General features: G+C 42.2%; 10 protein-coding genes across 42 annotated transcripts; 5 read left to right on the top strand and 5 right to left on the bottom strand.

The window, feature by feature from the left end:
- Positions 1-12,803: 12,803 nt before the first annotated feature.
- LOC308224509 (phosphatidylinositol-binding clathrin assembly protein-like) lies at positions 12,804-43,644 on the top strand. Of its 5 annotated transcripts, none has more exons than XM_080624491.1 (22): positions 12,804-13,299; positions 20,937-21,079; positions 23,404-23,479; positions 23,992-24,094; positions 24,281-24,374; positions 24,479-24,590; positions 25,631-25,737; positions 26,368-26,409; positions 28,377-28,462; positions 29,547-29,670; positions 30,713-30,849; positions 31,702-31,805; positions 32,734-32,880; positions 33,340-33,399; positions 33,491-33,586; positions 34,940-35,056; positions 35,187-35,217; positions 35,699-35,819; positions 37,748-37,804; positions 38,134-38,241; positions 38,797-38,851; positions 39,038-43,644. In XM_080624491.1, the coding sequence occupies exons 1-21, from the start codon at positions 13,167-13,169 to the stop codon at positions 38,809-38,811; spliced, it is 2,013 nt and encodes a 670-aa protein (XP_080480617.1). In that variant the 5' UTR covers positions 12,804-13,166; the 3' UTR covers positions 38,812-38,851; positions 39,038-43,644. The 5 variants fall into 5 exon arrangements, with proteins under 5 accessions (XP_080480617.1, XP_080480618.1, XP_080480616.1 ...); XM_080624492.1 differs by having other exon boundaries at positions 39,041-43,644; XM_080624490.1 differs by lacking the exon at positions 39,038-43,644 and having other exon boundaries at positions 38,797-38,954.
- Positions 43,645-43,763: 119 nt separating this feature from the next.
- On the top strand, positions 43,764-57,542 carry VBP1 (VHL binding protein 1). 14 transcript variants are annotated; one of them, XR_013957502.1, is made up of 7 exons: positions 43,764-43,879; positions 48,197-48,321; positions 49,191-49,257; positions 49,709-49,807; positions 51,532-51,722; positions 52,974-53,073; positions 53,191-53,311. XR_013957502.1 is itself a non-coding variant. In XM_080624521.1 (7 exons), the coding sequence occupies exons 2-7, from the start codon at positions 44,729-44,731 to the stop codon at positions 52,614-52,616; spliced, it is 513 nt and encodes a 170-aa protein (XP_080480647.1). In that variant the 5' UTR covers positions 43,820-43,879; positions 44,608-44,728; the 3' UTR covers positions 52,617-52,686. The 14 variants fall into 14 exon arrangements, 13 of the variants coding, with proteins under 13 accessions (XP_080480657.1, XP_080480655.1, XP_080480656.1 ...); XM_080624521.1 differs by lacking the exons at positions 52,974-53,073; positions 53,191-53,311 and adding exons at positions 44,608-44,740; positions 52,546-52,686 and having other exon boundaries at positions 43,820-43,879; positions 51,532-51,670; XM_080624531.1 differs by lacking the exons at positions 52,974-53,073; positions 53,191-53,311 and adding an exon at positions 57,409-57,542.
- On the bottom strand, positions 51,815-63,604 carry RAB39B (RAB39B, member RAS oncogene family). Of its 3 annotated transcripts, none has more exons than XR_013957500.1 (3): positions 62,983-63,604; positions 56,960-58,425; positions 51,815-56,886 (listed from the first exon to the last, which is right to left on the bottom strand). XR_013957500.1 is itself a non-coding variant. In XM_080624518.1 (2 exons), exons 1-2 carry the CDS (start codon positions 63,195-63,197, stop codon positions 57,999-58,001), a joined length of 642 nt encoding a protein of 213 aa, XP_080480644.1. In that variant the 5' UTR covers positions 63,198-63,604; the 3' UTR covers positions 51,815-57,998. The 3 variants fall into 3 exon arrangements, 1 of the variants encoding a protein (XP_080480644.1); XR_013957501.1 differs by having other exon boundaries at positions 51,815-53,580; positions 55,343-58,425; XM_080624518.1 differs by having other exon boundaries at positions 51,815-58,425.
- A 9,323-nt stretch (positions 63,605-72,927) lies between these two features.
- LOC308224774 (synaptotagmin-like protein 2) lies at positions 72,928-146,225 on the bottom strand. Its single transcript, XM_080624980.1, has 18 exons — positions 146,119-146,225; positions 104,799-104,926; positions 97,441-98,021; positions 95,059-95,210; positions 90,192-90,282; positions 88,625-88,706; positions 88,377-88,470; positions 86,660-87,778; positions 85,288-85,386; positions 83,248-83,339; positions 82,687-82,788; positions 80,327-80,496; positions 78,890-78,992; positions 78,081-78,242; positions 77,260-77,338; positions 76,740-76,839; positions 75,638-75,843; positions 72,928-74,187 (listed from the first exon to the last, which is right to left on the bottom strand). The coding sequence occupies exons 3-18, from the start codon at positions 97,539-97,541 to the stop codon at positions 74,042-74,044; spliced, it is 2,898 nt and encodes a 965-aa protein (XP_080481106.1). The 5' UTR covers positions 97,542-98,021; positions 104,799-104,926; positions 146,119-146,225; the 3' UTR covers positions 72,928-74,041.
- Positions 122,970-143,999, top strand: VSIG1 (V-set and immunoglobulin domain containing 1; the record flags this gene model as incomplete). The annotated part of the gene is made up of 8 exons (XM_080624631.1): positions 122,970-123,561; positions 126,927-127,087; positions 133,132-133,239; positions 139,102-139,300; positions 140,793-140,948; positions 141,621-141,740; positions 142,257-142,386; positions 143,816-143,999. The coding sequence occupies exons 1-8, from the start codon at positions 123,513-123,515 to the stop codon at positions 143,997-143,999; spliced, it is 1,107 nt and encodes a 368-aa protein (XP_080480757.1). The 5' UTR covers positions 122,970-123,512.
- PSMD10 (proteasome 26S subunit, non-ATPase 10) lies at positions 126,999-151,941 on the bottom strand. Of its 2 annotated transcripts, XM_080624633.1 has the most exons (6): positions 151,752-151,941; positions 151,514-151,612; positions 150,135-150,281; positions 149,864-150,030; positions 147,531-147,624; positions 126,999-127,085 (listed from the first exon to the last, which is right to left on the bottom strand). In XM_080624633.1, exons 1-6 carry the CDS (start codon positions 151,863-151,865, stop codon positions 127,041-127,043), a joined length of 666 nt encoding a protein of 221 aa, XP_080480759.1. In that variant the 5' UTR covers positions 151,866-151,941; the 3' UTR covers positions 126,999-127,040. The 2 variants fall into 2 exon arrangements, with proteins under 2 accessions (XP_080480759.1, XP_080480758.1); XM_080624632.1 differs by lacking the exons at positions 126,999-127,085; positions 147,531-147,624 and adding an exon at positions 147,729-148,859 and having other exon boundaries at positions 151,752-151,936.
- Positions 151,942-152,098: 157 nt separating this feature from the next.
- On the top strand, positions 152,099-164,717 carry ATG4A (autophagy related 4A cysteine peptidase). Of its 6 annotated transcripts, XM_080624925.1 has the most exons (13): positions 152,099-152,147; positions 153,637-153,747; positions 154,931-155,002; positions 155,392-155,490; positions 156,745-156,846; positions 157,386-157,458; positions 158,832-158,911; positions 159,868-160,055; positions 160,171-160,249; positions 161,186-161,331; positions 161,961-162,017; positions 162,614-162,725; positions 163,113-164,717. In XM_080624925.1, the coding sequence occupies exons 1-13, from the start codon at positions 152,138-152,140 to the stop codon at positions 163,175-163,177; spliced, it is 1,194 nt and encodes a 397-aa protein (XP_080481051.1). In that variant the 5' UTR covers positions 152,099-152,137; the 3' UTR covers positions 163,178-164,717. The 6 variants fall into 6 exon arrangements, with proteins under 6 accessions (XP_080481051.1, XP_080481052.1, XP_080481048.1 ...); XM_080624926.1 differs by lacking the exon at positions 161,961-162,017; XM_080624922.1 differs by lacking the exon at positions 163,113-164,717 and having other exon boundaries at positions 162,614-163,101.
- Positions 164,718-165,947: 1,230 nt separating this feature from the next.
- Positions 165,948-199,310, top strand: ZNF711 (zinc finger protein 711). Of its 7 annotated transcripts, XR_013957579.1 has the most exons (16): positions 165,956-166,084; positions 170,242-170,829; positions 173,710-173,814; positions 175,361-175,891; positions 183,493-183,651; positions 185,964-186,110; positions 186,708-186,845; positions 188,256-188,303; positions 188,860-189,003; positions 189,475-189,644; positions 193,070-193,158; positions 193,738-193,832; positions 194,634-194,713; positions 195,861-195,935; positions 197,252-197,409; positions 197,706-199,309. XR_013957579.1 is itself a non-coding variant. In XM_080625018.1 (11 exons), exons 3-11 carry the CDS (start codon positions 173,736-173,738, stop codon positions 190,650-190,652), a joined length of 1,995 nt encoding a protein of 664 aa, XP_080481144.1. In that variant the 5' UTR covers positions 165,956-166,084; positions 170,242-170,829; positions 173,710-173,735; the 3' UTR covers positions 190,653-192,327. The 7 variants fall into 7 exon arrangements, 5 of the variants coding, with proteins under 5 accessions (XP_080481142.1, XP_080481144.1, XP_080481140.1 ...); XR_013957578.1 differs by lacking the exon at positions 194,634-194,713 and having other exon boundaries at positions 197,706-199,310; XM_080625018.1 differs by lacking the exons at positions 193,070-193,158; positions 193,738-193,832; positions 194,634-194,713; ... (1 more) ...; positions 197,252-197,409; positions 197,706-199,309 and adding an exon at positions 190,074-192,327.
- Positions 197,418-215,756, bottom strand: POF1B (POF1B actin binding protein; the record flags this gene model as incomplete). 2 transcript variants are annotated; one of them, XM_080625026.1, is made up of 15 exons in its annotated part: positions 197,418-197,593; positions 199,351-199,465; positions 199,822-199,895; positions 200,160-200,288; positions 200,884-200,994; positions 201,116-201,268; positions 201,436-201,549; positions 202,426-202,518; positions 204,491-204,565; positions 205,538-205,565; positions 206,609-206,739; positions 208,037-208,252; positions 209,094-209,195; positions 209,662-209,700; positions 215,316-215,756. In XM_080625026.1, 15 exons carry the CDS (start codon positions 215,754-215,756, stop codon positions 197,588-197,590), a joined length of 1,827 nt encoding a protein of 608 aa, XP_080481152.1. In that variant the 3' UTR covers positions 197,418-197,587. The 2 variants fall into 2 exon arrangements, with proteins under 2 accessions (XP_080481152.1, XP_080481151.1); XM_080625025.1 differs by lacking the exon at positions 197,418-197,593 and having other exon boundaries at positions 199,321-199,465.
- An 83-nt stretch (positions 215,757-215,839) lies between these two features.
- On the bottom strand, positions 215,840-216,912 carry LOC308224501 (uncharacterized protein; the record flags this gene model as incomplete). The annotated part of the gene is made up of 2 exons (XM_080624481.1): positions 216,273-216,912; positions 215,840-216,121 (listed from the first exon to the last, which is right to left on the bottom strand). The coding sequence occupies exons 1-2, from the start codon at positions 216,441-216,443 to the stop codon at positions 215,840-215,842; spliced, it is 453 nt and encodes a 150-aa protein (XP_080480607.1). The 5' UTR covers positions 216,444-216,912.
- Positions 216,913-263,395: the final 46,483 nt, after the last annotated feature.

Genomic DNA, 263,395 nt, shown 5'->3' on the forward strand with positions numbered 1-263,395 from the left:
AAGTACTGTGGAGATTAGATAATAGCAGTAAGGGGGAAAACCTGATGATTGCAAGCACTTGGTAGAGGTCAGCCCCTCTACTCGCATCTGCCATCTCAAACCATGTAAAACAGTTCCCTGAAGCAAAAAGTCACAGAGCAGCCACCCAGGGACCAAACTGAGGTCATCTTCATGGGGCACAGAACACAAACACCTCCAAAAGAGCAATTCCCCGTTGTCCCAGTGCTTTTTGCCTCTTTAACTCTTTTGCTTAAGAGTGCAGTTGCTTCTGTCTGGTTAGATGGGGCTGGATGGAGCAACCTGGTCTAGTGGAAGGTGTCCCTGCCCATGGCAGGGGGTTGGAATTGGATGCGCTTTAAGGTCCCTTCCAACCCAAACCAGTCTGTGATTCTATGGTTCTGTGCGTAGAGCACTACCTTAAAATGGGCATTCCCGCATAATCACTTCCACACTGGGAACCATATCAACACAAGCGTACAGGTCTTCGGCCACAGTGGTGATATCTCATTTCTCACCATTAGATCTTCAAGAGATTTGGTGAAGGGAGAAGGGACTTGGACTTTATTTCTGATTTTCATGTGTGCCTTGAGGGACAGTGACTCCCAGTGCTGGTGGCATCAGCAGAGACAGAATCTGGGTCCGTGGAGTCCCAGTCCTGCCCTTCCACCAGCAGCTAATGCAGCGGCATGCTGTGCTTTGACAGGTCTTAAGATCTCTATTTCCCCATCAAACAGCATTGAAAGCTCCTCTCCCAGTTTAGAGCAGAGAGTGCAGAGAGGCTTTGCTGTACTGGTTATACATATTTATAGGAGCACACTGGGTGTCAGCAGCACCACATCCAGTGCTTCAACACAAAGGATGCATCTGCCAAAGGCTCAGCCCCTTCCCACCTGGGAGCTGATCCCGGGCCCTGTTGTAATGCAGGAGTGTGCAGGGAGTGACCCAGCCTTTCATTCATTGTTCTGTTTTGTTCTGCTTTGATATTTGGTTTTCCTTTCACATCTGATTTTAGCATAAACTCTTCGTTACACAGCCCCATGTCCTGCTCTGACAGCTCGGGGGTCTCAGCGCTGGCAAATTCCTTACCATGTAAGAGCCTGAAAAGCCCTGGCTCTGCTGGTGGGCTCTCATTGAGGTCCTTAAATCTTAACGCAGTTTGGGGGTGTTCTCCTTACATGTGTTTGTGGTGGTGGTCGTTGCAGTTTGTTTTGCTCCTTCATTCAAAAATGCTTTGCCTGGGAGCTCAGCTGCTTGGAATCAATGCTGCTATCTAGAGACTCCTGGTTTTGCTTCTGCTGCTGTAATTACTTAGCTTCCTTCCCTACATGAGCAGCACAGAGCTCTGGGAAGGCACAGAGCACTTTGTAGAGCTGCAGAATGATGGAAAAGGCAGAACATCAAGTGCAGGCAGCGCTGGCAGGTGTCTGCCAGCCCTGGAGGAGCTGCCAGAAGGCAAACACAGCTTTTGCCTTTAGGTTGCCAGATCAAAGTTCAGGAAGAGCTTTCAGTGTGACCTTTTGTACAGCCTGACAGAGATACATGTACAGATCTACGGAGATAGATGGGATTGAGCAATAATGGGATTCAAAACATCTCTGAGGCCTCAGGAACCCTTTGGTTTTGTATTAATGCAGCTTTTGGGGAACTGCCAGGCAAAGGGAGCCAAGGTTTTAAACAGGAGTCCTGGTGGGGTTTGGGTGCCTGCACCCCTGGGACGTCAGCTGAGATCCCCTTCCACAGCTGGGGATGCTCAGAGGCCCTGAGCACAACTGAACTGCCTCAGGACATACCCAGACAGGGGCTGTGTTATCCTGCTGTGGCTGCACCCTGGTGTGGGCACAGCCCTGGTACAGACAGAGGGCTGCAGGGACAGACGGACCCCCTCAACCTCCTTCCACTGCTGCCTCAAACCCAGCCTCTTGGGATCCCAGAAACCCAGACTGGCAGAGACTGAGGGACCTGCCCTTGGCCATGGGAGCGGGCAGCCCTCCGACATTCACATCTTAGGGTATGCCCATTCAGATTGTGAACCGTTTGACCAAGCCTGACATACTGACGTGGCAAATGGAGCTCCCCAGAACGGGTGAGGGCTTCCCAGCAGAAAAGGTGTCTGGCCTTTGGTGTGTGCTTGTCCATGCAGATGAGGCAGTCAGCGGGGCAGCAGGCAGGCAGGTTACAAGGGGGTTTGTGCAAAAAAGGAAGACTCATCATTTCTTCGGTTTGAGTTCCTCTGCAGTTAGTCAGAAATCATCAGGAAAAGCCACTGAAGGAAATCCGTCCTGTTCTGCCTGGTCAGCACAAGCAATGTGCACACACAGAAGATGGCAAGGAGGGCCCGGCTCTTTCCAGTAAGTGATGCAGCAGAGACAGCTCGAGAGCAAACCTGCATGACATGTAAAGTAAAATGACAGGGAGACAAAATAGAGATGGGCTTCCACAATCAGCACGTCCGGAATCTGCTTTGTGCACAAAATGAGTATTTGGAATAACTCCAGAAACATCAGTACATTTCCCCCCACGTTTACATAGAGCACAAGAGCATTTTTCACCCTCCATATGCCTCTTCAGACTTTGCTTTTCTCTAAGCAGCTCTGACTGTTCAACGATAGGCAAAGTTCATCAAACACCTTTATTTCTACTGCAGACTTGCCCATTCTCCTCTGCTGCTCTCACCAGTGCATCGTGGGGAGGGAAACCTGCAGCCTCAGGAGGAGGCACACCAGAATTACACTAAGGTGTAAGCCTTGCCTGCAGATACTTTGCAGCACTGGGGTCTGCTTTCTTAATATCACTGACCCAGTTGTGAATGCAGGTCAGAAAAGACTGAAAAGTCAGATTTCCCTGATAACTCTGACACTTGCACCACAGCCAAGCGGGGTCCTCTGCCCGGAAAACGTTGCTGCAAAGGCGGCAGTGCTGCACAGCAGCAGTCAGTGTGAGACGGGAGCAGTTACTCCAACCCAGGATTGAGCAACCTGTTTGTCAAACTGTTCTCTGGCGCTTCCCGAGGCGGTGCTCACTTCCCTCCGCACCAGCCAGCGCGGTACAAAGGGCCAAGGGCAGGGCAGGAGGGGAGAAACACAGCGTGAAAAGCTGCTAGGCACAGGGTGAGATGGTGCTGGGCAAAAGCGAGTCTGACCCTGCTGTGCCCAACACCTCACTGCTGCTGCCACAGCGATATTACAGCCCAGGAGCCTCCAGCACATCCAGTCACACTTTCACAGGGGGCTGGCAGATGCTTTAGGATGTGCAGGAGGTGGCCAAACACATCTGTAGCTGAGTGGGTGGGAGCCCAGGGGAATACAGCTTCCACATTCCAAAACATCACCTTTTATTTTGCCTTGGGAAGCATGCAAATAATTGTCCTGCAGAAGGTCTGGAGCCTCTCCTTACCTGCTGCTCACACTATGTGTGGTGCTGCAGCTGTCACCCCCAACAGGAAGGGGGAAAAAAGGGAAACTGGTTCAGTAACAGAACAGCCCCCATAAAGATTTTGGTTTGCCACAGGATCTACTTTGTGCTGTGATTGCTTGTTTGTTAATAACCAGCCTCAGGAAATACCCCAAGGCAAAGCCAGAGGGGAGAGCCAGTGCCAGGACCTGAGGGTCACAGATAACCTCAAAACGAATCTCTGGTGCTGTCAAGGCAAAGAGGAACCACCACTGCTGCCTCCTTAAAGGCTGATCTTCCATCTTGACTTGTGAAAGCTCTCAGGGGGAAGTGGTCAATCTCTGCCTGCTGTTTGGAGTCATGTTCATGGAAGTCCCCAAACAGATGTTATGGCGCAGTGCTGAAGAGGGCATTCTGTTTTAGAAAAGTCAACACAGTGCTGTTGCCACAGACCACGTTTTGTCGAGGATGGGACTGAAAGTGGGTGGAGTTCAGCTGCATTCCTCTCGCTCTTCCTGCTCACTTTCACGGCAGAGGGAAACGAGACCAGCGATAACTCGTGCAGCCTAGTGCAAAGCAGAGGGAGATCCTGGACATAGACCCTCCAGTACAAACAATTCACCCAGATGTCTCTTCACAAAAGGGTGGTTTTCATCAGCTCATTGGTAATGAAATCAGCCCAAGTGCTGTTTTGGCTGGTGCTAAATTGACTGAAGAAGTCACTGCCCGCAGCTGCTCTTTCCCAGGCCCTGCAGTGACCACTGTGGAGGTCCATGAGGTCCAGCCCAAACAGCCCAAATCTTGGATTTACTAGAGTAAGCCAGGATTTATGATGTGAGTTTATTCTTCTGTAGCACCAAGTTAGACATGTATGGGAGAGCCTGAGGATGGCTGGCAAGCAGGGAGATGCTGCCCCAGGCCTCGTGCTGCCAGATGCCTTCCCCACATTCTTCTTCTTCACTTCACAACCCATCTGAAGAAGATTCCTAACCCCGAGGGGCTGTCAATGAAATAGTATGGACTGGAATTAAAACGCAAGCACACTTAAATCTGTATAAGAACTATTTATATCTATATGATTGAATGATGGCTTGGCTTCGTGAACGAAGATTTGGGAAGGGCATTACCCACACTTACTACAAGCACGACGACTAAGGGCAAGTGGAATAGGCAAAACTGATTGGAGAAAAGCTGCACAGGCAGTCAGGAAGATTCCGCACGAGACTGTCAGCTCCTGGATCAAGCTCGAGCGACCAAAGTCCTGAACCGCCCTGAGGCACGGTTGGAACTGCAGCTTCCAGTGCATCTTGTCACCTGCCGTTTCAACCCTCGCCTGTCACTACAGGGCTTGGCAAGTGTGAGTAAACCCTTCCAGCCTGAGCAATGGATTTTTTAGGTGAGGCACAGCATGGCAGAACCGGCCTCACCCTTTACACCTGAGGTTTATCTGCCACAGCCTAGATAGCTGGGACGGTGACAGCAAAGTCCTCAGGTCGTAGGTTTTGTAAGAGTTTCCTTCTCTTAGATGGAAGATCTTACAAGGCTAGAGGAGCTCCATCAGCCCCGGTTTGAAGATAGGAGTTTTTCTTCTCCTATGAGGATGGCATGTCTTCACTAACGAAGATTTGGAAAGGGTTTTACCCACGCATTCTGATCTCGAGCGATCAATGACGCAACAGCACAACATCAAGCATCAAGGCGGGATTCGGGCTTAGAGCCGTTCAGTCATCAGCCCGCAGATGGTAGCCTCGCGCCAGTGGCTCCTCAGCCAAGCGCACACACCAGGGGGTCTGAATCTGCGGTTCCTCTCGTTCTGAGCAGGATTACTATTGCAACAACACATCATCAGAAGGGTAAAATTAACCTCTCTCACGACGATCCTTCTGGCTTTTGGGGTTTTAAGCAGGAGGTGTCAGAAAAGTTAACATCGGGATAACTGGCTTGTGGCGGCCAAGCGTTCATAGCGACGTCGCTTTTTGATCCTTCAATGTCGGCTCTTCCTATCATTGTGAAGCAGAATTCACCAAGCGTTGGATTGTTCACCCACTAATAGGGAATGTGAGCTGGGTTTATATCTCTATAGTGTGTATATATATAGCTTGAGGACATATATATGTATATACTCTTGAGAAGCACAAGACATCTGTCTCTCATGCTGGGACTTGGAGGTGTGTGGGGGCCAGCCTCGAGCTGTTCCTACAGGGAGAACAGAGCTTCTATTTCGGTTTCTGCCTCGCTGCCCTGTGCCTGTTCTGCTATGCCAAAATCTGGAGACTGTGTGCACACCAGCAGCTCCCTCCCTGTGCTGACAGAGCGGGCAGGCTGGGGAAAGGGAGAGGAAAATGCTTGTTTTCCCTGCCACCTCCTCCCATGCAGGGCTGCCCTATGGCAGATGTGACCACCACTGGCAGTGTGCGCTGTGATGGGGATGCTGCAAAACACACCCAGCCATGGTGACTTCAGTTTTTAGCTGCACATGGGGGGAACAGAAAACAACTTTCTACTTTGATAGTTTTATTTTATTGCTATTTATTTATTGCTACCAATATCTTGCAGGTCTGAGCCAATGTTGTTGCTCCTGGCATTGGGGTTGGAAGATTAAGCTGAGCTATGGGTTACAGCAGTTGGCAGTCATGCCATCTGTAATAATTTTGCTTCTGTTCCCTGGTCAGTAGATGGTTGTGACCGGATTTCACTCATGCCTGTTCCTGTGTTGCCAATGGGATTTACTGCAATATCAGTCATTGGTTCTGGTTTGTCACAGATGAGTACAACCATTCCGGTCACTGCTGCACTGGGATGGGAGCGATGGCGGTGACCCTGCAGCTCCATACCCAAGTGGTGCAGGTCCTGCTGCAGCAGTGCTCAGGCATGCAGCACGATGGAGGTGTGAGCACTGGATGAGCTGGATACACAGGTCAGCCTTCATGTTAATATATCCCAGTGCCTCAGGCTCCTTGTCCGCAGGAGATAACAGATATCTGGCTGTGCCCAGGCACAGGGCTGCTCTGCCCTGTGTGCAGGAGCCGCAGGGTGGGAACGTGCCAACACCCAGCAGTGTTAAGGTGGAGGGGCTCTGACCCACGCTGCAGCTCCACGACTTTGCTTCCCAGTGCTGTCAGTTTTGCATGCAATCAGCTCTACAGACCTTGTTCTTGGCATCTGCACCACTTCTAACCTTCTGGAGCAGGCAGGCAGCTATCCACATTAACACAGCTGTTTTCTTCCTGTGGCACATGGGCTCTTGTGGTCACTGGATGGTTCCCATGGAGGGTGGTGTTCCCAGACACAGTGATACCCGTTGCCCCGGGAACAGGGCACCCATCACAGCTCATCTTGGGCTGAGGTTGGGCCGTTGCCCCACGCTCCCAACCCATGACCCTGTTGGGCATTCTGGCAGCAGCACCTTGAAATGCAGCTTGACCAATGGTGCCCACGATAAGCACCCACCCATCAGGTCATCAGCAAAAAGAGGCATCAGGGTTAATTAAACCCTGGGAAGAAGCTTAATGTGAGTCTGTGCCTTATTAGACACCAGAAAATCCACTCTTCAGTCAGGGCTTCTCTCTCATGTGGATTCACTGTTGTTTAATGAAGTGTGAACTCCCATTAAAGTTTTCCTGTGGTTAGGACATTTGCAGTGTGTGGTTTCTCTGATGTCTTATAAGCAAGGGTTGGCTGTAGCCTTGGAGAACACAGTCAGTCTACAGGCACGAAACCAAACAAAGTTATTTACTAGTTTATTTATTAGTGCTGTGGGACATGGGGCTGTTTGTTAGATTAAGCATTTTCCCATGAAAACAGGTGAAAGAACAGGAGGGAAAGGCAGGCTGCGGGAGCCACCCCGTCCATTCTGCAGCACCCAGTACCACAGCAGTTCAAGCTCTTTCCCCCACCATGACCATCCCCTCATCTGTCTCTAAGTGTTCTCAGCTACCTCTGTGAATGGTTTTGGTTAAATTCTTAGTGTTGCCAGTATCTTGATTGGGTTCATATTAGCTTGTACAAAAAATGTCATCTTGCATAAAAAAATCCATCTCCTGGCTGATTTAGAATCACTGTATTCCAGTGGTATTGACTTAGTGCTTGCTCCACCAGCAATGACAGGTAATGCAAATAACAATTTCAGTTTCAAAACACTTGTAACTCTCTACTGTTCACATCTACTTCCAGTTCGCCCTTTCAGGGTCAGCTTTTCAGAGGTTTGTGAGCACCTTGTAACACAGCAAGATGCCTTGAAGGCATTTCACAAGTGCTTTAGCTCATTTGACCATGTCTTTTTCCTTTGTTTCTTTTTCCCCAAGTCTTGATACAGGTATGTGCTGGTTTGCCCTTATCTTCCGTTGCACTGACACAATCAAGGAATTTTGTGTTTCGAGCTGGAAGATTTTCTGTCATAGGCTTCTGCAGGTTTGTCCCTATTTACTCATGAGACATTACCCAAATATCTCATGTTTACCATCATCTTGTGTTCCCACTCATTTTTTTTGAAAGAAACTAATGCCCACTGGGCTGTAATTTCCATGACTGCTTTAAGGTGATTTTAATACAAGATCGTTTTCCATTAGCAGTGCTATATGTTTTTGGAGGCTGTGTTGCTGGCATATCAGAATTGCTTATATGTACATACACAACCACATGCAGGGCTCTGGCAAATAAATAAGGCTTGTTCTGGGACAGCTCCAAAGCCAAAACAGAGCTCTCCCCCCACACACTTCCTTAATACAAGACTAATCTTCCAAGGCTAAGCTTTGGATCTTGAATTTGCATGAGATTCTTCACTCAGCTCCTGCTTTTCAAAACCCTTCTCTTAAACCTACTCATAAAGTAACCGCCCAGACTGGAATAGGTTAAAGGAATTACAGCACATCTATCACTTCCCACTGTAGTATTTAGTTTGTTTTGAGAAAAGCCAGCTTCACCAAACAGAAAGGTGTTACAGGGAAGAACACTGCTACAGGGAAGTACTGCAGAAATAACACAGAAATCCTCTTGCGTGTGTCATTATTGACAGCAATACACCTCAATACACCTGCAGGGAACGTGATTAGTCTACGGGCAGGAATGGGAGCCAGCTGCTTGTTGCGGGAGCCATGGGCCTCGTGCCCTTCTGCCTCCCAGCACTTTTGCAACTGTAGCATAACTTCAGATTGTTTTTTCCTTCCCCTTCTTTTTTTTCCTCTTTCTTTTCCCTCTTGCTGTACAATCAGCGATTTACGAGTTCAAACTTCAGCAGCAGAGGAACTCTTCCCCCCATCTCTTCCATGCTTCCTCTCTATAGGTCACTTCTGTCCTGGCACACAGAACACGTGCCATGAACTCCACTCCTCAGCACTCATCTTCCTTTGCATCCTCACTTTTTTCTTCTTGTTTCTTTATTTTTACACTGCAGTTTTCTCTTAAATTATTCTCTCCCTGGAATTCTTTCTGATCCTGCATTAAAAACCCAACACAGACACACGCCAAGTCTGAGTTTCAGCCAGGCAGTCTCCAATGACAGACTCATGATCTGATCGTCTCCTCTTTGCAGTTACGCAAGGTTTGGATGAATTTAGCTCTAGAGAGTCCTAGTTCTGAAGCTAAACTTCTTATCAGCATTTCACAACTCAGAAAGAGGGAAATGAAGATCATTAAGAGACTGGCAGAATATGCCACCCATAAATCCAAGCTGGACAACACTGTTGGTTTTTTTTCTGTCATGTCTCTGCTCAGGTAAGAATTAGCCAGCTAGCATTGAAACCCATTCTGGTTTTAGGCTTTTTAGATGGTGCTCATGTCTCATTTCAACCACAGCTAACTACAGCAGTTTAATTCTCTCAGGTTTAAGCTGGGATTGAGCAAGTCTGACTAAATATAGAGGTTTGTAATTTTTAGGTCACCATCACAGTACTTACAAAAATTGATTCAGCAGTGATTTTTCCTCTCACCTCTACCTGGCAAAGCAGCAGCCACCGGTATGGTAGGTTCTGCAGTGTTTTGGGTTCAGTGCTGTTGAGCAGATGGCATTTATTGACAAACCTGCTGCTAAACTGTTTGCATTCCTGGGGCTGTAGGTGCAGCCAGCCCAAAGCACATTCACTACTCACTACTAAAATACTCATTTCCCTGGAAAACCATCTGTGTCATTCAGTCATGGCAGAAGCCCAGAAACATCCCATTCCTTCCACCAGTTCCCCAGCACTATTTATATGCATCCATGCCCGCACTATATTTCCTGTCTGCTTTCTGAAGCCCTCATCACTCGCCCTACAGTAAACACAGGAAAGCGAGACGAATGAGACATAAATTGTACATACCATTTCCAGGTTTTTATCCTTACAAATACGAACTACAGTCTGTAGGTGCAAGAGGGTGGCAAAGAACAAGACTTGCTAGTGGAGCAACCTAAATGACCTTGTATAATGTACTGCTTTCACATGAAAGGGGTGAAGCTGGAAGAGAGATGGCAAAGAGTATTACAAAGCGGTACCAATGTGGTGTGAACACAAGCACAGCCAGCTGCTTGGTGTAAGATGTGCTATCGCTCTGGCTGTAGTCTGACAGAGCCACAGAGACAGTGACCAGTGGACAGGTCCTGCGTGGCTCCTGAAGAAAGATGTGAAACCTCAGCTCAAGCTCAGCCCTAAAAACATCAACACTTCCTTGTCTTCTCAGGCCCAATGACACATTTGGCCCTGAGGAGCTGAGAGGTGGGCAAGGTATCACTCCATCACTCCTTAGGAGCTATTTATGTACCTCTCAATTAAATTTCTATGCAACAATTTGCTTAGCTAATTGTTCATCTTTCATGGTGTCATGGAACAACCCCTCCATAAAGACATCCTTAATTGAGGATGATGAATGCACCTTGCCACTCCACCCTAAGGGGTAGTAGCTTCTACTTCTTTGTCCTTATCTGATTGAAAAGGTGTAGAATTTCACCCAGACACACTCTTACTAACAAAATAAAGTTCCGCATTGCATCAGAAATGTAGATGTGTCTCTTAAGGTGGGTAGATGATGGCCCAAATTGGCTTGTCACTGATTTCCTGCTGTCTATACTGACAAGAACTCCTTTTCCTTCACTAACGGATTCATCAGGCATCAGGTGTCTCAATAGTCTCATAGCTGCATAAGTCCTGAAAATGCAGACACAGAATTGTAGAATCATTTAGGTTGGAAGAGACCTTTAAGATCATAATAGTCATAACCCTTAACCCAACACTGCCAAGTCAAACACTGCTATACCAGATTGACATTGTATATGAACACAGAGGTTGCCTAAACAGGGGGATCTTCTTCCTTCATGATCTCCAGTGCTGTTCTGAACAAAGACCTGAGCAGTCCACTCCCCCCTCAAGACTAGCCCTGCTTTGAGGTCCAGCTGAACCAGGTGACCTCCAGAGGTCCATCCCAAAATATGTTTTCTTATGCTTCTGTGACCATGCAAATGCACCTATGGTACATTTTATGATTTGGAATAATTCTTTCGAGTATTCCATCCCAGCATAATTTGTTGTATGTAATAGGAATTCACAGGCAATCTGTAATTAATGAATTAAATCTAAAGAAGTAACATTTATAAAGCAGTCCGAGGAGATGGCCTGAACACCAGTGAAAAACTGACTTGTGTTTCTGACTGGTCAGCTCTCAGGCTGTAGAGACTGTGCTCAGTTTGTTGTGTTGGGCAGACATCAGTGCTAAAGGGTGCGATGTGCTGCATCCACGCTGGATGCAACCCAGGCCAAGCCAATGAGCTGACTGAAGAGAGACATTTGAACTCATATTTGGGCCTGACTATCACATAAAGACAGAGCCACAGCAATGGGAAACACTTAACTCTGGCACTTTTATGTGAAATTCAGGCTTTCTGAAGCAGAATAAAATAAGAGAGTCCCTGCTGGGGGTGGAGGTAGCACAAAATAGCTGCTGTGCTTCAGCTCACACCCTCACGTATTGCGAAATAGCTTCCCTGTTTAGACAAGCCCCAAGAGATGTAGACATTTATAATGCGTATTTAATCTTTCCATCTATTTTTTTTCTTACTGTTTTGATGTTTCCTCAGGTTTTGAAGATTCAAGATTTTTTTTTCCCCCCAGAAACTACAAGTCTTAAGGCAAAAATATAGGCAGCTAGAAATTGCCTGCTGCCAGTCAGACTGAAGAGTTTGTAACTTCTTCCAGCACAGGAAATGTTCAATGTTTTAATAGCAGTGACCATGTTGTAATGCATTTATGCCCTTAGGGTTGTAGAAATCCTTCATTCACAACATTACCCACCCTGAATCATATAACTGCTAATATCTGTAGTGTCGTCATGCTTTTCAACAGTATTAGGAGACAGACAGCTCCACTTGAGAGCCACCCCTGCTTGCCTTCTTTGTTCTGTTTAAACCTGTATTGGTCTGTCTAGAATGGTGTTAAGTTTTGCCCTCAGCAGCCCGCATAGTGCTGTGCTCTATGCTGGCAGCTAGAAGGGTGCTGATAACACACCAGTGTTTTGGCTGCTGCTGAGCAGTGTTCCACCAAGGCTGCCTCTCCAACATTACACCAGGAGGCGGGAGGGCAAGATCTTAGGAGAGGGCAGAGCCAGGACCGCTGAGCGCAGCTGACCAAGGGGGTATTCCAGACCGTGTGCTGTTTGTTCAACAATGAAGCTGAGAGGAAACAGGAGGGGAGGGCATCCATTATCACATTCGTCTTCCAGAACAGGTTCAGTTTCATCAGTAGCACATGCAATAGGCTCTGCAAGGGAGGCTAGGCTTTTTCTTTTTGCTGGTGTTGCTTCTGCGGATGAAGTCTGCAAGTTTTCCAAGGAGATTTCATTCTGTCTCCACAACCTGCAAGAGAGGGAGTTTTCCTACAGCGTGCAGCGATACTGAGAGGCCCTTCTGCACCTCTGCCACCCTGCAGACACCAGTCACTGCTCCATGAGAAAACCCATCCCACCAAAACCTGACAGCGAGCTCTGTTAGATCAACCTACGACAGGCTGAGAGAGCTGGGCTTGTTCAGCTGAAGAAAAGGCTCTGGGGAGACCTTAGAGCAGCTCCAGTGCCTAAAGGGGCCAACGAGAAAGCTGGAGAGGGGCACTGGACAAGGGCCTGTAGGGACAGGACAAGAGGAATGGCTTTAACCTGCCAGAGGGGAGATTGAGATGAGCCGTTAGGATGAAGGTTGCCCATAGGAGCCGTGGCTGCCCCATCCCTGGCAGTGCCCAGGTCGGACGGGGATCGGAACGACTTGGTCCAGCCAGCAGCTCCAGCCCCGCCAAACGCCCTCTGACGTCATCCGTGACGGAGGAGCCCCACGGGCACGCGGCAGCACAGCGCGCGGTTTCCCGGCCCGGCTGGGGGGGGGGTGGGTGGGTGAGGGGGCAGCGACGGGAGCGGGGCGGGCACGCGGGGCGGTGCGTGGGGCGGGCGCGCCGGTCACCTGACGCCGCCGCCGCCACCGCGGCCGCCGCCATTTTGTCTGGTAGTGTGAATGTGAAAGGGAAAGCAGGGGCGCAGCCCGCGGGACGAGCAGGGCCGGGCGGGCCGGGCCGGCGGCGGGCGTAAGGGGCGCCGCTGCGTCGCGGAGTCAGCGCGCGGTCTGCGGGGAAAGCCCCCGTAGCGGTTAACGGCGGGTGAGAGGAGCCGGTGAGGCGGAGCCCGGCCGGGACTCCCCGGTCGCCGGCCTTACATCGGAGGGAGCTGCCGGTTCCCGTCCCCCGGGCGGCTGCTCTCGCCTCTCCTCTCCCCGGCTGCGGGGGAGCCGCTGTCCCGGCCTTGCTGCCCGCCGCGGCGGGTCCGCGCCGATGATGTCGGGGCAGTCGATCACGGACCGCATCACGGCGGCGCAGCACAGTGTCACCGGCTCGGCCGTGGCCAAAGCTGTCTGCAAGGCGACGACCCACGAGGTGATGGGCCCCAAGAAGAAACACCTGGACTGTAAGTAGGACCCTGCGGTGGCCGCCTGCGGCCTGGGCCTGGGCTGGGGGAGGCCTGGCTGGGCCCGCGGCTCGCCCGGCGGGAGCCGCTTGGAGCCCCGAAGCAGCCGGTGTGGCCCCTCCGGCTTGTAGCAGGGAGGAGGGAATGTCGTGTAAGGCCGGGTGAACCTGGCTGGTTTGCTCTTCAGAACTTGCTTTACACGTGGAGGGAGCGAGCTTTGTAACACCAGGGAAACAAAATTAGTGCAACCTTGTGAACTCTTCCTGGTGAGAGCTTCTTAGCCTGTGTGCTCTGGGCTTATTAATCTGGCACCGAGGCAAAAAGTGGGTTAAGTTGTGTGGCTTTACTGTTGTGAGCGAGAAGTTAAATTTTTAAGCGGTCTCCTGTCGTTCTGTGCATGTGGTGGACTGCAATGTTTCCCTAAATATCATAGCTTTATGTCTTATGGCTCTTTAAACGAGACAAAAAGTGAGGTAAAGGGAAGGGTAAAGGTGGGCCAGTGCACCTTTCCAGAATGGGAGTATGTTGTCACTGTTATATTTAAACTTAATACGTTAAAATACCTTTTTGCATACCAAAAGAGGCAAAAAGCCGGTAACTGGAACCCGTGATAACTAGAAAAGTATCGGTGGTGTTGTTTTGTTTCACGTTTTAGTAACAAGATAGCAATAGAAGTTACTGTTTAACTGCTCCAAAGTGTAGCCAATGCTCCAAACCTTCTACATTGTGCAGTACGCTTGTTCAGCATCTATTAGAAGTGGAGTAAGCGTGTGTGTGTGTGTTTCCACTGAGGAGAGGACAGAAGATATGAAGCTTTATGCTGGGTTCTTCAAAATTAGTGGAGCAGGCTGGTAGTTTTGCAGGACTTGCACAAGTTGATGGTGCTAAGGGGACTCTGCTGTTCCATCTCTTGGAACCAGTTGTATGGTTTGAGGATAGTTTGGTGCTCTGACACTCTGGCATTCTTCTGTTAAGACAAACTTATTTTGTGAGAGCTTTTGGTGTGGATCAAATAGTTAAACACAAACAAATATGTATCTCATTTGGTTTTGATCTGAATTAGTGCAATCCAGCTACAGCAGTGAATATTGCAGCTGCTCTGTTTAAAGTAAAAGCCTTAAATCTGGGTAACTGTCAATTTATTTCTTAGAGACGCCTTTTTAAAGATACCTTACTTTATCTTGCCTTGTGTTCTGCCTGTGGTAGAATAAATGCAGGAGGTAACCCTTGAGTCCAGAAATGGTAACATAACAGGAAGCCAGAAAGTGGTGAGTTTGCTCAATAGTTTGAAAGCTTCTGAAGCTTGAAAGATGTAGTGCACTGGTTGAAAATATCCTTAAAATCATGACACCTACTGTAAGTTACCCTCACAAAATAAGAAAATTGAAACCTGGAAAACTCTTGAGAAGAGCATAAACTGAGATTGCGTTTTGACTATTGAATTCCTTTGGATATCTTTTGATACAAACCTGTCCTGAGCTGTCAGTCTCCGGAAGGTCCCCTTCTGTGGCAGAGGAGTTCTGTGTTCTGGTGTAACTGACTTCCTCAGACTTTGATCTAAGACAAACAAAAAGCTTGCTCTGATTTGGTATCTGAAATAGAGGAATGCTTTGGTGGGGTAGGAGAGGGGAAAAAAAGAGGTGAAGTATGGTACTGCAAATATTTCTGCAGGGGGTTAAAAAGAAATGCCAGCGCACATTCTCCACTCTTCACTGGGCACACAGGCACTGCTGTTCAAACATCTGCAAGCCTTTGTGTGGCACTTTGTCACTAGTACACAAAACTTACTTGCATTAAACACAGGTAGGTAAAATAATAGTTTAAATACTGCAGTCTCTGGGAAAAAAAAAAAATCACACAGTGTATTTTCAAAGATACAGTGTGAGTAAATTATGAAGGAAAACAGCGTGGATTTAATGCAATTCACTGCTAGTTGCACCTTGGTCGCTACGTGTGTGTGTCATTCAAAAATGCTACACCATCTGGTACGACTTGTAATTGCTGCTAAAGAAAAAGCTTCAAGAAGATGTTTTTGCGAGTTGCTCTAGTTGTATCAGAGATTGTGGAGGAGTATCAGTTTGTAAACTCTATTAAGATTAATTCTTAAACCCCCCCTTGCTGTTTCCTCAGCGAGAAACACTATATTACAATATGAGGTTTTACAGGAAGATGTTACACTTGCAGTATTTGAACTAGTATTTAGGAGTCTTGGGTTTTGTCTGGCTACTAACTGCTGAGTAGTGTTGTCTTATTTTTCTTGAAAAGAAAAAAAAAAAAACAAACCCAAAGCAACAAAAACAACAAACCCACACAAAAAACAAATCCAAACCCCAAACCTAAGCAATGTCAATGGGAATACTTGGTGGGTTCTTTTTTTTTTTTTTTCTTTTAAAGTAGGTCACAGTGACCTAAATAAGTCAGCAGATCTATTTCTGTAGTATTTTGTAATATTTTAGAGTAACATAAAGTATTATACAGAGGCTGGTATTTTCTTAGTGAAGCTCCTGAAGGTCTTTGCCTCTTTCCCCAGTGTGGGTTTCCTCGCTTCCCCTCCTCCCGAGTTTGGGTTGCAGTAGAGTGGAGCTAGATTATGCCTTTGGTGACATATCTCTTCCTGGCTAACTACTGAAAAGCCATAATAAAAAAGGGAACAAACTAGAGCTGTAGCCAAGTTGGTAACTGGCTGAGTAGACCTGTGTGTAGGCCAAAATTTGGAAAGACACAACCCCCTAAATTAAGTGAATATAGTAATAAAGGAAAAGAGCAAATCCTGTTTAACTTGCATATGGCCCTCTTAAGCACAGGGGAGGAGAAAGTAGTTAATGTTACTCATCAAAGCTTAAGACTTTTGCACAGGCTTTGGAAATCTTGTAAGAAGTGATAATTCAGGTACTGTAAAATTGTATTATGCAACAGGAGAAAGTTGCATAGGTCTTCACCAAATAATTCTAAACTTTCAGTTTTGCCAATAATACCACATTATGACTATCACACTTTGGAGCTGGTTTTGTATCTGCCTGTTCTTACTTTCGGTAGCTAGAGCTCATGAATGCTGATGCAGTGTGGCTCTTGCAGGGATACTTAAGTTGTGATACAGTACCAAGAAATACCCCTGAACTACAGGGAGTAAGGTGCTTTTCTTTAGTTTGAAACTCTTTAGTAATTTGTAAAGTAATTGAGGAAATTTAACTTGAAAAACAACGACGACATAGTTGTTTGCATCTATAAATATGAATTTTACTTAACAATTGCTTTAAGCTTTAGAGAACCCCAACAAACTGTGGGCTGTCATTTTCCTTGTTTAGTGGGGGAGTGTGATAGACTACCTGAATTGCTTTGCTTCTGGTAAAGTAACTCTAAATTCAGATTTAGCTATTACATAAATGAAACAAAGTTTGTTGGAAAATCTGCTCTATAAGAGCACATAAAAATATTTGTATCTGGTGCTCTCTTTTAAGTCTTCCAGCAAGAACTGTTGCATTCCTTAGGTTATGCTGAGAAAGTTTGCTAAAGTGAATCTTCTGGTTTATGTTTTTGTAAACTTATAGTTTATGGTGTAACTTTCAAAAAGAAAATGTAAATTTTTTCAAGACTGTTGGGGTTAAGGCAAGTGATCTCAATTCTTCTATTTCTCTAGAGCAGTTTCAGTCCTGTGACAAAATGGAAGAAATACAGGAATATTAAACAACTACGGTTGTCTTTAACTCATGTATTTGCAGCTCTCTTGAGACAGATATTCCTGACTCAAGAAAATGATTACTTTCTTGTTACTTGAAAGTTGAAAAGCGTGTCTCTCTTTTTGTCATTGCCTGGCTGAGAATTTTCCAAAACCCTGATATATATATATATATATATTTAAAATAGCTGGTTTGTGCATTCTCTTTTCCAAAGAGCTGTATGGTTTCGTAGATGATTGTGCCAATATTTGATGAGCTGTGGAAGAGAAATACTTAGTATTCTTCTGGCAGTAAGATTTCTACATCTCTTCCAGGCTGCTTGAAGGCCCCTGTAGTACTCTTCTGGTTTAAAGCAGTTTGATTTTTCTTTCTCCCCCCTCCCCTCCTTCCTGGTGATGTTAAAATGTTTCTGAATTCCGTTCTACAAATAGCACCACAGTTTCACTTGCAGTTGAAATGATTCCTCTGGGTAATTGGCAAAATGCTTTGAGTTGTAAAGTGTTGATGTAAGTAGTGTGATAAGAAAATGAGCATCACTTGCCCAACAAATTTCAATCCAGTTTTTGTTGCCAACATCCGTATTACTGTTGCTCATCAGCCTCAGGTGCATGTATTCCTTTATATATCCACATGTATGGTGGTAATAGCCTTTTCCTCTTTGCCACCAGCTGTAACAGATCCATAGTTTGTGTGTAGGCTTGTTTGATGTAGATATTCCTATTGCAGACTCAAGAACATATTAGAGAAACAACACTTGCCTTTTTTGTTACATATCTCAAGAGCTGGAATTCAAACGTGATGCTAGTTTTGTTTATACTAGTTGTAAAATAATAAAAATTGCCCTGAGTATCCTTATTTAAGAGTCTTTTTAAACTTAGGTTTTGCAATGCACTCTTAGGAAACGCCAGTTTTGGCCTATAAAATGCACTGAGAATTTTTTTTTTCAGTCTTAGTTTACTATTTTAGAGATGTTTTGTTTGTTTAAGCATGTGTTCTTTGGTGTTGGCAGCTGTAGCTTATGAGTTTGTGCATTCAAGAAGACTGAAACCAAAGACCTGAATTGTGCTAAGTGCCCTCAATAAAAATTGTCTTCAGGGAAGCCAGTCTTCAGCACACCTCTAAAGTGCATGGCACTTGCAGCTCATTCAAGTCCTCTAGCCTCAAGCACAGCTTGAATTAAACTCTGACTAGCCCTGCTGTGTGAAATCTCATTTTGGTTGCCTTTTAAAATGGTCAGGCTCACATCTTACAGGAACAAGTAGAATATGCTGAAAGCCCTTACTAGCACTTCATTGGAATTACTAGAACTGCACTTCTAAATCACATGGAGCTACATTTGTGGAATAAAACAGTACCGTGTGACTTCTCAAATGCACCTGAGGTCTGTCAACTTCCCCTCTGTTACTGTCACTTGACAGAAAACTTCTTTTAGTCTTGTGTACCAAAGCAGAAGCCAGTTGCTCCCTTCTAAAGGCACAGACATCTAGATGGCTTTTTATAGTTGTAAACCTTTATGACGGCATGAAAAGTTAAAGCTTTTTTTACAAATGTGTGTCTTAAGGAGAGAGGCATTTGATGTAGTTGCTAACAGTATAATTTCCGTCATGTTGTGTCTGAGCAGCACTAACAGAACGTAATTTTTATATCAGTTGTAGACATAACAACATGCAAGGGATCTCCAAGGTGTTCAGCATCATCTTAGACCCTAATGGAACAGCTGCTGGTAGACCTTAGCTTGAGGGAAGGTGACAAGATTGAAATCTCTGTGGAGAGTGCTGGCAGTATATGAATGAAATTACCTTGGCTAATTTGACTGGAGATCAGAAAGAATTTGGTTTTAATGTGGATCTTCCTTCCCGGTAATCACTCTTAATATTGAAAATCTTCAGAGAAAAAAATGACTTGCTCAGTGGTCCTGTGTAGGAAAAAGGCTTTGTGCAAAAATAATATTTTCAATAGGCTGTGTGTCTCTGACCTTAGCAGATCAGTGGAATTTCTTTAATTGCTCCCTAGTAGTAATGTTATAGGTATTGTTACACGTATTATAATGTTGTAAGTATTTGTGTATCTGTGTAGAGTTTGTTGGTTGTTTAGTTTTTATAAACATAGTATAGGACTTTTAACATTTCTGTGCTGGTTACAGACACTTCAGTTCCCTGAAAAATACCAGACAGGTTCTCATTCAGTAGATGAGGCTGTTGAATTAAAGTTCCTGTCTTCTCTGTGTATAAATTCTGGAACTGGGACTTGTTTCATTATACGGAGCAATGGTTGTCTATGGACTGTTTGGATTTCTAGAAATGTTAACGTACTTCTTAATTTGACACAGTGTCTGATGATGATACAGCTGTGAGTTCTGAGCAGCATGTATCAAATGACATGGTTTTTGAGACTCTTCATGTTTGTAAATACTGAAATGTTTTAATACTACTCAACAATAAAGTTTTGATGAATAGCTTCAAACTTCTTTCCAGGGCTGCTCTTTCTTTCAGCATTTTGTGTGTTACTAATAAGGATGAAAGCTTTCAGCCCAACTTTCATGTTTTGTGCATATTTTGAAACCTTTGGCATGAGAATGAAATTAGAAACTTACTAGAATTGGCATTTTATAGCTTTCTACTTCAGCAAGATACTAGCTAAAACTCATTACTTTATTAAAATCACTCTGGTTATTAAGTTGTTCTAAACAGTGATTCTTACTCAAAGAATTTAATATTCTTAATAAACAGATCTGTAAGATACATTTATAATATATTTTGTGCAGTGAAACAGATAGAAATTCTAAGTGCAGTCTTTCTGTGAAGTATTTTGTCCGAAACTATCAATGTGTGATCTCTAAGTTCATGTTTAAATTGCTTATGATAACTTAGTCTGTGCTGTACATGGAGCTAATAAGACAAGTTGGCCAACACCCCAGTATTCAGCTGTTGCCCAACTTCCCAAGCATCTACTCTTCTTCAAGTACTTAGACAGACAAACCGCATGAACAGCAATGCTGCTCTGCAGCCAACAGGCTGCTCACAGACTTGGCTTAAAGAAGAGGCCACAAAGGAAGCTTTTCAAACTCGGTGTTTGTTTTTCTGGCCTTGCCCAGTCCTTAAGGTGTACTTTGATCACACCTGAGCCAAATTTAGCTCAAGAGAGAATAAATGTCTAATGTGCATGTCTTGAGGGGTTTGGAATAGTTCTGGATTTGGTTTTTTGCTTTCTTCTCAGCAGCCTTCTTTTTCCCAGGTATCTGCTGGAGCCTGTTCTGGTTTTGTACCAATACTCAGGCAGAGACTTGAAGTAGTCTTGACTTCCCAGCTTAATGTTCTACTACTGGGTTTATAATCAGTCTTGGACACAAAGAGGTTTTTTGATATAAAAGCCTGAGACCTGCCATGGTCCACCACAAAATACTTGGTTTGCATCTGTAGAATCAAATTCTTGCTCTTAATTTTTATAGAAAAGGGGCTTATTGCAGGTTTGTAGCATCTCATTTGCTATCATGTGTGTTGCTATGCAAGGTTAGCTTGGAGCTGCAGGGTCCTTGCTGCCTGTTGATCTCATGAGGCACAGATGTCTCAGCTTCTCCTTGCTGCTCTCCTTTTTTGGTTTGGTTGGTTGCTTGGCTGTGGGGGGTTTATTGTTGGTTTTTTGTTTGTTTGTTTGGATTTTTTGTCTATTTTTTTCTAAGATTGAGTGAGTATCAGACAATAATTTGGGCATAAAGTTTCTACTGGAGCAGATCATTGATGATATGCTGAAACTCCCATAACACTATTGAAATACCTTTGAAATTCATGCTTGGAGTCTTTCAATAAAATGCAGTGAATTTGAGTAGGGAATGTAAAATAGCTCAATTATTTCTTATAATGCATCCAATAAGAATTCTCAGCATAAAAACACAAAATAAGGATCTTCTTTGAGCATACAGCTTATTGTGATGCTTTGATTTTTTTTTTTCCTTTAATTTAGATCTAATACAGTGCACAAATGAAATGAATGTGAATATTCCGCAGTTGGCAGATACACTCTTTGAGAGAACTGCAAACAGTAGCTGGGTTGTAGTGTTCAAAGCTCTAATTACAACACACCACCTCATGATGTATGGAAATGAGGTAAGACATGATTACTTCTCTTAAAGCCTCCTTGGCAGTGTGTTAAAAATTTTTCTCAATCTTTGAAACATTAGATATGCACTTTGATTTTCAATGGTCTTTGTTTTTCCTTTGCTGATGGCTGGAAAGTACTTCTCCAGAGAAGAAAATATTCTTTCATTATTTCAATAGTGAAATATATCAATATTTGCAATATACCTGCAGGTATCTGGGCTGGGCTATGATGGAACGAAGAGTGACCTTTCTAGAATAAATAGCTTTATGAGCTCTTTATGATGAGCTTTACTTCATTAGGCTGGTGCTTATCAGTAAGAGCACAGGAGAAGAGTCTTGTTGGCACTCCATAAATGTGCAGCCAACCTATTAATAGATAAGAATACTTACTAAAGAGGGGGAGGAATATGGTGACTAGAATATTGGATCTTGGAAATCATCATCTAATGGGATAAATCTTCATACATTGTTACTATTAACATTTCTCCTAAACGGGTTTCTGTTGCTTTTATTTCACTTAAATTATTTCATCACTATTTATGAAAAGCTTCTCGGACAATACCAGGGCATTAGAACTGTAGCCTCCCTTAGGCAGTCCTTCTGTTAGAAACTCAACTTTGTCTTGGTCAGGTGACAGTTTAGTCCTGAACTTGTCTGTAGGCATTCTCATAAGAAGTGTCAACTACTGGTAATATTGAAATGATGATTTTTAACGTACTGCTTCCAGCCACTCAAATGCTCTGAAAACTTGGTTGCCTCCTCTCACTTCATTGAAATGACTTGTAAAATGCAGTGTGCTCTTTGTTCATGCTTCCCCAAGTTATTTGTGTGCTTAAATTGTAGTTTCAACAGCTAATAGGCTGAAATTAGAGGATAATACAAGGATAAGTAAAATTCACTGCTTGTAATTCACTACTTAGAATAAGTATGAAGCTAAACTGAATGCTGTAAGTCAGTTTATGTATTTCATTCTCTTCTTCCAATACAGTTCATATCTACACACTGAAGCTTGCAAGAAAACAAACAAACTGAACCATAGTAAAAATTAAAAGCTTAAGAGCTGTGGGCTAACAGTCAGTGTCCATTTGTCTGTGCAGCATTTCGTAGTGGCAGAGAAATTTTCACATCTGCTCCTCTGCTTTGAATGGATGCATTTGAAACTGGAAGAGTTACTTTATACCTGCTGAGATAATGTGGCTAGAACACTAGTTCTGTAATTTCAGGTGGAATGTGAGTGGACTTCTCACTGCTCTAATACATTAGAGAAGGCCTTTTTCTTATACAGATAAACAATTATCAGATATTGGACTTCTATTTTAAGTAAAAGTAAATATAACAAAGTCAAAGTGTTGGCGGAGTAGTTACTGTCTTACAGTTTCTTGTTCAACATGACTCCCTGTTTCTTGTGATGAAGTTTTGGCTGAAGCAGGTTAAAATTCCTCTCACCTGTGCATTGTGCAATGCAAGACCCCAACATCTGGAGGGTGAGGCTTAGCCCTGGACCTTTTTAAATTGAGATTCAGAACAGTAGCTAATTTTGAAATGTATATAGACACATTTTGAACATCACTGTTCCATTCCTGACCATGTTCCGATTGTTTTTCTTCTACATGGCTTTCAATGCAGTACTAAGGTGTACTGATCATAATCCTCTTCTGTGGACTAAAACACATAAAAAGAAGCAAGAGAAGTCAAGAAATTGCCATCACAGGAGATCTGTGTTCAACAGTGGCAGGGAAGCTTTTAAAACTGTCTTGCTATCTGAATGTGTTTGCCTCTTCCTCCTGTGTTATTTATGGAGCCAGCTATTCCTTGTCAAAACTTAACTTTGTTGTTAGTCAGATCAGTGCATTAGAATGTATATATATAACTATAACCCGGCTGCTGCTGCTCACCACAGTTTCAGAAGCATGTTGTTACTTTTAAACTTTGTAACTGAGCGTGTTTCCCACTTCCACAGCACCAGCGGAGCTCCCAGAACTGTGGGAGCTTGGATAATGCGAGTGGTATTTTTGGTTTGCGTTTTCCAACTTGTCTCTTCTAAACTACAACTTTAACCTAAGCAGCCTCCTCTAGGATTATTAGTCTTTTATTCATTGGAAGTGATGTCTTTTTATTTAATTTTATATTTTTGCCAAATAGAGTTTTGGATTTCAAAGCCTTTGCTAATCAGTAGCTTCTACTTTTCCTTTATTTTTTTCCCTTTTAACTGATTTCTATTGTTGATAGAGGTTAATAGAAACAGTTACAAGCTAAATGTATCTTTCTTGTAATATGCTTAAATGCTTTGACTCTCACAACAATAATATTTTCAACTTCTTCACCAACAGCGCTTTATCCAGTATCTTGCATCCCGAAACACTTTGTTCAATTTAAATAACTACCTGGACAAAAGTGCCATGCAGGGTAAGGACCTTTCACTGAAGCAAGTAACTGTTGCTTTTTTGCTCTGTGTTAGTGCACTCTAGGAGAACGGTAACAAGGATGTGCTGTATAAACAGAACACCTTCCAATCTCTTGAGAATTATTTGCCAATTGTAAAAAACATTTTGGGGTCTTTATGTGTTTTTTGAGGCGTTGCAGATAAGTTACCAAAGCGTTTTAGTAGGAATGCATTTTCAGACTATTTTTAAGAGTATCTCAATTAGAGCTGCTTGGCTCTTGCCTAATAGTTTAATGTGTTTGGGTGTTTATTTTCATTATTGCAATGAATATTTTTCTAATCTAGCAAGTTGAGAAGAAACTGTAAAACCACATCTCAAGGTGAAAATGAATCTCAAGACTGCAGGAAGTGCCTTTGAGGAGATTTTTATGCAAGTTGATGGAAAATGGGCTCATAAAAGAATAGTTTTTGAAAAGAGCTTAAAAAACCCCTGTACCCCCTCAAAATGTCTAACTTACAAATGCTTAATTTTCAGGCTATGATATGTCTACCTTCATTAGGCGATATAGCAGATACTTGAATGAAAAAGCACTTTCATATAGACTTGTAGCAGTTGACTTCACCAAAATGAAAAGAGGGTAAGACTGTTACTGCTTCTTTTGTTTGGTCTTCCATATGAGGGGGGGATGGAAATGGCAGTCGTTCTTGAGTTTGCTGTAGAATTGTGTCCCTTTTGGCCCCTTGAAGCAGTATAGTATTGTTGAAACAGCATAATATGCTGAGGTCTCTTGGTAACTTGTAAATATGTGTCTTCTACTGTGTAGGATAGATGGAGTGATGAGAACCATGAATGCTGAAAAGCTTCTGAAAACCCTTCCGATCATACAGAACCAGCTTGATGCACTCCTTGATTTTGATGTAAGTACTTTAAACCCAGTGTTAAGTAACACTCTCTCATTTTGAAGTGAGAGTTTCATTATTTTATTAAATACTAATTTACTTTCTCATTGCTCTTTACACAGGCAAATCCAAATGAACTAACAAATGGTGTTATAAATGCTGCCTTTATGCTCCTCTTTAAAGATTCCATTAGACTTTTTGCAGCATACAATGAGGGGATTATTAATCTTTTAGGTATGTGAGAATTTTTTTTAGCTTTTGAACTTTTGTGTAAGATACTAAGAGAGCTAAAGAATATAGACAATTTCTGACTGCAGTTTCATAATAAATTGTCTCTGCTCCATTACCAGTGAATTAAGCCTGTCCTAGTTTCAGTGGCAGCTAGCATAGGCTTAAACATATGCTTCTACCTAGAAGAATACATCATGAAACATAAGCTGAGAGAAAAGGGTGAGACTAGAACAAAGATACCATATGCGCAGTGGGTAACCTTTGCATTTGGGCTGTAAAAGTATTCTTGAGATACCTGGTATTTTGAGTGTTCAGTATAGTCACAATATGACTGACTTCTGTTTTCCCATAGTTTATAGCTTGACTATTCACCTTTACCTGGTACCTGAATCTCATGAGCGCAGTAGATAACATGTATGATTTTTTGTCAAAGAGCAATAAGCTCTTAGCAAGGCCTTCTAATGATTACTTAAGCAAATTTTTGAATGAAAACGTCTTAGTTTGTTCTGTTAATGCATTTACTCAATGAAATATTTGTAATTATGTAGGGCAAAACCATAAAAAGTGAAGGACGTGGTTGATCCTTCTGTTGGTAGATCAGTTCAGTGTTTGAACCACTCTAATGGTTCTGATGTCTTTTGGATATTGAGCCCATTTGCAAACATCTCAATATAATGAGAGGGTCTAAAAATGTAAACCTGTACCAGGAATATTTTCGATTGCTAAAATAATTTGCCTCATTGCCAGCTAATAAGCTGACTTCCTGAAAACATTCCCCTAAATACCTAATTTAACAATTGCAGTGGTTCACATTTGTGTTTAAAAGAGCTTTGTGTTATATTCTGATGTTCCAAAATAGAAAAACCAGTGTTTTCTTTTGATTGACTTATTACAAAAGGTGTCAGGTTTTCATGTAAACTTTAAAATCTGAATAGCTTTGAGTTACTCCTGTCTGAAGCTTGTCTTAACTTTACTTTTATAATATTGTCTTGGCTTTTTGCTGGGGGGGTGTTATCTTACATGAGTTTTATTTGCATCCTCAGAAAGATATTTTGATATGAAGAAGAACCAGTGCAAAGAAGGCTTGGATATTTACAAAAAATTTCTAGCCAGAATGACCAAATTGTCAGAATTCCTCAAAGTAGCAGAGGTAAATAAATCTGTGTCAATGGAAAGGATGTTGTTTTGCTGTCTGTACTGGTACAGTAGTCTATAGTCATAAAGCAAACTTCACGTACAGAGTAATACCTGCTGAACTTGGCTACGTAAGAAAGTATTTTACAGATTAGCTATTTTAGAGATAGTATACACTCATTAACAGGAAGTGAGTTTCTTGGGTATACTTTTTATTAGCCAGACAACAGAGTAAATTTTCTGTAGTGTTGTTATAAATTGCACAAAGGATCCAAAATGTATGAACTAAATGTTAGTCTATTTACAGTGCTCTCCTTTACTGTAACTGCTAACAATGGAGATGTAATTCCAGTAAGCAACGTGGGTGTTTCTAACGCTCCGTTGTAGGCTTTTCTGTATGAAAGTTAGGCTGGATGAAAAGTTGGGTTTGCTTTGAGATGCAATTTAATGCACTTGTGATTGCTAAGTTTCAGTGAGACTCATACGAGTTCATAAAGTTATTAATATCCCTTTTTAATATGTTAGTTTCTAGGTAACATTCAGACATCGCTGTTTTTATTTTCGTTGCCACTGCACGTAATAATGGACTTTTTTCTTTTTTTCTTTTCTTTTTTTTTTTTTTTTTTTTTCCTCCTTGTAAACCCAGCAAGTTGGAATTGATAAGGGAGACATTCCAGATCTTACTCAGGTCAGTTTACATATCATATTGATTAACCCAACAGGTTCTTTTGCAAGTTCCTTCAGTTCATAGGGACACTATATTTCTAACCTAGGACCAGCCCAACAGGACAGAGGTATTTGGTGTTGTTTCTGTAGCGCAGAGTAACCTAATGAGTAGAATAAATGGCAGTCTGTCAGGAGACTCTGGCAATAAACTGGAGTGTCTTAGAGGTTTAGAGTACGCAGGCTGTTTGAGTGGAGCCAGTGTGAAACAGTTAAAATCCGACACATAAACTTTTGAACAGTTGCATCTAATCCTGCACCACCTCACAAAATTAAATTTAATGTGTAAAAATATATTTCCTGTGAAGATTTGCCTAAACTTTGCCAGTGTCTTTTTAATGTGGAAGTCAAATCGAAACCACAAGCTTCCATTGTCAGTATTGTTGCCAACGTTCCAGTTGGCAGTAACATTCCATCTGAAATCATACATGTTTTAAATACAAATCTCTAATGCTTGCTCCTAGCAATTAATATTAAGCCCTTTAAGAACTTCTAGGCCTTTGTTCTGGGAAAGAAATACAACTGTAACCAGCAGTGTAAGAGCAGAGAATGAATGAAAACAGTAGTTTGATGTTTTCTGTTGGTGTTTGATCGTAGCATCTTAGTCTTTGACTATTACTGCAGTATTCAGTTGGTCTGTACTATGCTAATCGAATCATGTTCAAGTCTGAAGTGGTAATTCACTGGGTTTGTGTGCACTTGTCCAGTTAATTGGGTCATTATAAGGCTCTTCAAAGCATTTTTTTTCCTCTTTTTTTACTTGAAACTTCATTTTACTGCTTTTTATATCTGAAACTTTCAGTGAGCAAAACCCTTTATAGCTGCTGTTCTCACAACTTTTTCTTTCAGTTAATAGCTTGGCTGTTTTCTCGTAAGTGCACTTAGATGTGAAAGGCAACCCTGAACTGTGGTGGTGCATGTCAGCATCCTGTATCTTCCACAACTCCAGTGTCACTGTTAAGCAGTCCACTTCTATAGTAAATTTCATGGCATTTAATAAGAGCTGAATAATTGTACATTCATTTAGTGTCATGTTAAAAGAAGTTGCTGAAATTTCTTAATACCAGGCTTTCACAGAAGTTTAATTTTCTGTGTGCTTACATTTCTGAAATATGTTCTGACAGGATCATGTCTTTGTTTCTGCTCTGGTCTACCATATTTAATCTATCTCCTAATACTTTGTTTATGCTTCTGGTGATTGTTCTGGGACATGCATGTTTCAGAGTTTCTTTAAATGGCTCTTGACAACAATGGGTTTATCTCTGTAGAGGTTTATTATTACTGCTGCTGTATAATTTTTTCCCTCCTTGATACTAGTGTTCACACTACTGCCACTTTTGCCAGCTCCTATATAGAAAACACTTCCCTTTGTAGGTGCCCTGCTTCACAGTTATGTTGCTTACTTTCCGTTTATAGCTGTAATTGTATTTCATGAACATAACTGGGTCATTTTCCTTTGTCTGGATGTCAGTCTGTCAGATGTCTTTGGGTGGGGGGAGGGAGGCCGAGTCATAAAATACAGCCTGTTTCAAGTCATAATAACTGGGTTAGCCCAGGTGTCTTCCCTGACATAAAACTACTAAGAATTTAATCTCTGATGTTGTTGGATATCTGCAGCAATGAGAGAATTCAGAAAAGTTACTGGTTGAGTGGCTTCAGGTTTTATGGTTGAAGGGGTTGTTTAAAGGCTTTTAGAAACAGTAAGTATAGAATATGCTTTTCCATGCGGAGAAGTTTCATGTCTCTGTGCTACTCCTTTTAAAGAAACTTTAGAGAACAACTGACGTGCAGGATGGCACAATTACTGGTGTATGAGATTTTGTTCAGTTTTAGTGGATGAGGAAACTAATCTGTGTACTAAACAATGATGTGTTGTCTAGAAACAATGTTTTATAAGTACTTTAACTTTTGTTTTATGAATACTTTTACTAGGCACCAAGCAGCTTGCTTGAAGCACTGGAACAGCATTTGGCTTCTGTAGAGGGAAAGAAAACGAAAGAAGTCTCCGCTGCCATCAGGTGAGCAGCCAATGAATTACAGTGATTGCCCATACTTGGGATTTGTCATCTTCATGCTAAGAATTTTCAGGATTCAGTTATTTGGTGTTCTCGAATATTATTCATTTCCAAATATATCTTCCTAAAAGTATAAGTGAAGCATCTAGTGAATAATAGTCTGATAGCTTAGTCACATTTGAAATCTAGGTATGTCTGCCTGTGTCTCTGACAGACTATTCTGCTGTAATAAACCACTGAGCTAAGACTTTGTAGATTATTCTTCTTAGCTTTTACTTGTTTTAAGTCCTTTGCCTTATAAGCCTTCTAAGGTATTTGGGTTTTGAGGCTCTTTTTACCCAAGATAGGATGGCATTTATCTTCATTGTCCATTGTCCACCTCTCAGACTGAAATTATCTTAAAACCTACTTGTAGAAGTTCTTTGATCCCTTCTCAGAACAGCCAAATTAGCTGAGATGCTTTGTGCTGACAGGAATTTTGTTGGTTTTTTTTCTTTTAAGTACAGTATCAATATGTATGAACAGTACTTCTGATGGAAGAGTGAGAGAGATCTTTTGGCATAGGCATTCTCCCACAGAAACATGGTAGATGTTAATAAATGTATCAATGTAAGCTACATTCCTAAGTTGCTGTCTTATTCCTTGTATATTTTTGTGTGGTTTTGCAAGTATCTGAGGATTTACTGTAGAATACTCTGCTAAAAACTATACTCTATAGGGAATAACTTTGCTTTATTCACTGTTATATGTATAATATGTACAAACAAGCTTTCTGTGTCTCTGTCACTTGAAAGGAATAGGATTCCAATCTAATCTGTATGATCTTAAAGAAAAAAGACAGCTGGTATGTTTTACACTTTCCAGTTCTTACCTGCTGAAACTTGAGGAAGTAATCCTGCGTACTTACACTGCTTTTTCACCAAACTCCATTATTGGGGTGCCTGCTTTTCTTCCCTTACTCTGTTACAAAAAAGACTGGAATGGAGGGGGAGTGACACACGACTAAGGCACTTGATGATTACACTATCAGTGATGTATACCTGACTGTTTCTTAATAAAACTTTTTAAAAATCATTACTTTTTTTAGAGCTACTGCCCTATCCAGGGCTGTTTCCACACTTGCCTGTACAGGAATGTTGTTTAGGAAGATGGATGAGAAAGAAAAACAGCAGGCATTGGAGGAGGAGCAAGCTAGACTGCAGGCACTTAAGGTACTATATTTTTTACAAGTTTGTATTCTGAGACTTATTGGGGGGTTAACTGTATACAGGTGGAAACAAGTTTGGCTTAAAATTTGGGGGTGGGGGTGGTATGGTGAACCTCTCACCTTTAGAAACCAAGGCATGATTCTGTAGGGTGTAGGTGTAATGGCTGCTAGAAGTATGTGGTGACTCTTTTACCAGGAGTATGACTTGAATAGGAGATAGCTAATATAGATCATTTATATTCTTCTTTACAGGAGATTGTTATTTATCTCAAAGATTCACAAAATGAGAGTACAACAATTCTAGGTTACATCTTAGCAGCTGAACATACAGCATTGCTATCGTAAGACTGATTATTGGTAGGAGGGAATTACTTTTCCCCATGATGTATGGAATATGGCTTTAGTGTGATTCTTCAGTCATGTTGCTCACAATAAGGGGATATGCTATAGTTCTGCCCACATTTAACTGCTCTTATTTATAATTCTGTAGTTTACTTTGAAAAGCAGTTTGAAATCATACATACTTAGGTATAATTCATGGACTGTGAATAATAACGTATTTGAAGTGTGGTAACATGTAACATTTGGATTATATCCTCTCTTGGTTCCTTGATGTGCTTTTGCTTGCTCGTTGGTACTTGTTGAGTAGTCCTCTTGATAATATCTCTCTCCTAAGGCCTGAATCCTGGTCCTTCAGTTCCCTTTAACCCATTTATAACACTGTTTCCTGAGAACATACTCACTATAAAATCTCAAACAAGGCAGAATGCTTCTCTTGGTGAAAGCTAAATCTGTAATTCTGTTGTGTCCCAGTCATACACAAGTGGGGCAGTTGGAATTTTTTCTTGTGTTGCTTTAACATCTCTACACATGCCTAAACAATAAGGCAACTCTGCTCATGTCATCTGGAGGTCACATTTTAAAACTATTTGGAGTGTGAAAGCAAAGTTTAATGGTAATGCAGAGTTGTTCTGTCTCTGGAATTATAGAGGTCTGTTGAAGATTCTTTCCTGACAAAAATGCAAACTGTGTATCTCATCTTTCAGGAGCAGCGATTAAGAGAGATTTCTGTAGTATCAAATTCCGTTTCCAGATCTGCATCCCCAAGCACCTTATCAGAAAAAAGTGTGAATACCACTGTAGCTGTTGACCTCTTTTCAGTACCAGCACCCACAACAAATAGGTGAGAGATACTTTGCTTTCTGAAGCAAGCAGAAATTACTGCACTGGCCTGTAGCTCCACAGTCAGCTGCAAAGCAATTGCAGCTTCTCAAGTACTTTCTCCAGAATAACCTTTTGCTGATGTTTTCCTAGTGTATTCACAGAAATTTTGGTTACAGTCAATAATAAGTACTTAATTACTAGTTTTGTTTTGTACTGCTATTATTGGTGGGCTGTTAGCAAATAAGAGAAAGTGTCGTGGTTTAAGCCAGTCAGCAAGTCAGCCACACATTTTCTACTCCCCCCCCCCCCGAGGGATGGGGAGGAGAATCAAAAAAAAAATGTAACTCCCACGGATTGAGATAAAAACAGTCGAGTAACTAAGGTATAACACAAATCACTGCTGCTACCACCAATAATAATAATGATAAGAGAAATAACAAGGGAAGAGAATACGATACCACCCACCGAAAATGAGCCTGACAGAGCAGAGAGACGTGCCCTTCCCGGTAACTCCCAGTTACATCCCCGGGCATGACATGCTGTGGTATGGAATGCCTCTTTGGCTAGTTTGGGTCAGGTGTCCTGTCCCTGCTTCCTCCTGGCTTCCTCTCCTCCCTGGCAGAGCATGAGACTCACAAAATCCTTGGTCAGAGTAAACATTCTGACCAGCAACTGAAAACATCGGCTTTATCAGTATTATTCCCAGGCCGAAAGTCAAAAATACAGTGCTGCCCCAGCTACTAAGAAGGAGAAAAAGTGACAGCTGCTTCTGAACCCGGGACCGAAAGTCAGATGGGTGTGAATGTTCATACAACAAAGGAATACAATGCCTACTACACATCTTAATGTTTCCCTCTCTCTTCTTATTCAGCATGCCCAACCTTTCTAGTGACCTTTTTGATCTTCAGCCTGCATTTGTTCCAGCTGTGCAGAGTACTCCAGCTATACCTACATCACCAAGCAGTGCTTGGGGAGGTGAGCTTATACCATGATTTGACTAAGCAGTAGGTAAATTCTTGGAATACAAGAATAAAATACAGATTTATATTTAGTTGAAGGTACATCTTAAACCTTAATTACTTTGCATCCAAACATTTCTGTCCTTGACAGAATATAAGTAATCTGAAAGCTCTGGTGAACTGTTACAGAAAAGTTACCTTTTTTTAACACATAGCAGTAGTGTCAATGTGCAGTAGATAACATGAAGGAGATATTTAATAAAAGGGAACAGATAGAAGAAATGTAACCAAAAATTAAAGTGTAAAAATGCTGGGAAATACAAACTAACCAGATGTAACTGAAAAGATGCTGGACTAGTATTTCCATTCCATTAAGTGATATTTAATATACTTTTCATTTAAAAGATGTTGGTGATTTCAGAGTTCTTACAACATAGCTGTTCCTCCCAGTTTCTTGTGCACAAAATTCTCTGTACTCTCACCAATCCTTCCAAAGTATAATGAGGATAGATGTCAAAGAAATGTATTAAACGCTGAAATAAGGCAATGTTAACACTACTGTAAGTGTTGGTATTTTAATAGGTAGAATTGATTACCTTTATGTGCTATTTAAAAGGTTCTTGAATTGAAAAATCTTGAAAATCTTGAAAAAAAATTCTTGAAGCCAGAAATGTTGTAGCTAACTTTTTTGATTGATGAATGTTGTGTCATTCTCCTCCTCCCACCCAATGGCAATACTACAACTATTTTCCCTAAATAGAGCTGTTAGTTTGGGGGTTTTTTAATCTGAAACTAAGAATTTGAATCTTTTCATGGGCAGATCACTAGGTGGAATATTTAGGATTTGACTTTGTCTAGAGATTCTCATATTCAGTCATTTCAGTCTGTTTTCCTTTTCCATTATTTGTACTCTGTATTCTTTCCTTCACTTCTGCATCTGAAAGGTCCTTTCTCGTCCTCAAATGGTTGTGTTGGTTCTCCACCTCATCTGGACATCTTTGACATGAAGCCAGTTGAAGAAGCTGTAAAATCTGCCACCCCTTTCATCAATTCTGCTTTTTCCTCCAAACAAACGGTGGAACTGTTTAGTGGTAAAAACCTAACCAAACAAAACTCATGTCATTTCTTTGCAACTGGAGATGATTATGCTAAAAAACTGGGCCCTGTAATCTTTTTGTGCTTTCGACTAATCTTCACTTTTATTAAAAGGTGAAAATGGTGCAGTAATTCCAAAGGTAGCAAAAGATATGTTTCCTTAAAAATTTATTTCTATAGTTGAAACAACTCCTTATTGTGTTCAGCTTGCCCAGCATAGATACTCTAAGACTTGTAATGTTGCTGGAATTTTTTGCTGCTTCCTTTCGAACTGCAGCCTCTGTGCTGTTTTGTAATGAGGAATGCAGGGGCCACTTGAGCTTTTCAAATCTGTTCAATAAAAAAAAAATCCTCTTTTATTACTAGAAACTTTTAACTGCAGACTTAATTTTTTTTTTCTCTTCTTTCTTTTTCTCCTTCAAACTGATCTGATTTTCTTCTCTCTTTTTACAAAGATGACTTTAGTGGTCAAACACCTACATATGCTTCTGTGTATCATCCTCTGACTGTTGATGGTAATTTGATATTTTTTAACTTTCTAGTTTGACTGTGATGAGTGGCACTACTCCATGGCTGTATTTGAATACTCTAACCGTTTTTCTCCAGGTTTTCCTCTTCATTCAGCTCCTCCAACAATTAACGTGGACTTTGATGCTGTTTTTGGAGGAAAATCTACAGCACCAGAGTACAGGACTACAAGTGGTAAAAATCAGTTTATGACTAATTTATGCCCTACAGGCAACACTTGCCTAACAGTTTAGCATAATTGCTATTGCAGTTTAAATTTAGAATCACAGAATGGTTTAGGTTGGAAGGGACCTTAAAGCTCATCCAGTTCCAACCCCCTGCCATGGGCAGGGACACCTTCCACTAGAGCAGGCTGCTCCAAGCCCCTGTGTCTAACCTGGCCTTGAACACTGCCAGGGACAGGGCAGCCACAGCGCTCCTGGGCAACCTGTGCCAGCACTTTCCTAATCTAAATCTCCCCTCTGTCAGGTTAAGCCATTCCCCCTTGTCCTGTCACTACAGGCCCTTGGCCAAAGCCCCTCTCCAGCTTTCTTGTCGGCCCCTTTAGGCACTGGAACCTGCTCTGGGGTCTCCTCAGAGCCTTCTCCAGGCTGAACAAGGCCAGCTCTCTCAGCCTGTCTTCATAGGAGAGGTGCTACAACCCTCTGGGCATCTTCGTGGCCTCCTCTGGACTCACTCCAACTTTAAGAACATGGTACATTTGCAAGCTGATTACAGGGCTGATAGATAATTACAATTGAGCTGATTGTCAAGTTAAAATTAGCTTTGAGTAATCGCATATACTGTAATAACTGTTTCTTCTCTTCTTTTGGGGAATGAACTTTGAATGTGGCCCTCTGGATATCTCTTAACTGGTAAGCTTATGTTAGTCTGTTTTCAGTGCCTGTGACTTCAGTGTTTTCTTTTGATACATGATAATGAGTTTCCTCTAACTTCATTGAAATGCATTGTACTTTATGTACAATGTATTTATAAATGTATTTATAAAAATGTGCTGCTTGAAGAACAGCTGAGTTATGATCTTTTTCTTGGTTGTTGGGATTTTACTATGTATTCCAAGTCCTTATGAACATACAGCAAAGGAACTCTTGTGTACATTCAGGATACTAGCAATATCATGAAATTACTGATTTATTTTTACAAGACCGTTTTAGAAACTGTCTTTAACAACCTCCCTTCTTCAGTTTGAGGACATTCATCTTAATTTAAAAATACCATCAGTTACTGCTGAAGAAAATTAAAGATTCTACTGATCAGTGGCTACAGTATAGGATTGCATAAAAAAACCCCAGAGGTTAATCTATGCTTCTGTCCAAGTGTTAAACACTTCCAGCATGTTGAACCTCCACTTGTAAATAGTCAAACTACTTCGCGTTCTAGAAAGAAAATACCTCCCTTATGGATGGAATGGATGTATGGCTTATGGATGCCATAATGGATGGCTTATGGATATATTTTATGAAATGCAATGGAACTGTTTTGTTAACAGTTGCTTTTTTGTTTTTCCTTTAGGTTTTACCTTTCTAGATGATGTATTGCAACCCACAGGACCACCACAGAGTCAAAGAGCCCCTTTAGCCAGCCAGCAAAATGGAAAAATTTTGGCAAATGACCTCGATTCTTCACTGGCTAATCTAGTGGGAAGTAAGTGTGAAGCTTTTAAATCTAACTTTCCCATTTGTTACTGAAAACAAAACAAGCTTCCCCCACCCAAAAAAAGACTCAAAACTTAAGGATTTTGTCTGTTTCTCTTCTGCCTTCCTTCCCCCCATAGATCTTGGCTTTGGAGGAACTCCACCCAAAAAGTAAGTGCACCCATGTACTTATAATGTTCTCACATGAGTATTTGGTAGTCTCTGGCAGTTTACCAGCACTAACATGGCAAGAGTCTCAACTCTTGAAAGTAATCTGGTACCAAAACCAGCAACGAAACAGTGAGTTTGTGGTCAGTTACCCCAACATGGTCAACCTTAACTTGGAAGTAGTTGAATTAATTTAGTTTTGCAATTACTGTATTTTTATTTAAGTATTTTATGAAGCACCATAGAAGATCTTGAAGTTACATAAAACTTTAATTATGCTGTACAGTGCAGTAACAATAGTTTACTTTTAACATAGAACCCCCAGACACCATACTTGAACACTAAGTAGTTACTGAAATCCTGAGCGTTTCCTCTACCCATAATTTCAGCTGTGTACCTGTATTAAGGGATGTTTTGGTTTTCCATTATGTTGTTGTTACTCTAGTTGTTGACTTTGAGAACTAATAGCACAGTTTCATTGTAGATCAGATATGCAGTGGACCCAGCCTACAGAGAAAAAACTTACTGGTGGAACAAACTGGCAAGCAAAAACAAACACGTTGACCACGTGGAGCCCTACTCCCTTACCCTCTATTCCACATATGGTAACTTCTCTATTATTGAAATCACATCTTCTTCTAGCAAAGGCTACTTCCCTGGCTAGTATTAACTTTAAAAGTATAGCAAAGGCTGTTTGGGACAAGAGTGGGGGCAGTGGGGAATGCTTGTAGGGTTGCTTCTTAAACTGAATAAGGTAGAGATTTTAGTATATTTTATTTCCCCTCAATGTAGAATTTATCTGTTAAAGACCTAAATAATCAGCCTTTCACTTGAGATGTACCTCAGTTCATAAGTTCTTTTTGGATTGAAACAAATGACCTCAAACCAGAAAATTTCTCACATGCATGTCTGAGATGCTCCCATCCTCCCTCCCCTCCCTGCCACACACACATGCACCTTGAAGAGATCTAAAAATGTATTTCAAGGGCAAGACTGCTGTTCTTTCCATTTTTCATTCCTTTTTCAATTTTATCTCATGAAACACTGCTGCAACCCTTAATTATCAGGTCAAGCAACACTTTGGCCTTTTGGTAGTGCTCAGCAGCAACTTCCTATTTTTAACACAGTACAAATACTAAGTGGAAGCTTATAGTTATTTAAATGAAGAATTTTTATTCCTTGGAGAGATATTTGTAGCAACTGACTTTTCCTATTCTTTTAAAAGAATTTTTTTTAAAGTATTCATACAAATACAAACCCCTTCTGAAATACAGCTGCCTTAGAGGGACAGCCAGGGTAATTACCACATGAGTTTTGGACTACTCTTTTTCTAACTTTATTTTCCAATAATAATAGCTTTGCTTGTAATGCTTATTTTCTTCATCTTACAAGAGTACGCTCATTCAGAATTATCAGGGTTGAATAGAATATTAAATCCAGTATTGGTCTCAAACAAAAATCAGAATTCAGATGAGAGGATGTCTCAGTTGTATAGCATTTACGTGAAACTTGTGAGACCATAAAACCTTTTTATCCCCACTTGGAGCTCTCAAACCTATTACAGTGCTGATGTGTTTTTGGTTTTGGAAGCTAGAGGACACCTGAGCATACATGGATCACTGTGGATTTGAGTTTTGTGTTTTAATTTCGTATGTTCATGTTTAATAGCTCAGCTATGAGCATCTTTCCAATACTGGGACACTGATTCTAACTGCCCTACCTTGGTCTGTGGTGTTCAGAGTACCAACCCTTCAATTCATTTGTATTCTGCATACTCTTTCACAGAGAAGCATTTGGACTAGCACTCCGTTTTTAATACAATGAGCACTACTTAACACTGCATGGCAATACGAAGTACATGCATCACTATGCCTGTGAACATAGCCTGGTCCAAGCTATTACCAGCTTAAGATGCTCTTCATTTTTCTTTTTTCATATTGTGATATGTTGCAGATATCAGAAACCAGTATGTCAGCAACGTTGACCTATTTGTTTCTCAAGCTATAGTCACTGGCTTCCTTATTCCTCTGCCCTTCTCTCACATAAAAGGGTGGCAGAAGGAGTATTCCATGCCCTCCAAAAGCTTCTAACACAAATGTTTGTGCAAGCAATATACTCAAATGTGGCTGGATCTAGTAAACATTCTGTTTTTGCTATCAGTCTTACTAGTGATAGTTTTCTAGGCAGAGAGCCTGTCCAAGTTAACAGGCTTAGTTACTGATGTTACTGTCCTTGCATTTTTTTCCTCCTGCTTTGTTTAAATAAATGAGTTGAGCATAGTTAGAGTCAGTTCTGGTACTGGCCTTGAATCCACGCCTTGGTTAGAATTTCCAGTTCAAATACCTCTTAAATAATTTTCTGTCCTTACTCCTTTTGCTGTGCCAGAATGGAGTACACTATCCTGGATATGTAAGTCGATTTCTTGTAAATACATTGGTTATTTTAAGTATTGAAAAATAGATGTTTTTCACAGTTTCGTATCTATTACTAGTATGCATGAGCTTATCTAACATGAAGATTTTCTTGATTGAAGGTACCTGCTCCTATCACGTACCCACTGACTACACCTCAAGTGCCTGTATACGGAATGGTAAGAAATGGGATTCTTTGTATTTGTGAAAAACCTAGTTGTCTCCTCCAGTGGGTTTCATGGCTGGCATTATTATGCTGAAATCATCTGTAACTTATATATATTGTCTCAAAAGATCAAGTGTGTGAAATATGAGGGCTTTATCACACTGTGCTTTGGAAAAGATTGCTCCAAATGCTATACAGCATGGTTTTTAAAAGCTCTGACTTTACTACGTGTGTGTGTGTTTATATGCTTGTTTTCTACTACTCACAAAGCAAAAAGATCTACTAGAATTAGTGTGAATTTTATATATCTGTTTTGTGGGGGTTTTGCTTTTTTTCTGACAGGTACCTCCTCAGGTTGGAGCTGCTCCTTTGATGGCACCCCAGACAATGATGTATACGCAGCCTGGTCTAAGGCCAACAAACCCTTTTGCACCTGTTTCTGAAACTCAGGTGAAGTGTTTTCCTTAATCTTGAGATCATATTGAAACTTTAGTCTTGGTAAAACCAAGCAAATGCTTCATGAAGGGCTACTGATGTATTTCTGCATTTGAAAGTGAGGGGCTCCTCAATCAAGGGCAACAGCTTTTGCTGGCAAGGAAGCCAGTTCAGACAGTAAGAGCATGTAAATGTAGGAAGAAAGTAAAAATCAGATTTAGCGGTTAACTCCTCACTGTGTCAGTATTAAGAAAATGGGAGTGGTGAAGATATGTGGAGTTTAGATTTCCTGTGATGTAAGCTGGATGCTTGGTTTAGTCATACTGACTAGAGAGGTGGTGACAGCTTCCTGAAGGAAAGGAAGTGAAAAAGGCATGGACAAGATTATTCAAGCTGAAGAAACTGTGTACTCCAAATATGTTCATCTTCATGTTCTTTGGGGATTTTTTAAAGTCAAAAACCTGTAGTCTTACCTTACAAGTAAGAAGGCAGTTGAATAGATTCATAATTAAACCACTGGGGAGCCATGTGCGATGTAAGTGACATTAATATGTAATCTCTACTTCACAGATACAGTTTATGTAGAGCCGCCAAAGCAGCAAGATATGAGAACAACCAAATACTGGTAAAAAAAACAGACAAGACTGAATTTCGATCTTTCCATGATGTATTCCTGAACAGGGCAACTGTTTCTTCCCTGTATAATACAATATTAGTTTGAATTGCAATGCTTTCAAGGTTCTTGTTTATAACAGTCACTGCAGTGTGAATGTTTGTTCACTGATCTTTTTTCTTCCTTCAAACTTCTCAGCAGAAATCTGTATTTTATTGAGGTTGACTCAGAAGGTTCAAGCTGGATTGTCATCTTCAGAGCTGAAATGAGGGGTATCATGCAACCTTATTCATCAGTGGATTACCATAGGAAGTTAACAGAGGATATCAAAGCTATTTATTTTCTCCATACAAATTCTGTGGCTGTTGTAACCAAGACACAACACAAATGAAGTCGAGCAATAAAATTTTTATGTGCTCTAATGAATACTCTGATAGAGTAATGCTTGCATTATCATAAGGCCAATATTGTGTGAAATCAGACAGCTTCTTCACATTAGGGTAGCTTATAGTAATTTGCGAACTTTATAATGTGAGTTTGAAATGCTGTGAATCAACAAGATATATACATATTACATTATATATATATATTAAAAATAATAGATTGCTCCATTGATATGTGATGGGCTGAAAGCCTGTGGTGGAGCAGGGAAAACAAGTGTGTTACAGAGTGGCAAGTGCAGCCTTTGACCAGTGACAGTAGCTGCACTTCCATCGAGTATCTTCTCTGCAGATAGTGTCTTTCATAGCTCAAGGAAGAGTATCTTTGGGAGCCAGTGAATGCCAGGTCCCCAGGAGCAGCAAGTGGGAGCAATTTGAAAATCTTAAGTGCAGAAGAGGCAAGAGATCCAACTTTTTCTACGAAGTTCATTTGGTCAAAAGAAGCAAACCTTGCAGTAGTGCTGCCACTTGTGAACTGGCCCCTCTATGGAAATTACCTGGCTGTAGGGAATAGCTTGTGCTGCTTTTCTGAAATAAGAACCTAGTTGTAAATCATAAAAAAGTAATTATTTTTAAACATGTAAATATGTGCAAACTTTTAGATAATCTTTTCTTTAATGCTGCAGTAATCTTTTTCTTCTGTAGTAATTTCAAGGTTAAAATGCTATGTTAAGAAATCCAGACTCTCTTTGAGAGGAAAATCTTTTAAGTCAAGTAATTTATGAAGTACACTATTCGTGATGCGTACAGACTTGTGGCACGTCTTTTGTATTTACCAATCTTCCTCCAGAACTGCAGTTGGCTGTGGAAATGCCTTATCTTTTATTTCCAATGTCTGATAAAAAGTGATACCTTTAAAACAACTAAAACAAGTCATTAATCGAGTAAATGGAGTTGGGAGCAACCTTTTGTCCAGAAGTGTTGTGGCAGAGTTCAGTGAAAAGCTCTCCTGTAAAATGACTTCAACTCATGATTAATGTTAAAGCTGAGTTTTCAAATGAAATAATAGTTTTCTACTGTTGCAATAAATAGACCTCCAAAGCAGCATGTCTTTTAGCTCTGGGGAGTCTATAATTGCAGAACTATCTCTGACTCTCACTATGATAGGCCTGAGGATTATGTCAAACTGTCCTGCAGAGAACTTCTAAAATACCACATTTTGCTCATATTCCCTTTTCCTAAATGCTCAATTCTGTCTAAAGAGTACAAAAATAGTATTTTTTAACCCTATGGAAATATTTTTGCCAAATGAAACAACTCAAAAGTGACAAAACAAAAAACAATCCCTCAACCCTTGGAATCTGTAACCACTGACTTCCTGGGACATGTAGCCCTGCAGAGATTTAAACCAAGGAGTTCCTGAATGTGCTTTGATTTTGGTTTTATTTTAGGAATTTGGACCGGTGTGTAGCAATTTGATGTTCAAGTTTAAATTACAAAGGGCTTCAAGCTTTAATCCACCTCTATTGGGTTGAACAGTTGTACAATTTTAAGCCAATGAGTTCCTCAGTGCCTATAGTTACCCTCCATGTGATGAGGGAAGAAATGCCATTTAGAGAGTGGGTCATTGTGTTGTATTTGTTTAAGAAATAGTGAATTCCATTGATTTTATTCAGCATTGAAAAGTCTCGAGTTCAAATTAGAGCAGTACATGCAGTAATCAATGTCTGGGCATTACTGGCAGAGCTGAGAGCCCTACCAGCAGGCAGTTCCTAGTGCTGTGAGCTGTTGGGTCTCTCTCATACTGAGCTGTGTAAGTAATAATCCATGATTTTAATGAAATATGCAAATAAATGTCTGGCAAACAGAACTTTATTGCAGGGCATTCTGAACATCTGGAATGTACATGGCTCAGATTTAGTCCTAGGTGTAGTTTGCACCACTTCTGATTTGCTCTGGATATTTTTAATGGTTCTTTGGTATGCTTTCTTGTAGCAAAGCTGTCTGATACAGATTTATTTAGTATTATAAAAGGAGAAACAGCCACCTAGAAACTTTGTGAGCTACCTTCTTTTTAGTCTCAGTTAGAATGTTTGATACATTAAACCACAGCATTCAGGTTTATCCGTATGAAGAAAATACTGAGACACTTCTCTCTGCACGGAGGTGCACAGGACTGCTTTTGCCAACCTCTTCCTTGTGCATGCATTGGAACACATGAAACGGCAGAGTGCTGTGTTTTTAAATCATGTAATCCATACGTTAGAAGTAAAACCCAAGGACTTGGGATGCTGTTGAGGCTTTCATGGCTCAGATCTTGTTCTCCGAAAAAAAACCACTTTGAAGACAAAGGTTGTTCCGCAGCAGTTGTGAATAAGTAAAACACTGAAGAGAGATGTACATAAATGTGACTTTCCCTTTTGTTTCCTTCCAACTGGTTTGATCAGAATCCTGTTCTGAATGCTTCAGAGAGCAGATAGTTGACTTAAGATGTCACTCCGGGTTTGTCTGAATAAGGAGGACGACTTGTGAAGTATGCTGTGCTTTGCATTATTGTACTTCAGAGGGTCATTCAAGCCTGACTGTTGGGACTTGCTGCTGCTACAGGGAGGCTGTTGTGTGGGATATACCATAACTTCTGGGGGAATCTGGAGAGGCTGATTGTGTGTTGGACTGGAACCTGTACCTCTTTTTAAGTAACTGGGGTTTTCTAATGTTCTCTAGGAATAGTTTAACTTTGCCTCCAAGAAGTTACTGAATTTTTTTAAACATTGGACTCCTGTACTAGAGCAATCTCAGTTCTGTGCACATGGCGGTGGAATACTTATAGGTGAAAATAACACATGGACTTTTGTTTAAGGAAGAAACCACACAGAAACCAACAGAAAACCTTCGTACTCCGAGACTGAATACAGGGTGTATCCGCATCTGGGTTTTTGATGTGTGGCAGGGAGGGGGGGTTACAATTAGAGTAGTACGCACTGTGGATCGGTGCTTAATTTGTACATAAAAAGCAAAACTTTGTTTGGAGTAGTTTGTATCGTAAGGAAAACATCTAAAGGCACTGTGTATCAGTCATTTATTTCCATTTAAAAGATTATATTTTTGAGCAATGGAAACTGTACATGTTATCATTTATACATTACTGATAGCTAGGAGTATAGAAAACCTGTTGCTATTACTCTGAAGATGTATCTTGTCATTGATCTATATACATTACTGCATCGCTACATTATGCAGATCCTCATAACCATTTATTTAAAGAGATTGTAGTAACTGGTACAGTTACAACAGGAATTGTAACGTGGGCTCTTTCGGTGTATCTCAAGCGTGTATCCTTGTGATTAAGTTGAATCCTTCACCAAATGTTTGGCTGGAAATTCCGTCCTGGAGCAATGACAAAATAGGTGCTGGAACAGATTTCCCTCACCCCAACCCACACTTTACATTATTTATTTAGTAGGTCTCGTTTTGTACGTTATGTTTTTCCCCATAACAGGTTTGTGCCTTTTATTGGATATTTATTTAAAAGGAGCTAATTTAGGTTGTTTGGGCTTTTTTCCAGTGCTTTCTTGTACAGTGTTTCCTGACATGGGTTCCTTCATTTTATAAGAATACCGAATGTGTGGGAAACGCACTCGCCACAAACTGGAAACCATTTTGGGGGTTTATGTTCTATGAATTCACTTTTTTAACGCAGACGCCGAAGCACAACCCTGGCTGTGTGGGTGTTTTAACTGTGGGGTTCTCAATTTGTTAACACACGAACTGTTCGTTTTCTAAAGACCGCTCAGATCCCGTTATTTGATGAAACAAGTTTTGGAAAAAAAATAAACTTTGGCACATGCAGAGTGGGTGCGTGCGTGCGGCGCTGCGGGTGAGCCGGGTTACGGCGTTCTGCGGCAGGGGTGGGGTGTTGCTGCGCTACGTTTGCATTATTGAGGTGTGAGGGGTGTCGGGTTCTGGGGCAGTTTAACGTGACCGGGTGCCTGGTTCCTTCGGGAAGCCGTGGTGCGTTTTACCTGCGCGGGGTGAAGCCGTTTGTCTCACGGTTGACGTCGGGCTCCCTCCTGAGGAGCCCCGCAGCGAAGCGGACGAGAACACCACAACGTTAAACGTTGCTGGCTCCCTCAGCCGTTCTGTACAGGCGGCGTCGCGCTGGTGTCCGGCTGTTCCAGAGCTGCATTTCTGCATCAGAAATGAGTGCTTCCAATCGCTGCCCTCTTGTCCCTTTACCTGCAGCAGCGCTCTGTTTCCAGGCAGGAGCTGGAGCTGTTTAACCGTCGGCTCCCGCAGTGTCACACCGGCCCAGAGTTGCCCCGTGACGGGGATCCGGCTCCTCCACCGCTGCGGGTATGGCAGCGTCCAGGCACCGCGGGCTGCCCTAACCCCGTCCCACCGACAGGCGGCGCTTTGGGACGGCCGCCGCTCCGCCTGCCGCGCGCTCTGGCGTCACGGCGTCACACGCAGCCTGACAGCCAATGGATGGGATCGCGCTCGGCTCTGACGTGATGACGTACATCTGGCGTCCCAGGGAAGGCCGCGCACGCACTGTTGGTTCCCCAAGATGGCGGCGGCCACCAGTAACGAGACGGGGTGCGGCGAGGCGGCGGCGGGCGGGAAGCGTGGCCCCCTCGGCATCCCCGAGGCGGTCTTCGTGGTGAGCGGCGGCTCTGCCGGCCGGGCCGCTCCGAGCGCCGGCGGGGGGTGGGAGGAGGAGGGAGAGCCGCGCTGCGGCAGCCGAGCCCGTCCCTTGTGAGGAGGTACCTGCGGCGGGGCCGCGGCCTGGCGGGCGGGCGGTGCCCGGGGAAGCGCGGGCGGCGGGGCTGCTCCTCACTGTGCTCCGCTGTGCTGCAGAGCGGCCCCGCCGCGGCCGGGGGAATACAGCACCTTCCCCTCCTCGCTGCTCCGCTCCCCCCCAGCGCCCCGGGCTTGTCCCGCGGGCCTGGCTCTGCCCGCGGCCGTTCTGCAGTCTCGGCAGGGGAGAGCCCCGTTCCGGAGCGCTTCTCGCCCCCCAAGCCGGGCAGGGTCCCGGGGGCTGGGGGTGTTTTCGTCCTGAGGGGTTCCAGGGGGTGAGTGGCTTTATTTGTATTCCCTCTTCACGGCAGACTCCAGTCCTGTTTTTAAGCAGTATCATGTCAGTTCACTATCGAGCTCACGTGCCAGCGAAGAGCGTGTTATGAAGGAACCCTCCCATCACACACGCTGAGCCGTGGTTCCTCACAGCGGGTCCTCCTGCACAGAGCTCATTCTGTTTCATTTCCAGCAATGCCGTACTGCACTGCCAGCACCTTTACCTGCATCTTCCCCTCATGATCTAGTTCTTGACTGAGGCTGAATCAGTCTCTGGCAGTGACTGCGGTGCCAGGCTGGTTTCCTGCAAACCAGCAAATGTGTCTTTGTGGAGAGCAGGCTGAACTCGTTTATCTGACTTTAAAAGGTGATTTCCCAAGCGCTTAATAAATCTGCTGACTGGTTGGAAAGAAGAACTCATCGATGGCACAGTGACATGGTTTCAAAGGTATCTGTTTGCTCTCTGCTATGGGCTGGCTGTTATTGCTCTGCCTTGATTGTTGCTTTATCTCACTTGATCAATAAGTATCGATCACACCGGCTGTACCTGGGTTGCCTTTGTGTCATCTTGGAACGCCTGACATCTGTCCTGAACACTTCAGTTACTGTGCTGCTTTGTGCTGAGATTTATTACTGAGATCGTTCTTGGATAAACCTACATTTCTCAGATCTGTGCTGACACCTTCACCAGAGCTGTTTGAACTGATCAGCTGTGGCTGTTCTTGCAGAGATGAGTGGGTTTGACTTGCATTTTGGTATTTCTAGGTGTAATACCCATGTTACTCTGTATGTTCCTAGGGTGTAGGTCCTGAACAAATACGTACAGTGCTCTGGATTTCAGTGCATCCAGATCCTGCTTTTTCTTTAAGGTTCTTTAACAGTTCTTGAGGTCTGGCAAATCTTACTGGGATGTAAAACTGTTGCAACCTGTGCCTAACTTCCTTCTGTGCTTATGGGAGACTAGTATGGATGCATGTGAAAGGGAAGGGCCATGGATCCAGCTGCACTGCGAGACCTCAGTCCTCGTGACAGAGGAGAATGTGTGGTCTGTGCTGGCTCTCAGTGGAGGTGGCCGCTGGTAGGGGATAGGAGATAACCACAAACCTGTGTCTGTCACATCCCTTGTTTTCATGCTGGCAGCTGTGGGTGCAGCTCATGTTTGTTTCCGTGTTGTTCTCTTTTGATGCTTGTGTCTGAAGTATCTCATGTGCCATACGATGTGACCTGGGATTGTTCTATGCTTCTGTTCACTTCTTCGTAACCTTGTGTCGGGATCTGAAACCCACTGAAGTTTCCTAATTCTCAGTTTTGAGAGGTACTCATATCAAATACAGATATGTCTGCAGAAGACATCCTCAATCATGATCTTAGAGTACTTGGATGTAGATGTTAAAAGAGACTTTCTTTTATTCAAAGGAAGCATATGCTAAGAGGTTGTTAATGGTATCTGCTCCACAAAGTGAAAATACCAGGTCTTGAGGGTGGTTTCATTACAGGCTTTTTCTTCAGACAATAGGTTTCTGTTTTGTTGTATGCTGCCATGATAAAAACTTGCTGATCACTTGCTTGATGTTTCCTCCCACATGCTACAAGGGCAGCCTTACTGCGAATCTTGTCTTCAGAGATGTTTTCTTTAAGTGTCTCAATTCAGTAGAGGCTCTGCAAACAGTTTATTACAGCAAATACCTTTCTGTAGGTATTGGTCTGTGGATTCTTATGCCTCTCTAGACTTCAGTTGACATGAAGCACTAACTAAAGGTTTCACTGGAGCTGAAAAGCCACTCCAAACAGAACTTTTCTAGCTCTGTTTTCATTTGAGCTGTTGGCCAGGTGTTTCCAAATGAAGTATCTTCCTTGGCATGTGTGTGAGTGGGAGGACAGGGAATTCAAATCTGAGCACGTCTCTTTTGTTATGCTCTCTGCATATGCCCACAGGTGCTGATGTGCAGAAGTAGAGCGAGTGCCTGCAGCTCTTTATTTGGGTCATCACTTAAAAGATAAACATAAGGCTGTGTGGGAAGGTGCCATCCTGCTGTATTTCAGGGCTTGAAGTTTGCAAAGACTCTGTTACCTCTTTGGTACGCAACAGTGGTGTTTAGCCAGTGAATTTTCTTCCTAAAAAGTCAGAGATAGATCCTGGCAGGGCCTTGCACAACCTGTAAGGTAATTCTGCAGTTGAGATGCTGCGTGACACACCACAAAGCAGGGATCCTGATACCATTGATGCCCAGCTCTGCTAGAGAGCTGTTCTATTCAAGCTCAAAGAAGTGACCATGCCTCAGCTTTGCAGTGGGGTAAAATGGATCAAAAGTCCAATCAGTGGGGCTTGGACATTGCAGTTGGAAAACCTGGGTGGTAAATCTGAGCCTGCCTCGGGCTGGGCATTGTGCACTGGTAGGAGACCACCAGCATGCAGGGGCCTGGATTCACTTCTCAGCATCTTTGTTTCAGGAGGACTTGGGTTCTGTCCTGTGTCTACAAACAGGTGTTAGCTGGGGCAGAGGAGGTGCCAGGCAGTGTGTGGGGTGAGTTGCTGCCCACCTGCTTTTTCCTTCTGTTTTGGGTGATTTACATGAGCAGAAGAGCTTCCATAAGAGGGGGTTTCATTTCAGAGCATCCTCAGGCCTCACTTGTACAACGCTTGCCTGAATTCTAATCCTTAGGGGTTTCTTTGAAGCTTCTCTACAGTCTCCATGAGGAAGCAGGAATGCTTCTTCTGCTATTGTCATTGAGATAGCTTAAGGCGTTCCTTGGGCAGTTAGTCTGAAACTTGGTCTCTTGAGCTCTGTTGCACCACTTACACCATACTGCCTGCTGGAGTCTCTTGTGGAGTTCAGATTCCTGCTGCAGATTTCCTTCATGATAAGGAAGGTGAGTGAGTTCTCACCAGGTTCAGTCATTTCATAGTAAGTTTCTTTAGCCAAGAGAACTCAGGAGTCATAATGAAGGGAACCAGGTAGGTGTCCGATAGTACTTTAGTAACGTGTTATAGTCTTTTTCTGGTGTAAAACTACTGGAATGCAAACACCTAGTTAAAGGGAGTGAAGAGGCCTGTGGCAGGCTTCTGCCAGATTTCACAGAGCTATGAAGAGAAATAAGGACAGAATTGCAGCAGTGGGTGAGTGTGGTCATCTTGAATTATACGTGGGTAAATGTCGAGGCCAGAAACGCGTGGCTGATCCCCATGTGCCTTTCAGGAGACTGAGGACATTGCCCACAGGCAGGTGAAGCTTCCTGCAGTCTGAAGGAGGCACTTGCAGAGGTCAGCATCCCTGCCTGCTCAGGCCTGTCTTCCCTGGCTGCTTTTGCAGCTGATGGTACAACTGGCTGGAATTGTTCTCTAGAGGATTCCATGGCTTCCTGCTGGCTATAGGAGCTCTTGAAGATGAGCTGTTCAGTACCGTAAAGCCTGCCTGAGCAGATACCACAGTTTTCCTCCCCTTTGTGTCTCTACTACAGCGTGCTTGATCAGGCCATGATTCTTTTCCTTCATCAGTTTTATCCTGAACAGTTTGTAACCTGATCAGCCACAGAGAAGCGTTATCCCTGCTGTAGGGAGAGCAAAGCAGGGGTTATCAGTGGTCTGAGGATACCCATCCCTGTCAGGTGTCATTCGACATCAGCTGGGACTGGAAGCACCACTGACAAGGTACTAGCAAGTCTGGCTATGAAATAATCCTTGCACCTATTCTGTAGTTCCTTGCCATAAAAAAGAGGGGAGAGGGAATTGAAAAGATGACTAAGAAAGGAAAGTAAATGATTTTGCACCTCACTCCAGAGAACAAGAAGTTTATTTGCCTCTAAAACCCCCTCTAGACTTCGCTGCAGAAAGATGAGAGCATGACTGTATCTAGGAGTGCTGTAAAACTGTTCTAATGTTGAGGGTTTCTTTTTCCCCTTAAAGGAAGATGTAGATTCTTTTATGAAACAGCCTGGAAATGAGACAGCAGATGTAGTTCTTAAGAAGTTGGATGAGCAGTATCAGAAGTATAAATTTTTGGAACTTAATCTTGCCCAAAAGAAAAGGAGGTAAGTCCTCATCTTTGCAGAATTGGGAAATGTGTAGCATAGTTTTATTGTTTTAAATAAGTCTATTTTAAAATGTCCCAAGAAGTAAAAAGTTTTATGTTAGGGGAGCTGATATTTGTAGTACCTTGAGGAAAGCCCAGCTTTCTCTTTCATCTTCTTGAGAATTACATGCAAAAGAACTTCCAGTATTGTTGAATTGGTTCTTAAGCCTTTAAGGCCAAACAGTACTGCTGCAGCCTCGTAAATGTGGTCACCTGGGATAAATAAGAATACGGTTTTGTCAGATGATGACTGTATCAAGCCTGTAACTTTTGGGTCAGTGACTTCATCTCTCTTCCATAGCTTCAGTCTTGATCTGAAGCCAGGCAAGAAGCAGATTTCTAAACTCAAAGCTTGATGCAGTATTTTTATGTAGATTAAAGTTCCTTCATGGACAAATATCACTCCTGCCTTCTACCTGGAGGCCTGCCTTCGGCAGCCACTGCTGTCAGAGCTCATTGTGCTACTGCAAGGACTGTCGAGGAGGCATCTTTTATCTGTATTTCTGCTGAGGTTTCCCTCTTTGGGAAGATCAGAAATAAGAAAAAATAGAGTATTTTAGCAAAGAGGTATCTGTTACTGTCAATGCACATGTTCCAGTTTGAAAGCAGTATGCATTGCTCTGCTTCAGATAACCAGTGAACCTCAGAGTGCTGCGGGGCCGGTGGGGCTGGAGCTGATGTGCCTTTACATGCCATAGCTTTCAAATCTGCATTTGTTACAGAGTTTCAGGTTTGGAAATGGAGGTTGGATTGTGTAACAAAACTGCTGGCTTCTTTAGGAAACTTTGTGTCTCTGTAAAATAATGCGTGACTGTTGTTAATTCACAGGCTAAAAGGTCAGATTCCTGAAATTAAACAGACATTAGAAATTTTAAAACACATGCAGAAGAAAAAGGTAAACTTATTTTGAATATCTCTGAGTATGAGAAAAGCTAATTACTTTTCCACCCTGACAGAACACATTGCAAGAAATGTTTTGGAGAGCACACTTAATATGCCTTTATAAATAACAGAATTGTTCTTAAAGGTATGTAGTACTCTTTGGAAGCTAGTTCAAAACCTGCTTGTAGTGCAAACTGTTAACAGTGTATAGATTGCAGCTAAGCTTAGACCTCATCTATTATTTACAGAGATTTCTGTATTGCTTTTAAATGCATCTTTTTAAAATACTTTATTCTTGGAGCTCTAACTTTAATGTTGCAGTACGATTACATAGAGCTCCACCAAAGTTAATACTGTAGCAATGGCAAAAAGCAGAAAAGTGTGCTCTTTACTGTAAGTTTTATGTCTTTGACATAAGTTTCCAGTGAAAAATAGCAATTTTAAGTTTTATCATTTGTCTTAAGGATTCCACAAATCCAATGGAAACCAGATTTTTATTGGCAGATAATCTCTACTGCAAAGCTTCAGTTCCTCCTACAGATAAAGTTTGTTTGTGGTTGGGGGTAAGTAAAATGGAACTTTCTCTGAAACTGTTTAAATAATTTACAAAAGGCTTACAGAAGACAGCGTTTGTTGCTGTCTCACCTGTACTTCTAGTGGCTGTGGGCATAATTCTGTTCATGTGTGCACAGCAGAGCTGCCCCTGTCAGAAGGGCAAATCTCACAAAGACATTTCAGCACGGTAGTCAGGGTTTCATGTTTGATTTATTTGGTGCTGAGCAGCAAATACTTCAGAGAATTGTAATTTTGCTGGTTTGCTCTTTCCAAAAAGCACATTGGTGAATGTTTTCCTTACCTCTTCTATCACGTTGTGGTTCAAATTAACCATCCAGCATTGCTTGGGGTGGGAATAGGTCCAGCAAAATAACTGAAGTTTGGCAACCAGCTTCCCGTCTTCTGCATTATTGGTATTCAGCATCTTGTTTTCCCTTTTCATGCATGTTTTTAGGGAAAGATGGGATTTCTGTTGCTCACAGGTCCCTGCCAGCATTTAGAGTGCTAGAGACTGGTGGGATCAGAGCTCAAAACACAAATTTCTAAGTCCTTTAAGTGATACCAGGTTGGGATATTTTGTATTCAGAGGCTTCCTATATGTGGAGATAACCTGCTAATGTTTATCTTGATACTTCTAAATCTGGGATGCTCCTGAATCCCTGTGTTGGCTGCCAAACCAAACCACTTGGTTACAACAGACACGTTGTTGACCTGTGCACCATCTGTGCTGATCGGGCAGTCACTCCCAGCCTCTCATACTTCTTCTCTGTCATAAAGAGGGATTTGTCTGACACCTCTTGCTTTTAGGAGACTGTCTTCAGAATTCACAAACATTGACTTCCAGAGAGCATCCCAGGTTTATTTTGTAAGAGAGTATCAGAGAAAGTTCATCCTGTTGATGGTTCGTATGGAAAAGTTGTAATGAAATGCCACAAGCAGTATTATGTTTAGGTGTTCTTGGCCTTCTGCTTTTATCTCCTTGTTGCTTACAGTCTGCATGTTGGGCTCTGTGCATTACTATTTTTTGGGAAACTCTTCTGGTTATTTCAGAAGAAGAGTGGCTGATTCCCTCTTGCAGCACCATGCAGCATCTCTGGGATCACATACATGGCTGCTCAATGCACAGTTCTCAGATGGGACAAAGCTTCATTGGGGCATCTTGATACTGCTCTTTTATCTCTTCATATGGCAGCTTCTCACTGACACAGAGATTCATAGGTCAAAAACCTCCACGGTAAAGGAAAGGACTCTTACACAAGTTGTATCTTGAAATACCTGTAATACTTCTTGTTAATGACCAGTGCCCTAAGGCTGTTTGTCAGTGTTCCACACAGATCCCAAGGTTAATCTTGAATGCAACAAAAACTGTTGCTAGAGTCATGTGGCTCTTAAAAGGTGCTTCTAGGAAATGTGAAGTCTCACTCTTTTCAAATACAGTGAGATGCTGATACCTGAAAGGCTGAATGCAGTCCACAGGGAGAGAAGTCCCTTGTTGCTTAACTATAGGACAAGAACCTTTTTTAAGTCACTAGAGGGATTTATTACCGTTAATGCAGTGGCAGAGGCCTTGAGTGGATTCTGGCATTGCTTGTCCCGAATCTTGTTGCCTTGACCTGTCAGGACAGCCTTCTGTTAACGTGCTAAGTATAAACAACAGCTTGAAATAAGCCTGCTATGGCTTTTTCCTTACAATGCAAGGGTAACAGCTTTTACCAATCTTTCTTTTTTTTAGGCCAATGTGATGCTTGAATATGATATTGATGAAGCTCAGGCTCTGTTAGAAAAGAATCTGTCAACAGCCACAAGAAACCTTGACCTTCTAGAGGAAGACCTGGATTTTCTTAGAGACCAGTTCACCACTACAGAAGTCAGTATCCTTTCCTTTGTTGGCGGGGGAAGAGGTGCATGTGAGAGCTAACACTGGTAAGTACCGGTTTCCTGATGTTTGTATCTGAGACTGGCTGCCCTTAAGATTCTGTAGCACTCCAGGAGCTTCACCTTTTCTAGCAGTGAAAGGGGACTTTGTTTTCAGTGCTGAGGCTATAGATGTAGCAAGGCTTGTGTTTGTGGTTGCAGAACTAGACTGGGAGTGACTGGAAGCGACTGGAAGTGTCGATCAGTGCGGTGGATTGATGGCCAGGTGGCCATTTCAAAGCAAAGTGACTCTTCCTGCCTCTTTAGAGCATGTTGCTCTTTGATCTATTGCTCATCATACCTGATTCGACTGTGTCCGTGTTCTCCAAGCAATGCAAGCCCTGCTGCAGCAAGCTTGGTGCTGCTTAGGCATTGCTTAACTTGGGGTTTATATCTTTGTACACTGATGAGGGCAGCCATCAGCTGAAGCATTAGATGTAGTGAACAAAGGCACAACTTCCTGTTTTTTCAAGTTGATACTTAAGCTGTCTTAGTGCTGCAGGAAGTTATGGGTGCCTGAAATAGGCAAAGAGCTGATACGGGCAGGGCAACTGACATCAGGAAATTGTGGCTGTGAGTAAAATTAAAGGTGTGTTTCTCTGGAGTATCTTTTTGGAGGTTTTTAAGTGAATGGTATAAATGCTGCAGTTAGTTATTAGTATATTCCTGTGTGTTAAGGCTTTGTACCAAGCCAGGTCTTTCATGAAATGGTTTCTACAGTGACAGCTACAAGTCAGTGAAGTGTGGCCAAGTCTCTAACCTGCTTTCCCCCTTTTCTGTCTTTCTTTTTCCTTTCTGAATGCACGAGCTCTTTCCTTAATTCCACACTCAGATATGGCTAGAGTTTATAATTGGGATGTAAAGAGAAGAAACAAGCAAGACCCTTCCAAAAACAAAGCATAGTTTTGCCAATTTTAAATGTGGTTTCAATTTCCAAGTATTTTTTATTTAAACACCCCCAAAGTTCATTCTCAAGGGACTGAGTTACTTTAAGCATTTCAGTAAAGGGTAAAATATATAAAAACTGATGGTGACCACCATTTTATTTATTTGTAAACTCAAAATTGGGTTTCATGCATGCTTCAGGAAATGAATTATTGGAAAAGGCACCACGGAGTCCAGCAAAGGACAGAGTATTCTGATCAGACCAGTCTGTCATAACTAAATTTCTATCTGAGCGCTTGTCTGAGAAGTTGAGGGGCATGCGTGAAACGAGTCTGGCACTGGAGCAGGGGTTTACTTTTTCATCTCTGTGCACAGATGATGGAGGTAAAGGTGACTTGGGCTGGGAGATGGCAACAGAGAAAACAGAGTGAAGTCTTGGATTTTGTTTCAGTCAGTTAACGGGCAGCATCACTCGGTGAGCATTCCCAGATATCCACAGTGGATAAATGTGGTTTTATTACCATGGGTTAGTTAACTGCCTGTAACTGAACTCTCAGCACTTTGCACACAAGACTTTGTGACCTCTCTGCAGAGAGGAGTGGTGAATGAGCAGCACAGGCTGTGTCAGGGCTGCAGGCGATCTCTCCCCTTCGTTCTCATACCGGTGTGCATGCTGCCGACTTCTACAAATGCCTTGAACAAGGACCCAAAGCACTGGTAGCCTGTAAACAACCCCCACTTCTGATCCCTTAGACAAGATGGGTCACCCCTCTCAGCCTCCCAGTGGTGAAACCTGTATCGGGTGAGGGGGTGTTACTGAGGCCCGACTGCTGGTGTCAACAGTTGGAGTCTTTATTGGGGTTTTCCAGCGCCTTGCGAGATTGTTGCCTTTTACCTCTGCAGTTTCCTTCTAAACTGAAATGCTCAGTGGTGATGTCAGTGGCTAAATATTCACATTCTGTGACTGAGAATACAGGTTTCGCTGCAAAATAAATGCAAATGTTAACTGTTCGGTCTTAATGTAAGAGACAATATACCTGTAAATTTTTTGTACTTTTATTTCATGATATTAAAATAGTAAAACTAAGCAGTTGTGGCAAACAGCTGGTTTTGTGCATCTTTCTTTGTGAGGAATCACGGATCTCGTGTGATTTTCTGTTTCCCTCCCTTAATGGGGGGGATGTGTGAAAAAATGCAGTTGAAGCAGCAGAGATGAGAAGTGGAGCTGCTGAGTAGCAGCTCAGATGAAACGGGGAGTGTGAGTCAGCACATTTGAATTAGCGACCCCACAGCTCTGTGGCTGTGAAAGAGCTGCAGGGATGGGCAGAACCCAGGGACATCCTTACCACCAGCTGCAGGGAGCACCTGGGCTTGGCTCAGCCGTACCTCTCCTGCAGCGAGATGCTGTTTGTTCCTGTGGCTGTGGCAGAGAAATGTCTGGACCACATGCATTCTGTGACTAACAGGTACGTGGGGCTGCCAGGCTTGGCTGGGCGTGGGGCTGCTCAGCCCACAGGCTGCTGCGCGCCCCTGTTTAAGAGCATCAGCACTGATGCGAAGGGCAGCTGCAAACACGTCCTGCTTTCTCCTGCAATTTTCTCTTCAGTTTGGATTAATGAGCTCCCAGCAGGCCAAAGCACGCTCCCGCTGGCTGGTCCTCAGGCAGCCAGCGCCTGCCTGTGCTGGGCACAATGAGATGAAGAGTTAAGTGTTTCTGCAGGAGCAAATACTGTGTGCATCTGAGAGTGTGACAGCGCTGGAGCTGGGGCTGCTCGGTTCAAAAAGTGTCAGGCTTGGGATTGGGTACGAGATGGCTCTGGCTATAGTGGTTTGGGTGTTTGTTTGATATGAAGTAAGTAAAACCCCAAACCTCATAGACAAGAAGTCATTCTTCCCTTGTCCAGCATCGCTCTGCCCTTTGCTGTCAAGTCTTTGTTACTCCGAGGGAGAGCAGGAGGTCAGTGTGTGGCAGCTGCGGTGGCATTACTGCTGCCCAGGGGCTGAGGTTGGATTTGGCTACTACTGAAGGGTGCAGGGGGTTGGTTTGGGGTTGGCTTTCTGGCTGCTGTTGCCAAGAGTACTTGTTTATTGTTGAGCCAGTCCATGTTAGCTTTTCCATTACACTGCGCTATAGAAGTGCAGGACGTAGACAGCTTACAGATAAAGGACAGAGGAGAGGGAAGAAAAAAAAACCCCACCAAAGTTTCTTTACAAGTTTTGAATTTCACATTATCACATAGTAACCATTTTGCTAAATACAAGCATGTTTTCAATCACATACAGACAGCTAAATACAGCAGTATTTTCACATTTCGTTACAGTGCATAACAGAAAGCGGAAAGTGTATCGTACGCTTTTATTCGAGAGGGTCTGAGCAGTTGCAGTCTAACATGCAGATTGGTTTTAATGTGTGGTGCAGACCACAGAAAGTAGCTTTCTCTTAGGTTTATTTTTTTCTCTGTTTGTCCTAGAGTAAAAGAGCTCCTGACTTTTGTCATGTGAAAGGTGGCACCTGCTGATTTCTCTAAGCCCCTCTTGCACTAGAAGTCAAAGCATTAAAACCAGTTGTTAGAAAAGAATTCATAGCATATCCTATAAGTTCTTCATCTTAGAAAAAACATTCCAAATTTTGTACAGATGAATCTACATTTCCTATATTTGAATAAGCTGTCTAGAAAATGCAAGGAATTAGAAAAAAGATGTAGATAATGATTCCTCTATCATTTAATATAACCATTTATTACCTCTAAGTAGTTAAGACCGTGTACATTTTCTTCTGCACTGTTCCTCTTTAGAATCAGGATCCTGGTGTTTTTAAATTGAAGACTTACTCTGGAGGCCTGAATGCACTGACTGATGTGGGCTTTCTGGAATTTCTCTCTGGGAGCAGTAAAGGGGAATGTCCAAAACCTATTAAATAAAACAGTGGTTGTCTCATGAAAAGTGATCTTCCTCATACTGGCCAGGTTTCTGCACAGCAAATTACAGAGTTTTACTATTGCTAAAGCACCGTTTGATCCAGCTTCTCACTGCTGTTTGTGCAGCACCCTCTGAGGTGGCCCAGGACACAGCTGGTGAATGGTTGGACCCTGAGACACCAAATTGGTTTCTTGATGGACTTCCCATTCTGAGAAAGAAGAACTGCCCCTTTTGAACTTGTCTGCCCTTGCCATTGGGAAAATAGGACTCACAGACCCATCCCAGCAAACCCTGTGCTGTCCACTGGCATCAGCCCCTGGGAGCCCAGGGCAGCCAAGCTCCTGTGGCTTCCTCTGCATCAATCGGCTCCAGCTTTGCTTACCTAGAAAGACAGTTTGTACAGGGATTTCCTGTTGTTGTGTTTTAATCTTCAGGGCATTCAATTTGACCACAGCTGATTCTGCATTTAGCACAAGGTTTCTGATGCGTTTGTAGCCTATTCAAGAGCGACCAGGGGTTAGAAGCGAGATGCTTACTGTAAGGTGCTGATCCAGTGCCACCCCTCCCTTCCTCCGCCTTCCTACCAGTGCCCCCCAGGAGGTGCCACACTGCTGCTCCCCTGCAGAGCCCAGGGACTGAAACTGTTCCTAGAACACTGAGAATAAAAGCATTACTCATGTTCAGTGGTTTGGTTGTTGGGTTTTGGGGTTTTCATACAGCTTTGCTATGGAAACCACAGGGGTTTCAATTCATACAGACCTGCCCATGTGCTGCAAACTGTGAGACCAGGTTCAAAGGGAGAAATAGCCTGAACACAGCAGTGATCAAGGCAGCCCACACCTTTATAGACAAGGTAGCTTAAAAAACTGTAAATACGTATTTTATTCATCCCTATTTTTAGAGGCCTAAAATCAAGCACTAGGTGCTTCCTGTGGTTTTACCTAATCACTGTCTCCTGCCCGTTAGAGCAGATTGGTGTATAAAGCTTGCAAACTCAAGTGGAAAAAAGTCACTATAGGTTTGTTTGCTTCTAAGAGGCTGAACTTCCCTCCTTTGCTGTGGGAGCACAGTTACCCTGCTGCACTTTAAAAGCTTAAGTTAAAACTTAGCGGAAGCAAAGCTTCTAAGTGGTGAATGGCATTCCCAGAAAACATCTCCCTACATGCAGCTTTTGTAACATGGCCGCCACCCCATAACGACCAACCTGAGATGGATCCTCTTTTGTCAAATTAAAACATGGAGGAAAACAAATGTTACTCGAGCTCATCTTGTGGCTTTCCTTTCCACCTGCTCAGACACTCCTGGGGTGTGCTCCTCCTTCCCAGCGCTAGTTTCTTTTCTTCCACAGATGCCAAGAAAGAAAACGACACTTTAACAGCAGAAAATACCGATGGAAGCTGTTGCCTTCTATGCTATTTAACTGCTTTAAAAACAAATCTCACCTTTCAGGATGGCTGATGCACCTGTGTTAAGCTTTTCAAGTTTGTCTGATGTTTGTTTCCCCCGTCTCCCCCTTTTCCATTCCTCCTTGTGACCTGGCTGGTAAGACACCCAAAGAGTCAGCACACTGCTGTTTGCTAGCAAGAGACAAATGTTGGTGTGTCCCACCTGGCTGCAACACCCCACCCTTAAGCTACAACATATGAGGACATGGTTCCCTCTGTGCTCTGGACCATCTGATCCTGTTGGAAAGCCCTGAACTCCAGGTACATTCAAGGTACTCACCTAGGCAGTAAATGTGTGAAAATGCACTGAATAATTACTACTGGAGCAGGAGTTGCTACTCAGAGTCCCAGTTCAGCACAGCAAGAAAAGCACTATTGGGGAGGGGAATAATTTAAATGTTAATTACCAGTCAGATAACTACTGTTTTCCTCTTTAAATCCCACAGAATATCCTTTGCTATCAAACTAGGTTCAAGAACATAAGAAAGAAAATTCAGAAGTGTGCACACCATGTCAGTAAGCTTCTCCTGTGGAGTCTGGCTTATGAGGAAACAGGATCTGTGCTGCCTTTTCACCTTCCTAGTAATAAGCAGCTGACACAAAGGAAGACGTCCTCTTTCTTTCTTTCTGTCTGCCCATTTCTCTATTTCTATTAAAGTGTCCATACTGTGGCTTCGGTACCCAACATGGAGCTATGGATTTACTTAAAAGAGGACAAGTACAGTACCCTGGCATGTGCCAGCCCATCCAGCTCTCTGCATACTCTCTCCTGTCTTGTGCAGCCCCTCATTTCTGCTTCCTGTCTCCTTACAACAGCTACATGCACCCTCACTCACTCTCCTGTAGGTTTGTAGCCCCCAGTTCTGAAAGGTTATTTGGAACAGAACATGTCTTTCTGGGGTCTGTTCTGGTGTCCAAAACACTGTGGGAGGCTGTTCACAACGGGAGTGTTGCTCTCCCTTCTCTCACACCAAGTTCACTTAGTAAAGTACATTTGGTTAGTAGAGTTCATCACCACTTGCCTCACTAGAAGAGCTCAGCACAAGCATCGCCTATCTGATTTCACCACTTCTTCTGAAGAGTGCACTACGTTTGGGACAAACCCACTCTTTACCCCTTCCCATCCCTCCTGGATTGAAATGTCCCCCCTTTTAACAAGCTCGTATATATCTCGAGTCAGGTCAGTGAAGGCCTTCTCCACGTTAATGGCATCCCGAGCCGAGGTCTCAATGTACTTCATACCATATGCAGCAGCCAATTTCTCAGCCTCGTGCCTGGTGACTTGCCGCTGTGTGTCAAGGTCACACTTGTGACCTACCAAAACAAAGACGATCTGGTATGGCTGGACATGCACCTTGGTCTCCTCTAGCCACTCGTGGACGTTCTGGAAGGACCTGCGGTTTGTAATATCAAAGAGGAGGAGTCCACCAACTGAGTTCCTGTAGTAAGCTCTGGTGATGGACCTGGAAACAAATGAACCACAACAAAAGTATAAGTTACAGCTGCTTGGGAAGAAGGGCAGAGAGTTCAGGTGAGGTTTTGTTTGTTTGTGTGTGACTTCTGATTATGTCTTTTTCTTAAGCCAAATGTAACCCTTCTGAAGGGCTGGTCTCTGTTTAATAAAGCAGCGTTACCACCACTCTGTGTGCACTGCAGAATACAGGGCAGAGGCCATTCAGTGTCTTACCACTTTTAGCTTGTCCTCTGTAGAGCCTGCCATTCAAATCTTGGCCTAAAGGTTTCATCCTTGGGTAACTGCCCTGCTGATTCATCACAGCTGTGTTCCAAATCCCCAACACCACGCTCAGTCTCTATTTTCTATCATATGCCCTTTGTTGTTAGTCCTAAGAGTCCATCCCCCACCATATAAGTCCTCTGCATACCCTGTCTAACCCATCAGTTTAGAAGCACTGTCACAAATTAAAGGGTCCATCTGAAACCAAACAGACACATAAAACTGACATCTGAAAACTCAGACAGACATGAAAATGAAGAGGGCTACATATCTGGAAGGCAGCCCATGGGGTTGTAGCTCTCCTCTGTACATCCAGGGCCTTGGCAGGTGGACATCCACCAACCCCTGCACCTTCTCCACTATGCTAGTGGTCAAAATGATGTTACAGCTAATGCACCAAGAGGAGCCAGTCCGACCCCTGAGTAACAGCAAAATGATACCAAAGCTTCCTCGGAGAATCCACGTTACCACTGGTCTTGTTCTGCCAAATACTGACAGCATTAAATGGTATCCAGAGACCACAGGCTGAGAAATGGAGTGCACAGAATCATCGCAGAATGGGTTGGGTTGGAAGGGACCTTAAAACTCATCCAGGTCCAACCCCCTGCCATGGGCAGGGACACCTTCCACTTGACCAGGTTGTTCCAAGCCCCATCCAACCTGGCCTTGAACACTGCCAGGGATGGGGCAGCCACAGCTTCTCTGGGCACCCTGTGCCAGCGCCTCAGCACCTCACAGGGAAGAATTTCTTCCGTAACTCTTCTGAGAAAGCACAGGCTTCAGCGCAGCCAGAAGCAGCAACTGGAATCAGCCAGCACAGGGCCATGGAGTGAACCTGAGCTGTAAGGCTGAGCAGAGCTATAGCTCCATCACTACTACACATGGACACACCAACAAGCTGTAAAGCTGCGGTGTTTCTGCAAAGTCATGGATTCATTCTAAATCCAAAAGCAATGATCCATTTCAGTCCCTGGATAAACTCACATTTGCACCTGAACTTTCCTTGCTGAGAAAATATGAGCACTGCTGCATTTTTACCTTGGGATGAGTCCTGTCTGGATATGCGAGACTGTTGTTAGGGGTTATTTGGTCCTGTAAAGTGTGTACCTGGCAAAACTACCCCAAGAACAGATGACCTGGAGTTTTCAAGCATTGCTTTACCAACAGACATGCAATGATGGGTGAAAATGCACAGCCAAAAACTGAAGAAAGCCAGAAGAGGAGAGGGAAAAGACACTTGGCTGCATTTGGATGATTTCTTCTCCCCCAATTATCTGGCTGAAGGACAACAGTAGATCTGCACATTTGGCACTGAGGGAATTAGTTCTGCCTTTTGCTATCTAGCCAGCTGCAAGCAGACATTGGCGCTTTGAATTCACCCCCACACTGTCACAGGCATTTCTGCTTCTCCCTTGTGTTCCCTGCCACCAGCCCTGGCTCCTCCTGCCAATGCCAACAATGCCTCAGGTACTTCTGAAAGACATGACAGGATCTCAGCTGAATGCTGCTTTGACATAAAACTAGGTGAAGGTCTCAGCGCCTTTCCTTAAAGCCTTCTCTACAGACTGTTTTCCTATCAACCCGCAGGAAGCAGACTACATCGCCTTCACACTGCATGTCAGCCTCCAGTTCCCTTCCAAGACTGCTACCTTCCCTCCTGCCATGCTCATGCAGAGCAGTACAGGGACTTGCACCTATTTTGGCCAAGTTTTAACACAGAGCTATTGCCTCGTCTGGGAGATCTCCCCTGCTCTGTACCCACGGTGGGAATTCCTGCACCCAGGTCCATGCCTGGTTGAGTCCTTCCCTCTCAGCCGAGGGAAAGCTGTGGCTAGAAGGCACAGCTCTGCTGTAAGGAGGGTATGCAGTTCAAGGAATGAGGGCTGTACATGCTTTTACTTTTGGTGACCTTATACAACATCACATTTCAGACAAGGAAATCATAGTATCTGAGCAACCAGAGATGGGCAGAACCTGATGGATCCAGGAAGAATGGGACCCTGCTCCTCTACAGCTCCAAAGTCACCTCAGCATTGCCATGCAGCATGTTTTGTGGCCTGATCAGGAAAACAGAATGAATGGCACATGCCTAACTGTAATTTAAGCCTTGACTTTATGGAAATTGCTTCTAATTTATGGAGAGTGAAAAAGCTCACAGCAGGGGTCAGGAAGAGCAGAAATGCAGCACAGCTGCAGGCCAGAGAATGCCAACAAGGTGTCTTCAAGATAACTACAGTGGTTTCCTCCTTGTGGAGTAGCTGTTAAACTATGCAAAGCAGAGTGGGAATGCTGAAGTCTGAGAACTCCAAGAAAAAGCAGTGCTCCTTCTTACAGATTTCCTGCTTAAGAGTTTCCCTGTGCTCTGACAAAGAAGTTTAAGGGTTCTGGAGAGCACCTGCACCATTGTGCTTCTTGCCTATACCCACAAGTCTGAGAGGCTTCAGTAACAGCTACATCTTTCTTTTTGCCAAGAAAAATGGCTTTTAAGAGCCGAAGAGCTGCTTCCTGCCCTTATGGGGCACAACTTGTCACAGGGCTAATGGTGATCTGAAAGGGATAAGCACAAACCAGACTTTTTGCCTGATTTTTTTCATACTTCAGAGTGCCCCATAAAGACACCAGGGTTTGCTCACTTCCCTCTAGCTTTTCACAATGGGAATTTAAGCCTGTGTTTTGGGAAGGGCATTTCAAAGCTGCACGGTGTGGGGGTTTTTATGTCACTCACTCATTCTGTCCCTTCCACTCTTCCTGCCTGTGCACGCTGCTGCCCAAGGCAGCAGTGCAGCCTGCCCTTGCACCGAAGGTCGCCTGCTAATCATGCTTACAACCCCAGTGCTGGGCCGGATCAACCACCAGTACACAGGGCAAGCAGCCTCCAGGGCCCCAAACTCCCCAGTGTGTAAACGAAAGGAAACTGGAGCCATCCACCACCTTTTGTTCTTCACAGCAAAGACAGGAGCGGGGGACAGCACCCAAGCATGTTTTCTACAGGCCTCAGAGATCCAAAGCTGGAAGCTGATGCAACTGCAAGCTAAAGCACCTCCTCTCTCAGCAGAATAGAGCACCAGCTCCTCGCTCCGAAAGGCTGCAAGGTAGCAGAAAACCTGTCAGCAGATAAGGACCAACTACTGCACAGCCTGGGCCAGGCGCCAGCACCATGGATGTGAAGGAAGGTGGTGAGAGGGGTGGGGGGGGCTTCATCTATTGAATTAAACCACAACATTCCTCAGGCCAGGCATTACTGCACAGAAGCAGAGCTGCGAAGCTGCGCAGAGGTGTGCAGCAAGGAAAGTGCTCCCCGATGGAGCAGGGTGAAAGCGCAGATGAGGGGTAAAGATGCATGTAAAATATAAGCAAACGGGAGGTAGGGAGCTGAAGATGCACTCACACCCCTTCCAAACAGCACTGTCAGAGCAGTGTGTGTCTCACGACACCACCAGCCCCCTGTTTAGCTGAGGCCAAGCCTCCTCCAACCATCACTGCTGCTTTTACCACACAGCTCTGCATGGAACTCCTGGCATAGTCTCACATGCCACTTTTATTTTCTCTCAAGTCTTTGTTACTATCACTTAACCTCTCACAGGTTTGTGCCCATGCACTGCTCGGCGCTGCACTCTCCAGAAAGCTCCCATCACCTCTGCACAGCCACAACTAAAGGCTTGTCCCGGCTTTTCTCTGTCCTACACAGCTAAGCTCTGCTGTCGCTGCAGAGGATCAAACCACACATCCCATTGCATTTAGCAAGCCTAAGCGCGTTCAGCTGTGAAACATCCTGGTTACTGCTCCTGCACCAGCAGAGAGCAGGCGCTTTCCCTGCCGAGCTGCATCCTCTGATGCACAACTCCTCGCTCACGGCTGCCGCGCAGGGCTGATAAACATCCCCAAAACATCCCACAAATGTCCCCAGCCCAAACCCCAGCCCTTCCTCCGGGCTCCATTCCCCTCCCCAGCGGAATCGCTCGTCTACACCTGCACCCTACACACCCCTTACATCCTGCACAGCCAGCACATCCTGCACACCGTGGCCGCAGCCATGTGCGGTGACACAAGTCCAGGGGCACAAACGCTTCCCCAGCGCGATCTGGGGTCAGAGCTACCAAAAACAAAACAAATCGAAAGAAAAAGATAAAAGCTGAAGGGCAGCGATGGGCGCGTTTGAACCAGCTTTGTCCCAGCGCCAAACGCCTCCTCCGGCGGTGCGGCCCCGCGGGAACCGGCCCTAGCCCGCATCTCTCCGCGGGAGCCCGGCCCGCCCGCTCGCCCGCTGCCCCGCCGCCGGTCTCACCGGAACCGCTCCTGCCCGGCCGTGTCCCAGATCTGCAGCTTGATCCGCTTGCCCGGCTCGATCTCCACCAGCCTTGAGAAGAAATCCACTCCCACCGTGGGGTCCGAAATCTGGGCGAAGCGCCCCTCGGTGAAGCGGCGGATGAGGCAGGACTTGCCCACGGTGGAGTCGCCGATGACGATCAGGCGGAACTGGTACAGCCAGATGGCCTCCATGCTGCCGCCGCCCGCCTCAGCGCCCGCCCGCCGTCGCCGCACCGCCCATGCCCGGCCCGCGGGCCCGGGGGCAGCCGCAGCTGCGTTCGCCCGCAGGGGGCGCGCCGGCCGGCCGGCGGGGACGCGCCGCTAGGCCGGGACCGCGGCGCACCGGGGACAGCCGGCGGATCGGGCCTGAACCTGGACCGGGATCGGGACCGAGACCGCTCCGCCTGAGCTCAGACGGGCGGCCCCGCTCTCCGCGCCGCGGCCGTGCCGCTCAGGCGGGCCCCATGGCGGCCCGCAAGGCTCCTGCCCGGCACCCCGCTGGCCCCGTCACCGCCGGCGCATCCCGCCGAGCCGCAGTGAGGTGCCGCGCGGACCGCGGGGCGCGGCGGGCTCCGGCCGCCGCCTTAGCCCTGCAAACCCCCGGCTCCGGCGCTGGGGCCCGCTCCCGCGCTGCCGCGGAGCCGGCTCTCCCCGCAGCGCCGCGGCGGCCGTTCCTTGTGGCTGCAGCGCTCCCGCCCCCCGCCGGTGCTGGTGCCGGTACCGGGTGTCGGGACGGAGGCGCGGCCGAGTGCGGGGCGCGCCGTGGTGCAATGGCGGCCGCGCTCTACCGCACTGCCGGGAGGAGCCGCCACCCCCGAAACGCGGCCGCTGCGGGAGCCGGGCGGGGGCGGGGCGGGGCGGGACCGTGCGGGGCAGCCCCGGGCTGAGGGGAGCCGTGCCAAGCCGGGGGGCAGCAGAGCGCCAGTCGGACCCCAAAGCGAAGGAGCACAGGCCAGCACTAACCGTCCTTGGGTGAGGGGTTCTAGCGGGGTGCGTTAGACCCGAGTCTCGTTTCTGAGAGATCTCGCTTCACACCTTTGCATCGGGAGCTTCGTTCCCATTGAAAGCTAATGGAGAGCCCAAAGTGATCCTGGCACTTTCAGGGAGCTTCAGCACGGCCCCCCTGGGCACCGGTCACCTGTATCATTGAAGCCTTGTCTGGAAGGGGACAATGGTAGTGGTAAGATATCTTACTAGCAGACTTATGACACCCAGCAGAGCCACATGTGTGTATGAACAGTATATGTGTGTATGCATATATATATGAGGTGTATCGTCTCAAAAATGAATAGTTACAGACATTAACTACACAGCAACCTAAATTCCACAAATCCTATCAAGCCCATTTCCCTCTGCTCTGCTCAAGCAGGTTTGTGGCTCCACAGGGTGAAGCACAGCATTCAGGAACCTCAGCAGCAAACATACCTTGCACAGTTTATACACAGATGCCTTGGATTGTAAGTCCCAGTTCTGATCGGTCTGTCCCAAACAGGTAGTGTGGCTCTGTGGGATACAGCTGAGCAAAAGCACCTGCTGCTTCAGTACTTGCCAGCGCAGTTTTGGTCTCTGGAAGGGAAAATGAGCAGGTATATTATTAAAAACAGTGACTAAAATGTCTGTATTAAGTCAAACATTAAAAAAAGAAAAGGATTATTGACACTTCCTTTTATAAATTTATGAAAGCATTGGTGTGCTTTCTTTTAATTGAAGTTAGTTTCATTAATAGTTCATCCTGCATGACCACTATTGAAATAAACACAATCACAGTGGCTATTATGTTCATTAGATCCTCAAAAAAAGACATTATTATAGGTATGAGATAGTTAGCCAGCTTGTAAATTGGACTAGAACATTAAAGAGACCATTTCAAGTCCTGAGGAATAAATGGCAAGCAATTGTTCCAATACCCTTTGAAATATGCATATTAAGAAATAACAACCCCAAAAGTTGCTCTTCTAATGTACCTCAGGACAGGAAAGAAAACTGATGAAGCAGTCTGAACAACAACAAAGGTGCAACTGAGAAATATTAAACCTATAAATCCCAGTTAGCAGTATATTAACCAGTGAGTCATTGCCAGCGGTGCTTCATGGGGATCTGTTGCACTTTACCATATGATTTCTCGGTGTTCAATGCCCATTAGTCAAGCCCACAATAAACTGTGGTTTCTCTTAACTGTTTTTCTTTCCTCCCCACGCATATGCACACATATTGCCTTTCTTCCACCACCAGATGCCACTGATGGTCGATTTGCAGGTCAACCAACAGTGGCATCTCCAGGAGGTGTCTGCAGGCAGAGGTGCCAGTGGACATTCCATGGCAGTGGGGTGAGCTATGCCAGGGAACACCTGAAGCTCCCTGCCTTGCAGGGCTGTGAGGAGCCAGGGAGAGCACCAAGGAGTGCACTGGTACCCAGCAAAAGCTGTCTTAGCCAGAGGAATTCCCATACCATGAGGGACCTGTTTCCCTCAGCAAATAAACTCACAGGATCCCATGATGCTGATGTTATTTTCATGCATACAGATGAACACACACTGCATGACCAGGCAGCCACGTTATTAATTAGCAGCAACCGAGAAGGCTGGAGAAAATGAGATCCTGGGAGAGCCTTTGTTCTGGTACCATTGTAGCAAATGGAAAATCTGGTATCTGAAAGACAGACACAAAGAGTTAACCTAGATTAGGTGCTAAGACAGGTTTGTTGGCTGGGGACAGGATGGCAGGTGCTGGTGGGAAGCAGTAGAAGCATGTGTGCACTTGGAGCAGCCCCCAGACTGGTGGCAGCCTGTCATTGCTCCTTCCCAAGGGTGATTCCAGAGGAGCCGCTTTCTCCTCACAGCTGCTAGTTCAGTTGGAGTTTAGTTTTTCTCCTCAGAGCTGCTAGTGCTGCAGGATTGCTGCCTGAAAACCACCTCAGCACAGGCTTGGGCATGGCTGAGCCCACGCTGACACACACGAGCCCAGCTCTGGCATCTGCAGCAGCACCCATGAGAATCCAACCCAGCTGCTGGTGCTGTCACAAGAGGTCAAAGGAAGCTCCCGTGCTCTGCACTGTGTACAGCCGAACAAGGGGTAAAGCCCTTCCCAAGGGCCACCTATGCACACCTGAGTGCAGCTCCTGCACAAGGTGAAAAACATCCATGCATCAGCCACTGGAGTGGGTACTTCTAATTTAGTACATTTACTTTAACACAAGGAAGCTGGGACAAAAGGGTGCGAGGGCTGGAAAACCCCTCCCTTGCTCCCCTGCTCTGCCTGTAGTCTCTCTCCCAGCCCAATTACATGAACTTCTTTTAATTGTCAGATGATGAAGCCCTAAGCAGATACTCAGAAGGGGCTTGTGTGAGGCCAGTTCCAACCCATTTCACGCTGGTGGATGGTAAGTGCCGTGTGTGCTCTAAACAGCAGCAACCACAACCATGCAACTCCATGCTAAGAGCCCAGTGCCAGCCTCAGCAGCCCTGTGGCTGGGGCAGGATGGTTCCAAGGCAGGCAGGTCCTCTTGGGCAGAAGCTCTCTGCCATGGTGCCCATGCTCACTGCGGCTAGGCCACAAGCAGAGAATGTACTGAGCCATGGTCAGGGATAGCTGTAAGTGAGACACCCCCTGCATTTCACAGGGTACTTCCCTCACAATAGCTGAGTTGGAGTTTAGTTTTGATCCAGAACCAGCCCCATAGCTGCCAGCTGGAGGCTGAAGCCATCTCCAAGCCAGTGGCAGCACTATGAGGAGGAGAGCCCATCACCACTGCATGCCCCATGCAATTTTAATGCCCTTTCAGTTTCCAAGGATACAAAAAACAATCAATCCAACACAATCCCTGGCTGCAGGGCTGGCTGCACAGAAGCTGCCCGAGGCAGCCCGAGCCTGCTCCCAAACCTGGGAAGGTGCAGCGACAGCAGCACACAGGTGAACCAGAGCACCCCAACCCATGGGCTGACATCCCCAGCCCTCACGGGTTTTGTATTCCAGCCCCACTCGCAATGGAGCTACTCATCTCTGCAGGGATGAACTGCATCCAAGCCCAGCCCTACCAGTGTGTGCTACCAGCCAGGCCAAAGACCAGCTACCCACTGAAAATGGTTACAGGCCACACATGAGGGTGATGGGCATGCTGAGGGGTGATGATTACGAGGTGATGGGCTAACCACACACAGCAAACAATTTATTAGCTAGTTTCGATAAAACACCCATTAAATTAGGCCTGTCCAGGAGATGTGACATGGAGACAGATGATTACACTGTTGACAGAGACGTGATTACACCAGGACTAGCTGATGTGTGCCCAGGACAGAGGGAAGGTATTGGGTGAATTAGTGTTTATTGTTTATATGATGCCCACAGTTAGTCCGGGTGGTGCAGACAAGCATAAAGCCAAAGCATGACATGGTGCTCAGGAACTGACAGCCCAGCTGACAGCAGGCATTGGAAGTGTAATTTAGGACTCTGTGATGAGGTGACAGCCGTACAGCCTCCAACAGCAGTAGCAGGAGGGAAGCACAGGCAGGGCTGAATGCCAGAAGGCACATGGTGAAGCTTCTGTGCCACCTTAGCTTTTGGCTGGGCTAAAGTGTCTTTTGTAGTGGTGGACTTCTGTGGCAGACTGGCAGACTCTGTCCCCAGGAAACTTGTCTGACCTCTGTCACCAAACACCAACCTGTCAGCAAAATGCTTCTAGTGTGTGATGGAGTACTGCACACCAAGCATGCTGGCTGAGGTTCCAGGGGTACCACTGGGATTAAATCAACAGCAGTAGAGCAGGCACAAGCTTGATAAATATAGTCATGGCTGAGTGATGCTGGCTGTCCCATTACTGGTCCCCCATTAATACATATCTAAGCGTCTCTTCTACACTATGCATCCATGCTCCTTCTGTAGCCAACAGAAAGAGGCAAGAACATTTTAAGAGCTATTTCTCCCACTCAGCTTGATGGGATGAACTGTCCTCCACCACTACTGCTCTCTCCCTCAGCTGCAGAGGAACAAAGGGCCTAGCATAGAGCACCTGTCCCAGAAAGCTTGAATTGCTCTATCCTATCAGAAGGAGGCTCTGCCTCCTCCCAAGGAGCTTAACAGACATGGCTACAAAGCCAGCCAGGATCTGTGCCAATGGGAGAATGTGGGAGAGACACCAAGGCAGGGAAACTTCAGAAATAACCAGCAAAGCCTCTTGAGTCAACAACAGTGCTCCAGGACACTGTTAGCATTTGCTTTGCAAACTGAATGGACAGGGAAGATTAAACTCTCCTATAGTGTGATGTGCACAGAGGATGAGCTTGTCCCTGCATCCCTGCAGTGGCAGAGCCACCCTCTGGTGCCACACAGCACTCCCATGACATAGCCTCCAGCCCCAAGAGCCTGCACACACACATCAGCTGGGTTTTTGAAGGGACATGAATCATTTGCAAAACGTTTCCCTGTGACAATAAATTAAACGTCAGGTCATTACTATGGATGGAGTGGCTTACTCCAGATGCAGCTCCCCGTGTCTTATTTCAGATTACAATCACATTAAAATGGTCATGGGTTGGGTGATCGAAAAAGGGGGGCTTCCATCAAGAGATCATTATATCTGCCTGAGTCTGCCTGAATCCAAGAACAGCTCCTCCACTGGGAATATTATGTCCTTGTAGCTGTTCAAGTCTTCCCAGGAAGGGAACAGGATCTGCTTAGAGCAAATAGAAGCCATTACAATCAGGATAAATTAGTAATGGTGAGTGGGAGAGGAGGAGAGCAGAAGAGGTTACTGTGATTTTTCTTGCCACAGAGTGGGTGTCTGAGCTACTTACGTTGCCAGAAAAGAGATCCCTGGCTTCCCCTCCGAGTCCAGAGCTCAGACTGCTTGCTTAGAGCTCAAGAGCTACTTTGGATTGTTAATGACTAGCAGGATGGCATTACGGGTTGTTAGATGCATGAAATCTGATTTCTGTTCCTACTGGTGGAGTCTCAAGTTTAGCAGCAGCACTGCCAGGTCTGTAGGGTGAGAAAAGGCAAAATATACTTGGAATTTGCTCTGATCAACACCACTAAACACAAGCCTTTTTAACAGAAGCTGTAATGCCTGTTGAGGATTAATTGTAGGGGTCTTCAAGGTGCTGCAGGGGGTTGCACTGTGGCTCTGTGGTGTTGTATATTTTCCATTTTGTAAAATACAAGATGCCGAGTAATTCACTAAACACTGACAGCACTCCTGGTAAAAAAGCCAAGAAAACTGACCAGCGGAAATGCCTTCATATTCCAGACTCCTTCCTTTCCTCCTAAAATGATTTATTAAAGCAGGGCTAGTTTGAGTCTACAACACAGGTTGGACTGCCACAGCCCAGGACATGTCCAGCCATAATACGATTTTAAAGCATATTAAAAATCAGGTATCTGCCTGCTTAAAGTCAGCACTGATTTCAGGTTGCTTGGAGGGAAATGATGGTACCACCAACAGCCCCTCTCCAGCATGAACTCTAACTGGAGCCCTCCAGCACGACCCTGGTGTGACCAGAAAACTTGACAGCTCAGACCCTGCTCCTTTGTTTCTCCGCTCCTCCCAGAATGCTGCTGCCTGCTGACATCGTCACCCAGCTTCATTCAGATTTTATTATCTGACATGAGACGTCAGCTGAGTAAATGGGAAGTTAATGCAAAACCAAAAGCAGCTTGGTCTAGGGCTCCTGAACTCCTGTGAGGCCCCTGGAGGAGACATTTCCAGCTCTCCACCATGCCCATCCCTCTCTCAGAAGAGATCTCATACAAGCCGTTAACAGCCATTTCTCCCTGGACCTCCTGAAGGCTAATGCTCAGTTTCCGCACTGCTGTGAGCTGACCAAGCATCCTCCAATCAATGTGCTCAGAAGGGTAGGAAAAACTGGCAAACATCCCAAAAGTGGGAACAGTCACCCCTGAGTTGGCCAGTCTTACTCAAGCCTCATTGCTACAAATCAACCATCTCCTACTCACGACAGGCCAGGAGGTGGTACTGCAGTACCAAAACACAAGCATCCTCCTGTGGCCCCATAAACTTCACCTTGACCGTCACTGGGAGAGGTGCTTCTTGTAGCAGAGGAGTCTCCCAAAAAGCACTTTTTCTCCTGGAAAAAAGTGGTTGTTCCTGCCCGATCCCATGGGAAGGGACTTCTGTTTCAAGAGCCTTCCACAGGTCAGTGGATCTTGTACAGCAGTGATGCTGAGAGCAGCATGGCTCCATCAACACATACCTTACAGCCTCTTTGCAAACATGCTTTTGTTTGAGCTTCCCAATGTCCTCCAACAACCTTTGTGACAGCGCTCAGAGGGATGTCGCCTCCCAGGCATCCGTTCTAACAGCAGACAACCAGAACACCTGAGGGGTGGGAAGTAACCAGGTGGGAAAGAAAATGGATTAAGCCATGACAGATATTAAAGTACAAACAGCCAACTAAAACAGTCTAACCTGGTGCTGAATATGTTCCCTTTTAGTTGTCAGGTACTGAAGCGTGTTTATTCATTGAGGTTTTGATACACCAGTCTATTCAATACATTTTTTGACTTAACAAGCCTGCACAAACATGGCATTTCTTACTTCAACAGATGATGTTACTATATGGGTTTATTTAGCCAGTGTGATATGCTCCCTGAATCTCCACAGTACTTCACTTTTATTCCTGTCTTGGTGAAGGATAGAGCTGAGTAAGTATTTAGTAATAGCTAATTAATTCAAACACTTCTTTTCCATCCCCTCCAACACACTCATTCACCAGATGTTGTTCAAGATTCAGGATTCTTTATCTTCTTTAGTTAGCTAGTAAGCTATCTTCAACAGTTTGATACCTGCAATATGAACAGTTTTGAATGGATATCAGCCACATTATATTTGCCTGATGGGGTAGAAATACTCTTGCTTTCTCCCTCTTTTTGCTTAGAAGATTCTCAAGAAAACATTATATAAATAAGGCAATAAACCCAAAGGAAGCACATTGACTCTCCAGTGCAAGACACTCAAGGGAAGCAGTTACCCACCTCTACTGTAGATACTGAGCTTTGCATTTTATATTAAGAGGCTAGTGCCTGAGGGTCCTGGCCTGTAATATGGCATTTTACATTGCTCAGTCCCTGAGGTCACTGCTGTACCCAGCCAGAGCTCAGTGACTGCAGTCAGCTCCCACTGTGTCACTGCCAATTGCATGCTTGTATTCAGGGAAATGAGAGACACAAACCACATTTCCTATACGCATGGCGTATTTCCTTAGCCCATTTCACAATGAACTAGCAAATACAGTTAGAGAATTTGCCATCTGTTTTCTTTTTTCTTCACAGGTTACTACCCAGCTCATATTATCATCTATATATGCCTACAGGCCAGAGTCTGTTACATGTGCCATTCACAGACAACAAATGTCAACATCATAAGCTACATAGAAACAGGCAGTTAACCTTATTCTCACAAGCTCTTCCATTCCTCCGTATGACACTGACAACAGAAGTGCCTTAAATCTCTTTCTGATAAAGTGCTTTCTGTGCAGTAAACGAAACAGTAAAATGTGCTATGCTGTTTCTACCTCAGATACAGCTGTGTTACAAAGGCACGTGTGGTTTGGCAGTGTAATCTTTTACTCTGATACAGTATTAAATGGCAAAGAAAGCTTCTTAAATTAATCAGGGCTTAATTTAAACAAACAAGCCACCCAAAGATTAACCCAAAATCCTCAGCAGAATCTGAATGCAAAAATAATCTGCTCACAAAGTCCTGGGCCAAGCTCATAAAAGCAACTGCGCTGGGATGAAACTGGCCCACTGACCCCCTTATTGGCACCCCATAGAAAAAGATGCCAATTTTCTAAAATACCAACAAAGTCATTTCTAGCTCCATTAACAAAACCAGCAGTTTTGGCATTGTCACAACCACATATATACTGCAGGTGAGGAGAAAAGGAGGCGGCGGCAGGATGAATCCACTTCTGTGATGGAGAGGAGTCAGCTGAACCCTCCAGGAAGAGACCTGGACCTGTCCGAGCCAAAGGCAACTGATTTCACAGCAACAGCAGAAATCCCCCCAGCAGAACCCTACAGGATAGGGAAGCACTCAGGGTGAGAGCAGCAGTCCTGTGGGTAACTTCACTGCAACAAGCCACAGCTCCAAAGAGCAGGGCTCCTTGTAGCCTGTCGCTTATATGTGCGCATAAACATTCACATGTTCAGCACCTAAACAGGTGATGATAGTAATCTAAAAACTCTCATCCTAGGCACAATATTGTTATTTTATCCCACAAGGGTAATAAATGACCAAACCGTTGTGAACAAAACATGCCAGGCTGGAGCCCATGCAAAGTATCTCTGGACTGACATGCTATACATATATATCAAGTCCTTCAATAGACAGTCATTATTCTGCTGCTCTACAGACATTCTCCTAGTGATTTCAGTACAACTGGTACACACTTCCAAGTATTACCTTTTTCCCATTGCAAATCCATCTTCTTTCCTTATTTTGTCCCATGAAAGCTGCTGATTATCTCCCAAACATCTTCACGAAAAGCTCTGTTATTTTAAATGTACATTTTCCCATTCTTTTCTTTACAACCATCTTTGCTAAGCTGAAAATTTACACTGAACTTGAATTAAATAAAGTCAATACATTAAAGAAGAACATGAGAATATCCACAGAGTTAAAATCTAGGGTAGGATAGCAACAGAAAATATTTCTTCATGACATTTCACTTGCCCTTGGGTGAAAATGGTTCATTTGGACAAGACAAAACTTAACAGTTCTTTTGTTTGCTTTCTTGTTACTCAGATCATGATGAAAATAGGTACAAGGAGACCGGGTGATGACTAAAGAAAAACATTCTATTTAATCACAATATGTACATCCAAAATAGAAATTACAAAGCTGCATTTCAAAATGCATTCACAACACCACTCTGCCACGGTCAATGTGCCAGATGCAAAGCTCTTGTGAGCCACTGGCAAAAAGGAAATTCCAGCCACAGACAACTTGTCAACAGGCATCAGGTGAAAGGAAAGCCAGAAGGGCAGTGGGGTGTGCAGGGGCAGGACAGCAGCTCAGGCAACTGGAGCTCTGCAGCCACCCCTCACATTCATTCACTCCCTACTCACCTCTCCCACTGGCTCCCAACATCTCCCATGTTCCAGTGTGGTTTTGACCTTTCTTTTCTGACCCGTTGTGCCAGGTTAACATTAGACTGTTTCCTACATGATTTCATATTGGTTTGCACACAAGGCATTTCAAAGGTGAGATTAGGCCCATTAGCAGTGTAACTATATTTTACATCTGGGCAAGCATTTTAGTTTATATTGCACTGAAACTGTCCTTTCATAGAGAAACTTGCCTGAGGTCACTGAGGAAGCCTGTGGGAAAACAGCCCCGGGCTGCAAAATCCCACTAACTGCAGGATCACCACTTCTCTCTTTCATATTAAAGTAGAAAGAAATGAATATATTGAATCCCTCATTGTTACCCTCCTCAGGCTGCTTCATTTTCTGCTTCAGATAGTCCTCTCTTTCTTTATGTTCACCTTGGATCTCAATTTTTCCTCACATTAGAGACATGTTATCACGAGCAACAAATGCAAAACTCTCGTTCTCAGACTGTGCTGCTGGTGACTTGGAGCAATTCTACATCAAGTACAAAGTGTACCACTTGCAGGGGAATATGAATAATACCATGCTGCTGCTTTAGCACAACTACATCGCTGCACAGAAAAAAAATGACACAAGAAACAGTAAAAAAGAAGAAATCTGTATCTCCTTTTCCTTCTGCCATTGTTCCCAGAGCTTAATGGGATTCAAATATACTGAATATAAGTGATAAATAAAAAGGCAAATGAAGTATCTTCTCGGTGAAAATCAAGTATAGCATCAGTCTGGTAACTTCCATGTCCTCTGTTAGCAAATTAATACTTAACATTTAGCATTTCCAAAGTGCTGTCCATCAACTGCCTTATAATAACCTGACACTTGCCAGGCCTGTGGATGGCTCCATCACCTCCGTGCAGGAAGTTTCCTAATGCTAATGAACACATTCAGCCTTTCTATGGCACAAATGCAGGTTATTTTAGTTTCTTCCTCCCTGCCAGGGAGCGCAGTGGCAGCAATCCCTCAATCCATTCATTGGCAGCCAACATCATCTCCTGCCAAAAGGCCACCTCCTCTTGCGTGGAGTCCATCCAGTCCACAGAGATGCCATAGCTCAAACCTGAAAAGAACAAGAAAACTACAACGTTGGGAATGCAAAAATACTCAGTGGGATGGAACTGTTGCAGGTCATGTCTGACTATAAATGGTGCTGACTTCTCCTCAGCAAGTTGCACCTTAACCACCTCCTGTTCTTCCTACCGATGACCTCCATTTTACATCAGAGTTCAGACTGAAGGCAATGCAAAAACCACAAAATGCAAGAACCCTGAACATCACCTGCCAAGGAAAATAATAGGATCAAGCCTTTCTGCCTGTTTCAGAATGGTAAAGAAGGTCTAAGAGATTTGAGTTTTCCTTAATCCTTTCGGAAACCCTTAAGGATTTCCCTTAATCCTGTCAGGGAAAGGATTTTCTTGTGGACAAGGTGGAGTATTTGTCAACATTCTCTTGCTCTACATTTTATTTATACAGGAATCAAGCATATGATAGTGGAAAAGTGTGTACATCAATTCCAAGCTGATTATTCAACCAGATTTTCATGTGCCAACTACTTGTCAATGAGATAAAGGTCTACTCTTGCAGTTGGTATTTTTATATCTTGCTTATGTGCTTATTTTTGTTGTCCCTTCCCACTGGATAGTTCTCAACCCTCCTGGTGAGAGAGACTGAAAACAGAACACAAGCAGATCCAATATACATAAGTGCACCTGCAAGGCAGACCTTCCAGCTGTTATAAGCCTTTTCCCAATACCCTCAAGGAGCACTTATCCTTTATTACAACATTCTAAAATCTGTTTTCCTCTCATCTCTCAGCGAACCCTCTTGCTTAACAATCAATGGTTTAGAAAACCTTAGATATCCCACTTATAAAAATACAAATATGAGCCTCATGCCATCAGCTCCCAGAGACAGTGATATCTCCCACTGGAGCAAAAGGCATCTCTGCTGAGGTCTTTCAGCGCTACATCGCCTAAATGAAAACAAAACATACAACCAACACTAATACCTTAGTCTGCACCCAGACAGCTCCATTATTCCAATCCATGATTTCATTCCAGCTGATGTACTCTCAGTACTGATTACCTATTGGATCAATTAGTATACAGCCTGCCTTGTTTTTCAAACATGTTACCAAAGCATGTCAGGGACGAGGTGATGTGGACAGAGTCACCAGGTGGTGCTGTCCCACATGGCATTCAAGTTCCTATCTGAGCAGCAATATAATGTTGCTTTGTAACACAGCCTGTTTCCCTGTAACAGCAGTCTGATAGACCCAAAGGAGATTCCTGAGTTTTGCTAGACCTTAGAGCTGATGTTGGCAGAAGAGGTGGGAACAGAGGTTTGCTATCATGGTAGCATGGCCCCCTCCATCCAAGACACAGTAGAAGTACCAAGACTCCCCATCCTGAGTTTCTCCCCAACAGGAAAATGCTCTGCATCTTCCCATTATATCTTGTAGTTCGGCAATATGGTAACAGTATTCATTTAGTGTAAAGAAAATTACTTACCTGTCCCAAGGCCCAGCCTGATTCCTCCAAGGAAATGATTGGTAAGTTTTTCATGATCCCACACAGTCAATTCAACACAAGCATCCTTTAGATCCTCTGTATGAAAGCCATCATATACAATAGTGTGATTGAAGACAGGGTTTGTGTCTCTTTTTATGACTCGGGTCTTTTGGTAACTCTTCTTACTGGTGTCTGGAAGCACATAGCTTTGAGAGGAGAAAAAATACAGCATGTAATACTGAGCATCACCGGAGATTTGAATTGTTCCTGAAAAATTCCTTGGTCTAAGCAAGCCTCCGTTCTGAAGAAAGGAGGAATTTGGTCTCAACCTAAGAAATCGCTGTGGATTTAATGGAAAATGTTCATAATTCCTGGGGGAAGCCTTTTTTTTTTTTTGCTTTTTAAAATTTCATTTTAAAAATTTCACTTTAAAAGCAAACATTTTCAGAAAAGAGGGTGCTTGCTTTAAAATTCCTGCTTTTGGCAATTTCTTTTTTCTTGTAACCCAACATTTAACATTAAAAAATTGACATTACTTTCACAAATTTCTATTTTCATATATTTCCATTGCTTAGATGCCAAAGGGGGCATTTCAAAAAGGTCAGTTGGGCTTCTGGAGCAGCAAACCTTTCAGCAGGAGAACTCCGTAAGGATTTTCTGGAATATTTGCAGCACCTTCTCCCATATAACAGGAAGAACTGATGTTGCAGGCTCCAGAAAACTGCACGTACTAAATTCTGGAGAATATCAGAGCTGGATGCAACCATCAGTATGTCAGTTCTGTCAAGCCCCTAACAAATTCACAAACCTTTCAAGCAACCTCATATCAAAACTTCATTCCCACTTACTCTTCTTACTCAGATGTTATTGAGGCAAATCACTGGGTGAGTCACAGACAGTAACTGACCAAGAGCTTTATCACAGCAAGGATTCTCCTAATTTGGCCACAAGTGAATAGCAAGGGCAATTCTCTCCTAAAAAGCCCAACACAACATGAAGGTTTTACAGTATGGAGGTACAGAAAGGTGAGCCTGAGAAATCGGAAGAAAGCACACTGCTCAGTGACTCAGGACCAAAGCCAACACCATGCTTGTGCACCTACCATTTCACAAAGGAGTCAACTCCAGAGGGACGCAACTGCAGCAGGTCCTTGACGTCTTTGACCCAGATATGAACCTCACCAGAGGGAGGATTCTTGGGACCTGCCATTTAGGAGAAGAGAACAACTGTCATGCCAGTTATCCAGCAATAACTAGCAAAATGACAGGCTTCCTCCACAGGACCTGAGGGAACAGCAACATGACTTTCCTGCGTACTCACTCCCTCACGAGCTCTGTACCCTTCTGCCTGGTTGTCATAGCACTACTACCAGCTCTGTCACCCTTGCAGCTGCAGAGGGCTCCTGACAATGTGCTGGTGCTGCTTTGAAACAGGAAAGGAGAAGGAACTGTTGGGCAAACCCAGTCTTGTGCCACCGCACAGTGAGAGGGGCTGTGTGTTGCCCACAGTGCTCAGAACACCTGAGGAGCTTGGATTTGTTGAGCCCTCCCCTCTCCCCCCAGCACTTTCCTAATAAATCCATATGTCAAGATCAGATGTAGGCTGCAGCCTACACACTTTACCTAGGCTTCCTGGAGGGACATACTTAATAGACAAACTCATCACTCCTCGATGATCCACATCGTTAACAGCAGAAAGGCTCTGAAACAGAAAGAGTTATGATTGACTAAACAAGAGATTGTGTAAACATAGCAAGGTAAACAGCTTTTGAGTTCAGTGGAGGGACACAAAGGGACAAACTCTGATTTTCCATGGCTGGAGCAGCCTGTTTGCAGAGCAGCTCCTTTCTTTGTAGCTTTGTTCTCAAACTCAGTTCCTCAGAATTAAAAGCCTGAGGATTCAGAGCAAGGTTGCCCTTCCAGACATGTCCAACCAGACATAATTAAACATCTTAGTTCTGAAAGACAAATGTCCTTTATTTTCTGAAAAGGGATCTCAGATCAGACTTCTGAACCCAGAAGGATGCAGGAAGACGTACAGGCTTGACAAAAACTGGCACCTGAGTATTTACCTCTCAAGACATGTTCAACTGCCTCATCTATTGCTCTGCTGTCTGTTTTAAAGGGACGGTTTTTATGTGAGGAGAGAGAGGCAAAGTCACATCAGAGTTTCTGTTGATTAGTGTCAGATCACATTTATGATAGTGTCCCTACAGATCAGTCACCAAAGGAGACCCACGAAGGCCTGTCTGTGTTCAGGGCACTGAATTCTGCACTATCGTGTCCAGGGCTTGTGGGTGTTATACTGTGCTCCCCTAGGTATAACACATGTTGTCCTGCTTCACCACACCTGAAGACCTCAGAGGAGTCAAGAAGAACTTCTGCCACCCCTAAAGGCTGCAGGGTTGGGCTAGGAAGCGGGACTGCAGTTGAGATACACTTACTCGTGGCTTCAGCGGGTACCAGTTGAGTTTCCTGTTGCTCCAGTCCCAGCTGGCCAAGTCTATTTCAATCTCTCCCAAAAAACTGTTACGTCCCAGTGGATCATTGTGCCAAACAGAGAGGTTTAATTTTTGGATCAGCAATACCATTTTCTCTATTTTGTACTGGAAGAAGAAAGAGAAGTCAGGTTCTTCAAATTTTTCTTCCTTTCTCCTCCACTTCTCTCCAACTGGCAATAAACTACTCAAAAGCTTGAATAAGCCCTGAGACACTCAAACCCACTCCACACATGCCCTAACAGATTGGCCTCATTCTGAACATCTCTCTTTCGTCCTGCAGCAATACTACTGCCCTGACAGAGCTCTTCTGCTGAGCACAGGGAAACCTGCTTCATTCATCACAGGGCAAAACCAATATTCTTTCAAGAATTATTAATACAGGCCTGGGCACTGTTAAATAATCCTCTAGGCTTTGATGAGTAAGATCACATAATGAAGACCTTCCTCACTAGTCCATGCCTTTTGACTGCATGCCAGGGAAAGGAAGAACACCCCTTGCTCTGGCTGAAGGCAGCACAAGCTGCAGGTCCCTATCTCATCCCAGGACCACTGTGCAGTTTTGACAGAGAAATTTTGGGTGCCACACACATGGGTGCAGAGAAATATTAACATCTCTACCCTCACAAACTAAAGTGAAGTGCTGGGAGGAGGCAGGTGAAGAAGCCTGGCCAAGGTGGCAGGACCTTTCAAGACCTGACCTGGTACAGGTGCCTGCTACAACACAGATTTTTAGAGTACGTATTTGTTCTTACCCGTAACACCTCATTGTAAATGGGATTCACAGTCCTCTTCTTCACTGAAGTTTTCCTCTTACCCATTCTAGCTTTGTCTGGGAGCAGGTAAGTTTTAACATACCTAGAAAAGAAAACAAACCCCAGTTGGGTATCATTCCACATTGCCAAGCTCTAGTAAGTGGACAACACTTGTGAATGGTGACATGGAAACAAAAGTCCTGGGGTTGACTCTTTGAGGGCAAAAATAACTAAGAGACCTGCTAGGATATTAACTTGGTTTGCATGTGAAGTTATAAATATCACTGAAGATGCGTAGATGGCACCAACATTCAGAACAAGCAGCTGTCTAGGCAATACAGAAAACCAGCAAGGCCATATAACCATTTTCTGAAATGCCCATAACTATAGCATCTCTATGCATTCAAAATCAGGGTGTAATTATAGAGGAGGAAAGAGGCAGAATGTCTTTACGTCTCTCAGGGTTCAAATCCAAGCTCCTTTTCATCGTCTTTTAAACTAGAGATCACTAGCCTCTGTACAAATACCACTGTGCCCCTGTCCTGGGTTCAGCAGTAGCAGTCAGTTTTTCTCCTTCTTAGTAGCTGTTGCAGCACTGTGTTTTTGACTTTCGGCCTCGGAACAGAGCTGATAACAACTGATGTTTAGACTGACCAAGGACTTTGTGAGTCTCATGCTCTGCCAGGGAGGAGGAGGGGCCGGGAGGAAGCAGGGACAGGACGCCTGACCCAAACTAGCCAAAGAGGTATTCCATACCACAGCACGTCATGCCCGGGGATGTAACTGGGAGCTACCCGGAAGGGCACGTCCTCTTTTCGGTCGGGCTCTTTTCCGGCGAGTGGTATCATATTTTCTTCCCTTGTTATTTCTCTTATCATTATTATTATTGGTGGCAGCAGTAGTGATTTGTGTTATACCTGAGTTACTGGACTGTTCTTATCTCAACCCGTGGGAGTTACATTCTTTCGATTCTCCTCCCCATCCCTCTGGGGAGTGGGGGGGGGGGGGGAAGTAGACTGCGTGGTTCTAATTTACAGCCGGGGCTTAAACCACGACAGCCCCTAAAAGCACTTCTTTATGGACTTTATTTTCATACAGACATGTGTCTGCATCACTAGTTATTGCCCAAAATATATTCACCATGGGGAGATCAAGGTTCACGTGGATGGAGAGTGAACGTACTCCAGTCATAACAGGAACTGGCTTTGTAGTGATCAAAACTTTGTCCATCTGTCCATATTTAAGTCTGGCAACATATTTACTGATGCAAATCTATCCAAAACCATCAGCTAGGGAGGCCCCAGCAGTAAGCATGCACCAGAAGTCTGAAGGAAGGAAGAAACCATGACATTTAAGAAGAAAAAACAAAACAAACAAATCCTTCAGAACACAAATTTCAGCAATGTAGAAGTCAGAAGGCACCGAAGCATCACTCACGGGTCAGATCTGCCTTTCTTCTCATCCACGAAAGCCAAGTCCTTGCACTGCGACACATGAACCTGGAACTCCCGGTTCTTCTCATCGTAGTCCAGAGCAAACTCCACGGTACCTTGGGCATCCACGCTCCCAAAATCACCACTGTAGACACTGAGCACACTGCCACTCACCTGCCAGGTGGAAGAGCAAGGTCAGTGGCACTGAGACAGGCAGCCTCCTGACTTGGTTTCTGACCAAGACAATAGTCTGAAAAGGGCATTCCCAGGGAAATAATCTGCAGTTTGTGTCCTCATGTACTGCTGTGTCCTTGCCGCAGAAACTGCCCACATGTGAAGCTGTGCTCAAACAAGCAAGGGCTGGGGAACCCACACAGGGTCTCACAAATTAAGGATGTGCTACCCTAGACCAGGATTTAAAAACATTATTCTCCTGAAAACTCAAGAATTGCAGATTTTTCACCCTTAAATCCAAAACTTTGTGGAACAGAGCCAAATATTACTGGGGAAGCCACACAAATCTCTTCCCTTTCCCTATGCTTGCAGTACAAACAGCTGCTCTCCTGACCCATCATCACTAAGAAATATATCAAGAGAATTTGAACTATCTGGGCATGAACTTATTCTTTACTGTAGATATAGCCACACAATTGTCAATCAACTTTTAAAATAGCTTAGTAAAAACCATATCAGACTAGAAATGTAGGAAAAACTATTACTACCTTGTTGCTTGCTCACAGTGTGCATGGAGCTGTACAAAACAGAAACAGATATAGCCTCTGTCCTACCAGAGACAGCCTGTGTGCATCTACTTGCCACAAAAGCACAGGAAAGTGAGGCCTCTGCAGGTACAAATCAGGAGTTAGGCATCCAAGAGTCCCTTGCTTTCCCAGAACAAACTGCATTTGCCCGTATGTTTTGGGCTTCTTTCATGGCTTTGTCTTTCACGGGTAGGAAGTGATGAAGCAGAAACAAAACACAGCTCCAGAAAGACAAAATAATTTTCTACTGCACCAATCACTCATGATTCCTGATGAGATAACATAAAAGCTAACGCCATTTACAAAGCAAGTAGTTCACCGTCTCGGCACTATTCTGGGCTCCAGTCATAGAATCACAGAATTAAGTAGGTTGGAAAAGATCTATAAGATCATCGAGCCCAACTCTTACTCCAGGACTGCTAAGCCCACTATTCAACCATGTCACTAAGTGCAAAGTGATCTTCCCTCATGGCTGGCCCTCATGATCTCCAGTCACAGCCACCCCTCAACCTACCCTCTCATAGTGGCCCCACACCATACAGCTGCCACCCCTACCCCTCATGGCCACCCCCCATCTCCCCTCAAGATCTCCCCTCATGGCCACCCCTCATGGCCCATGGCCGCCCCTGCTCTCCCCTCACAACCTCCTCTCACCCCTGATGACCATTTATCAAGAAACTCCTAGTAATTAACCCAATTCTCCCTGTCTCCCCCTACTTCCTTTGGTTCTGTATTTCATTCTATTATAACCTACAAGAACCTGCTACATATCTCCTCTCAGTCCTTGGAGCTGCATTTACCATCCCACCAGGATACTCACCACAGCAGAGAATCCTGGATGAGTTTTTCAGCAACACATGCATGACTTAGACACAACAGGCTCATTTTAGCTACAAGACCCTCAAGACTAGAAGAAGGACTCATGTGGCCCAGAGTTCAAGGGTTTTTTTAACATACATTGATGATCTCTCCCTAATAGCTTTGCTTCACATATATTCTTTAAATCTCATACATACATCTCAGAGACACCTGTAATAACCCAGCAAATTCAAGCAGTTTTAAGGAGCCCCCTCCCAAACACTGTCTCTAAGGAATCTTTAAAAAATATTCAACTCTTTCCATCTTTCTTTAGAAGTTGAAGCTCTAAATCACACTTTTGCTGTCTAGCTCTGAGTTCCCTTGAATATGCTAACAAAAGTGAAGGATGAGCTTGCAGAGGGCACTTGTCTGCAGTCCCAGCTCTTTCGGAGCTGGATCACAAACATGTCACTTAATAGCTGTGTGCTTCACTTCCCCACTTAGAAAAAGCCCCCCCCGCCTCTGCACGCTGCCAGGCTTCAGAGCACCTTCACCTCAGAGTGGGGGCTATTGCTTGCTGTGAACTTGTCTAGCAATGACTCAGTGGGTCTGATCTGAGATGGTACCTGGAGACACTCCTTTAACACAAGTAAGTTATTAACCATCACCATTCTTTTAATAATGTACCGTGCAGAAATTAACAGGATACTCCGGAGGCCACATCACCAGTATCAGCCTAAATGCAGCGTCACCGCATCCGACAGAGATCCCTTACCTAAGCGAGATGCACAAGTTGAACACCTACCGAGGAGACAGATGCCATGTCGGAGGAGTGGCTGCCAACGCTCGGCGTCTTTTTGTGCTTGTTAAACTGGAAGCTGATTTCTGAAGCCGTGTCTGATTCCGTCTGCTCAGGAAATAACAAGCATCTTTCAGCTCTGCTGTACGAGCACTTTGCAAGGCTACAGAGAAAAACCAATAGCTCAGCAGAGTCCCGTTAAGCAGCGATTAGGTGAGGAGAGTGGAGGAGAGCGCAGGGAGTCTCCCCAGAGGCATTCCCTCCGACTGGCAGTGAACGTCATCATTAACTGCCTCCAAACAGAGCTGCATGCAACTGCCTGAGCTCCTGGGAAGGGCATGGAATAGTTTGAGACAGAGGGAAACACTAAACTGCTCCAGGATAGAAGGACTGGTCTGGGTTATTTGGGGCTTTCTTCTTAATGTTTTTCTCATTTATTTATGACATAACCAAGGCATGCTCTAAAGCAAGTACTGTCCTTGCCCAGAAGAAGCATTCTAATGAAACTCATGGCCATTCAGGGGATGCTGTGAACATTATTCCAGCCATTTCTGGCATCTAGCCTACCTCAGACAACAGGAGAGGGGAGGATCTGCTCAGCTCTTTGACTCTTTCAGGTTCAAGAAACTGATGGGGTATCAAATGAGGTTTACTGTAGGCTGCAGGAACAAACAAAAAAGGCATCAAGATATGTTGTCAGAGTCAGGAAAATATAACAAAACCACATTTTGTCTAAGGGCACAAGAAAGCAGGAAAAGCTTGTGGGAGGCACTGGAGTACCACCTACGTGCCCCATCTGTCATCTGCCATTGATGCTGACCCCCCAAGACAAAACCTGCTAGCTAACATCATAAAGCTGTTTTCAATGTGGTTTTGTTCACTGTGTGGGAGGCTGCAAACTCCCTCTAGTGGCTAATTTAATCCACTTATTAGCCTAAGGATGTGTATCTGCATCACTTTGCGTAGATTTAATGTAGACTAAAACCATACAGGCCTGCCTCATGTTAAAGGAACCAAACATGCTCACGTTTTCATCTCATAGTACATTGCTCTGTACAAAAGAGCTGTAAAATACTTTCACCTACATTTTCACCATTGCATACACCTCTCAATCATTCTGCTACACAAAGAGGTGGAAAATAGCCAGATATCTAAAAGAAAATAGTCAGAAAGCTTCATATCAACTTACAAACATGGTTACTGGACTGCTTAACTGTCTAAGTAAAACCTATTTGCTCTATCTTTATCTTTTCTCAATAACTCACTTGAAGATGGCAATCTTCACTGAGAACTTGGTTTTAGAAGATACATGTGCGCGTATGTACACACTTGTTTAGCATGTTAGTCATGATGCTAAATTCTTGAATGTTCAAAATGCCCAAGAGCGTCTTTTATTATTATTTATTCATTTTCCTTTTATATAATTTACCATTCATTTGATATTTACTACTTCTATTTCCAAACATGAGCAAAGCATTACCTCTAGCCCTCTCCACAGACTAGCTGGTATACTGCAAACAAGTAATGAAGTTTGTGGCTTTAAGTAAGCTTTAATAAGGGGAGGCTAAAATCTTGGTTGTCTGTATAAAGACCATGTCAGTGAACGGCAATGCATGCGGGACCTGAAGTTTCAAGCCACCACACTGCATGACATGTTGTTGTGCCATACAATGGCACATGCACTTGGCATAAGGCCACCAGGCAGGGTGGCCACAGTCACCAGGCAATGCTGCATGTCCCACCTGCAGACTGCCTTCAACACAGCCCTCAGGGGCTCAGGGCTTACTTAAATGGGCTTGATCATTTCCTGTAAGCAGCTTTACCCCTCCTCAGGAAATGCCTTCCCACTCTTCTCGCCTCAGTTCTGGCCACTTTGCTTTTAGGCAAGCTCTTGGCTGTCCTCTTGGGCTTGCTATCTTTCACCTTTAGGGGACTACTACTGTCTTTCTTGGCCACAGAGGCTGCTGCTGCCTTCTTCAGGCCCCCTTCCTTGGCTACAGCTTTCTTGGGCTTCTTGGTGGCACAGGCAGGTTTCTTGGCCATGGGCTTCTTCAGATTTGCTGCTGCTCTCTAGGTTGCCTCTCCTTAGCTTCTCTTGGTTTCTCGGGGAGAAACTGACACCACAAAGCATGTCCCAGGTGGTAGCTGGGGAGATCAGACCAGCATACGGGGTGTGCCCTGGTGAGGTGAGAGGCCCCGGCTGGGCACTGCAAGCCTGGTGAGTGTGTGAGCAGTCTGCAGTACAACTTGCATGCTGGACCTGAGGTGTGGCACCTCTGATTATCAATCACTGCACAGGCTGCCCTGCAGCTCCCACAATATTTGGTGGAGGAAGAGGAGAAACTAGTACAAGCTTCCAACCCTTTGAAGCCCTTGTGTTTTTTGCTGAAGACCCTGAGTAACATACCATCAATCTAGCTGCAATTTCCTGGCTCTGAATTAAATTTTAGGCACTATAAGCCTCTAATTTGATGATGAAACAATATGTCATTTTCCTTGCCTGGTACATGCACTGAAGCATCAGGGATGCAGAACTCAAGCATAATATATGACCTTCAGGGAATGTAAACCAAAAAGGAGAAAGAAAGAAAGAAAGATGTTACTCACTCTCTGTGGTTGTGTAAATGTTCACCATGCTCTTTGCAAGGTTAATGCTGTTTGCCCGAGCCAATGCCTGAACGGCAGGAGAATGATCCCCATCTTCCTCTGGAATAACAAAAAGACAAATCAAGATGGTAAATAAACAAATATGAATAGGAAGTGCGTCAACAAGCACCTGTGTGTGTCTCTCCTGGTCTTTGTTCCCTCTGCAGTTACATTACACAGGGCTGCTCTCAAATTATCGGTGTGCTTTAATGTCTCTCCCTGAAAAAAACTCTTCATGCTGTGGTGGGAAATGTGAACACTGGATCAACCCAGTCCCTAAAACAGACCAGTACTTGCAAAGAGCTTCCAGTGAAACACAGCAATCTGCTAATACCATTCTGAAATGAATATAGCAATAAGGTAAAAAACCTGAGAAACACAAGAATGATCTGGTATATAAAGGAAATGTTTGCATTCACCTGAAGTGCAACTCAGGATTTTCATAGAAATGTTATATGAGGTAAGAAATAAGCCAAGAAATGACACAGATAAAAATCAGATGAGTCTACAGAAAACCCTTTCAAACAGGTCTTACCCAGGTACATGAAGACAGGAAATATGAAAAAAAGAGATAAGAAGATCTCTCTTCCTAGGTCTTTGCTTGGCAGAGAGCAGAGCTGTGGGCAGAGCCCACATGTAAACCGAACTGCAATTAACAATAACTTTTGCTCACAGTAACAGCCACTATAAAAGTCCATCAAATCCAGAGGAAGAGGTTGATAAAGTAGTGATACTATTGACACCATCATGGAGAGAGCATGGTATCAGAACCCAGAAAGATCAGACTCTGTGCATACTTTGGTTGCAATTTAATATATAAATTCACTTGTGCCTTCCCAAAAGACCCAAAATATCACTTAAGCACTGACAGCCAGCAGCTGTATCAAGGCAGCCTAACAGCCAATGTAACATATTTGCTTTTTATTTCTTCTGCTTGTGGCAAACTTTCCTCTACCACCACAAAGAATTCCTCCAGACCCCCAGTGGAACAAACTACAGTCTTTCCAGGGTGTGAAATAAAAGAAGTTCCAGTGACCTGCTGTAGGTAGTTTTAAAAGAAAAGGAGGGCTGTCCCAAGCTGAGGTGTTTGTAGGGAAGGCAGGAGGGCTGGCAGCGGGGAGGAAGGCAAGAGAACACAGCATTGCCTCCTTTTACACTCACACCGCACTACACGAGATTTGTTTCCAGAGCTGTTTGCTAAACACACTCCACACATGCAACGTAGGATAAATGGACAAATGAAGAAAATGTGCAACATGTAGATGGGTTAGGGAAGAAAGCATGCTTGGGGATGACTACTGGGGTTTCAGGGTGAAGTTAGAGTCCTCAGTACCTGAGTAAACAGCCGAGTCTGTTCCCTGAACGGCTTCTCTCTCTCCAGCTGGCACACTGGCGGTTGGCTTGTCTGAAGGCTCACACGTTTTTCCCTCAGGCAGCTCTCCATTTACTTCCATGTTGCCATGAGTGCCCAAATCAGATCTTCCCTCTTTCTCATCATCGTTTTCACTATCTGTAAGCGCAGGCTCGATCAGTATTTGTACCCTGCTCGCCAGTGAATTCGCTGTGTACTTGGGCTCTTCTGTCAAGATAAACTCTGTGGGCGTCTCTGGCTCAAACGTGCTGCCAGACACTTCTTTGGTAGGAGACTCGATTTTGACGGAAGGCGCTCGCACAGGCAATCTGGATTTCTTGGAGCAGTGCTGTGCTGCCTTCTCATCCTTTGGCATCAGCAGCTTCCCATTGCTTTCACTCAGCGAGTTATTTCTTGTACCCAGGCCACCTTTGCTCTTGGCGTACGTGGATCTAGGAATGGTGGAAACCAAGCCCTTCCTTGCAGGGGCTACATAGCTTGGCTCTTCCTCACTAGAAGACAAGGTTATTGTCCTTTTGTGGGGGGTTCTTGTTTTGGGGAAGACACCAGGTTTTTCTTCGCTCTTGTGGTCTTGCCCAGATTGCACGGAGAGTGAGCGGCAGAGCTTGAACTGCCGGCCATCTGCCTCCCCACAGCGTGGGTCTGCCAGCACGCTGCCCGCTGCCCCAGAGTCTGCTCCCTTCTCCCAGAAGTTCTTCAAGTTCTTGAAGTGCTCACGATCAAGGCCAATATCCTCCTCTTTATTACTCATTGAGGAGATTGTATAGTTCACGCCTTGCTTCACAGCCTGGCTGCTTTCCCTCTCTGCAGCCATGGGTTTGGGGCTTGCCAGCAGCTCTCTCTTTGGGAGGGTGTTCTCTGTTGCCCCCACATTATTCACAAAGTGCTCAGGTCTGGGGAAAGTTCTGCTTGGTTTCCTCTTAACTGGTAATTTGCTGGGAGTGTAAGCTTCTTCAGGTGGAGTTTTTGGCCCCACTGTGGTGCCAGTCGCCCCAGCAACAGCTTCTCCTCCAGCCATGCTGCTGAGCTGATGCACAGCATCCTCTGAAAGTTTGGTGGGCAATGGAGATACTCCATGACCTACAAGAACAACAAATTCTCATAACCTCTCCCACCACATCACATCATATCTCTCTGGAAGGTCTGGGCTGCAGCTTCTCAAAGGGAAGCCAGAGGCAGTTTTCAGAAACCATCAATATGTTCCTAATTCTTCCCCATTTTGAGACTCTACAAGCTCTGAAAACGCCAGCCCTTCTCCCTGCAAAAGGCCATGGGAAAAATCCACTGAGCTCTAAATTGTTGCTGTGAGTTGGAGATGAGTTTGCGGCTTTGCTTTCAGTTTGACAGCTTTCCCACTGGCTATTTGCTGTGTACCAAAAATACACTATATATTCAAGGAAGGAAAGAGAAGTCACTTGGATCTCTAGATTAGAGTTGTGAGCCAAGAACAGAGTTTTAAACATACTGAGAGCCAGGAGAAGTTTCAGTCATTGGATCTTTTTTTCTTGGTCCCCGCTGCCTCGGGTATAACTCATTCAAATGTTGGCAGCCACTCTCACATGCCAAGATAAGAAATACTCTTTGTTACTCATTTGTACGCACACAAAAAACATCTTGTATCTTGGTGTTTGATGCTGAATAACAAAACCACCAATGGCTAACTAAACAAAACCCTTACCTTTTCTAGACAAATGCAAACTGTTTGTTGCAACCACAAATGGACTCGTTCCAGCTTCACTCTCTGAGGAAGAGACATCATGTATACTGGATCTCTGAATGGAAACAAACCCCATCAGAGTATATAAACTGGCAAGACTGAAAAAATGGCCACCAGTGCAGGCAGTCTGTGAAGCCACCACAAGTAGATACAGACTGCAAAGGTCTAGGAATAATGAAATGGAAGTGCAGAGGCTGTGCCTATATTACCTTGTGTGATGCAGACAGCAGGATAGGAAATCGTGGCTTCGGTTTTGGCAAGACTTTATGCTCCTCTGCAGGTGTGCTGGGTCTGTGAGAGAGGAGAAACGCCTGAGCAAGGAGACCAGTGGTAGTGATGTGCCTGGTAGGGTGATCTAGAAGTCTTCAACATCATCTCAGTTTTGCTTAGCTACTTTGCCACTTTTACCTGACTCAGCCCAATACAAGGCTGCCCAGAGCTGGTGCCTTCATCTATTTTCTCTGTTACTGCTTGGAAGGACTGGGAAACATGTTAAATGGCCTGAACTTGGAGTAAGGATGAGTCTGCATCAAGTACAGAACTTGCTCAAAAAAACCAATGGTGGCAACTTCTAGGTTTATTCAGACTTTCCCCTTCTGGGAGAAAACAGTAGGGAGAAACAGAGGAAGCAGCAGGGCCAGAATAGCCCAGGAGCCATGCAGGCGGGAGAGGCATTTCCATACTATGGTCCAGGAAGGAACAGGCCACACCTCCCAGTTCAGGCTAAAGGCATAACCAGATTGATGATGGATTTAGAAACTACAGGATAGTACAGGATATACATCTTCATGCGTGGAATGTTAAGTTAATTATTAACTGCCTATTAAATAAATGCAAGAAACACCTATCACAGGCAGTTTACTTAACTGTTTCTGCCACCTTTGGGAGTGTCTAGTGGTGGCTGCTCTCCAAGCTGCTGAGATTTCATATGGGAATGCTTTGTGCTTGGGGTCGGATGCAAAAAACAAAGCAAGTTGCTCCGGATTTAATCAAGCCCCCTCAAAAAACATTAGGACCATTGCTGTGTCAGTAAAGCAAAAGCATCTTGTTGACTCTTGCTGAGCTTGTTGACTCTTGATCCCTCATTAAGCAACACACAGTGATCAGCTGCAAGCAGTCTGGAAGTGTTGTCAAGGCCTGTATTTAATATTTAACTGGAGCAATTATGACCTGTGAAGAATGATTCCTAATTTTACTGACAAAAAAATGCAAATGAGATGGGAGCAACAATACACAAGTATGTGAATACTATAATGGCTTCTCCACAGTCCAAGAATATTGAGTGAGGTCACCGATTTACTTGTTGGGGTGCTTTTAGCGGGTTTCTGCTCAGTAAGCACAACATGAAAACCTATCGAGCCTTGATGGGGAGTGCTGAGCACTGCACACAGAGATTGGCACCAGCAGGAAATGAGCAGTTTCCTCAAACAATTCATTTTGTTAGTGTTGCTCCATGGCAAAAATTAAACAAATAAAACCATAATTACTTTGAAAAACTAACAGAATATCCTGACATTAGAGACAGCTTCCACTTTACTGACTCCTTATCGAATCATGCAGGAAGACTTTTCTGGGATAAGCACATTAATACTTCGTTATTAGGGGAGGACTGATATTCTGACAATTCCTGGAAAAAGGGTTTAAAAGTATCCTATATAACCTATTACTTACATAGCCTTGGGAACTCAATGAAAGACCAGGATTTAACGGGTAGCATTCAATTTTCATAAGAAGTAAGGGCAGCAGTCAGAGTATTATATGAGCAGCAGTGGTTACCTCTCCTCTCCAGCACCAGCAGTGTGCTCAGGGAAGGAAGGACTTGGGGAAGCTTTGCTTTCAAGACCTGTCTGGATGTGCTCGTTCTCATCTGTAATGTAACAGAGACAACTGAGAAATGACATTAAACTTGTTAATGATTTAAGCTAAATAAAACTAGTAATGGTGTCCTGGTGTGCAGCATCACCCACAACCCCCTCACAGCAAAGGCACCTCCAGACACCACGGGTCCAAGAGGCCACAGCGAGCAGCCCAGCACCTGGCATGCACCAAGAGCTGTCCCATCCCTGGAAACTCTCCCAGGACACTGCTGGGGCTGTCAATAAATTAATCCGTTCCAGGATTTAAATTCAGCCATTTCCTGTTTTGACTCAAGTCATCTGATCTTGGCAAACAAAGGAGAGGCCAACACAGTTAATGAGGAGATCCCTGTTATTTTTACTGGCACAAGGCTCAGCTATGTCTTCTAAGCTCTCAAAGACCCTGAAGAAAAAAACAATAGAAGACTGTAACCTTTACAGCAGCCTGCCAGGGAATAAAGCTGCATTACTCATTTTGCTGGCAAACAGGCATTCTACCTACTGCAGAACCAAAGGGATTAAACTCTCAAATAGCAATGAAAAACTAAGCTTGGTTTCTTCAACAAGACCTGCACATATTTATTCACATGCAGCCAGGTCTATTTTAAAGACTGAAACTGCCTGTTACAAAAACTGACAAATCCCTTTAGGATACATTTAATTACAGAATACAGCAGAATCAGGGGCTCAAAGGATTCAGATATGACATAAAATAATATAGTCTTGCTTTTTATCTGGTTAGGAAACTGCACTAAGCTCAAGAGCAGACATATGGAGAGGCTGTGCTACTAGTGTCCCACTGATGCTGCCCATGTGGTGTCATCCAGTGACAGCAGTCAGGTAACAGGGGTATCTGAAGATGGAGCTTCAATCCCCCATGCCTATGCAACCCTATGGAGAAAAAGGCTGCAGTCCCAGCTCTTCCTCCCTGCCCAGTGCCTGGACCTACAGTGCAGGGGACCATGGCACGCATTGCTTGGGGCTGTCTACATTAGGACCATGTGTCTGGCACATACATGAGAGGGAGCTGGGTGGCCCTGTGGTTTCTGCAAGCTGGGGAGTCACTCCTGCTGAGGCAGGGTCTGGTGGTGTAAGAATGAGCCAGGTTTAGAGAGCATGTCTCAGAGAGACTGTGTTTTGCCCATGTAAACAGTGATGAGCAGAAAGCATCACTGAACATCATTTTGGGAGAGACAAGCTGTGGTATAGCTGGTGGTACATGCAGACCTCATCACACACTGGCATACTGAGGAGAGTTTATTTATACAGCGAGTCACGTCCTCCTCTTCTGCTCCAGACCTGAGGGAGGGAGATGCCTCTGGAAGTAGAGGAACCAAACACAGAGCTCCCACGTTTCCCCTCTGCCTGTCATGGTTGAAGAGACCTTGACAACCAAAGACCGCATTCATTTCTCACCTCCCTTCCAAAGGCATTGTGTCATATTTGCTTTTCACTGACACTTCCCCCTCAGACAGAGTTCCCCCCTCCCGGCTGGCAGAGCCAGGAGGAGGTGTTTGCTTTCTCCCATTCAAATCACAGCCCTTCAAAATGGCTCAGCCACTGACACAGCTATACCTGGCTTCTATAACCTCAAGCAAATAGGTTATTAGTATGTTATAATCCATCAAGACAAGCAAAATGCCTTTGCTAACTTTAGGATGAGACACAATAAGAAGTAAATTAAAATAGAAATTAGTAGTGGCCTGACCAGTTTAACTTGTTCATAAATATGTTTATATACACATATATACAGCCACTCCTGCTTTAACACTTTAGCTGCTTTACCAATTTCTTATCACTCTAAGATGAAGACACTCAACACCTGGGGAAAGCACAGCTATCCATGCCATCAGGGCTGACTTGCCTCGGTGGGTGGATAAAATGGTCTCTCTCCTAGAAAATTTATGGCTGTCATCCATTGCACACAAGCTCAAAGAGAAGTTATCACCAAATTCATCCATCTGTGCTGTTGCAGTTTAAATATATATCTATCTATATATACCTATTATATAGGTTTATACTACTGCCAATTACTAATGTTTTCTATTATAATCAATACCAACTGTATTGATCCTCTTAGGGATCCACACAACCCTCCCTTCTGGAGGTTGAAACCCTCCTTCAGAAAAGGTCACTGGGCATTTCCACCCCTCTTCTGCCCACTTACCATGCAAACGGAATGCCAGCAACTATCTCAGCAGGGCTTTTCCATGCAGGAATTTTCTCATTTCACCCCCTAACACAGCCATCAAAGACCTAAATCAGGATTAACAGCTGGAGTCATGAGCATGTTACACTGATGTGGCTAAAGGAACACTCACCCCTTCATCACCTTGAAAGCCAACAGAAGGTGAACAACTCTGATCTTTTCAGAAGAAAGAAGAATAAAAGGTGTGAAGATGGCAAGCAAAGGCCCCTATCTCATCTACTGAAGATTGAACCATGAGCTGCACAGCCAAATGGTTTAAAGGGGCCTTGTCCTTGCTCCCAGATGGGCAAAGTGCTGCTCTGACCAGTGCAATGTTCTTGCTGACAAGTCAGTGAGAGCAGTGTTTGCCCTCATGTGTAATGGGATGCAATCTATATGTTAATGTTATGTTTATATGTTATATGTTATGTCACTGGAGGAGCTGAGCACACAACAGGCAACAGCAAGGTGAAAATAAAAGCTGCAGATTCTTGATCCTCAAGCAGTGCTGTAAAATGGCAGTGGGAAAAGAGGAAGGAAAAAGTCACATGTCATACCTGTACTTTACCGAAATAAGTCTGAAAATAGACAAAGAGAAAGAAAGGGAAGAAACAAAGTTGAAAAATAAATGTAGAGAGCTAAATCTAAATATAATTACTATAGTAATTTAGTAACATTTGCTTCTTCCTTCTTAAAACAGCATTAGTCAACTAATGCACATGCAAAGACATGCATATTACTGCTATATTAATGTGATTATTTCAGATGATAACCTAAGACCACACCTCAGACATGCACATCAGCACTGAAGGTTAAATTGAAACCAAATAGCACTTCAAATTTTGCTTTCCTGAAATGCGCAGCAAGCTAAAGGGGTTGATGGCTCTGGCAAGGCAAAAGGCGGATGAATCCAACTCACTGCTGGTCACTCGCTGAGCTGCACATGACGGCACATTTGTCTGACTCTTCATGCAAAGAGAGTGCAAGCACAAATGCACATACTCAAAAAGCAGAACATGCTCTGCAGAACTGGCCAAGGCCACTCTGTCAAGCTGGAAAAGGTTTTATATGTTTTAGGATTCTGGAGGGATGATAAAATAGTAAATTTAATGACATCATGAATGTTTAATACCAAGGATAAAAGAAACTTCATATGAAATATGATGGGCCAGTTCTGCATCAGATGCTCCAATGAATCTGTCCTAAGTTATGAGAGCTGTTGGGAATACGTAAAAAGCAAACACACAATGAGGCTATCGGTGAAGTCCCTAACCAGTGCTTAGCTCTGAGAATGTGTCTAAGTAATGTGAAGCTAAGAAGGCTATACTAAACCCAGGCGATTAACGTTAGAGACATATCCTGGCCAATGAGACCCACTATGCAAAGGAGTGATCTATATTGCTGCTGCCCCACAGCAGGAATGGGCAGCTGGGCCCAGGAAAGAGGGCTGAACTGAACTGGTGGAGATGACATTTCAGTTTTGGACAGATGGAAGATAAACCTTTATCTAACAGTAGCCTTCACTGCAAAAGAACAGAGCCCAAATATAGGGTCCTTGTATTAGGGACTGTGGTAGACTTTGCTCAGAGCTGTCTATCAATGCCATGGCTTCCCCAGAGCAGCAGCAGCCGCCATTAACTCACCAGCCAGGTCTGGGTCTCTGTCATTACCCACCCTGACAAACTACCAAGGAGATGGTGTGAGACTAGGCTGCAGTCCCATGGTCCAGCTGTGGAGTCAGCTGGCCTGTCTTCATGTTAAGGACTGGATGGAATCATCCCCAGTTCTGCTCTGCACAAATGCTCAGCACAAAGTGTCAGCTCTAGGCTGGACTCAAAGCACAGTCCTGCTCTTTTCACACGGCACTGATCTCTTCCCTGCCCTGAGCTGACAAATGTGATTTGATATGTTTTACATACCACCATGAGCGTTCATCTGCATGTCAAACAGCACAAAATACATCTGCTTCAAATTAGCACAAGCTCCCAAATACACTCTTGCTATGGCACAACAGCCTGGGTACCATTCAGACTCATCTGCAAAGCCTTTTCTACTTTGAAAACCACATTGTGCCTTGGACTTATTCCCCTGTAAAAAGCTAGACATGGACGCTCTCAAGTGGGCAAATATTTGCAGAGATGTGACTGACCCCACCACCCTGGAGGCTGTGAGAGCAGCTGCCTGGATGGCTTTGTCAGACCTCCCCAGGAACTGGGGTGAGGGGTGTGTTTGACCCACACATATCAGTTTGATGCCAGAAATTGCTCTGTATCATCCGTTTCCTTTTTTGCTTCTGTGGCAAGAAATGACACCAAAGACCTCTGACAAACACACATTTTGGAAGAAAGAAGCTCAAGTGCTGCGTGTAGGTGGTAAACAGCTTTTGCCTTGGTCCTCTGGCACACTGATTTTTATCTTGGGACCTGATTTTGACAATTAGGTATTTTTTTCTAGTACTGAAAGCTTTGCTGAGAATCCCCTTATCACAACACAAAGACTGGTCCTCAACAGGATCCGAGTACAGGGAGACCCCCATAACTTGACCACTTTTTTCTGGTCCATCAGTTTGTTTTCTTAAGATGCACACAAACACACTTACTTTCTAGTTTGCCCTTTTTCCTTCTAATCGATGCCCGAAGCAGATCCGATCCCTCTAAGTCTTCCTGGAATCGTTTTGCCTTCACTTCGGAAAACCATTCACCTGTCACAAACTTCTTTTTCTTTTCATCCTTGATAGAGCCTTGTATCCGCCTGCAAGTCAATGAGAACATTACACACCAAAAAGGTTTTGACTTCCCCTGAGGTACCTTCATAACAATGGTCTCTACAGTTCACCTGTCTTGATACTATGAAGGATTCAGAGATTATTCTCTGCAATCACAAGGGACAAACCAGCATTAAACCAGAACCTGATTTATTCTTTATCTGAAGTGGGAATGGAACCTTGTAAACACAGGCTTTCACCTCTTCCATGTTTTACAAATCCATATCCATCACCCAGCAAGGAGATGTGTCCATTTGCTTTGCAGCCCTGAGGGTTTGGGAAGGGGTGGGCCTGTTTGCAGGTCTTGCACTTCATTTTATTACTCTCTTTATAAGCAGCAAAGCCTTTTGGATCAAATCTGATAGAAACCATGGAAATAAATCATGTTATTTTGGGGAGCAACCTGTGCCTGCGGCGTTCTCACTGCACACTGCACAATTTCAGCACCCAAACAGCTAGCTTTCCTTCCTGAGCACAGCTCCTACTGTAACTGGCTCCAGCACACCCAGGGCTGGTTTTTGGCACCTAAACCCCTCAGAGCTCTGTTTGCTACCCTGTACGTTTAACCCTCCTCCAGTTACTCCGTTTTCACACCACAGCTTGCTGAATTAGCTGCCTTTCAGTGGGTGCTGCCTCCCACAGCTCACCACCATTCAGGGTCCCTGCGAGACCCGAGAGGCCAGAGGAAACTCCTACCTCAGTCCAATTCTCGCATGAAGAGGAGGCAAACCTCAGATAACCAAAGAGCCATGAAGAGTCATATTTGGCTGCCTAAAGACCAGAAGGGTGCAGGTATGGAATAACCAGGCCCAAGGCTCTGCAGACAGTGCTGGGGGGCCAGCAGCACTGACAGCCAGGGAGCTGCACATCTCCCACCCGGATCTGGGCTTTATCTGCCCCTATGATGATCTGAAGGTGCTAGGCCACAGGAGATGTACAAAGCTATTTTCATCTTGCTGACACCAGACCAGTGTAATGTGACTTCATTTCACCCAGCAGGCAGGTTGTGTTGGGGCCAAACATGCCTACACTTGCACCAAAGGTCTTACTGCATGTAGCCATACTGGCAGCAAGGGGCACTTGGCACCACCCTCGTCAGGATCTCACGCACTGTGTTCCCAACTGAAAGTGCAACAGCTTCCAAAGAGAAGCAAAACAAACCCAGAACCATTCAAACACTCTTTTCCCCAAAGCCTCAATGCAGAACAGAGATTTTGGTGCATTTCAGAAAAAGAAAAAATGAATAAAAAAATAAGAGAAAGCCTCGGTTCAATTCAGAGCAGATGCAGGAGCACACAGACACACACACCTCAAGCCCAAGCCTTGCGCATGCCACTACCAGTTCTGTTTCTGAGCAGAGGCCAGGGCACAGAGGGTCCCTGGAGCTGGCTGCAAAGCCACCCACCCCCCCTTTGAGCCATCCTTTCTACATGGGGCTTACTCTTTTCTGGCTGAACTGCCCGTCAAAGACTCACATCCTTAACAGAGGTAAACTGGCACAGTATCATCCACCCTCACTGAGCTACTCAATTCTTGCTGTGGAGAATCTGCTGCCAGCTTCCTGAGCCTGGTGCATACTGTCAACCCAGATGGTCTAATGGCTGGCATTTAAAAAGTGACAGCAGCAACAAGCAATCCCAGTCAACCAGACCTAAACTCCAGGATGGCCAGTGGCAATTGACCTGAACTGGCTCTGAAACAGCTCCTGCAACCTTTGGCAGATCAGGTAGCCTCTCAGTGCCCTTCTCTGCCTGCACAATGGATGCTGCATACACCACCCACCTCAAAGAGCACCAGAGGGACACAAAGCAGAGATGGGGATGTAGTCTTATTTTAAGGCACTCTGTGGGATTCTGTGCTACCAACTGAGGAAAACAAGGTAGCAGCACCTTCCCTGCTTGGACCTCTGACAATGAGAAATCAGCACCTTCCTCCCCAGGGCAGGAAAGGGATGATTTCCCTTGAGGGCTACTGATTAACTCGAAGGACAGTCTAGTCTTGCAGAGGAAGGACAGCAGCGACAGCAGGATGGCTGAGAAAGCAGGAGATGCAATGAAAAGATCCATCAGGATCTGAGCAAGAAGGAACAGCACTTGTGCACCTGCATCGTTCCTTGCTGCACACACACATACACACACAAAACACCTCTCTAAAAGAGGTAAAAAATAATGCCCCCAGGAGAAGCTCACATCCTGCTGTTACTGCATGCTTTCTCACCTGATACGATCCCCATCCTTCTTCTTCAGCTCTGCATCTCTCTGCAAAACCTTCATCAGTTTCTCATACTCCTCTTCAGTCAGGAAGCTCAAGTCCAACATCTTCCCTGCAATCTTCTTCACTTCTTCAGACAGCTGAAGCAATGACACACCAGGAACTAATGCAGCCCAGACTGCAGCAATGCCATGGGCAGCCCCACGTACCCTCCCTGGTGCACTGAGCTGAGCAAGACGTGGCTGGAGAAAACAGGCTTCACAACAGCATGGCTGGGTGGGAGCTGTGTTAGCACCTGGACTGGCAGTGCCAGGCTCCTCACTGGCATGCTCCTCTGAGCTGCATGCCTTCCCCTGCCAGGGAAGTGCTCTCAGCAAAATTCTGCTCCTTCCTTTTCCTTCAGGCACAGTCGCAGCCACTTGGAAGCCAATGTCAATCAAACAGGCAAGCACGGGAAGGGGCGAGCTCGCTGCCCGCCTCAGCCGCCTCAACAGGCACAAAAGCTCATCTCACCCACAGCAACTCCAGCACCTCTGGCATGCGCTTTCTTCAGTGGGGAAGTCTGCCTCCGTGGAGCTCAAGCATCCCTGCAAAGAAATAACACCGACATGCCTCTTACGATAAGCACGACATATGGTAACCAAATGTGTACATTGGGGGTTTTTATTTGCTCTTCAGCACAAGTTCCAAAACAAGCTGCCCTACTTTCCTCTCTGTCCTACAGCTCCTCACGCAGTATTAACCTTACCAAGACAATGTTTCATTTTAGCCACTTTCCTACTAACAGGTAAATACTTGACTCAGCATGCTCCGAGCAAAACATGCATCTAAATTACTGAACTGCTTGCTTGCTTTTTACCTTCTTTTCCTTACTTCTTTCTGACCTAAATGAGACCCAGGATAAGCAGCCAACCTTCGGAAAGCAATCTGAAAGTCTTAATTGCTGCAAGTTATGCCATAAAATACCAGAGGCTGCTCATTCTCTAATGTGTGTGCACTTCGCTTTATGCTGCACTGACATTTGCTATTCAAACAGCATGGGTGCAGATCACTTGGTGTTTCAACAGACACTGAGAATGGCCAGAGGCTCCAGGGCGTGGAGGAAGAGTAAATCATCTGTTGCTTTGCTACTTTCTTCCTTTTCCACTCTCCTGGCCAACTCGAGGGCAATAAGGCACACCTCCAAGGGAGCAGAAGTTCTGCTGGCTCTAGGTAGGCAGTTTCCAGCTCACCAGGTGGGATCTTTCCATTGTTTCCAAGCCTGTCAGGTGACTGTGGGTTTCAACATACTTGGCTTTCTCTCCCAAAGCCACAGCCTTGGGAGTCAGGTCATTAAAAGTGAGTACATTCCAGCTTTCATGTCAAACATCATCTGAAGGTCATCAGGCCTGCCCCCATCAGGCCATCCTCTATCACCCCTACTCTCTGTCTGATCTACCCCTTTGAAGATGGCAACCACAGCCCCCCTGGGCCACCCATTTCAGCATTTAGTTAACTGGCAGCAAGCAACTTCCTCCTGTTGCCCCAGATCATCCTGATAGATGTCAGCCCATCCTATTCCACTATGGGGATGCTCCCTTTTCTGCCATCCTCACAGGGTTTCACACCTCAGCCTCCATGTTAACCAACCTCAGCAATTTTAGGTACCTCCAAGGCGGGGTTTTCTTCTTTGGACTGTCTCCAGATGGTGCACCTATTCCTTAAACTGACATATCCAAAGTAGAGCACAAGTATCCCAATGAACTCTGGTCATTCAACATCATTTCACAGATTTACATTATTTTATGGATGACACACTCCCAAATGTTTGCCTTTTTCAACATGTTAGAAGCAAGAATAGGCATCTGACTTTAGTCCTTATAAAGAAACACCACAGAACACTGCATTGGCTTGTAAAAGGAATGGACATTGTCATAAAAACTCTTAATTATTTGAAAAAGATTTTTGAAGGAAAGGAAACAACATCTCGTATTTCTTTGAGGCAAGTATGGCTGTGCTATAATTACAGTCTTTATCACCTGAGAAACTATTGACACCACTCTAAACAGTTAAAGCAGAAACAGTAATAAAGAGCCCTAATGAATCTCCACTGCTTCAACCTACATTTCATTCAGCTTGGTACAGCTCTTCCATGCTTGGTTCCAAGCATCCACTCTCTCTGGCTCTCAGGCACAATCCTGCTTCTACAAAGACATTTACAGCAATTTCTAGGACAGATTTTATTTTGAAGGCAGTATCTGGGGACACAGCTTGCACAGGATTTGCTTCTCGAGAACTTTTATTTATTTTTAACAAACCCACGATGTGTGGGCTGAAAATACTTCAGAAAAACTTCAGCAAAGACTCATGCTTATTCATCAGGATGGTAGTCAATTAGAAAAAGAATAACAGCTACTTCTTTATAAATAGCCTTTTTATCCCTGGGAATATTTTGTCTTCCTGGAATAGTAATAGTCTTCCAATACCTAAAGAGGTCTACAAGAAATCTGGAGAAGGACTTTTTAGAAGGGTATGTACTGACAGGACAAAGGGGAATGGCTTTAAACTGACAGAGGGGAAATTGAGATGAACTCTTAGGCAAAAGTTCTTCCCAATGAGGGTGCTGAGGCACTGGCACAGGGTGCCCAGAGAAGCTGTGGCTGCCCCATCCTTGGCAGTGTTCAAGGCCAGGTTGGACGGGGCTTGGAGGAACCTGCTCTAGTGGAAGGTGTCCCTGCCTGTGGCAGGGGGTTGGAACTGGATGAGTTTTCAGGTCCCTTCCAACCCAAAGCATTCTATGATTCTATGAATAGCTGCATTAGAAGGAAAAGGTTAACAGAAACCAACAGAAGCCAAATCCTTCTTTTGTTCTAGTTATACATCAAACCACTTAATGCATTCACTGTGGGAAAGCTGATCCAGAAGACAATCCACCTTGGATTTTGCTGGCAGGCTCAGGAGCTGCAAAGCTGTCAATCCAGGCCTGCAGGAGTAAACAAGGCTGGGAAATTATCTCCATATGCAGCATGATCATGGGGCTGTCCCAGCTGCGACTTGAGCTTTTGTAACCTCTGATGGGTGCACCGTACTGCTGCGTCTTGGACGTGGCAGGGGCTTGAAACAGGAGAACCCACCATTAATCACTCAGGAGAGCGTGTTATTTGTTTACTTGGGTCTGCAAGCACAATAGATTAAGGATACAAACCAACTGACATGTACAGAGTGTTATCAGGCTGGCACACTGCACTGTACAGAATCATCACCTGCTCCCCAAATTGCTTAATCCTACAGCTCACACACTCCTTAAACAGCATCACGCAGCTTTGATTTGCTTTGCTAGATTGCACATAATCCTCTTCCGTCTCCAAGTCTTGTTAATGAACAGCTTGGAGACCACCAGGATCGTGCAGTACAAACACCCAAATCCATAAGAAAGCCAGGACCCCACGGCTTTCACAGACAGGGCCACTTTCTGTGTGTCCTGCCCAGCCCCCGCCACCTCTGTGAACAGCAAGGAAGGGAAAGACAAAAGCCTGGCAGATGTGTAGGGCAATGATGGGAGTCATCGGGCAGCACTGGAGCAGATTTTACCCTAAACTTGGACCTGTTAAGCGCAAGAACCCTCATGAGCCCGATGATGTAAACTGGTTTTGGACGAACAGTGACAAGTAAAAAGAAAGTAGCACTGTCCTTACCTCCTGCCGGTGGGAGACCCTCCTAGGTCAGGACTGAATTCTTCACAGGGTGCTGAGGTGCAGGCACAGGGTGCCCAGAGAAGCTGTGGCTGCCCCATCCCTGGCAGTGTTCAAGGCCAGGTTGGACACCGGGGCTTGGAGCAATCTGCTCTAGTGGAAGGTGTCCCTGCCCGGGGCAGGGGGTTGGAACTGGACAAGCTTTAAGGTTCCTTCCAACCCAACCCATTCTGTGATGATTGCTCTGTGGCAACAGGAGCAAAACAGAGTCTGCTTAAAGACCAAAGCCCCATGCAGAGCCAATTCAGGCTGCTCTCAGGCACTGCACCACCACTATGCCTCCATGGAGAGGGAGCAGCCCTGCTTCGGTTCTGCCACTTGTCACAAGAAAGCAGATGGGCAAAATGGATTGTTAAGACTGCAGGAAAGACCATAAATCCAGAGGAGTGCACTGGATATCCAAAGGATTTTCCTCCCTCTAACTGCTTTTCTGGGGAGGAGAACATCACAAAGAGATCGACTCATGCACCCACCCGTGTTGACAAACGCTGGGTGTGGAGGCAAGCAGAAGCATGACCTATCATGTGGCATAACTGGCTACATCTCTCATTGTGATAGCTCTTGATTTCTTGTGGCTGCCTCCCCAGAAAGATGCAAATGTTCCAGTCACCAGGGAAGATCCATGACAGTGTTATGCTGCTGTGCAGCTTGTCAAACCCAGAACCCAAGCATGTTCCATTGGAACTGCATCCTGGAATGTGCACATTTTATCTCCCAACAGATTTTCAGCGTCCAGTTAGAAATATAGGAAAGGCCATACACAGCTAAGCTGAGGGTCCCTGTAAGGCACTAGTTTTATCTTCCATCTAGGCTAACAGCATACTGCAGGAGAGGGTACAGTGAACTGTCCTGTGCTCCAGCTTCCGGCAAGGTACAGGGCAGGGACTCCCTGAAACAGGGGCAATGTTTCTGTATTTCACAGAGTTTTTCTAATTACTTTCTAAACTCGCATTAATTTTAAGCATTTGCAATATTCTCAAAGTCCCACAGCCTCATTACGCTTTAATCCACCAGTTGCTTGCTTCATTTGATATCCCCAAGCATTTGATCAGAAAAAACAGTAAGAATTACTCTGCACTCACCTACTTCATGTTGTTCATTTTGCAGACCTGTTTCACAGCCACGGTTTCTCTTCCAGAGAAAAGAAGCTTGCTGTTTGCTCATCCCAGGTGTTACTCAGCTTTGATCATTTCTCACGCCTTTCTCTGCCCCCATTTAGCTTACTACAGAACTGCTCAGCAGTGTTTTGGTGCAAAAGGGCTTTTCCCTACAGCTGCAACCCCAATCTTCACCTGTGAGACTGGTTCTGCAGTGCCAGGAGAGGCAGCGTGAGCAGTGCCCAGCTGCAGCTCTGCAGCCAGAAGGGAGACAGGGAATGTCAGCCTTCATGTGGGGCACAGCTAACAGCTCTGCCAGCCCCTTGGAGAGAGGATTGCTCTGATCACCTGCAGAAAGGTAAGAAGGATACTAATGGATTAATAAACCTTCCCTTTGTCACCTGCTTGCACTGTGCACCAGCATAGAGCAGTGTGACTTGGGAACAACAGCAGTCCTGTATGTTTTGGAGCTGACAGACAGGGAAAGGCCAAGTGCTGAGCGTGGCCCTGAGGAGACTCCTGTTTAAGCCAATCAAGACATGAAAATTCATGACCTGTCCAAAACTCCTCCTTTCCCCCTTTAGCAAAGCATTAAGCAGCAGTGTGACATGCATTCCCTAGCACCAACCCAGTTTCCAGCACCTGAAAGTGAAGGGTCAAATAAACACCAACCTTCCTCCTGCCGAGTGCAACATCCTCTTGCAGGGAGCACACCTGCACTGGGCACACCGAACGAACGCACATTTGGACAGCCTGCAGCCTGGACAATGCTCACTTCCTCGTTCCCCACACATGTAATCACAACCAACTGAATTACCTGTGCCAATGTCCTGCCTCCTCTCACTTAGAGCCCCAGGTAAAAAGCTCCTTCTTTGTACTGCATTTTTGCTTTATTTCTGGGAGGTCTAACTCATCTCCAGCTCAAAACAGAGCTATGTTAAAGCTCTTCATACCTAACCAGGGTACAGACTGCTCAGATGCACAGGACCAGCTCAGTGTTCTTGCTGTCAGCTGCCTACACACACAATTATCTACAGACCACCTGCAGGGCACTCCAGCCTTGGTTCTGATTCCTCAGCACACGTTTCCTCGCCAAGCTGCATGTCTTCCTCAGGACCGGAATGTGCACAGATTAATAACATACACCACAGGCCAAGCAGATTTCACTGACCAGACACTGCACTGTGTGCAAAGGAAGAGGATGAGTTTAGGAACTTTTACCTCCCAATTTGGCAGTCAGGACCCATAAATGATGACAGTATTTAACACCCCAATTTTATCCCCTAGGTCAGCCTAGGTCCATCCAGACCCACTTCACCCTTTGAGACCTGGAGCTGCACATAGGTCCATGTAATAAAGATATGAAAACATCCCTACCTAAAACAAAAAAAGCCAGAACAGATAATACTGACCTCACAAGGCTATTCATAGCCAAATTAAAATAGCAGCAGGCTGGAAAGGCTGCTTGCCTCTGTCCATACCTCTTTATCACATATCCTGTCACAATGTAAGGAAATGACCTCCTTTTGCTTTACAATGTGTGGACACTTCCCAATACCCTTGTTAGTCAAGGCAGTTCTTCTAGGGCAAGTCAAAACCAAGAGTAGCATTGTATTAAGAACGATGGATGTGGTCCTGGCACCCACAATCATACTGCAGTTCCTAATACATACCGTAATTAACAGCACCAGAAAGACTTGGTGCCAACACTGCCGTACCTATAGAGAGTCCACGATCAGCCTTGTCCCTGTCCCTGTCTCATGCTGGAGAATCCAGCTCTACTCTTCCCTCCATCTGATCTTTTCTGCTGTCAGTACCATGGAATATGTAGAGGTATTGCCATCACTATTTTACATGCAAAACACTGACAGCTATTATAATGCTCACAGGCATAATACTATGACGTTTCATTAATGTCCTTTATCAGCCGAGAGGAAATAAAACCCAGACCACCTCTCTGTGTGAGGAATGAGCTGAAAACCAGTGTAAAAACCTCCTACCCATGGGAGCTGGACCGCATCTCCCTGCCCCGAGTCTGATGCTGTGGAAAGGGAGCAGTGCAATTCCAGTTTCCACCCAGTGCAGAAGCTTGCCTACGGCTGCAGCCTGCATGAGTTGCAGTCACTGGGAGAAACGGCAGTCCTGTGCTGGGAAGCCACAAGCCAACGGGGCTGCCATGGCAGAAGGGACTCAGATGTCTGAGTCTCACTTAGACCTGAGCCAGCTCGACTGATGTAAGTGCTCCCTTCTACGCACAGAAAGCCCTCAAGGTGCAGTAATACAGGTAGAAATGGTATTGCACAAGCCTACAAACATTGCTTTTAAAGTACCAAATGGCTGGATAACAGCAAGTGCAGTCATTGTGTAATCTTCACGCTGAATTTCAGGTGCTACCCAGGTAGCCAAGGGCTGTTCCACTGAAAAGGCACACAGCTGAGCAGCACCTACACAGGTATATTCTGCCTGTGATTGCAATCACACCACTAACCCTCTTTCTCCCTCTCACTGTGATATAGTAAATATATAAAATACCTACGTTTTGGTTAGCCATTGCGAAGTGAAGCTCCACAGCTCTTCAAAGGTGCATCATTTTCTCAACATCTGCAAGATGCCACTTGTAGCTGTGGACTGTCTAATCCTTCACAGACCAAAGGCAGCCGTGAGCTAAGAGAAAAAAGAACGTATTTAAGGTACCTGTTTTCTGAAAAGCTATTCCACTAAAAATGCTGCGGCTGCACTGTCTGCAATGGTATTTTGTCTGACTTGTCCCACTAAAAGGAGAGAAAAGAAGTTGTCTGTTTCTACCCCCCAAAAAATCCTAACCAACTAGGTCATACAGAAATGGCCTTCAGATGAGAGACAGCTGATAACGAATAACATCAAACAAAGCAGGCAATTGTGGTCTTCCAGGGCAGTTAATGTATAAATGCCATCACACAAATCTGTCACCATCACACAGGGAACGTTAGGGTCAAATACCTGGCTCATTTGGTCTCACCAATCTCCAAATGCCAAAATTACTCAAGCTCAACTAATCACAGACTTCATACAGATTTTTCTCTATTCAGTGAGGGCTGTACAGGACACGATGTACCGTTTCCACCTCACACACAACAATGGTGTTATCACCATCACTGATGGTGATGATGCACCAATGCTACATTGGTAGCTGGTGTCAACTGAAAACCACCACTAAAGGCAGCTCTGGCAGGTCCTGAGGGAAGACAGCAGCTCTGACCCCAGTACTGGTTCTTCACTCCCATGTGCATCCCAGAACAATACAATCTCCTCAGTTCATTGGAAGCACAGCCTCGGGTAGTTTCTCTCAGGTTCAATCACTGTCTCACATTATACTTTCCAATAATGTTCAGCACGATAGAGAATCTCGGCTATTTCATTAAAATCTGTTTCCTCCTCCTCCCCCCGGGCAGCTTTAGTGAAGGACGTCCATTGATCAAGAATGGCCCTGAGATGTTCTTAGGTACATAGGAATTGCAGGAATTCATCAGAGCAAGAAGGTCTCTAGCCCAACCCCTGACAGCCACCAGTAGAAGATATTTCAGAATAACAATACAATGCTATGCCTAAAGAACCTGAGTAAACTCCCCTATTCAGAGCATGTGGGGAATGCGTAACTGAGGAAACGCTCTGCTGACCACATTAGAATAGAGTGAACTCTGCTTATTTGCACTCAGCCTCAGCAATATCACTGCTTCCAAAGAAAGTATGAGACCCACAGCATTAAAGAAGGTTGTGTCAAGGCTTCAGCTTCCTTTTATAAGAAAAGGATGCATAAGAATTTTTTTCCCTTATGCATTTATGCAATGTAACTCTCACGAGTAATTACCTACACTGAACTGTACTCATTTCCTTCTAGCATGGAAGTGCATGGGCGGAATTTGCATTACATACAATTTACTTCCTTTTATCCATTTTTAATTTAATGAACCATCCTAGGGTTACTCCCTAGGGTAAACAAAAGACTGAGCCTCCTAGTCCTAACCATGATTTCCTAGAGCCATTATCACCAAAAAGAAAATCATCAGAAGAGAAGTGTGACTCAGACTCGTTCAGGCCAATAAACTAAAGCACTGGATTATCAGTTTAAGTATTTGAGCCTTCTGTTTATTTCGTAGGTGAGGACTATTTGCAGATCTTGCAGGATGTAGCTCATTGTAATTCTGCAGATTGCGAGAACACAAATAAACAAGCACAGCGGCCAGTGACACCGAGAAACCCTCTAATATCCCATTGAACAAGGGTGGCTGTGTCCCAGCTGTAAGAGAGGATGCCAGTGTTCCAGAGACCTCATTGTCTGTCACCCTGCCAGCCCCAACACAGGCAGAGAGCAGAGGGAAGCTCTCCCACACCACCACTAAGTGCACTTGGCTTTGGGGTGGGAGGCAGAGGATTGTGCTGAGGTTTGGTTAAATCTGCACTTACATCCTCAAGAAAACTGAGTTTTAAAAGAATTTGCAGCTCCCTGGTTATTAGCTCACAACAAGCTTCATCCCCATGGCTCAGCTGTGAGCCAGTTGATCGCTCCTCATACCAGTTGTGCTGCATTTCTGCTGCACTAACATTTCCATCAGAGAAGTATCTTGGTGTCCAAGCTTCTTGCTCAGCCAAGGGAGAAAACTCACATTAAAGCAGCTTTAAAGAACCCAGTTGTTCTGCTAGCAGTTTTAGATGCCACATGGTATGAAGGTTACTCCTAAAAGCATCTTTCCAGTGGTTGTACCTGAAAAGGCAACAATATATGGTAGCTGAAAGTGAGAAATTAGCAGCTTAAAGCTAGACCAGTGCAGGTGAAGGTTACTTATTTAGACTCATCATCTCCCTGTCCCCAGTGGTCACTCACTCATCCTCACAACCCAGATATTGTCAATAGGAAAAAGGGAGATGGAAGACAAGTTTTGACCAAGATCAAACAAAGAAACTGCAGGACTAAAAGGTGAAGAAAATAGCAGCCACCCGTGAGCACTTCTGGCTTTTGGTTTTGACCCTGAAAAATATTTGCTGGCCTCAAGTCTGCTTCTTTCCAAAAGCAATTCCTCCCTGTTTGTCCCCAGTGGTGACATGTTGTAAATTGCTCCTGACCCTGCTTGTTCTGCCCCAGTAATACTGAGCTTGCAACACCTGCCTGCCCATCTGGAACTGGTTAGGAACCCTCACAACCAGAAGCCATTTTACTGGGGGAAAAAAAAAACAGCCCACAAAGCCAAAACAGCAAAAAACCCCACCAAAACTGCTCATTTTGTAATGCGGAGGAGCTCAGAAGTAAAAAATACGCGGGGCCTAATTCCTGTGTACTCCTCTGCCTGCTGAGCTCAATGGCACGAAGCAGACCATGGTGCTAAACCCCACAGGAAACCAGTGCTGCTTGTTTAGGAAACACTGCACACTGTGGGATCCTTCCTTCTGGTCAGTGATTCTTTCTAAGCCTCAGCCATGCCTGGATGATTCTGGAATAACTCAAAAATGGAATGAAGGTAAATGCAAAACAGCAGGGTGCATCTCATCATTGCTTAATATGAAGCGTATTTGGAAGGTATCATTCCCTCCAGCATCTGGGAAAAGGAAAGTTTTGGAAACAACATTCTAAGAAGTAATCACCTGATCTGTAGCTTCCAGTTTGTGATGCCAAAAGACAGAGCAGTTACATCCAGAGTATGGAGTCAGCTCCCACATTATAAAAGGGGATTAAAATGAAGCTCAAGTCCGTGCCTGATTTGGGATCCCCATCTTCTTGTCTTCTAATCTCCAAGCATACACTGAGGCCTCTGCTGCGCCTCACTCGAGTACAGAATGCAGTACACTACCAGTTCGTATAAAGCTGGGTTATTTTGTCACCCAGTGACAATGAAAGGAAATTCCAAGGAGAGTAACCCCTGAAGCTGCCATTTCACCTGCTCTCACAGGCCTTGCTTCCAGTGTCTATCCCTTTCATTTAGTTTAGGTCAGGATAAAGTTGACCTAAAACCCAAGTGAGAAATCCAAACACAGGCTGCACCAACTTAATCACATCACTAAAAATAAAATCCCTTTCAGATGCTCATCTGGTACCAGTGCCTTACACAGACAAGGTGCTCCTTCCATCTGTGCAGCTCCAAGAATACTTAACAAATCCTGCAGGGAGATGGGGAAGACAGACTCCTTGGATAAGAATAACAGACTCACCTGTATTGTTGAACAAGGTAGAGGTTTTTTTCTAGGTGCTCAAGCTGAGTAAGATTTGGAGCTTTTATATGTGCGTGACAACTGTAATTCTGCACTACTGTAACTACTGACTGCTCTGCTTTGCGGTCCTGCATTCAGCCCAGCAAGGTACATGCCTGTGAGAAGGCAACAGCCTGTGCTGAACCTGCTGAAGTGCTGCAAGCTTATTCAAGCAGAAACCCAGAGCAGCTGCTGGCAGCATACAACACCCCCTGTGGGGGAGCTTTGCTGAACTGCTGTCCCAATCCTGCCTGGTTCTCCCCTCCAACATGAACTATACCATTAGGTTTAACTTGCAAAAGGTAACTTTATTTTGAGTCAAGAGTCACTAGCAGGCCCTTATTTCTGTCAGACTTTTGCTGCCTGTTGACAGCCCAAGACAGCATGTACTCCTTTCAGCTCTGTTGCAAACACTTACTATTGTTCTTTCTCCCTCCTACAACTCTGAAGCGCAGATAACACTATTGATTTAAGTGCAATCAAAGCGAGCCTGCTGTACAATGAACATTTTGTCCATGCTCTGCTGTACCATGGCAAGGGCTGCCTCTTTCCCAGCGATGGAGGCCCATTAAAGCAATGTGATTTATGAGTTCATGAGGGAAAAATGAGTTTGTGCTTCAATTACAGAATTGTGCAGAGGAGCAGAAACTTGGTTCCCACATGGAACTTCTCAGATATTATGCCAAAGGGGGAACAGAGGAGGAGAGAGGAGGGGAGGGTAAAGGAGGCATGTTCAGACCTCATACCAACTGATCCTCGCCTGCTGACACCTGCACAGATGTTTCACAGTGGTAGGACAATAGATCTGCACTGTCCCAACCAAACCTTGGTCTGCCCTGGGGGCAGAGATGCAGGGGCACAGAATGTTATATTCACTGCCAAATAAATCCAGGAAAGCCATAATAAACCAAACAGCAGTGGCCACAGGTTTCCATAGCTTATACAACAGCATCCATCACACCTGAGAGCTGGCTGCAAAGGGAGCTGAAATTAACAAATGCTGCACTTGTTGCCATGCCAACTATTTACAAGAGTGAAGCACGAATAAGGAAGTAAGTAAAACCAGGATTGGGGGGGGGGGGGGGGGGGGGGGGGCACAACTATGGAAACAGGAAAAATCATAGGGAAGTGACACTTCACATTCCATGTTTTCACAAGTAACTTACAATACAAAGTGAGGAAGCAATAATGAAATGTAAGCGATAAAGCATCAGAAGCACCTCTTCTTTTGTACGGTTTTCCTCTTTTTCCCAGCTTTTCACGTCAGGTTTTCTTTGCAACACAGCTGCATCTTTGGCCCAATCCCTCTCCTCTGAAAACAGCAGCTGCCTCACGAACTTATTTTTAATAGAGGCCACAAAACCACTCTATGAGTAACTGCAAAAGGCCTTGATAACACAGTTCACCAAAGCAAGATAAAATACGCTTTTATTCAGTAATAGCCCAAAGTCCCGACCACGTTGATGCGCGTGATGGCCCAAGCCGATAGGGGCGGCACAGGGACACGGAAGCGGAGCTGAGCCCTGCCCCGAAGGGCAGCAGAGAGCACAGAAACCTCTCAGGGAGCGCGGCTGCCAGACCACGCTCAGCGCTCCCAGCAAGCGTCGAGCCAGCCCCATGTGCTGGCGGCCGCTCCCGTGCCGGCCCTCACACCTACCGCTCCCGCCGCCGCGGCGGTGCCCACGAAAGCAAGGACGCAGCGTGCCTGGCGCTGGACCGTGCCGGTCCCACACCGGCGGCGCCCTGTCCGCCACCGGGACCAGTCCCACGAACCCCGGCTGCCCGGGGCACGACCGACTCCAGCGGCTGTCTGCTTCCCACCAGCGCTGTGGCTCCCCACGCCGACGGAGCGCGGCGGGAGGGAGCGAGAGGAGCGGTACCTCGGCAGCGTTCCCTGTCTGGGCAGCAAGAAGTCTGCCTGGGCAGCACCGGCACCAGGGAGCCCGTCCCGCGGCCGAGCCCGGGACACGCCGAGCGGCCGCGCACGGACTCGGGGCGCTCAGAGCGCCCGCCTCTGCCGGGCTCAGCTCGAGGCTGCGCTCCCGCCCCCCGCGAACACCGGGACCGGGCCAGCCACCCCCAACCCTTACCTGCCCTCGGCGGCGTGCGGCAGCCGGGCGGGGCGGGACCATGCCACCGGGCGGGGCCATCCCCTCGGGGGCGGGGCTGTGCCTGTCCCGGGTAGCAGCACCGCGGAAAACGCGGCCCGGAGCACCGGGCGCCGGGAGCGGGGTCTCGGAAGCTGGTTGGGGTCCGGGATCCTCTCACCCTTCCCGACTATGGGCTTTACTTATTTCCTACCTTGGCTTGTGAAGACGGGATAACCAGTCCCACCCTTAGCACAGCCAGGACACGACCCGCCCCGAAGGTGGACGCCCCGAGGGGAGGTGTCAGCAGAGCAGGTATAGGCAGCAGTGCTGCGCCCGGAGCCCCAGCACTATGGCACGGAGCAGCCCACGGCTGGACCGCGCAGAGCTTCTGAAACCCCTCTGACCTCGGCCCATGCCTGAGGGGTACCGGAGGGGGAAACCCGGGGCTCAGGGGTATGCAGTCTTCAACGCGGGCAGATAACAAGAGCAAACCAAGTCAAGCCCCTGTTCAAACCTGAGCCAGCAAAAATTAAGCTCCAAGTTAGGATGTGAAGGTACATTCCCAGCAATTCCAGCTCATTGGGATTCCTACATCCCTGCTGTTCACCTCCTCAGCACAATCTGGACTCCTGCCACTGCCCTTCATTCCCCTCATGCCCTACTGGTCTCCATCTCCTCACATCAAGGCACAGCCACAAAGAAGAGAGACATAAGGTACAGGAAGAGAGGAGAAATCAGGATATGGCAGCTCTCACAGTTTTCATCTTCTACAACACAGAAGGCTGAAGTAAGACTAGTCACACACATGTGCACTGAGAATTAGCTAAGTGTTTGCCTGCTACACATACCCCCTTTTATGCTGTCCCTACTTTAGAAGTGGGGAGATGGAGGCCACAAAGCAAAGCACCTTACCCCAAAGCCCAGCTTGTCCCCAGCAGCATCACTGACCTGTTTATGAGTTCCAGCCTAGGGACAAACCCCACTGGTCTGCCCAAAGACTTGTGCTTCTGTGTGATCCTCATGTGCCTCTGCAAGCCTGAGCCTCTGTACAATGAGATAAAGTGTTTCTTTGAAAAGAGAAACATTAAGATTTCAGGACATGGGAATATTTGCATTGGAGTATTTGCTTTCCCCCTGTAAGTGCTGATTTCCAGCTGCAGTAAACTAGAACCACTCTAAGGATCTCAGCTGATTTAAGTGTAGTGGCAAATGTGCATTTCCTCCAGCTTGGCTAAACTGAGACCTGAAGAAACAGAGACAGCTCTGCCAATGGCCTTCAGCTTTAATCTTTTCAATAGTGCCTTTAGGCTATAAAATGGAGCCCTGGCTTTGAAGACAAATAGCCAGAGCCTTGACACTACCATTAACTTCATGTACAGCCATAGAAATTACTTCACTTTTCTGTATCTCAGCTCCAATCAATGGCAATAACACTAAAGCCCATTGAGATCACTAAGAGTGTTATTGCTGTAACTTGGCTGGGATGCTCAGAATCCATTGCGGGGTTTCAGCACCAAATTAATCAGTGCAACCTAGAAGCTACAACTGCAGCAAGCATTTTGATATGAGGATTCAACAGGTACAATATTACTTGGATTTACAGCCTGTGTTTCTCATCTTTATCCAGGTACCTAAACACAGGCCATTATAACCTGTGCCTAATAACAGGTGTAAAATAGCAACCCAACAGCATGCAGTAAACTTCAGAAGTGATAGACATACAGTGTCCAAACAGAAGTCATAGACATACAGTGTCACTATAAGTTTGAATTTCTGCATGCTGGAAAGTCAATGCTTCTGCATCACATGGAGGAAGGAATAACAGCTTAGTAAAGGTTTATTTTCTGGCCAGATAGAGAAAAATGTGACTTGGAAGACAGTAAATACAGTCACACGGGGACAATTTTACAACAGTCTGTGAAATCAGCCAGCTACTCCTATGCTTGTCTCAACTTCAAGTCTTTTAATGCCTTCATGAGGACAACTGGCAGAAGTCACGTAAAACACTAAAATAGAAGGCAGAGGTGGGGAAAAATTGGATTCACTTCCTGATCTCTATTTAAGCTGTTATGGTCTGTACCATTAAATGAACTGCTGATTGAGCAGCCCAAGTGCATAAACCTGTGCCCGGGAAAGGCGACCTGGACCCTGCACTGGACCAGTGTCTCTGGCTCTGTGGGACAGACCAAGGGAATATTCCAGACCATGTGCTGTCTGCTCAGCAATAAAGCTGAGAGAAAAGAGGAGGGGAGGGCATTTGTTATTACAACATTTGTCTTCCTGGGCAACTGCTACGCGTACTGCAGCCCTGCTTCCCGGGAAGCAGTCGGACATCGCCTGCTGATGGGAACTAGAGAGTAAAATCTTTTGCTTTCCTTTGCTTCCATGCATGGCATCACTAAATTGCCTTTATTTTGACCCCTAAGGTTTTACCACCTTATTTTCTTCCTCCCAGTCCTGCTGAGGAGGAGAGTGATAAAGTGGCTTGGAAGGTGCCTGATGTCCAGCCAGGGTCAACCCACCACTTTGTTCATTCATATTCCAGTAAGGAAGAAAAGTTCCTCAAAACCTTTACAACTCTTCAGAGTACAATGGATGATTCCTTAGATCAAATGCACCTTTAACTCGGCTAAACAATCCTTTTGTTATCTCACCAGGACCTCAGTAAGTACAGCCATAACACAGCTCATTGTGCCCAGTCTTTTTCTCTCTATGCTATCCTTTTTCTTAACGCAAATCCTAGTGAGTTCTGTATTTTTAACTGTGACTTTCAAAAGGCTGCCAAAAGATAGCTGAGAAGTATATAGCAGTGTGATTAATGCTCTTGGGGCTTCTTCAGGATTGGGCTCAGTGTTAGAGAAACCTAAATGTAGAAGCGTGACAAAACCAGTAACTCTTTCACTGGGGGTTTTCATTCAAAGTTATGCTACTCCAACAAGTCTCTGTAACTCTCCTCCCCAGCTACATAACTGCAGTGCTAAAATTACTGGGAGCACCAAGGAAAGAACACGATGTTTACTCCCACTGTCTTGTCACAAAAATACCATACTGAGAACAAAGTGCCTCTCAGTTTTCTTTACTGGGTGTTAAAATGTTAGTTTACAACATGCCACAATACAGAATCCCCTGTCCATTACTGCAAATGCCAGCAAACCATAAACAAACGCAAACTCCAAAGCATAAAATACATGAGAAATCTGTGTATGAGCAGGATCCTACTCATATCTGTAGGAAATGTGAATCTAGGACTGAACAAGGGCAGAATAGCAGTAAGTCTCCTTAGACCCATCCCTTGCAAGCCTGCTGTATTTTGTATGTTAGAGAAGCAAAGTCGTGTAACAGCCAAAATCCAGCTTCAGGTCAACTGAAGCTACATGGAGCTCATCCAGTTTAAACCAGCTAAGAACCTGCCCTTATTTTATTTGGCACTGTGGACCTCAGTTTTTACTGATGAAAAGCTGAGCTGTTTTAATCAAAAACTGAGGCTCTGTGTCCTTTCCACTGTAAGGTATAAATCCATGGTTGGCAGTGGGAACTCTGAAAGACTTTTGATACTATCTTGCTCAGCATTGCAAGATTATTTTGGGGGTTTTAATGTGATAACAGTTTTAAGAGAGAAAATGTCTCATGTTTCAGAGAACTTTCTGAGAAGCTTACAAATCCCAAGGCATGGTGAAGGCATTACTAACTGCATACAGCAAAGCCAATAGTTTTCTTAGGGCCACATTAATCCCAGCTACCAGTGACAGTCTGGCAAAGTGTACACCAAGTAACCATGGGAAAACTTGGTGGGCACAAGGAAAGTCTTTCTGGAAAACAAGCCTGAGACCTCCAACCATAGGTCAAAACAGGTATTGATCGCTGTTAGTAGAGGGAACAGGTGAGAGGTTAGATGTGGATGAGATGAAACAGCACTGATTGTATACTGGTATATACTGCTCCAGTTGTAATACATCTGTTTGTGGACCTATGTGTTTAGGTTGAGGGCAGTGCTACAACAGAGTGAAACCATTAGAGAGAAGTAAAGGCTATGCAGATGCTGTTATCACCACTGTCACTCCGAGGTTTGACGTGCTGAACTGAGTGTTCAGGCTAGACATGTGGTGCCTATGGCCCAAAACATCCTCAGAAATCTGTTCCCTGGCTCCAAAGACATGCAGCAACCCAGCTTACGGCAGAAGACAACACAAAATATAAGGTGACTTCTTCACGAGACACAGTTAGCAAAGGTTTCATTTCCAGATAGAAATATGCAGACAGTTAGGTGACACTGCCTGATATCCCTTCTGCACGCTGTCCCACCCCTGCCCTCTGGGTGCTCCCTTCTCATCAGCAGGAAGCCCTCAGAAATACGTTTGCTGCTAACCAGCCCTAAAAATGTGCTATGTTGTAAGAGGAAACAATACAGCTTCTCCTGTTGGGAACATATCCTGGCATGCCTTTAAAAACAAGCAAACAATAAATCTTTCATACAGAGGTTCTTTGAAATATCAGTGAGTTTGCTGCCGTCTTGCAGTCCAAATCACATTCTGAACCTGGATTTCTCTTTGGTTCTGAGAAGGTCTCCTAAATAAAGGCTGCACTGCAGCAAGGTACCCCACATCAGGAAAGATAACAGAGAGGTGAAGCTGTTTGCAAGATACAAAAAAAGAGTAGATGTTTCTCCACTGGATGAGAACATCTGCAGTTACATTAGCCTGCAAGAGAGCAAACACCAGTGGTTCACTTTCTGGTTTTTGCTCTTTTTGGGTACATTTGGAACTATTTAAAGTTCTTTTCCATGCCACCAAAAGGATAGAAACAGCCTTTCCTTAAAGAAATGGCAAATATAAACTGACCTTTCATATCATTATTCACCACCATGCCCGGAGGCAGGGATTTAGGGGAAACCATTAATTACTACAGCTCCTGATTAACTGAGGATCCTAGTGCACCTGAGGTCAATGCCTCCCCTATGCAACCTATTACCATGATGAAACACAGAGGGCAAACAGCAACTTTCTACAGCACGTGTGTGCTGTGGTGGTGTCCCCCTCTCCCCCAGGCCCCAGCCCCACACATGTGGCTGGTTCATCACTGCAGCAGCCTCACTGACTCCTCCACACTAAGATCAAGGCTGCGAATCATCTTCTGTAATGTCAGGGTCTGGCTGTCCCAGGAAGGCACCTTAATTACATGTAATTACTGTTAACAATGTACAACCACTCTAATCCATCTGCTACAGGTCAGTTGTCAACTGGGGTGTGACCTGACTTCCAAAATCACAGTGAAGTGCAAACAGCTTTTTCCAGAGATGCAAAGACAGTGACAGTGATGGATGCCGAATGGAACAGTCCTGCCTGAATACATGACATTAACCTGCAGAATGAAAAGCTAACACTAATTCAATACCAGTCACATCAGTGGTGCCGATAGATAAGTCCCTGAACCAGGTTTTAAGCCATTATTTCTTTCTTGGAGCTGTCTGCTTACAGAACTGGAAGCTTTTCAGCATTTCATACAGGCTCCAAAAACATACCACTTATTGAACATTATAGAAAACGCCATCCATTAGGAGTTTTACATCATCTCTGGCACAGAACCAATACTCAGTATCTGGGGAGGAAAAGAGCACTTCAGATAATTTTACAAAGCAATCTGATCCTTGGGGAAGCTGTATAAGCCTGCAACTTTCTGCTTTATCCCTGAGAAAGCCTGGGAATTGCAGGGTAGTTTATACATCAAGGTGGTTGCACAAGTTGTGCAGCACCCTGTGTGCCCATGGGCATGAGGCTGCTCAGTGTCTGGGGCTCTGCAGCACCCACCAGCCTGGCTGAGAGGAACCCAGCCACAATGTGGGAGCAAGGACATAGCCACATGCAGCAAACGTGCAGGAGGCAGCCTGGCTGCAGGCAGCACGAACCAAGCTCAAGGGAGCTGGGCTGTGGGACAAAGGCTGGTGAGCAGTGTGCCACAGCTACTGGCCATTGGAGCAGTGGTTTCTGCATCAATGGGACATGTTTGCACAGCTGCACAGCCCTGCTTCTCACAAGGATGTCACTGTGCCAGGACAGACTGCCCCACTGCTTTTATTAGCTCATTTGAATCAAATTGCTGTGTGGAACTGGATTAGACAGTTGTTCTTCAAAGGTTACACCCTACACACCATTAAGATTCATGTGTTTTTCAGATGAAGTCTTCTGAGTGATTGCTTTCCCAGCTGCTCCCATGATGTACGGGTTGCGGACAGTTTAATTCTCCATTACTTCCCTCCAGTTTGCTGCCTACTTGATCACACAAGTGCTTCCAAAGAATTTGAACTCTAATACACCGTGTGTAACAAAGCTGCTGGGCTACAGGATCTGAGTCCTGATCAGCTGAGGAATAACTTTGGTTGCCTGCCACAAGCAAATCAAAGACATGACAACGAAAGTGCTTAGGTTTATCTCAGCTGGTCTTCCACCCTGTTTTTTATTGAGGATAGCTGATCCTCTGCTCAACAACTTGATCACGTCATGCCATTGCACTGTCATACTCAATGTAATTAAAATCATTAATACAACTCAAGTCAGATTATTAACCAAGTAGGATAGGAAGCGTCGTATCATTCTTCCTGAGAATTAAAACCAACTAAACAAGTAACCACCTCCCAGCATGAAGCTCCTGAGAATCAAAAGGAAAAGTCTCATCAAACCTAGGCACTATGCAAGCAATCACTCTTAGTTCACTTCTCATTAGCTTGCTCACCTTAAGGAACCACAGCATCTCCAAAGCACTGCCCAGCTTTGGGGAATCCAGAGCCTCCCAAGGAAAAACACCTGCCACATCCCACCTTGAGGTGTCGTCACAGTGGTGGGAAGCTGCCTGCCGGCAGAGCCGGGCTTCAGCCACCACCAGGGACACGGCACGCACCCCAGGAGAAGGGCAGAACAAGCTATAGAACCATTAATTAATAACTAATGGTCTATGCAATTATTATTGTGCCTCCCTGAGAAAAAGGCCACATAGTCTCATTGAATTTAGGCTCCTTCAGAGGGCAGCCGAGCTGCAGAGCCTGGATGAGGCAACAGCTTCTCTCTGAGCCTTCAGATCCCTCCTGGGGCCAGTTATGTGCAGTGACATGAAAAGGATTCGCACGCAGGTGAAACTCAGGCCAGACTCCAGGGGCTGCTTTGGTCTCTTTCCTAAACTGGAGCACACCAAATGCAAAGAGATTTTTAGCAATTCCTCCCTACTTAGCATAGGGAGTGGCTGAGGTCAGTACTGAGGTCTCTATGTCTGAGCATTTCCTTGAAACTGAGGATTAAAACCAAGCTATTTTTTAAAATGAAGAATGAGATCACCTTGTATTCATTTGACAGCACACACCAACATGTTTGACAAGTACCAAACACTAACATCATTCTAACATCTACCCACCTAAACCCTCCTTTTCAGAGACAGCAGAACCAGGTGGAAAGCAGAGAGTTCAACACAATTGCATGAATCTTATGCCAGGTTTTGATTTGGCACAGTAATACTAAAATTACATTATCCTGTCGAGGCAAGCAGGCACCACATAAATTATAGTTATGTGCACTCATAAGCTGAAAGCATTTTTCATTTTAGACAAGTACAACAAATGCTGCCAAACTCAAGGAACAGTTAAACTTGTAACAGTTTCAAAAGCTGTTAAGCTATGAAAGTGCAGACGATGGTTAGAAAAAAGACCAAAAAGAGAGATAACAACGAGAGTTAATCATACGCAGTGAAAAGGTTATGCAGCCAATGCAAAGTGAAGTGAGCAGCAATTGTACAAAGACAGAACCACTTTACTGTGATTTATCATGTGGCAGAGAGCTTGCTTTGGCTTTTGTGCATAAATGGATTCTCTGATGGTGGCACATTTTGTTAGACTCACTCTATAGCCTGCATCAGGCAGGGCACTCATGGTGCAGAGCAGAGGGGCAGGATCACCTCCTTCGACCTGCTGGTCACACTCCTCTTGATGCAGCCCAGGATGCGGTTGGCTTCCTGGACTGCGAGCGCACACTGAAGCCGGATCATGTTCATTTTGTCATCGACCAACACCTCCAAGTCCTTCTCCTCAGGGCTGCTCTGAATCTCTTCTCTGTCCAACCTGTAGCTGTGCCTGGAATTGCTCCAACCCAGGTGTAGGACCTTGCACTTGGCATGGTTAAACTTCATCAGGTTGGCATCAGCCACCTTGCAAGCATGTCAAGGTCCCTCTGGATGGCATCCCTTCCCTCCGGCGTATCAACCGAACCACACAGCTTGGTGTCATCGGCAAACTTGCTGAGGGCGCACTCAATCCCACTGTCCATGTTACCAACAAAGATGTTGAACAAGACTGGTCCCAACACCGATCCCTGAGGGACACCACTCGTTACCGGTCTCCAGCTGGACATGGAGCCATTGACCACAACTCTTTGCGTGCGGCCATCCAGCCAGTTTTTTATCCACCGAGTGGTCCACCCATCAAATTGATGTCTCTCCAATTTAGAGACAAGGATGTCATGTGGGACAGTGTCAAAGGCTTTGCACAAGTCCAGGAAGATGACGTCGACTGCTCTACCCCTGTCCATCAGTTTTGTAGCCCCATCATAGAAGGCCACTAAATTGGTCAGGCAGGATTTCCCCTTAGTGAAGCCATGCTGGCTGTCACCAAGCATCTTGTTGTTTTTCATGTGCCTTAGCATGCCTTCCAGGAGAATCTGCTCCAAGATTTTGCCAGGCACAGAGGTGAGACTGACTGGTCTGTAGTTCCCCGGGTCATCCATTTTCCCCTTCTTGACAATGGGGGTTATATTTCCCTTTTTCCGGTCGTCGGGAACTTCACCTGACTGCCACGATTTTTCAAATACGATGGCCAGTGGCTTAGCAACTTCATTCACCAGCTCCTTCAGGACCCGCGGATGGATTTCATCAGGGTCCATGGACTTGTGTACGTTCAGGTTCTTAAGATGGGCTCGAACCAGATCCTCTCCTACAGTGGGCCTAGGGTCTTCATTCTTACAGTCCCTGCGTCCGCCTTCCAAGACTTGGGTGGTGCAGTCAGAGCCTTTGCCAGTGAAGACTGAGGCAAAGAAGTCATTAAGAACCTCAGCCTTCTCCAAATCCAGGGTAGCCAGTTCTCCCTATATCTTCTGGAGGGGGCCTACGTTGTCCCTAGTCTGTCTTTTATTTGCAATGTACCTATAGAATCTCTTCTTGCTATCTTTCGCATCCCAAGCCAAGTTTAATTCTAACTGGGCCTTAGCTTTCCTAACCTGGTCCCTAGCTTGTCAAAATAGGAGCTATTCTAACCACACAGAGCATGGGAAATCTAGCTGGAATCCAGCATAATGTGATACGCAGTACTTACAACGGGGCAAGTTATCTCTGGGGATAAAGATGCTAACTGGCAAGCAGGATAGAAAGGAGGCATGCTCAGGGCTGCCAAACCACTGAGGATATACCCACAACACGGAGCCAACAGCTTTTATGCCATCCTCAGGACACAGACCGGCAAAGGCAGTACAGCCAGATGTGATGTGTGAGCCCATGCTGCTCTGCCATGCCCAGGAAACCCACCCTGAGACACTGGTAGCAGAGAGCCATATGAAACGAGTCAGAAAGCCCACAAAGAAGCCCACCAAACCCAGCCCAAAGTACTGGGCCTGGCCGTGCAGCCCTCTGCTCTGCTGGCAACCACTGATCTGGTGTATCTTATTTCAGAGCTGGGTTTTATCCCTTCAGAAAGAGGAAAGCTTGTTAGATAGAAAAGGGATAATATAAAAAAGACCAGTCCAGCACCTTTACATGGAAATGGTATTGTGCTTTTTGATAAGAAGCTGTGCTTGTTCTGGCAATTGAATACAGATGATTAGGTATAATTCTGACCAAGTTATTTTGAGGCAACAGGCCATGGTGCTCTCCTCAGAAGAGTTTATAGCACTGGTGCCTTTGCAGACATTAATTCACTGTAAGCTTGAAAATAACAGTGAGTTCATGAATTAACTTTCAGGCAGCAAACACTCCAGCAAAAGCTTATAAATATTTTTAAACAACAAATGAGACTGTGCGATAAGCAAGCAAACTGGAAAGTGCATTTAAAAAGTCAACCTAATGATGCATTTAGAGGCTTAAAGCAGCTCTTTTACTGCACTTGTTTGAATCTTTAATTACACTTTTCATCCCCAGCAATCAGATGTGATACTGAAGTAGAGCTTTCTAAATCACTTTATGCTATTTAGTGTCTTTGAACAATCACGTATTTAGCGTATTTCAGGAAGAGAAAGCAGCTGAAGTGCTGCTGAGCTTTGGCAAGGTAAACCTGGAATTCTACAGGAAGTTTTTTAATTAGGTTTCAGAAGCAACCCCTAAATATCATGGCAGTGCTTGGCTGGGCGATGCTGCCTTGCTCTGGCCGTGCCTCTGGGCTTCAGTTTTTTGATGACTGATGCTTCTATTTATAGAGTGAATAGAAGGGAGTTGCTGGAAGGGAACATTTCTGAATACATTTCAGTGTACACAGATTTGAGTCATAAAGTCTGCTAACATACAGTTCCTGGTACTGGCCCCTTTCATTTTATCTCAAGATAAGAGTCCTTGCTCCACCCATGGCAAAGTGACGGCTGCCACTGCCACACTCTGGGCTTTTCTCTCCTCTTGACCAAGGGCTGGTGGTGTGAGTGAGAGCTTCCTTGCCATCCCACTGTAACCTAACCTTAACCATCATCACACCAAGCCAGATTTTGCTTCAGTTCTTTTACTAAGGTGACATTTGAACAGGCAGTGGTGCTCTTCAGCAGCAATGATCTAGAAGCAACATCAGCAGCTGGCAGGTACCATTTATTACCTTCACAGAAGAATAACCCTGGATGGCTCGGAAGATTAGCATTAGGGTACACGCTTCTGGATTGACCAGGCTGGTAACAGTCAAAAATAAATGCTACTGGTGTTCAGTATCCTCTGTAAAACAGGATTGATGGTTGTAATCATTTGCTATGAGATTCACCCGCTCTGTAATTGGTAATCTCAGCCCTGTGTCCCAAGCTTAAACGGGCACATATTAGTGCAGAAGATGTGTTATTGGATCCTGTTCTCTGGGCAAACTGAGCATTTCACCCTCGAGGAATGTAGTTCTGTCATCTTTCAGAGACTTCATTGACAAAAAGTGAATATAACAGGGAGAAAATATATATTAACTGAGGGTGCCTTAAGTGCAAGAGAAAGGACTTTGGTGTTGATAGATGAGAGGGAATTGGAGGACACACTGATATTGTGGTAAGACAGGCTCATGCAGGTGCATGCTGACTTGCAGTGCGCGCTGGCAATGTTTTTTGCATCTTCTTGAAAACTACTGTCTTTTGCAAAGGTTCAATGCTCTGTGAGCTACTAGTCAGAATCCTGGGTATTATGGAGCTGCCACAGGCTATCACTGAAATGGCTCTGTCGACTGTGCTCATGTTTAGATCATTTGTGCTCATCCATAGCTAAATGACTGGAAAACAGCAGTAGCTCTCATTTTAGGCTGACCCAGGGAAAAACCATGAGAGCTCCCTGTGTGCATTTGGGATCCCTACATGTTTCTTCAGTGAAGGCGAATTTAAACACTTTTGGAAGAAACCTATATCTGAATTTCAGTCTTTCAATGTACAGATTTCTTTTTGCATGGACTCTAGGTCACCCGTGCATCCATCCTTGGGTGAGACATCGAACTGTTCCAAGTCTTGTTGTCCTCATCACTAAGAGACAAGCACCGCTCACCCTCTGGGAATGCTGTATGAAGCACTGATAGTCAGAACTAAAGAAGACATGCCTTATAAAACTTCTGGAGATGGCTCATTTAAGAATATAATCAAACTCTGACACGTGCCCAGAGATTATTCAGACATCTGCCACAAACAGGAATATCTGGCAGAATAAAATTCAACAAGCATGGAAAAAAGGCCACTGACCATTTTAATCACCCTGGTCCTAGGTACAGGCACACATCTAAAAGGCAATGCTGCCCTCTGTTTTATCTTCAGCTATTCACTAACACATGGCTGTGTGCGCAGAACCAGCTACTCCTATCGGAGCCTGGGGCTTTGAATTCCATGGACGACATGGAATAAATAAAGCAAAGCAGTCTCCTGCAAGAAGCTGAGCACCTTCGGTTCCTAATGAGCTTCAGAGAGTTAGAGAAGGCATTTTGCATCCGGTAAGGACAAAGTAAGTTATTGTAGTTAATTCTTCAAGTCCTAACCTTCACCCACTGCTTTTTCACTACATGAGTCAGGCATTTACACAGAAATAAAAACCAATATATTCACACTGGAATTTTGAATTAGTAACATCCAACTTCATGGATTAAAAATAGATGAAATAGGTTTTATTATCAGTTTAGAAGAAAACTGTTACCTTTATTTTGGGGTGTAATGGATGGGTTCAATTTGGAAATTTCAAGACAACCATGAGTCCAATGTAATCATTCTGTATAAAACTGTATGGGAAATAGTTTTACAATGAAAATGTACTAACAATGTATTATCTCCACATGCCCATTTTAAAAAAGAAATGTTACAATTTAACAGGAAATAAAGATTATTTCTTACTCCTGACTCCAACACTGGTAATCAGATTGACTGCTAAATAGCTCTGCCAGTACTTTTCTTGTACTCACTGGAAGTACTTATGTAGGCAAATACTACTGAGCCCTGGCAAAAGTAGGAAAATCTGGGCTTCTCCGATTCAAGGGTTTATTATTAACAAAACCCTCAGTTGCTCAAACCCCACAAGATGATTTCAACTGAACAGTCACACCACTAGCTGGAGAAAGGCACACATGTGATAAAGGAGAAGAATGAAAAAGCTCATTGACGTGTTGATATACAGCTGATAAGGAAAACAAAAACCCACTTAAAATAAACAACAGTTGAGTTTCAGTCGAAGCCCGAAGCAGCATCTGGTTGCTTTTCTCCTCCAGCATCAAGAAGATGTTTGCAACGATGCTGAAGGTATTTCCAATTCTGGCCATCCTTACAGGTAAGTAAGAATAACAAACTGATCATTATAGCACTGGAATAAAGGAAGCTGCTGAAATAAGGGAGCAGGTGAACCTGACTGGCAAACTAGAAGAACATTCAAGGTTCACTTTAGGATGGAATCAAAATCATGGCTAGAATGCTATGCCATGTTGTGGAAATCAGCAAGCTGAGTACTCATTGGAAAGATGTTTTTGGTCAAGAACTGAATATTAGCTTTGATAAATTAATGCTTTGCTCTAACGCCAGGAAGAGGCAAAGATCTCTCACATGGAGACATCAGGGTCTTTCAGGTGTTTTGGGGCTAGGTTTTCTCATATTCAGCTTTTGTCTCCCTTTGATAATAACCCTGGGAAATGCTATGGATTTATGCTTGGGTTTACTTGGTCCCACCCCAACCAAAAAAATTTGGGGGATGCTTAACTTTAAGCATGCAAATAATCCCTGAAGTTAAGTGAGAACATAACACTTTGTGGAATCTAGGAATTATATGGTATATTAAAGATCATGTATTATTCATGTTTCAAGGACATTTCATCATGCTAAACTTTCTTTCAATATATACAGAAGCAGACATTTTAAGTCTGATATTCCATGGAGATGAACAGCCTCTGTATTCACTAAAGAAAACGGAAGTTAGTTCCCACATTTTCAAGATGGAATTGCCTAGTTTAGATGCCAGAGAAATATTTTAAATAGCTGTTCTTGGTGTTTCAATGTTCTCTTTCTCTCACACACATAAACCCCAAAGATTTTTGCCTTAGAAATGAGATGTAATACAGCGTTAGTACCGATACTTCTTAAACCAATGTCCTCTAAGTTTAAATTCTGGGTTTAGGACTAGAAGTGTGTCTGTACTGATGGGCACTGACTGGGGGTTTCTATAGTGCCTAGGAAAAGATCAGCAAACATGGATTTACTCCATGAGTGTTAAAATCTGCATGGGACTCCAGTGAAAGTGGATGATTCCCAGTTAACTGCAATGACTTTCTCTGTAGCAAGAAAATGGTTTTACCATAATATTGATGAGTAAAAGATATGGATCAATTTTTAACAAGTTATAGTCTGTTCCCACTAGCTTTTTCACCGAGCTACTTCTTACTCGTGCTTTTTTCATTTAAACCATTTTCATTTAAACATGTGCTTTTTCTATTTAAACCCCGTATGTATGAAATGAGATTACGAGTTTGAAACCTTAAACGGTGAACAAAATGCAAAGCAAAACTCTCATTAACTTCCGTGATGCGAGGAAAGGCTCTGCACATCCAGTTTGCTTCATGTTTAGTCAAAAGCTCCACCTTGCAATTAGTGATGGCTTTAAGCAGTTTCACTGGACAATGGAAGTTTGATAGGGTTTGGCTTTATATTTTTACCACAGTGAAGCCTATTTCAACTAAATATATTTCTACAAAATATGTAGCTTCCTGGAAATGAGAATGCTTTGTGGAGTCGCTTCTGCTAACATCCATTTATTTTTCTGGAAGAGCCAGGTTCTGTGGCACTCCTGACTCCAAACCCAGAGAATGACAAAGGAAATACGTGGAGCAGATGACTGGAAAATGGAAATTTCAGTAGAATGATCTTGTGGTGAAAGACCATAGCTTTAATCCTGCAAAGACTAGAAAATAAACACATGTAAACCTGGCCAGAATTCTCTGGGCAACTCTGATTCTTAAAGCTGAGAACAGTGAACTGAGATATCTAAAATATTACATGGCTTTTATATTAGATCTCAGTGAGGATTAAGCTACTGTGAACTCACAGGACAAGCAGGACTTACAGCCAGCACTGAGATCCTCTCTGTCCCTAAGGCAGGTTTAACACATTTAGGTCAATCTCCAGCCATCCCTGGGGGGCTGTCTTCACATATAATGTAAATCTTGCTGTAGTTTAAACTCGCTAGTTCTTATCCTACCAACCATTAATCTGGAAAGTACAATAGTCTTCCTTCCTTGCAGTTAGCCTTTACTAAGCCATCAAACAAAGAACAAATTAAAGCCATCAAACAAAGAAAACAGATCCCAAAGAGTTCAGGCTCTAGGTTCAGATAGGTTTGCATATTGTAGCAACTGATGGATCTGCAAGATTTACATGGTTAAAAACACCAAAATAGATTATATGTATTTTTTAAACAGTGTTTTCCCTCATAGGCTGATAATTTGAGAAAAACACTCTTTCACTATTACTGGAGGTTCTGCTTCAACTCTCAAAAGCAGCACCCAAACATAAGATGCACAGATATCTTACTGAGAAGAATATTCCATGTGTTTTGCCTCTATCATTCATATGTCCAATAAGCCCATATAAAAATTGTTATTACTATAACACGGAGTTCTCACTTTGCCTGTTTTGCATAGAAAGTTCCAACAGGCTCATGTTTTCCATCACACTCAAAGGAAATATATTCTCCTTCAGGATCTTCAGGGGGTAGCTTTAAAACCAGGCTAGGCGATCAAGCAAAACCCTGAAATTCAGACTGATTCTTCTGGCAGCTCTCGCTTTGTTGCCGTAAGTCACTATTGTTATAGTAACTTATATGGAGGAGAGAAGCAGATAAATATTGGAAGATGGTGTTTGATTCCTTTCATTAATATGACTGTGTAGCCAAGACTGATCGCAAAACTGTAGGAAAGGGCTCATATGTTACGTTTTCTCCCTTTCTGCTTTGAGTACAACAAAAAGGGTTGATCAAGTTATCACAGAATTTCTCACAACCCACATAATAAAAGCAGCTCCAAAAATCTTAGTCTGATGTTTTCAGTGTAAAAGCATTAGAAAAGAACAGCTTCTGCATGTAAGCCCTAAAAACCTAAAGAAAAGCAAAGCAGTCAGCAAAAGCAAAGCACTGGGCTCCAACATGGGGGATCCACAGTGCCACTGACTCCAGTCAGAATGTAAGAATGCAAGAAGAGGCAACACTGTAGGAGATGGTGATCTACCATAAAGGAGAAGACATCTAAAGGAGTAACTGAAAAAAAAATAAGGGTAAGAAGGATATAAAAGGGCTCAACGCAGCTGTGAGCGCAAGTTGCAGGAGAGCACTGCAAGTGCAGCAGAAAGGTTTGGGTTAGCCACAGGCACTGAGTAAGCAGACAAGTCTCTGCAAGTGAGAACAAGTATGTAAAAACAAACTCCGCTTTTTCAGAGTATTATTTGTTGCAAGAGCACAGGTAATCTGGGGGATTTACTTGCTTATTAGCTTTTACCCACTCCCACCTTGTCATCACTCAAAGGCCCACGGAAAGGGTACTGAAAAGAAGGACTGGATATGTCCTATGGGTTTCCTTGATGGCACAGGGAGTGCAATGCTCCCACATGGCTCCCAGGGTCTGGCTGATCGCTCCTCACCACACTTACTGCCCACAGGTCATGTCAGCAGTGTTGTGGTGACCGTCCCTGAGAAGATAGTGAACGTCACTACAGGTGGCAACGCAACTCTCCTCTGTACATACACGAGTTCTGGATCGCTGGGAAACTTCTTCATCCAGTGGAGCTTTTACAGTGCCAAAGAGACCCAGCTGCACACTGTAAGATATTTATTTATTATTACTATGAAGTTATAATTAAGATATCTTTAAGTCTTCAAAGAATCTTATTATGTTTAATAGTGTTATCCTCACCACAGACCAGGGAGGGAGGTAATGTTGGTGTTCCCTCCCTAAAAACAAAGGACTGGGGTGCAATGAAATACACGGGCAGATGCACAAAGTTATTTAGGCTCCCTAGTCCTACTGGCATGCCTGAACTGCTTTGGAAACTTATGAGAAGGTACAAAAGGGATTCAGATGCTCAAAAGGCTTTCTCCAAGTCACACAGGAAGCATGAAGCAGAGCAAAGACCAGGTGTCCAAAAATCACACAAGCGCTCCAGCCCATGAGCCAGCTCCCTTTTCCCTTGTCTGGCAGACATTTCCTGCCATTGTGAAGGCTGCTTTCCTTTCAAGGGTGAGACGCCCTTGCCTATGACAATGTGTCCCCCATTCCAGGATCAAACAAGAGCTCCTTGTTTCAGGCACTATGGTTACTGTTTAGGTGCTCGGTAAGAGGAGCAGTACACAACAACAGGCTACCAGCACAACGTGAGCAGTGAGTGTTTTGGCAGGACTATAGTAAATTGTCACAGCAGGAAATATGCCATGGCAATTGTGTTGGCATTTTGTGGCATCCCATGGGTGTCATTGTGGTAGCACAATAATTACAGATCAAAGGCAAATGTTCCCTGCCCTTCCTGAGAACTGCAGATGCAACAGAGCCAAACAGAATAGGTTGGAGTATCAACACAAAGGCAGCATCAGGGCTGTGCAGCACACCAGGTTCTGGACAGCTACAAGGTGTAACCACTGCCTGAGCCTCTCAGGTGGGTGTAAAGGCCTTGTAGAGCAGCCTGGTCTGCCTGGAGGGAGTCAGGGAGAGGATGCGTAACTTCCTACATGTACTCACAATACTGCTCAGACTTCAAGAGCTGACCATTAATTTGATATTTTGGTGGGGAAATGAGTCCATGAATCTCACTCGCATCATAACCTGCAGGGTAAGAGCTCCCATTATGATTTGCTCCTCATGACTGCTGAGCAATCAGCAACCCCTTCGTTTCTAAGAAGAAATGCCGATTAGAAGTGTTACTGCATCCTTGAAGATGACAGTGATTTTTTTGCCATGCCCTGGTGCCGGGCTCATGCCTGTCAGACATTCAGTCCCTTTTCTCTCCCACTGCTTTTATGCTGTTGATAACATTTTTTTGAACCCTCCTGCCTGGTGTCACATCTGAAAGGTGATACAAAGAGATCTGACTTAGAATAGCGTCACAGTCCACACTGATGATATTCTCATCATGTTCACCGATTTCCTAGCAATATTATGTTAGGAGATTTGCCACTGCTGTTAGAGTTATACCTTCTATTTGACTGACCAATTATACAGAATTAGACTGTCTGTAATTTGCAGAATGAACACGATGTAACGTACTTGGCATTGAACGGCAATAGCTAGTATGTAAGAAATAGCAGTTTAACGTAAGACAGAACTGCTCAGTACATCTCAGATAAAGACTGTATCAGTGCTAAATACAAACACTGGGCCCATCCCAGAGTTTGACTCTAGGTGAATGTCAGACCGACACATGCACACCTTGCCTGACTAATTGTATGAATAGCCATTACTCATCATTTGTTTATTTCAAGCCTAAACTATTTTATTAAATGAAGAATTATTCATGAAAGGGTGGTAGCTGCAGGTTTTGTAAGTTGCACATAGTACAGCATGTTGTAATTTTGATCCAGTATGTACCTCATACATTTCAATCTCTTGTTCAGGTGAGAAGTACAGCACTGAGATAGGCACAAGGCCAACTTCCCCAGATTTGGTTAGAGTCTCTCTGTTTCACTTGTGTCAAATTTTCCATATTGTAACGCAATAAGTCCAATAATTTTTCTGGTCATAAACAAGAGAAATAAGTAAATTGTAGTTGCAAGTATTTTAGAGGGAGAATCAGACAGTTTCAAGTGATCCGGGAGGGGAAAACCATTCACAGACTGTGATGAATGATGAGAAAATACCCCCTGAGGATCAGAACCATAAAATCCTGTGGGTGGTTCAGAATATGCTCAACATGAACTAATTGATTTGAGGCTACCAAATGTTAGCGAAGCCTTATGGATCAATCTCTTCCTTACTCACTCCTGGCTCCTGCAGCTCCCACTGTAGGCCATGGGAATGCTGTGCCTATAAGGACTGTAAGAAACACTGCTAAAAACCGCATCTGGTTTTCTCCCCATTTGAAACTAATTTCACGGTAAATTCACTTTTACACCACAACACACATACATTTGTAATGGATGATTTGCATTTTCATTAAATGAAGTAGACTCAGTCTGGAAAGGACACAGGTTAGTGACTAATCCTGTTCTCCCTGTACATGGAGGCAACACTCCCTTTCGCTGCAGCACCAGTTATCCCTGGCTTGCATGCCCAGCCAGGCTCAGAGGATGCCCTTCACTCTTTCTGATGTGCCTGGAGGGTGCACGTGTGCAAAGAGCTGCGGACTCCTTTTAAAATGCTTTTAGTAATGCATTCAGTCCTGGGTTACTTGACCCAGTATCCTTTCACCACAACATGGCAATTCCTTCCCATTTTGAACCTATTCACAATAAAATCAGTTAATGTGAGCACTGGGAAGAAAGGACTGTGACTGCTTCTGGAAAATACGGTTTAAGAAATAACACAACACCACTGAACATGAAATTGGATTTTCAACTTCCCTCTGAACCCACTGCAATACGAGGTTGCCAGTTCTGTTTCAGGCTGGTGACTTGTGTGAGTCTCAGAAAGCATTGAATGCTGAAAGCACACATATGCTCCTACAAGTTTAAACAAAAAAGTAATCTCTCTTTCTGTGAACCTGCCTTTGCCCTGGTTGCTTGGCACGTAGCTGAAGTTAAGTCACACGTTTTGTTCCAAGTAGGAAATACATGGATGGCAATGGAGGAGATTGCCGGCTTTGGCTTTCGTTGTTTAGATTAAATACTAAAATGCAAGTCAAAAATACATTTAATGTGCTGGTAAGATGACAAAAACCAACTGAATTTAACAGACTTGCACCATACCTACTGAATATCAGAGCAGTAGCTGGCATTTTAAGTGGGATAAAATAATCAGATTCTGAAATGTCATCAACAAGCAAACAAACAAATACTTCCTTATAAATAGAACATATTTTCCCTGGAAAAATTTATGGAAAATTCTGGCTCCATTTAAAATTTGCCCTTTTTTTCAGCAACTAAATGGAAAACATTTTCAAATTCTTTTTTTTAAAGTTGAAAATTTCTGCCAGATATTTTGAAGATAGAAGACTTAAAATTATATATATATATATATATAAAACTAATGCAAAAAATACATCTTCTTATCTCACCTGCTGCAATTTTAACTTCTTAACATCTTAATAAATGCTAGGTATCTTGATGACCATGTTATTCACATGGGCAGTATATTCCCAGTAATAAGATTAAGCAGAGGGTACCTTCTCCATAACAAATATAGAGAAGGAGAAATCTTGATTTTAATAAATTATGTTTATGTAGGTAATTGAGAATATGGCTCTTTCTCTCTACAGTGGCAGCAAATAATAGAGAAAACTATAGAGTGTTAGAATTAATTAAGGCAAATTTATGTCATTAAGATGCCTTTGGCTTGAAGAATGTGAGGGTTAAATGACTAGATTTTAGGACATAACATATAATAAGCAGAGAGGCCATTTTTAATAACTTCTTTTTTTACTTTTAAATAAGAATATCAATATTTTACTCTGCTCTTTATGTTACAGGTTTTGCAGAGTTTTGAAGTATGTAAGCTTAGGTACAGTCCTGTCTGGAGTGCAATCAGTAAGACCAGGATCAGGAGTAGTGCCAGTGCTAATTTAATGTCCCAGAGTATTCAGGACCAGACTTTACCTCGCCTCAAGGTGAAGCTGTGCTGTTCATCAGTTTGCAGCGCTGCTGCAGGTCTGCCCCCCAGCACTGGCTGTGTGAAGCTGGCTGGTGTCTTCTGCTGTTTGTTCTGGTGTTTTCATTTTCTGTGCCAGGCTGCCCACCTTAGACAATGCTGGTGCAGGTGTTTGACACTTGTAAGTCATGGCAGTTACACCAAGAGGATGAAATACCACAAACAGGCTGCTCACAGACAGGATGGTGAAAAGGGAGGCAGCAAACAGCGGAATGGCAGGTGTTCAGTGTTGCTTTGAAGACAGTGCAGCTATATACAGTGTATGTATAGAATGTAGGATATATAGCGTATGTATAGAATTTAGAATACATAGTGTATGTATAGAATGTAGATCTTTTTACTGTTTGGAGCCTATCTTTGCTTTTTTTCCTGAGAAGTTTCTCCAGTGCAAGTAACTCCCCTCATTTGAACTATATAATGTAACTATATAATGTAACTATCAACCCATGGAAAATAGGGTGCCCTATGTATTTTAACTTTTTCTTCTTGCCATTTACCCCTTTGCGACCTGTCTTTTTAATGATAAACTTCATTTTTAAATAACAACTTCCAGCTAAAGACCTCGAGAACTTCCCAAAACTGAACTATCTCTATTTTATGTATAGGCAAACCAAGGCAAACACTACTTACTCTGCTCACACAGGGTAAGAGAGTAGATCGCAGCCTGGCCTGGTTCATAAGGTAAAGTCTTAACTCCTAAAATCTACATGTGTGCTTCAGTTCATGCTCTGAGTCACTTGGCCAGCCTCAATGTAAAGCACCTAAGTAAATGTTTGAAAGATTGAAGCCTGCTATTGATTCTGCACAGGCGAGGCCACAGCCTTGCAAAGCCAAATACAACTCCTGAACCCAACCAGGGCCACACCTTAAGCCTCTATCCCAGGCCACCCACCGTTAAAAGTCAGTGAAACTATCAGAGACACTGCATGGCTACCCCAGGTATGCCCAGGGCAGAATTCTTGACCGAAACTTTAAATTCAGTAGATGAGTAAAGATCATGAACGAATGTTACTTGTAAGAGAAACTGAACTGTTCATAGACCTCTCATGAACATGTTCTCTAAAATAAGGCAAGCTTGAAAGCACAACTGTGTCTGCTTCTTTCACCCTGAAACCCCGAATTCAGACCACCAGCAGTCCCAATGCCAGCACAATTCTGCTGCGCAGCTCACAGCAAGGCACAGGCATGGGCACTGGGTTGCCGTGTGAGAGCCAGTGGCCAGTCAGCCCTGTAAGTGTGGGGCTCCCACACAAACTTTTGAAGGAACAAATTCATCCCCATGTACTATGAGCAGTTCCTGACACCCCATCACATGCTGTCAGCCACAACCAACCAAGATCATGTACTGCAGAGGCTGTTAGTGCTGCAAGGGACACTGGCTTGGGAGCAGAGCAGTCCATTAGAGTCCATGAGCAAAGACGAGTCTGTGCAAACCACCTCCTGAAACAGAACAGGAGGAAAACTTCCTGGAAAGGCCTCTCTGATACATGGGCATTTCTTTTTGCCTAGGGGTGATTTTTAAAATCAAGTTTAATCTAGCACTTAGATGACTGAGCAGGCACTTCAAAGGAATAGCTTCATGGAAAGCAAAGGCAACGCCTCCAAGGCAGAAGAATAGAGATGCTGTTGCAATGTCACTGCAGTCAGAGTGACACCCTGGATGTCAATGGGATTACTGTGGACTGCCTGTGGTTCCCTCTGGCACTGGGGTGACAGTCTGTAGAGAAAGGATAAAATAAACTGATACACTGAAGCAGACAGTAGTGAGAACATAAAAGAAAGTGGAGACAAGTACAAAATGATCAGGTTGTAACTGGTGTGTTTGGAGCAAACTTTAGACTTCAATCTTAGATTGCCTAATTTTAGGTAAAACTTAGAAATAAGATTCTATTGCATCTCACTGTTAAGGCTTAAGACATCTGCAAAATCTGCTGAGCACGAGGCACCCTGCCTCTGTGAACAGCACTGATGGTACTGATGGGGAGCTGCGTAGAGCAGAGGCTCTTTGGTTTTGGGGGAACATTTAAAATCTCATTTAACTCTCAGATCAGCACATTTTTACTCAAATACAGCGTTCCCCGTGTCATGGTATTCTGAGTATGGATGAAAAGTCAGTCAGTCATTGTCAAAAGATGGTGCATGTGACAGATGCACGGGGAAGATGTAGCTGGAGATACAAGGTAAGAAAAAAAATAAACCCCACAATCTTCAGGCAAAAAAAGAGCTAAACAGCTTCTGCTACTGTGCTACTGTGAGCCCTGTAGTCATGTTCTGGATTAACACCTCAAACCAGCACATGACTGACATAAGCTGAATCAGACGCATCATTCAGAGTTTTTAACTCACTCTCTTGTGCATTGCATTTTTCTCTACCAAAATTGGTTTGGATGTAGCTGTCCCCACAGCTATTCTAGGTGGCTGAATTAGAACCTTTAGGAACAGTCTACCCAAAGGGTATCTGATGGGCATGTCCACACAGCAGGAGCCTCTGGGCTGAATGTGAGCAAGTCTGGATAGCCCCCAGAAACACCCATCCTGGATCTTCTTTCTAGAATATAACATTTTGAGCTGTGATGGATACAGCAGGACACTACACTGCCTGCTGTAATGGCCTCGTCTCAGCTGTCAGCTCAAAGGCCCAGCCATAATCCATTCCAAACTCTCTTTGACTGCAGTGGGATTCCTGTCTCACCATGAAGTGCAGGGTACAAACCAATGTAAACTGAGGTCTCATAATAACTGCTGAAGAGCAGTTATGCAAAATGCACTGAGAAAACAGTTTTGTGCTTGATGTGCTGTAGAAATTATTCACTACTAGTTCAGCCACAAGAATGATACTGTGACAACATGAAAGAGCTGCTTCTCAAAAGTATTTTGCACCAGTTAAAGCTGCTGAATGATTAATCCTCTCAAGGCTTCTGACTCCATCCTTTTCTTCTTCTACCAATGCGCAATTGTGACAAGATGCTTCCAGTCATTATCAACATCCTCAATTAGCCATGCAAAAATCCCAGTGATGCAGGACATAAATCCCTGCTGCAGTCTGGTAGATCAGAGTTCTGACAAAAATGTGTGAAAAGAAGCTGTGGATGAAAAAAGGCATTTGGGGCCAGACTCAGTCACATGACACACGTCAAAGAAACCAATGCACGCGTGAGCATTTGCTTTCTTATCTAGCCGAGTTCAGAAACCGAGCCTTGGGCTTTAATTAACACTCTGAGCATGTGGCATTTGTTCTCTAATTAGATGGCAAGATGTTTAAAGGAGTGATGAACATTTTTTCCCTTGTTATTTTACAAATTCTGTCTGTACTCAGAATTCAAAAGGAGATAAAAGCAGTGAAGGTGTTAATATCTCCCTTGCTTTTATTGTCGAGAAAGAGACTTTTAACAGTTCTTTCTCTAGTAGCTTGAGAGAATGGCAACAGAAAATTACAGAACACCCCAGTCTGACAGGTCCTTCTGAATGCCTGAGCTTTATGTCTCCCCTGGCAAAGATCGTGAATTGGGTGCTGAACACATCAGCCTAGAGAAACATCATCGAACAGGATGGTGTAGCTTTGCATCTGCTCATGGGGGAAAGTGAGAAGGGGCTGTGGAAGGGAAGAAGGTACTGGGAAGGAAATGATGTCATAAACTGCCCCTCAGTCAGGAAATCAAGACTTCTGTGGAGATTGAGAGGGATGTTTGTAACACATCTTCAAGTACATCTCATCTTACAGTTCTGATATCCAGATGTACTGAGTATTGTACAGCAATATTCCTCCCACCCCCCTACTCCTGGTGTCACTGCATCACATATTATGTAAATTCTAGTTTGTATTTGTCCTGCCCCAAGAAGAAAGGAACAGATGGAGGCATGTTTCTTCTAATTTACTGCCTGCTTTTTCACACACCCCCACCACACCCTGAGGAAGATCTTTCTATAGAAGCTGTATAAAGAAAACCTGTAGGTAGGTCCCTCACTCTCTGCCAAGCATCTGGCAGCCTTTGAAAATCCTCAACTCAGCCTCAGCTTTGCCAACTGCTTCCTCTGCAAGCAAATACTCTTCTCACCACCACACTAGGAGAGGAGCAGCCCTCCCACAAGCCAGGCTAAAGGAGAAGGAAAGGACATGTGATTTCATGTACCAGATCCTTCAGAACTGGGGACACAAATAATCTTGTCTCTAGCATCTAGAGTACACAGAGATTACTGAGATTGTCTTTGAAACAAGTATGATCATTCCCAATTCCCTGTCTTGATTGTAACTCAGGTTACAAATGGGTTCATGAATAATTGTCTCAACTGCCTTGGGAGTCTAGGAGCCCAAATCCTTTTCTCGGTTGCAGAAGAAACTGTGACTGTGGAAATACATAGAAAACTATACTACTGCCTGAGAAAGCTGAGGAAGATGCCCGCTGACATTAGCGGCTCTAGGCACTGCCTGGCCCACAGGCTGCACACCCAACAGAACCACAGTCCTTTTGAAGGTCAGGAGGACACTTTCTGGGGAATTTAGCTGTTTTACAGAGGCTGGTGTTTCAGATGGTGGAGTTATTAAGGACAGCATTTTGAGGAATGATAATCTCCGCTCTTCTCTGTCAGTTGTTTCATTGGTCGTCCCAGGCAGCTGCTCCCATGAAACATAAAAAACCACCATTACATAAAAACTTGCCTGAGCAAACTAACTGGAAAGGAGAAGCAGCAACCACTACTGCACCCTTAGTATTGTTTTTACACTGGTAAATCATCAACTTCACCAGAGCTGCTCATGATTTGCCTGAGGACACAAAAAGCTTACTTTTTTCAACAGAAGCACAGCAGATCTCTTACATATTTATTTCTTTTACATTTAAAATGTTGCACTTTAAATCTATTTATCACATTAAAATAAAAAGGCTTCCAGGAAAAGGCTGCCATTGACTAAATTTACAGTTCTCCCATACAGACTTTTTAGGGACATTTTAGGTGAAATGGAAAGAAATGTCAATGAGATGTGTATCTGGAGGAGGGAACATTAGCTGTCAGTTGCCCCCTCAAAAAATCCTGTATATCTTCAACAGAAAACAAGTTTTCTACTGTTGAAATGGAACAGAAACATTTTTGCAATGATTTTCATTTCAGCTTTTTGAAAGCCACAATCATGGGCTTTCAAGGACAGCATAACAGCACTTTGAAAAAAGGTCTAAAATATCCATTTTGAGTGTATCATTTAGAATGGGCTATGAATTCACAGCCAGTTTTCATATTCCTCCTATATGAAATTTCCTGTGTACACAATCCAATCATACCTCCGGGACAAGATATACACTCCGTAATTAATCACAACATTACTCAGCCTTTTTGGTGTTTACCACCTTCCTTCAGGCAACAAACTCCAGAGCTAGTGAGATAAACATCATACAGGAGCAGAAGAACAGGCAGGAGCCTGCAGAGGAACTGAAGGTATTTCCTTAAGATGTTCCACTGCCTTTATGTTCATAGTTGGGAGAAAAAACCACAAAACAAAACCCAAACCAGAAAGATTCTGTTTAAATCTATGTAGAGGACAAATATTCTCTGTTGTGTTGACACCTGCCTCAGATTTAACGGTGCACACAAAATATTTTCTCTGCATGCATTCAGACAGGAAGAGGGAACACAGGGGATTCATTTTTCAGTGTATTGTATGAGGGCTTAGACACTTAATTCACCCTGACTTCAGATCAAATATACCAAGGAGCACTTGCTCTTCCATAATGTTAATGGCATGCCCTGACTGCATTCAAGACTTGTAGTGCCAGTCTTATTTCCCAGGAACACGTGCTATAGCTAAGTTAGCACTCAGCGCTATTGCTTACTCTCACATAAATCCCAGATCACTCTGAGGTAGACCATGCAGTATTTAGCCCCTTTTTCCAGTAATCAGGCCTTTTAGTAGGATATAATGGGCCTCCCTCTCCTCTGATGCAAGTCACGTATTACTTTAAGTCATTGCAACAACTTTATTTCACATTAGTGTGAAGAGCTGATGGAAGCTCTTTCTCTACCCCACTCAAATAGATGCAATTGATCGAGAGGAGATGCAAACCCAGCCCAGTACTGTTGAGATCTATATAGGAATGTCCGCTTAAGAGGAACCTGAAATCAGAAGTCACAGTTCTTGTAACTTTGGACTCATGCAAGCTATAGAGTATTGTTGCTCACGCTTGGATAAATGTAGAATGAGACAAGCGTGGCCAGTCTGGTTTTGTAATTAAAGGTAGATCAGTTTTTGATAAGTGATTTGCTTAAACCAAACCCCTTATTTTGAACACTTTTCTTCCCTGGGGAATACAAGGATGTGCATCCAGAGTCTAGTTTTGCAATAGAAGTGCAATATTTTGCAAATAGACACTTGCGAAGCATAAAATCAGTCTCAAAACTGATGACATTGCATGCAGACAATAGGAACTGTCTATCCAGAGTCTATCCAGCTGTTCACCATGCTTTCCAACCTAGTCTACCACTGTGCTCACACTGCACCTCTTATGGCTCCTCAGTACAACCCTCAGTTTCCCACATGTTGGAGAGGCAGTAGTGTAGCTTTGGCATTCAGAGCCCTGCATCAATTGTACCTGGTGTTTATAATCCTGGGGCAGGGAAAGATAAAGTCTGGCAAAACTTCACTTGAGCTGGGGCCAAGATGCAGTATCGGAGCTGCCGGTGCTGTGCAGTCTGAGTTCTGACCTTCATTTCAAAGCCTTATCATTGCATAAACCAGCTGTGCTCTGGCAGTTTTGGGGTGTAGCTTGCCTTAAGCTAATAAAGGCTTTCAGATAACTTTGCTTAAAGACTTCAGTCAACACCGTATCAGGGTGGATAAATAGAATTAAGAATAAAATACTCTTAATTCAAAATGCAATCAGTTGCTCTGCAAAGTAAAGAAAATTATAATTCTTCCCTGCAGCATCCCTAAAGGCAGGGAACTTTGACCAAAAAGGAAATCTGACACTAGTTCCTAATCACACTTAAGGCCCAAGCCTCAGATTACCAACCAGGCTCCACAAAGAACACAATTCAGCCTCTCAGTTAACAAACAACATGTTTGGGCTTATAAACTTGTGAGGCCAACTCTACTCGCACAGTGCTGTTAATTACAATTGATGCTAATGAAGTCAGTGAAATCAGTCAACATTAGACAGCAAATTTTTGCTTGGGAGGAAATGTTACATTCCTGAGAGACATTTGTCCTTACTACACCTATAATTCTGCAAAACATTTTTTACTGTTCAGTAAAAGGGGATTTATTGATCCCAAATAACTGCCTCTCCAAGCACTGAGGCCAACAAGTATTCTTGACTTTCACCTATGGTATATACTCAAAAAACCCAAAATAGTCCATGACACCATCTCTGACCCTGATTACACAAACAAGGAGAACAGCATCATTGCTCTAATTGCATATGTGATAATTCTGGTGTTCTTGCTGGTGTTCTTGGACTGTGTTTTTATTGCTTCCAAATTTACTGTCAACAGATCAGGCACATTGTTTGCTCAGACCTATGTCTTGTGGATTCATTTCAGTTCTGTTTGCCAGCTTCTGTATTTGGAAAGCTCTGCAACTGCTCACTTTCTGCAATGAAAGGTTCATTCTTGTCACAATCTTCTACTGCGCCGCTTATTAATAATATCACAAATTATTCGTGCTTCAATTAGTACTGCTACTCATCGTGCATGACTTGGCATTTATTCACAGAATTGTCATACAATGGTCAATGGTCCCACCTTCGTTTTTGCAAATGCATCAGTCTGTGGCTGGAGTATCCACAAACAGCTACCTACTGTCCATTTACACAAAAACAAAATCCCATTTCTGAAAAGGTTGTCTTTTAAAACCACTAGAAATATAAATGTACCACATTTTCATGTCTGCTTTCTTGTGGGAGGGAGCAAGAAAGGGGGTAACATTAAGGGCTTAGTCAGAAAGGGGGTAACATTAATAGCTTAATCAGAAATCAACTGTATTCCAATTACGAGCATCAAACAAAGCAGCAGGAATATCTCTTGTTACCAGACTAACAATTGATTCTTTATTACAGATCTATTATTACTCAGAAGGCCAGTCTTACTCCTACGGAGAGTTTAAGAACAGGATAACAGCTGCAACAGGTCCAGGGAATGCATCAATAACAATCTCCAACATGCAGCCCTCAGACACTGGTTCCTACACCTGTGAAGTTTTCAGCCCACAGGGTGATGCTGGACAGAGTCAAAAATCCGTGATTGTCAATGTGCTGGGTAAGCACCTCTCCTCTCTATTGCTGTACTGCCCTTTTCCTCCCTTATTATGAAACACTGAATTCATAGCTCAATATACATAGGACCAGAGCGAATAACAGAACTGTTATAAACAAGGCCCATAACGCAGAGAAAGGGCTCACAGATGGGCACTGACGCCGAGATTTTCCAAGGGCTCTGGAAGCAGGCAGAGCCTGGAGTGCCCTCTAGCTTCCAGACAAAGCAGACCTCATACAGCTCTGCAACTCCCCTTGCTTGACCTACAGTAAAATCCCATTATCCCACAAGTGGAATTCACTCCGGATTCACTTTGTGCTCTCAAAATACTACCTGTCAGCACGTAAGCAGGTATCTGGAATTACACAGCTTCACTACATTCTTCATATTGGAAAACAAAGTGATATTAACTTTGATTAAAATAAAAAGCCCTTTCAGCTGTGAGTGACAACTTATTTCTCCTATGAGGAATGGCTGAGAGAGTTGGGGTTGCTCAGCCTGGAGAAAAGGAGACTCTGGGGAGACCTTGTTGCGGCCTTTCCGTTCTTAAAAGGGGCTTATAAGAAAGATTGGGAGAGACTTTTTTAGCAGTGCCTGTTGCAACAGAACAAGGGGTGATGGTTTTAAACTAAAAGAGGGGAAATTCCAGATGGATGTGAGGAAAAATTCTTTACAATGAAGGTGGTAAAACACTGGAACAGGTTGCCCAGAGAGGTGGTGCATGCACCATCCATGGAGACGTTCAAGGCCAGGCTGGATGTGGTTCTGGGCAACCTGATCTAGATGCAGGTGCCCCTGCTCATTGCAGCGGGGTTGGACATGCAATGACAACCTTTGAAGATCCCTTCCAACCCAAACTATTCTATGATTCTGTGATTCTATGATTACAGCCAGCCCCAGCAAAGACCGAAATTTTACTCATTTTACCTAATGTTGGTCATGGTGACTTGTGTAAATCTAGGGGGAGGCAGCAGTACAGCCCAAGGGATCTGGCTCACCCCAATTCCCAGAAACTCTAGAAACTTAGTATATGTTGGATGGAAGTAGTACAAAGTCTGTTTTGGGTGGAAGAAAGCAATAGTTCAACGATGAATAGGACAGAAAGGATGAAAAGCAGTAGATAAGATATTTTTCTTCTTAGTAAGATAAAAGTTTGTACCAAGCCATTCTAATAATTGCTTTTGTATTGAGAATTCATACCTGATCAGAGTGACAAATCAAAGACAATATAAGAATGTGACTCCAATATCATTTGCCTATCTATTAAAATGTATCTTAGGCCATATATATATACTTGATATTACTCAAATTGTCATGGGAGAGCCTTTGGTCAGATCTATGAACAAAACTCTGCCCTTGGGTGGAAATCTGTAGACAGGGTTCAATTTTACCTGTACAATACCAGAACTCGCTTTCCCCTTGGTATATGCTCATGCCCCTCGCTTGCTCCTCAGTATATACTCATGATGTGCCTGTTCTCCTTGTTCTTTTACAGTCAAACCATCAACACCTTTCTGCAAAATAGAAGGAACCCCTGAAAAAGGCCATCTAATCTACCTCTTATGCAGATGTGAGGAAGGATTGCCTCACCCTACCTACCGCTGGTACAAAGTAGCTGACAATACCCTCAAGCCTGTGACTGAACAACTCAGTACGTAAGACACAACTACTATACCATGTTCAAAATGTGGAGATCCTTAGCACCAGTCATTTCTAATACTACATATCAGATACGGTAGTTAAACCTTATCCTCCTCTTCTGATGGTCAATGTCATAAACCCGTTATTTTTACTTAATTCAAATCAACTGATAGCTGTCACACACACAGGGCTTCTTTCTATTTGTTTTAACACAAATTTCATGTTAAAGTCTTGCCTATGTCATTATTTTAAATTGCTAAAATGAGAGAAATGTTTATGCCCTTTCCATTTCCCTTCCTTCAGAAATTTAAGTCAACTTAGAATGGTCAATTTGTTATTCAGGTGCTAAGACCTCCATCCTGAAGGTTGTCAGTTCCTGTGGCATTTTCATTTGTGAAGTCACACTGACAATAGTAGTATCAGTGTGGGTAAAACATCAGGCAGACAGACTGCATTGCAGAGTAAGGGCCTATTTCTCATGTTCTAATACATTCCTACAGAATCTACTGTAGTAATTTTCAAGGAAGGTAAATGCTTCTTATTTAAAGAATATGAAACTCCCCAAATGAATGTGTGATCGGAGAACCCTGTTTCTAATCTCTTAATAGCACTCGGTATGACCAACTAAAGAAAACAGTTGGCCTCTACAGTACGCAAACACTCTGCTCTCTGTTTGTCACAGATCCAAACACTGGCATTCTTTACATTGGCAATCTCACCACCTTTGAAACTGGGTATTACCGGTGCGTAGCCAGTAACATCCTGGGGAACAGTACCTGTGAGCTCGACCTAACTACAAACTGTAAGTTTCATGCATGAAAGTAATCCCATAGCTGATGTAAGACATGCACAGTTTGCAGGAAAATGCTGTGACAACTTTAAAGTATAGGGTTTTTTTCAAGTAAGAACAGAATGGGCTTTGGAGCCCTCTGGAGTTTTCATCCAGCTACGCCCAGAATTGACACTGACCTGGACAACTGATTTCATACTGGGAGCAGGAGTTGAACCTGAATCTGACTGCAGAGCCTTTACAGAGAACCAACAGACACGGAATTTGGAGCAGGCATAAATATTGGGTTTGCTGGGACAGGGAGCTAACCAACAAGACAGGAGGCAGCAAAGGTCATAAAAGCTCACTTCTCTTTCCTAGAGAATCTTTGGCTTCCCTCCTGGAAACACAGCTGTCAGCCAGTTTTTCAGTTCTCTGAATCCAATGCTTCTTTCTGCTAAAGGCTCCTCTAAATTTCCATGGGATTTTGCTAGCAATACTTTTTTAAAAGAAGTATTTATATATCAAGTGATCCTTTCTTCTTTGCAGATTCAGATGGTGGCACTGTTGCTGGAGCATTAATTGGAGCAGTTCTTGCAGCTGCTATCATTTGCATTATCGTTTGGGTCTTAAGCAAGAAGGCAAAAAAGACTAAGAAGACATCAAGTAACGAGATGCAGTAAGAGTTCGTTTGCTTCATTTTAAGACAATTATTTCTGTAAAGCACTGCTGATAATTCAGCACTGAAGTAAAATATAATTATTCTAATCATTTTTGAAGGGTCAATAATGCAGGTTTTGGGAAAACTTTCAGAGTGAGAATATTTGCTTTTGTGTGACTTTAAAGCTGTTGCTCTTGTAACAGACATTGCCACTACCCTCTTCCCTGTATTTATAGGCAGCTACCACTTAGCAGTATCTAAACTAGTGAAATGTTTTTTAAACTCTGCAAACTAAATGTGGCAAGTTGGAAAAACAGTTTTTAATATTCAAAAGTTAATGGTGACTGCTAATGGCAGGTGGAGGAAGTAAGAAAAGGAACAGAAGCTAAGGGTTGCCTCAGCAAATTTACTGGGATTGGGCATTACTGGATTTAAACACAGAGGGCTCAATTCAGTGCTATTTGAAATTACAGGACACATGCTTGGAGTGCTCTAAAGTGTCTCAAATGGCAGGAGACACAAAGTTTAGGCAACAGAATGGAGCCCAGAATATCCATTTTGATTCTTCTCTGGAAATGTCTTTTCCTCTGTGCTTTGGTTGCTCATTTGTTCCTTAAATTGCCAATTCTTCAGAATAGGGATGATCTCATATGCTATACAGACGGTGTTTAGCCCCATGATGTTAAATGCTTAACGAATACATGCAGGTGAGGCCAGAAAAAAGATGTATTTGACATCTGGACCCTTCCCTGTAGCACAGGTCTAAGACCTCCTGATGCAGAATTCTGCTAATCCACACCAGTGGCATGTCACTCACACACCTGATTTCTGCTTTCAACTGATGTACATTAACATCTAACTGTGTGCTCAGATCCTAATAAATCTTACTTCATTGAACTAACCCACTAGCATCTGATCTTTTTTACATGTGAAAATGCTTAAATATCGGGGCTTGGTATATTATTTCGACGAGATAAATGAAATCTATACCTGTTGCTAAAAATCTTTCTCTAGATTTTAGCTTTTTCATAACTCTTTTTCTGACTGCACTCTATTTTTATACACTTAATGGGACACCGGATCTGCATGGAATTTCACAGAAAGCTCACACCAAGCAATGTGTTCTGCAACCTCTCCTCAGACACTGTTTGCCAGCACTCAGTTTCCTATTCTGCTTTCCTGGTGTAGAATTTAAACATACTAAAATCCAGTTCATTCTAAGAGGATCACTTAAGCAATGATGCAATCAGTCTTATTATCTAACACGCTGTCACTCTTTCTCTCTTAGCAGCAGTGATATTGTAGCCTTTCATGTCTCTTGGCACAATCATAATAATATGGGGGTTACTTTAAGACAACAAAACCACAAAGACTCCTCCTTTTGAAAGAGTCTAGTGTAGATGGGATTTCAACACATGAAATCACACTTCATCCTGTCTTCTTGCAGAGAAATGGCTCAGAAACAATCCAATGCAGAGTATGTGCAGGTACCTAACGAAGAAAACATTCCTGCAACCACAGTTCCACCAAGCAATGCAACAAATGAATACCCTAGTGTTGATGAAACAGCAGCCTCTGAAACACCTCAGAATGATGAGAAGCAAGAAGCAGAAAAAGAAGAAACAGCCTAGTTTTAATACAGTTTTTTCCATGTCAGCTTTGGACCCCTTTATATGAAAATTGTTGTCATTAAATTAACTTAGAGGCATGACTAAAACTTAAATGGGTATTTGTATTGTGAATCACTGTGCTGCAGATTGAAAATGGTCTGTTACACATGCACCTTGTGAATAGGTGAAGATTTGGCCTTTAGAGTTAACAAAATTTCATTTATTATCTGTTTATAATTATACATAAGTCTAAAAAGACACCAGTCTTGTATCAGTCTAAAAGACTATTTTGCAACCTATTTTTCAAAACTAGTTATGAAATGGGCTGGAGCATTTACCAAAGTAAGAGCTTTCCAGTCACCTCTCAGTGATGCTGTATGTATCTATACAGTTCTGAACCACAGCAGTTTTCTCCAGAAACAGTGTTAGCCAAACTCGTGTTTTCAGTGCACCAAGGACAATCACCATGGCCAATACACTGCAGTGTTTAAAGGCTCTGACTTTGCACATCAGAAGTAAAAAGAGGTTTCATCAATGTCCATCATAGTGCAGAAACAGATGTTAAGACCTGGAACAATGATATCTGTTGTGTTTGGATTCCACTTAAATGAAAAAAAAAAAAAAAAAAAAGGCCTGGAAGCTTCTACCCTGTTGCTGCCAGATGTGGAATACGTTTTGTTAACAGTGACCTTCTCAGTTTTAAAGTTCCCAAGGCACCAGCATTCCAGAATTGTGTATTTCAGCAGTTTCGGTTTTCAGTTTAATGGAACTAGCATTCAGGTACTCAGTTCAGGCATCAATTGACTGGTTTCCAGACAACAGGGCCTGGAAATCTAAATCCCTTACAAGGCTTGTTATGACAAGCACAGAGTATCGGATTCCTCTTGACATACAGATAGAGCTGTTTTCAAAACTTAGAAGTTAATACTGCTTGCTGTACAACACACTAGCTTTACTGCTACCTCTGCCAGAGATGACTTAAATCTATTTCCAGGCAACTGCTTTACCAACTAAGCAACAAACTAGTGCTACTTCCGGTCTCTTTAACTCAGTGTAACTGACTGTTTTCTATAGGTGAAAGCATCAAGAGGAATGTAAGTAGGGCATGCACACCACATCAAACAGCTGAGTGATGAGCATTCTCTTGGAGGGAGAAAAGGAAATTGAACCCCAGACACTGATCACAAGACAGCTCTTCTCTCCAGGCCTTGTTTTTAAGGTTAAACAAACTCAGTTCTTCAAACAGGAAAAAATACCTACTTTCAGAAGAGCTCAAGGGCTCAGGTGAGAAGTAAAATCCCCACACAGCCTCAGCAGCTCCCTCCTGAACTACATGAGGCAGCTATTCACTGACACAAGGAGACAGAGGTTTCAGTCTCATGCACTGCAGAAAAACGTGTCTGGCTCAGGGATCCAGAACTTTTTGGCACATAGGTCTTTTATAAGATCTAATGCTTACAAATCCTTTGGTGACTGTTCCTAGCCTGTAGTAAACATTAGTTACGTATGTCAGCCATCTCTGAAAAAGACAAAAGGAAGTATCTGTGCTAAAACTGTCAGGTTCAGTTCAGCTGTTTATCAAGAAAATGACCACAAAAAAGGCAGAAAACAAGAAAAAAGGCCTGAGGTTCGAATTAAGCTTCAGTTTGGGTCATTAAGCATAACTATATTCATCACCCTTTCTATGCAGTTTTCTAGCTTTCAAATATTTGCCTTTGATACACGTCCTAGCATTTAGTCTCAGTCCAGAGTAAAAGAGCATTTCCAGTGTTCTTATAATACTGTTTTAGCTAAAAAACTGCTTCTGCCTGACTGCAAGGGTCAAACCTTTACTAATACCAACACTGCCATATTCTACCAGTCGATCTTTATACTCCTCCCTTCCCAAAATATCCAGGGTAAACCTTAAGTCATGACCTGTACAGAAGTCTCCCCTTAACCTCTCATTGACTCTCGTAGCAATTGTGCTAAGCAAAATCAACAAAATCACATCCTTGAAACTAGGTTTAGAAGCTTACTGAGAATTTCTGATATTCATACCCAAAGTTTTGTAAGCATGCAGAACTAGACATTAAGCATGCTGAATAACAGCAACAGAAGAGTAAGTGCTACCCACTCTGGTTTGGGTGCCAGTCCTTACCAAATGTGTTCCTTAATGAGATCATTCAAACCAGTTACTGGTCCAAGGGAGCCATGACTTGGCTGACAGTGGCATTAATTTTACATCTTCTCTGGCACTCTTGGCATTCTTTTACTCTTGCCCTTTATGGGAAAATATAAACAAACCTCTTTACAACACTGCTGTAGTTGTATTATCTCCTCTAAAGTAATCTCCTGTATGTATGTCTTAGTTACATTTTTCCTGCTGCAACAGCTTTCCAACTTTTACTTTCTGCACCAGCACTATGTGATTGAAGAGAGGAACATGTTATGTGGTCATTATAATAATTTTTATATCTTTCCTTAATCTCACCTCCATAAATTTCTCTGCACGCCTTCCTTAGATAACTTGCTACAGTAAGACACGAGCTTATGCTGGTGAAGTTGTAATTACCTTCTACAGCAATCTTCCTAGAACAATCTTCCTAGAACACCAGGTCATACATTTGCTCAAAAAGTAGATATTGCTCAAGTTATGTTTTGATATAAGAAAGAACAATTGAACATGAGCTCTAGACTAATAATTCCTCTCATAGTTCTAACCACCTCTCATACACACTACACCGGTGTGTAATAGATAGATTTACTCTTTATTTTTGCCCTTTTTTTTTTTTAATACTGATTGCTGGCGGTGAGGAAGCAGGTAAGAAAAGTAACATTTATTTGGACTTTCTTAACACATTGAGATATTTTTGTAAGCCTTCCGGCAGATGTTTATTCTCATTACGAAATTTCTCTCACGTGAAAGTTTATGAAAAAGGATGGGGCACTTTCCTAGCTTTCCACTGATGCTCTTGGCAAAGCACAAGCTAAATTAGGCACTGATCCCTGGTGCGTAGCTCAAAAACCCTGCAGAGCTATATAGGATGCAGAAACATTTTTCAGAATTTGCCTCAGATGTTCCGACAGTCTTAGCTGCATGGCCCATTTATCTGCTCCTGAGGGAGTAGGGATCATTAATATGGAAACTAGATATTAAGCCAACATTCAAGCCACTATCTCTTAGGGAAGTGGATTTACAAAGCCATAGAGCTATGGCAGGGTTTTTTTGCTATACAAACACCAAGGATGAACATAGAATACTAACTTCAGCTTTTCTCAATTCAAGTTTTCAGCAGTGCCTGCACAATGTATAAGAAACATTTACTTAGTCAGGTTCCTCCTTCAAGTAAGGTCTGCATGGTCAGCAGTTACTGTACAGGCAAGTTACCCCTCATGTTCTCAAGAGGTGAGATTTAACCTGCATTTGTGTTCTAGAATAAATTTGTGTACGTACTTGGTGAAGATATTTGTTTGGTTGTAAGTTTCTGTCTTGCTTCTCAAAATAAATTGCATTACCATAATACCTACAAGTCAAACTGTAGAAACTGTCAGCTTCCATTTCAACCTTACCTTGCAGCTGAAGAACAAACAGGTTCTATTTCCATACTGTGTAACGGATGGCAGCGTTTCATCTGACTTGTTGCTCGTATCCCAAGTGTACAAGCTATTTAGAAAATATTGGTTTTGTTATATGTATGTTTAATAAAGTTTTATAACACCAAAGACTGCTGTTTAAGAAAGATCTTTATTTAACAGAATTTCATCAGCTTTGTTTGTTCAGAAAGAGGAAAGCTATCCCACTCATGTCAAAAGTGATCTGATCAACATCAGGAGAGAAGGTCACTTTTCAGACTCAGTCTCATTAGCTCTGCCTTCTAATAATACCAGGATTTGCTAAGAGTAAATAGCAATTAAACCAAGCTTCTGTTATAAAATAAGATGGTAAACTGCAGTATAAGTGCTACATAATGGGAGTCAAACAGAACAGAAAAAGAAATCTACAGATGGAGCAAGAGAAAATTAAATTAGATTCTAAGTACATCCCAGAGAGGTATCCAGAACCATCCATTATATGACAATATATTTGCAGAGGTAACCCTGAAGCTGTGCCTGCATTTTGCAGTTCAGTGCACTTGATCAAATACACATTCAAAGATTCAAAGAAACAGGATAAAACCAGGAAACAACATAAAAACTTTGAACACCCAGAGATCACTTGAATAGACTGAGAAGAGTAAACACAGAAACAATCATCCAAGTAACTGAGCAAACTGCATTCTACAAAGGGAGAGTAGTTTATAATCATCTGAAGGAAGAGAACCAATACTCACAAAAACCAAACCACACACAAACCACAAAGGCTAAAGTAAAAAGCAAAAACTCTAGAATAAGCTTCCAAAGTAAAATTGACTTTAAATGGTTAAAGTGTTTTTGGTCCTGTTGCTTAAAAAAAAATAATCCCAGCCTAGGTTCTGAATTAAAAGGAACAACTGCATTTATATAGATTACATTATAAAGTGAAAGAAAACTGCAGGATATTGAAAAACACTTTAAAAACAGTGAACTGCTTAATTAACAGGAAGTACAAACAGTTGTTTTGGCACTGTACTTGAAAGAAAGCTACAGATACACATTTTATTCCCATGCTGATGCCCACATACGACATCCTAGTTAAACTGCCAAAATACAAAGTTTGCAGACCTACATACAAATGCAACAGGAAAGACTCAAGCCACAAGCCTCCACTAGCCTTCCACCATTCTTTTAAGTATGGCTCCCAGGCCACCCTTTGCCACTTTCAGTGGCGTCAGTTCTTCTTTATTCTCAATGTGAATACTTGCACCGTGAGACACCAGCAGCTTTGCCTCCTCCACTCTCTCTTCATCACAGGCTAAATGACTGTAATAAGAACAAGAAACCCACAGCCACTATTAAACAGTCCAATCTTACAAAGAGCAATAATTATGCCTTGTCAAAATGACAGCATGAATGCTGGGGGGACACACGCCCTACAAGACGACCACACACAGCCAACTACCTACACAGCTTCCAAAGCTTGCTGTCCAGTCACTCTGTTGTCATTAAGCAACTCAAGAATGTTCCTCCTGCTATTGCCCTCGCAACATGATGACAATTCTTTAGATCAGGATTTGGCTCTGTAGTCAGCAAAGCTAAGGAGCACATAACCCACAGTGAAACTGGAAAATAGTAACCTCTGAATTGAAAGTAATAAACCAATTTGTACGATGCTTAAAAACAATCTGAAGAGTTACTGAAAATGCAGCAAATGTTTTTTTCCATTTGGCATAGTATCTTGAGAATAAATGTGTGTGTGCCAGGACAATGCTGGGCTTACATATAGGTGAAACATACTGCTTGAACTTATTCAGGAAAAATCTTGGTTCCACTGTAGATAAGATACAGTTTTGCCACCAACTTCAAAGCAGCTAAGGTTTTACCCTTACAGGTTCAAACTGATCTCTAAGGTAATATCAGACACTGAACTGATTATACTTATACTGCAACTTAGTTTCCTTAGAGAGGTGAATTAGTTCTTGCTTGCCAGGACAGAGTAGGCCAGTCTGCACGACTCATTTCCTCCGACTTAGATGTCATTAGTTCGCATTTTACCCTCTAGTGGCCACCGAACATATTGCAAACCTTACAGAATGGGATCTACCCTTTGTAAGCAGACGTAGGAACTCTCATAAAGTATGTACATACAGACAGATCTAGATAAAATACTACGCATGATTTTCTTTAATCCTTTTAATTACAAAGGGGTGTGAAGCAAGGGAGTATTTTGAGGCAACAAGAAACTAAAAAAAAATAAACTGAAGTAATGGAGTTTAATTTCATAGATTATGCTGTATTAAACAAAATGAAAATTAAAGGTTACTTACAGAGGAGTATTCCCTTCAGAATCCCGTATATTAACAACTGCATTGTGCTGCAGAAGGATCTGTACCATTTTTAGGTTTCCTTTGGCTGCTGCTCTGTGTAATGGGGTGGATTCAAAATGATCCCTTGCATCTGGATCAGCTCCGTTCTTTAAAAGCATGAGTGCAATCTGAATAGGCAGAAAGAGAAAGGAGGGGGGAAGAAGGAGGTAAAGCTGATACAACTAAGCACTTCCAAGAGCAACATCACCTCCAGCAGCACAAGCAAACATACCTCCTGCTTATTTTTGGAGGCTGCATAATGCAGAGGCGTGCAGCCATTCTGATTGACAGCATTCACGTTAGCACCCCTGGCAATGAGTGCTCGCACAATGTCATCGCGGCCTGCCGAGGCGGCAATGTGTAAGGGCGTCCAACCAGCCTGCAGAGCAAGGGGAAAACACGTTATTCAAACCAGGAGTTTCAGGCAAAACCAAGACAAAGCATAACCCCAATACTGACTTGACTACTCACTAGTCATACTGCACAATGTCCTTGTAACTGTAAAGCTGAACATTACTGCTTATCATCAGAGAGACAAGTCTCACATCCTCTCACAAGTCTACACTCAGTACCTAACAAAAGCTGCCAATTAAAGGACAAAAATCACTTCTGTTACACATGGTGTCTTGCAGGGAACATCACTCCTGCAGAATTAACAGTAGCGGATTTTTAATAACAAGTAAGAGTGGCAGAAAAGGGTGCCCAAAAGTTTCTGCAATCTTTTCTATATCCTACCCTCTAATTAAACTGACAGAACAGTTTACTTCTTTAAGGGTGATCTTTGGGATACTTCATAGCAGATGCAATTATTTCAACCCTTCCTCAAGAACAGTATTAGACAATCTCCTTTACTGTGAAAGGAATTGAACCTGTGGAATCTCTGAACCCACTACATATGCTATAATGCCTTCCCCAATAATGAGAAATCTTCAGAGTACCTCATATGCTTTGGCACAACGTATTTAAGAGGATCACACTGAAAGAAAGGTAACATGAAAACTCCCAACAACCACCCAAACGCTGCTGGTTCTACAACTTTGTGCGTAAGAAGAATTCTCCTAAAATTCCTTGATGATAAACAAGACTTGTTAAGTCTCATTACCCCTATTCCACATAAACTATGAGGGTGCTGAGGCGCTGGCACAGGGTGCCCAGAGAAACTGTGTCTGCCCCATCCCTGTCAGTGTTCAAGGCCAGGCTGGATGGGGCTTTGAGCAACCTGCTCTAGTGGAAGGTGTTCCTGCCTGTGGCAGGGGATTGGAACTAGATGAGCTTTAAGGTCCAACCCAAACTATTCTATGACTCTATGAAGCAGTGAAATACCTGCTTTCGTAGTGCGCACACAGTAGTACGTGCTTTCTAAAACCTCCCAGACACCACAGTGGATACACCAACTGACTGAAGAGGGAGCAAACCAAGGAAGCGAGCAGTGCCAGTCGTCACCGTGAGCTGCCTGGGGCGCTTCAGCGGCTGACACCGTGAGGGCAAATGGTATGGACAGAAGCTGCTGATCCCAGCTCTTCACGACAGCCCAACTCCCTCAGGCCCCCGGCAGCAGCCCCACGCCCCGGGCCAGCTCCGCACAGGGGTGGGGGATCCCGCGGCACTCACATCGTCTTTGTCGCCCACAGGCACACCAAGGCCGAGGAGGAGGTCGGCCACGTCCGTGTGTCCTGCCGAGCAGGCCCAGTGCAGCGCGGTGCGGTTGTCCTGAGGGAGGGAAGGAGGGAGCGGCTGTGAGCGGGAAGGTGAGGAGCGGGAGGCGGCTGACAGGAGCCGCCCCGCACGGAGCGGCCCCGCAGGCCGCCGCTCTCCCCCCGGAAGACAGGGAGGACCGCCGCCGGCTGACCTGGTCGGTCTTGGTGGCCAGGGCCTTGTCGTGCAGCAGCTGGGCCCGCAGCTCCTCCAGGCGCCCGGCGTAGGCCAGATTACAGACCCCCACGTCAGACACAGCTCCCTCCATACTCACCGCTGCCTCAGCCTGCCGACAGGGGCAGAGCCTCGGCTCGATCGCCGGCCAATCAGAACAGCGCCGGGGCCAACCCAGCCAATCGCACCTACCAGCCTGCGCCTCTCACCCCTTTCACCGTCGGGGCTGCTGGGATTTGTAGTCCAACAGGCGGGAGGCGACGCGCTGCAGAGGGCCGCCGAGACTACACCTCCCGGGGTGCCCCGCGCCGCGGCCGTGTTGTGCCTCCGTGTCGGGGCGAGGAGGAGGATGGTGACAGCGGGAGGATGGAGTCAGGTGAGGGGCGGTGGCGGGAGGCCGCGGAGGGGGCGAGGGTTGAGCGGGGCGCGGGCCCGGCTGCTGTGGCGTGGGTTGGCGGGGCAGGAGTGCTGTCGAGGGGCTGGGCCGCGCCCCTGGGGCTGAGGGGCGAGGTGGGGGTCGGTGCTCTCCGTCGTGAGGGGTTTGCCTGGCGGTAGGGGCCAGGGCCCCGCGGCAGCTCCCGGGACGGGGGCACAGAGGGGTTCTGAGAGCTTCGGTGCGGAGGGACTCGGCCGGGGCCGCCCGAGGCCGGTGTTGCAGCTGGCAGCGGCGGGAGGGGGGACGGCTCTGCGGGGGTAGCTCTGCAGGCCTCGGCCGCGGGGTGTGCGGACTGGGAAGAGAAACCACGGGAATGCTGTCCCGACGGCCGCGGAGCCGGGACTTAGCCCTCTCCTCTGGGTTTGGAGGGGTGAGAGTCTGTGTCTGGGCTCAAATTCAAGCAGTTTATCCTGTAAGTGCAATGAGTGGGGACTTTCTGACGGAGAAGACGGAGGCCCGTGTAAGAAGTTCCGCTCTATAGAGTGTCTTAAAGAAGCTGATGGTGGTTTTGAACAGCTGCCTACGGTAACGTGCAGAGGAGCTGCGTCTCCAGTGCTTGGTAGCACCGACCTGGGTCTCCAATAGGCTGCTTGCTGTAGCTCAGCTTCACCTCCGGTTGCTATAATACATGTTCTTACATTAAATATCTTTTGTACCTTTACCTGATGATTATTCATTCTTTATACTGTGTGTGCACTTAATGGTGTTTGCTTTCACCTTCTGATTTTGCAGCAATATATCTCTTAAGTTTGTTGTCAGAAAGAAACGATTTTACATTAATTTTTATGCTTGAAGGCCTGTTTCACTCTTCCAGAAAATCCTGCTTTAATGATCTAAAAAAATATAAAATGATTAAACTGTCTTCTTATAGTAACATTAATTATAATTTGTTATTTTGCACTAAATAGACCTAGTGTTGAAGAATAGCAGTAATACTTTTTTTTGTCCTGATTGTTTCAAATCTCCTGTTAGGAAAGTAAACACCAGCCTTACTAACACTTTTCACATGCTTCTCATTAAGCACAAGGCCATAATCGCTCTCAGTGACAGTTTTTGTACATCTAGGATCAAGCATGAGCACATATGCTGTGATGCCTGAATTGGTTTTCCCTTTCCTTGTTTCCTTGAATCCAGTCTTGCTCTCACTGAAGTCATCCTCAATTTCTGCTGCTGGTGTCAGTCAGATGTTTATAACCGAGGTGTCAGGCATGGTATTCTCTCAGCACTTGCTGAGGATAGAAATAAAAACAGCCAAGACATTGGATATTTCAGTGTCAGAACAGCTTGTCAAAGAAAAAAGACTAAATACAGCTGGCAGCACTGTTCAGAAGACCCAGAGACTACAGCTAGTTGTGTCTGCGAACTCAAAGTTTTGCATGAAAGATCAAAGGGATAAAATGGAGTTTGAATTTTGTGTATTCCTGTTCAGTTTTATCTAGGTATGAAAACCAGATCACTATACTGTCAGACTACTTAGAAGAATTTCCAGAAACCGATGAGCCAGTGTGGATTCTGGGAAGGCAACACCACCTAAACACAGGTATCTTTAGAATGGGAATTATCTGTAAAATCTATAGAGCATTCATAGATTCACATGCAGCCGCAGCTTCTGATTTCCTTACATTCTCTAAATGTCTCATGAGAGTTTATTTTTCTCCACCAACAAAAGCCAACTATAAGCAGCAGTATGCATCGTGTAATCGAACTGGAAGTTTACCAATGTACTTTCTACCATAATTCATGCAAAGAGATTGTACTTGTAGCAAAGGTTAGTCGGGTCACCTCTGAACATCAAATGCCTCAGAAATAGATAAAGGAATAACTTTGGGAGAATGTTCAGTGTAACTAATGTTACTTTCTCTTGAGAGATGCTGCCTGCAGCCTGTTACTTGCAACTAAAGTGATATTTCAAAAGGATAATAATAATAAATTAATCTATGTCACATGCTGTGTTTTGATGAAAATAAACATATGACCTAAAAGTCATAGCAGATATTTGTATATCATATAAACCAAAGATTTCAGAAATGAGCTTTTCTCCTTGGGGAGCAGGCAGGGGCATCTCCTGTGTGGCATATCAAAGGCAGTGGCCATCAATGCAGGGCTGGTGTTCAGGACAGCCCAGGGTACCATGTAAAGCATCCATGGGCTGAAGGATCCCTTGGAAAGGCCACTCTGTCTGAGCCACAGCCCAGAGAAAATGCAGCAAATAAGGTTGTTAAGAGTTGTTCTGAGCCTTTGGGAGAATTGTGTAAGTGCGTGTGAGGTTGTTTTTGTTTTTTTTTTTTAATAAAAAAAAGGTTTAATTACATTTCATATTACGAACCTTTTCTTAAAGTGACTTTGTATTGGGTTTGGAGGTAATGCATAATTCCATGTTGGTTTGCATGTAGAAATTCTTTGCCTTTCTGAACTTGCTTTACCAGTTCTTTCCCGAGGACATAGTTCTCCCTAGTTGTTTCGTTCAAGCTGGGCATAGTCATTCCAAACACCTTGGAAAACTTCACTGGCTAATAATTATTTCATCCTTAATAAGGTAATTTTAATTAGCAGTCTGCAAAAGCTCTCTCTGTTTAAACAGCCAAAACCAGTTTAAGGGTCTTATATGTAAAAGCTAACAGGAGTCTTCCATGCGATCTATATATTGACTATACAGGGAAATTATAATTTTTCAGTTTTAAAAATCCATTTTAATAATTTCTTTCCTCTTAAAAATATTCCAGACAAATCTAAGTTATTGTTGGATATAAGTGCTCGTCTCTGGTTTACATATAGAAGAAAGTTTTCGCCTATTGGTGAGTATGCAGCAGAGCAGCTGCCTTGTTAGAAATTAGTGATGTTACCATGGACTGAAAAATTATTTTTACAGTATTTGAACAATTTGAGCATCATTTTAACTGTTTATGTAAATAAAATACTAAAGCTATTAACAACTGTGTTTACTTGCACATGCAAGTCATCAGGTCTTCACATCTGTCGAGCAAGCAGTAAAGTTAGACATAGAATAGTTAGGGTTGGAAAGGACCTTAAGATCATGTAGTTCCAACCAGCAGTATGGAAAGAGAAGGTCTTATTACGTACCTTCTATCCATAGCACAGTTGCTGGAGATTTTAACTCTGAAATTTTCTGTGGTGCTGCATTCATTTTAAAGCCCATATTCATCATAATGAACTTTTTTAATAGGAGGCACTGGTCCTTCATCTGATGCTGGCTGGGGATGTATGCTGCGATGTGGGCAGATGATGCTGGCACAAGCACTGATCTGCAGACACTTAGGAAGAGGTGAGTACTATTTCGGAGTGAACTTTTGGGTTGTTTGGAGACTGTTTAATTTTTGTTGTAGTTTTCCATACAAGCCCAAAACCTGAATTTATTAATGAAACTTTATTTGATACCCTGAGAGAAGCTACTAGTGAATTATTCTACTCCGATGGGCAAAATCATGCCATCCTTTAGCAGAGAAACAGAAACAGAGAACAAATAGGGAATCCCACTGTTGTTGTTTTATAACTCTTTTTGAGAAATGCCTGAGCTGAGGACAAGGGAAAACTTGCCACCATGGTTCTGAGCTCTTGCCCTTCTCTTCATTGCTTGCATAGCCACCAAATATTCACACACAGTGCCCGTGTTAATACTGACGTAGCAATAGATACCACACTACGTATTCCACAGACTGCTCCCCCACCACCAACCTGAGGTCCAAACCCCAAAGGAGAACCCAAGCAAGCTCTTAAGCCCATATCAGCACCTCACATCCCAGAATCATGGGTAAGTATCATAGGTCTCTCTGGTCTGTGTGTAGCTGCTGCGTCAATTGGATTCTTACAGTTAGGTCTGTAATCCTTCCGCTATTGTGCTGTGGTTTCTATGGCAGCATGCTTTGTGGATTTATCCACTTGAATAACTGAATCCACAGAACACAGGTGCAAAGATTTAACTGAAGGAGTAGGCAAACAAACAAATTACCTGAGAAAAAACAGGCTATGAACTTGTAGTATGTAGCTACTTCATAGTGTCAGCCCTATGTAATTGCTTCTCCATCAGTAAATGGGAGGTAACTACCTTATGTTAGAAGCAAGAATGCAGATGGCGAAGCTATGTGGTGAAAGATGTGGGAGATGACCAGCATTATTTGGACTTTGCCTTATGGATCTGATACCACTATCTTACAAATGCTTATGTTATGCTTACGAATCTAATAAAATCTAAATGGAGCGTGTTGTTTTTCCAGCGCTCACAGAAGTTCACATCCAGCCCTCTTCTCCACAGTGTTCACTCAGAACATATTTGCAGTTGACATTTTTATTTTATTTTCCCAGTTTTCACAATCTAGCCTGTGATGATAAGGGCAGTTTGATAATAAATGATAAGCTGTGACTTCTAGGGATTCTAAACAAAATGTAAATAGTAGAGATGGAGTCTACATTAGTCTTTTAATATCTCATTGTATGACTTTCTAGTAGCTAAAAACTTGATCAGGATGATGGGAAACATTATTATTTTTTAATCTGTATGACTTTGTTTTTCTTTCTTAAGATTGGCAATGGGAAAAACACAAAAAACAACCAGAAGAATATCATAGAATCTTACGGTGCTTTCTAGATAGAAAAGATTGTTGCTATTCCATCCACCAAATGGGTAAGAACATGGCATTTTCTTTTTTTCCCACTGAAATGCCTGTGGTGAAACTTTCTAATTGGAAATGTTAATTCAAAACTTTAAAAAGGTGATTATGAAGACAGTGTACATGTTTATATATAAATAAAAATGCATGCAAATGGGTACAAAGTATAATGATTGAGAAATGTTATTCGCTGAGACCTAAATAAACCTGTATACAACAGTCTGGCTCTTGATAACGTATGTGAGCTTCAGGTACTAGAGATGATGGTATTAAAATAGACAGTCACAATGCTTATTGCTGTAATTTCTGATAAAGGACACTAATATTTGTAATTCTTATTACAGTTTATAAACTTTCTGTAAAGGAATTAGCAGTCATTAAGATTTGAAAAGTGCATAAACTGAGAAAATAATTGCTGCTTAAATACAGTTTGCAATTGCTCTAGAATGTATGTCAAAATATCAGTAGGTCATGCTGTTTAACAAAGATAGTGACCAAACTCTCTGTGGTCTTTTTTTTCTGTCCTGTGCGTGTTTTCCTCATAAAAAAACAGCGCAGATGGGTGTTGGAGAGGGGAAATCGATTGGAGAATGGTTTGGACCAAATACAGTTGCTCAAGTCCTGAAGTAAGTCAGCTCATGCTAGCTCATTCAGAATGTATTCCCTCACTTAGGGTCAGCTCTGCTCAGAGACCAAGATGAGGCCCAAGATACAGTTTTAAAGGCTGATGCCCCTCTCCCAGAATGAGGACTATATATGCCATGGGTCTGCAAGTACAGTGCAGACCATGGTGCTGTAGCCTGCTGGGCAGGTACTGAGTTGGGATTGGGTGAGTTCTAAATTTTAATACACCAAAAGCCAGGGGAAGACCTGCAAAAAGCTCTCCTCTGCCATTCTGTTGACATGCCTTAGACAGTAAGCACCACAGACAGGTATTCCCTGCTGCATAGTGGCACAGCTTTGACAGGTCAAGAGTGCCACCATGCAGGTTATACTGTAGTGGTACGTGAAGCTGTCATCAGTGAGCATCAGTGAACATCAGTGAAGCTGTCCAGGCCAAGAGACAACTGAACTGCAATTCCCCACTGTCTGAGCTGCAGTTCTGCCTGAAGGCTGCTGTATAAAGCATGGTCAGCTCCTCCTAGTTCAGAAACCACACATAAAAAGTTGACTTGATGTATTTCTGAGAGATAGGTGGATGTGCCAAATCTCAAGTGGAGGCTAGACTGCAGGTCCTGAGTGCTCAGCAGCAATTCATTGCAGTCTTAGGACAGAAACGTTTTGGGGAGAGAGAGAGGAGCTAAAGCATGCCATGGCCTTCAGCTCTTTTCACTTACAAATTCTTCATGTCTTAGTGCTAAAATGCAGGTTTTTCTGGCTTATTTTAGACAGCTGGCTTTGCCTGTGCAATGTAAGAGTGTAAATTGCTTTATCAGAGTCTTGGATTTCACATAAATGGACAGAAACCCGTGTGCTGAAATGCCTCCCTCCTAACTTTTTGGTGCTGAAAACCCTTAGCTGGTCTAGCTTTTGACACCACAATTCTGCTGTCTGCATGTGCACAGAAATAATTCTACTGAATTTAGTGCAACTTCTTAAGCAAAAAGTAATATGCAGAATTGGCACAGGATTTGTTTCCTTTCTAAACAGTGCCAGGCACAATGGGCAAGATCCCACTGCTGGGGCTGTTAAAAAGTAATAAATCTAATTATGTGGTTGAGCTATTACTATTGCTGCATTTGGCAAAAGGACAAAAACAATTTTCTCATGGTACAGTGTGTGCTTTTCCTGGTACCACTCAGTATTTACTTTTCTAAATATATTAAACATGCAAAATTATCTTTTTATTACATGGAGTTTTCAAAAACAATCCAACAAATGTGTTCTTCCAAAGAACCAGTTTAATTTTTTTACTCAAGAACTATCTAATTGTTCTGAATCAGAAGTTACCCACATAGTCCTACTATTTTATATTAATTATTACTTCAATGTTTTCTAGGAAGCTTGCTTTATTTGATGAATGGAATTCATTAGCAGTTTATGTATCTATGGACAATACAGTGGTCATTGAAGACATCAGTAAGTGAAACAAGTCTTTCTAAGTCTACATTAGCATCTTAGCAAATATTAAGGAGAAGAATAGCTCAAACTGATTGCAAATTTAAGTGTTTTGGGAAACTTTGTTTTGGCACTGTTAACAGTTGGACTCTGATCTTAAAGGTCTTTTCCAAACTAAATGATTCTGTGATTAATTTTCTGGTTACAGTTTTTGATTGAACTCCACTTTCTGGAATGTATCTAAATATGACCAAAATACTTTGGGGCCATCCCTACTTGTTCCCAAGGAAAGAAAAGGAATGAGAGAAATACAAACTCAGACTTTGGGTGTCCAGAACTTGAGCTAGCACAGCATGATGCCATGGTGGCCAACTTACAGACCATGCAGGTTGGAGGAAGATGGAGTTTGGTCTGTGCTATCTAAACTCCTGCCCCAGAAGTGGAATGAAGTTACAGTACGTAGAAATACAGGCAGTTGCTTTTAATACAGAGTTTGCCAAAGAGAAACTGGGGTGGATCCTACAGAAACACAAATGGCCAGGCTTAATTTTCAGTTGTAAGAAGGGTGGGTTTACAAGTGGTATTTACCCACAGCCTATTTCTACTTTAGCCCCTACTTCTGCTTACTTTATGTTTACATCACTGGAAGGACAGAGTTCCCTGAAGAGTTTCTAATGCTGTCATCTGTTGTTTAATTTCCCAGTCAAAGCTTGACAGTATTAATAATGATAGTAGTAAATGTAACTTGTCCTGAATATTCATTCCCTGGTCATTTATCTCATGTCTCACTAATGTGCCAGAACACACTCTGTCTGCTGGAATTACTGCTACTAAATAGTTACGATTTCCATGCCCTGCTCCGTTTGTCTTAAGAGCTCTGTAAAGATGTTTGGGAAAGTGTCTCAATTCATGGTTGAGAGGAAGATCTGCTCTGTGTTCCTTTGTGCATTCATTGATTTCTGTTTTTATTCCCACAGAGAAAATGTGCTGGTCCCCTCCACAGGGCAGCAGTGCAGCCCACAGCACTGCATATCTGCACAGGGGTGCTCTGGGCCGTAACAAGAACACCACAGGATTCTGCACAGGCTGGAAACCCCTCTTGCTTATCATACCTCTACGGCTAGGGATAAATCACATAAATCCAGTATATATTGATGCGTTTAAAGTAAGTTGAGGGGTTTGGTTTTTTTTTTTTCAGTTAATTTTTTGTTATTGTGAAATAAGTTGAGGTATCTGATATATCAGTACTGATTTCATTTTTCCTCCCTTTGAATGTCTAGGAATGCTTTAAGATGCCACAGTCCTTGGGAGCATTAGGAGGGAAACCAAATAATGCCTACTATTTCATAGGATTTCTAGGTAAGGCAAAAAGCAACTTGTTCAAAATATGCACAGGTTCTAAACAGAAAGGAAGTTTTTGGAAGGGAAAATAGTAAGCAGTTTAAGCATGAGAACAGAGTAGAAGAAATGAAGAAAAGTATCTCAAATACCTCAGGAACAATATAGTATCACCCCTATAAGAATGGAAAAGTAGCAGCAAAACTTGGTGTAAAATTAAAGTAACGATACAAGCAAGACCACCACACTGGGAAAAGTTTATACCATTTGACAAGTGCCAAATGTCATGACTGCAAAAATCCTGAACTTTCCCTAATCTTTAATACTTCCTAATAAAGGGTGTCTTGTTTTATTCTTTTGCTTCACAGTTTTCTTAAATGAATTTCTTGTATTTCAAACTTTTTCTGACAGCAGAATCTTTTTTCACCTTCTTTCATGTATTCCTTTACGTTTAAGCAATAGTTAATACCAGATTCAGTCCTTTAGATTGCACCCCATTTTGAGCCATAATTTTATGGCTACTTTGTTCTTCCTTTTGTGAAACCTGAACTCTTTTAGTTAGATGTCCTTGTTCCAATTTCTGAGTGAATGCTTAATGGGATTACAGATTGCATTTGTGTTCATTCCATAACTTTTGAATTGTGGAATGTTTTGGGATTACAATGGTTGAGATTTTTAAAAAGTGTATCAGACCTCACATAGAAGAGGGAAAGTATGTGACAAAGGTAGAACAAACCAGCCAAAAAATCTACCTTAGCAGGTCACAATAGAATATTATACTAAATTCCCTGGGGGAAACTCTTGTACATGTCCTTCTGATTCCCTTAAAGACTCCCTAGCTGGAAAGATAACATTTGGACTGTGATGATAATTAATTGCCATTCTACATGTCTGGATGGAATAAGTGCTTATTGAAGCCTCTTGCTTATTATCAACCTGTGGATTTTACCCCTACAGGCAATGAGCTGATCTATTTGGACCCTCACACCACACAAAGTTTTGTAGATTCAGAAGAGAATGGCACAGTTGATGACGAGAGCTTCCACTGCCAGCAAGCCCCACACAGAATGAAGATTATGAATTTGGACCCTTCAGTAGCTTTAGTAGGTGTTAGGGATGTACTAATGCATGTACTGTACAGATGCATGTACTTTATTTCAAAGTAATACCTCTGTGTATTGATAAAGGCATTTCCTTGAGCAGATTCAGGATCACAGGGCAGTCTTCTATGTTCTAAAAATCAGCACATGGTAGTTTATATATTAACTGTCTAGGATGCCTTAATCTCAGGTCAGGCAGGGAATTGACTGTTTGTATCCAGGGAGCTAATTAACCTTCTTTACTGAGCAGCATTTACTGTTTGCAAAAAGTATTTTGAAGGTCAAAGTAAGGAACTGAATCAGGTTTCTTTATTTTATTCCATCACTACCATATATATATGGTCATTCTGGGCAAGTTACTTACTTAAGCTTAATTTGTTTTATATAATTTACAAATCTTTAAATGGAATTAATTTGTAGAAGTCATCCAGTGTACATCACAAGAACACTATGGTAGTTGAAGGAATTAAATCTGATCCCATGCTCATGTCCTTTGGTTGGGTGGAGGGTGGTTGTCACTTGAGACATATGTTTCTAAAGCTTTATACAAGGCATAAAGATACCACAGCATCCTTTGCTCATTGCCATACTGTTATTATTTGATACCACTACTGTACATATTTTTTCCTTAGGGCTTCTTTTGCAAAGAAGAATGTGATTTTGATAACTGGTGTAGTCTTGTACAAAAGGTAATAATACTCTCTTGAGTTCCTCTGGGTGAAATAACTTATAAGGTTTTAATGGAAATTCCCATTGCATCTTTCCCTGTGTGCAAAGTAAATGAGCCAGAGAAGGATGCGTTAGTGTATCAGGGCAAGCCAATACTACTGAAGTACTGATCGAAGCTTGCTCAGCATTCTGACAACCGTCAACCCTGCCACTTGAAAAACAAGTGTAACTATATACCCTTAAAGTTAGTCTTTTTTTTTTTCACGCTACCGTGTTACTATCTGAAACTTAGTCACTGACTGATGTTCAAACTAAGTATCAGCTGCCAAGCTGAAGCAGTTTCTTTCTTTGTTTCCGGGTCCTTCTTTATTGTCACATAATCACATAATATTTTATTACGTGTTCTAATTATGACTTCTAGGTGTGTTTTCAGCTAGGAAAATGTTATAGAGATCTGAGAAGCAGTGATTTTTAATGAGATGTGTTTTTCTCTGAATGTCTTCATGAAGCCTTTGGATTTTGAGAGACATAATAGTTACAAATGTTTTTAATCAGACATTTTAGTGTTTGAAGGTTCTCTTGAGGCATCTTTATAATGAAAATATTCTGTCCTCAGGAGATTCTAAAGCAACAGAGTTTACGGATGTTCGAGCTGGTCCAGAAACATCCACCACACTGGCCTCCTTTCGTGCCACCAACCAAGCCAGAGGTGACGACCACAGGAGCAGGTGCAGTACTGACTGAAAGCAGTGTGGCAGAGCCTTCCTCCTTGGCAAAGAGAGCAGTCAGCACAGTCAGCAGCAACTGCACTTTACTAAGGGCAAAGTATTCGCCATGTGATGAAACGCCTTGTTCTTACAGGATATCATATCTGTGTCCAATCAGGCCACATACAATTGCTAGCACAGAGATATATATATGCATGTTTTCTCAATATTGTAAAATACTTTGAAGGACACATACCAGAAAAGGGGGCTTTGGTGGGTTTTATATGTTTGCTTCGGGTTTTGTCTGTTTTGGGTTTTTGGGGGTGTGGGTTTTGGGGTTTTTTTTAGTAAACAAAATTAGGCATGCCTTTAGCTTCTAAGTTGTTTAATTTTTTATATGTTTTCCAGAACTCATTGAATCTACTGACAAGCTATTTGAATTGGAAGAAGAATTTGAAATCCTGAGTGTATGAAGGAAACTGTGGTGACCTTTCTGAGTATTGAACGTATTGCTAATATTATTGCATTGACTTAAATCAAACAGCCATGTTAGCCCCAAAGTGCCTGAAATGACAGAAAACAGAGCACAAAAACGTGGTAGTGTCCAAAACTCCAACAGCGACAGTTCCTTCTGTCAGAGAGCTTCCCCAGATGGAAAAGCAGTAGAAGATCTCAGAGTAAAAGCCTTAAAGGGAACTTCTTTCTAATGTGTGTCTTTGCTGAAGACAGACTGTTGAGATTAAGGTAAAAATAAGTCTGTCTGTGGGCTGTGTGTCTGGAGAAAGGAATAACACAAAATGGGTGTTTCTTGCTCTCGTATAATGCAATAGTTTAGTTCTTAAAGCAAAACAGTCTCCATTTAAGGAGGATGTTTCCTTCCGTCCCCTGCTGTGGGCTGCATCGTTGGAAAAATACATTGTCTTGTTTAAAAGATCGACTGGATCAGAAGAAAACCGTTTCCTTGTTAAATATTTTAACATGTATATGAGCAACCACACTTTATTACAAAAATGTTTCTGTGAAAGGAACTATGTCTAACGTATATGTTTTGCAATAGCCTTCCTGTTTCTGGGAAACCTCAAGAGGAACAGGAGCCTCAAATATATGATATCGATCATGACCACTGTTAGAGTTATGGTATATTTCACCTTGACCTTAAAACTCAAATCATTAAAACTTAGGCTGACTTTTCTTTTGGAGCTAAAATGAGTCAAAGGTGGTTTAACTGTACCTTATTTATTATAAAAAAGATTTACACAAGTTTCTCTGTTACAGCACTTTATCCGTGCATCTAATAAATTTCTTAAGCTTTTCATAAGTTGTATGCTGCTACATTTTCTTAATTTGTTTGTGTGAACTAAATACAAACCAGGTTATTTTAAAACTTAATATATAGGCATATGCAAATTACTTAATTGTTGTTTTCTGACTTGTTGCCTTTTGAAATCTGTTTTGGTAGAAGTGCCTTAATTCTGCAGGTTTATCAGAACACCCTATGCAGTTTGGGTCTTAAGGCAGAGTGTCTCTCTAGCAGCCATAAGAAAACCAGCTCAGAATAATTAAAGGCAAAGATCTTTTAATCCATTTTAAAGTTCATTTTTACTATCAGAGAGTCCCCGTGATGGTCGTTCTGTCACAGTGTTATGGATGTGAATCACAGTTTCATCTTCACCAATAAATGACAATACAGAGAATCACTGGATGCTGTCGCCTCTCACTTGCACTTTGTGAGCGGGGCCAGAGTGATTTCCAAGAGAACAAAGCATGTTCCATCATTCTTGCCTTCAGTGTTTATTAACCACAACGTGGAAACCATACATTTAGGAAAAAAAACCATTTTCTTCCCCTCTCCATGGGTTAGCTGCAAAGTATTACTATTTAATACATGAACTTACTGTTCATGTAACAGTAATTGTAGCCCTCTGCTTCTACAGATGAAAATGAAGCCCTTATTCTGAAATGCTCTGTCTTGAGCAGTGACTGCTAAAAAATGAAAGCACCTAAGTTAACAAAATAAACATAATAGTAAAATCAGTGGAGTGCAGTTGTTCTGTATGCAGCTTTTAGCTGTTACCTAAATGCTTTTCAGAGAGGAGGTCATGCTCCAGGCTACCTCCTGAAGTATTTCTGGTGGGGTAAAAAAAGGCTGGTGACTGGAATTTGCACCCCATGCACCTGACCAGCTTGTGTGGGAGAAGGCTAGGCTTGTGGGGCTTGGTATGAGCCTGGATCTTGCTGGTGGAGCCAGGTTATCCTGGCAATGGAAGCCATTCCCTAAAGATAGTGGTGCTTAAAATGCTACGGCTCTGGTCCTTGAAAAGTAATTGATTGTATTTGCATGTGTCCATGCTCAAAAATCAAACCAAATCCCTGCAGCACCTGATGCCTCTTTTTACAGCCCTGTGGCTGGAAAGTTGTCATTTGCCAGTTATTTGCAGATTTGCATAAAGTAATGAGCTCCACTGTGTGCATACTGAGATCCAACGTTGCCTTTGCATCACCCAGGATGTAAATACAACAGGATCTGTGTGCAATTGGCCAGCTAAGGAGCAGATTGGATATTCTGCATGAAAGGATTGCTACTCAGGGACGTTAAATGCCTTAAAGATACTTGCAAAACACATCCAAAGCAGTTGCTGATCTCTATTCGAAGGAAGTTAAAGGCAGGGACAGGAAGGGGGGGGGAATGGCTTTAACCTGCCAGAGGGGAGATTGAGATAAGTTCTTCCCTGTGAGCCCAGAGCAGCTGTGACTGCCCCATCCCTGGCAGTGTTCAAGGCCAGGTCGGACAGGGCTTGGAGCAACCTGCCCTAGTGGAAGGTGTCCCTGCCAGCGGCCGGGGCTTGGAACTGGATGAGCTTTAGGTCCTTTCCCCCCCAACCCATTCCACAGCTGTGTGGCTCTCACCGCCCGCCGGCCGTTGCGGTGGTTCTGCGGTGGCGGCTTTGGTGCCGTGCCCTGCACCGCAGTGCGGGCGGGTCGCACCGGTGCCCATCCTGCCCCGGGGGCAGCAGCCGCGGTCACGGCGACACCGGGCGCCGCCCCTGGCAGGAGCTGCCCGTGCCCGTGGCAGAGCCCCGCGCGCTTCCCGCCGCGCACAGGCGCGCGGGCAGGCTGAGGGCAGCGGCCTCGCGCGGCGGGTGCGCTTGCTCGGCGCGCGGTGACGTGCGGCGGCCGCGGCGGGGCCGGCGGCGAGCGGGCGGCGGGGGGAGGGGAGCAGGCCGCGCGCGCTCGCGGCCCAGGCTGTGATTGGTGCAGGCCCGGCCCCGGCGCACAGCAAGGCCCGGCCGCCGCCGCGCGGCGGAGTCCTGCGGCCCGGCCCTTCCCCCGCCCCGGGCCCCGTTCCGCGGCGCGGCCGCCCGGCGCGGGGACCCGCACAGGTGAGCCGAGGCGGCAGAGCCGGGCCGGCGGGAGGTGGGCACAATGGAGGAGGCTAGGCCGCGTCGCAGGCCGCGACCGGGCCCTGCCAGCGTCACCGCGGACACCGACAGGCCCGGCCGCCCGGCGGTGGGTCGGTGAGCCTCGGCCGCCGCCGGTTGCTGCAGCGCTGGGCGGGAGGGTGCGGGCGTCGCCAGCTAACCCTGCGGGTGAGGGGCCTCTGCGGGCGGCCAGAAAATGGCGGAAAACAAGATGTCGGCCGGCGGGGCGGGGAAGGCTGCGGCCCCGCGGGCCGTCGCGCCGCCGGGACAGGGGTTATCCCCGCCTCCCGGCCCGCCGCGGGACACCCGGCTCCTACGCCGCCCGGGCCCGCGGGTGGCGGGGCGGGGAGCTGGGGCCGCGGGACAGCAGCAGCGCGGCGGCGTCACGGACGTGGCCGCTGAAACGACGGGAGGCCGCGGGGCGCGGCGGCCCCTTCCCTGCAGCGGGCGGCGTTCCGCGTCCGCGCCGCCGCCCTGTGCCCTCAGCGGGTTCCTTTGTCTTCGCGTTCCCACCCCTCCCTCCGCCGCCTCTCCCTGGCGCGGCGGCACCGCTCCCGCTTCCCCGCGGTGCGGAGGGGCGCTTCCAGGCGGGGACAGGGTGCCTGGGCCCGCTGCCGGCCGCCGAGCGGTCCGCGGGCGCGGAGGATCCGCAGCGGGGCTGCCCGGCCGGCACCACGGGCTCGCCCGCCCGCCCCGCTGCCGCGCTCCCGTTGCCCGGTGACGCGCCGTCTCCGCGAGCACGCGCGCTGCGCTGTGCTGTTCTGCGCTGTGCTCCGCTCCACGCTCCTCCGCAGCCGCGCAGCCCCAGCGCGGTGCCGTCCCCGCCGTCTCCGGTGGAATGGCGGAATAGCGAGTCCAGGCATAGGAGCCGCGGGCAGCCCCTGCGCGGTGCTTCATGCGGCTGCCGCCCTTCTCTTCCCGTGGTCGCTATTATGGGAAGTTCCGTTACGGCTGTGGATGTAACACGTAGATGTAAATTCTATTTTATTAATTTATTTAAGAGCCTTAAGCGCATTTTCGGGCAGTAAGGCACAGTCTCTTGCACTGGTTTTGCTTTTGTCATTTTAAATGGATTTGGAGTGCTAAATTTTCATGAATGCTTTATAGGTGAATACAATAAAGGACTTTAAAATGGAGATGTTAGTTTTTCATACCCAGTGTTTTTCTGTGAAGGGCTTATGGTAACGTGCACGTTATTACATGAATTGGGTTCTTCTGCTAAAGATTTCTGCATAAGCAGGGTGTTTGTCGTTGCATTTCTGTTGGTTGCTGTGTTAAAAATTAGGGGTGAACCCCCAAAACTCTCAAGTGTCTTCAGGGGAGGATAATTCTTTTGTATTCTTCTTGAACTTGAATATAAGAGAATTAGAGAAAAACTGGTTTGGATTTTTCAGCTACATCGAAGTTTATTGTGTTGCATCACTCTGTATCTGAGCATGGTCCTTTTGGTTTAATTAAAATGTCATAAGCAGCTTACAAATATTTGAAACACCAGACAAATTCTGTTGTGTTTTGCTTTATTATATGTAAACAGGGCATAATTATTTAGAAAAAAAAATCATTATTTTAAAGGAGTGCTTAAGGACTGACCATGCAAATATGCTTGATGTGCATATGTATCCCCTGCACATACTGGAACACTTATATGTGTGAACTGGGAGATGCTTGGCGTTTGCAGGGTTAGGAGATTTAAAAAAGGATGTTTAGGATGTCACACTGTTTAAGAGATGTAAAAAAATGTATTAAGTACATACTCGTGTGTAAATTTATTGAGTTATAATTGGCATTTTGTATAAATATTTGTTATGTTATAAAAATCTAAAGTATGCCAACAGTGCCTGTAAGCCAGCATTGTGACTGGGAGCTCCACTGTGCCCCTGGGTACAGGAATGACACCCTTTTCTTTTTTCCCTGGGAGTGCTGAGGTGTTGTTTTTTCCCTTCCTTAAAATACTTTGGTAAAGATTTCTCAATTTAGGGTGCTTTTTGAAAGCTTACTTAAAATTAAAATAGGAATGGTTATTTTATGATATTTTTATGGGAAGAGTAAACTTAAGAATAAATCACTGTGTATACCAAGAGCAGTGTTTATAAGGGCCTGGGCCTTTACCAGTTTCTAAGCTGAGTTTTGCTGTTATGTATTTTTAGGTAATGCCAAACTGCCAAATGTTACCTTTGATTTTAAATTTTAAACACCGTTTACAGTAGTAATTTACAGTAGCGTTCCTGCCCAGAGACATAGAGGTTATATATCCCTTTTTTTACCCTAAAATTCATTGCTTGGTCTCGGCTGAGCCGTCTTTAAGGAAGAGGTTTGGCATAAAGAACTGGAATAGCTTCTATCTGAAGCTAGTTAGAGAGAGATGGTTTTCAGAAAAAGGAAACCAATCTCAGATACATGCATATTTTAAAAATTTAGGCTTGAGATGCTACCCTGGAGTCTCAGTTTAGTAACTGGTTCGTGAAATTCTTCATTTTGGGATCTCATGGTAATGTCCTCCTTCCTGGTACAAAATAACATGCTATAATATAAAAAAATAATAAAAATAGTTTGTTGTAAAATGATATTATTTTAATGGCTGGTGCTACTAAAGCATTTTTGTGGTATTTTCTTTAAATACACAAAGGAGAAGGAGAATTGAGAGAAAAAAACCTTGAGATCTTGGTAGTTAGAGGCAAGAGGTATGGGTAAGTTTTGGATTTTGACAGTATACCGAATTGTGGCTTTCTGCCTTATTTCTCAGTCCTTTTTAAAACATGAAAAAAACATTTATTCTGTTGTGTGGGTATATAACATGGTGTAGAACCACAGTTAATCACTGTACTACATTTTTTGCTGTTTCCAGTAATAGGATTTGCATGCATATATTGTGTGAAACTGAATCATCTGCACTGCTGAAATCTGTGAGCAGAAACAACCAATTGTAGGAGAACCGTGGGCATAACCTCATGTTAATTGTTCCAGCATTAGCAGCAAGGGGGGTTCTTGCTGTCCCTGCATTCCTTTAAGACCCAGAAGTAAATCTGAAAAAGAAATTGGTGATCGTGTAGTTAATGCAGCTCTGTCCTGTGTCTGCATTGAGGGTTTAGAAGAGTATGATTAAGTGAGGGTTGGATACCAGCTGCATCAGCTGAGGTACAGCTTCAGCATGTTCTTTGCTAGTGTGTCATCACCCATCTCTGGGTTTAGTGGAAGTTTGAGGTATTCATAGTACTACTTGCACAGAAGGTGCCATCGCATAGCTGTACTTCTTTATAGCTCTGTTAGCTACTAGGAGAATACTCCTTTTAGTGATAATTTGCTTTCCTTGCAGAAACTCTAATTTTAAAGTTGAAGTAGTAGTCTTACTTTGCATTGAATTTTCTGTGTAGCACAATATGTAACAGATTTGGGCATCGAATTGTATAATCTGTGAACAAATTAGATTGCTTATTGAGAAGAAAGGAAAGCTCAGCATGTTCTTCTGTAATCCAAGATTGATATAATTTAAGATAATTTTTCATAACGATTTACCTTAAAAAAAGAAGGATTACCTGAGTGTGAAGGCTGGAAATTGCGAAGTATTGCATTAGTTCTGAAGTTACTATATTAACTTAGCCATTTATGGTCCAGAGCTGAATATTATTTTGTAATGGCAAGTATTTGTTAGCTACCCTAAGAGTTTCAGATGGCTGTGACCATAATTGAGAAGTGCTGGAGCACTGCATGAAGGTTCTGAAACTGCTCTGCAATTCTTGCAAATGTTAAATAATTTGATTTTTAGCCAAAATGTAAAACTACATTGAAATTTGATTGTCTGGGTGGAATTGGGTTAGTGAAATCCTAGACTGTTTTCTCATGGATAATACTTGACTTGTGTTTTTATAGTACTGGCTGGTCTATGACCTAACTTACTCTGTTATGGCACTATCGAGAAATTATTTTGGGGAATTCCAGTGGCTCTGCAAGAAGAATGTTATGTCATTGTCCCCAGGAGTTAGTATTGCTGATGTAACAATTTGAGAGAAGTAGGTTTGATCAAACAGTATATGGAGACAATGTGGAAAGGATGATAGAATGTGGAAAGGATGATAGTGACACTAGGTGATACAAGTTCTTTGGTTCTTTTGTATTCTCAGTTAAGTTGAAACCTCCTTGGGGTGGATCCGTGACTTTTTCTTGAAATTACCATCATTGTGGACCACTTCCTGCTTCCTTCGCTTGAGGATTTGAAGAGTATAAAAGAAGGAATGATCTGCTCAGTTCCTTCCTTGACAATGAAGATGCAGTAAGCATGGATTGTGTTTTCCACATTTCTCACCTTTAAGATTATTTGTTACCCTGTTTTGTATTTTTTCATATAAAAAAACCCCAAAGACAGAGTCGTACCCACCTGGCATTTGTGGCGTGGCCTGCACAGAATAGGAATTCTGCATCACCTGCTGGAGCGAAGGCATTTAACACAGTCATGCTAAAGGAAAAGCAATGTAGCACTACAATTGACTTTTCACGTCATCTCACCTTGGTGGCTTTCTGCCTGGCTTGAACAACACCTGGAGCTTCAGTTTCCACACGCAGACTGCCTGATGCTGGACTGACACAGTAGAGACCACCTGATTCTGTGGGTCAGCCCTGTGCAGCGTGACTTTAGGCACTAACAGAGTGCCAGCATCTCCCTCACAATGGCAACTTGGTTTGGTGCCAGGGATCCAGCACTGTCAGTTCTGGTGAGCCACAAGTGTTGCCATAAATGTGGTAATTGACTCCCTTCGGTTTTTAGGTCTTTTACCACGGACTCTTGTGCCTGTAACTGATAGAGCTTCATGTTTAAGAGAAATTAATGTCATGTCTACTGCAGTGTGGTTTACTTCTGGATTAGTGCAATAGTGTGAGTTGCATTAGGTCCTGGCTCTCTGGGTCCTTTGGTTCTAGCCTGAAAGTGTCTCAGAAACTTGAGGCACTTAACGCCATTTATTACAGCTTGGTTTATTTTATTACTCACCTCGCTTGACTATGTTAGTGCTTAAGTCTGTTGTGTTATATTTCATTGCAGCAGGGTTGTCAAATAGGTTGTACCACAAAGTACTTGAAGTTTCTAGTGTATTTTGGATTTAGATGCACAGACTTAAAGACATTCTTGCGATAGGATAGGGGTCAATTTTTCATGAGATTCAGAAAAGCGAAATCAAGGTTGGTGCTACAGCAGTGAAAGTACCCTATTTTTGAGACTTGCTCTTAGACGCGTTTGTACTTCCCTGTTCATCTCCCCACCATGCAGTTCCAAGCAGTTCTTACTTGAGCTCTTATTCTGTGTTCACTTCCCACAGCTCCTGAAACTTCATTTTCTGTGTGATACTGTCATTTATTTCTGATTCTTGGATATGAGAGGGCAGAAAAGTTCAAGATTTTAGTCTTGTGCAACAGAGGCTTTTTAAGCTAGAGATTTCTCACCTACAAAACCCTTGCTCTCTTTATGCTCCTGTAGCTGCTTTTATGCAGTCATTTCATCTCCACTGAGAACTTGTGTAAAAGACTTCTGGGTTGCAGCAAGCTGCAAACAATTCGGAATCCCCACACTTTAACACACTTTTATTTAGTAGCAATGCAAATAACAGAGAGGAATGCTATTTTATCCTTCTCTCCTGTATTTTATGGAAACGTTCTGTCAAAGAACTGTTACATGCTTTCTCTTTCTCTGAAAACAAGTCTTATGGAAGAGATGCAGCATCCTCGAGACAGATGATACCAGAAATGGAGATCTTGGTAAAATTGAGTTCAGTGAAAAGCTCAGCGTTTACTCTCCATGTGTGAAAATTCTTAGATACTGGAATAATTGGAATTGCGTTTCAATGACTGTGAGAATCTCAGAAGTAAAGCTGGCATAGGTGTGTGGCAAGGTTTGAGGAACTGGTGTAATTTTAAATGATTGAGGAAAATAGGTCTGACAAAAGAGAAATCTGGAAACGGAAGCCCCTAAAACATTAAGGGGCATTAGAAGAGCCAAAGCAGCAAAGCAATTGTCAAAAACAAAAGAAAGATGAAGGTGTAACAATGAAAGGGTAACTGGGGAGTTTACCAAGAGTTGGTGTTTTTTTTCTATCAGTAGCTTTTAAAGCTAAGTTTTCTATTAGAGGGGTATTGTAGATAGCTGCATAGGACCAGCTTTCCCTGGCAGCAGAAATGAGGCAGCACAGAAGGGACAGTGTTGGAAGATAAGATTTCTAGAAAAACCTGACAGTTTTGAAATGAAATGTCAACCAATGTGGGTAATGTAGTCCTAACGCTGGAATGGTGAACAGAGGTGTCAGCCCTGAAGTCTGTTGAGCACTGTCTCTTCAGCGAGTATCATGGCAGTGGAGACGTTGAAATAAGTTGGCCTCTCTTGTGCTTAGCTGTTGCATGTTATAATGGGTAGTTCTGCACTGTGCATGCAAATCTAACTGAGGGCTGATTAAATTTTCTATTGGGCCTTCTGTCAGACTCTTAATGTAGTAGGGGGGTTCATATGCAGCCGCTGGAAGGGAAATGAGCTTGGGCATTTTGTTCTCAGAAATGTAGTGCATGATGCAGGTTTTTTTTGAAACTTATAATTACCTATAATTAAACATACCATCCAATTAAATGTACACATTAGAATTTGTTTTGAAATACCTGATAGATACAAAATTGTGAAAGACTCAAGGAAAAAAAATTGATACTCTCAATATGGTGCTTGACTTCCTTTGGTGTGGCTCCACACGCTGTAATCACCAGTCTTGGTAATTAGTTAAAGAGTATCTAGAGGCAGGGATAGAGCAGAAGTGGCTTCTTCGTGCACAGTTGCTAGTATATATGTTATTACAGTAAGGCATGTAGTTAGTAAGGGTATGTACACGCTACTGATCTCTTGACTTGTATTGCTTCTGTAGCAAGCTACAGTTTAAGGCAAAGTTCACTCACTTCTTGACAAAGTTTCTGCTTCTAGATACTAAGTTACCCATGGCTAGGTTCATTTTTACTAATGTGTTATATTTTGTTGCTGTGTCCTGACCCTGCTGCTGGTGTTGCAGGTGAGATCTTTGCTGTCAGTTATTGAACTGTTACTCTATAGAAATTTCATTCTCAGAAAACTGGAAACACATCTAAGTGTTCAGTTTGCAGTGGGGAAATCGCCAACTTAGGCATTTTTTGTGTTTACTGCTCCTAGAAACAAAGGGATGTTGAAACATACCTCTGCATGCTGAATGGTAACTAGGAGCACTTTCCAGTTAAATTCTACAGAATATGAACAGAACTGTTCTAGGCCAGGCAGTAGCCAAAGACTTGTATAAAAAAAAACCCATTTAAGTCCTGACCAAGAATTACTGACTTGTTTGATTTCAGTCACATGTAATTCTTTCGATTACTGTAGGACTGCTTATGAATGGGAACATTTTCAGGATTTTAGGTCAAAAATATAAAACAAAAGAATAAATGAAAGTAAATTGTACCAAGTACTGCATGCTTTTTTCTTTAAGCCTTTGATAAGTGCTGCTTTCAGTTTGTCAGGGTGACACGTTAATCCAGTAAAGCTAATGAACACAATATAACATTGTTTAATGTAAAATCTGATTTTGCTGTTGTTGCAGTTGTCTGTGAATGAGCTTGGCTGACTATGGATCCAGGTGGTGGAAGTCTTGGATTGCAAACACAAGAATCCAAAATGCCTCACACTATGATTATGCAGGATTTTGGTAAACATTTTTACTATTAAAAAATAATTAATAAAATCAAGACTGGTTTTTCAGGGGTTTGCTAAATGTTTATAAATATCAAGATGTAGAGCTGACTAATATAATATTGCTATTTGCATGACTTTTTTGAGACAGTAGATTTAAGTGCCATATACCATGTCGTTGTAGACTTCGGTTGCTGATCTTGAAATAGTCACTTATTCCAAAACACTGAAGTAATGCTGTGAAGGAGGGGAAAGGAAGTTAAGTCTGAGGCCCAAAGTGCTCTAGATGAGACATAAAATGTTATCTGGAGCTCACCAGTTTTGTGGGGTGTGTGCTTGTGCTTGAAATCATGACATCACCTTGACTAGTTGTTACATCTCCCACATACAGGAGAGGTAAATAACATCCAGCACAGGATGTAATCAGCATTCAAGCTTCTGTGTGCTTACATTGGTTACTGTCTCCTTTAGGGTATTTCAGTAAATGTGGTGGGAAATAATGTCTTTGTCTGTGTGAGAGCAGATAACATGATGTAGATAACAGTTTACAAATTTAGCTAAATCTGCATGTTCACATGTGCTTAGAAGTCTTCTGTAAAGAACATCAGTCCTGGGACTGTGCTCATGTAAGAAAATTTGATTCTAAATTATTTTCGTAATTAAGCAGTGCTGAATAACGTCAGCAATTCTGAAGGTTTAGAAAAAGGATACCAGGAAGTCTCCACTCTTTTCTTTGTGGATTTCAATTTCTGCATTATGACGAGAGGTGACAGTCCTTCTCAAGTATTGAGAGGGACCATGTATTTGTTCTAAAGTGAATTAACATCCCTCAGTATATCAGAATAACGGCATTTGCAGTGCAATGCTGAGTAAGTTTTTTTCATTCTGATCAGAACCATTTTCTTGCATGTTTTATTCATTAAGATTGAAACTTCTGCTTATGTGTGTGTTAAAATAATTCACTGCATTCTTTTTTATATATAGAGAAGTAGTGTGTAAACATGACTGGCTAGTCAAGTCTATTAATGAAAAACAGGTTTCTGCTTAGAGCCATTCCTTGCAATGTGTCAAGTTGCTGGAAATTATACTACAAATATTTCATACAGCTGAGTATTTTTTTATCAAGGTCCATGCAGTCTAAAGGATGGGAGTCCTTGTACTGTAACAGCAATTAATGTATTGTCACCACACTTCCCATGTCACACAAGAATTCTGTGAAGGTGCAAGGTACTACTGTAATCAAATATTTTCTAACTGGGATTTAAAAAAAAGATGCAATTGCAAACTGGCCTGTCATTTTTAACGTATCAGCATTGTAAAACCTAAATTTGGGACAAACGCCACATTATGTCTTGAAGAAGTGAATGTTTTGTTTTTCTTAATTTAAAGAATACAGGCTGCTTTGGATAAATCTTGTCAGGTGAAATGCAAAGTGTGGATTGTTGAAAAGTGACAGATTTGTACATCTGTGTTTAACTTCTCTATACAGTTATTCCACAGATAAACTAATAGCTAATGCAATAATTTTAACGTTTTTCTCCTCATTCATGATTGTTTCATAGTGGCTGGAATGGCTGGCACTGCTCATATTGATGGAGACCATATTGTTGTATCAGTTCCTGAAGCTGTCCTAGTTTCTGATGTTGTTACCGATGATGGGATAGCTCTTGATCATGGCTTAGCAGCTGAAGTTGTCCAAGGACCTGACATCATCACTGAAACTGACGTTGTAACAGAAGGTGTAATTGTTCCTGATTCTGTTTTGGAAGCTGATGTTGCTATTGAAGAAGCTTTAGATACCAGTGATCATGTTTTGACTTCTGATCTAATAACAGAAACCGTTAGAGTTCCTGATCAGGTTTTTGTGGCTGATCTTGTAACGGGTCCTGATGGACATTTGGAGCATGTGGTGCAAGACTCTGTGTCAGGAGCCAACTCACCAACAATGGTTTCAGAAGAAGTTCTCGTAACAAACTCGGATTCTGAAGCAGTCATTCAAGCAGCTGGTGCTGTTCCTGGCTCCACAGTGACTATAAAAACAGAAGATGATGATGATGGCAAGAGCACATCTGAGGACTACTTAATGATATCTTGTAAGTTAAACAGAGGTAGATACGAACAAGAGATTATCTGAAGTGGAAGTGGTCTGGTGGGGAGAAGTTCCTCTAACTGGTTCTTGCTGCATTGTGTACTGGAACTCTCAAGTCATAGTCTGTTGCCCAATTAATTCTTGGTGTCTGGATTTGGGGTTTCATGATGAAAAATCCATTATCATTGATACAGCAAGAAAAAGAATGACATTCATGCTGTTGAGCGAATGTGTGTGTATGTCTCTGTTTCTGAAACTAGATATTCATGGAAATTAAGACAAACACATTGCAAAGTTGAACATTCCACGTATTTTTAGTATAATACAGGGTTTTTTTAAATATACAGGTATATTACCATGTTATATGGATTGTTGTAAAAATAATGGGTTTGGTTTAATCAGTAGAATCCAACAAAGAAGTCAGTTTTTAAGATACTTGACACAGTTTTCTTTTACGTGCCCACAAAATATTTGTTTAGCTGTATTACAAATGAAAATGGGCATTTTATTGTATGTTGTGGTGTTCTGGACTTAACTTGACCATTAAGGGGTTGTGTGTATTAATTGATTGGCTCTTTAACACTGGAAAGTAGCTGCCCATTTCACTTTCCATGCAGCACTCAACTCTGAGGAAACTGTATGGTCCTATACTACTTGAGTGAGATCTACTGAAAGGACCTTAGGTATCTTACGTTTCTTCAGTGATTAAGTTATACACAAAGGTTTTATTGTCACATGAATTTGATAAAATGTATGATAGTTTTAGATATTTGACTTCTGCAAATGAGTTATTGAAACGTGAGTAGGTCAAACCAGGCTTTATTTCGTCAAAAGCACCATGTTAGAAAAACGGCAATGCCAGGTGTGTCAAAGTGTCAGCTTGTTCACAGCAAGCTGCATTTAATGCAGCTTTCAAGACAGAGGACATGACTGATTGGTGATTGTAATGATCTCAGTATTTCCTATCATTTATGTCCCTTATGCAAAATATAATTTTGGTCTTTTTTGTGGGATATGGGAGGGACAGCAAATACTTTTTATCATTTTATCATTATTGTAATGCCATATGTCACTAACAGTAGTAAAAATAGGGCTTTGTTTTGAAAAAAGAACCAAAAAGCCCTCAGTCTAAAAGCAAATTATACCTACAACAGAAAGTCTTGTTTGTAAATGAAGCAACACCATTTTTACAGTCAGTTGTTTCACTGAAAAAATTCCTCCTTTCTGACAGAGTACTTACGATGAGTTGTATTCTGTAACTGCGGTATTTCCAACTGCACCTTTGTAATTGTAAGTAAAGTCATCTTTGGAATTCCTTCTAAGATAGATGAGTGTGATTGATAATGATGACTGCTGCACATAGACAAGAGCATCTTAAATGTTCAGTAAGTTACCTGATAACTCCAGCTGTATCTGGTACATTTATAGTTTTGTCACATGTTCTCCAGCCTGCCAGTGGCTTTTGCAATGTTTCAAAGCCAGTTTGAGACCTAGTTTTCAGCAAATTAGATTTTTTTTTTTTTTTTTTTTTACTATATATATATAATCATGGTACGTCTGAATATTCACAGTTGGAAGCTACATTGTTAGTTTAGAATTTGAAGTAATCATTTTAGATAAATTAAGGTAGTCATAGAATCACAGAATCGGTCAGGTTGGAAAAGACCTTTAAGGTTAGCAAGTCCAACTGTTAACCTCGCACTGCCAGATCCACCACTAAACCATGTCAGTGAGTACCACATCTACACTTCTAAATACCTCCAGAGATGGGGACTCCATCACTTCCCTGGGCAGCCTGTTCTAATGCTTGACAACCCTTTTGGTAAAGACATTTTTCTTATATCCAGTCTAAACCTCCCCTGGCACAACTTGAGGCCATTTCCTCTTGTCCTGTCCCTTTTTACTTGGGAGAAGAGACCAACCCCCATCTCAGTACAACCTCCTTTCAGGTAGTTGTAGAAGGTCCCCCCAAAGCTCCTTTTCTCCAGACTAAACACTCCAGGTCTCAGCCTTTCTACATCAGATTTATTCTTCAAACCATTCACCAGCTTTGTTGGCCTTCTCTGGGTCCACTCCAGCACCTCAATATCTGTCGTAGTGAGGGGCCCAAAAGTGAGCCCAGGAGTCAAGGTGCAGTCTTACCAGTGTCAAGAACAGGGAGACAATCCCTGCCCTATTTCTGCTGGCCACACTGGTGCTGATACAAGCCAGGATATCAATGGCCTTTTTGGCCACATGGGCACAAGCTGGCTCAGCCAACACCCCCAAGCCCTTTTCCGCCAGGCAGGTTTCCAGCCGCTCATCTGTGTGGTGTTACACAGGGTTGTTGTGGCCCAAGTGCAGGACCTAGCACTTTGCCTTGTTGAACCTTGTACCACTGGCCACAGCCCGTTGATCTATCCTGCCCAGATCCCTTTGCAGAGCCTTCCTATCCTCAAGCAGATCAACACTCCCACCCACCTTGGTGTCATCAACAAACTTGCTGAGGATGCACTCAGTCTCCTCATCGGGGTCATTGATAAAGACGAATTCTCTTTGCCTCTGCTAAGTTTTGAGGCTGTATTATGCTGGGGGTGGCAACTTGACACAACAAAATCCCTGCTATTTATTTGTTCTCATAAAAAGTTAATCTTACACAGTTGGGGGAAGTTTAGGTTTTAAATGTTTTTAAATTCACCTTGAATGGTTATGTTTGTGCAGATAATCTGTTGTGTGGAATAGATAAATGCCTCCGTTTATCAAGCAGTTTAAAACACCTTTTATTTACTTACATTTTTAAATTGTCAGATGTTCAGTAGATACTGTAGAAAGTTACCTTCATATTTCTTTTGGGGTGTGTATATATGGACTGTTTAACTTTTTTATAATGTAAACCACATCAAAATGATAGTTTATAAGAATCTCAAAATACTTAGCTGCCTTTTAATGAAATCTAGCATCTAGAAAGGGTGATTTTACATAAGATAGCAGATAATGCTCTTAGGGAATACCACCAGCTGTTCTGTGGAACACAAACATTTTAGGGTGTGAAGCTGAGCTGAGCGTGGATTTTTAACTGACCTTACTCTTTTGTTGGGAGTTACAGTTTAAATACACTGAAAGCTGATTTATCACCATTTTAAGACATTGCCATGCAGCTATTTTATACGCTACTGGTAATTACATTTTTGTGTAAATACTCCTTGGAAGATAAGAAGTTTCTCTTGACAGTTGTGTAAATCAGCTGTGTATGATTTTGTAATAGGAAATTTACACTAGAAGATTGTCACTACTCTACTCTCTCAGTGCAGACAAATTCAGCTTTTTTAAATCAGCTTTAGAAGGTGATTTAAGTCTTAAATATTTCTCTGATATGTTCACAACGTATGCCATGGGATATGCACAGTCCCTTGTTTAAAATATCCAGAATACCTGCTTAAAAAGGAAATTCTGAATGCAAATGTTGGGATCGTGAATCCAGTCCGTCTTGTACCGAGATGGGAAAATTAGGAACAGTGCATCCCATTTTGCCAGGGAGGAGTTAGGACACGTGTAGCTTAAAGCATACCCTTTTTTTGTTTTTCAGGTTTGCGATATTCAGACCCACAGCGGATTGCCAGCTCCTGATCCGTGTGCTGGCCCTGCATGCACTATGTTGGTGACCTCATACCCACCAAAGAACAACACTGGAGCTGACCTTTAGGGGTAAGGTACTGTTCCACCACCACCTCCTTTTTAGTATATTACAATACAGTGTTACGTAAGTTGCTAAACATTTTATATTAGTACTCCTATATTGTAACCTATGGGATATAAAATAAGTACCTCAGACATTAGAAAACGATTTGAAAATGTAAAACCATGGGACCTATCTTGCCCTCATGTTATCCCTACGGGCTCCTATGGTGGGTGTGATATCACCAGCATAGTGCATGCTGAGGCATCACATGAATTGGGAGCTGGCAATCCACGGTGAATCTGGACATCACACACCTGAAAACAGCGAAGTAAGGTAAGTTGAAAATTGGAAGTGTGCTGAGTTTTCCTTTAAACCTTGTTTATTTAGGAGGATTCAGCATATATTTATGAAGGTTCTCTGTTGTGTTTTTTCAGTTAATTTTAAGTGACGAGATATTAATATGTAGTGCTTCTGGCGGATGAGTCAGATCTGGAAGACACTTTCATATTCCATTGACCTAAAGTAAGCATTCCTGTTCCTGAGAACTATCACTGGGGAAAGTCATCAGATGATTTAACACTGATGGGTTAGCAGTCTGTGATTGAAGTTTTATTATTTTGACAATAGAATATTTCACCATCTGTTTTTGAAAATAGTCCTACTATTTTGGAACTTGACAAAGATTACATGTGTCCTGCTGTATTGATTGTTTTCCCCTTACCTAAATGTGTTTAAGAAGTAGATTGAATCCATGAAAAGTACTTCATGTAAGACAGCAATTTAAGCAATAGCAATTTAAGCAATAGCAATTGGCGATTTAATGTCTTTTTGTTGTTGAGGTATTTGAAACAAGAGGCAACATCTTACAAATGACAGCCTATATCAGTATCGTTTTCTCAGTCCAGTTTGTATTTTTCAGATTTTGTTATATTACACTTCTGATTTTTTTTTTTTTTTTTGAGAAAAGGGATTCCAGAGGCCCTGGGTACAGATGCTTCCCAGTACGTTTCCATTACTTTAGCTTAAGCTGTAGAGACTGAAGACCTTTGAAAACACACAGGGTGCTTGGTGATGTGGAAGTAACCACGGCTCCTTGTGGTTTTGAAGAATATAGAAGATTTGGGGCTTTAATTAAAATACAGCATGTGAGCATCTGTGCTCTATTCCTGTATTTTACTTTATGTTTTTGGCTGAAAATGCATATTATTATAAAATCATAAAATTGAAAAAAATCCTCCTTTTTTCTTTCTGTAATTTTTGCTGCATTGCAGCTGATGTCCTGATAACCCAACTGTCTAAAATTGCGTAGATTTCCTTATGTTCTTTTACCAGATACACAATGGTGTACACTCATTGTCACTCAATAGTAGTTAAATAGTTGGAAATTTTTGCCATAAAGAAAACTGATTACCACATACATGTAGTTACTCAGCTGTTCATTAGGAAGTTGCCATTGTTAAATAACCTTCCAGTACAGAAATGTTTCTTTTCCAGGTTAAACTGATAATGTGTGAAGTTTATAAAATGTATGAGTTTAGAAGAAATAGGTGTTACTTGAGTTGCAGATTTGAAAATAACTTTACTCCCACCTACCCATTCTAAAATTGCAGTAACTGCTTACAATTGGGGATTTCTTTCACTCAGCCTTTAAATATTCTTTCTGCATTTTAGCAGCATGTCTAGTCGTACAGCTGTTGATGGTATCACTCCTTGTTACCTCTAGTCCTTCAGAGATTCATGTGCAGTGGAAATGTTCACTGTACTAGAACAAAATATATGTGTATCACTTTAAAGAGTATAGATAAGAAACTTCTATAACTTATTAAAACCATGCAGAAGAGAAAATGGTCTTCAATAAATTCAAACATAGTAAATATATAGAAATACTTTTTCCAAGATAAGTAGGTTTTAGCATCTTCCCTTTTCCTATTAGCAGAGGATACAAGATCCTCTCTTCTAATAACTCCATTCTGGCAGCATAAAAAATGTCAGCAGATGCAGTAACACCCCCATACTGGATATAAAGATGTACTGATAACCTGATGCTGGTCAACTTAAGCATTAGAGGAATGTGCCATGCTGTCTGTGTGGCTTTCTCATCTGTGGTGTTCGTAATTCTTAGTGTTCTTGTCCTGCAAGGTAACATGAAGGCCATGCAGTACATGTCACCTTCTAACAGATGAAGGTGTTGATGTTGCTGGAATCAATTTTAATTTATATTTAGAAAAAAAAAAAAAAAAAAACAACTCTGGAGGAAATTTTTTTTTCCCTGCTGATTCAAGTTTAGTATTTTTTCAGCAGTGTAATTAATCTCTTATTAACAAAACAAACTGCTACAATGTAGCATTTTTTAAAGTTTTCCACCTATTTTTCATCAAAATACTAATTTTCAGAGGTTCTAAAATAAAACCAATTGCTTGACTTATTTGCATCTACATTAGTATATCTAGTTCTGTCCTCAATAACTTCTGTACTGTTCTGGTGCTGTCCAAGATATGTGAAATAGAAGCAAGGTTCCTCAGTGTGGGGATGAAAAATAGTGTTGGATAGGTGTTTCTGTGGAATCCTCTCCATGAGTGGGAAGAGCTTAGTTTGGGATTGCTGTGGTGGATTCCTGCCCTGCTGCAGGAGAGGCATCTGCTCCTTTTCTAGCAGGTTCTGAACCACCTCGCATGACTGCCTGGAATATTAAGAGAAGCTTAAACTAACTCCAGTTTACCTCAGTGCTCCAGGCTGTAGCCTGAAGTAGTCAAGAGCAACTCGTCAAGAGCAGTCACCACTGCACAGAGGGCACTGGGAAGCACTGCAGGCATTCTTTCATTGATCATCAGAGTTTGCAGTGTCCCCATTGAGTAGGCTGTGTTCTTGGTTGTGAAACATTGTCACTGTGATACCAATTTAAATGATTTATTTTCTTTAACCTAGTTTGCACATACTTCAGTGTTATATGTGCAGTAAATTGCTGTTTCCCTGGAATGTATTTATTTCAGATTTTGTTTATATTTTGTGGAATTCTCCCCTATTTATAGGATTTCAGTGGGTGTTAAGCATTGCACAGGTTTGTGCTGACCATCTGCATAGGAGCTAATTTTATCTACCAAGTGCGTTGACAGTACATATGTCAGAGAGATGCTTAGTTCAGTGGACTCCATATTGGGAATTTGGGGTATACATATGTATGGATATCTGTGTGAATACCCTTTTTACCAAAATAGTGTTACTTCTACATTTGTAATAGTTTGAATGAATTTTTGTTGTGTAAATAAAATGAGCATTTTGAATATATAGACCAGAAACTCAGGGTGACTAACTTGCATACATGAAGAATGAGAAGTCAGTTTCACATATTAGTATTGGCATTTGTTGTCATTGCATCTTTTAATCAGCTGAGTATTATACACTAATCTTTAATTTATATGTTTTCAAATGGTAAAGTGGATAGAATCATAATTTCTTTCAGAGTGAAGATGTCAGACTTTTGATGCAGACTTCTTTCATTGGGAATATATTCCAAGTCATCACTCTTCATATTTCAGTCACTAAATTTTAAAGCAGTGAAATTTTGGAGAACTTGGACTGTAACAGGCAATTCTGGGTTAATTTTTAACATTTTTGATAGGTATTTAATTTTACTTATTGATACATTTTTGCTTTCTCAATGTAATAGTTTCAGAAGTAACCAATTACCACATTCTGTTTGATGACAAGCTCCCTCTTGTGTTCTTCATTCTGTAATTCTTGCTGCGTTTCCTGAGTTGCAATAAAATTAGTATTGAACTTCTGGAATCTCTTAAGTATCTCGAGATTAACTGTTTTGTAAAAGCTACTCATGAATAGAAACCTTTACTGTGCATGGGGATGGTAGTGGAGCAAATCATGCTAGTGATTACTCTCACTTTAAAAAAAAAATTAGTTTGAACCTCATTTTTATTCTCTTATGTTTCCAGTGGATGATGTTGGAGAAAAATTGGACCACATAGGAAGCACTCCCTTGAAAATCAGCACTGAGGTGGCAAATGATGATGTTGCTAAAGATGACGGGTTTGGTTCAGAAGTCATCAAAGTCTACATATTTAAAGCTGAAGCTGAAGATGATGTCGAAATAGGTACCTGTTAAATTCTGTGTATTCTTCCAGTAGTGTGAAGTATTTCAAGGTATTTTCATTTGTTCTTAATTTCGTGTAATCTACTGACTGGAATGTCTTGTAGAAGGTGACATTTGTGGAGGTTGCCCATATAGGGTAGACACTGGGTGTGTATTAATCTTGAGTTCTTTTTCAATTAGCATTATTTATTTTCAGGCAACCAAAGCCCAAATATAGAACTGGCTGTTTGTTTGCAGCTGGTTTTCAACTCCTGCTTCTTTCTAGTGTTTGCAAGACTGTGTCAGCACAGGAAAGCCTCTAGAGTGGATGGCAGTCATTGAACAATCTTTGGTGGCCTTGATAAAGAAAGAGAGGAAGATTGCTGGGGCTTTAGAGACATAGTCATTTCCAAACCTAATGAAGAAAATCAGAATTCCTCTGCGGTTCTCTTGCAAAGGAAGAACCAGCACTTCAAGGGCTTTGTAAGGAGGCATACAGCTAACCCGTGTTCTGTTCTTCATAACTTGTAAAAGCAGAGTCTCCTTTACAGTTATGAGAGCTCAAACCTCTGTCTTACTCCACTTTACCCTTTGCATTTAGTTACTGGAACATATCTGGCCTGGAGTCCCAGAGCCATTCGCAGGGCAAATCAGCCTGACTATTCTTCCTGGAGTGGAGAAGGGAGTTCATCTCCCATAGACCGGTAGCATTGGCCTGGCTGTGCTGTGAAAATCTTGGACTTGAGACAGAACGACAGATTAGACCAGAAAACTCTTAATTAGTAACAATCCTGGTGCAGTTTTTCCAGTGGCTTGAACTGCTACTTCAGGAGATTTTTGGCTGTATGATGCCTTTATGGTTTTTTTCCTCTGAGAAACAGTTCATCTTTTCATATGCCCCCCAGCTTCCTGCCCTCCATGCAGTGGTGACTGCTTTTGAAGAGGTGCTCTTGACTACTTCATCACAGGTTATATGCATCTTGCAGTGGACATTATTTCTCTTGTAATTCTTCAGAATTATGCTACCTGTTCCAAAGTGTCATAATGAAGTGTTTTCTTTGCTTCCTTGGGCTCTGTCTTGTGTTGCATGACTGATAGGGGTAGCTGCTAGTTTAACTGTCCGTTTCTTCCACCATTGCCTTCAAAAGCATGAGGGTCTCCAAACACTGTATTCCACAGAGACGTAACCCATCCCAGTGATTTTAATACTGTCTCAGTTTTCCTCTAGTTTGGGAAAACTGAATTTCACATTTTGATTGCAGAGAGAGAGCTGCTTGTTTAGTTGGAAAAACTAAATCTTCTATTTATATAACAAAATCTTATCTGTTTATATAACAAAATCTTCTATTTACAAACACAGGGAGTGAAGGATCAATGTATATAATTTGAACTCATCCTCCTAGCTGAGTATTTTCCATCAGGACCAGTCATAGTAGCAACCAAGGACTCTTAGTGTAGTTGTTATCTTGTTGTGCTATTATGTGCAGCTTCTCTGCTTCCTTATTATCTGTTCAGTCCCTGAGATGCATGGAAGACTTAAGTATCAATATTTGTCTGCCACTTCTCTCTTGACTCAAGCATTGATATCAAACTCCAGGTTGGAGTTTGTTCTTTTGCCTCTGTTCAGGTAAGTCAGTGAGCCAAAGCTTGTTAGTCACATGGAGCGGGACCATGTGGGCCGTGTTCTCATTTCCTTCTTTCAGCTGTTACTTTTTGGATTGTGTTGTCTCCAGGGATTCAGTGCATCACCTTACATCCCTGCTAGTCTTTCCCTCTAGATAATATTCTTCTTGTTGAAGTAATTGGCAATGACATTTGCTCTCTCATGGTTTGACAAGTGTGAGAAGAAGTTATGAACTACTCGGGCCCGTGTGATGAGGGAAAATTACCTAAGAATCAGTTTTTTGCAAAGTGAATAAATGGGATTTTGGGAGAGAAAGAGGTGTAAGAATTGGCTGTTCACATCTTGAGAGAATTTAAAGATTGTTTGGAGCAAGATGAGACTTACAGTCAATTTTTTGGGGGTGTGGGCAGATGTATGTTCCCAGTTGTGCCTCAGTTCACTGCTAGAGGCATAAAGGCTCTTGATCCTTCTTGGATAGTGCTTGTTCAGTCTTGAGTTTATCAGGACACACTGAAAGACCTTTTTTCCTTATCTGCTCCAAAGTATCAAACTTGCATGATTTCATGGCAGATATGGATGTAAAAACATTTTATTGGAGTTTTTTGAAATAGCTTTGTTGTACGTAAGAAGAAAATACTTAAATCTGAAATTAATCTGCACAATGGCTTTTTTTACGTGTACCTAATGTGTTCAACTTCTTTTTATTAAAGGTGGGACAGAAATCGTCACAGAGAGTGACTTTCACAATGGACATTCGGTAGCTGGAGTAATTGAACAAGGAGGTGTTGGTAGAATGCAGCGAGAAAAAATGGTTTACATGGCTGTGAAGGACTCTTCTCAGGAAGATGAAGATATTAGTAAGCATAATAAGAAACATTTTTGTTTCTCATGCTGTTTTGTACAACACTATAAACACCATTCCCAATGATTTCTTTAATTTTTCTGAAGGATTCTTCAGCTTGAAGTAATAGAAAACTAAGCTTATCTTCCGTAAGAATAAAAAGCAGACTATAATTAAAGTGATGTGGATAAATGCACTTTGTACATACTATATGCAATAATTTCATTATTAATAGTAAATTTAACATTTCCATGGATGAAGTTAACGAGGTTAGTCAAAATTTCTCATTTGTCTGCTTACCTACTGTCAGTTGCCTCCTTTAATCAGCTTTCTGGCAAAGTGGTGAGTAAATGTCATCAGCTACAAGTTTTTAAGTTTGTATACTTGAATTTGTGTTGGTATTTGGTTTGGATTTGTGTTTATTGATACATGCTTTCTCTTTTTAAGGAATGTCTGAGTAAACAGTGGCCAGCTAAGGGAAGTGGTGATTCTAAATGCCAAGGAAGAAAAGTAATTTGTAACTAGTATCAATCAAAGTGAGAGCAAATTCAATGAAGGAAAAATTAGGATGAGTAGAATCAAGCTAAAGATTTATTCTTCTCCTTTAATCTAGGCTGTGCTGAAATAGCAGATGAAGTTTATATGGAAGTCATTGTAGGTGAAGAAGAAGCCACGCCACTTCCAGACACACAGCTCGAAGACTCCAGCGTGAATAAAACATTTGTCCCTGTTGCTTGGGCTGCTGCTTACGGTAGGAAGCTGCATGCTTTCTTTGAAAATCCCTTCCAATATTTCCTCCCTGGTCTAGTCTCCAGAATCCCTGTGCAAATGTGATAATCTCTCACCTTGTCCTAAAGGTTTGGAAAGAGCTCCTTCTGATCTTTCAGCAGTGTCAGTTAGTGGAGTTGATGAACTGATATGAAAAATCATTTTGACATTGTTCGTGACCTTTTACACATAAGGTCCTTGGGGTTTTTGCAGTTCAGTGTGAAGAAAACAATTTTTACATCATTGTGTTTTCTCAGTGCTGGTCTGTCAAACTGTTACAGATTGCCTGAGTAGTTGATTGTCTTGCATATAATGAATGGATTGCTGTATTCTGAGCTTTATGGAGTAGAAACGAAAGCTGTTAGGAGAATTTGTATACTGTTCTGGATTCCAGCTCAGATATACAGAATGCGTGGGGTTTAATGGTTAAGTTGGCTGTTCAAGATCTTGAAAACTAAGAATAGCCTTAAGTATTTCGCAATAGCTAGGAGGAAGGAGAAGAAACTTCAGAAAGGGAATAGGAGGAAAAAGTGTATAAAAGAGTTCCTAATTTCAGTTTATATAACTGTTTAAAACCTGTTAGTCTTACTAAGAAGGCAGTTTGTTCTCTGTAGCTGTCCTTCAGGTAGTAGAAGTGTCTTACCAGGATGTATTGCAAATTCTAAATATTCTTTTGTTTCTTTTTTTTTTTTTTTTTCTTGGATTTTGGCATGTTAAATGTGCATTATGAGGGTGTGAGGTCATCCGGGGTGTATGTAAGCAAATTAGTTAAAATTCATGTGATGTTTGTAAGCACAGTAGTTGGGGTGATAAAGTGTTTTTAGAACTACACAACCTTGGCACATAGCAGTAACCACTTTCAATCCAAAGTGAGGAATATACTCTTAAGGTATTACTTCTACATCTCCAAACTGTGCTGTGCCTCATGTAGATAGGTGCTGAGTGGCTGATAAGGTACAAGTCTTCTTATTTGCCTAGTTATACTCCAGAAAGATAAAGTGCTTCCGTCTCAAGAACAAATAGTGGATTTCAGATAACCTTGTTTCTGGATTGGTATCTGAGGTTATATATGAGGTTAAAAGTTTGCAGAAACAAACATATTAATTTGAAAAGCAGGAAAGTCAGTCAAATGCAAACACAGCTTTAGTAGATATTAACTATTCAGAAAGATGTGGGGTTTTTGTTTGTTTTTTTTTTCCTGGGGCTCATAATTATGAAAAACTGAACTGACTATGAACTGCACATCTCAGTTTGGATACAGTTAAGCAGTTACCTATTAGCTAAGTTAGTTTTCTCTCTTTATCAGATTTTCAAAACCATTGTCTTTTGAAAAAAGAGTTCTAATTTATGACGATTAAATACCATATAATGACTAAAATACCATTTTCTGCAGGAGATGAAAGAAGGTTACCCAGAAGATACGAAGATGGTCAAGCGGCAGGTAAGAACATGTAACTGTGCTTGGTTCATCATTAAAGCTAACTTGCTGTCTTTGAGAATATGTATGTTTATGGGTCAGTTCTTCTAATCTGTTAAAGCAAAAAATTATCCATAAAGTATATATTGAGGGGCTCCACAGTCTTTCTTTGCTATTTTGAAATGAAAACAATTATAGATGTGTTGTAGGCCTTCAGAGTGGGTGGGGAAGTTGGAAGGATCTGCCAGGTTCAGTGTTAGAGTTTTGTAGTAAATAATGTAGACAATGCAGTTGTTAAGAAGAAAAACCAAGTTGAATAAAAAGGAAACAATCAGCATAACTTGTAAGAAATTAAGGGATTGAGAAGTATGAGAAATCAAGGAATAGATTTGAAAATTAATCAGTGTTTAAACAGTTACATTCCTGATTCTTGCCAGCAAAGATAGGTAGTGCTTTATATTGGCACTCTATTATGTATGTTCATTGCAAAAAGTAGATATGCTGCTGTGCAATTCCAGTCACCAGTCCCAAAGAAAAAGGTTGTTTAAGGTTTTTTATGGTGTCTGATTTTTGTTTCTAGGAAATAACTTGGATACACGATTAGAAAACAAAAACGGTAATGCAACACAATACCTGCAGATTTGTGATAGCATTAGCACTAATAGAGTGCTAAAACAAAAAACCAAGAAAAGGAGGAGAGGAGAGGCCAGGCAATGGCAAACAGGTAAACACTGTATGGTTATGCATATTGTCATGGAGTGGCACTTACTCCTGTATTACTATTCCTTTTTTTCTGTTTTTTTTTTTAAGCTGATGCAGAATTAAAAAGCACAAACGATGATTTGCGTATTTCCTGTGTCCTTCCCCCCTCCAGTTCTGCGAATAGAAAATGTAATCATTTTTTGCTGTTCAAAGTCAGTACACTCAGGGCTGGTGCAATTCATTTGAATTTCGCAAGCTATTAAAGCATACTCATGGATATATTCATTGCATGTATGATGCTGCTGGTTTGTTTGAGCAGTTTCTAAAACAAAACTATATAGGTGCTGTGAATTGGTTGTTTTTAAACTACTGAACCATTCTCTGTCCACTGCAAGTGTAAGTGCATGAATCTGAACAGCAGTTGGCTGATTTAAAACTTCTTAATCAGTAAGTTTGTTTCCTTCATAACTTGTTTTTGTTTGTTTAAAAACAGCTGTTATAATAGGTCCTGATGGACAGCCCTTAACAGTTTACCCTTGTCATATTTGTGGGAAAAAATTTAAATCCAGAGGATTCTTGAAAAGGCACATGAAGAATCATCCAGATCATATGATTAAGAAGAAGTACCAGTGTACAGACTGTGACTTTACAACTAACAAAAAAGTAAGTTTCCACAATCATCTGGAAAGCCATAAACTTATAAATAAAGTTGATAAAACGCATGAGTTCACAGAATATACAAGAAGATACAGAGAGGCAAGCCCATTGAGTTCTAACAAACTCATACTGAGGGACAAGGAGCCCAAGCTACACAAGTGCAAATATTGTGACTATGAAACTGCAGAGCAGGGACTACTCAATAGACACCTACTTGCAGTTCATAGTAAGAACTTCCCTCATGTGTGTGTGGAGTGTGGGAAAGGATTCCGTCACCCGTCAGAGCTGAAAAAGCATATGAGGACCCACACTGGGGAAAAGCCATACCAGTGTCAGCACTGTGTCTTCAGGTGTGCTGATCAGTCCAACCTGAAAACTCACATCAAAACCAAACACGGGACTGATCTACCGTTTAAATGTGAGCACTGTCCCCAGGCTTTTGCAGATGAAAAGGAACTGCAGCAGCACACAGAACTATTTCAAGGGCATAAGACTCACCAGTGTCCACATTGTGACCATAAGAGCACCAATTCAAGTGACCTGAAGCGACACATTATTTCAGTTCACACAAAGGATTTTCCCCACAAATGTGAGGTATGTGAAAAAGGCTTCCATCGTCCATCTGAGCTCAAAAAGCATAATGAAACCCATAAAGGTAAAAAAATACATCAGTGTAGACACTGTGACTTTAAAACGTCAGATCCTTTTGTACTTAGTGGGCATATCCTCTCAGTTCACACCAAGGACCTGCCTTTTAAATGCAAAAGATGTAAAAGAGGATTTAGGCAGCAGAATGAACTTAAGAAGCACATGAAGACCCACAGTGGAAGAAAAGTGTATCAATGCCAGTATTGTGAATATAGCACTACGGATGCGTCAGGCTTTAAACGACATGTAATATCAATACACACAAAGGACTATCCACATAGGTGTGAGTATTGCAAAAAGGGGTTCCGTAGACCATCCGAAAAAAATCAGCATATAATGAGGCACCACAAAGAGGCCATAATATGATCTCCAGAAGGAAGAAATTTAGAAACTGTGATATGCTAATTGGGGAAAAAAAAAATCTCATGAACTGTTTCTCCTGGTTTCAAAGCTTGATATTAAATCATAACTTTACATTCTTTGTATTAAAAGTCTTAAAAGTATTAGGGTTGACAGGGGATCTCATAGCCCTATGATTGTTGCTTATCAGAACCTAAAGAGCACTATAGAATGCAGAAGGATGGATGAATGTCTTAAATTTGCAGAAAGATGGATGAATGTCTTTAAATTAATAGTATTACACGTCGTTAAGCTATAGAAGACAAAACAAAGGTGATTGTGTTACCCATTTTGTCAGTAACAGCGTTTGTCTCCAATATGAACACAGTTCAGATATATGGTGGGGTTATTTACAAACTGTTTGCAAAGGCGACTGCGTCTTAACTTCTTGTGCAGTTTTGAAAGGAGAGTATTAGCCAGTTACTTGATCATAACGTTTTTAAATCGTGCCTAGGAATTAAATTCCAGAACTGGTCAAATTTGGGGGGGGTCTCTTTTGGGTTTGTGCGGGTTTCTTTTAAAAAAAGACATTTCATTAGGAAACTTTTGTTTCCTTTATTAGTTTAGGTCCAACAGTAAATTTTTAATGGTTTCAAAGCTGCTAACCTATTTCATTGCAGGATATGATGTTTAAAATATAGCATTATGTTATGGTCTCAGAGGTGGTGTTCTGGTGCTAGGGTTAAAGGTGTGTATGTATATAATTTCCCTTTTTTATCTGAATCTCCAGTTGAATGTTGTTCATTATGGCACATAGAACAAAATTAACTTTGGATTTGACTTTTTTCTTCCTCAAGGCTAAAACGGATGCAGCTCATAGTGTTGTGACCCAACACTGAATTCCTTTCCTTGCTACTTTAAAATCGTCTCTAAAAAAACCCATTGAAAACAGACTTGAAAAATGTCAGATTTTGTTAATTAACATTCAAAGTACTTAGAAGTTCTTTAGGGCAGTGTTCTTAACTGGTATGACGAGTGTCGTCCTGCCTCCTAATGTGAAATCTTCCATATAGACGTGAAATTGCACCTTTTAATCAATCCTTTACAAAAGTCTCTACCATACTATAAACATGCATTTTCAATCTGTAAGAAAGTATATATGCAGTATTTAACCAGAGAAATACGCTGCCACTAGAGTTTGGAGGTGGATCTTCAGTTTACAGTGTATACATTTAAAATATGCATCCCTTTAAACAATGCTTTGTGTTAGCATGCTGCAAATCAAATGGCGCTTAATATAACAAGCTGGTCTAGGGCTATTTAATGAAAAACCTGTTCATAAATGTTATGCATATAATGTGTATTTTTTACTTTTTTAGTTGCTTCATGTTTGCACACAGCTGTTCACATGATAAATTGTAACTTCATGCTATATTGTGGCTTTGTGTTTCAGAAATGTTCATATTTTGGGTTTTTGCACCAGATGAGAATCAGTTCCTTGAGAATAAATTTTTTTTATATTTCTAAACTTCAGAAAGTTAAATTTGGGAAATCTCTTTAGAAAAATTCGTGTTTTATGTGGCTGTAAAAACTGATGTACACGCTGTAAAATAAGAGTGTCACTGTTATGTGGGATTATGATTTCTAAATGTGTTACTCATCGTAACGGGCATACAATAAAACGCATCTCTTGCACTCCAAATATTTTGGAGTTTGCTTTTCATTTATGGTGTTCAGGAACGTCTCATTCTGTGTAAATTTGCTTAATATGTTAAATCATGTTACTCACTAATGACTATGTGATAACTGTTCCAAGTAAACAGGTTACTTGAGGTATATTGATCAGACAATTGAGAGGAGACTGCCAGGATTTGTTTGACTTTAACCCTTTGAAGTTACAGGTATTGTGTTTGTGCTTATTTCTGAAATAATCAGCCGTGATACTGACATTCCTTGGAAATCTTTTCCTTTAAGTAAAGAGAACATAAAACTTCTCACGTATTTTGGGAAAAGCCAGGTAGGTTTTGTCTTTTTGTCCATGTAATAAGAACAGCTTGCAAAATGGAACACTAAAACTTTGCTCTTAATTCCCCTCTCTTTTACAGTGTTTGGATGATGACATCAGTAATAGATGTCATTTCTTTGAAAGCTTTTAGAAGAGAGTGCAATCAATATAAAGTGAGCTCCTCATCGAGGGCTTTTAGCCAGTGAACACGTAGGTTTTGTACTAAAAACCAGAGATGATGCAGACCTGAAGCTATTCACCTGGCTGTTGTTTATGCTTCTGTTTTTGGTATGCCCAGCAATGAGAGGAGGAGGCTCAAACTTGTAGTGATTCAGTCATTCAGAAACTTGTAGTGATGAAAATTGTGGTGTTTTGACAATTGCAATGCTTTATTCCTGAATGTATATTGAATACATAGACTGAAGGAGTTTCTTCATAGCAGACTGAAGATGATCATTCTGACTCTGTGACAAAGCACACATCTGTGCTGGCTCATTTTTCCACCTTACAGATGGACGGAACAATCAGGTACTTGACCATTTTAAGCATCTTTCTGTAGCCAACTTTGTAGAAAGGTTTAATCCCACATTGCCTAAGAGTTCATGGGGTGCAGACCAGGACATGGGGCTAGAAATGTGTCCTGGTTTCAGCTGGGATAGAATTAATAGTCTTCCTAGTAGCTAGTACAGTGCTGTGTTTGGATTTAGGGTGAGGATAATGTTGGTAACACAATAATGGTTCAGTTGTTTGTGATGTTTGCACTAAGTCAATGACTTCTTGGTCATACCTTTTGGAACACTAAGATCTGTGATGAACATGTTCTTCAAGATGTGCGGGAGGGAACAGTGCTTGCTAAAACCACAACAGCGGTTGGTTATCAGCTGAGGTACAACTACAGGGAAGTGTCTAGGACTTGAAGCAGGTGCAGTCTTTGTGTGTGTGCCCTGCTTTTTGTGATGGCTGTGTGGAGGAGGGACTACATTGGTAAACTCAGCGGGATGGTCCTGGGCAGCCTTCTCCCTGAGTTACTGCTGTGCTTTGGTTGGTTCGTTGCGTTTGCTTTTGGGGCATTTCTTTATGTTAATTAGTCCGGTTTTCTCTTGGCAGCATATGGACAGTGAAACCCAGCTAAGAAGGACAATGGGGAACAAGGTCTGTCAAGGAGAGGAAAAGCCTTGACACTTCACCCACACACGTTTAAGGTTAGTGGATGACTACCAATGCATTGTTAAATTTCCAACAGTTTAAATCAGTCTGTCAGCCTTTTTGCTTGAGCAGTGGTGGTAAAATACAGTTTGCTTGAGCAATTCAGTAGCTTGTGATACCTCTGGGAGAGTGTGTGCTTCTGCTTGGCCCTTCGCTGGTCTGCCCAGTGCTGCTTAGATGTTGATGGCTTGAGGCTGGAATTATGTGTTGTCACGTAGCTTGAAATTCCCACCAATGCTTCTGCTCCTTCGTCCAGATCTGATGTCTGTCTGCATAGCTGCAGGTGTGGAAGCTTCTTGTAACTCTCCAGGCTGGGTGGTGAATAGCAAAGGGAGGGTGTTTAGGATGTTAGGGGGGCTCTGACAGTTTAGAAGAAACAAGTAATACTGTGATGGGTGGAAAGAGGAAGGAATTGGCATGAAAAGACCTGTGCAGTGTGGTACAGGTGTGACATAGGGGTGGTGGAGAAAAGGATGATGTAGAGGTTAGGGAATGATAAAGGAATGTACCTGCTAGGCCAAGAGAAAGAGGAGAGGAAGCACAAACACTGAGGAAGTTCAGCTGTTCCCTGGCTGTGTTTAGGTGTCTCCTTTGCCTGCTCCTGCAGTGCTGTACATGATGTACCAGCACAGCCTGGCTGAGTGAGCAAGCAGTGAGTTTCACAAATATGTTGCTCTAAAATGTCAGATCTTGTTTATGGCATCATTTTACTTGAATGACAGCCTAAGAACTCCTGAAAGCCAGGAGCAAAGTGATTCATTCATGAATTGATCATCATCCCTCTCTTTCTTCTTCAGATTTGAGATGTGCACAATTAAAGGTAACAAAATCAAGAGAAAATAGAGGAGGACAGCAGCAGAGTGCTCTCAAGGTGAAGGTACCTTACCTTGATGTAGTGTTTGAAGTCTGTGTCACCTTTTCAGCCAGAATGCAGGAGGTGTCGGTAACTTCTGAACCAGGGCTCTGCTTGGCTGTTGTTGTGCAGCCAAGGCAGTGCCTCTGTTCAGATGGCACAGAGAGGTGAGCGGGAAAGTCAGTGATAGAAACCAGAAGACTATTTTCTCCTGATCTACAGCATAAGAACAAGAAGCTCTGCCTGCTCGTGGGCAGTGAGGGCTTATTTAATGACCCTGTCCATAATGGCAGCCTAATAGGATGGTATGTCTGTTATTGTGGATGTATAAAGGAAATGCTGCCTTTGGTCTTTCCCATTTGTTCCTGAAAGAATGTAGAAGTCCTAGTGGACCTACTGAAACTGAGGTGAAAAATTATCTAAGGCATACTGTTTATAACTAGGGGGATAACTAACACTTACAGAGATGCCTAAATGAGAACAATATTTCTGTAAACTCCAGCACAAATAATCTGTTCGGTAAATCAGTTTCAGTTTAGAGGCAGTATCTGAGACTACTGCAAGTCCATGTACTTTTATAAGCAGAAATACTAAATTTGCCTTTTAAATAATCTAGTTTGAAAACAAAACCACCCCCAAATGGCCGTTACGTTTCACCTGCTGGTCGAATTCAGCTTCTTGACACCAGCTGTTGCTTCCTGTGGTCTGTTAGTAAAATGTATTTATGACCACAGCTCTGTAGCATTTACAGTGTGTGGAAGTCTTACACACTCAAACAACCCTTGGAGCAGCTGATCCCTGCTGACAGTGCAGTATTGACATCTGTCTTTCCTGAGCAGCAAACGGGGCTTTTTTTAACTAGTTTGTGTGTGTTACCCACTTCTCAAGTGTGAGGATCAATCACTGTGGTTTCCAGTTGATCACAGTGCCAGCTGTGTATGCAAAACAGAGCATTTGCCTCACTGGGGCCTGTGTCATGGGTTGTAATGTGAACTGTAGTCAGAGCCAGCACATTTCTGTCCTTTAAGGGCATTCACTGCTTGTATTATGCTGTTACATGATCGTAAGATTGATGCAATGGTTAGCAAACATGCTGTACAACCCCTGCGGTGCCTGCTGCAGGTGCCCAGTGAGTGTGACCATTAATAACTCGTGCTTCTACTCTCTGTAGCTTCTTCGGAGCAGTTTGTGTCCAACCAGTGCTTGCAACCAGTCAAGCCCAGCTGAGACCACAGCCAAGACCACAGTAAGTCAGATTATTTTATGTCCACTTTAGTTGGGATAACAGCACAGTTGTGCACAGGTAACAGTGTGATGGCATCAAAGAATATGGAGCTCTTCCCCTTTTTATTTCGTTGTTCAGGTCACCAAAGGTAAAAAGTTATTAGGTGACTGTGTAACGAACATGATTTATTGGAACAGAATTCACTGACACTGTTCTGTGTCAGAGCATTTTAACTCTGTGTGTACCTTGCATCTAACTGCTCTACAGCCATGAGTGGTTATTTCAGAATCTAGTAGTGACTCGTTTCAGAGAGGCAAGGGCTCTCACTCAGATGAGGATGTAATTCACTCATTAACCTCTCACTTCTGCCAGAAAAGGGACCCAACACGAGTCCTTTTCCTGTAAAGATTAACTGAGAGGAACAGGCTGGATGAAGGACAGGCCATGTCACACCACTTAGAACAAGCCCCTCCAGCAGACATGAGATATTTCCAGTACAAAGAGACATGATTCAGAAAGTTATACTTAGGTTTATTTCATGGTTACACATGGCCTTACAGCATTCTTTCACCATTGACCATTGCCTGGGATATATATTACTTAATAGAAATATATGTCTGCGGAAATAGAGCAAAGCAAGAACCCCACAATAAAGACCCATCACCTTTTGATTGCGTAGTTTAAATTTTTCCCTGTGATTCTTTGCTTAGAAAGAGCCTCAATTATGAATACCAAATCATTGTGAGAATTCCTATGGTCCTGTGAGGAGTGGGAATGGTAAATGGGAGGTTGGTCTGATACTGGATTTTAGTCTAGGAGCTATTTTCATTCTCGGTTTTTCTATATGAAAATACACCAAGTTCTTGACATTTTCAAGCAAAGCAAATAAATATTTATGGCTTATAAAGGTTCACCTGAAACTAAATCAGCTCTGGTGTCACCAACATTCTTTAAAATCACCATTTACCCAATAATGTCACTGAACTGGGCAGCTCTGGTGTTTGCCAGTTCAGATGCGAAGCTGTGTACCTGGTGTAAGTGGAAGTCATTTCCTTTGTGTTTGAGCTTCCCGTATGCAGGCAGATGAGTATTCTTCAGTGAGGTGGTTTTGAAGTTCCCCATAATGGTGGTTTCTGGGGTTTGCTTCATCTTGGACAGGCAGTGATAGATTGAACAGCAATCTGGGAATCTCTGTGCAGTGAAACCAGCCATTCGGTGTGTCTGGGACACAGATCTGTATCATTCCCACTTCTCTCAGCATGAGTAGCTAGGACAGAGGAATACAGCTACAAGTGCAAGGAGGAAAGGGCTTTAGACATCTTCCTTTTGTATCTCAGATTGCTTCAGGACTGGCTGAAGAACAGAATTTAGTCACATCAAGAAAATGAAGTCCACAAATGCATGGTGTGCCATGCTCTTCTGTGTCAAAAGCATGTGTGTGAAGAAGTACCAGTAGCCTCCGTATGCAGGTGGTGGTGGCAGATCACAGACACAGGTAACCGTGCATGATGAGACAGTGTTCTCCATCATCTTCATGCTTCCATGTCCTTGGTATGTTCCCCAGCCTTTCCCACTATCAGACTGAAGCTTTTTGGGATGCAGAATAGCAGAAAGTAAAGCAGCTTTAAGTCATTGTGGACTCCTCTGAGCAGCTCTGATGGCTTGGAGATCTCTCATTCCTGATAGAAATAAGCAGTTTGTTAGAAGAAAATACACAGATTTCTGTATATAAACAAAACTATGTGGTATATAAAGCCTGTCATTTAATGAGGTATTTCTGTTCTCTAACAGCCTGACTTCTGAAGTATCTCAAGGGTCCACCAAGCCTTTCTTCCTTCACAGACCCATGCTCCCAGACACCAGCACTGGCACAGACAAAGTTGTGTCATTAAGCTGGAAACGGTTTTGTTCAGTGAGAGGCCGACATCAGAACAGTCAGGATTCACCATCTGAGTAAACACAAACCAGGGACAGCAGCTTTTTCTGTACTTGGAAAGACAACCAGGACCAGGAAGTTATCGGGCACCTGAAGAGCAGGTACTGCAAAATTTCCACCCTAAAAGTTTCTCTGCTGTAACTATGATCCATGTTCAAAGTATTTTCACCCGAGTATCCTGAAGGACTGAGCCCAGTAACTAACACTGTGGGGAGGATGGTATCATGTACCTGCCATGTGCTTTCAGCACAACCCCACAGCACTCAGATACCAATCAGCACTCTTGTTCAGTAACGAATGCAGATAGACAGATCTGGCTGACGGTACATAAACACAGCAAAAGGACGTGTGAAGCTTGGAGGAAAGGCAGAACTGGCACTTCTGTAACTCAGCAAGTTTATCTCGCAGCAAAGGAATTTCATTTCAGCTGAAACTTGCAGTAGTGATTGATAGAGACCTTGGGAAACTTAAAATACAACAGTTCTCATTAATGATACTGATCTCAACTGCCAAGTGTGCTCATCTTTGCCATTTTTGATAACGTAAAGTCTGACTAACTTTTCGAGGCATCGGGTTGGGCATTATTTTTGTAACTTCTTTAACTAATGTTAAAAATGTTAAAAATTAGGCTGCAATGCAGGTGGGTGAGTTTTAAATCAGTTCTAAAACTGCTGCTTGCCAGTTACCTCTGCCTTTTGTTTTCTTAATCCTACTCCAGGTAATGTATCCTTTTAGAACATGCCAGATGTTTTACCCTTCATGTGCTCAGATAATTGTTTTTTTCTTGGTGGTTTCCCACCCTCAAAGCTATTTTCCATACGGATTGGTGCTGCTCTACTATACTGTGCCTACAGACAGCATCATAAGACTCCACTGGTCACACACGTGATTGGGAGCTGCCCATACTGATTGAGCTCAAGCCTCTACCTCGTACTGAGACTTGGCATGGTGATCTTGTGCTCTGTAACATAAACAGCTTCAGCAGTCCTGTTTTCTGTTTTACTTTGGTGACTTTTCAAGGAGCAATTCACTCTTCCACATTCCCTGGGTTAGTCATGGCCCTGTCTCAATGCAGGTTTCAGGGATATGGTGCTTAACACATTTTAATAATAGTGTGGAGTCACTAGTGCTCATGATTCAGAGGAGTACTGCCCACCAAAACACTCCTTCCTCTGGGAGCACAACACGGAAGAAGCTCCTACCTAACCAACTTCCTGGTACAGCAATGCCTGAAGGCTGCCTCGTGCAAGGGCAGAGCCTGGTGTGGGACAGGGCTGCTGCTTTTGTTACAGGTAATTATGTGTCCAAGAAAACAACAAAAGGTTGTTTTATTTATACCCCACCCACCAATTACTGCCTCCTTGCAATAGGGCAGTTCCTGGTCTTTAATCAGCAAGTTCAATTGACTTGGATGTCAGTTATGGCTGATACTTTCTTTGAAGTTAAATTGAATACTTAAGAATTTCAGAGCCCAAACAGTCAATCTCCAGGTAAACTTACGTGTTTCCATATCTCTCCCGTCCTCTCAATGACAATAGTTTGTGATTTATTGACAGGTGATGTAACCTTGTAGTCATCAGACAGGAGTCCCAGAATAGGGTACTGATTTCTGTACCTGTGAGGATAAGAGTTGCAAACTTGTGAACTGCAATCCACATGTCCATATCCGAATCACAGACTCTGCTCATGTCATGTTGGCCTTCCAGGCCCACATGCCCCCAGAGTGCCACTAGTAACTAAACTGCCAATACAGGCATTTAAACATTGCTTTAATGTGCTGGCCACCCCTCCAATTGCTCTTGCAATGCTTAGTACGGAATGCTCCCTGGAGGGGAAAGCCTAGCTCAACTTTTCCCTCTTCAAGGTGAATAGGCACTATTAAGCCATTTGCAGGAATAACTCAGGTAATGGAGGCTCCACAAGGGAAAATCAAAAGGAGGTCTTTTTAAGAAACATTAACAGCTACGTTACTTCTTGGTGATGACAGCAGTTACAGCAGGGGACTGACTGCCGGATAACTTCTCATGCTTCAGTCTGAAGAGGTCCTGAGAAAACCAAAAGTAAGCATTCAGATGCATTCATGTTTCCTGACATATTCCCTAAAGTCACAACAAAGAATTTGCAGAAATTCATCTCAAAGAGCAATCAGAAATGTCTGTCCTGCCAAAAGTCTGGCAGAGGAACAGCAGTAAATATCCTAACCCTGATCCCCGAAGCAGGAGAGCACTAGTGACTTCCAGCACATTTCCACCTATGCAGTAAGCAAAGGCTTAAAAACAGAAATTCTTAGAAATCATGTGTTATTTTACCTCTTGCTGTTGTTTAATAAAAGCATCTTTCTCCTCCAACATTGATGTCAGCTCATGCAACCGTATTTGCAAGTCACTGTTGCTTCCTTCTCTCTTCGATATGTCTTGCTGGAATTGGCATAACTGAGACTGCAAAACACGTGTTGAGGGACAGTCAGGTGTTTGGGGCTCCTTGCAGGTCACCTGGCAGGAGTATCCAGGGCTCCAGGTGTATAGTTTTCATGAGCTCCATGAACAGTAAGAACCAGAGATTGTCAAGTGAGAACGTTCAGCTGCACAGTAAATCTGGAAAGTGCTGGCTGAGTTCTACCCAGTATGAGTTTAACAGTCTTATAACTCAGGTTCATACAACACTAAACAAGTGGAACTGGCTACCAGGGTGGTAAATTATTACTGTAAGGACTTCAGTGAGACACTTCCTACATACGGTTTTGACTGGGAGTTTTATTTTCTGTTGGGTGTCTTTATCAGGACACTCAAAATGTCCCTTTAGGAAAGTTTGCCAGTCTGATTAATCCCTATTTTCTACATCTAAGGAACTGATTTTTACATCACAGTTTGATGTGAACCATAAGGGTTCCCAAACTGTCATGAGTGTGTATAAAGGAATTGCTGAACCAAAAGATACCTGGTTGATCTTTCCTACTCCTTAATTAAAAGTGAAGCTGTTCAATTCCAGGTGTACAGGGGGAGGAGCACACACATGCTAAGTTAAACAACTTACCCTGAGGCTGCGGATCTCGCGATCTTTATCCTCCCTCAAGTTATTGATCATCTCTACGTAACGGCTGGAGAGTTCATCCGTGGTGGTCTGCAGGGTTGGATTAGAGCAGGCCTGCAGAAAATGAGATTGTATTTCATTTTAAAAAGACAATTTTCATCTTTCATTTTCCTATATTAATGCATCTGTACCTGTGGATAATAGCTGCTGGACACAGAACAAGTGAGCCTGTTACCTGCAGCCTGAGGCTCTGAATCTCCTGCTCCAAGGCACGCTTGCAGAACTCCAGCTCCTTTAGCTGACAGTCCTTTTCTCCCTCACCGAGCCGAAGGCAGAGGAGCTGTTCCTCCAGAGAGCGACACTTTGCAGTACTCTCTCTGAGTCCTTGCTAGAAAGCACAGAAATGGGATGAGGGCACAGTGTTCCTTAAGGAAGTAACAGATGACACACAGACCCCAACAGGTACCAGGCAGCAATTACTTGGAATGCTCAAAAGCCAAACACTGGCTGGTTTTTAGCTGACTAATGACACTGAAAATATGGGTTTAGACTTACCTGCTGCTGACGATTACTCTCTCTCAGAGAAGCCAGCATTGTTTCATACTCTTTTACTTGAGAATCTTTAAAAGCCAAATCCTTCTTAAGTAAGACATTGTCGGTTTCTAACTTCTGCAAGACAAAAGCATTTATGTCAATAGCTGTAATTGTTCAGTAACTTTTACTGTATTCAAAGTGAAACATACTGAGCAATTGGTAACTAAGAAAATACTCCATTTTCTTGAAACAGTGGGTTTTTTTAACTACATTGCACACTTGTAGTAGCTGGCTGTGTGCTGTGGTAAGCACTGTGATCCTGAACCCTGCTCTTTCAGTCTGCCCCAGACAGAATTACTCAGTTATTTACAGAATAACAGAAACCAATGAAAAACCCCAATCCAAAACCACTTCACTGTACAAACTCTTTGTCCTCTGTTAAAGGTAACAGTTAAAACTCTCTCTCCCCTCCCTAAACTTGGCATTTCCATGTTTCCCGTGGGGCCGAGTACTTGGGCTGGTGTGGGAAAGGTTTCTGCTTTCCTAACAGCAATTATCTACTGTCTACTGTATGCGTGGCCGTAGAGCTCCAGCTTCCACGTGGGGAGCCTGTACGCAGGTGAATCACTGGAGCTGTTAACGCCACGAGCTGACAACAGCTTTCTGATAATGCAGCTGGGAAATGCAGCTCTGTCAGGGTGAATGGAACCAAGGTCCCCTGATTCCTGGAACAGCACTAATAAATAGCCACTTGGTGTACACCCCTTGCCTAGGTCTAAGGTAAAACTACAGTTCCATCATGAGACCAGTGTGCATCACACGTGTGCTATGTACCAATTCAGAGCTTTAAATCTAATTTCACTCAGCAGGGTCATTTTTTTTGAAAGTATTTGGTGAGTTTAGGCTTCAAACTGATCAGCTGAAGACCACTGCTAGAAAAAAATCCACTCCATCCACTGACCAAGTCTTGCAAGCCCAGTAATAAACCAGCCATTTCCAAAAGTGCCTTACCCCCAAGTCATCCTGCAGGTGGCAAAGCTCTTCACGTAGATTCTTGAAAGTGGAAAGCACAAGTCTCAAAGATTTATCTGATGTGACTCTCATCTACGAGGGGGAAAATGGAAATGGATTCATGGATAAGCTTTGTTTACAATATGCTTGACAAGAGGTAGAACAGAAAACGCAACACAGCTGAAAACAGCTACCCTTGGAGCTACTGCAGCGTGCCTCCAGTTTCTACAAAGCAGCCCATTTTCATGCACTTTGTTCTGCAATGGGCACAGGTTTTACACTGCTGCCTTGTAACACAGGGTAACATTTTTAAAATGGAAGGAACACGAGAGTAAAGAACCGCATCTGTATGGCAACACAGGGAAACGCAAACGTGTTATGTTGCACAGTCATTTGTGACCGATGCTAAGAAAGTAACAGTAGTGCTCTACCCCACCTGAGAAGGCACAGAGGAAGCAGCAGCACCCAAGACCTGGCCAAGCGCTTGCAGGCAGGGACAAGAGAATTTAATTAAAACTGTACAAAATTTAAATGAAAGCCATACAACCAACTCCTCCCTTCAAAAGGAAAAAGACGCCAAAGATTAAGGAGGTGACTGGATGAAGAGGGACAGTCGTGCACAGTAGCCTAACCCTGTTCCTGGATTTTCTTTCCATGCATGTAAACAGCTGTGCATTGATTCATGTTAAAACACAAACAGTTGTGGTTCCTGACACACTTCTAATATTTGAAAGAACAATAACAGGTTTTGAAAGAACACACAAAGTAATTCCTCAAGTTTTGACTCATCTGGAAGGGCTGAATATTCCATGCAAATAAACTATTTTTCTACTACTTGAACAAAAGTGAAATGTTCCTGCCTGTTTCCCTTCCTCTGACTCTCTCCCTTCACTTCATCTGGTGATCATTTGGGCTGAGGAGAGGCGTCAAAATCTCTATCAATACAGTGATGAGCCCATGTCCTGCTTTTTTATCCCCACATCCCTATGGTGTAACTAAAGAGTCAAAAGACAACATTTGCAGTGTAACCCACCCATTTGTTTGGGGTTTAATTAAAATGGAATTTCAGCTCTGACTTACAGTTTAGTTGGTTTTATTGTGAAATACACTCTTAAGATAGACTAAAAGAAATTAAGTCAAAATGGTTGAGTTTAGGCTATAAAAAGTATCAGAAGTCCCCACTCAGCAAGTAGTAAGCGTTAGAGGTTGCTAAATCCATGTACTCCTACAGTGAAATTCTGTGCTCCTAGACATAAGCCTCTGGGCATACCCCACACAATCATTCCCTGAGCAGTCTGACAGAGCTCAGAATCCTTCTTGGATGTGAAGCCAGAGCACACATCCCCCTTACCTCAGGGAGGCTGGGTCTAAACACACCTGCAGTGTTGTACTAAAAACCATACTGTAGAGTACTACAGTGATAGGAGGCAACAAACAAGCAGCCGTTACCAGAACTCATCTGCCTGCCTTAATGTGGCTGGTGATCACAAAGGCAGGTAATGGTAAGGCAGCTAAAGAACAAGATCTGAAGAAACAAGAGCCTTTATAAACGTAACCAAGCCAGAAAGAGTTCTGGTTTGCTACTCCATGTCGTAAGTGTGCCTCAGCACAATGTGCTGTGTTACAGGGTTTTTAACCAGGATATTTGTAAAAGGTGAGACCTGAGTTACAAGCATTATATGTAGCTGACAACCGATACCAAATACAACGGCAGACAGTAGGTGCTTTACTGAACTTTAGCTTTTAAAGTAAAGCAGTAATAAACAACTAAAAGATTAAAGGTCTGTGTTCTCCTATGACTGATCAAAAGCCAAGATGGTTTACAGTGAAACTGGAAGAAAACACCAGTAAAGCTCAGTTTAAAATATGCAAGTAGTCTGTGGAACCAACTGCTACAACATCACTTGAAGCCACCTGTGTGATTCCATGCTCTTCAAACTAGGAGAAAGTGAATAAGCAGAACAGAGAGTATGTTACATACAAAGTCCTTGGTACGTGTAAGCCAACTTCTATTGTTTCAAGTTACCGTAGATGTCCACACACACCTTCCACCCCACTCATGTACCTGGAGGAGATAACGAATCTGCTGCTTTGTTGCCTCAGACAGTCCTTTGGGAATTAATTCTTCAATATCTTCAGTCTAAGCAAAGAAGGGAGGAAAGGGGAGACATCTTGATTAAGAATTTTGCCTGTAAGATCACGATGTGGGTTCTTCATTAATTACACAGCTCTTCTATGAAAAGCATCCTTAGTACAAGGCAAATAAGAACAAAAATAGATCAAAGTGTATCCAGAAAATTTCTAAAGCCATATATATGTGTGGCAGATAAAACCCGAGATGAAGTGATACATGCAGCATACATGCAAATCACTAAGGGTAACATTTATTTTACAGGCAGTATTCAAAATAATCCTCTCCAGAAGTATGAGGTGACACTAGAACAGAACTCCCAGCAGTCGAGGACAGGAGCAAACCTGACGTTTCTCCTGCAGACTGTCAATACAGAAGAGATGAGCAGCCTGTCAGAGGAGACACTGCTTCATGTGATTTCATCCTAGACAAGTAGTTCTGCCATGCACACAATGCTTTTAACGACATAACAGAGGTGCCGATGAGTCTGTCCTGGCCCAACTGGTAAAAGGAAGCTTGCTGCAGATGGGAAGCCTGTTCTGGCAGCTCACATTCCTCTCGTTCCTGTGAGAGGCACTGTCTTCACTCCTTGCAGAGCGAGGCAGCGTGTGTTCCTGAACTGCAGCTTTACTGTCAAGAGAGTGAAAGCTGCTTTGCAAAACACACGTAGTAAAAATACGTGTGGCTGTGAGAATTTGTTTTACAATGAAACCATTAGGCACAACAGGAAAGACTTTTCAGAATTTGACTCTCATACTGGAATAATGCAAATTATCAGAGTTTCCTTTCAGTGTTATCACATTTGCAAATACGTGCCTCACTGTAGGATTCAGACTTTGAATGTTATTAACAAGCAGGGATCATTAACTGACAAAGACGAGCATCCTTCATTTAGACTGGCTAGGCTTAATTTTCTTCAAGATCCACACCACTTTTAACACTGTCAGGGAAGAGCTTGCCAAGAGCATGCCTGATGCTTACCTGACATGTAAATTCAATGTCATGGTTCCTGTAAAACAGACAAAATCCAAGGGACCAATTAACAGAAAGCTTCTTGAGACATTTATTCAAGTCCACACTCACAACTGTACACGGATTATCTTTAAAATACAGAGCAAGGAAGGTTCTTTGCCAGATTAAGAGCTGTTACCTTCCTCCTGAGGTGCTAGGCAACATGAGGTGCCTAACTCCACATAGAACTATCTGTGGAGACTGGACTACTAACAGCAGTACAGTTAACACAGGCTACCTCCTTTCTCTGGGTAGTTATCCCAGTTGTGTTCAGTTAATCCCATTACAGTCTTAATTGGCTGGGTAATGGTTTACCCAGAACTATGGTGCAACATACTGACATGCCTGAACTGTTTACACTGCAGTGTCAGGGTCTGTGTGTGGCTTAAATTCCATTCTTCCCCTGCTGTGGGACCACTTTTCTTATTTAAGTGACCTTGGAAAGCACCAAAACTGGGAGTGAGGGGGAAGAATGAACTAGCAGTTGTGAGGGAGAGGTAAAAACTTTGTGCAGGCTTAGATTACCGGCTGCTGCAATGCTGCGTTTCTTGTTAAAGACGATGTGCAGGGCCCTGCAGAATACCTGCTTAACTTTAATTTGCATAAAGATACTGGCTTTATGCCTTATAGTGACCACCTTATAATCCATGCTATAACATAACAACATGGCACAGCAAAGGAAATGGCAATCTGGACATTTGGGTTGTTCCTGTAGAATGCAGGAATAGAATTGTCATTAAACCTATGTCAAAGAATGCTGTAAGTGTACTTGTTTGCTCTATGTGCCAACAGTCGTGCATAATTCTTACTGCCTATTAGTCTAACCAGTTGGGAAAAGCATCAAATTCAATAAATTTACTTGGCTTACAGCATTTCTATGTCCTCAGTTACTCAGCAAATTGATGAGTGTAAAATACACAGTCAATTCTAGTCATCAGGGAAGAAAAAACCACAAAATTTGCAAACAATACTGTCCTCTCAGCTGTGCAATGGTAGGATCTCGGGAACAGGGGAATGACAGAACAGATATAATGCCAATACCTTCCTCCTATCTTTTCCACATGCTGCAGTAAACAACTGTGCAAGTCATTGGTCTTGCGGTGCAGCTCAGCCAGGAGCTCACCGAAGTAGCGGCAGTCCAGCTGGTCATTATTTTCCTGAGCACAATTCACCTAGCAGGAGATATACAAAAAGGTCACAACTGCGTTCCCTTCTTTGGGATGAAAGCTGAACATGAACATGCTACAGGTATGATGGGTTTGGTTTTGTTTGCTCTTAACAATTCGCGATCTGTTTACACTGTTCTTTTCCTTGGTATTGAGTCTTCCATGTCTTCTGGTTTTCACTAAACTCTACAGAAACAAATAGCTTCCTTTACAACACCAACAAATATGCAGAGTAGCATCTTCTGCAGCAGTGTCATCATTATGCTAATATGGAAAGTGCTGAGAATTAGGAAACCTCATTAATATACATGCTTCTTTGGCTGCAGTGGATGAACGCCTGTGGGCAGCACCCAGATAAACCCAGCCAGGTGCAAATGGTATTTGTATTGCCACAGTCCAAATGTTTATGTACGTGAACAGTAAAAGGATTCCACCAGCAACCAGAACTGAGTGTACCTAAGTTGGCTTATGGGAGTATCTGGCTATGGAAGATTTCGCAGAGGTTTAGCACTGAGGTCACCAAGTATGTTTATCTTGCCACCTGTTTATTGAGTAGGTGCACAGGAAGGACTGCTACACTCCCTTCACAACTGAAATAGCAGTACACATGTATAGCAAACCTGCTGCAGCCCTTAGAAACTCCAGAACTTGCAACCTCATGCAAAATGAAAGGCAGAGAAAGGTAATTTTGTGCTTACAGTGAATCTATGTCAAATACTTGTAAAACAAATTGAAATATATTTGAAATCCTTACTGATCAGTTTAGGCAGAAAACAATCCTGAATTGATGTATGTCAAGTTTATAAACTAATGTATTTTTTCTCCAAAACTAGAGGCTTAAGCCTTACATTATGCAGTCTTTGTTGTACAGGGACTGATGAAACCTGACTAAATCAATGGGTAACACTCCCAGATAAAGAAAAATCCCAAACAAACCAGCAAGACTTAACAGAGTTAAAGGACCACAGAATGATGATCAGTCAATACTCCTAAGCGCAGCTCGGTGCCAACAAGAAATAGACAAAACACTTAAACCAGCCCTTTTTAACTCTTAACATCATCTGCCAAAGCCTTGGACATTTCCAGACAACGCCTGCAACCACAGTGTACAATGAAGTTACCTGCAACAGACACACAAACTCTGCTGTTCACTTACAATGGGTGTATGGTGCTTAGTTACCCTACTATGAGTTTGAACAAAAGCTTCTGAGATTGGAGATTAGCAATTTCATGTATCTGTAAAGTTTTATACTCTTCATACAAAACAAAAATATACTGTGAACATTCAGCAAGTGGTTCTTACCGGCTCACAGGTTTGCACTGTCACCCTCCTCACTGTATTTCCTCTGCAGTCATCGCTGACAGAGACTGGAATTACTTCACAAGGGCTGCTGGTCTGTGTCTGCTGGCACTGGTGAGTGACCTGGGACTGCTCAGAGTACTGGCAGGGCTGGGCAGCCTGGCACTGCTCCACTTGCTGGGGACTCTGGCACTGGCGGGAGAACTGATACTGCTTCTCCTGGAAACAAGAATGGATTGTTTTAAGCTGATGGACATTGTCTTAATCACATGGAAGCTTCATATAAATATATAAATGAATGAAATGTAGGTTGGCATGGAAGAACTAATGACAGCTTCATATATTTTAATAAGCCTGATAAAGGTGCTTTTTTTCCTAGCTGAACATGAGTTTGCCTCACACTTTCATTGTAACGAAACTGGTGAATTACAACCAGTAGTTCACCAACTCCTCAAACGTTAGTAGCTGCAAATGAAAAGCACAAGACCTTTTCTATGTTGTTTCGTTGTGGTGTTACTCTTAACATAATCATTCAATGGGGACCTCCGTTATTTACTTTAGAACATACATCCTGTTTCATTAAGTATTTCAGAGATTAGAAAGAGAACTCCAGTTGGACTAAGATGAAATTTCAGACAGCTTTGCCAAATACATTTTTTCAAGAATGAGTAAAAACAAATAATAAATAATGTGTATTTTCAATTCTTTTTTTGTTTTGGGTTTTTCTTTTTTTTTTTGTTTTTTTTTTTTGTTCGGTTGTGGAGCTATTGCCAGAAACTCCCAGTCAATATTCAGATAAAGGCTGACAGTACAGGAGGTACACCAGCAGTTTTCATTGTTAGTCTGAAATAATCAATTCTTAGTAAAAATATAGCAACGCTCCAACCCCTGCTCTCCTTACAGGAACTGCTTCATTTGCTTTGAGAATGTGCCCTAGACCTCAACAAGGAAAAAAAAACCCAACCAAAATCACCCCAAAAAAGCCCCAGCCCGGAAGCATCACATTCCTGCTATCAGCGCAGTTTTCTTTTGCAACAGATAATATAAACAACCAACTTACTTGGAGGGGATTTAATAGCTCATATTTTCTTATCGTCTTTTCATAGATGACATTATTTCCAGGAAAGAAATTTGCCCCTCTAAGAAATGGAGATAATGGCTCCTGTAAAACATTTTTTAAAACATTCATATACGTCAAACAGAAAATTCAGGGTTAATGCAGTTTTGACTAAAACATGAGAAGGGAATTTTGTGATTTGAAGACATGGACACTTTGAGACAGTTCTTTAGGATATGTACATTTGAGTGTATGCCCATTTGGAACCAAAGTGACTGTGCTTCCACCTAGACAGTATTTGAAATAAGCATAGTAGAAACACTTAGAAACTCATCTCCACTAGCAACATTACTGAAGCATGTTAATAGAGACTTCACTGCTGACAGGAAGCCTGACTAGCAATTCTGTAGTATTTTCAATCCCTATAATTTAATCTCTCACCATCAGAGGTATGGGCCATGTATTTCAACATATTTAGCATCCCCTGATGGAGGTAGCTGAGCACTTCACCAGATCAGGGTGATGAAGGGAGAATTCCAGGTAGAACTCCAGCAGGAAACAGTTTTCTTACCTGATCAGGATTCTCAATAATAATCCTTCGGAAAGTGCCCTGTGAGAAAGAAAATCAAAGATTTAGTGATGACTGCACTTTAACCTCTAAAACCTTTTTATGCTCAGAGCTCAGGCTTATGTGGATTCCACAGTAACCTGGATACTGTAATCTGTGTTTACTGCTATAAACACACTGAGATCCACTGGCCAAAATCGCCTAGAAATGTTTTAAAGCCAGGACCTTTCCACCCCAAAGGAAGCAGGCCATGTACAGCGTGGCAGTACACAACCTGTTACTCTCAGTTTCAAGAGTCTGGTTTTTCTCACTCACCTCTCTGCAGGTTTGAGGGGCTAAGTCCTTATTTTCTCTAAGTGCCAACAGAACAGGAGACAAATCAAAGCTGGCATACTGGACTAGGGTCTTCAAGAATCTCATGTCCATGTTCCACAGGCACTGTCTTTTACTGACAGTCTTTACTACTACATATCAAGGTCAGCTGCTATAAATGGATGCACATGTTAAATACTCTTTTTTTGTTTCACCAAGGGAAGAAAATCTGTATTTTGCTTAAACACCAAACTGAAAGGGCTGAGGCACTGCCAATACGTCCCATCAGCCACTACCAAATGCACCCAGCAGTGGCAGTTGCTTCTAAAAGTGGTCATAAAACTCCACAATTGACACCTATGAGAAAAAGATGCTCACGTGGAACATTACACATTCTTCAATTAGAAATATGTCTTTTTACATTACAGGGATCTGTAAGTGACAGCAGTTTGGTTCATTTTCAAATAGATTTTGACACTTTTTCCCCCAGCAATCACAGACACTGTCTTCCATTCTGTGGACTACCACGTTGTACCAACTTGTGCACATTGCTTGAGATCTCCACATCCAGTTCTTCAGCCAAGTAAGCAATATTCCCACTGAATCTAATATAATGACTGGGTCGTTTGTTCATTCACGCCACACCAGTTATTCCTCCTCACAGTACAAACTTCCAATTTTCATAATAATAATTTCTTCCCTTAACCCATGGACAGTGCTTGGGAAGTTTATATTGCTGCAGTTCAGTCTCTGAGACATTCTTAACTGGGTAAGAGCAGCTCTGAAGTAGGTCAACTTTCCAGCTGTGAACTGCTGCAGTTTAGGAAGCCTGAAGCAGTTTTCCAAATCTCCCAAGAGTGAATCATAACAGCACCAGGAAAAGAAATCAAAGTGGAAAAGAAACTGTTTCCACAGCAATCACAGTAATTAAGAAATCTTAAAATCATAACTGCTGCAGAAACTTGGAAGGCTGCTTACTGCCTGTCCAAGACACCATGTACCTGGGGTGGCTCTGTCAAGGGAAGGAACCAACCAACACCAACAGAACTCTCTGTATCAGGATGTAACACCAAAAAGAAACATCAGGAAGGTCTAGAACATACAGCCCAACCCCTGCATCACTGAGACACTCACAGGATTAGAGCTAAAAAGTAAAACACTTAAAAAGAATGAATGCCTCCTGGAACTTCCTTCACATCAGTTTCACAGAAGGCATCATCCTGGAGCACTCCACTGCTACGACATGAGTATCATGACAGAGTGGTAATAGTTCTTATTCAGAGTTGACTACTACGCTATGGCACATGAAAACAAGATGAGCATTGTTCATGAAATCAAAAGACACATCTTCAATCTACTGAAAAGTTGGACAAACCTGCCTGAACTAAATCCTGCTGCCACAGGGCTTTCAAATACGTAACTCGCGCCATCTAGTTTAGAGAGGATAATAGGTAACTAGATAAAATAGCTTTACACATGTGTTCTCAGAGGAATACATTCAGAACTGAGAAGACCAGAGAGAGCATTTGAAGTTAAAACATACTTTTATAATATTCAAAAGACAGTCTAATCATATGTGGAATATTATATAGGACCTACAAATGTTTTGCTTGGATAAAATCATGTTTATTTTTAAGATACCCAAACTCTTTCATTTCCAAAGGACTTTGATGCAGATACGTTTCCCTCGCTCCCTCACAAACATGGATTTGTCTGCCCTTCCTCCCATACCAGCCAAGCAGGCTGGACTTGCACAGGCTGGGAGGGAACCAAGAAGCCAGAAACCCTGTGACTGTGCCAGCCTGAAGTATCCACACACAGTCCCTTGCTCCTCTCAAGGAGATGCCACCTCTGAGGCCTCTGGAGCAGCGAGTGTGCCACAGGAGGTACGCTGCCACTGAAGATGATCTCGGGCTGTTTCCATTTTTCCATTGTTCCCAAGTTCAGGCTACTCTCAAGTTTCCTACAACAGTACGGAGATGCAATGTTGTGCAACTGGGAGAAGAGGAGGCTGGGATTTTAAAGGGGAGAGCCCAGCATAACAGTGCTGCTGTGGATTTCAGTGGAGTGACTGGGTTTGGGATTTGCAGCAGCCTGACCAGTTGATCTGGGCCTATGTTTCTAAAGATAATTTCAAAAGGTATATGCTAATACTTTAATAATGATTTTTGCTAGTCTTTAAGATTTTTAGATAAGATATTTCGATTTTAAAATAAGCATTCCATAGGTTTATCCAGTTATTGTATACACATTTTATACAAAACCAAATCAGTACACTAACTTGTATTTCAACAAGTTCCCCTTAGCTTCAGACAAACCAACGATTAAGGTGAGAATTTAATCTGTGTCAAAACCTTTCACCCATAACATATTGTCTTGTTAATTACAAGCAATCCCATCAGAATTTATGGGGCACATTTGGCAGCTGAAATAGGGAAATGGCAGGCTACCTTTGAGGGCTGTTTCCAACAATACAGATCTTACAAGCTGGTTAATATTATACCATTTCCACAACAGGAGGTGAGAGCCCTTCACAGAATGGAGCCCAGCTATGAAAAGATCTTGCTCACAGATTTTCTCACATGGGTAGACAACTCCTAAGAAGGCTTTCAGGATTCTGCCCTCTGCACTGACAGCAGACATCTTGTGTGTGCCATTTCATATATCATCTTTTATGACCACAGTGAAAGGGTTCATACGGGTCAGCCATACTAGAAGAGAATTTATTCTAAACAACATTCCTCACTCAGATCAAGCAGATGAGAGAAAAATTTGCCGTGAATTACTCCAGATGAAGCTTGTCATGGCTGGGAACAGCATTTGGCTTCTACATCAAGGATAAAACAAAGTTAGACCAAAAAAGTAAAGAAAACTGAATCCTACTACAAAAAATACAATTGTGTACTGTATGCACACGCCAGTTTCAATTTTTCCCTCCCTCTACCTTATTACAAACGTACACAAACACACACCATATGACTAAATAAGACGACATAACAAATGTCTACATCACTGTTGATATCATTAACCTACAAAAGCTCTGCAAAAGTAAATATTGCTCAAAGATTGCTCTTCACCTTATCAACAGTAAGAAGCTGAAACTACAGCTCTAGGCTGCCATGAACTGAGAATTCTAGTGCTCACTTAAACCCGGGTGCGTGTCTGGTATCATCATGTTATTCAGTTTATGCAGCTATTCGTGATGTGCTCAAAGGGCAACTGAAGCTTTCTGTGCTCCTCCCTGCACTTCTGACAACTCCCATTCACCACCAAGTATGCAACTTGCCTACTCCCAGCCAACTTCCCTGTTTGCTACTGTTTTCTTCTTTAATAACTTCCTAATAATCTCTATGAGGCACCTTCTCTCTCCGCCATTAAAACTGCAACCCACAGCCTGATCTAACTACACCCTCTTCTGTCTTTAAAGTCTAATCCAGCAAAACCCTTCAGCAAATTATTTTTCATTAGCACGACTTAATGGATTCAGTGACTAAAACAGATGTTGAAAATTAAACATACTTCATAGAGCAGAGACAGCAGTTGAGTCTATAATCAAATTGTTCACGTACTTAGATAAGTAGAGGAAGCCTGGGACTGCAGTATTTATTCTAATGAATATTTAATTAATTGAATGCAATTCAGACTATCATCTAGCCTAGTTGAGCAGATCACTTATCTGGGAGGTGAGAGACCAGAGTTTACACTCCTGCCCTGCATCTTGCAAAAGAGGGATTAACAGCTTTGATACAGCAGGACTGTGTCTGTCATATCCAAGTCCATAAAAGCAATTAGGGAAGCGGCTCACTTTCCAGATTCTACAGAAGGCATCCTAAGAGGCAGGCAGCCCTTGAACTACACAAATATGGCTTTGAAAGGAAATCTGATTTTGTACTGGCCTTAATCCCTGTTCTTTCTCATAGATAAATATTTTTATACCACAGGAAAGAGAATTAAATGAGAGTTTAACCTGAAACAAACATGCGTTGCCCTATCGAGTATAACGAGTACAACACACCAACCCCACTACTACCAACTGTCTGATGTACAAGAGGAAAAAATGGTGTAAGAATAAATTCTGATCTTTTCTGGTTTTATACTTAAAGCAGTTCTTAAGTTATTGGTTTCTAGTTTTGTTTTTAAGATCTAGCTTGATACCAAATCACACACGTTAAAATTACATTAAATTCCATTAATACCTTCAAGCCATTCCTTGAACATGCACCCAGCACCAAACCTGCTGAACTACACTGTGCAGACTTAAAGCAAAGCTAAATGAACTCTCATACTTCCTACCTGCACAGTCGCATAGGTTATTAGCATCACTGATTCAAACACAACTGTTAAGCACACACACCTTTATATTACATTTACACAAGTAGCACCAAGTAAGCGGCTTCGTGCACATTCCATCAGGGGAACAGGAGCACCCAGGCTGCAGGAGCAGCAGCACGCGCCTCAGTGTTAGCATCCCATTGACAAAATGGGAAAAAACATCGCAAAAGAATAAGGTGCTTATAGGTTCAAGTTAAAAACTAAGTGCAAACTGGACTTGCCAAACAGGAAACAGGTATGGGACTGACCATCAAACTGGAAAGGAGAAATTTAAAGGGACATCCATGTTAAGAGTTCTAGATTCAAACGGGTTATGGCTGTGCGAAGCTTTTCTCGCTCGCCTGAGGCAGGAGCTAATTCTCCCGCTGCCCGTTCCCAGATGAGATCTTCCCTGCTCTCGTCTGCCCCGCTCCATGGGGCCGGCCCTCAGGGTAAGTTCTGTGGAGGGCCGACCCCCGCCCGCGGGCTCCTAACCACGCACCGGTGAACGATCAGGCAGATGCAGGATCCGGGGTGCGCGGCTAAAGGCAAGGCCCCGGGGAGGTCTGAGGATGACCCGTTCGGCTCCCGGGTGGCCGCAGGGAGCGGCCGGGCCTGGCCGTACCCTCAGGGAAGAGGGGCCCAAGTCAGGCCTCCCAGCCACAGCTGAGGCGGAGGAGCGGCGGTTTCCACACCGGGTGCTGTGGCGGGTTTTTCTGGAGACAGTCATGGGCACGGACGCGTCTCCCCGCTCGATCTGAGGGAAGACGACTCCGCACGGCCCGGCCTCACTCCCCCTCCCCGGCGGTCCCGTCCCGACCCTCCTCTTGGCCGGACAGCACCCCAGAGCCCCGCGGCCGCCCCGCTCCTCCGCGCCCGCCGGCACACAGGTGTCTGGCTCACGGCGCGGCGCCGCCGTTGCACCCCTGGCGGGCTTTGGCTTCACACCACCCCAGCCCCGGCGGGAACGGGACACCGGCGCAGCCCAGGTCAGGCGTAGCAGGGTAAGGGAGGCCCGTCGGCGCACGCCGTACCTGTTGCGGTGGGTCGCAGCCGGCGATGACCTGCTGGTAGCCGTGCGAGCACTCCAGCGGCGAGGCCGCCCGGGAGGAGCAGGACGTGCTCACCCTCCGGCAGCCGGGGCCGTAGGTCCGCACCCGGTCGTACGCCACGCTGCTGTCCTGCTGCTGGTGGGGCGCGGGATCGAAGCACGGCAGGGGCCGCGGAGGCTCTGGGCAGGGCGGAGGGTCCCGGCACGGCGGGGGCCGCGGAGGCGGCGGCGGCTCCGGGCAGGGCGGCGGGTCCCGGCAGGGCAGGGGCCGGGGCAGCGGCTCCGGGCAGGAGAGAGGCCGCCGGGCGGCGGGGAGCGTGCTGTAGTGCTGCTGGCGCCGGTAGTAGTGGTGCTGCTGCTGTTGCTGCTGCTGGAGGTGCGGGGGCAGCGTGAGGGGCTGCAGCTGCTGCTGCCCCCCGTACATCCCGGCCGCGGGCTCCGGGGAGCGGGCGGCAGTGCAGGAGGGAGCAGGGGCAGCGCGGCGATTAGTACCTGCGGGAGCCGCGCCTAGGGCGGGACACACCTCCGGGTGGCAGGGCCCCGCGGCCACCGCCCCCTCGCCGGGCAGCCAGCCAGCCGGGAGCGCACCCGGGCGGGCCGGGAGCAGCAGCGCGGGAGCGGAGAGCAGCTTCTCGCCCAGCACGGGCCGGGCCTGGGGTGGCAGCAGGGGTCCCGCGGCTGCTTTGCACCTTCCTCTGCTGCCTTCGGGTCCTGCCTGGAGAAGGACTTGGAGGAGCAGATGCCGCCCTGGGTTCCAGGCTTCGGGTACAGCACCGTGATGGAAACTCGCTAATGGAAAAAGTGGGGGGAAATACAGCGTAACACTGTGTAAGAAAGCCCTTTGTTATGAATGTGTTTACAGCGTGTGTAGCGGGAGTGTAAATACATAGTTATCTGCTACTCAATTACTCAAATGCTTCTCAGGAGGTTGTGAACTTACCCGCAGAGCACTTTGCATCTGCAGGAGCCCTCCCTCGCCTTCACCCCGTGCAGCAAACTCTGCCCGCAGCGGCAGCGCTCTCCGGCACGCGTCCGTTTCCTCAGTGCGTGCATTCCTGCACAGGACAGGCAGCCCCGGGCAGCCGGACCCATCGTTACAGATGGACGGCATCTCTCACGTGGAAAGGATGGAGCTGGTTGCTTACCCGCAGTCCGTACAGAAGAATGTGAAACTCCAGTTGGTTTCTCAATCCAGCATATTTTGGTTTGGGTTCCTCTGGCTGCATCAGGCAAGCCCCAACTGAGAAGTTAACTTTGTTCAGTAAGGAAATGTAGCAATAACATAATTGTAGAATCTTGTGTAATAAATACTACTCTTAATAATAAACCTCAGATTCTCAATTTTGTCTTTTTTTTTTTTTTTTTTTCCCTACAAGCTCACTGTGCTTTAAAGTCACACAGTACAGTCACAAGTTTCTAAAGTACCATGTTATGGCAAAACACCTCTGACATAATGGAGCAATACCAGCTGCATTGTTCTACGTGGCATTACATTGGCCATTCACTGCAAGCTCTGTCCCAGGAATTAAAAAGTGCTAGCAAAATCTGCGCAACAGGCAGCTGGGCAGCTATGAATCTTAGGGTGAGGTCCTACAGCAGTTCAGCATTTTAAGGTACTGAAGAGATATTCATCAACTATAAAAAGTATTGCTTTTCCTTGAGGCATTAAACCCAAGGAGACAATCTAGTTTACATACATGTATATAAAATGCATTAGAGGTAAATCTGCTGATTTCAAAGGAACTGTATGCAAAGAAAACCTATGTTCTCTTATAACCAGTTCACCAGCTTGAAAAAACTATTGGTGGCTTCTCACAAAATAATTTAGGAAAGACCATCTCTTGGAAAGCAATGAAATATGGTTACAGCAGCCAAGGACTTATTTGACACAAACCATAAGAAATTGGTTTATCTTCAGTAGGAAATTACAGAAACTCCTGTAAAACTCTTCAGGGGAAGAAAAATGCTGTAGCATAGAATGTGGAAAACACTGTTGGTTAGCCAGCTCGGGACTCTTACCTGCATGCAGTACAGTGTCCTGTTTAATAGTGTCTTGGAAATTTCTTACAAGGGTCAGCAGAAAGCAAGCCCTAAGTCATCCCATTGTAATGGAAATACAAAATAACTTCCGCAAAACTTTATAGATGTGGTGGGGATTATTGGAGTCATAAATAATAACAGTAAGTAATATATGCACAGTGATCTGTACCAGTTAATGAAAAGAGCCTCAAACAAAGCATTTGAATTTTAATGTGACCAAAGTTTTGCGTACATCTCAAACCAAGAATGATACTGCATTCTCTATCTTGTAGGGCACTATCTGTTCAGTATGAGTTCTTGCTCTGACAACTGTGGCTAGGAGGAATAAAACTGTCTTTTGGTATAAAATAGGAGAGAAAAATATTCATTTGGGAAGACCACTACAGGAAATGTATTCTGATATCTATACTTAAATCATTTGTCATATGGGGCTGGGAAACTGAAGGGGTTGAGGAAGAGAGGGTTAAGAAGCCAGCAAACTGGCAGGCAGCTGTACCCCATAAACAACTTGATGAGGCAGAGATAAAAATCTGCTTTCAGGTGAAAGGAGGGCATTAGAGATTGAAGGGGAAGTCAGAGCCAGTTGGCAAGCAGAGGCTTCAGTTTTCTGATCCTCCCTTTGAAGGAACAGCCATAATGCACTTGAGGTTTGGTGGAAGATGCCTGTCTGCAGACACGGTTCCAGATAGCCCAGTGCAGTCCCTTTGTTCCTATTAACCTGTTAACCCTGGGCTATCTGGATCAGACTGCACTGATAATGGGACAACACCTAGCAGGGAAAGGAATTTATACAAGACTGCCTCTCTCCTCATTCCAAATGGCTGGGACAACCTGGCTACAGAGCTCTGCTCTTGTTTAACCAACAAAACCTTAACGCCATTCATTGCCTATAAAGATGAAGCCAGATATTTTCAGACAAGACAGGTAGTGTATAGAATCTGCTGTTTAAATCATAAATAGATCATTGTCTTTTAAGAAGTTGAGTTCTGTTACATCAGAAGTTGTGTATTCATAGCAAATATTACTGGGTTACGGTCATAGCTTATCTTATGCAGGTCAGGCTTCATGCGCCTGCATTACATGAAACTGCTTGTATAGGCAGACGGCACTTTCTGATTTGAGTGTCCTTTATATTATTCTTTTTTTTTTTTTTTCCAAAGTTTTTGCTTTTCAACTGTCTTTCTGCCCTTAATTCTCTGTGGATATGTAGGTAACATTTGTCATCAAGCAGAATACAGAGTAATACCTTTCTGGAAGCACAGAGGCAGAATGAATCTGACAGAAGAAAGAAATCAGACTTTGCTTCTAATATGAATATATAAGGATGGAGAAGTGACTGGTCATGGAAAGGGGGAAGAATGTAAATGCTTAATAAGCAGTGAAGTTAAATCTACTCTTCTGCAAACAGCCTGACACCTGGGAAAACAGATAATGTGATCTTCGACTGCAAAGCTGGTGCACTGTGTAATAAAACAGCACTTTAGAACAACTTTTGTCCTCTAATTCCTTTCATTAAACAACTGCAGATGCTCTGCATACAGAACACTCCAGAACATCAGGATCTCTGATCTCTTGCTTGAACCTCCTGATAGATAGGTACATTTGTGTGTATGTAATCATGCAAACACACTGGGGTAGACGGGATTATAGAGGAGCCACCAGGAGATGATTGGGAAGGATTAAAACCAGATGAGTATTGAGCAAAGATCTGATGGGGAAAACCTAGGAAGTGTAGAGGGAGTGTTGGCTCTGTGGCACCTGGCACCCCATCTGCCACACTACCACAGCAACTTCAGGATAGAGAATTCTGAGAGAGGAGGTGACAGATTGTTCTTTGTACTGCCTGAACCTTTGCCGTTCTGGTTTGTGCCTCTGCAATCACAACATAACCTATTTCCCACGAGGGAAAAAAAAACCAAAACCACCCCAAAAAGCCTACCTCTAAGGAAATACCTTGATCTTGCTTTAGGACAGCACCACCTGGCTATTTATATCTCAATTGAAAACATAAGAACAACTATGACAGTTCAGATCAAGACACAATTTAAATCTCAAACAGATGCAGATGCTAAAGAACCGTCAGTGTTTTCCAGAAGTGTCTGAAGAGGACAAGCCAGTGTAAAATTTCTCACTCAGTACTTTCCCACTCACCAACTATTTTCAACTGCGGGTATTTCATAAGGACAATATGTTTTTTTCTTACCAATAGCTTCCAGTCTCACGTCCATGGACTTCTTCAGTACACTACTTGAATTCATGTAAGCTTCTCGTGCACACAAAGTCCTCTGGAACTTCAGCAGATCTGCTACTGCTGCATGAAGAACCTCCTTTAGATTCTGGCTCTTAGTTCAACAGCCCCTAGTTCTTCTGTACAACGTTATCTCTGTTACGTCCTCTCTCTTCCAGGCTAGAAGAAAAAAAATACCAGCAGCCCTACTCAATCCTCTTCATAGAAATGTTATTGCATATCATGGGTGATTAATACCCCTTCCATGACCCTTTTCCAGTTCTAACAGATCACTGCACATTATTCCAGATGTGGAAAAATCACGTATTTATACAATGGTGCAATGATGTTTACTATTTTGTTCTCTATTATTAATAGCTTCTAATGTTTGATTTACCTTTTTTGACTGCCACTAATCTGATGTTTTCCTGGAGTTCTGTCATGACCAGAGTCTTGCACTAGAGCACTAATAGGCTGCTCAGAGCCCATCATTTCATATAGCACATGTAAGCATTGCTATATACTCATCCACAATGACTTTTTATCTGCTGTATTATTTTATATTTTATTTTAAGTGTATTCTAGCAAGGTACCTTGCAATGCTAGCAAGATTGGATTGGAACTGTTTCTTATGTGATTTGAGAATTTTAATTCTCTTTACAAGTTACAGTAAGAAAATTCAACAAGCAGAAAGGGTTAATTAGAGACTATAATTTACTATACTGGCATTAACTACTGATTAGACTACAAAGTGACTGATTTTGAAGGAAAACTCTCTTATCCCATTAGTAGGTTCCTTGTAATTAATAGTGAAATCAGTTGAAGTTTATACCCTTCAAAAAGAAATGTGAATCCTTGGAACATACTGTTCTGGTTTATCACACATACAAAAAAATCTACACTTAATAATTGCATCTAATTATCAATAGCTAAGATAATTTATAATCTAAAATTGTCAAGGACCATGCACATATACACCTACTTTTGCTATACCAGCAGAGGGGAAAAATAGTCTTTGTATTACAGTATAACAGTACACAGAGTGACAAAACAGAATACAATCACTTTGTTTTATAAGGACACCTTTTCTTTGTGATGGCTGTCAGTATCTTCAACAACTCCAAAGCTCAACAGATTGTATTTCATTCTATGAACTGAAATAATCAGCAGTGTAAGCAGAAGTCACCCTTTTGTTCTAACCATTTTCCTGTTTGAGTTATTGAGGTTATTTAACAGTCAATTTACTTTGTTTCAGATAAATAATACTATGCACAAGATTTTTTGTTTGATCACCAAACACGTTGAGCAACTTTTCCCCTATCCATTAAAGGCCTTATTCAGCACGCGAAAGAGTGAATGCCTCATTTTAATGAAACATTGCCAGTCATCATTTACCAAATAGTGACTGCAAAAAAATAACTTAAGAATACAACACTGTATGCTAAAGCCAGAGTTTTATCCAACGATAAGGCTTAGTACAAAATAAATAACAAAAGATGATGCTAAACTTTCCTCTCTTCATGATACTGCAGAAGTCCTCTGATAATCAGTGATATCTATATTATGCTGCCAGTTCTAATATATAGTTCAGTGATGCTCTAAGAAAACTGATAAAGGAAAAGGGCCTGCAGTCACGTGGAACATACTACAGAACAGCTGATCTGTGGAGCTACATACTTTCAAATTTCATGCCAAGGAAAGATATTACATTCATTATGACCAAGGAGCAGGAAATGAGTTCCGTTCCAAAGCAACAATTTGCATTTCCCTTCCCTGGACAGACTGCCTAAGGAACAATCCTCTTTATTAAAGGAGATAAAGGAGCTGCGATTGTGACATACTTTAAAATAAATGTCGGTACCTTGGATCTTTAGGAAGAGCAAGACAGTGATGTGGGCATTTATTTATCTTTGCTTTTACTTGTACATAACTAAAAATCTGTCCTAGAAACAGCTTAGTCTGTCCTTAAAGAAAATGTGAATTCCTTAGGCAAATAACATGCAAAAGAGTACAGAATTTTTCTAAAAAAAATTAATTAAAAACTACATAAAACTACTAAAACTAAGGGGGTAAGTTCTTCACATCCATAAATAAAATCTAATATAGATTTTATAGACTATTTTTTCCACCCAATAACCTATCAAAAAGAAAAAATGCTTCAAGGTCTACTTAATTTCCCATGCATTAGCATCTCCACATTATTCAACTGCTGCAAGATTTCTATGGCCATGGATGATAGGAATTTAAAGTTACAAGTGTAATTGATAGCCAGTTCTTCGGTCAGCGTGTGTTATAGCTACACATAGATTAGAACATACATTGAAATAGTTGCCTCAGTCTGGTCACAGAAACTGGAACAGGGACAATTTAACCTGCTTCATGCTCCTGTGGCCACACTGTTCCGGTATCCAAAAGGGGTAACTGAAACATGTTGTCTCCATATTGTGACCTAAATATTTCCCTTTTATACCATGTTATTTGGCTAAATATATTTAAAGACTTATAAGCATGTATCTTTCTGTCGTAAAATTTAAGGGTTCTTTCCATAGTTCCTCTTCCTTGAGGTGACCTAGATTTTGCTATATTCCTGTAATTTAAATCTGACATTTCAGCTGTTTCTGTGAGTACAGTTTATCCTGTTTTGTCTTTATGTAGCATGGAAGCTTCCAGGTTATGGATGCATTCAGCAAGCTTTTGGTTTTGCTTAAGTAAAACATTGTGTAGAATGTCATTTTAACAACTTAATTAATTTGAGTCATTAAATTAGGACTTTCACTTTCGTGAAAGTTTACATTTCTAATTGATCTCTCCTGGTCAGGTAGAAAGTAAGAAGACAATTCAATGGCTCTTTTTTTTCCCCATAGGTCTGTATTTGCTTCTCTCAGATTTCAGAAACAACTCATGACAATCCTCCCACATCTGTTTCATCAGCTGATTAAAATGTAGATCGCCTACAAGGTAACACATTTTTGGATGATGGGCGTTGCTCTAACCAACTCATTATTAAGAGAACAACTTTATGCACTATCAGCAACTTGGCAGTGTAAACAACATGAAACAGTTCTTTTAAATAGGACTCGATATTTTACAAGAGCTTTCATTTATGGGAAGGCTTTATGGCTTTTATAACCCATTTAAGCACAAACATTTTCATTATCTTTTAAAACTTTTTTGCAGTAAAGACTGTTGATTTAGCACAAGAAAGAATTTAGACAGGAACCTTACGTGAAGCAATGAATATTTGGGTTTCTGGTTGTATGTGTTGTATGATTTGTGGTGTGTATTGGAATACAATGAAGGGCCACAAGACACCTGACAAGTTCTTCAAAAAGTGAGATTCTTTTGCTGATAGGGATGGAGGGTGCTGTTTGCTTAGTTTTATAACTCCTTTTTATTGATACTTAAAGTTGGGAAAAGTCCAAATCAAAACATTTCAATTAAATGTATATTTTAATTTTAATTTCACAATTAGAAAGACGATTTTAAAACCACAACTGCTGGGCTTGCTTGAGGAGGGCATTTTTATTTTGACCCAGTTCCACTAACTGCCTATTTTCAGACTTGCTTTACTCATGGCCACTGGAAATATAGCAGCTGGTCAATCAATCCTCTACCTGGAATAGAATACAAGAATTAATTGCACTAAGGTAAAGCTAATCCTATTCCATGCTGCTAGTAAAACCGGTAAATGCTCTGAGACATTAAAACTTACCTGGTGTTAGAAATGGGCTTTAGGAAGCACTAACATTCATCTTGCAACTCTTTTTTACTTCAGTCTCTCACCCATATTTATGTACAGCATGAGTTTGTGAAAATGAAAGTTGAAAGAGGAGTGATTAATGATCAGTGCCTCAGCAAAGTGCATCAGCCAAGTGAACACAGCATTCCTGAGAGAACAAGCAAGGGCTCTGTCATCCTGTGCCATCAGCTACCTGAGTCGTTCTCACTTCTAATTCTCTGAGAGGAGTACCTACCAGCTTCAGAATGGGAAACACCATATCAGACTGTCAGACTTCCTTGATTATAACATCTGAGGAGTTGTGTAGGTGCATGGTAGGGTAGCATACAACTCACCATGTTGGTAACTATGGTAACTCTGACTCAGACTGCATTTTATAGTTTTAACCTCTCAATACAGTTACTCTTTTCTCAAGTTCTGTAAATTTCCTCCTGGATCAGAGATCAAAGGGACCATGCAAAATAGTGAAAATTTAATTCCGTAAAGGCAACCCCCCATATACCTTCCCCTAGACAACCACATTCATGTCTGTAAATTATGTTTTCAAACAACTTATCATGATATCAATGATTACTCTTTTGTTACGAATAATGTTATACTTTGCCCCCTATATAAGGCTATGGAGTAAGAGCAAAGTCCATTAAGCAGTGAGAGATTAAAGGGTCTTTGCTTTCACTGTTTTCTGTTCCCTCATTTAAAGAAGCTTAACAAATTAGTTTCTTATCATGTCTAGATACTGGTTATCCTCAATGAGTAGCACTGTGAAGAGGTTCCCTGTTGGAATACCGATGATTTACATACGTATATGAGTTTACATATGCACAATACCAAGAACTTATGCTGTTCTTTCAATCTACATTAGCTGGTGCTTTTATGTTTATATTAGATTATTTACTTTTTCCTCAAACATTTCTCCATTTTACAGAGATGCATTTAAATATTACCAGACTGTTTTCTACAACAACTTATTCACACATAGGTAATACTTCAGCTTTTCTGCTCTGCTTTCTGCTATATGCTTCACACATAATTGTTCTCTTACAACTATTTTTATTTTTGCATTACTATATTTGTCAATAAAAGTCTTTACTTGCATAACTTGTCAGGTATACACATACTAAAAAGCAAGCATACCTACACATACACATTAAAACAAGCCTATGCATGATATGTAATGTTGCCACATTAATTAAGTTCAAAGAATGTTCTTTAACATTCAGTTTCTTTTCTCCTCTAACAATGGCACAATATACACCCTTCCTACAAACTTCTCAGAAAGTAACAGCTTCTGGAGTGTATGGTGTTGAAACAGCAGTTCCGTTCTGCCTGAAGTACATTTTCTGTATTCAGAAAGACAGAACTTTTTGGTCTCAATTTATCTGTTACACAGGCAATTTATTAACCAAGTGTTATGCTACTCCTGTTGCTCAAAAAGCCAGGTTGTTAGGCCCTTGTTCTTCCAGTACTGGCATACTGAACAGCACTGAAAGAAGAGCCTAGGTATCCAAAGGTATGTGTATGGCACTAACTTTCAGGCAGCTGAAGTGAGCAGCAACGTTCTCACTTATGTTTAACCACTTTTGTCAGGGACCTACATGAACTGACACTAGTATTTTGGAGTATTTGTCAATGTGGCCACTTTCCTACTTCCTACTGGCTGCTAGACCAGGGAACAAGTGAGAATCTTAAGTTATGAACAGCTTCAGGCTTTCAGCCATACTAAAAGAGGCTTAAAAAAAATTAAAAGAGAGTGTTTTAAGGCTACTGTGTTTTCATAAAGTCTTAAAGGCAACATTAAATATTTTGTAACACCTGTAATGAGAGCAGTCCTTACTTGAGAGGCTATTGAAGGTAATCAGCTTGAAAAATTTTAAGTTCCTTGCAAGAGAGAGGTTGTTCTTGCATGCTCATCTATACCCTCTGAAAAACAAGATTTATTCTTTTAAGAGAAGAATACTGGATATATATTTTTTTTTTCCTAAAGTAAAACCTGAAGGGTAAATAAGAGGTGGCAACTTTCAGTCACTGAGTGTTTGTGTGCATGGTCTGTGCCATACCTGGCTTAGTTCATTTATCAGCTATTCTTACCAGTCGTTAAAGCTACTGGTAAAATTCTCACCTCGTAACAACAACAACAACAACAACAAAACCAACCATCTTAACTGTACCAGAAATGATATTCCCCCCTTCCTAGCAGCACAACTTCTGTGTCTCTAAGGAAGATTATCCACAAAATAGAATGACAGCATTTTACACCGAAGAGCACATGTCTAAAATAAACTCAGTGTAGTAGAAAGAGGCATGTGCTTTGTAGACAGTGAGAGTGAAGAGAAAATAACTCCCCCACAAGCCTCTAATTCACAAACTACTAATTCTGTGGTCAGTGCAATTTAGACTATCACTTCCAGAACTCTTGACATAATAATTGCCTTGTTTTAATTGCAAGTCAGCTGATAACCCAACTGACCAGTCAGAAGCACACAGAAGAAACTTCTACCTGTGGCCAAAGTAGAGGGTAATCATCAGAAGCCTTTCATAAATGATCCATCAGCCCCCTATTTGTCCACCTATGAATGCTGTTTCAGAGACATGGCTGGTCTGTGAGCATTCAGTTTGTAGTTTTATGAACTGGGAAGAGTACTGGAAAAATCATCAACTCTCAATAGTAAGTTTTCCTAACGACAGGGACAGAAAGAATATTTTTTCAGCAGGTGTTATTAGTTCAAATTAGTTCTGCAGGAAGTTTCATGCAGCAAAGATCTAGAACAATGCTAATGTGCAGTCATTGAACAGAACAGAAGCCCAAACTTGATATAAAGCACGTAATGAATAAAGCTATACAATCAGCTTCTATACACCCACAATGTATCTAAATTTATAAACAGTACAGGCCATTGGATAAAATTAAAATGCATTTCCCATCGTTGAAGCGTACTATCCAATCTGCTCTAACACAGGACCATATTGGGATTGAGTAGACCATTCTGTTTGTTAGAAATGTTACCAGAATGTGCTGGTATTTATATCTCACAAAAGCTGTTCAGTAAACACAGCACAAAGACCTCTGATTTCACAAAATGCATAAACATGTGCGAAGAATTTCATTCTAGGATTTCGGACATATGAAAGCTCCCTCTGTCAAATGAGCTTAACTACCATTCCCCCATCCCAGTGACTTACACATCTTGGAGAAACTGTCACAGGTAAGAATTTCAGAGTTCTAAGGATAAACCCTGAATTTGCTTATAATATAAACTTTAAGGGAAAATGCAATATAGCCTCTTAGTGTCAAGAGTTCGGGGTTTTTTTTCTCAACTAATCAGAGTTTTGAGAGAGAATTTTAAGGATGCAAGACTTGTCTCTGTTCCAGTTGCATTTCTGTGAGCACTTACATATGTTGGTGTATTTTTTATGGATATGACAATTCAAGCCTGTAAGAATGACCATTATAATTTAATTCATATTGTAAAGATGCTTTGTCAGTCTAAAAAGAAAAGTGAAAGAGAACTACGAAGAATCATGATTATCTTTGTTGCATACAATTGCAAAACCTGCTTCTCAAAGCCACACAAACTGAACAGGCAATAAACCAATACACCAACAGAATAAAAGCATGTCAGTCATAACTTCTGCCTTGACAAGGAGAGAAATCTAAGTTAGCCTCTGTGAGGCTGAAAAGGAATGAGGCAAACTTAGATTTCTTTCCTTGATTCATCAACAGTAGGAGGAGAAAGGACCTTGAGAGGTCACTCCATACAGAGCTATGCCTAAATGCTTCTTAACATTTTTTGGTCCTTTTCTAGCAGCAGCAAAACCTCCACAGACAATACGTTCCAATGCTTAACTGTTGTCATCAGATTATTTTCCTCAAATTTAGCTGGAATTTCCCTTGCTGCCACTTGAAATTGTTATTTCTAGAGCTGTTTGTGATGAACACAGAGAAAAAATCAACTTCCTTTCACAGGTTAAAGAATGTAAGATAACAAAGTTAATAATATCAAAAAAATACCTGCTTTAATAAAACTAAACCAAACCAAAACAGACTCTCTCTAGTAATACCTGAAAGAGTACCACAAGCAGAAATCAACTACCTTGGTAGATAAACCAAACACACTCATTTAGAATTAGTCAGGGGTTGCAAAACTGCTCAGAAGAATCCCGAAATCCCTACACTTAGCCTGGAAGCTGTTTGGCTTTGCCCAAGAAGCTACGAACTGCCTTAGGCCAGACAAGATGTTTGAGAGCTGATTGTACTGGGATAGATTATGTGGTTCCATGTGATGTTACCTTTCTGCTGGGAGTGACTTACAATGGATTGTTAAAGCAGGAACTATCATCTTTTGCTATAAAAACACAGCAAGAGCCCCATCGCAGCATTAGAATGCTTTATTCCAACTTGCTGTCTTCAAAATGGGAAAAAGGATGGCGTTTCATTTCAGATTTGAGATTCAAAACCTTTATATGCAAAATAAAGGTCAGCATGATGCCATAATTACTTTCGCAAGAATTTAGAACTTTTTTGCAGAATGCAGAGTTCATTGCCTCCAAAAGCTGTATGTGCTAACAGCACAGTAACTCAAACCTAGAGCATCACTGTAATTATGATAGTCCTTACTTCTTTCACTGAGATCGGTTTTGTATTTATAAAAGTTACGTGATTCTGGGATTCTTAAAATACAATCAAAATGTGAAAACAAATCTTGCATTTGAAGGAGCTTTGTCACTATTAATTGGGCCAATGACTGGGCAAATACAACGCAAAGGAAAAATAACTGACCTGACAGAAATTACCTGAAAGAGATTTATGTAGAAAATTCACAAACTGAAGTAATATCACATCTAAGTGATGTGGCTGATTTTAGTAAAATATTCATATGTAGCTTAGTTTCATGATTCAGATGTTTATAGTCTGATAAAACTAGAAAAATAGAATGGACCATGCCATGTAACTTTCATTGTAGACCAGAGCAGAAATGTAAGTATCCCAGAATTACCTTACCCCAAAGCACTGGGGAAGATAAGTGACGAGGCAATTTTACCGTGACTCCAACAGTTTTGATTTGTAACCTTGGTGGTGTTTTGAACTGATGGCAATACCCATTGATCTTGTGCAAGCATTTTACGGAGGAAATTATGGGTATAAATCAGGAAGAAGGAGCTTTGTAGGGTGGAGTTAAGCTTCAAAGACGGTGAAATAAAGAACAGTCATCACTACACCTAACAGCTGTCCTTCTATTGTAATTAAATAGGACATTAATTTCCAAGTGTTATGACATTTAATCATCTATACAAAAATAATAATAGTAATAAGAATGATAAGCATCAAAGTTATTCTGAGAGCAAGCCAAGATCACATGTCCAATGTTTCTAAAAGCTGTTATAGACGAGCTCTTCTAGTCCATAAGTACTGTCCAAAATATTTTCTCTGACTATATCCTGAGGTATATTTCTTTAAAGAGAAATTTCTTTCTTTGAAGAGAAACTGTACAAAGAAACCCATAGTTTCTATTCATTATATGAAACAATGACCATACTGTGCCATTGTATTGCATCTGAGTATCCTTATAAAGATGTGAAATAATTTTCTTTTTAGTCAGTACACATACAGGGAAAACTGTTGTTTTGTACCATATTACAGGAGGCAGACTAAGGAAAAGGATGTGAAATGATTCATCACAAATCATAATGTTTTAGCTGCAAACCCAGAATAAGAATCTTAGCTTTTATTCTCTGATTTTTATACCATGTTCCTTTCTTACATAAGGAACTGGATTAGATATATATGTTCCTTTCTTCTGCAGTATGGTAGTTCTAAAACAAATTGTCCTTCAATAAATGGGTGTTTTAAATCCTATCCCTAGACTTTTTGAGTAAAACACTAAAACAATAAAAAGATGTCAGGAATGTAAATTAATGCATTTGATCAGTTTTGACATAATTCATGTACTAGAAAGCAAAAAAAAAAAAAAAAAGTGCAGGTTTTGAAAGAAATTGGAGTGGAAAAGAAAGGGTAAGTTGATGGACCTCAGCGGTTCCTACTGCAGGCTTTGTATCTGCTTTTCAGTGGTTTTCTGGCCAGTCAGTACTGACACCATGCTGGAACCTACATGTGGCTCATAGAAAAGTGTCAGCACAGTCCACCTGAGCCACACTGAAACCCTATCCACATGCTGTGGATATGCTGTTCCTGTTAGGAGTAAGATGACAGGATGATATACCTTTTCCTTGCGCATTTTCAATCCCTTGCAGCATATGTAATAGGCAATTATTTAAAGCATATTTCTTTTGTTTTGAGGTTTTGTATGTTTGGTTTTTAGTGAGCCACTTCCAACAAGGGCAAAAACCGCTGGTGATATCCTTATTACTGGTTAGGAAATCCTTCTTAGACCATTATGAAAAGTTCTTGGAAAAGAAAAGTACTCGTTATGTTCCAACCGTATTTCATAAAGATTTAAGCAACAGTAGCGAAGAACTGTTAGAAGAAACCATTATGTGTATTTTACGTTTGAATGCAGAGCTATAATATAAACTAATGTCTGAACTCCAGGAGCCACCTTGCCATAGAAAAAACTCACTCAGAATAGCAAACCAGGAGTGTAGTCACAAAAAGCTGCTAGTATCTCCCAGCTTGGTCCATATAATCAACCAAAAATGCTTCTACGTATTCTGCATACATGTCCATCACTCCCTTTTATATACTTGAAACATCAACTAATTCAGCAGCTGGCAATTAGACAAGAAATAATAACTAGGAGGAAAGAGATGCTTTCTCAAAAAAATGCCTTTTTCAATTATTTTAGAGAACAGGCAGTCAGTTAACCTCCCTTTTATATATTCTTGGTAAGTTGTGCCAGTAACAAATTTTCTACTGAACGTGGTGTTATCTTGAAGACTACTAATTTGGCAAAACAATTAGTTCCAAATGCTTCCTAACAATCTGCAATTAATTTTTTTTTCTTGAATTCTTATGTGCACAACAGCCCAGTGATAGTCCTACCAGCATGAGCATTTTTACTGATGTTATGCACTGTTTCCCACACTTTGCAGTGGTGTTATATTTGTTATTTAGAGCAACCGAAGATTGTTCCTGGAACTGTGCCTATAGAAACTACTGCTGTAATGTGTTCATATGATATATAATTATAGGCATGCTGTAACCTGTCCATTGCCGCTGCAGAACAAGTTGCATTATCAAAACCATAAACTAGTCCCTGGATTAACTATTCAGTCTGCTATATTCCCTTTCTTCAGTAGCTAATGTCAAAGAAATTAAATGAACACAGATTACATTTTTAAGCTTTGGTAGAAAAGATGGCAATTATTTAATATTCCAAGCCAGTAATATGACTACAGAATACTCCCTAATGCAACATGAATTTCAAGCCAGTACATCCGAAGATTAGGCCCCTTAATTAATGCCAGGCATCTGCATTTGAAAATACTTGCCAAGAAACCACAAACAAGATGTAGGAAGAAAGATGGTACTTACCTACCAGTGGAGTGAGTCATGGTATTCAAGCAGTTGAGCCTATGCACACAAATACGAGTAGTAAAATCCAGTTCTAATCCTAGCAAACAACAGATTATTATAGGCTTTAAGTATTTTTAAATCACTGTAATACTTATAAATACATTTTATTCCCTATATTAAATGTCTTTCTTACACGATGTCTGAGACAGATTTATAAAACCTTGCTTTAATAATATCTAATTAACTAATGTTATTGTATAACTTGTTGCTATATATACACACCATAACACCACAGTTAAAAAGTAGTTTTGATTGTATTTTTGTGTGTGCATCCACATTCACAGATGAGTCAAGCCATAATATGAAGTGTAGGAGCCACTGCATTCAAAGGGGAGTGACAAGCAGGGGTAGATCTGGTGTTGCAGTTTGCCATTTTAGTTTTGTTTTACAAATTTGAATTTGGATCAAATCCAAACCTAAGAGATTAATTTTGCAATTCTGAAATGGATGTGGTCAAAATAAACACAAGAACAGCTGGTCTCACTACAATGAGTTACAGATGGAAGAAACCTTGCATTAGCAATCTTACAGAATTTGGTAGAAAAATTGCACCATCTGCCTTACCAATTCACTGGGTGCATTCCTGCAGATGTGGGGCAAACAACTTCTGGTCTCTTGTATCTGGCAATTTCTGGTTTGTTACTCTAGTAATATTTTGTCAGTGTGAATTAAATATGATTTTTTGATTTAGACTTGCTCCACACTTATAATCAAGTGCAAGAAATAATTATACAGTATTTTCATATGGAGTTCCTATTGTGTTTCTGGGACATATAATATTATTGCATCATGACATTGTTAAAGAGTATACAGTAAGTTAGTGCAAGCTGGTATCTTGTGCTGACTGATAAAGTGGAAAAAGGAGAAAGTAAAGAAATAACTGAAAAAGTACCTTACTGAGGTAACACTTTCATAATGGAATTACAAGACATGTCTGACATTTATTGTTCCACAGCGAAATTCCAGAAGAATTGCACAATAGTACCTTAATATTTTGCTCTTATAGCTCCAGCTCTTCCTTCCAGATTGAATGCAAGTTGTTATAATACACAAAGCCAAATGATGTTTTCAGTCAGGAAAATAACTCCATCTTATAAATAATTTTTAAGAATTACAGTTTCATACAACTGCATGATGTTCTTTTTGCATTTTAATATTGATGAAATGTGAACCAATATAGGAAGTACAATGCATATAATTCCAGTAGAGAATGTTACTTAATTACATACATATCAAATTATCTCTTAATGACATTAATTTCTTTTTACAAACATGGATATTACGGTATATTTAATACATTTAGGTTTATTCTAAACATTAGTAACACCTCAATATGTAAGGTATTATAAGCCATTTCTACCAAACACCCCCTCCCCACATTTGAGTATGGCAGCTGGGAAAGCATGATAGATCCATCATTATAATGGTAAGACAGTGAAGATTCTTAGCTGATAGGAAAATGTGTGTATATGGGATCATCCTTTTTCCTCTCAAGTTCTGTCATGAATTTTAGGTTACTCAAGGTAAAACATTTATATCTTCTGCCTGCTCTTCATTACAAAGCGCAGAATTCCATTTCAGCAAGTCCTAATAGTAAACTATCGCTTCTCATGTAACATGCTCTAGGCAAAGCTGATCCCAGCTCATCACAGTGGCTGAATTGGGTGACTTTTGATGTCCCCTTTTCTATGATGTGTAAATATGTAAATATAAATGTATGTATGTTTAAATATGAATTTATAAAATAGATTAGGCAAATTATTTTCTGGAATATTCCTTTCTCCTCATTACAATCTTCTGCAGCGTGATCTTCTCACAGTTGTTTTCTGAATGTTTTCCTGTCTGAGGGGGCACATTCTGAACTCAGTTGCATGGCAGTAAATACTGAGCAACTGCCCTGAAGTTAATGGAATTATTCCCAACCAAAAAATGTAGGTGAAAAATTTGCCTGTTCTTCACTGGAGAGGCAACTGAATTTTACCAATCAAGTGAAGACAAGGAACTCTTTCAAGCTGTATTTTATGCCATGAATACAAATGTCATGTTCTCCTGTACATCCAGACTATTTAACAGTAAAACACTTTGTTATATGTACTACAGGAACAAAGAAAGAAATACAAAAGCCCACCTCCCATGTTCTTACACTCAAGTATCTCAGCACTGCTGAAGCTATCCTGACTGTAATACCCTGCCCTTTAAACAGTTCTGCTGACATGCTCCGAGGGTTCACACAAACAGGGTTAGCAAGTGTTGGCCCTTTGTGTAAAGACATATTTAGATAGAAGGTCATTCAAGATAATTCTGCTTATGAAAATGACTGTTCATTTGAGTCAACCAATTGTATAATTATGTGTTACCCTTAAAGTGGAATTTTGGATGTTATTTTCTTTGATATCTTTGTGACTCATACTTCAGTTGAGCAGAGCAAGCTACAATTTGCTAATGCAAGTGTGTACAAATTTGAAACTGGTTAGGTCGGGTGTGTCTGCCTACAGAAACACACATTTTCTTTCAGTTTTCAATAAATGTTACTGGTGCTAAATTAATCTGGCTACATCTTAGTGGAATTTAAATATTTCATAGTCTGAATACCATTCCTTAAAAGTTAATTCAACTGGGTAAATGCTGAGGTTCAGAGTAGGAAAACTGCCTTAATTATGAAAACACCAGTAACTAAGTCAGAAGTTGTCTATCTTGATCAGGTCACATAGGTTATATAACCAGTTGGCATCACTTTACATCTTTTGTACATGCAGGCCCACTTCCCTCACATATCCTGAGGAAAGCACGGGGCAACTGGCTTTCATTTGAGAGAATGAAGAAGTTATCTTTTTTGTTCTCCTTCAGGCTCATAGTTTGGAAAGCTTGGAGCTAATTTGCTCCCTCTTTACCATTTTGTAAAGATGAAGTGGAGCACAGCCCACAGTTCATTTCTACTGCTATGTGGAACACTGCCAATATTATAGGGATTCACAATCCATTTTTATGTAGACATTATAGTACAAGGTAGAAAAACTCACCAGATACAGCGAAGAGCAGGGGCACATAGGCGCTTACAGCTCTGCTTGCCCATTCCGTGGTTATGGGTTTGGCTCAGGTGCTGGAAGAATAGACAGGGCACTCCTAATCTGAGAGTGGGCATCTCTGGGGCATAGGTAACCTGTATAATGCAAAAGAGTCTGTAAACTGTTTTGGTTATGCTAACAAAGTCACCAGCAATCCCCAGAAGGGAAATTAAAAGGCAGTTTGATCCAAATCTATTAGATCCAACTAGCTGTCTTCTACTTGAAAACCTAGCCTTTAAAATCTTGCTGTCTTCCCCTCTAAGCTAGCACAGCTGTGGAATTACCAGTTCAGAGCTGGAACAGTATAAAAAACAAATACAAGACTTTCGGAGGAATCTTACCAACAGACTGAGACTTTAAAAAAAAAACCCCAAAAACCAACCAAAAACACAGTATGTATTTAAATGTAGGTAACTGTCCCCAGTGCATTGACTGGTACTATGCAAAGTCCCAATTTATCAGTCATACACTTGCAATGTATGACTGATAAATCTTGTATGAGAAAAATAAGGCTAACAAATCAGTACCCCAACTTACTAATTCACTGCTTTGCAATAAAGTTTATTATTTCCAGATTTACAAATATGTGGAAAATTGTATCATTTGCTTTCTCAAAATAAATATGTGTTTTCATCTACCAATTCAAATGTTTCCAAAGAACTGAGTGATTAATATTGTATCTAAAACTGTGATTATTTTAATAAACATAAAGCAAGATATTGGACTAAGTATGACTCGAACTGTGAGTGATTTGTAGTGATAAAAATACACAGATGCCATCTGTACCAACAGAAGAACACTTATCACAGATTTGTCTTACGGTAACACTTCCCTTTCATTTATCCTGAAATGAGCACTATTTCATTTAAAATGATACTGACAGTAAAATACAGCCACTTTTAAAAAGAGTAACCTAACAGTAGGAGAAACACACTAAAACCTATGAATTAAAATACTCATTTGACTTGCTCAAGGCCTCCACCATGTATCACTGAATGCTTACCAAATATTAAGATAAAGTTTAACAGACTAGCTTTGCTAGCTTAGTAGCTGCTTCCATACTGAGAATTTTTGTTGGGTGTAACACCCTCACCCCTCCCAAAGAAAATCAAACCAGAAAAATACCTCAACCAAAATGGCAAAAGCTCTAAGTTCAGAACCCAGCCTAAGTCATTAGTCTGACTTCATCAGCTTGTCTATGATACGTTTGCCAGCATCTTTGCCAGTTCGGCATTAAGCAAGAAGGCCATGGGGTATGCACCAGGGAAACTAGGCAGGTAGTGAGAACACAGTGATAAATATCAGTTAACTTCAAATACTAACAGTAAGATCAAAAGAAAAGTAGAATTTAAATAAAATCTGCACACAGAGAACTTCATTAGAAGCAGTTGCAGAAACAAAGATGTGATACCCAAAGCATTAATTTGAAACCATGCACCAGATACTGAGAGTTTTGAGAATGGTGAGGATTACCATCACACATATAAGCATCATAAACCAATGCCAAGTGCAATATGCAGGATAGGTTCCAGCTTGGTCCTGCTGTTGAGGATGCACAGCCAGGGCTATGCTATCTGCCTTCAATTCTCAGTTCTGTGCTAACTCTAGCCTTCAGTGATGTAGTGAGGAAGGTAGATTACATACCCCACACCCTTGTAAAAATATTTTTACTAGCAGTGGTCTTATAGTACCCCAATTCTGCTTTGGATTCTCAAACACAGCAAGAATGTAAATTAAAGTGCAAAGTAAATCTGTACTTATTTCTGATTTTTGTTCTGCAACTGTGCTTCTACCCCCACTGCTGTCAGTGCTCCAGCCCTTCAAATTTCCTTTGTATCAAAAAGCTGACAGATTTAGCTCCTGAAAACTTTGAGCTAGTTTTCTTGTTGAAATCTAGGAAAACAGAACAGCTGTCATTCAAACATACTTCAGCAAATGGCAAGCCTGTTCACTTTCAAATGTTATTCCACAAAAATCAACACTTAAATGACATGTCCTGCTGACATGTCATAAAAACCACTTTCCAATGTGACAGACATGTGGAACAAACATGTGCCGGAGCCTGAGGTTCCAGAGTTCCTACACATGCGATGTTTGGGATACTTGTAATATCTCTACTGTTTTAAACTGGGCAGCTTTTTTTGTCCAGTGCTGCTTGTTAGTCAGGTTATGAATTTACACTTTCCTGGAGTGAGACTTGAGTATAATTCCACCTCAAGCAATTAACCACGTGCGGGCACAGCCACCACTAATGGATAAGTAGCAACTGTTGTGGCCACAAGCTGAATCACTGAACTGCTTCTTTCATGCACTTTTTATGATTCTGGTGTCCAAACAGGACCCTACTAGTAAGCTACACTCAAATCCAAGATCTTTTTCCTCTTTAACCAAATTGTGAAATTAAAAAGCCTTCACCTACCAGCTGGGCAGTAAGCATTCGGTCATGAGTCCATTTGTTCACAATTTGACGTTACTGTGAAGGTCCTCATTAAGTCTTCTGAAATAAACTGCACTGAATGCAACACAAAATCCAATTTATCAAAGACTAGGGAAAGACATAGTTAAAACTCTGTTCTTGATAGTTTTTACTGTAAGAAATCAAACAACTTTTAGATTCCAAAGAAATATCACTGAAATGAAAAATAGGTTTACTGTACTACATACAAGACAAAACAGCAGTTTGGTTTCCCTCATTTAAGCTTTACTACTCATTCTAGGGAGTGGATTTTTAATTCAAACTTTGATGCTGCTGTGTTCCTTATCAGATTTTTCACATTAGTCAAATGCCACTTACATACTAGGAAGACACGCAGGAGTAGCTGATCTGAAATTATCTTCCCTACTGACATTTTCTTTCTGGACGCAAATAAAAACTGCGTATAAAGGTGTATGTGTATAATACAATTACATTACTTGTATCAACTAGACAAGATAAGTACAGTCCTAAATTAAATAACTGCACATGAAAATTGTATGACAATACAGTCATATTGGTCATCCTGGTCCTTAATAATCCTCATTCACCTGTCAGTTAGCAAGCAAGCATTATAGGCCTTGCTCTGCTGAATTTTAGAAGTCAAAATAATGCAATGTTCTTTCTAAAGTAGTAAGCATCCACTCCTAGCACAGTTGACCACTGGTTTTTTTACTCCTGTTAATGGAAAAAACCCCAGCAAGCAGTAGACACTTTTCTATAAAAGCTACCTATAGATACTCTCTATCCATTAAGTACGAGTTGCATAAATCTTTACGCTATCCATGCTGCAAAAAGCTTTCATCTAAACTTTTTCCTCCTGTGAGAAGTAATGCTTCAGGAACTTGCACTTCTCCCCAGTCCCATCCTGAGAACAATACAACACTAATGAGTTTAAAATGTGACCCAAGACTGGAAGAAAATTGCTAATTTTACATTTTTTGCTATAAATATAGTGAGATGAATAGCATCCATGTACTAACAGTTTTCATACTTTCATAGCCCCAAATTAACAAGAGAACACGTTCTAAATGCCTTTGTGTAAAAACATCTACACGGGAAAGAACATAAATGAAAATAAATGTCACACTATAATTTGTATATAAAGCAACTCATAGCTTGCAGAATAAAGAAGGCTAACAACTAGTTTGTTTCTATCTTCTGAAAAAGAATAAGAAAGGTAGCAATTTGCTAATCTATAGAAGTCCACTGTACTCATAATGGGTATGCAATTCCATGCTATTATCGAAAGTTATACTTCTCAGATATACTGCTGGGGCTCAAATTTTGTACCCATTTTACTCAACTTTTACTGCTTGCTTACTTCACAGCTTCTACAGACTTTGCTTTATACCCACAAATGGACACCCTTAATACTTCTGTTTAAAATCTGACAATTTTCATTTAGTTGAAAGAAAAATGCCTAATCAAAGCCATCAAACATAAGCAATTGCGACATATGGCTCCCCACCTGGGAAAGTGTCTGACCAACATAGAAGCAGTTTGAGAGACAGAGACAAACAGCCTCATCAAATGCCCTTTCACCATGGCACAGGTGCACTGGGATGGAAGCCAAAAGACCATGCTTCAAAGGCCCAATTACTGAGCAATATCATCTAAGGCAGGAGGTATTGTTCCTCCATTTTACAAATGAGGTTACTGAGAGGACAAGGATCCTGTTGGAAATGGCTGGGAAGGAATCCATATGTCCATTATGACAAAACCTATTTTCATCCACTAACTGACATTCAGAAAAGGAACTCGTCTGAAGTTACCTTTCTGGTTACACAAGGTGTGCAGACACACTTTTATCATCACTGCAGTGTAAATATTTCGCTTATCACAAACTATTACAGTTTTTCTGAGACCATTTTGCTCAGGATGGCTAGACTCCGTCCTTGTGTTTTTGTTGGGATACACCCCTTTCAACAACACAATGCTGTTATCTTTAAGGTTCAGTGAAAGTAAACCTGTTGTTAGGAAATACAGCAAGGAGACAGGAGAGAGAGGAGCATGAATCTGAGTATGGAGTGGTTGGCAACAGACTATCAAACTGAGGGTCCTTGTTTTTGGGAAAAGGTGCACAGCAGAGGATAGCAAACGGGAACAAAGGCAGAGAAGGCAGGGACAGAACAGGTGACAGAGGATGAGACCACGATCTCTGCAATAAGGAGCATCCAAAAAAGAAAACTTATGTGCAGATTAATGCAGGAAGACTGCAGGAGAAAGCAGAGCGTGGGCAAGATGGAGGAAAAAGGACACACAGGACTGCTAGGACTATGAAAGGAAAAAGAAACAGAAAAGGACAGTAATAGAGAGGGAAAACAACTGCAGCTCAGTAAATCCAGAGATGTACAACAAGTATACAGAAACTGACCCTAAGAAGCCACAAGGAGGCCAAAATTTGGAATTATGTTTAAAAAATGAACCTGAACTTTAAAAGTAAGTTTATAAATAATCGCAATGATCACATTGTTTTCCCGAAGAGACTCAAAATCTAGAAAACACAGTTTCTAGCCAAAATCAGTTTCATTAAAATGTATGTCTTAAAGTCAACCTTGGTATGATTTTTTTGAACTTACGGAACCAGAATTACCTCTCTTCAAAAAATGTATATAAAGCCTTCCAAGTGTCTGAATAAACACACTCAAATTCAGTCCCAGAGCATATGATAGGTATTTTGGACACTTTTGACAGTCTTTCAGCTTCTGTTTTCAGACACAGAATGTTAAGGCACAATGAAATAGTTTTATTCAGATATCATTCAAATCACACTGTAAAGCTGATTTTCATTACAAACTTCAGAACAGCTGCTAGAAAGAAAGTTAGAGAACACCTCCCTCTACTGTTCCTTTCCTGTAAAGAAAAAATAACGCTGCTTAAATAGTAATAGAGCAAAAGCTGAAAGCAAAAAAAGGTGTCTTTTTCATGTGACACCTTTTTCTTTTTAAAAAGAAAAATGCTAAGTATACTAACCTCCAGCTCAGCAAAAAGGAGAGGGATTGTAAACGACATTCAAAGTGAAGAATACGATCCGAGAAAGCAAGAAAGCAAGAAGGCATAGAGAAGGGGTTGCCATCACCTGTCTTTGGACAGAACTGATATATCAACACAGCCACCACAATGTGACCTGTGCAGGAGACTCTCAGGTGAAACAGTCAATGTTCAGCTTGTGTTAGTACCTTAGCCATTTTCTTAGGCGCTAAAGGAAACCCACTTATTTCTATTCTTGACCATGTCTCTATTCTGACCAAGGCTCTGGATTTTAAGGGGTCAGCCAGCCATCTGTATCCAAGCCCCCGAAAACTACATTCCATGCTCCAAGAATTAAACTCCAGGAACTACTGCAATCAGTCAAACAAGGGCATTAGAGAACTGCCACGTTGCATCTGAGTATGTTGTCATTATGAGGTCTAGTAGCAAATCCTTAGGGAAAGAGTGTAAGTAACAGGTCAGACAATGTAGTCTTTCCTCAGGCACTCTTCCTTAGCTTATGATAACCAGGAGTTTGGGACTTGCAGATTGTTCCAACAATCTACAATAAGTTCACGCAATGAGACAGAATTAAAACATTAACAAACACCTATGGTACAATTTAATGATTAGTCTTATCTGCAATTATTATTATGCACCTTATATTTTTTCACATGTGAAATTACATCTTGTCTTATAATTCAAATATAGAAAAAAGTATTTTATAAATATCACAAGTAAGGGTCTGCTCCCCCCCAACAGCCATAGTACTCTAACAAAACCTCCAGTTCCTACTTGCAACAAAACCATTCTTCTGTATCAGTGTGAGTTTTCTCTTTTTAAGACATTACAGTTAGGCTTTACATGTTTAGAAGTTATTGTATTTTGAAATCACAGTCCTCAAAATAAGATCTTGTACATGAAATAAAGTGAGTGCAAGCTTCCTGTTTAGGCCAGCATGTGCTATCTTACTGCCCCTCAGAAAACAGTTCATGCTACATATGCAGGGTTCTTTCTTTTGTTAATAAGATTTTTATTCAATGTGCCTAGAGGCAACTCACGCTTTCATCAGCTGCAGTACCTGCAGTCACCTAGCTATTCTGCTAAGCAATGGATTACAAAGGAACAGATTTTGGTCAAATGGAATGTAGGACTAAAATGTTCCCAGTTCTACCAGTGCAAGCAGGCTGGCTTTTGCTGTGCTAAGCATTCCCAAAACAATTTTTAAAACGAAGCAAAAAGAAATAGGATTTTCTGTGTTCCCTCAGGGGTAGGAGATGACTCATTTGAAGAAACACAGTCAGCAGTGATAAAGGCAGCTAATGTCATAATTTTCTGTTCCAAATAAGCAAAACTTCATCTCTGGATAACTGGAAGGATTCCTGCTTTACATGTATTTCCACAAGTGAAAGAACAGAACTTCAGCAACTGGACTTTAACTAAATGTTGTAAGCAGTGGCATTACAGGATGATGATAATTTCTAATCAAGATGTGTTCCATGAGAAGTTGAAAGCTAAACTATAATACTCGTCTGCTAATTTTTGGTTCTTTGATTTGTAAGTAAAGGAAGCAAATAGACTCTAAGGTATAGAAGTCCTTTTATTCCCTGTTATTTCAGTTGTAATCTGTGAGGTACACACAGAGCACAGTGAGGAGCTACTGCAGGCTGGTTTCAGTTCTGGGGTGGGAAGGTTCCAGGGATGAGGATGCTGTTCAGTGGGAGCAGCACAGCCAGCCCAATGGGCTGTAGGTATAGAGGGGAAAAGAGATGGACAACTCAATGGCTTCATATTTCTGCTTTGACAGCATGTCTATGTAATGCTCATTGCTGTTTTGTAATGCAGAATTCCTGGTTTATGTATTTTTAACATTGCAGACAATTAAAGAATAAAAATAAAATTTTGCCTCAGTTATCTTTTCATACACTTTGAATCTCATTATTTGCTATTTTAAAAGTTAGAGAGTGGTTTCTCCATATTCTGTTTTGTCCAACTACTTTCTACTATGTTATCCATAAAACACTTGATTTCAAGAACAGCATCAAGGATTTTTGTTTGTTACTATGATTTTTCATGGAGATACAGAGCATACACTTGTACAAAGAACTTGCTACCTGTGGCTCATAATGCAACAGAGAGGTGTGGGGTTTATATTATGTAACCTAGTGTTTTTTTGTTGATTTCCTGTCAAAACCCCATTTATACTTTGGTCCCTTCATTTAACAGACTGGAACTAATTTCATCATCAGATGTTTATAGTTATTTCTGCATGAGGTAGGTAAATGCACTGAATGTTTTTCAATTCTCTATGAATATCAAAGGGAAATTTTAGTTTAATCTATGCCCAGTCTATCAGTGAGTTATCTAAACCAGTGCAAATTAATTTCAAAAACACTGCTACAGAAAACAAAATAAATCACCCTATCTACCATGGGCAGACAAGTGACATCTAAGCCATTTTAGGCATAATACATCTACCTCACCTAAACACTCAACAAAGCTCAAGTTAAAATATTTTTACCCATTTAAGTTTTCCTTTAAGAAAACCTGAACAAATCAACAGACCAACCACAAAAGCAGATAGTCACAAATCTCAGTGTAAAATTAAGTTCTTCATCCCCTACCTACTGAAATATTTTAAATGTACCACTTGTAGGTTGTGCTTAAATATAATCACTTTAATGCACAAGAAAAGTAATTAAGTAAAAAGCAAATAATATTAAAAGGTACACTGAGTGGTGTACAAGACAGTGATAAATCTGTAGCATACTATTTAACCTTAGTTTACAAGGAGTTAAATTTTCTGTTGCTGTGTGTTTTTAACTTAGGTCACTCTGAAATTAGTGCTTTCTCTCCCAGTTCCCTCTGGAAGCATCACTCATACACTGCATTGTATTTCTTGCTTATACATACGTTGCCAAAACAAGTGATAATTTGAGTGAATTTGGATTTAGCTATGATTCTGGCATATGTTTTGAGAAATGGAGCGTGGCCCCCCAAAAGCTGGGGACCGGTGATGCCAAGACCCAGCTCTGACCAGCCTTGGCCCCTTCCCGGCAGGTGTCAGTGTGAGGCAGCGCTGCCACAGGGAATCCAGCTCTGCTGCAGAACTTGGAAGAGCAGCAAAAGCAAACCAGCTTTTCTGCTGTTTTACTTTCCTGCTAATATACAACTAATAAATATAGGAACAAACAGAAGCACTAATTTATTGAAAAAGAGCATACAAAACTGGGCCAGGATTTGGGAGAGGGAAATTAAGGCTATAGAGAGCTGCAGGACCAACGAAGGATCAGAGATCACTTAAAGATGCACGGCTATACTTAGAAATTTTCTCACAATTTGTCCACCTATGTCCAGACAGTCTTCCCTCCCACCGGAAGTTGCCATTTCCTCCCTTTCCCCCATTTTGTTTCATACATATTGAAGGACTCCTAAACATGCAGGCAGTTGTTTTTAATTTTCTTATGATAAATTATTCAAAAGAAAACCTAAGCAGCAGATTAATACTGCATCAGATACAACGATTTAACTTTCCTGTCTGTACACATCATTATTCCATATTTATGTGACCATTTGCTGCTTCGCCCCTTTTTTATAGAAGACAAAGCATGTTCCCTCAAATATTCAGTATTTCTCTCAGTCTTTGTAAGTCTGTATGGAATTCCTTACTTTATTTACTCCATGCAAAAACTCAGTACAGTCGTCCATTCTCTTGAGGTCTTTTATGTAGAATTTATTGCTAACAGTTTTCTTGTAAGTACTAGTTACCTATACACCCAGTTCTCTCAGAACAGAAAACTACATTATGAACCTCATTTGACAAATAAACTGGGACAGAGGGATATACACTAAACCACAATGGATCGCTGGAAAAGCAGAACTGGAAGCCGTGTTTACGTTTACCTCTTTTCCAAGAGAAGCAATATTTGCAACACATGGACAGTTCATTTGTAGCCCTAAAAAATACTAGTACTGTGCATCTCAACCTCCCGACCCCCCCTCCCCCAATTGCACTGCTTTTTCTGGGTGACAACCTGCAAGATGAGACATTTGCTGGGTACTCTACAAAAAGTCTGTTACAAGGACACGACACAACTAACTTGACCCATAGTCCTCTGGGGTTGGTTTTTAGTTGCTTTTGAGGTGAGTTGTGGTTTGGTTTTTGTTTTCAATTTGCTTCAGTGCACTGGACACTTCCTGTGTATATACAGGACTGTTCCTACAGGTAACAAACAGCATAAATGTCTGTCACTCTCTGAAAACTAGTTATCCATACTCAGACTGCAGGGGCCCTGTCCTACAAGATTCTTATCTTCACTATCATGTATTAACATAAGAAAATAAACAGTTCCTATACAAACACTTCCCAAATGAAAAATGTTGGACTCTGCAATTTAGCTTTCTAATAGGTTGGATTCTTTTTATTAATTCTTTATTAAAAACAAAAGCATGAATAAATGCCTTCAAACAAAGCATCCTTCTCAGGATTAAAACTGAAGATGCCAGGTTGATAGCCATCAGCATCCATATCACTAGCTCAGCAACACTGGAAGCAGCAAAAGAAAACTTAAACCTGTTGGTCCAAGCGCTAAAGAATAGCCTCACATTAAAGCAGGTTCCCCATTATATGCAGTGTGTCCTGAGGATGTACCATGTTTCATCTCTCAAATACTAATTGGCTTAACACTAAGTAGCCAGGAGAACAGCCACTGGAGCCAGGTCTCTGGCTCTGCTCTTTCCCATAGCTACAGGGGTTTATTCAACAACTGGATTCTTTCTCCAGGAGGTGTTGGTTTATTGCATGTTGCTAATGCTGCCTTAGTGACTGATCATCAACAGAATTCAGAAACTTTGCCATGCTATCCTACTTACACTGACCAATGTGACAGTGGCATAAACAGTGTCTTTTAACAAAATAGCAAGAAACATCATTGCCAGAATGGCCTTAAGGTTAGGGCACATCAAAGGTAGAGAAGAAAAGCTCTTTCATATTGAAAAGCTCTGAAGATTAGTATCAGCTTCCCTTATCTGCCAATAACTGCCTGATGACCTATTACCTCTCCTTGATACCCTGTGCTTACCTAAGAGCTCTTCTTTTTGGAAAAGCAAGGTTTGAGCTAGTTTTGGAAAACTAGCATTTTGGAAAACCAAAGAAAATATTTAAAAAATAATCCAGGGAAATCCAAAGGCTGACTGTATCTGTTATTACCTGGAAACATTTTCCAAGCCACAACCTATAACCTCTTCTCCTATGCCTGCCTCCCACTGCATGCAAGATGAGAAAACACAGAAATACTGTACTGTGTTATTTGAAATATTAAAAGCTGTGACAAAACTTTTGCAATTAAATAGTTCATAGATTAAAACCAAATCAATATGTTCTAGAGGTTCAGGGAGTTCCTCTATGTTAGCTGCTTACTTTAAACAGCCTGGTCAAAATTTATCATTTTCATGGTACTTTTTTTAAAAAATAGGGCTTCTTTCTTAAGCTCTTTGATTTGTTATAATCAATACTTAAAACATTTATTTAAGTAAATATAGTTATAAACCAAATTAACTCACTTATAAATAAGCCCTCGTTCAAGCACATGATCAAGTGTGGAATAATTACATTAAAGAAAATTATGACTTCACCGATTCCAGTATTAATTTCTATAGGGCTTTCACACTTACTTGGACTGAATATAGTGCTTAATACATTTTCTTTTAATATAAAACTGTGGCAATGTTTTTATATTGCTTACACTCAAACATTCATGAAGTATTATTTGTTAATGTTGCATGTAGTACATAAGGAACAAAAATGGTGCAATTTTGTGGCCTTATTTCTACATAAAGGATAGAATAATTGATAGGATTTATTAAAGCCATAATTATTAAAAACCCAAGGCAAGTTGAATTTTCTACTGTCATTCAATTTACAGAATGTGAGCTCACATTGCCTGCAGGCAGCACACAGAGAAATGTTTATTTTGTGATATCTAGTAAGAAGAGTTTGGAGTTATTTATGAACGTTAATATTATGCAAAATCTGCATTTCTGCAAATAAAACTGTTTACGCTGTACTGCAATAAAATCAAGACACACATTATGAACAAGACTTTCAGACCAATTAGGCATACAATTACATGTACAGAAGGCATGCACAATTGTGCAGCTAATTTGTGCATGAAATTACTTTGATTGCACATACTAATTGGATAAATGTGTGTGCAAATGCCAGTAGTCATTTGTGCTAGCAATTATCCAATGCGCATACATAGTCATGGCAACTGCATGCATAAATTAGATGCAGTCTTGCATACCTGACTGGTCTTGGGTTTTAATCAGAAATGCTTTTTTTTCTTCTACCAGGTCACTTGGACACAATATTTTTGGAAATTTCATACTTAATTCTTATCCAGATGAGCCAAAGCAATGAACATCAGCATTACTGAGCAATCTCATTTTCTGATAAACAAGAAAAGGAAAACAACGGAGTTCTTTTCTAGAGATAGAACCTTATATCTTCCTTTGATAAGGGAGAAGATGAGACTATAAATCAGTATAAACCACAACTTTCATGACAAATGAATACAAATTACAAAATCTGTTTGTAGGTTATAATCTATAAAATGAGTAAATGTGGAAAATCTTCTGTATCCACATGGAAGTTTTAGGTAATTCTTCCAGACAAGACTACCATGACTGCACACCTAAGTTCAGTGTTCACAACCTTCAATATTAAAAGAAATTCTTCCATTTAAAAGCAATGGATATGAGTTAAAATAGATATCCATCCATCCATGTAGGAGCCTAAACCCTGAATTCCTTTAAAGGAAACAGTTGTTTACATTATTTCTTTCAAATCTAAAAAGCTATTTAAACATACATAGAATACGAAAATGTCTTTCAGTAAGAATGAGCTATTCAGTATTGTAAATCTAAGAAGAATACTAAACTGAGTGCTTACAAAGCAGCATTAGGAATTTAAAGATACTTTTTTTTCAGCCAAGTAAGTTTATTTTGCCATCAGAAGGTAAGTTCTTAGGACTCTACTTTACAAATGAGTAAATCAGCTTCCTCCCGCAATTACTGGCTTCAGTTCCGGTCACACTCATTCAAAAAAAAAAAAAAAAGACAGAACAGACCAAAAAGCTCTAAAGAAGATCAACAAAAACGATCAAAGATATCAAAAAAAAAAGAGTGAAAAATAGGACATTCGTCTTTAAAGTCAAGATGAATAACAGAAGACATGATGAAGAGATAGAAAACAGACCATTCAAGAAGGTAAATTAAGTTCTTCTGTTTACTCTCATAACAGAGGCAGAACACTGAAAGGAAGTATATTTAAAGATGACACCACCATCCTCCCCTTTTTAAACAAAACTGAACTGTACTTAATCTGTGAAATACATTGCCAACAGGTATCACAAGAAACAAAGATCTTACCAGCATTAACATGGAACTACTACAGAAAAAATTGTTAACATCTACAGTTGTACCAATTAGGTTTTAGGAAGATTTTATATCTATACCCCCCAAAAAAACCAGACCTACATCTCTTCAGGATAATTCTTTTGTTAGAAGATGATTATAAGACATCCTTTTAACAAAACCCTTATTACTTAATAGAAAATGTTCCTCTGAAATACTGTCTCCACACAAATCCTATGGTGGGTTATCAGCATTTTGGCAGCTTAGAAGAATGATAACTCCCCAGCTAAGCCTTAGAGAAGCTGTGCATCTAATGTAGACCTGGATGTTAAAAATAATGGGTCTTAGAAGTATTTACAAAGATCCTAAAAAGCGTTTATGCAGATTTCAGTAGGGAACCATCCAATACCAGCTGTGACTGACAACAGCATACTGTAACACATGAAAGATTTGTGTAATCAAGAATGACAACCATAATCAAGTAGCAGTTTGTCTCCTCAGTGGCTTTTTGTTTGTTTTAATAAGAAATAGTGGCCATATCACCACAAAAGTGGCCTCTTTCCATTCTGACTCCCAATGTTGTCTGATAATGCTCTGCCTAACACAGAATTATTCATTTTACCTTTAAGGTAAACAGAAAACACATTCTCTTTTGGAGTTATCCTAAAATCAAAGCAATTATGGTTGGCTAGGCTACTTTATAATCTGAAATAACACGTTTCCATCACAGCCTGTCAACAGTCCTTATGCCTAATACACGGCAGTTTTAAGACACAGACATGTTCCATCTTTTTATAATCCACAGCTTTCGGAATCCTTTTATCCACTCACATTTAAAAAAAGATGGAGATCTGAACCAAAACAAAGTTCTAATCTTCTGCGTAGATGTCACTAAATCTAGTTTCACTGGAAAAAAAAAAAAAAATCACGCTAATCCTATAATGATTGAAAAGTTGAGTTTAGGAATTCCAGGAACACACAAGAAGTTTTTGCTTATGTGAATGGCTCTATGAAGTAAAAGCGACATCTTTGGCATTTGACATCTCCAGAACAAATCATATAACTGTTCGGCTTAGTACAGTAATAGCAGCAGTGTGTTTGAATCCACTGGAAAAGCACTGATCATAAGTAATTTGTCCAATAATCATATGGTGGTAATCAGTATATCCGTACATAATCTATTATATTACTGTACACTAGCAGAGATAAACAGTCAGTTGGTACTTACAGCATCTACATATTCTTGTGGTTGGATTTCTTAATTTCTCTGAATTAGCAGTTAAGGACACTGTAGCTGTCATAAAAAAGATCTGAAGATTTAGGAAAAAATAATGATTAACTAGCTATCATTCCTAAACAATGCATGTCCTATGTTCTTACAACTAGATCTAACCTGAAAAGCTTAGTAAATGCCTTTTGCAAGCCAAGTGAAAACTTCTTAAGAAAAACCCTTTCACGTAAGAAATACAGAATCTGGGTTTATGATCAAGATTCAATGCACTAACGTTCTTAGCATTCAGGAGGGCAAATGTACCTACATCGCTAAACAGCTTTAAAATTCTACTGTTAAAGTCAGACTGTAAGAACTAGAAACAGCTTAAAAGCGATTGTCTACTCACATTCTCCTGAGCAGACCCTTAAATTATTCCACTTCTATGATTAATGAATAGCCACAGCTTTTCTGGAAGGAAAAATAATAATCAACTGAAAGAAACCCCCAAACTCACTCCACAGTTAGAAGTATTAATCTCTTTCATTCCTGACAATGCCTTGGCACATTGTTTTCTCTTTTGCTATGAAAAAAATACTAAATATTGTTTTCTAAACATTTTCTCCAAACTTTTATGATGTTAGAGGCCTTCTGCTAGATTGCCCTGCACACATTTGTTGCACATATGCAAGCTGTAAAGTTCTGGTCTCTTCAGTCCATCCTTGTGAGGAACCGGCTCCAAACTGCCCATTATTTCACTGTCTTCTTACAACTTTTCTGGTTTTCCAAAATGCTTTTGGAAATAGGGTTATTTCTGAGCCAAGACATGTGAGCTTCATCACTAGTAAGGTGTTACTTTAGCAGAAAAGTGTCTCGCTTTTTGTTTTCTGTTTCTTAAGTTTTACATTTCTCTTTATGAATGGCCACTGGGCATAGCACTAACACTGAGCTGACAGTTTCAAAGAAGTACCAAGACCTCTCTCTTGATCATTTAAGTTAAAATTACCATCCTGAACAGTTATTTAATGTTTTTCCTCCCAAATAGAGTTCTACTTCAGGTGTTTTTCCTTAAGTTGAAAACTTCTGATTTTATGGGCTTTGTGGTACCAAATCTGTGGTACTAAATCTGTGGACTAAGCTAGCCTTTGGTACCTAAGATACCTAAATCTCATGAGATTTCAGTCAGGTCACAACCTCCTTGTTGAGTTTTCTGTCCTCAGAAATGGGGATATCAGCCCTATTTATGAGGTTTGCAAGTGTGCATCATGCACAGATGTGTACTTCGAACTACATTATAAAAATACTATCAAACTAACCAACTATGCTTTGTACTAAGCTCCATAACGTTGAAAGGAAGTGGGAGAGGAGGTATTTGGATTTTGATAGCTTTTATATAATAATAAAGATGGAGGAATAGCAGTTTTGGAACTTATTGATATGCATGGAACTCCAGAAGCTCCTATTCTTTCACTGCATTGCATTTATCATGGCTATTCTCTTCTAAGACATAGAAAAATGATTCAGCAAAAATTGAAGTTCCTCATTTCTATGCTGCAAGGGCTCATATTCATTTTCAGGGCAGTTCACAGCCTCAGAAAGATAGCTATTGTTAGCATGGACCATTCCTGAAACCCGAGATGCCCTGCTGAGGACACTCCATCAACAAAATCAGTTGTCCTGCTCTTGTGTAAGTGATGCCCTGCTGTCCTCACAGCCTATTAGATTGCCCCAAGAAAATGTGTCCCATGTCACTTGCTGAACTCTGAATTTTTAGTTTTTCCTGCCATCAGGTGTAACACAGTTCTCTCTCCAGATGGCAGTGTTTTCTACAGACACTGGAGAAAACAGGACTCTAAAGCTGTATGTTACATCTCTATAGGTAGGAAATAGCCTTTTAAAGTGCTCAAAATCCTTATACCTCTACTCAAAAAATTGGTATTACAACTACTATGCAGTTCTAGCAGAAATAGGAAAGAAGAACTCAATCCTCCAACACAGAGTACAAGAGACTACTAGTCTGTTTTTTTTAAAACAGATTCATTTTAAACATTCCTTCCATGGAAAAAATGTGAAACAATAAATGTAGTTAAAATAAACGTCACAGATAAAATTTGTGACTATTTACAACTAGAGTTGCAATTGTTTTTCTTGAACTTCAAAGTGCTTGTACAGAAAGATGGACTAAGCATCTGGGGTTCTAACATTATGTTTTCAGTCACAAAGACCAAAAGAGAGTACAAGGAATCTGAAAGCAAACTGGAGTAATCGTGACACTGGCTAACTGCAATCTCCATCCCCTTGTTTCATATTGGGAGAACTTAGCATTTCTTTCTAAGTTTCAGCCCTGAGCCATAATTTTGTATGTATCAAGCTTCAAGCCTGACTACATTTCAGCATTTGACATAGTAGTCCTCAGAGCCAAAAGTCATCTTTGACATAAATATAAAACTTCTATTATTAAAACAATAAATGCTCTAAATACATATTTTTCTTACATTCAAATTTAAGCAGAGCTTCCTTCTTTAGGCAATCTCAGTGGAAAGACTAAAAGGAGAAGAGAGGGCTATGTTTCAGTTTAGCTTCACTTCAGTGATTGCTGTTTCTCATTTAACACAAAATCTCTTTCAATTCTGCTCAGCTTCTTGCACTCTTTTATGTCCATCAGCTCTTTCCCAGTCTAAGTAAAAACAGTTTTGTAGGTTGTTGTAAAAGAGATTAAATCACCACAGACATTTCCCTTCAACTCCTCCAGTGTCTCCTGACAGACTGCTGTTCTGAGGCACTGCTTTTCTCCACCCATTTTTCAGCATACTTTTTCAGTAAATTAACCGGTAAGTTAAACACATCTCTGTAATCAGAACAATAATACTCAGAAATTACCACATATTTTACCTTTAAGAGCAGAAATTCACTTAAATAAGCTATTCTGATTTCCGTGTTGCAGTCACAGAATTTCAGTCTTTATTTCCAGCAGTTTGTTATATGCCTTGTATGGGCTCACACGCTTTTCAGACTTTGAAGACTTCTTGAGAAAGAAAAGCTATCACTTCCTCTGGTTGCTTGTTTCACAGTTTTCAATTATGAATTTACTTTGTTTGAGACTCTAGTCCTTGCTGTGTCAAAGAGACTTTGGGACACAAACCTTGATCCAATGAAGTTATTTGTACACTAACAGTTATCCTATTGTTTTTTAGTAGCTCAGCAAGCCAACCTCAAAGTCCTTGATCTACATGTGTTTCTCTAGCCTGACTCACATTTGAAACTCCTCTACATTCTGTAAGTTCTTCAACATCATTTGCAATTTAAATGCCAGAATTAATGAGAACACACTGCAAAATCAAAAATGAAAACATACTAACCTCATACTAACTTATACTAACAGTGCACAAAGTAATTTTTATATTATTATCAAACTTACGCTATATTATACAGCATTTGCTGGGAGTTTCTGTTGAGTCATTTACTACCATTATTAAACCCTTTTCAAAGTCACTTCCTTCCTGGACATTGGCTATAACTCCAAAATGGACACTATTTTCTCTGTTCTACAAGAACACATTTGACTACAGCAGCTTTAAGATGTAGTTTATTATAATGGCCAATGCTTATCATTACAAGCTGTATTACTATGCATAATGGCTCTGTCCTTGTCAATGCTTATTAAGCCATAATCATTTTGTCACTGGCAAATGTTCTGAGTGGTAGTACAATATTTATGTTACATTACTGATAACAATATTGAAGAACATAATACTTTTCAACCCTGCCAGAAATACTGCCTTTCAAAGTCTATTTCCTGTTGTTAGGTCCTTTGTGAAGTCTCTTACCCAATTTAAATCCGTTTTACATGTGTTTTATTCAGAATACTTTGATCATCTCTTGTGTTCTAGCAAAGCTAGCAACTTGCATCTAAAATATGTATTACATCTGTACAAATACCTTTATGAACTTTAATAATGAAAAATTATATAAAATTCATCAAATAATACATCCATAATACAATGCTAACTGTCAAAAGGAATGCAATTCCCTACAAACTTTTTCTTTTCCATTCTTTGCCTGGGATTAGTCAAGTTAATCAGCCTATAAGAAATACCAAACCAATCACAAAGGAAAACTAGAAATTGAGTCTGGTAAAAAAACCGCAAATGAGAATTTGGAAAGTATCTAATTTCTAGTGATGGGACTTATAAAAAATGGAAACTTAATTACTAATACTTATTTCTACTGTGTATATTAAACAAGGTGCAAAAATGAATGTATCACACTAAAGCTAAATTTTACAGGCTGTATTTATACATGAACAAAACTTCAGAAGCTAAGAAAAACAAAACACACTGCAGAAAAGACTGGTTACATGAAATTAGGAAAGAATAGTTTTGCAAAAAGTTAGAATAAGAGTAAGATTTGAAAGCATTACAAGAACAGAAGAAGCTTCTTCCTAAAACATTCTACGCATGTCAAGAAAAGCTCATTGGCAAGCAAACTCACTAAGCTTGTTCTAAAACCAGAACTGTATGCAGCCAAAATGGATACTGTAGATGAAATATAAATTGAACTACTACAGCAATTGTATATGTTATTTAAAGCTATCTAAAACATTTTTAATTTAGCAAATAAAAAAAAAAAAAGCACTGAAAGAATTCTTAATTTTAAGATGTATCTCCTTCTTTTTACCAACTTTCAGTTTTATATTAATCCTACCAAACTATTGGCACTTAAATGGCTGTGTGTGATGAAACAAATCTGGTGCCTAGACTGAGATAATATTTTCATATAGATTAAAATAAGTAATGCATTTAAAAGTCTGAGAATTGTGTGGTATTTTTCTGAAAAGTCTAAGTGCTCTTTTTCGTTATCTGAATACTTACAAAATTGCTGCTGAAAAACAGAGTTAGCCAAATCCTACCCAGATGACACTACGCACCCGTGTATTTTCTCATTCTCTTTGATGAACACCAAGCAGATAACGCAGCCATCTGGTCAGGGAGAAAGAAATTGTGTAAAAATGAGATATGCGTGTGTAAATAAAAGATTGATGAATGAAGCCCTGAAAGCTGAGATGAAAGTGAAGCAGAACAGACAGGTAAATCATTCTGATACTTATGTTAGTGCTGAAATTATGTTCCTCTACTTTCTATTTTTTTTCCCCGCTGACAGCAGTGCAGGTGACAAAAAATACTTCCAATTTTGCTGCTGACACAAGTGGTGGAGGTTAGCAAACTGTTTCAGTTCTATTGCTGAGAAAGCACGCTTTAGTCAGGAAGAAGCAAGAAAGTTTTGTTGCTTCATTTTTAATTACTTGCGATGTATCCACATACTAGCAAGCTGGTGGTTAGTTAGCTATGAAGCTCCAACTTCAACACCACCTACAGAATAATCTAGAATGGCTTTACAAATGGAAGCTGGGTTTAGAAAAACAGCAGTTCGGAACTTGTTCCCTTTAACTCAGACACAAAGGGCTAAATATATCCTCTTGCAGTTTCAAAAATATCTTTTAAGCTATATTCCTTGCCCAACAAAACTGAATTTTCTGGTGTTACAGTATGTTTAAATAAAATACTAATTTTAGCCAAAATAAAACTGAAATAAACCCCAACCACCTCTTTACAGGTAAGCTTCACTTAGGAGCCCATTAGACTGAAGATGTAAACAGGATCTGTTTTTTTCACATGAAAATCAAATGATGCAATATCTCATGAACAACTAGCTTAGAGCAACTCCTGCTCTATTTCAGGCAGGAGATAAACTGACTCTAAAACCCACTTTCTTTGTCATCATTTATCTCAGTGTTTCCCAATCTTCCTTTTCACTACAATTATTCTCTGCTTTTAAATGGTAACTTTACATTTTGTCAATGAACAAAAAAGATGGTGGTACGCAAAACCCCCACTACAACTAATTTTTTCTATACATAATCATTGTCTGCCATGACAGAAAGCTTACTGAGTACACCCAGAACTACACCATTGTAAGGAAAAGATAAATGTTTACTACTTATGTAACATCTGAAATATCCACTGGTTAGTTTTTGGTGTATTGGGCATTATATGCATTTAAAGCCAACAGCTGTCCAGTTTAGTAACATTTTGCCTAACTTTCATTAAACAGGCCCATTCTGTAGATCAGCAGTATCAATCTTATTTCTTAGTTTATTGTCTTATACAGTCCCTGATATTTAGTGTAAATTACAAAACTATGCAAATCAACACATTAGAAGTTAAGCCTTTCTGACTGACATTTTCATATTCTGTGGACATTGGTGCCCTTATAGTTTAAGATAACAGACACTGTTTTTTTAAGAATGACCTAAGCAAATCTGCACCACCTACAATTTCAAAGATGGAGGAGTCTGAAAATTAAAGTACTCAGAACTTCAGAGCTGTAAAATGACAGAATTCAGTCCTTCTGTTTCAAAAATCACAGGCATCTACCTTAACATCTAGCAGATTTTTCCCAACAACTGCCTGCAGCAGCAGATCTGCTGCAACTGAGCAGCTCTGAGTCAAGTAAAAAAAGCAAGATGCTGTGCATATCACTTCATTTGCCAGAACAGTTTTAGGGGTAAGCTTTCAAAGGCAGAAGCGAGCATTTGATACCTGCCTCTTCTCTGACTGAAGTCAGGCATCTCATTCTAAAACTTTGAACTCATTAGAACTTTGGGAAAACCCCTTGTATTTTACATTTTAGATATATTAGATTACCACACTTACTATAGCTATAGTGATTATAAAAATGATAGAGCCAATCACTGACAAGTGTTGCTTAACAGCATTAGCAAGAGGAATATATCAAAGTTAAGCCATTGCATTACTTACAAGTAAAATATATTTTACTTTATAATATATACTTTAAGAGTTATTACATTTTTACTTATATTTTTTTTAACTAACAACAGTGATAGAATCATAAACAATCCAGAATGCATATAATAATTTAAAAAATACATTGTATTTGTAAAGAGATTTTAGTAAGGAGTGCATGATTTTGCCATATTTCTTGACATAAATTGAATAAATATGTTATTTTCCTAGAACCAGTCAAGTAACAATCATCATATATATGAAGAGGCTTGTATAACACTCCAAACTATAAATCACCAGTAAAAAAAGGTAACTTCAGAATAGGAACTCAGCATTTATATCCATACATCCATTTTAAATATAGTGTACAGAATGCAATATTACCTATCAACAATAGGTTATTGTTCATATTGCTAGTAGAATAAGTAATGTTCAGAATGTGACTGTTAAGAATGCACAATGTGCTTGTAGGAACTTCATGTACATTACAGCACCATGCCATGGAGGAATAGAAGACTTACTGTTAATAACTTACTTAGCACATAGGGCTGCTTACTCCAGACCTTAGCACTGGGGAGAATTCAGTATCAGTTACAAATGCTATTTTTATTTTGAACTGTTAGGAAAGAGACAACAAAGATAAAAACACATGAGAGCTTATTACTGAATGAACTGATGCTGTGGAGTGGTGAAGAGCAGCTGTCATACTGTATCGCTCAGCAGATAGATATGGGTGATATTTAGCAAGGCATGGAACGCCAGAATCGCAATAGAAAAATGACATCCACAGATGTCAATCAGTTGCTGCCTCTGCAAGTTTGTATTTTCTTTTAGAGTTTTTAATGCACATTTTTATCTTACAGTAAACAGCAAATATTGTCTTGCTCTTTAGATGCAACATGCATGCTTCTTTCATGCAGCGAAGTGTCAACAGGAAACATAAATCTTCTAAACACTGAGAAAAACTTGTGTCCTCATGAGTAATTGTTTAAACTTTTAAGTACCAAACCCCTATGCCTTAAGAGTTCTTTCACATCCATGACAGGGAAAGAAATACCTGAGTATACACACGCTCTCTTGCTTATGATTGATACTAGGACAGCTAACAGGCTTTATCTTGTTTTCAGTAGCTCACAATCCTACCACATACAGCTACACAAAAAGAGTGGAAACGCCCCAGAACCCTACTGCAACAGAACAGAGTTCATGGACTTTATGTCCAGAGTCATATCCAGTGTGGCCAGTTTGCACACTGGACATGACTTTGAGCCATGGCTGTATCTCTGTCCTTGCCACAGCTTTTACAAAGTGCAAACATGGCATGACATTTTGCCCCTAGAAAAATTAAATACTTGTGAGATACATCAATACAAATAAACACTACAGTTGCTATATTCAAACAACAACAACAAGAAGTCCAAAACCTTTTTACACTTGGGAAAAGACACCATACTAGCTTCCATCTAGGCATTAATATCAATGGTAATGGAAAAAAAGTTCTTGAATAAAACATACTACAGACTTCTCCTTGATAAGAGAATTGCTGCAGTTCACCCACACAGATTACTACAGAAATAAAAGATAGAGTAACTTAATGCTGATTTTAGATATACAATAAAAATGGGAACAATGCTTTAATCAGGGATCTACCATTTGTTCCTTCTATGGCCACAGGGAAATCAATTAACTTCCTCAATTTGTTTTTGCCAGTTATAAACCAGAGATGCTTAAAATGAATCATCAAAACAAAAATCAGAAGAATGTTAAAGGTGGAAAAGCAGCATAATTATCATTAATCCCATGGAACAAAAAGGGAATACTCTTCTGTACCTCCTGAATCCTGCTCAGGAAAATTCAAAGGAAAAAAGAGGCTTATATTCAGCCTGGAGAAGAGAAGGCTGCGTGGAGACCTCATAGCAGCCTTCCAGCATCTGAAGGGGGCCCTAAAAGGATGCTGGGGAGGGACTATTCATCAGGGACTGTAGTGACAGGACAAGGGGCAACGGGTTCAAACTTAAACAGGGGAAGTTTAGATTGGATATAAGGAAGAAATTCTTTACTGTGAGGGTGGTGAGGCACTGGAATGGGTTGCCCAGGGAGGTTGTGAATGCTCCATCTTTGGCGGTGTTCAAGGCCAGGTTGGATGAGGCCTTGGGTGGCATGGTTTAGTGTGGGGTGTCCCTGCCCATGGCAGGGGGGTTGGAACTAGATGATCTTAAGGTCCTTTCCAACCCTAACTATTCTATGATTCTATAAACAATGAAAAGGTATTTCCTTTGAGAAAAGAAACGGCAAACCACACAAGTAACCAGTGAGAACGTGCGAGTCACCTGGCACATTATTTAACATAGCACCAGGAAGTCTATTAGACATTACTGAAATACAGACAGAGTTACTACCTTGAGAACTCAATACAACATAACTGCAAGTCAAACAAACGAGGCAGGCAAAAGCTGAAGTCGCACGGGCAGGTGGCTGTGCAGCAGCCAGGTTCTCTTGTGAGAGCTAGAATGCAGCACAGGACAAGTAATCTTTTCCCCCCTGCTAGACAATGCAATAAAACATCTAGTTTAGTTCATATCTTGAATTCAGACATATAATTATACTAAAACATTAAGTAATCTTGTTAAGTCAGATTTAAAAGAAGTATTCAAAACTTAGGATAATGCATGAAAGGAAAATGATAAAATGACAAATTGGGTCAAACTAGTGTAATTACAGTAAAAAGAATTAACAAAACCACCCAGATCATACAGGAACGTGAACTGGAAGTTGTACAAAGCTTAGAAGATATAAGAGCTAACTTAGTGCTAAAAGGAGGAAAGCAAGTCAACACTTTCCAGTCACTGCTACTGACATGAATGAAGCACTCAAAGATTCTGCATCCAAAGAGTCCAACAAGCTGATGCACATGGTCACAACCAAAACTTGGTCTCACTGAAAATCTCATGGCTAGACAACACTTGAGCACAGAGACTAATGGCATTTATTAAGCCAGTCTCCTGCCTCTAGGATGGCAGTGCCTAAAGGCTGAAAGTGATAGCATAGCTCAGCATGCCTTCTGCTCTTCCTCCAAGTACTGTGTTCAAACATACATTAAAAGCAGAAACGAGTGTGGAACAAAGGTGTCCTCTTCCCTTACTGGGAATTCTCTCCCCTCTGAATCAAAAAAAAAAATAAAAAGTAACCCCAAACCAGAACAACCAACAGAGGTGCAAAGCCAGGAGCCTGTCAAGCCTTTTGCTCTTTTTCTCCCTCACAGAAGGACTTCTCTTATCCTGCTTTTTTGCTCACAGGCACATGAAATATATAACATAACCACTACGAACAAGGCTTTTTTATTAGCTAGTTTTTGCAGAGTATATCCAGTAAGATGAGAAGTGGTCAAGAAGTAAATGCAGCCTGGGTAGAAGATTGAACAAGTAGAAAAACTAAACATTCTCATCTGGTACTATGCAACAGTGTCAGATAAATGTGTTCCATGATTTTGAGCAATTGCTTTCAAAACAGAATATATTGTTGAAAAGGACGCTGTAGAAACATATCTTACAATGAAAGGCTTTGCAAAATTATACAATTTGTAAAAACTGAGAAATTTGGCCTTTGCTTTGCTTCCGTTCCTCATAGTTATTATTGCTTCATTATACAGTCATTTGTACAATGTTTTGGCAGACATTTACTATTGCATAAATTAAAGTCACTGAATATAGTTTTGCCTACAGGTCTTTATGAAAATACCAGCAACATTTTTATTTGAATGTCAAAGTTTGTCAACCATTAAACTGATTGATTTTTCATTATGCAATTCAATAGAAGAAGCAATCTCCAGTCTGTATGCAACATTACTCTGGGAAAAATAGACATCTTTGAAAAATCCTTCCTGCTGATTGTTAAAGAAAAAAGTCTCTTCACAAAGGAGCTACCTTTTAAGGCTGGCTTCATACATTTTATTAATATACTAGCAACAGATAGGATGCTGTAATTCAATTCAGTGAAACAGAATGAATTCATCTGTGGTAATCCAAAAATTCCAATAATCCCTTAAAAACCTTTTCAAGTGGATTTACAAGAAAAATATCTACTGATTTTGCTAAGAGTAGGTTTAAGTCCTGTAGTGTGATGCTACCATAGCATCCATTACCCCAAACAGACTCAACACTGTAAAGCAAGCTCCTTCAGAGAGCAGCGCAGCACAAGCTTCCCTGGAGGAAGCCTCTCTCAGCCCAGCACTGCAGAGACACTGATCAAGTTTAGAGAACAATATTCTTAGATTGTTTAGCTCTGAAGTCTTCTTTGCAAAATCACCAAGGATGACAGCCACCGAAGTGCCTAAAACAACTCAGAACTTACCTCATATTCCCCTAAAAATCCCCAAAATTCTGAAATTTACATCCAGAGCTGCATTTAGTTTTCCCTGTGCAGGATGAGCTGGTTCATCTCTTCAGCTCCTGAGGAGCTGAAAACAGCAAGTACAGGCTGAATACTGAGGTGCCATAACAATACTTTCCACTTGGCAGTGATCATCCTTGGTCAGAGAAGCCCTTATTTAGCATCTGCAAAGCTTCCAGAAATTCAGAGGAGCAACCCCCAAAAAACAGGCCTTCGCTTGTGCCACCCTGCATTGCCCTGCACTACAGATTTGGTTCATTGTTTGTATTTTCTCAAGAATGAAGTGACAGGTGTAACCACCTAGGAAGAAGGGATTATTTCTCCCTCTGGAGTTATGGAGTGTGTACTGGACAAAAGAGGCATCACACAGGCAAGCAGGTGGGAGAGGGGTGCCAGGTCCTCAGCACGGTAGCTGAGAGGAGCAGGCAGTGGAAGCACACAGACCTTCTTCCTCCGCTCTGCCTAGACGTACCTGTTTTCACCTTGCACGTGCTCTGCTGCTGCGCTGCTGGGGTGTCCCAACCAGGCCTCCTGCTGCTGGGGCCACAGTCCAGGCCAGGGCACATAACCCCGTTTTAGGAGTTCCTTGAAGCACACTTCATTCACATTTTTGTGATTTCTGGTTTTTGTTACAGGTATCCCACTGCTTTTATGTAAAAACTTTCCTAGAAAATGAGATTTATGCAACCAAAGTATTACAAATGCTTAGAAAAAGGCTGTGTAGAAAGAAATTTACAGAATTCATTGTTCATACTAAAAAGGTAACATGGAGTACAAAATTCAGCAGGTATTTTACCCTTTCTAACCACAAATAAAGCACACATCCACATTTGTGGTAATAAACTGAAAGGTGAAGTGCTGCCTACCTAATTACCTGATTTATAAGAAGTATCACAGAACAAAATCTGGAGAAGATTCTGATTAAATTCAGTGTTGTAACTCCAAATAGTCTTCAAGGAGGACAGTTTTCAAACTTCAGATCTCAGTTTTCTGTGATTCCTGCTTAATTTGGTTTATTTCTCTTTTCTTTCTTAAAGGAAAGGATGAGTTAAACCCTATTAAAAACATATATAACACAACTAAAATAATTAAATAATTTTAAAGAACACATTCAGTGCATGTCGCAGTATTTTTCAGACTCACTAGGCCATGGACAAGGAAATTGAAAGCTAAATCAGGTTAGAGTAACTTTAGTTTTGCTAGCACAGTCAAAAGCACTTTACTCCAAAAAGTTACAACTTTTATTATGTCTATAAATAGGCAACCTACTGAATTATCACACAGAATGTTAATGACATTAGCATTAAGTTCTAATTAAACAATGAAGCAATATGCATCACAGCCTGCCAGCAGAGTATACATAATCAGAAAGAGAGGTCTTTAAGAAGTACAATTTTGTTATTTTTACTAAGCAGTAAACAAATAATTTGTGCTGATTGGTGAAGCTTAAAGTGTGAAATACAGAAAATGTCAGAGGTGGAAAAGGGACTTGGCTAACAAAACATCTGCTATCTCAATCACTTCGTAACAGTTGTATTTGAATGTTTCTCAGAAACTCATTTGTGCTTCAAATATTACTGCTATCCATTTTTACAGTTATCATTAACACCGATCATTTTCTTTCTCAAATACATACTTTTATATTTTATTGACCTCTCAAAAGGCTTCAGAAAATATCTGTCACCATTTTATATCTTCTTCCTATGACATTAAAGGAAACTATTAAACCAAGTTTGTTGAGGGAATCAGTGCCAGAGCCAAAACCCATATCCATTTCTCTTGAATCCCAAGTTCATACATTATCCACTGCTGGTTGTTACTCTTCCTTTCAGTAACGCTTTCTCCCTCCTTTATTACACCCATGCACATACCTGCATTTTCAGACATCACTTCAGAGATGACATTGGAATAGGCCATCTGAAAATACCTGATAGAAACCAAATTTTTAACTGCGTACTCCAGGCAGTGTGCATTTCAAGTTCTATCTCAGCAGAGCTTAATACGTCCTTACAATATAACTGAGGGGCTGTTAGCTTTCACTGTGCTCACATATTCATTTTAGATTCGGACTCAGAGCCTGGAAAGTAATCTAAGGTTTCCTGGCCTAATACTTTTACAGAAAGGAAATGCAAGCATCATGGACAAGTCACCAAAGTAAGCTATTTTATGATGGCTTCCCTACTAGTAGATAGCATTTTTGTTATTTTTCATAAGAGCTTTTTTTTTCTCTCTCTTGGAGCTGTATGATGTAATAATGAACACACCATTCCTTAAGTTTAGGTATTATTTCAGCATCCAAATATGGAGCAGGAAAATATCACATGACTTAGCTAATAAAATACTGTAAGAATAATCCAGTGGATTTGCTCTGAATAATCCACAGTCTGAGAATCATTCCCTGAAGGTACTTAGCCAAAGCTTACGCAAATTTTTGCACAGGGAAAAAAAAGGCTAAATTCACCGGATAATTTATTCACAACAAAGGCCTCAACTATGACTTGCAGTGACTTTCACGCTACCGAGAAGTTCCCAGAACAGAGAAATGTTTCGTTACATTGGTCTGACAGCTGGTCTCTCATCATGATTAAATGGCTTTCCCTTGGGTGAGCTCCAGAAATATGCTCGGGTTTGAAACAGACTAGACGCAGAATTCCACATTGGCCATTAAGAGTTTCGTATGTACACAGAGTCTAAACCATAGCCCAGGAGTGTCTGGATTTGTGATTTTTTGTTTGTGTTTTAGACTGAAGACTCCTGTAAGTTATAGACTTAAGCTGCCACTATGATGTGTAATCAAAATACTTGTTCCTCAGTCTGGACATTCAAATCAGACACAGAATACCAGCTTACCAACAAACACCACACTGGTTTCATGGCTTGTGAACTAGGCCTTGAAGTATCAATGAACTGCAGTCTAGCACAACATTATCCAAAGGTTTAATCATTATGCCAATATGACTTACTAACCTTACAGCTTTAGAACTGAGACAACAATCACTTCCAACAGCAAAGCACTTCTTAGTCCTGCTCCATGCTTAGAGCAAAAAAAAAGGAATAAGAGAAAACTACCAGTACTCAACTACAGAACAAACTTCCTGAAGTCAGAGCAGCAAAAAGCAGCTGTCCAAGCCTAAGCCACATTTAGCACACCCCAGTGGTGATTGCTATCATGTCGTAACACCCCAGAAGAGAAGCCTCCTCTGTTTGAGAGGACAGATGGAGTGTCCATAGCTTTTGTATGCCCCACTTACTAAAATCTTAACCATAGAGAATGAAGGAACAGCACTAAAGCCTTCTTCAGAAACCCAAATAGATTATAAATTATGAGGTGGCACTTCCGAAGGAAGTGCAAGATCCTGAAAATCTGTATCTAAAAATGTGGGTGTTCTGAGATTTCCTAAAAATCAGCAATATCTGTATTAACAGCCCAACCTTCTTGCACCATGCATCTTATGGTAATCAAACGATTATATTGCCAATAAGAAAATATTTTAGTTCTACCTGATGCCTGAATCTTTTTGAATAAACCCTCCCAAACTGATAGGTAATGCGAAAAACTAAAATCAGGTGAAGACACATACTACTGAATTCAGTATACTGGCCAGTTATAAAACCTGCAACAGCTTTTCCCCAAGACTGAGAAGACACCTACGTAAAACTGCCACTTGATCAGCGTTATATACACTGCGAGTCAACCATTGTCTATGCAGCCATTGTTTAGTCAAATACATCTCAGTCTTGATATACACTCAGTTTGATACCTTCCATCTTTTTTGTCAATGTATGCAAGTAATGTAAAATACATGGTCTGTTAGAATTGTGACAGGAAGAGTATTTTCTACCAATCTCCTCTGATCAGAACTCTCATGCAGTTAAAGGCTGTGTCTTCCTGATACTTCACTGTCAACTTTCTGAATCTCAAATGTCATTCAGATTTACAACATTCCTGCCTGGTTCTCCATTCAGATTGTGAAGAACCGTTCACTTTTACAAACAGGAAGTGGCAGCCTGTAAATAAATGTAATGGTGGAATTGCTAATAAGCTCTATTTCCACCAAAAGTAATTTTTTTACTAGGTATGAGGCTGATGACATGAATCCAACACGGCTGACCGCTACCTACTACTTACCTTTACAGCTGAAATTATCTTTCTACTGTAGCTTTTATCATGCTAAAAAGGTTCTTCTTGAAACCATA

Source organism: Psittacula echo (assembly GCF_963264785.1).
Source record: "Psittacula echo genome assembly, chromosome: 8".
In the NCBI taxonomy this organism is placed as follows: Eukaryota; Metazoa; Chordata; class Aves; order Psittaciformes; family Psittacidae; genus Psittacula; species Psittacula echo.

Excerpts from the sequence above, each read along its gene's own strand:
- LOC308224774 (XM_080624980.1), bottom strand. The coding sequence starts at position 97,541 with ATGTTGGACTTGAGCTTCCTGACTGAAGAGGAGTATGAGAAACTGATG. Across the intron at positions 83,340-85,287 it reads CATTTACACAACCACAGAGA|CCTACAGTAAACCTCATTTG; the intron begins GTGAGTAACATC and ends TTGTTCCTGCAG. Across the intron at positions 78,243-78,889 it reads TTTACAATGAGGTGTTACGG|TACAAAATAGAGAAAATGGT; the intron begins GTAAGAACAAAT and ends TTCTTCTTCCAG.
- LOC308224509 (XM_080624491.1), top strand. The coding sequence starts at position 13,167 with ATGATGTCGGGGCAGTCGATCACGGACCGCATCACGGCGGCGCAGCAC. Across the intron at positions 28,463-29,546 it reads GAAGTCTCCGCTGCCATCAG|AGCTACTGCCCTATCCAGGG; the intron begins GTGAGCAGCCAA and ends TACTTTTTTTAG. Across the intron at positions 30,850-31,701 it reads CCAGCACCCACAACAAATAG|CATGCCCAACCTTTCTAGTG; the intron begins GTGAGAGATACT and ends CTTCTTATTCAG.
- VBP1 (XM_080624519.1), top strand. The coding sequence starts at position 43,787 with ATGGCGGCGGCCACCAGTAACGAGACGGGGTGCGGCGAGGCGGCGGCG. Across the intron at positions 49,258-49,708 it reads AACACATGCAGAAGAAAAAG|GATTCCACAAATCCAATGGA; the intron begins GTAAACTTATTT and ends ATTTGTCTTAAG. Across the intron at positions 49,808-51,531 it reads AAGTTTGTTTGTGGTTGGGG|GCCAATGTGATGCTTGAATA; the intron begins GTAAGTAAAATG and ends TCTTTTTTTTAG.
- PSMD10 (XM_080624632.1), bottom strand. The coding sequence starts at position 151,865 with ATGGAGGGAGCTGTGTCTGACGTGGGGGTCTGTAATCTGGCCTACGCC. Across the intron at positions 150,282-151,513 it reads CTGTGGGCGACAAAGACGAT|GCTGGTTGGACGCCCTTACA; the intron begins GTGAGTGCCGCG and ends CTTGCTCTGCAG. Across the intron at positions 150,031-150,134 it reads CCTCCAAAAATAAGCAGGAG|ATTGCACTCATGCTTTTAAA; the intron begins GTATGTTTGCTT and ends CTGCCTATTCAG.
- RAB39B (XM_080624518.1), bottom strand. The coding sequence starts at position 63,197 with ATGGAGGCCATCTGGCTGTACCAGTTCCGCCTGATCGTCATCGGCGAC. Across the intron at positions 58,426-62,982 it reads GCCGGGCAGGAGCGGTTCCG|GTCCATCACCAGAGCTTACT; the intron begins GTGAGACCGGCG and ends ATTTGTTTCCAG.
- ATG4A (XM_080624922.1), top strand. Across the intron at positions 153,748-154,930 it reads GCAACACCACCTAAACACAG|ACAAATCTAAGTTATTGTTG; the intron begins GTATCTTTAGAA and ends AAAATATTCCAG. Across the intron at positions 160,250-161,185 it reads CTATTTCATAGGATTTCTAG|GCAATGAGCTGATCTATTTG; the intron begins GTAAGGCAAAAA and ends TTACCCCTACAG.
- ZNF711 (XM_080625016.1), top strand. The coding sequence starts at position 173,736 with ATGGATCCAGGTGGTGGAAGTCTTGGATTGCAAACACAAGAATCCAAA. Across the intron at positions 183,652-185,963 it reads TGAAGATGATGTCGAAATAG|GTGGGACAGAAATCGTCACA; the intron begins GTACCTGTTAAA and ends TTTTTATTAAAG. Across the intron at positions 186,846-188,255 it reads TGCTTGGGCTGCTGCTTACG|GAGATGAAAGAAGGTTACCC; the intron begins GTAGGAAGCTGC and ends CATTTTCTGCAG.